Below are 248103 nucleotides of genomic sequence, written 5' to 3'. Positions count from 1 at the left end.
AAACAATTAACCGGGAAGAGAATGGGGAGACCTCCTCCGCTCTGGCTCCCGAAGCCGGTTGCAATGGGGAAAGTGGCTGGGACCGAGATCCCTTTTTTCCCCCCTCTTTGCCTCCCCGACCTCAGCGGAGGCTGCAATGAAAGAATATGTTGGTGATTGTTCCAAACTTCCCCCGCCGCTGCCAATTCACAGGCAGCCTTGCATCGGCAGCCTCCCGAGCCAAGCTTCTCCACCCTAGTTTTACGCATCTCCAGCCACTTTTCTTTTTTCTTTCTTATTCCACCTCCCCCCCCCCCCCCCCCCTTTTTTTTTTTTTTCTCCTTAAGATTAGACTCTGCATTTGCTGTCCAAACCTCCTGGAGATGAAGTCATAAGCAGAGCTCCAAACCACCCTGTAACAGGGGACTTTTACCAATTAATAAAGGGTCTGGGGTGTTTCTCGGGCAGCTCCTTTCCCACAGTGTACCTATCCTGGTTTGTGGCAGACACGCAAGGCTCCTCTCAGCAGGCACAAAACCCTGGCACAAGCAGTGCCTCTGGCACACTGGCTCCCGGAGCAGCGCGTGCCACAGCCCCTCATCCAGGAAGGTGTAAATCCGGAGCCAGAAAAGAAATGCCTGGAGAAATAGGTGTGTCTGACCACACCACTCTGGGCACATTTCTGGCAGACCCGAGATACCATTGCGAGGAAGGCAGAGGAGGGGTTTTCCTCCGGTGCCTCTTGCTCTCATTGTTCCGGCGCCTCCGTCCCTAGAGCCTTGCTGACAGTGGGTTTGAAACGAGCCCAGAGCCCTCGCTTCCAAACACGGCCCTCGGTGCCAAGCCGGAGGAGCAAGAGGTGGAGGAGATAACAGCCAAACAGGGGGAGACAGAGACCTGGTGGCTTACACTGGCCCAGGTCAGCGTGAGCCTCGCCTCAACTCCAGACAGAGCTAGACCATAGGGTGAAATCCTCACCTTGCTGTTGCAGAGAATGCCACAAGCAGGGTGAACCCACAGCTGCTCACTTCCAGAAAGGGCTCCAAGGAGCGCCCGATCCCCTTCTTTACATCCCCACCTCTGCCACCCCACCAGACCCTAGGGTCCCCAGCTGGTGGGGTCAGTCCCAGTGCATCCCCTGTGCCCCACTCATGCCCCGTCCCAGCAGAGCGGGTCTGTGTGGCAGTGGGTTGTGGGGCTCCTGAACCCTAAACCTTGTGCAGTGATGCGGCCAGTAGAAACGCGACTCGGTGCTTTCAACCGGGTGCTATGACAAGTTGCAGGCATATTTTTGAGGCTTTCTTGATGGAAATTCAGACAAAGGCACTGCGGTTCTGTTCAAATAGCAGGCAGGGGGCTATCAGAGCTAACCCTGCTCCTTACTCTGCCCTGGCCTCTCCTTCCCACCCTCGCTGCCAAAGCTGTGTAAACTTCCTCTGCACGATGTTGGGATGAAAGAAGAAAACTGACATTGAATTTCTCCAGCGGTGTCTCAGACGAGCCCCTTCAACTCTCCCTGCCACGAGGGGGTTGTGTGAGTCCCACAAATAAGGCTCTGTCTCCTCTCCCCAAGCAACCTCAGTCCCCTCTTGGGCCTCAGGTGAAACCCCTTGAGGAGACATACACAACCTAGGAATCTCTCCGGATCACCCCTGGACCAACCCAACCCCTCACATCCACCAGCCCCCATGGCTCCTTCCTTTTCCTGCAGCTCCTGGTTGAGGTGGTGACACCCGTGCCACCAACCCAGGCCACAGGAAGGGAGAGCTGAAGGTACCCAAGGGTGTCAGGTGCCTCCCCTTCTCCAGGCCACCCTCCAGAAGCACTGTCCAGGGGAACAAATGGAGAGGTTGTACATGACCAAGGTCAAACCAAAGGCAGCCTCCAACATCCTCCGCGCTACCCCAGCGCTGAGCTGCCCCCGCTCTGCTCACGTGCATCTCATTTTTTACGGCGAGAGAGTATTTTTTAATAACAAGAGATTATTTTTTACACAGAGAGACCTGCTCCACCGTTCTTCTCCCACCCTCCCCAAACGCCGGAGCCCTGTTTGTAGCAGGACGAGCAAGCCAGCCGCTCATTCAGGGAGCCGGCAAGAAAGCGGAGGCTGCAGAAACCACCCCCTTCCCCCTGCTCCTCCTCCTCCTCCTCCTCCTCTTCCTCCCCGCCCTCCGCGGGCCCCGCTCGCCCCCTCCCCAGCCGGGCCGCGGAGCTCCCGGCGCCCCCGCGGAGCCTCGAGGCCCCGGAGTGGAGGCTCCGCACAGGCCGGCGGTGGTTGGGGAAGGGAGGATTGGGGACTCCCCGCGGACATGAGAGGCTGCGCCTCTGCCACCCCTCAAAAAAAACTCCTCCCGAACCGGGCTGGCTTGTCACCGTGGTGGGGAGGGACAGTGCCGGCGGTGGGAGAGGCCTTGGAGGCCGTGGGACAAAGGGAGGTCATGAAGGTGTCCTGGCAGAGAGAGGGGCTGGGGAGGGGGCACAGGGAGACATCCCGGGGGGCGACAGCCTGGGATGGAGGGGATGGCCTCGAGGAAGGAGGCTGAGGAGCAGGGGAGGCCCTCAGGGACCCCAAGAGAGAGGCTGGGGGAGGCCAGGAGCTGGAAGACCAGACCTGGGCCACCCCTTGGTGTTCTCATCCCACCTTGTTGCGTGAGCCCCTTTTTTCCTCAAGGGCTGGCATCTCTGCACCGGACCCAAACCCACCCAGAAATGCACCCAGAAGCCAGAAATCCTTCTCTCCCCTCTCAGCAAGACCACGCAGACTTCCTCCATGAGTTATGTCAGAGGCCTGAAACATTGTCTGATTTACTGTGAATGTCAGATATTTTTTCTCTGTAAATATTTTAGGCAAAGTAGAAACAGTAAACCTTTGCTCAGGCTGCCAAATGTCTCCCGTGACAAATCATTGTTTTCAGATGTTCAGATTTGTGTGAGAAAACCCAACAAAGGGAAAATGTTTAGGCTTTGTCTCAATCCTAAAGCATGTATCGTTAGAGAGAGAGAAAAAAAATCTTTTTAGCTACATCGCAGTCCAGAAATGATGAAAAATATTATTTTCATTACACATTTTTTAAGCACAGGTTTTATGTTACTGACTCAACAATGATTATCATTTCAAATGTGAACCACAGACCCTAAATGGTTCTTTATGAGAAACCATTGTTTTGAAATATCTGAAATTAATTAGACTGTGGCTATGGCCAACATGCAAATATCAAACTGAGCATCTGTGTAGAAAAAAGCTTCCCATCACTTGAAAGAATATTGTGAATCTGAAATACAGTCTATCAAGGAAAAACTCTCTCATCTGGCATAGATTCTCTCGAGCCATCTCCCTTGACAGACACCTTTTCTTTAGCCTTTTCATGTGCTTTTTCCCCATTTTCCCCCCTCCCCAGCAGCTGTGTGTGAAAAGCCCTATGTAAAAGTCAAGGAAATAATTCATGTAGTTTGGATGCCAGCAGCAGTAAGGTCAGTTCAGGCAAATCAAAGATCTTTGCAGAGCTACTCCATTTGGCCTACCAGCCCTGAAGGTCCAACTTCCCGTGCCCTTCTGCTTGCAAACAAGCCGTGCTGGGCCAGCTGCGCTGGCAATGAGCCCATGGCTCCAATTTTCCTCTTAAACGTACTGAAACATAGGTTGCTTCCTGGCTCTACTGCGATTCCATTATCTAAAACCACCGTGTTTTCAGAAACCACAAAGTCTTTTGAAACAATGGACTTTTGCAAGTTCTCAGATACTGTATGTAAGAAAGCTTTTTCCAGCCATTCTCTTTCCCGTTTCATGTCAAGCTCATTTCCAGAGCCAAGCTAAAACTCTTCAAAGGAGTCAACCTTAGCAGCAGTGGTAGCTGTAGTAAGAGTACAACCACTTTCCAAAATGAAACACTTGATGTCTTATGTCAATGTTTCTTTTGTGGCAAAACCCTTCTCCACCTATTTATACTCCGTAGCTCTGTAGCAAAGGAGGGAACACTAAGTTATGAAAAGCTACAAACGGAGTGTTTCGTTTGGTATCAGAACAAACCACAATTGATGGTTAGGTATTATTTCTGCATTACATGTAATGATGCAGACACCACATTATCTACACAAAGATAGTCAGTTTCCAGAGCAGCTGTCCTTTATCCGAAGGAGGTCTGGGACACGGAGGACCTCAGCATCACTTGCCTGAGCAGAGACCCCCCTGCACAATGATATGTTCTTCTCCCACGTTTTGACTCTGCCTTCTGTCCTGCCCTAGTGTTTCTGCCCCAACGCTACAGGCGAGGGGCCAGGCTGGGTTATTTTACTCATGCAGGATGGCTCTGCTTCCATGGCTAGCCTCGCTGAAATCCGTGTTGGACAGCTGGTGGTGTTCGGTGCTCCTCCATATACCCACAGGGCTCAGGCTTTGTCTTCAAGTTAGGCTCAAGGAGCAGTCTGCTTTATGCAGCCAGACCGGACTCTCCAAAGAAGAGTTGCTCTCTGATTTTGGGGAGGAGCTGTCAGAGCGAAGAGGTCACCGCCGAGGTCCTTCTCAACAGTGATGCCTATGAGGAGCGGACACGAGGCAATGAGGGAAGACACCGAGCAACTTATCAGTGTGGGGCAACTTGAGCCATAGTTAAGTGTTGTGCTAATCCCTGCTGTCCTGGGCTTCCTCTGATAAACTCCATCCTGGACACGCATTATTTTTGTTTTGATAACTCAGTGGCTGCATCACAAGCTTGAGTGCAGAAGTAATCCTGAAGAATCAAATGTGGTTTTGTTCGCTTACAGTCACCAAATGAAATGAACCTTTCATAACATTTTTTTTTTTTTTTTTAATATGATATGAAGGTACTATCTCTGTGCAAAGAACAAACTTGCTGGGTCTGGTCCTTTACCGATAGGGTAAGCTCTTGAAATGGATTAAGAGAGATTTTCTTAACTAATCTCTTTTTCCTGGGCCTTCTCATCCTTTGCTAACACAATAGCAAACATTCACAATGAGATCAATCCTAAACCCACCGAATCACTAGAAGGATCCTGCTGACTCCACAGGTGTCAATCAGTAGTTTCTTCTCCTTTGCCACACTTGAAGGAGACCAAAGAAATAAAATGGAAAAGGAAGGTCCTAAAAACTGGAGAAAAAGAAGACTGCAGGCTTTCTCTTTGTCCTCCATTGCGCATGAAAGTCTCTACTTCTCTTCTCCAGGGTCTCCTTTTGGTAGACCAAAATAAAAATGCACACATTTTGGAGGGTGTTAGGAGGCAAGGAAAGAGATCCACATCTACAGGGAAAGCCGACCTACCTCAGGGAGAAGAGTGTAAGCAGGTTGGAAGGACTCTCATGATTTTGAAGTAATCTTCATGTTTCAGAGGGAGATGGGCTCAGTACATTGGGAATTTTGGAACTGCCAATAAATGAGAATCCCTTTGTGGAGCACACCCTGAGCACACCACGACCTGCAGCTTACTCCCGCCCTGAGAGCCAGGCACAAGGCAATGCTGCTAAAACGCCTCTGCAGTCCCAACTTGGGGCTCCCTGTCTGCCACGCAGGGAGCCTCAGGCTCTGATTTCCCACCACAACCTCCCCAGGTCTCTGTTACGGGCAAGTGTCGGCACCAAGCACTTCTCAGCCACCTCCCAAAGACATGTGCTGTTATCATTTGGCTGTGAAGGAAGGATGAAACGAGGCTTTTCTGGTGTCTGGATACTCAGCAGGTTTGTTGTGCTGAGTGGGGTCTCCCAGGATGAGAAAGGATGGCAACAACTTTGGTGATCACAACATTGGCTACAAGAGCTAAAAAATGTCATTTTTTGTATAAAATCAGACATAAACTTTACAAGACTTTCCCATCCTAATGCCAGTGAACCTACCACATCTGTTATGTTGGCAGAGGAGCACGGCAGAGGTGTCCTCTCGTCTGTTTTGAACTGGACACCCCACTGAGCACACACCTGAAGGCTACCACAATAGCCCTGTCCACTGACATTTCCATGCCCACCGCACTGAGATAGCTCATCTTCCTTCTCTTTGCTTTTCATCCGCCTGTACAGAGGCACGAGGGGTAGGGGAAGCTGTGGCTGTGACGGTCCCAGCATTGTAGGGGAGGGATGATAGGACTGGGGAGCCTGCTTTCTGCAGACTGCCTTCTGGCCAGTTCCCATTAGCTATTCCACAGCCCTAAATTGCATGGGGCCTATCAGGAAAGCAAAGCAATACAGAGTGTATAAGTTAGAGGAAATCCCAAAGCGTGGAAGCAATAACTCATGGTGAAGCAAATGCTGGCTGGTCCTTTGGACAATGCTACTGCGAGCCAGCGATGACCAAGCTGTTACAACACAGCACTTTGGAGAAAAGCAGCCTCCCCCTCTGGCACTAAACAAGGATTTCGCACTACAGGCTGAGGTTGGCCCAGGAGGAGAGAGGATGCCCCCAAAACATTCCAGGGGAGCAGCTGGAGGCAGCTCGGAGCAGGGATCTTGATGCTTTTACGCATAAAGGCGTGAAATAATTTTGCACTGGGGGATGTGAGGAGCCATGCGGATGGAGGAACTACATGGTGTAAGCAAGGTAGATGTGCTCTGGGGGACAGGAGGCCTGGCTGGTGGCCAGAGAGGTCTTGTGTGCGGCCAAAGGGGGCTAAGGAACAGTGAGATGCCCCGAAAATGGGAGAAACCTGGGGACACCCTAGCTGAAGGAAGGAGGATGAGTGTCAAAACAAACGCCAGAAAATGACAAAAGGCAGGGGAGAAATACGTGTTTGTTTCTCTCCCTGTTTGCTTTTTAATGAAAATAGGCAGGCCAGTGTTTGAGGGCTGTTAGCATTTCGTGCTGACCTGCAGCTGGTGCATTTTTCACCCACTTCTGTCAGAATTTATTTGAGTTTGGTACTGAACGCTGATCAGACTTTGCCCCTTGCTTTACTTAGGCTTGGAATTGCTTATACAGCAAACACTCTCTGCTAGGGTTCTCATTAATCCACCTCTTTGTTGAGGTTTCCTAGAGGAATTCCTATTTGGTAAACCAAACAGAATTAAAAGGAATGCGTCTGCACTCGGGATATCCATCTTGGGTCTCCGGGCTCTATTGTCCCTTCTAAATTAGACTAGGAGGCCCCCTGTGTTTGCCTGGTGCCACCATTCTCACTGGCACCCGATAACGAATTAAGAGCAGCCCGTGCGGGTCCCAAGAAACGAATCCGTGAGGCCGCGGCCGCTAGGTGGCACTTCCCTTCTTGCAAATTACTGCAATTAGCGGCCCCGGGCGCTGCCGGAGAGGGCTGCCCGCCCTTCTCCATCCGCTGAGGGGGATGGAAGACGAAATATAAATTTAAAAAATATTTTTTTTAAATGACAAGGTCGAGGGTATTCTCCGGCTCAGCCCCTCCGTGCTTTTTCTCAGCTGCGCACTTTGGTTTCTGCACCTCTGCGCTGGTGTTGCTGAACCTCGCCAGAGCCCTGCAGGCAATGCCTGCTCCTGAAAACACGGATTTCAGTTCCCCACTCCTTCCTCACCTCGGTTCTGGGATTAACCAGGGAAAATGTCCGGGAAGGCAGACAGGACCTACAGCTGCTGCCCCGCAGCACCCGCGGGGAAACACCAGCGAGATCTTCAGAGATGGGCCTGAGAAGGCGTGCGCTTCCTCAAAAAGCAAAAATAAAAGAAAGAAAGAAGAAGAAGCCAGGTTTTACTGTGGCTTACATGACATTTCACCTTGTGTTTTAAGTTTCTATAAAGCCTAGTTTGGGTCAAACTGATTTTGGCAGAGCACCAGGCATAACTAAGAGCTTCATATAGTTTCCATCTGAAAACATAAATCAAGCAGCAGGCTCACGGGCAGCTCAGCCAAGCCTTGCTGAATCTCACTGCCCCAGACAGTGAGGCTTTCAGTGGGTGTAGTCTGATACCTGCCTCTGGCTATGATACGCAAAGATGTAGCTTGTTTGTTTTGCAAAGCACCTGGGCACAAGGAGAGGAGGGAAGATAAGTGAAATGTGGCTTTTTCCATGCTCAGAGGCTCCCTGGCAAATAGTGGGCTCTTTTACACAGCCCCGAGTGGCTCAGGGGATCACGTGGGATGCCAACAGGAAGGCTAAGAGAAGATTCATACATTTCTTAATGCGCACACAGATGTATTTACACTGCATCATCTGCGCTGCAACCAGATATCCGCTCGTACCCACCCTCTCCCATTGCCCGCATCCCTCTTTACCCCGTCATCTTCATTGCCTCCCTTCGTTGGACGAAGGAGGACATGGAGGCCAGGCTCTGCTGAGCCTTGACGCCCTCCCTGTGCCCAGTGCCATGGCTGCTGTGGGAGGATCAGGACCAGGGCAGGGTCTGAGCGCCTGCAGAGTGCCTCAAGGCAATCAGTTCAATAGGAGTGCTTGTATTATTTTAAAACTGGATGAGGGCACACAATTTCACATTTGTGGCATGGTTTAATAGTCTTAAAGCAACACAAATGAAGCTTGGTTTGTTTTGCTTTGTTTTTATCCCATAATTTTCTCCTTTCATTGTAGCTTTTTTACAGCATGAGAGTCCGAGCGGACTCTAGCAAAAGCCTTCACACCATGTAACTCTGCTGATCACCCTATGCTTCTCACGCTACTACAGCAATTTTCCTCCCATCCACAGAGGGCTGGATTGTTTCTGCCTCTGAGCATTCAATATCCCTCAGGATTAATGCCCTTTAAAACTTCCTAACATATTCCAGCCCGTTCTGCTGCTTTCAGCATCACACTGATGACTTTCAGCACACCACTCCATGCTGCAGATTCAGTGCCTTATGAACAAATACTAATTATGTCGCTGCGGGCACACACTGCAATGGTTTCCTTATATGCAATCCAGGTATGCAAAGACAGGAAAAAAAAATGGAGAGAACTAATGTTCAGTATGAAATGCTGGATGGATACAAGGCGAAGGTGTTTTTCCCCTATCGCTACCATATTGCAAAGCTGACAAGGAGAAGCACACTCCAGTTTGTGAATGTGGGTTGGAAGCTGAGGCATCCAGCAAGGGTGAACCCCCCTGAAAGTGAACTGTGCCCAAAGACGTCTTGGCAAGCGTTGTTCCTCTCAATTAAATTAAGCAACTGTGAAACTAGCGAGAAGAAGGCTGAGCATGGCAAAGAGAGGAAGAAAACATTTTTACTTTCATTGCTCTGTGGGAAAATTTTGCTGTTCTTTTTTTTTTTTTTTTTTTTTTTTTTTTTTTTTTTTTTTTTTTTTTTTAGGCTAGAATAGCATTAATTCCACCCCAAAGAAAAAATAGCTAAGAAAATAAAACTCTTATCTTAAGTGGGAAAGTTGAGGAAATCTTTAGATTACTAGACTTTGCTTCATTCTTTCGCAGACAGTTGCAAAATAATAAATGATAAGGATAACTAAAGAGCTAGCTCAAAATGCTCCCCATGATGCAAAGTAGCAATTAACTTTTCACTATTGTTCAGTTCACAGTTAAAATACCTGTGGGATATGTAAGAGCCTCCCCCGAGACAGCTCTCAGCAATGCCTTGTGGTTGGCATGTAGTAGCCATCCAGCCACAGATGAGCCCTGGGTGCTAAAAGCCTCAGAGATGCTCGCTGACCTTTAACACTGGGAGTAATGTGGGTAAAGTGGATAGAAATACCTTACAAGGAAGTCTGCACAAGGAAGTATGCCAGTCTTTAATTACCTAATACTCGTTACCTGGACCCCTGGACCTGTTGATGCAGGGGGAGGGCCTGATCCATGGTTGGAGATGTCAGCTGCAGAGCGAGCAAAATCACCAGAGTGACATCTCTGTTGGAACAGGAGGGGCTACAAGGTCCCACAGACAGCACTGTAATTGCTAGCTGTTCGTCAAAATGTTTGGCTGCCGGAGCCTCAAAGGGGAACCTTTTCTGGACAAAGGGAGCAGATATTGGGTAGTGGAACAATCTACAAGGAGGAGATATGAACACAACTACAAAAAGGAACAAAAAGAAATTGCTTCACAGGAGGTAACTTCACCATCTGTTTTACTAAACAGCCTTCAAGGAGCCATTGCAATCCTAGGTCTGAGTTTTCCCAATTTGCCAATGAATATGAGGAATCGTTAAGATCAAATTTGCATTTTTTGCTTGTGAGATGTGTATGTGTAACCTCACAGTTTAGTTTATCTATGTAATTTTACTACATTTGCATTATTTTTCACTGCTATGTTGTCTTTAGATGTTATTGTTAGACTAGCCTGAGTTCCAAAAAGAAGAAAATATTGGAGGTATCTTTATTTCTTATGATTTTTTTACAGTACATGCCTGGGTCCTAATCCCAAGTCCTCAGAAGGTTTACATTGATCTCACATGGCTCTGAGGTGCCCAGTAACAAGGTCAAACAAAAGGAATACACTGACAATGCTCGTGCTTCTATAAAACAGATCCTGAAAGGTGTTAAAATAGAAAAATGCTGTGTTTCTGAAATGCATGCTTTTCAGGGCCAGGCATTAACATGTCCTGGGAAGACTTCAATAAGCAATTCAGATAATAATGCAATTATTTAAATACAGCGTGGTAGGATGCCCTGCCTGTGTGAGTTCACACAGCCTTGCTATGGGGGACAGAGCTTCATGTCCATCACCTAAGGACAGACATGGGCAGGCTCCCCAGGTGCCTCTGAAAGCTCTGAGACCTAAGGACCAGGCCAAGCAAAGTCATCTCTGAGCCAAGAAGCTGCAACTTCAGTGTTCCAGCGCCACAGCTTCTGCTGCTGGGTTGCATAAAGGAGCTTTAGCTCAACCCCGGACCACGTGTCCTTCGTAAGGATTTGATATCAGAGGCCATCTGCTCACATTTACCCATATATTAACATTTCTGCTGCCATGCTGCAAGTTGCACAAGAATGTTTTTCATATTCCTGACTTGAAAAAGTGCTCCCACAGACAACAATTCCATTAATGGGTCCCAGATAGCAAATGAAAGCTCTTACAGAAAAGGACCTACACAATGACCTTTTCAGATTAAAAGCTGTACAGCCAGCCCTTTCTTATAGCAGCTGGTGCTCTGCTAGCAGCCAGACAAACTAAAAAGAGCAGATATTTTAATATTGTAGCCATTTCTACTTAGGCATGGGGCATCATGCAGTAAGCATTACCATTCATTCCCAGAAACCTTCCTCACTACCTATCCCTGAGCAGCACCCACGCTGGTCTGACACAGGTGACCTACCCACAGACAAGCTGCTAAACAACAAATGTCCTATCTCTCCATATTTTATGGTATGGTATAAAATATTCCTCACCACTCTAACAGGAAATATGAGAAACACACCTGCGAATGCACCACCATGCACCGCTCCATTAAAAGTAAGAATCTGGAGCCTGTGAGCGCTGTGAAGCCATCTGGGAGGTGGTCACCCCGTACACAGCTGCTGCAGGTTTCTGTTCTCTTCCTTCCTCTGTGGTGGCTCTGTCACCACTTGTGCTCAAGGATTGTATCCTTGGTGCTCAGGTATAATACCAATGCAATAAATAACACTAAGGGATTGATACACAGGGCTCGCTGAAATATGCTTCATAGATTTATCATGAAAGTGTAAGGTGAAAGATTTTATTGTATAATGTGATGGCACTTTTGGTTGCTAAAGAGATGTTTTACAGTTGAAAATGTCAAGAACATAGGGATATTAGAAATGAGCATTTCAGTGTTGTCTTTTCTAACCTGTTTGTAAAGAAAAATAAGCTCAGCAATCATAAATTTCCACTTTCTTTTATCGTCATTAGAAATGTCTCTACCTACAGCTCAGTCAACAGCAATTCAGCTGTGATTCATGGTTTTAAAGCCTGAATTGTGACAGAAGAAGTCATAAATTGCAGGAATTATTTTACTTTAAATATGATGGAGTATCTACACTGACCAGAAGGCTTTTAATCTATTATATTTCTTAAATAAATATGCCTAAGCAACTAATCACTTGCTATTAGCAGTCTCCTATGATCACTTCAACTAACATAATAATGTATCTCTTAAATAAACTGGCAGAGTCCACAGGAGAGATTTATGGGATTTAATTTCTCAGCTCACACTTGTCTCTTTTGCATGCAAAGCAAATCCCAGAATGTAGCTGGCGGCCGATATTTGTAGGATCCATTTTTTTCATGTTTTGAAAGAAACTAAAATACTTGTCAGCTAGTTTTTGCCTGCATATTCTGCATGACAAATAAAAAGTAGTAATAATTAAAAAAAACTAACAGGACAACAACAATGCCTCTGGGTAATATGGCAGCATTTGAAAACATCTTTTTCTTTTGTTTTTTATCATGACAGCATATTATGTATTTTGCCTATCTAGAGGAGAAGGTGTGGGTAGTGCCTTCAAATGCCGTATTACTCTGATGCAAGCTGCAGAAAAGCCCAAGTGATGCAAGGAGTGGCTGTGCCAGCAGGATCCTTGCTAACCCCAGCTGGCAGATGGCAGCTGGAGAAGTCAAGTCATGAAATTCTGGTGGTTTGCCATCCACACAGTGCCCAAGCAGGTCACATTTGAAGTTGTGTAATAAACATGGGCCATCCTTCTGCTGGTGCTGGTCCAGGCAAGTGACATATCAGAATACTTTTTTAAACTGTTGCAGGTAAGAAGACAACAAAAGTTTAGCATGAAAAAGCTTGTTCATGATGATGGCGAAAGATATAACTTCTCAAGCAAGCTTTCACATAAGGACACCTCGCCTCCGACACAGTTCTTGTCCTTCACCTTTCCCAAATATATTCGGAAGGCCCCAAGGGCAGGAGAGGCAGACTGCCTGGGGAGGATAGGGAAAAGTCAAAGCATCCTCATTACTTCATTTGGATAAATCCCAGAAGTCCTACTGGCATTTTTCGCCTATAACAAGAGCTGGAGAGGGAACAGAGTTGTTTTGTTTTTTTTTTTAACTGCTAGCTGAAAACAAACAAAATAAAGGACAAACAGCAAAGAAGATCCTTATTTCAGGCTGACCCAATGTTAATTACTTTCTGTCCACTGAAAAATTTCTTTGGGATTAAGCAACATTTTCTCATCCTTAAAAAATCATTTTGGTTTTGATTTAGTCTTTTAATTTAAAGAAGTAAGGAACAAAAATCTAGCCTGAATGGAAATCCCCAAAATAATATGAAGCAATGCTTGGACTTCTGTTTCCTTGCTGTTTCCAGTCTTTTCATGGACTTTCTGGGAATTTTTATAGGACAAACAACTTGGCAAAAATCAATTTTGAATTTGCAAAGTGTTATGATATCACCACATCTGCATTTTTCATAGGAAAAGAAATAGTTTGGTCTAACAAAACAAAACTACCAGACAGAAGTAACATATAACAACAGTGGTCAATACAGCTTAGAGAGGTGGTTATCTCCCATACATCAGTTGGAAGTGAAATGATTTCCCTGTTTGTAGGACAGCATCTTCTCCAAGCAGTGTTTCATTCCTCTGTAATCACTACTTTCCCACTCATTGCACTGAAAGAGAGTGAGGTGTGGCCTCACAAAAGCACACAGAGGCAACTGGAGAGCAAATGCAACTTTTGCTTGCCTTAAATTGCCAGGGCACAAACGAGACCATGCCAGCAGCTGGCTCACAAGCAGTATGGCCATGCAGCACTGGGACGAGCTGTAGTGCAGGTCTGCTAGCCCCGGAGACCAGAGGATGTTGATGAATATCCACGTGCCCCACACTGGGAAACAGGACGGTACTGGTGCTCCACAGCATCCCAGCAGTGGGCAGTTTGTGCCAGGGTCTGCTGTGTGAGCCCTAAAGCTGAGACATAAGCCCTGCTTCCTCACATGCCCTGAGAGCTTGCATGCCTTTGCAGATGGCTTAAGAATATCTCTTATGGGGTCACTCATCTTAAATGTTCTTCAGATGCACCTCTAAAGAAGCATGGCCTGGTGTGTCCATCTCCTATTACTGCTCCAGGCGCTGTGGCTCATATATATCATTTCTGCAGGTGCTTTCTACCAGGCCATAGGCTTCCATTTATTTCCTTCGCACTTGCATGGGAAACCACCTATTAGTGAGAGCTTACTGGCAGTATCTCACTCCCTAGTTTTTCTTTAGGATCTGCTGCTCTTCACCTTGGACCTTGTCTGACCTTGATCAGAAAGGGCATGCATCCAATCATCTGTGGTTGTCATGTAGTAGCCATGCACTACAGCATCCAGGTAAGAGCAAAATTTCCTGTAAGGATCAAGAGTGCTTTTGCATGATGCTATTTTAGAAGGCAAATGGCCTGACGTTAAAGTTTTTTAGTCTTGTCATTGTTTTTTTTTTTTTCGTTTTTGTTTTTTTTTTTTTTAAATAGGCCTGTATCGAACCTTCAGTCTGCATGTAAGCATAGGTGATACCTGGGAGAAGTACTATGTAGAAGATCAGCATTTCTTACTAAGACTTAAGCCACCTATAGCTGTGTCAGGATAAAGCTTGGGATTGGGGCAGAAGTTAGACACCAGGGGTAAAGCTGGGGCAGAAGTTAGACATCAGGGGTAAAGCCCTGGAAGGCTCTGGTTGATGTTCAGCTCTGGGTTTAAACATTGCAGCACATGCTGAGACAATCTGACCTTTCACACAGGTGACCTCATAAGAAAATTTACAGAGCTTGGTCCTCTTTCTTGCGAACCTCAGGCACAAGGGTTCTTGAGAGACTTCAATGGTATTTAGACAAACTCAGATAAAAATTAAATAAATCCGTAATATCGTGGGATGTCATTTCTCAGCCTGTTATCCCAGCTAAGTAGAAGTGCTGCTGGGTTTAAATTAGGTACTTATTGTGGAGAAGGAGAATGGAGAGGGCAAAATATCAGTACGTTGATTTGCTGGCAGGTTACAGATTAGTTTGCTCTAAGTTCCTATATCTTATCTGTTACATAACTTTGCATGCATTAACTGCATCACTAAATTTATTTCTGGACTTTGCAAGTGAAGAAGGGAATTGACAGAGATGGCATGCATGTACCCTCACTTGTTTTAGATGTGTACAGAACCTGATCAAAGCCAAGTAAAAGAAGAAATAAGATCCAAGAAAATCTGGGCTATTTCCAGTGCTATGCCCCTAACACTTTTGTTTAGATTATTATGTATCTCAGGGCTTGCTTCATGCTGCCAGAGTGAGAAATCCTCCTTGATCCCTGTGTGCAGTCAGAAGCAGTTGGGGCATCTGCCCCAACTAATTTGAGAGAGAAAAGATGTCCACATAGTAATATTGAAATGCATGGCAATTTAACCTAAAGGGGCATGCCTTTTCCCTCTTCACATATTCCGTTCACATCACCCTTTAAAATTAATTGTCTGGGTTCTGTAGGAAGTAGTTTTGCAGAATCTAAATACTCCCTTTTATTTAGTTTATGCTTGTTTTATGGAAAGCGACATGTTTTCAGGTCAGTGGTCAATGGAATTCTTTTTACAGCTGCCTCCTCCTGTTTATCTTTATCTGTCAGTAAAGTAAACTCTCTTGTAGTTGTTTAGAAATGAATGTATTCTGTAAGAGCTATCGTTACATTACAGGCAGTGTCTAGATGCTGCGCTCTGCCCAGCGGGAGGCAAAGCCCCTGCTGTCTTCTGCAGGATGGCTACCAGTACGAGAGCCTGTGTGAAGGACAGGGACACCACCAACTTTGTTTCTGGCATTCAGAGGCAACCCACAGACACTGAGTGACATTGATTCTGTTTGTTAGCTCTGACCCACCGAGATCTGCATCCACACACCAGGCCCACGTGGATTGAGCTTGCCCCTCATCCCAGCCTCCTTCTGGCTGTATTTCTGGCCACCTCCCTGGGGTTGTCCCCAGTGTCTGCCTCCATCAGCACTCCCCCAACCCCTTGGCAGGGCACCTGCGAGGGTGTTGCCCCAGCTTCAGCTGTTCCTAATGCTTCTGGCACTCGGTGACCGTGTGTCACAGACACACTTCAGTCCGGTCTCCCCCTCAGCCCCGTGGCTGGAGCACAGTCCTTCACCAAAATCACTCCAAAACATGCCGTGAGGAAATAGCCTTGTATTTTGGAAGGAAAGCAAGTGGCTTAGCTGGGGCTAAAAAAGTGTCTATGCTCCATGCTTGTGCTGTTTCTTTTCCATGAGAAAGCATCTCCGAGAGGCTGGATCCCTTCTTTTATTTGGCCGTATGCTCGCACTGTAACTAAATGCTTTTCAAAAAACAACCCTACACTAACTGTACATTATTAACCCCCAGAGACAGAAACTTCATTTTAACGTTTTCCTGTAAGCACTGTGCAAAACTAGGGTATAATACTAATGTCTTTTTTTTTTCTTTCTTTTTCTCTGTCTATACTTTAAATGTAACAAAAAGGGAAGTCAACTTTAAGAAAGAAACAAAAACTGATCCAACATGGAGCATCCAAATCTGAATTATATTCTGGTAGAAAAGAGCGTGCAGGTGGTAAAACATCTGTTCTCTCTCTGGGCTTTAGGTATCCAGCATTGGCTCGTTATTAGCAACTCTCTCCTCTTCCATATGCGTTTCTTACAGGTTTAACACTTACTTGTTGGAATCTCTACAGTATTTTTAAATTCAAAATAGGAATAGAAAAATGCTTCAGGTGGTAAATTACAACCTTATTTTCCATGGTTTCTGTAATGAAGCTTCCCCTCTAAGTTATGATAGCTGGCACTTTGTTTTTCATAAGACCCTCCTAACAGAGACACCAGCACCCGCTGAGCGTAGCATGCAGGCCTTTACATGGGCTGCATCTAGGCTTCTGAGCAGGAAGGCTCGGGAAACATGAAACAGAAGCAGAAGAGGCTAAAATCATCGCAAGCTTGGCATAGCCCGAACAGGGAGGGACCTCAGCCAGCGACAGGTTTCTCTTCTCAGCCTGTCCCCATGGACGGAGCAGGGCAGCCCACAGGCAGCCATGGAGCAGGCCGCAGAGTGGTGCAGAGCCCTCACCAGTGTGACATTTTGGGGGAGCACTGGTCTGCCACCAGTATCTGCTGGGCAGTGACTGGTGCCTGACCCTGGGAGACCCCTGGAGCTGTCCCGAGCACACGGAGAAGGGGTTTCCTCAGACAAGGTGTTTGGCATTGTGTCGGCTCATGAAGGAGGGTTTTGGCACCAGGCCTGGCATGGCGAAGTGCGTGCCATGGCGTGCAGTTGGAGGGCTGGACGGCTTGCTGAAGGTGAGGACATCATGCCAGATGAATGAGAGCGAGCATAAACTGCGTCTTGACTGACTGCCTCAGTGCTGTGGTGTCTTTAGGAACAAAAAATGTTTCTGGCCCTTGTTCCTGCACTTTAGGGAAATAAGGTTTATTACAAGAGATCTCAGAAAATCCTGTGATGTCTTAAAGGTCTCAAGCTGAGGCCTGTCAGGATATAATTAACAGATGTAGACAGCCACTATCTCAGCATGACTAAGCTAGTTTTACACCAGATAAACCCAAATTATGTTTATTTTCATTTCACAACATGTTCACAATTTTAATGAGCCGGTGTGATATACAAACAGGAAAGCGAGGCACCATGACCAATCCTCCTCCCTGAATTGCTGGGCTTGGTATGTTAATGGACAGAACTAACAAAGCAACTTCACTGAAACAAAAAATCTTCCCAAACGATTGAGCAAGGCAGCTGGCGGGGAGGCAGCAAACAGCTCCCAGGGCCCACAGCTATTATTATCTATTTGTGATCGGATCAAGCAGTCGTGATAACAATATCTTAAGAGCATGGCACTTCACTCCAAACGCACTCAGTGACGGAAGCCAAACACAACAATTAGTCAGTGAAACACATCTCTCAGGCTGACACACAAGAACTGTCTTTTCACACAGGGCAACGCTATGCAAATGTGTAGGAAAACAACTGGAGACCCAGGCCTTCTTCAGCAAGGGGAGCTGGAGAAGACACATGGGGAGGACAATGGGCTCTGAAATAAGTTAGACCTGGGCCAGCTGCAGCGTTGCAGCTCCTGCTCCTGAAGCAGAAACCATGTTTTCTCTACCGCTGGCTGCTATCAGGAAGCCCAGGGATGCTCCGTGGTGGTACCTGTGTCTACCAGCATTGCCAATGCCAACAGCTGTCCAGGTGTTCACTGGCAGAGATAAGGCTTTTCTTTTGCAGTAGTTGAAAAATTAAGCATCTTATTTAAAAATGTGATTATATGGTATCCATGGAGCGTGACATTTCGATGTCTACCTGCCAAATCCGCCAATATTAGATGAAACTCAACACACTGCATGGCACCAAGTACCACAACAGAGCACTGTTTTAACTTCTAGCTACTCAAGAGAAGGTGATTTAGTGCAAGGCCACACTCAGCTCTGACTGTAGATGGAAGGACACAGCAATCACATTTGGTGCTGCTGTGCAACATAGGGCAGGAGTACCCACCTACCCCGCAGGAGAAGGGGAATAAGGAGCACTGAGGAGATAACTCACCATTCTCAGAAACCCACTCAGCGGTTGCAGGCCAACATTTGCTAGGTTAATCTTCAACACCAGTTTACGTAGGAATTTCCTGTTTGCTCTTGTAACTTCTTTACATTTAAGCATACAACAACCTGTTAATAAGCTACACCCATGGGAAGAGTCATGGCTGATTTAGGCCACAGGTCTATCCACCTCAGCATCCATCCCCAATGCTGGTGAGATGTTTAGAGACAAGTAGGAAGGGGGTAACAAGTGTGATGCTTGCCCCCAGCACTCTTCCAGTCCACAGACACTGTCATCTCAGGGGACTCCTCTGGCCTGTGCTCAGTGACCTTTTCCATACTTACATCCCCTTTCCTCTTGGAGCTGTGTTAACTTTTAACATCCACAGTATCTTCTGGCAAGGAGCTTCAGAGACCTACATGGCATTGCATGAAGAACTTGAAGAACTGCCTCCTTTTCATTTTTTTTTTTTTTTGGTCTTTAACCAGTCTTAGATTCAGGGCTGCTATACTCACAGATGTGTGAGTTTAATTCAGAAGTTATACCAAGTCCCTGGTCCTGTTTTTGGCACACCTGGGCAGCTCAGAAAGTCCCTCAAAGGAGGGAGCAAGAAGACAGGGAGGACCTTTTAAACTGCACCCATCTGCAGGACCAGGGCCACTGGTGGGGCTACAATCTGCAGCCTTGTAGGTTAAAAATCAAACTCCTGCTTTTCAAAATCTGAGCAAGACACTTCCTCATTCTTTCAAAACACAGCTGGGGACATCCCTTTCTGTACATTACCCAGGTCTTCAGAGCTCATCTGCATGCAAGGTGGCCCTGTACACCATGTGCTTTACTTCTTGTCTAGCACCTCAGCTGTGCATAGCCCCACTGAAATGTGGCCATTTTAATGAACCTTAAAAAAAAATAAATCTTGGGTTACCTCCTTGTTTCCCAAACTCTGCATAACATTTGGGATTGGCTTCAGTGAAGTGAGGACTTGACTCATGGACACCATTAGCAAAACCCTGTCAAGTCATTATATGCCACAATGAAAAGCTATTCACTACAAAAGGGCTAAAATAAAAATCCAGCTAGACAAATAAAGGAAAAGCACCACTGTCACTAGAATTTATTGAGACATTTTTAAGGCCTTCAATGGGGTTTTATTTCGTGATAGTTTTCTATTCAAATTGTAATCACAGGACTGGGTGTGGAGTTACTTCTATTTGGCAACATGGTCCTGGTGAGAAGGAGAGCAAGTGTGCTACAGGCACGAGTATCAGGGAATGGGCATCCCCCGACCAGCTCGACCTAGATGTGAGCTCCTCCCTGAGCTGGGTTTCAGAAATCAGTATTACACAGCAGAATGTGCCCCCAGTGCACACTGCCTCCACTTTAGCCTGATTTTTGTGCTTCTCTCAAAATCACTAGTGTGCTGAGGAGAGGAGGAAAGGATATGAAAAAGTTATTGTGAAATCTACAAATATCTTTTGTGAAATCAGAGACCACTTTTTGGCTTGCGTACCTTCTTGGGCTGGTTAAGTTTCATTTCTCATTTTATGGACTTGAACTGGAGTGATGAAACCCATCAGCATCACCCCACCACATCCCATTGTTTTGAGAATTGCCAATAGCTTTCATGCGTAAAACTTTGGTCCCGGCTGTGTAATTTGGGGACTTCAGCTCCAGAGATGTCTCCTCAGGAGGACTCTTGCATTGAGCAAGTCTGCAGGTTTCATGGCACGGACTCCTGCCCCTCAGGAGGAACCTCACACAACATCGCTTCTCCTGAGAACCATACTGACAGACTGTGTGAGCTCTGGTGTCATGACAGCAAGTTCGTCCCTGGACGCTGTGAGAGGGAACACAGGTCCCTGTGAGGGTAGAAGATGGTACGCGAGTCCTCATGTCCACTCTGAGTGAACCACCCCTCTAAAAGCCAAACCTTTCCAGTACCGCTTGCTTCTTTCCTTTGGCTGATCTTACCTCTTCTGTGGGCCAGAATTCCAACCATGTGCTCATACTGCATGTCTCAGATAAAGTTTACTTAAGTAAATACATCAATTTAAAAAAAAAAATTTGAAAAGGTGACCTGGGGGCAAGAAAACCATCCGCTGAAATCCTTGATAGCAACAGGAAAGGCTCTCACATTAGTTCCAGTTGGAGAAAGCAGGCTGCAAAACCAGAAAATTGTTAGCTTTTTCCTCTGCACATGAAACCAAAAGAAAAATCAGGATTAAAAAAAAAAAAAAAAAAAAAAAAAAAAAAGGCAAAAAAAAGAAAAAAAAACAGCTTATTCTGGGCTTACTGCAGCTTATTACTGAGCAGTTGCAATAAATCATCATCCGGCTTGGCTGATCAGCTCAGCTCTCCTCTAGCTGCATGAAGTCAGAGGGGAAGACACAGCATTCCTGGGATTTGTCATGAGGAGGTTTGTCACATCTTCCTGAGGCTTGCGTAAGGAGCAATGAGACAAGCTGCAGAAGGCCAAGTGTTAAGCAGAAATTATTTCACTTCCTCCATACTTTTGCAGTATGAAGTATTTCTGGCCATAAATCAGCCCTGATTAGTTTATTATGGATGTTTAGGTTAAATGTCTCAATTGCTCTTTTGTTCTTTGGGAATCCAATCTTATTTTTATAGATATTTATTAGTACAGCTTCTAGACGACTGATTTCATTTCCCATCTCTTTCCCATATTTTTGGCTGCGCTGTGGGAAGGACTGTGTCATAAAGCTAAAATACCTGCAGACATTAGCAGCGGGACGTGGGCTTGCCTCCCTACCTGCCACACTGACACCAAGCAAGGCTGCATGGAGACCACGTGAGCCCGTGCAGAAGCTGACTCCCAGCTCTTCCTCTCCCACAGACCTGCCACAGCCTTTGGGAGAAATGTGGCTAGTAAGGCATGGCCACCGAATGAGAGCTGCTCTAAGCGAGGCGGTTGTGCTGAGAAAATTGTGTGCGGGAACACGTGCCTCTCATTCATACGTAGGAAAGGTTCGCACCGTCGTACAGTTTAGCTTCTGCTCTTCCCTTCTTTAAAACCACTCTGCCACAGCCTCCTGAGGAAACGAGATGAGGGGTGGCCTGATGTGAGCAGGGGGCTGTCCTCCCAGATCGCTGAGCCTTCTTCACTCCCACATGAATTTCTCGGTGGGCTGCTGCGGGGACATGGCTCACTCATCCTGTTACTTACCTCGTGCATCAGCTGTGCTGAGTAATTCACCAGCAGTTGTCGAGAGGCCATTGCAGGGGAAGTACTGATGTGGCAGATGTTACTTTGGTTTAGAACCGCGGTTGTTCAATAACTACTACCCAGGTTAGGTGTCGAAGCGCTCAGCTCCACATACCCACTCCGGCGGACGGGTCGTGCTGCTGCACTGCTGCGTCCACACCTAATATAACACTTGCACTTGGCTCCCAGCACTGCCGTTGAAAAGAGGGTGGAGTGAACTTGACTTCAACATGTCTGGTAAGAAGTTCCCTGCAGACAACGTCTAATGAGGTTTTGATTTTCCAAAATAAACTTACAGTAGCTCACACGAATGCAGAGCCCCTCCTGCTTTATCGCTTCCCCCAACGGAGGAGCTCCCACCACCTGTGTGCCAGCACAGGTTTTCTGGATGTGGCTGCAAGACAGAGGCTTGGAGGGATGGAGCAAGTGGTGCTTAGATCAGGGTGCGCTCTGGGGTTGCCAGCAGCCTTTCCAGCTGCTTACCAGAAAGGATAAAGTTTAACTTCTTCCCTCTGTATGAAGGAAAATTAACCACGTGCTCGCTGTGTGGAAATGGTAACAGAGAGTGTTGATAGTGCTTCCTCTCCAAATACAGTGAGAAGTCAAAAGTAGAAAAAAAAATCACTTGGATGATGTGGGAGACTACTAAAATGGTCTGCTTACCCTGCTCTCTGAATTACCCAGACCATCAAGAATCCCAAACAAATTAATCCGTATCACAGTAGATGGGTTTGTGCTCGATCTTATTATTTCGTATTTTGGTACTATATATTTGATATCTATGTAATATACATATTCATTTTCTTCTTTATTATTATTGTTATTGTTATTAATTATTATTATTATTATTATTATTATTATTATTATTTGTGTGTGTGTGTGATGTAGAAGCTCTTCCAGTGTCTTCGTAAATAAAAAATTAAAAGGCATCTTCCTCTTTGAGGTGACTTTTCTTGATATCTGCCCTATTCATGAGGAGGAAATATCAGGGAACACAGCAGGAGAACGTCTTTCCTTGAGTGCTGCATGGTGGTCCTGGTATCAGCTATGCTCAGGTGAATCAGTGGGGAAAATGTTCAGACTGCCTGCAGATACAACACTGCACAGTGACTTCTCTTGCCCACCATATTGAAAGGCTCTAATAACTCCAGATGTCAGGTGTCCTGAAGCACTTCTTTGCCCTTCAAGAGTAAAAAATCGACAGTAATGGTAGCTACCAACCCACTTAGCTCCAAGCAGCTGCAAGCTTCAATGTGTGCCAGTCCTGTTCCCCTGATACTCATGGAGAAAGTGAGGGTTACCACCTGGGAGCTAGCCATCCTATCCTAAGATAGGCAAGCTGAAGATACCCACCTTCTTCTTGGTGCTGAAGGAGCCTCTGGGTGACTGTCTTAGGCTGAGCATCTCACCCACACATTTTAATACAGCCCAGAGAGGTTTCTCCTCGCTTACATCCTCTCCATGCAGTAGCTAGCCCCCATTTGGTTAGTCTGCTCGGCTGCACTTGGTGCACCCTTGGAGGCACCATTCTTTCTTCCTAAACCCTACCCAAGCCTCACCTCTCAGAACAGAGCCTGTGGGCCAATCTCCCATTTTGACCACAGGTTTGGCAAAAGAGGGGTGAGATGACCATGCACGAGGCAGGACTTCCAAGTGATATTTAATTAAACAGGGAAAAACAAACCAAACCAAAACAACAACAAAAAAACCCTGACCTTTAAATTTTCCTTTCAGATATTCCTCTGTCAGGCTTTCTCTCAAAAATAAAAGCTCTGCATAAAGCTCCTCCAGAAACAGAAAATGATAATAGCAGTTTTCAGCTTAGATAAGAGAATGGTTCTATGTATTCGTTTCCTAGTTGTCCTATGAAGACTAGTCCAGCTAGGACCCACTGGTTTAAGTCTCAGTAGAGACATAAAGCTAGGACTTCACGGAAAACCTTTACAGCACTTGGGGTATCTATAAGCACTTCCACCGAAGACGAGGAGACACTTGCAGTAGGATGGACGGGAGCAGTTATCAGCACTGCTGTCTGGTGACCGCAGAAAGCTTCACAAAATCCCAGCAGACAGAGTGATTTACATTCAGAGCTACTGCTGACGTTAAAGCTTTTTGGAAGATGCAGACTAGATTTATTCTCTTTATTAAATAATGACAGACTGGGCAAGGTGTGAGAAACTTGCCTTGGTTGACCCTTCCCTGAGCACTGGACTAGATGTTCTCCAGAGGCCCCTTACAACCTCAGCTGCCCTGTGGCTCTGTGATGTTGAGGTACAATGGTAATTATTCTTCAGATAAATATTTCTGACAAAAAGACAAATACAGACACACACACAAACAAAAACAAACAAACAAACAAAAAAAAAAACAACCAACCAGCCAAACAAAAAGCCTACAGAACTATTCTGCATTCCCAAGAAATACCCTGACAATAGTGTGTTCATCCTTCTTCTCCTGGGCATTAAAAAACAACTCACATCAGATAATGTTAAGGCTGCTGTAGCAGCTTGACAAGAGATGAGAATTCTCTCAAAGAAGGCAATTTCTGGTTATTGTGAACCCCTCTGACCGTTGGCATTAGCAGGTAATGCAAGATCTGACAATGTCAGGTGTCTGCTGCAATCCCGTTCCCCAGAGAGAATGAATTAAAGAGGGCCAAGTATCTCTGCTCAGCTCCCATCACCCCTTCCTGTCACGCTCAGGCCAAAAGTGCTCTCAATTTCTCTTTCTTGCCATCTCTCACATGTTCTCTCTGTCTTTCTTAGGCTGTACTCCCACAGATTATCCCAGCCATGTCCTTGTTTTTTCACTATTTTTTTTTCCTTGCACTTTTTGTCATCTCTGTATGGGCACACAAATTGCCACGATGCAATACCTATCAGAAACTACTAATCCTGCATGCCTTATTCATGAAACGTGTTTAAAGGTTTAAAGGCTGCTATTACTTCAAAAAAACAAGCAGCTATTTCTCATAAGGCCTCCCAGATTCATCTCATCAACAGATTTCATTGGGGTGGCTGTTTTTTGTGCCAATGCCATTAAAGAAATGTTGAATGAGATTGGGATCAAGACTCATCCCTGGGGTTCTCTGCAAGTAATCCTCTTTCAGCTTGGTGTTTTCCCTTGTAGTAGTTATCAGTTTTAAAAACATACAGAGTTTCATTTTCCTAACACTACCAGATTAATACTGATAGATTTTATGAATTAGATTGATTTTGTGGTGTATTTATGATAGCAGCAAAATAAATTAATGGTCGCAGAGAAAGATGAAAATTCACGTTGCCTGACATTATGAGAAAGAAATGAGACAGAGAATGGCAGATTACCAAAAGGAAATTTAGGATAAAGATTTGATGAGAGCTCCGACTCTGTATGGAAGTACAGAAGTACAGGACTAGGGTAAGAGAATTGGAAATTCAGCTAGAGCTGAAAAATAGCAGAAAAATGGAAATAACCCCTGATGACAGGTTTGATGAATTGCTGAAGACAAGCAGGAATAGAAGAGGGTTTCCAGAAGACGAGAAGGTTCTGCTTGCTGCTTCTCCTTCAGCAAGATAACCAGCTCCTGGAAGACTTTTAGTTTTGCTCTGAACATAATACCTTCAGTCTCTAAGCAGCCTGGACGTACTTTTATTGACTTGTTTTCCTACCATTCTTGCTTCACTGTTTCCACATTTTATTTTTTCCACGAAGAAAAAGAAAAGCCAGAAAACAGAAAAAAAAAAAAAAAAGAAAAGAAAAAAAAAGAAAAAATATGCTTTTCCTTAAATATTTAGCAGCGTCTGAATTCCCATGTGTAATGGCTTCTCCTATCCGCCACCTCGGGTATCTCCAAGGTGCTAGAGCAAACTGCAGAGGATGTCTAAGTCAGCTAGACTGTTCTAAACATTTCCAAGGAGTCACATTTATAAACACAATTGTTTATATCCTTACAGGCACAATGCAAGGAAGAACAACACATTTTATACATACATATATACATATGAGTGATTCCTTTGGGGAATAATAGTGGAAAGGTAACTAGAATACTGATATGAATTGCCAAAACATTATCTCAAAATTAGAATAATATTTCAACCCAAAGGCAATACTTTATACAGCACTTCCTCAAGAAAACAGTTTTTTTTTTTTTTTTTTGGGGGGGGGGAGGGTATAACACTGTCTCTTTTATTTAAAAAAAAAAAAAAAGTTGTTAATCATTTTGAACTAACTACTGGATAAACCCAGACCTCAAATGACAAATTGTTATGCATAAAAACACCCACTCTGTTTAAGTAGTTACACTGAAAATATAAAACTCTAGATGAGTCTAAACCTTTAATGACAGATGGCATGTTTTTCCTCCTGTAAAACAAATGTATGTTTTATCTTCCCCTAAAGTATAGTTTAAACTGAAGAAAAAATTTACCTGGGAAATCATTTGCAGAGCAATATCAAACAGAAGTACTAATTAGGGACAGCCTTTGAAATTGGATCTGCATTTCTTGACATTGGTTAATTTCCTGTCTTGAAAAACCATTTGTGGGGAGGTTTCTCTAGTTTGTCTTCCATCATTACTGAAATATTTTGGACAGGGGAGAAGCAATTGACTGATATCTCATGTCAAGTTATTTCATGTGATGGTTTTATACGCTTGCCTGGAAAACATGCTCTTCCAAAAGGTGAGTTAGAAAACCATGCTCACAAAGCAATTCTCAGTTCAGTAACCCTGCTAAGTGGAAGGATGAATGGAGTAAGGCTTAAGACCAGAAATGTTCAATGTTTTTATTAATGGTCTAGTATATCAGCAATGGGAAACTTACAATGTTTCCTATAATACTGCACTGAGAAACAACAAGCATACAAAATCATCTTGATAAATGAGGGACATCAGCTCCAGAAATGGGATGCAAGTCCATAAGGTGAAATGCCAGTTACTAAACTCATTGGGGAAGTGTCAGCTGCACAAATGCAGAAATGACAAATGAGTGACTACCTAGTAATTCTGCATGTGAGAGCCTAAGGATAATGCTGGATCACAACAAGAACATAATCTGGTACATGCTATGTTATTGCAAAGAAGGTAAATGTTGCATTCAATTTATGTGTAGGTGTACTTGACTCTCACGGGAACCCTTCTGCTCTGTCAGCTTTGGAAAAATCCCACAGCAAGAAATCCATGGGCACAGAGGGATAGCAAAGGTCCCAGCTTTTCTCTTAGACTTCACCAAGAAGCGCAGAGTACTGTATTACTTCCATAGATTTTTTAAAAATATCTTATGAGGTGTTATTACTGAGTTCCCTTCCCAAAGATCACAGGTTAGTTCGAAATGGATTTTATTTGGCATGGCCAAAGGAGGCCACTGGGTCCGTTTCAGTGCATCAGAATGAATGAGTTTGCAGATGAAGTGGATGTCTCCCCTGCTTGTGGATGAATATGCATTGTAGGCAAGTTTCACTCATTTTGTGTAGGTTTCACAAGACTTCCTCTGCTCTGACATGAGCTCCTTTTGGAATTATTAATGAGATGCTCCTTCGTCTTCAAAGTCAACTGGAAATTGGAACCTCATTGGCAGAAAAGCTATAGCTTCTCACACAAACTGTTTGGAAGGGACATTTCCCTAGCACATTCTCACACAGTTGTGGAGATAGACATGTTGTAAGTGTTTTTCGAGGGAGAGGAGGTGTTCCCGTGTATACAAACAGCCCCAGCTGACGGGAAACTGGCTCCGTGTCATAGCTGCTCTAACTAGACGACACATCTGCGCTCAGTCCGAGGTACGTCCCCCATCACGTCATTTTCTACTAAGTTCCTGGCTTGATTCTATAAACCTCAAAATAAATAAATAAATAAATAGATAGATAAATAAATAAATAAATAAATATTCTGACAGAATTATTACGTCTGCCAACTGAGTGTAACATTTGCTATTTATATAATAGCATTTTATTATTAGAAACCAAGTTTCTTGAAAGCAGACTTTTGCAGGATGTTCAGGTCCATTTACCTTCATTTTCTGCTCTTCTATTCCAGGTAAAGTCATGGAACATTTTCACATTAAAATTGAAACTACATACAAGCTTTTGCTGAAAGCATTGTCAGATCAGCACTGGAAGATTTTAAATCAGGCAATGTCTATGAATGGGTGTATGAATAGGTCTTTTGTGGTCTTGTCATTTCTCAGGCGCAAAGCCTATGGAGCAAGCAAAATATTTTGTCCATTCATGTTTTTATTATGTGATTTATAACACTGTCCCAAAGCCCTTTGTGAATTTAAAATGCTGTGACCATGTTTTTTAGAACGGACTGCTTAATTTTAATATTCCCAGATCCTCACTGAGATTCTTAAATGAGGCTCTGATCCTGCAAATACCGACACCGGTGCTTTTTATTAAGTACAGGACTGAATTTTGTCAGGATGAGGGCCTAAATAAACTGGCTTTTTAAAAATACATGGTAATTTTCAAGGTCCATTACAACCATAGAGCACAGAAGCAGTACTATGTTGCATAGTGCTGCTGACTTCAGTGGGATTATTCACATGTTTAAAACTCTTGTTTCTCAGGCAAAAGAATGGGTCCCCTCTGCCTTAAATGAGAATTGATTCAGGCTCTTAAAACTGCGAAGCAGAAGTCTGACAGACATGCTTAGTTCTATGCACTGGATTTTGACCTCTGAAGGTAAATACACGTTGCTAACTTTTTATCTGATGAAGCCTTAAACCTAAATGAATGTACCAGCTTCAGGCAGGAAGAGGTCAAGCATTAAGGCATTTTTCTAACTAGTCCCTTTACTCATAGCAGGTCTAAGCAAATAAAACCAAAAAGATGTCCTTTTAGAAAGCATTTTATTATCTTAGAAATCATCTTAAGAAAAATAATGAAATATCAAAATGTCTCTTTTAAAGTCTGTGGATTTCTACAGGTCTATGGCATACTACAGAAGGTCAAAATAGATTCAATATTAAACACTTTACTCCCCAAAGCAGGTATGCACCATATAATGCATAATACTACAAAGAATCTTTAAAAAGCAAAAAGTCATTTATTTGCACACTTGATTTTTTAAAGATATACCTCAATCAAAGCTGAGGAATCAGACCACATCTAAGCTGAGCTGCTCGAGAAAGGGGCAGAATATCGCATAAGTACAATGACAGCCTTAAGTATTCCTTATGTCTGATTTATTCTCTGGGGATATCTGAAAACCAGTTGATCCTGGATACGACTAACAGCCAAAGACTGTTAGGATGTAAAACGTTGTGATGGGGCTCTCTTTCCCCATATGCATGTGGTAATAGCTCTACACAGAGGCTGAACTGATTTCAAGGCTGTCACAAATCAAGACTCAGCAGGCCAAGGGTCTACAACCACGCAGTGAAGAATGGGGACAAGGCCAGTGAAAGAGAATTAAAGCAATATGTCATTAAATACCATACAGATTTTGGCTCAGTGTCTATACCAAAGCCTTTTAGTTTTATAACTAAATTTGATGTGGAGCACCAGTCTGAGTTTCTCAGACAACACATAGCTAGATGTCATCAAAGAGGTCCTCTGGCTCACAAGTGTTTTCCAGTGTTTCAAGAGACATCACATCCGGAGACTGCTTGCCCGATGTCTTCTGTGAAGCAGGATCAGGCCTGGAAATATTAAGCAAAGACATAGGTTTGAAATAAGTTTAGATACGGATATAAAAAAATCCAACATACACAAGACCAAGGTGCCTGTTTAACAGTGTATTTTGAGTTTTTGTTAAGGTTACATGTAAGAGAAAAGAGCTTTTTGAAAGACCTAATTTTGTGCTGAGATGTCAATGGCAAAACAAACAGATAAAATTCAGCTTATAAATATCAAGCCTTTAGCTATTATGTTACAATTTTTAGGAGAATGACCATTTCACCCACAAATTCCACATGGAGAGCTAGGGAGAGCAGAACAAACACACAAAACAAGGGGAGGACCTGCCCTTCTGCTGCTATACAGGATGATGCTCTGTGAATTGTTCTTTATTTTTACCCTGGTGCTAAGCATGTGTGTGCTGTCCATCATTTTGGCACACTGAGTTGTCTCAAAAGGTCCATGCCCCAAGGGTGCAAGCCTGTTCCCACACTGCACAGCAGAAGAAAACACAGGTAAATGCAGAAAATCCTTCCATAGCACATGCTCTCCACCTCTGGAATCCAGGTATTGAGGGACTCCCTGTCCTCCACCTGTATATATATTATGTTTACATGTACTCTAACTGTGTGCAAAAAAAGCAGTCATCACTCACTGCTACTTATATGCCAAGGTGCAGGTTTCTCCTTAGGTAAGTGGATAGCACAGAGTCCTACCTGAAAACTCTGCTTGAATTAGACATCCTTTATTATATTGGATAACACACTGCTCTGCAGCAATCGGCCCTATTTAGCCCTCTTTTGACTGCCCTCATCAAGACAGATGATTTAAATGTTTGTTGGCTGTATGAGCTCCTGGCATTTTCTGAGTTCATATTTGCTGCTTCTCCTCTCTCTCTGAGACAGCATTCTGACAAACACAGAAGACAAGGTATCCTGCACTTACAAACATGACGACATTTGTGACAGCTTCCAGTCCCTATGGGAATTAATACATATAGACTGGATCCTCCTCCAAATCTTTGAATCCTAGACAGATTTGTTTTTGTGAGCTTGAGGAGGAAAATCACTGATCACAGATAGTGGAGCTCTCAGTGATGTCATATTCCAGGATGGTATCACTAGATGCTTTGAAAACAAGAACTAATCTCTTAGTCTTGATTCAGTAGACTGTAGGGAATCAGCATGGGAAGCAGGGAGTGGACTCGATGTGCTTGCACTGTAGGGTTTGGGGTTGGCTGGAATTTCATGAGGGTCGATGGCTTCATGCCCCAGCATATTCCACTGGTGTAATCTTGACAGAAGGTAAAAAATCTGTGTATTACCAAAACCAACACACCATTCACCAGGATGGGAAGAACTAGACAGAAATGATGGAAAGTTACTCTGAAACACTGCCATACACGGGCTTTGTGAAATGAAGAATTCAAAAGCCGTCTTAATTTCCAGACTAATTCAAACCTTCAACTGCTCCACAGCTGCCAATATATTTAGTCAAAATCAGCGTTTTTGATTGCTCTTTTGAAGTTTGGTTTCACACAGATTCGGAACCAAGTTTTAGAAAACTCCCATTCTCACTGGAAAACTCCAGGAAACAACAGTTTTAAAAAACACTGCAACCTTCAAAATGTAATAATCTTCCCAAGAACCCAGCCACTACCTGATTCATGGCTTCTTATCCTTCAAGTCTGTGAATCCACCGGAGGTTCAGAGCTCTCACTACAATGTTTCCTGGAGAATGATTTCCAGTTAAAGGTGGAGCCCTCTGTGCTCCTTGGGAACCAGCAAAATCCCATTAAATGCTGAGTTTGGGATGCTTTCCCTTCCTATGAAGTCTCCAGTATTCAGAAGGGTTTTCTCACCACCCTCTCCATCATTCCAGTTCTGCAAACTGCTTTAATTTCAACATACCATTATTTTCAGATTATGATCACTACTTTCCCTGGAAGTCTAACTAGGTTCCTCTGTGAACTGCAAAATGTTCTCCTCAGGTCTGAATTAATCATGTCAAAGAATATGTTTTGTTTTGTTCTGTTTTGTTTGTTCTGTTGGCATGCAGTGACATCTAGACAGATGACAATTCTCATCAAAAGCCACTTGGACCAGCTGCAAATCAAACGTGCCAGAATCAGACCCTTAGCCAGTAACCTCTGGTCAGCAGGATCAGATCACTCCATGCCATTCTGAATGTTAGTGATCAACTCATTCATACCCTTTTTTTATGTATAGGCAACATATATCATGTTCAAGTTCACTTATTGAAGGTGCATAACCTTTCTTGATCAGTCGAAAGCATTACGTCTCCAGTGAGAGCACAGGTGAACCACACAGTGTGGAGCAGCACACATATCATTTTAATTAATTTTGAGTGGTCTCACCAGCAGATAAATTAGGCTGTGAAAGACCTCTGTAACACCACAGGTTACTTCAGGTACTGGAAGTTTTCTTCAGAGTAGCTTAGGAATTTTTCACTGTCCACATGCCATTAAGGTAATATTGAGTCTGAGATTTGCTGACTTTGAGGGTTCACCTATTGCAGCATTTTCTGATGTTGAAAAGTGAGCCTGACATTGCTTAAGAATGGCAGTATCAGTAACAATTTAATCCTCGTTAGGAAAACTAACTGTTTTCAACATTACACATGAGATCACATCCATAAGCCAAATCACTGGTGAGTTTTAACATTACACAGCTAGAACTATTAAGCTTCTGTGTTCTTGTAACAACATGGTACTCCGATTTACTCTCCAGAAGTTGTTATACCATGCCTGTGAATAAACGCAACTACACTTGCAAAGTGGAATCATTAGACTCTTTACATGAAGTTCATAAGCAACTTAATTTTGGCTTTAAGACCATATGAATCATATTTGCATGGCAATTATTCAAGACATGCCAACAGCTTGCTTTTTGCTGTGGATTTTTGAATCTTGGATTCTCACTGAAGCTGTATTACCATATCCTGATGCATAACTGAGGTAATTTCTTTAAATTGCAGTAAGTTGTATAGTCCTCTCTTGCCAAAAAGCCTGCAAGTAAGGGCATTCTTCTTGAAAGTTTATTCTTCTGTTGGATCATTTTTTGAAGTCTTGCCTTTTGGTAAACTTAAACTCCATTAACACATCTGGAGAACTGCTGACTCTAAGAGATCATTTCATATTTCCTGACATTTAGTTCAAGCCCTTCATAAATTGAGACAGAAGACCAGATCCACAGCTGGTGTGAATCACTGGAGCACTAATAATGTCAGTGGAGCTCTGCTGACTTACACCAGCTGAGATTCTGGCCCAAGATTTGGAAGAAAGTGGTTATATTACTTGGTATTTCTTTCCACAGCTGAGTAAGAGCCATAAGAAACAGAAGACATGCAACATGGTACTTCACTAAACAGTACAGTAACTCAAAGCCATGCAGGATGATGGTTTAGCACAGCTTGGGAGAAAAAGCAACGGATTTTATTTTGCGATAGGACAGATGGACCAGTCCCATTTGCTTCATGTGATGAATTGTTCCTGAGTTCGCAGAGACCCCAGAGGAGATCTGCATGACACCATTCCTGCTGCAATACATGGCCAGCTCTGCTTGGTAATGTTTTTGCAGGAGTATGAAGCGGAAAATAATCTCTAACGTGACTGCTATAAATGACACGGTTAAAAAGAGCTTCCTAGTGGCAAAAAAATCAAACAAGTTGTAGCTGCTCTGAAGCAAAATCAGGTCAGAGGCTGCAACATTAGCACCATTGCTCATCTTGAGGCTTTCCTTGCTGGAAGGATGAAAGCTTCTTGCATGGAGCTATGCTTGCACATCCAGCACAGCACATTGTGGTTGCGCTTCCACTGAAGGTTTTGTTCTCAAGCAGCTCTCGTGGGATTTGGAAAGAGCAATACTCTGGTAAATTAACATAGCCAGAAAAGTTTCCTAAAAAACTTGAGCAATCTAGGAGGCATACTCGTGTCATTGGACAACTGTATCATTTTCCCCATTTTTCTTAGTAATTAAAAGAATCACTTCCAATCAAAAGCTGGCATTTTACCAAACGAGATTTCTCCAAAATGTGTAGCAGGTTTCTTAGGAAAAGGCTGAAAGTATTGATGTGTATCTCTCACCTTAGTTTGGTTTAATGATTCATTCCTGTCATTAATCTGAAAAAGGCTTAAAAACATGAGTAGCTATGAACAGAGGATATAATCTGATACATACTTTCTTCAGTATCATAAAAATAGGTGGCAGCAGCAGTTCATAAACAGAACATCGGTAGTCATGACAGCACTAACAGTGAAGCAAAGGTGAGGCACCTCAATTGCTAATGAACAGCTGCATTGTGACTGACAGGGCAAAAGCTCAGAACAACAGTTGTGCTCCAGAGATGGCATGTTTCGTCCATCCCAAGAGAAAAACTTGGATTCTTTGATTTATCATCAATCTGCTGTCTGGGCTGTTACACCCCTGTCTCCACAGAAAGTCCTCAGAAGAAAGGTACTCATCGGCAGTCATTAATAAGTAAGGATTACGAAAGGAGCTTTGAGGAAAGACCTGGGTGAAACCTCATGGACCTTGTGGCTATGCGTAAAACCTTGGTCTTCAATAAGTGATTCCCCATGGTGTGAGCCCTTGGGAGACATCATATGGACTGCCTACGGCTACTGGACAAAAAGAGGAAAATTCAAACATGAAAAAAAAAAAGAAATGGTGTAATGGAGGCAGAGAAAAAGCCTCTTACATTAGCAGATGCATCAAGAAAACTATGTGCAGACATACTTATTTAAAGATGAATTTTAAAAATAGAAGTAGATTAAATTGAAACTCTATGGGATTAAAAATATGGCCAGAGATTCTCTTTTACAGCAATGCTGATGACTATAACATAAGGTAAATTATAAAGGTATTTTCCTTTTTAATACAATTTAAAATAAATGAAGCTCAAGGATTTGGTTTAGGTTTTGGCAGTGTTATAATTATGCAGCTTCCAGATATGGTTTATTCTGGCATCTATTCCTGGATAATATGAAAAGCCATGTATTTATAATTGATCTTACAAAATCAGATCAAGAATTGTGAAGAACAATTATGCTGATTTCAACCACCCTTGTGATCAGAAATTACAGTTGATGGACTTTTCTTGAAGTTGTTCATGAAGAAACTGATTATTTTTTTCAGTCACTTTCAGTCATCTGAAGAGACCAGCGGCCCCAGGCATCATCAGAGCCCAAGCTGTGCTTGGTCCCTCTCGGAGAATCTTCCATGTGTGGCTTTTTCATACATTCAGCACATAAAGCAAACAGTCTAGACTCAGTTAAAGTCAGCAGACAAATAAGAAGAAGAATGTTCAATTACACTGTTAATGAAGAATATTTTCAGTGTGGCAACTACAGATTTAATGTTCAGCCAGGGAATCAATGCTCCTTAATAAGCTTCCACCTCTGGCCGAAAGCCAAAGAGTGACTGCACCTGCGTTCATAACCACTGGGTGTAAGGTAGGTCTGGAATTCTCTCAATGCACAACACCTACAGCATAACTTCAAAAAACAGGACAATTGCTAAATACTACTTTAAGCTCTTGCAAGTGCCCCTCTTTTTTCTCTATGACTAGAAACTAGCAAGAAGAGAATAATTTTGTTTCGCATTTACACCATTTTTTTCTGTAAGAGTCATCCTGGAATCTTTCAGATGGAGAAAAATGAACTGAGAATCCCTTAAATATCATAGAAATAGGCACTTTTGTTGCAGCAAGAACAAACTTGCAAACAAATCTGTTATACTATAAAGACAGACATATCACTCTTATTGATCTCCGGCCTAGATCAGCTCTCAAAATTATTTTCATCTTCTATGCTACCTGCTTAGTCCTAAATAAATAAAGGGGGTAAAGGCCTAAAGATCCTGAGAAATCTGTATGCAATGTCTAAAGTGGCTGCACAGACATGTCATAAATGAACACTGACAGCACATTTTTAGGGACTTGTATCCATTCAGTTGCAAACTTCCAATTAACTTCTGCTGGCAAAGGTGCAGGTCCTTCTTTAAAAAGAACATTCCAGTGTAGGAATATAAATATAGCCTTGGATCTTTCCATCTGATCAAACACACTTGTGGATGCTTACTAACAAAGATCTACTTAAAAATGCAATAATAGATGTCACTTAAAAGGAAAGGCCTAAGCCATGTTTGTTTTAGACAAGTGGCACACATTTCTGTGGCTCATTTCCACTTAAACTCCTTCTTGCTTAAACAAACTAGATCGCATTCAGCTTGAGAAACATACTAGAGCCACGGCCTTCACTGGCAAAAAATACAAATCTCTTAATCATAACTACAAGAGTACATAGTAGAGGAAAACTTGGTTTGTTTAGGAATTTTGTCAAGGCCTTTCATAAATCCAGTACATTGCAAATTTATTGGCAAATGTTAGAAGCCATTTCTCATAGTCATGAAGCACTATTTATCGCATATATACATTTATATAACACCAGCACTGGCTAAACAGTGTCATAGCCCTTTTCCAGGCTGTCAGACCTCTGAGGCTGCTTTCCCTCCCTAACCCTTTCTAACCCCCCCAGGGTGATCATAAGCAGCAACCAAAGGACTCAGAAGGCAAATAAAAATCCCAGAACCAGTTTCTGATATGGGAAATGGGTGTCCCTGTGCCCCTCAGCCTACTGTCCCCATTTCAGACCACTGCTGCTGTTGCATGGTGGTGGAGCACGGAGGGATGGGTTGGTCCCAGAGCCTGCCTCTCCTCTTGGTGGGACCCCGTCCTACCAGCCAAACATAGGCTGGCTCTTTGCTCTGTTCCTAATAACGCGATGCTACTGGTTTCCACTGGCATGACAACCTGCAAAACCGTGCTGAATCCAAACACAAAAATAAAGCCTTTAATTGGAGGAAACCCTGCAATGCTGAAACCTACGCTGCACTTGAGATCTTCCATGTCTTTTCCACTCCCTTCTAGCACACAAGGCTCTAAGTGGCTGTTTAAATCCTATTGACTTCATCAGCTGCTAAACACTTGCTCAGAGTTAAGCATGTGCTTAGAAACTCTCCTGAACCATGGTCTCAGCTTGCAGCTCCCTAGGGTTCGTTCTTTACTTTGCCACAGGAGAAAACTTAAGAACTTCACAGACTGAGAAAATTAAATAAAGCCATTCTTACAGAAAAATGGATTAGTCTGGCATTCATACAACACACTAGGCTAGATTACTTTCAAATCTTTACAAACTAACTAGCTATAGCTTAAAAAGATTCTATCCTCAGAAGGATTTAGGAGAATACACAGGTGTAATCTTAAAAATTATATTTTAAACACTCCCATAGCTAAATTATTATTTTTTTTTCTCAACAATTTGTACACGTCTACCTGTGCATTGGCAGAATTACTGCCCAGATTAACTATTATCTGCAGATCTGCTCAGCACACTTTGAATCATTCATTTTAATCTGCTTACTGAGAAAACCACTTTGGATCAGTACAGTATTCAGATACAACTTATGTATCTATTTTCTGATGATTAAATGCTCTTAGAAAGAATTGAGACATAGCTTCAGTGAGTTTTTACATCTGGGAGCAGTGAATTGAACGGCTGGGAGCAGGTTCCAACTTACAAGTTAAGGTAGAGCATGTAAAGTATAACAGGCTTCCCCTCAGTAGGTGTCTAATAGGTCTCTATTGAATACAAGATTATTTTCATAATGAAAATTGTATTTCCCTTTCTGCTGTCTCTGAACTCCCATTCAACCTGTCCTATGTTCCTCCTGCCCTCTTCCAGCCACAGATGTGAATTTATTCACACTTCTCTGAAATAAGTTCAAACCTTTGATATTTAATATCAAATTCCTGCCTACAGTGACACCTGTGAGAGCTAAAGCATGTTGAAACAGTGGTACCAAAAATAAAAAGAAGAAAAAGAAGAAACAAAAACGGAGGTACAGCACTCCAGCCCTTTGAAAACATCAGGTAAAAAGTAAAAACAGGCACACTTGGCTGAGACAAAACAGAGCAGGACATGGCAACAGCCAGTGCTTTCTGGCTACAACAGCATTTCTTTTCCTTTGCAATTTCACCAAACCCTACGTGAGACGTCTCCTCACTCAGGCTGGAGAACTGACATAACCTTTGTCCATTTAAAGCCAAGCCTATTCCTTATTTTAGGGTGCATAAATGAAAAGAATATGGGCCTAAGAACCTGCCTATGAATCTCTTAACTCTCTGGTAATACTTCTTTTTATTTTGGACATGTTGCTAAGACATTTCACAAACCTTCCTTCTAAAGAGCACATCTATGAATATGTCTATTTATTTGTAAAGAAACTACCTTCCAAATATATCATCTACTATTATAAAAAGCAGGAATCATCTGCAGTTCATGATACAATTGCTCTAAGACCGAGACAACAAACTTGAGTCTCTTCAAGACATTTTTTCTCCTCCAAAGTCCCAAATGGTCTCCATCCATGCTAGCTCTTGGGGTCTGCCTAGGCAGCAATATCTGCACCAAGTACTTTACCAGAAACACTTAACAATAGAGCAAATAGCCAAGCCATTACTTGTTGGATAAATGCTGCAAAAGAGTCTAGACTGTAAGATTTTTAAGAAAAGTTGTACTACCTCCAAAAACAACAAAACCCCAACTAACCAAGAGGACTGGACTGGCCTTGTGTGCTTCTTTCACAAAAATTCTTACCTAAGCTGGATTTTTCTTCTTAATGACCTCCTCCCCTCCCCCATTTTTTATTTTTTTATTTTTTTTATTTTTGGTAAACGGTCAAATTCACTGAAACGTTCTTTAGTCCTTAAATTTCAAAGATTTCCTCTTCTGGCAGAACAATTTTCAAGCACGTTGTACCAGAATCAAGAGACATTCTCATCTTACTCGTGCAAGCACTTACTTCCCTTGCTGTTGTAGCACAGGAGGTTGGAGCCCTGACTGGTGCTAAATCAGCACACCCCAACAGGTCATTGCTGAAATCTGTCCCCAAAGGTCAGATGGCAGGAGCACAGAATGGCGACTGGTCAAGATCTGCCACTGCTGAAGCAGGCCACCCATCTCTGTTTTGAGAAGGCACCAAGACGACCAGCAGAAGAGATGGATTAACGAGTGCAGCAAGCTGAAAGACAGCAACCAACCCCGTATTTTACATGGAATTTTTCAATTACTACTTTTCCGTGAATATAGGCCCGGTTTCAGAGAGCCCATACTCCACAAGGCCCTCTGCCAGATGTTTCTTCTCAGACTCCAGGCTCTCAGAGACACTTAATCAATCAGGAAATTACGAGCGGGGTCTCAGAGGGAGTGTAGGCCATCTGAGGAGGCAGGACTATCGGGCTCATCAGTACTTCCAACCAGATGCACAAATGCAACCCTGAGAGCACATGGTGCTGGTGTCAGACAGTCGAGCTCCTTCAGACTGCCTGTGCTCGCCACCCTGGCTTGGGGAGATCACCTTACGCTTCGTCCTCCAGGCCTGCTCAGCACCTGCCTGACTTGGCACCGTGCACGGACACCTGCAATTTTTATTTCACACGGGGCCTAACAAAAAAACATTCTGCAGTTTTGGTCACTGTGACCTGAACTGCGCTGAAGTCAGTGCCTTACTGGGATGAGGAAACAGGTCATGTCAGCCAATCTGAAACAGGTAATGAAAAAGAAATTTGTCAGACTGCTAGAACATAGGAACAGCTGTCCTGGGTCAACCTGATTTAGCCCAGAACCCGGTCTCTAACAGTGGCCAAGAGCAGATGTTCTTTGAAGCACACAAAGTGCTTTTTCATCTTCCAACCATTTGGAGATCAGAGGTTTCCTGAGTTAGTGTTACTTTCTATGGATTCGGCAACATTCAGTGTGTCTCTGTCACAAACTGTCACTGTCCCCCAGAGCACATTTACACTTCCAATTATTCCCAAAATGTTGAAGGAGTTCCACATGTAATACACAGGAATAGGAAAAAACATGGCAGAGAACATAGAATAAACATGGGATAGAAATAGGACAAAATTGATCAGATACTAATATACGGTAATTTTCTTGACAAAGTTGTTCCAGTTCCACAGCATAAACCAGATTTTAACTTTGGTTGTGATACATTAGTGTAAACCTGAAGTAGCTCCACTGATATTTTCTTGCACTGGTATGGCTCAAACCAGCATTCGAACCACTAACTTCATAAAATTTTGATCTGTAGAGAGCCTTGATAATTCTACCGATGCTGTCCTACTGACAAATTTAGATGGCTTGCCTTTTTGTGAGTTTCAGCACAGTGCTCTAAAGGATTTTTATCTTATAAATGCATTAAGAAAAAAGGGAGCACCATACAGGTGGGCAACTGGGACTTTATTAGGAGAACGTGGATGTCAATCAGAGTAGAATAATCATGGTGTACATGTGAAACAGATGCTGCCTTGCGTAAAATAACACAGTGTGATATACAGATGAATCACTGAAAATGCAATTACTACTTCATCTTAGGTTATTGGTAACAGGTCCACTTACTTGAAACCCATCTGGTTTTACCCATGCTACGGTACCAGGAAACAGGGAAAAGAATAATGCCTATTTTTCATGTACACCTCCTCACCTGATGTCTCCATTTTTCTTTCCAGAAAAAAAAATCTGAATCAGTAGTATTCAGATTAATAGTCCAAAATCACATGGAAATCACTGTCTTCTGTTAATTAAGATATTAACAATTTTTATATTTTGAATATTGCTTCTGCCAGACTTCAGTATCTTTGTAAAAGTGAAAGGGAGAAAGAAAGAGAAGAGTTCCCATCTAAACCATAGCTCATAACTACCTCAGCCCTTGCACAAATTCTCACAATCAGAAAGAACAGTTCAGATAATACAAATGGATGCAAACAATTTAAAAGACCTTGTGAAAGACCTTGTGGTTTAAAAAGCTGTGATTTTTTTTTAAAGCACTATTATAAATAAAAATGGCTGCTTGAAAAGCTTCCTAGTAAATCTGGCAGGCGGAGAGCATTTCTGGTAACACTAGGAAAAGACAAAAAAAGAATTTTTCAAAATTCAGTATGAAGCTTGAATTTTCAGTTCAAGCACAGTTTAGCTCTCCTTTTACAATAATCTGCTTCTTTCAGAGCAGAATTAGATTAAGTGATTGGCATTTTTTAAAGATTGCGCATGGAATTACCAAAGCTCTGCAGCTCTGAGGACTCCTCATCGCAGGGGTGATGATTTCCCTCTTTAAGTTGTTCCAGCAACAGTGGAGGGTATGCTGCAGCTCGCTCTGTGATATCGCTAACACAGGGCCCTCCTAATCCCCAGCGATTCTTCACAAGAGTTTTATTACCAACAATATGCAGCATAACAATTGACTGTATTGCATATACTCTTGCTTGCTAAAGATTATAGGTCTGGTCATAAAAGATGTGGTCATTAGGTACTATCTAAAGCCCACTCAAATCCATGGAAGTTTCCCCTTTGGCTTTATTTTGCTTTGTGTATGTTCTTTGTACACAACACACCTACATAAGCCTCCCAAAACGTAGCAGGGGAATGGTTGATTGTTTTTATAATCTGTATCAAGAATTCACTTTTTTTTTTTTTTTTTTTCCCCAGGTATCTCTGGACTCACCAGTAAGATAGCAATCCAAAGTATATGGCCCTCTTATTGCTGTGTATCTTTCAAAACTAGTGATGAAACAAAACCAGCCAACCAAACAAGAGAGTCCTTGTTGCATGTGCCATTTGGTTTTGACACAAACCCCAAGCACACCCTACTTATTGGTTAGGTTTCAATGGTGCTTTTTGTGTGTTCACTTTGTACGTTAACTGCTTCTGCTTTGTTCTGTCAGGTATGTAGCATTCATGAAAATGTCTGTCTGAATGTAAAGCATACAATAGAATCAATAGAGGAATTAACAGATGATGACAAATTGATTTCATTCACATTTTTAAACTATGAGAACATTTTAAAGAAACATCAAGGAAATATTAAAGTAATTGATACTGATCCTTGCAAAAATCGTGATACAAGATAGGTATTTGGTACAAAGCAGCAAACCGGGAAGCCTGTTTAATAACCAACATGAACTTGTAAAATAATTTATCAACCAGCTTTCCACCAGACGCTCTATGAAGAAGAATCCATTCTACCTTTTCATATTCAGTATTGGTAAGTGTAATAAGATATTCAGACAACAGTAATAAAAGCTCATTCTAAATCTGGTGGGAACTGATGAAAGCAATTATGTCGAAGGCTTGGTACTGTCAAACTGTCAAGTTTCAAGCTTAATGTAATTCTTTAGAGTTTACGCCTTTTCTACTCACAAAGAAAAGGACTGCAAGCCATTTTCTGTCCAGAATGCAATGAGACCAAGGAAACAGGCCATTTAGCTGCAGAATGCTAAAACAGTATATAACACACCAATAAAATTATGTCATGTCACAGAGATTCTTCAGGAAGGGACCCATCTTGAACTTTTGGATATTACTAGTGAAAAAATATGACAACAGCCTTGAGGCCCTTGGCAGGGAGTGCTAGAAATTTCAGAGGTCTGTGAAAAGTGTTCATTTAAATTTTATCAATTGTTTCTGTTTTTCTAGGCTGGAGAAATGCTCCATTGTGGAGGAAACAATGAAATAATAAAAAATAATGAGGAGTCATTAGGTTTAGTCTGAATAATGCCATTTATCAGCAGAGCATATTCTGCCTAAAGACCTTCCTACACTAGTCTGCAACACTAGGGCTTACTTGAAGTGAAGTGCTCTTCACGTACACACTTCCAAGCTGCACAAGCTTTGTGATTACTAAAAACATCAGAAAAGGGTGCAGTCTACATCCTATTTGTATGAACAACTCAAGTATGACAGGGGCAGTAGCACTGACAATACGACTCATGACATGTGCTCCATCTAATGCTCCACCGTGCCGAGAGACCCTTCATGAACAGCCAAGAGCCACTGGGTCTGAACATCAGCTCAGTCTTTAGCCCCTCAGCTGAAGCTCCCTGTGACAGTGAAAATCATCACTAACGATGACTGGATGCACCAGGAGGCAGATGATTATTACTCTACCTGTTTGTCTCAAATATTCCATAAAACAGCAACCACCAGTCAGTGGAGAACCTGAATTGGAGCTGAACTGCTTGCAGAGCAGTGAGTGAGCAGACAGCAACAATAATGATCCATGAAGTCAACAGCACTGGAAAAAATATTACACTTTGACTTGTGTTTTACTTTTATGCTAAGGGAGTAAGGTTTTCTCTCTTATTGTGGGGCCAGGCATTCTAAACTTTGTAAAAAGAAGAGTATAGCATGGGACAACAAAAAGGACCTAGATAATGTGATGTAGATCTGGCGGAGATATGTGACCTTAGCAGGCATGACAGCAGAAGGAAACCCCAGTTCCAGCTCTATGAGTGTTAAAGTGCTGTACTATTTATGTTGCATCTGCTTGCCTCTGGCAAAGAGGAGGTGTGCCAAACTATAAATAAATCAGCATGCTATATGAAGAACAGCTGAGACTGATGGAGCTAGCATTAATGACCTTGGCTAGTGAAGATTGCTGCATTTTTCCTTTAAAATTTTACTCTGTTAGGCAAAACTACAACAACAAAGCAATGTGTTAATTTATGGCTGGGGAGACAGTTTAGGGAATAAATTAAAACGCAGATGCCCCCAGACACAAGGGGCGGAATGCAGTAAATGTAACCCAACTGATGGGCATAATATCATTTGCTGCTCTAAGATGCCTAGACCTACAGAAATGGTTCCAGACTTAAAATACTTCTGTTCTTTCTTTCACAACAGCTTAATTAATGCATAGGCACATTTACCTGATTCCCTCTTCATAACAGGAAGTGAACTAACAGACAGAAGAAAGAGTTGGAAGACAGGATACAAAGAATAAAACTCTTATTTGATCACTATAGCTGCTGCAAAACCAAGGCAGAGAGAAATATTCATGCTTCCAGATAGAATTTTTAAGATGCTATTTTGCTTGTTGTAAGCATCCTAGATCAGTTCCTGGTATTGCCAAAATGCGAAGATTCAGGCTTGGATTTGGACTGGAGGTATATCAAAACTACACGGATCTTAGGTCCCTAAAAACACAGTAGAAAATCATGACAGAAAATACCTCTTGTGAGACTTCTGTGTTACTGCTTTTAGAAATGTGAAAGGGAGAAAAAAAGCCACCTCCTTTTTACAGAATGGGATGAAAAATGTAATAACATGAACGCTCAGGACAAGACTTTTGAAGTTTGGATCAAAATGACGAGTGGTAGAAGAGGACGGAAATTGACTACTTTCTTATATTGAGTCATTCATCCACAGCACTTCTGTGTGTTTTTTAAGTGTCAGCAATCACAAAGTAGACAACAAAGTGTGATAAAACTAGCCATTCCTAAAAATCACTTCCTATAGATTATGCTTAATTCAAAGGTGTGATTTTTTTTTCTTTTATTGTTGGCTGAAAAGACAAAAACTCTAGTGAAACTGTGTCTGTTGATCTGTCCAGATCAATACAAGGCAAAGAGCTAGAATTAAATCAATAAATGGAATAACGAAGCCAAAGACAATTCTCTTTAAAGTGAAAAATAAAAAATAAAAAAATCAGGTGATTCAAATTCCCTCAGAGATACTGCCCTGCCTCACTGGAGTTGACTGACCTCAAAAAGGCTTGAAACTGATGAACCATTGTGCTGTTAAAATATCTCAAGAAGAGAAAAAAATAAAAGAGAAAGGAAAATTATCTTGTCCAGTATGGCATCGTTGTGGGAATGGCCTGTGGGGCTCCCCACTCTTTCCATCCCATAATCTGGAGAAGGTAATAGAAGCCACAGAGGAACAGAAGCACTCCTTCCACCCTTCCACTCTTCCACCCCACTGGCAGACATTACCTGGAATGCTCTAAGTCACCACAACACTGCGTTTGGCTGCTCCAGGGGTTCTGTTAGCTTTTGCCCCCACTAATACCACACCAATATCACACCTGTCTCTACTTCCATGTTAATATGGACAAAGAGTGAAAACTGAAGTGTTGCAAACATGGGTGAGGGAAAGAAATGCGTGAGTCTCCTGAGGACCACTCAGAGCAATGCAAGTTTGGACAAAAACCATGTTTATAGAGAGGCTGGCAGTCTGAAGGTGGCTACTGGAGAGAGGTGAGCAGACGTCATGCTACGTAGTAAAACGAGTTGTTATTGGCACAAGTTTACAATAGCCACATTGCACATGTGTGTCTCAGCCGCAGTGGCTTATACAGCTTGTCCCAAATGAGTGCCAAAAACACCTATTTTCCCACCATGCCTCTCCATGCGTTTCGTTTATTGCTTCCACCCCCATCTTACAGCAGTCCAAATGGCAAAACCCAAGCACTGCCTCTGACGGGAACAGGAACACAGTAGCTGGCTGGCATAAGCCCAGTGCGGGTCCAATTCAAGAGAAGCTGGACCTAGGCCAGCTACAGAACAGCCAGCTTTTGGGGTCGGGAATGGGTTTTATAGGTTATGTACACCGCATTCTAGCACAACCTCCAGTGGATGATGTATTGCTACCCTTTCCAAATGTGAACTCCCTTAACAGAGAATCGAGTCCCAGAATCACTGAAAAGTTTGCTGAGTTAATGCATTAGTGGTGATTCTTTGAGTTATAGGAAATTAAGAGAATCTTCTGAAAACAACAACCCCCCCCCCAAAAAAAAACCACAAAACAAACAAAAACCCAACCAACCAACCAACCAAAACCAAACAAAACACACCAACCAACCAGCCAAGACAAACAAAAAAACAAAAAAACACCCCACAAAACCCAGCCCTGGGAATGAGCACATCCAGCAAGGAGTGTGACAACTCTAAGCCAAAGATCTGTTGAGATGTCTGTTGAAAATATTACTGGGAAAAATCATACTGACGCGAGTATCGGTAAGACTGATATTATTACAAAAAATACAATGGTAAGTAATGCATGCTGTGATAATGCATATTTTGCAAGGCTTAATTTCAAATGTACCATTCAAAGAAAAATAAAACAATCTTAAATGGCAGATTTGGAAAGACTCTTCCAACACATCTTGAAGCCAGTTTGCTAAGAAACTGCCCAGCCACCCTTGCCATCTCTGGGCTCCAGCAGTCACTACATCCTGCAATACCCTACCTCCTTCAAGAACCCCAAGGAAATAACTGCGATTCACAGCCCCCTGAACTTTTCCCCCACGTGAGAGCTGTTCAGGCAGCTCTGTAGCACGAGGAGTGTATTCTAAAGCCTGACCATCTCACAGTCTCTGAAATGGGAGGCTACTGATCAAATTTCATCAGGATACATTCTTGCTGATGCCTTCTTGGATTAATCTATGGTATATACATCTATTTATATATGTAACCAGTAGGGAGTTTTCTCGCTATGTTTTTCAAGGAAATCCAAGATACATATTAAATACATGTCCACATTAATTTTAAGAAAAGTTGGGAAATGAGGACTTAGGGTTGATAAACCAGTTACTTAATTATACTCGCCCACATACATCATTGTTCCTATTTGTGACACATGAAATAGCTTGCATACTTTACTGTCTTTCCTGAAATTTGTTGTGCAATGTTCCTGTCATAAGTGGTACTCTGCTCTTCCTTACAAAAGACTGGTTTAGAGACTAAACCACATACATTGTCAGAAAGGTTGTTGGACCTCCCTCAAATTTAAATCCCTAATGTCTGCTAAGAGATGTTAAAAGAGGCTTACAAAATAGAATGGTATGTGGCACTGTTCAGTATAGATCTTACATCTAGTATTTATGAATATCATAACATACAATACCTGGGCCAGACATGGTCCTGTTCTGCAGGGGAAAGGCAAAATAAAGCACTTGTCATTTGACCATTTCATGAAGCATGTGCATCTTGTGCAGCACTCAAGTTGTTACCATACCCAGCAGCAGCCTTTCAACCTCGTGCCTTGCACAACACAGGTGTGTATCTCGGTCCGACAGGTCTGAAGGCCACCTGTAAGAATGTAACAGCAACTACACATTTCTAGTAAAATCTATGTTTACAGGTATTTTCAAAATGTGATGTGCACATAATAATCTCCTTTGCATCTGAGCTTTTAAAAGTGTCCTCCCTGTTGTAAACAACACCATTAGTGTTTCCCTTTAAAATATACAGAATCATAGAATCATAGAATATCCCGAGTTGGAAGGGACCCATAAGGACCATCAAGTCCAACTCCTGGCACCGCACAGGTCTGCCCAAAAGTTTAGACCGTGTGACTAAGTGCACAGTCCAATCGCTTCTTAAATTCAGACAGGCTTGGTGCAGTGACTACTTCACTGGGGAGCCTGTTCCAGTGTGCGACCACCCTTTCAGTGAAGAACCTCTTCCTGATGTCCAGCCTAAACCTCCCCTGCCTCAGCTTAACACCATTCCCACGGGTCCTATCATTGGTGATTATGGAGAATAGGTCAGCGCCTGCCCCTCCACTCCCTCTCGTGAGGAAGCTGTAGACTGCGATGAGGTCTCCCCTTAGCCTCCTCTTCTCCAGGCTGAACACGCAAAGTGACCTCAACCGCTCCTCTTATGTCTTCCCCTCTAGGTCCTTCACCATCTTCGTTGCCCTCCTCTGGACACTCTCCAACAGTTTTACATCCTTCTTGTACAGTGGTGCCCAGAACTGCACACAGTACTCGAGGTGAGGCCGCACCAGCGCAGAGTAGAGCAGGACAATCACTTCCCTCAACCGACTAGCAATGCCGTGCTTGATGCATCCCAGGATATGGTTGGCCTTCCTGGCTGCCAGGGCACACTGCTGGCTCATATTCAACTTGCTGTCGACCACAACCCCCAGATCCCTCTCTGCGGGGCTGCTCTCCAGCGTCTCGTCGCCCAGTCTGTACGTATAGCCAGGGTTGCCCCGTCCCAGGTGCAGGACCCGGCACTTGCTTTTGTTAAACTTCATGTGGTTGGTGATCGCCCAGCTCTCCAATCTGTCCAGACCTCTCTGCAAGGCCTTTCCACCCTCAGCCGAGTCTATAACCCCTCCAAGTTTGGTGTCGTCAGCAAATTTGCTCAAAACACCTTCTAGTCCTATATCCAAATCGTTTATAAAAACATTGAAGAGGACTGGCCCTAAAATGGAGCCTTGGGGGACCCCACTGGTGACCATCCGCCAGCCTGATGTGGCCCCATTTACCACAACCCTTTGAGCCCTGCCCGTCAGCCAATTGCTCACCCATCATATGATTTTGTTTAGGTGTATGCTGGACATTTTGTCCAGTAGGATCCTATGGGAAACCATGTCAAAAGCTTTGCTGAAGTCCAAAAAGATCACATCAGCTGGTTTCCCTTGATCGACTAGATGGGTGATCTTATCATAAAAGGAAATCAAATTTGTTAGGCAGGACCTACCCCTCATGAACCCATGTTGGCTGGGACCAATGACTGCAGTGTCCCCCAGGTGCACTTCAATAGCTTCAAGGATCATCTTCTCCATAATTTTACCAGGCACTGATGTGAGACTGACAGGCCTGTAATTGCTAGGGTCTTCTTTCTTGCCCTTCTTGAAAATTGGCACAACGTTTGCCAGCTTCCAGTCTACCGGGACCTCTCCAGATTCCCAAGATCGTTGAAAAATAATTAAGAGAGGTCCCGCGATGATGTCAACCAGCTCCTTAAGCACCCTGGAATGAATCCCATCTGGACCCATGAACTTGTATGGATCCAGGTGGAGCAGCAAATCCCGCACACATTCAGGGTCAGTTGGGAGTTTATCATTCCCACCGTCATGGTCCTCCAGCTCAGGGCACCTAGGGTCCCGAAGCCATCAATGCTGAAGACAGAGGCGAAGAAGGCATTAAACATCTCTGCTTTGCCTATGTCATTGTCTGTGAGGAGACCTTCCCTATCAAGTAGCGGACCTATGTTTTCTTTGGTTCTCCTTTTTCTGTTCACATATCTATAAAAACCTTTTTTATTGTCTCCCACAGACATGGCCAACTTCAACTCTAGTTGGGCTTTGGCCACACAAATTTTCTCCCTACAAACACGAACAGCATCCCTGTATTCCTTCCACGTCGCCTGACCCTCCTTCCAGCAGCCGTACACTTTCTTTTTTCGCCTAAGCTCCAGTAGAAGATCCTTGGTCAGCCAGGCCAGCCTTCTGCCCAGCCTGCTGGACTTCTGATATTTTGGAATCTCCTGATCTTGTGCTTTCAGGAGGCAGTGCTTAAAGATGGACCAGCACTGATGGACGCCAATGCCTTCAAAAGCAGTTTCCCAGGGGACCTTGCTAACTAGTTCCCTGAGCAGCCTGAAGTCTGCTTTCCCCATATCCAGGGCTGAAGTTTTGGTGGCAGTTTTCCTTCTGTCACTGTCATTTTAAACTCAACCACTTCATGGTCACTATGACCGAGACGGCCGCCAATTGCCACATCCTCCACAAGACCCTCTCTGTTCTCCAGCAACAGATCTAGGAGGGCACCTTGCCTAGTTGGCTCCCTTAGCACCTGCACCAGGAAGTTATCATCTAGGTGCTTTAAGAACCACCTGGAATTGCTCGCGTCGGTCATATGGTGATCCCAGTTGATGTCTGGTAAGTTGAAGTCCCCCATAAGGACAAGGGGAGTTGATCTCGAGGCATCTCTTAGTTCTGCAAAGAATAATTCATTGGCATTGTCATCCTGGCCAGGTGGTCTGTAATAGGCTCCCACAACGACATCCCCTTTATTTGTTCATCCCTTAATCCTTACCCAGAGGCTCTCATCTTTGCCATCACCAATGTGAAGTTCCACACAGTCCAGCCCATGCTTCACATACATCGTCACCCCCGCACCTTGCCTACCCTGCCTGTCCCTCCTGAAGAGCCTGTAACCATCTATTGCAACACACCAGTCACAGGACTCATCCCACCAGGTTTCGCTTATGCCGATGATGTCGTAGCTGTGGGACTGGGCCAAGACTTCTAGCTCAACCATTTTATTCCTCATACTGCGTGCATTTGTGTAGAAGCACTTCAAATGCGCTTCCCTACGTGCAGCACCTTGTGGAGCAGACTGATGGACCTCACTAGCACACAGTCCCTCTGATTCTAGTGCACCATCCCTTAGCTCATCATCGGCGTGCCTGGTTTTATCCCTTTCCCCCTTCAACTCTAGTTTAAAGCCCTATCTATCAGCCCTGCCAACTCCTGAGCAAAAATCCTTATCCCTCTCCGAGAGAGGCGCATCCCATCTGGTGCCAGCAGGCCCGGTGTCACATAGACCTTCCCACGATCAAAAAACCTAAAGTTCTGCTGGTTGCACCAGTCCCGAAGCCACGTGTTAATGTGATGAGTCTGCATGTCAACATCAATCCCCCCTATCGGAAGGACAGAGACAAACACAACCTGTGCCCCTGAACCTTTAACTAGTCGCCCTAAAGCCCTAAAGTCCCTTTTGATTGCTCTCAGACTTCTCGTTGCTACCTCGTCATTACCAGCCTGAAAGAGCACTATCAGGTACTAGTCGGTGGGCCGTACCAGGTGCATGACTTTCTTAGCAAAGTCTCTCACCTGAGCCCCAGGCAACAGACTTCTCTGTGGGTTGGGTCCGGTCGGCATATTGGGCCTTCTGTCCCTTTCAGAAGGGAGTCCCCCATGACGATAACCCTTCTTTCTTTCTTGACAGCAGATGTAGCAATGCGGGGGGTAGGTTGCCTTGTCTTAGGCACCCTCTCCAACTGGGATGGGCTTTTGTCTACATCGTTGTTCTGACTGTCGTGTTCTAGAGCCTCATACCTGTTATGTAAGGGTAGATGGGAAGGTGAGGTGGGCAGGGACAGGGCTCGCCTACCAGCCCAAACAGGAACCTGCCTCCATTCCCCCCCTTGGCCTAGGTCCCCTCCTACTGCCCGGCGGGATGAGGGAACTTTTGTCTTCTGCGTAGCAGGAGACACTTGTACTGTGGCAGGCTCGTCAGTCTGTCTCAGAGAGGGTAGAGTACACCTCCACCAGTCAATTTCCCTCTCTGACTCCCTTATGCTCCTGAGCCTCCCCACCTCCTCCTGAAGCTCTGCTACCTGGCTGAGCAGCTCTTCAACCTGGGCACACCTCCCACAGGCATACCCCCCGCTGCTGCTGTCGGATACCGACAGAAGACTCGGGCACACCCTGCAGCCCAGGACCTGGACGGCTGCGTGTTTCCCTGAGCCCTTCGTCTGAGTAGCCGCATCAGTGACTGTGGCTGGAGAGGCTGCAAGAGATGCGGAGGCCATGGTTTTCTGCCTGGTTGATACCATGGCCAGGCTCTTCGCAAGCAGGTTACAAGTAAGCTATGGGAAAGACCGCTGCAGAAAAGCAGCGAGGGGCCCTCTCTGCTTGCCCTGCCTGCGCGAACTGCCATGCAAACTGCCCACCACACCCTTCAGATATATCTCAGATATATCAGATATATCTCTGTATAGTGGGAGCTGTCTAACACATGAAGGCAAGACACACGTTGATTTTATATGTTTGCCAGACAAAGAAGTGAGATAGTAAGCTTAAACTTAAATTGGTTTTTGATGAGTCTTGTCAGAGAGTAAGAGTTGAGTCGTGCTATTTGTTGCTGTGACGGGACAGTCTTTCTTCTCAGCCTTTTCAGTTTCTCTTGTACAGTTGAACTTGTATTTCTGGGTGAATACACTAAACAGAGTCTAGAGGTAATTATTAAACTGATAACTGAAAGGTGAATAAAAAGCCATATCTGAAACAACCTTTCACTTCAAGCTAATCGTTTCAGTACATTAATCACTTAGGCTTGAACTCCTGTGCTGACAGGAACTTACTAGAAGAAGCTAATAAAACCAAACAATCCAACATACCTTTCTCTACATATTCATATGTTAAAGTAATATTTTAGAAATACTAATTGGAGCAAGCCCTCCAGTCTGGACAGCCATGGCTTTAAAGTTAATGAAAATTTCCAACAGAACAACAGTTACCTCAACAAAAGACACACACAAAAAAAACAAACAACTTTGCATATGTATACCATACCAATTCGTTCTTACATGCTATTTTTCATCTCAAACAGTTAATTTTAGAACAGAGATGACTGTATCTTGGATTCTGTCAAGATAAACACTAGTGACATATAGTGCACAGAAAATAATCCAAAATGACAAAATTGATTTTGGAAAATGACATCTGCTAACACAGCTAATGGTGAGTAATTCTAGGTTGGGGTTTACCAGATTTGATTTGAGCCATAAACTATTTCTTGGTTTACAGCTCTATAGAATAATACTTTAATGTGACTGTGGCAGATTTCCCATATGAAAAACTCATTCTAAAGACATAATTATTTCCTTAGACTAGTAAATAGTGTCTCATCACACTGATGACATTGTAAGAAATACAGGCTTTTGATTAAGGGTATTATCATTGAAAAGAAGACAGATCACATTTTAAACTCAGGTGGATTAGTTGGCATTAATTTCCCATAAAGATATCAAGTTGGTTGCATTTCCTGTGGCTTGATTTTTAGAGATGCATTTCACAGAATAATTAGGCTCTCTGATTCACAGACAATACCACCATTTTCCCTTCCCTACATACACTTTCTACACAGCACTTGGATGATTACAAACATCTCAGGCAGCAAGACGCAGGTAGCACATTCAGAGATTTATGGTTATTCATCACAGGTCCAAGGACTAAAGAGTTTTGCCTCCTTTCCATACTCTCCACATACAGTTGAAATCCAATGCTGTCAGTCTGCAGTAGCACTAATTTTCTAGCACCTAGCATGAAAAAACTGACAGACTGATTTCATAAGAACCCTAAGGAATGCACAATCCTCCTTCCCTACTTCTTCTGCTTTTGGCCCACATACCTCTTTTGTTAGTCCTCCCCCTTGATACTGTTCTCTATGCTACAGTCGCATACTGTTTATGCACAAACAGCTGAGCCAGGATTACAAACTCCTCTGACTTCGGACTCTGCCAAGTCTGTAAGAGCCCAGAATGAAGAAGCAGTTCAGTGATCCAAAGTTCCAGTTGCCTAATCAGTCCTTTCACCCTAGCCAGGAGGCAGTCATGCTTTTGCTGTGGTTTTGCAAAAAACATGAATTATACAGCAGTACAATGAACTATCAATTACTGACCCAATTTGCAATGCTGGGAATCAAATCCCAAAGAATCTAAATGATCAAAGAAGAATCGTAGGTTGCAAATTTTATTGCTGTATTTTTACTGGAACACAGTTTACTCCTCCTAAAATCATCCACATTAACACAATACTTGCATGGTCTGGAGCTGTTTAAACAAAACCTCCTTCTACAGCTCAGTGCTTCAAGGAAATTAGCCAAGTAATAAGACAAAGCATTTTTTCAGGAGTATTAGAAAAAGCATTGAAAGTTTTGAAAATTTAACCTTTGACCCTGAAGACTTAAACTGGAATAATCTGAAAATTAACCATACAGCATATTTTTTCTAGGTAACTAAAGGTATTTGTAGTGGATTTTAGGATTAGGTAGGTGAACGAAAACTGCTAGGGAGTCTGTTAGGAATTACCAAATCAGTGTAAAGAATTCACTGTTATGTAAAAACTATCATTTATTTGCTTGTGCATTTAGCCACATGCATTAGAAAAGAAATAACATTTGGGGCTGAAAGAAAGCCAGTAATTCAGAAGATAAGGACTAAAGTTTAGTGTAGAGAGCAAAATGTGATGGTAATAAATCAGTTTAGGGGATGTGTATAGATAGCATAATGCATATGCAGCAGGACAAACAGCACTTTGTTTTTATTATTCTTTTCCACTCTACATCTTCTTGCTGGGAAATCTGAATGGGCATTGTTAAAATCACTGGAAGGAGACTAGGCACAAACTTTCAGTCCTCTTGGCACAAGTGAGATTTAAATAGATAAATTTACTGAATTTCTTGTTGCCACCATCCACACTTTCATAGAAGGAGTTTCAGAAAGGAAAGACTCTTTGGTAGCTTTCCAGTTAAGTCTCCAGGAGAAATTTAGGCAACACCAGACTACAATTGCAAAATAACATCCCTTGTGAATTCTGACACGGTTCTTCCTCTGTGTATCTCACCAAGCAATGTCCTTACCCCATGGCTGGGGAAGGGTGTGAAACAAGACCCATTCTGGAGCAGACCAGAACAGAATATGTCTGAAGGCATTTGCTTCAAGCTGCCTGAGGCCTCACAGGCTTTTTTCTGTAATCCTGCACACTAGCATCTTGCACATTGAGGAAGCACGAAGGGACTTTGTAAGGAATCTCATTTGGCTGGTCTTAATCTGGCTACCATAATCCTACTGGGAGCAATGCTCCTAATACCAGGAACCTGCAGTGAGATTAAAAAAAAAAAGGTGAAACTCCCCCAAACACACAGAAAACACGCTTCTATTCAGTCCAGGCAAACAGGGAGTACAATGGATTTAAATGACAATTTGAGAAGATAAAAGGAATTGGGGAAAAAATAAAATAAAATAAATTAAATTAAAATAAAATAAAATAAAATAAAATAAAATAAAATAAAATAAAATAAAATAAAATGGAGTGAACAGATACATATACCAAAGTACAGTAGTTCTATAGGATCTTGTAGGGGAAACAGGAAGGTTGTTTCACCACATGCCAGCCACATAGACCTGACCAGCTGCTTGAAATAATCATGCAGAGATCTGAACATAAGGACTACAACTCTGTTCCCATCTTTGGCCAGCTACCAGTGCTGTACAGACTTACACACCCCTTTATAGCCTAGAACCTCAGATTCACTCAAACTAAAACATAAGAGCAGACTTTTTATAATATACAGTTAGCTGTACTGATCTTACAAAGGATGCATACATGATATGAAAAGCTACATTTGAAACTGAAAAAATGCCACAACTCTACTCGTCTGTGTGCTGCTGCTAAGAGGGAGCCAGTATTCCTCTTTATTATAGCTCAGCCAGTTGAAGCACCCACCTGCCCAGGATGGAGGGAGAAGCACCACTGAAAGTCCCTATGTTCCTTCCTTCTGCACGTCTCTGGTATGTTTACAAAGCAGTTCACGTGTTATGCTTACAAAATCAGCCTACCTACACCAGCTATCTATGCTTTCAGGCTCACTAAAAGGTAGCAGAGCTTTGGTTCCTATGAGCCTAAACTATGAGACTTAAGTTCTCCAATGATTTCAGCACTTCAGAAAACTGTGTCCTTTGCTCACAATTGATCCATTCCATATGAACATTACTTGAGAGCTTCAGGATCAGACACTAGAGGAGGCACATATTCATACTCTCTGCATATGAACTATGATACTGTACAGTTCTTTCTGCACAGACCAAAGATGAGTTTTTAAATCACATTAACTCACTTCAGCAGAAACTACTTGCTAATGCAGATGTGGACACCACTCAGCAAAACAAGTATCATTTGAACTGGTTGCCTTGCTACTCTTAACAAAATCTCAACTTATCACAATGTTCAGCTCAGCTCAGCTCAAAATAATAAAGTGTGATTGGAAGAAGCACGGACAAAGAAACTGAGGTAACACTAATGGAGAACACACCTTTTATCCATATAAGCTATTCCTAAGAAAACAAGGTGCATGACAAGGAGGCAGAATGTTTTCCAGAACACAGTATTAGATGCATTGTATTTATTTACCCATGGTTCCTAACAAAGGACTGTGAAGACAAACAAACTCAGACAGACGAATCTATTTCCTGCGACAGAAGAACTCATCCACATTACTCGTATTTTTGCAGCCCAGTTCTAAATGAAGCAAGAAAAACAGCTTCATTTCTCTCTGGGAATGTTATTTTGCAAGCTAACAGATAAAACTGACAAATTCTTAATATATTGTTCAAAAGCTCTTTTTTCATTTCAACCCATCTTTCTTAATCCCATTTCTCATATTAAATTCTCTGCTTTGTGTTGATACTCTTCAAGTATTATCAGAAGTTTCCTTTGTTGTCCTCTAAGCATCCAGCACATATTTAACCTAAAACCATTCCCTATAAATCCCATCTCCAAATACCTTTCCCAAGTGTGCTGTTCTCCCCGTCTCACCAGCTGTCAATATCTTTCTGCTAACGAGACCTCTGGATCCTGAGTGACAGGAGAGCTCTGCTTATTCAGAATAAAATTGAATTGGTCTTCATTGCTGTCAAATCAGCATTCTAAATTTAAGCATAATTTGCTGTCAGCTACTACTTTTAAGTCTCATTTGGCATTACTGCCTTCCAAGGTTTCTCTCACTCATAGGAATCTGTGTCTCAGATTATTTTTCTCTTAATAGGCTTGCACTAACTAATGTTTCTAAAATGCTTTTAAAATGGAAAGCACTAAATAAATACTAAGTGTTCTTATCTGCAATGGGGAACATGCTCCATTACCATTGTCACAGAAATTTCTCATCAACACGCTTTATACATAGCCCTTGGTCATGAACACTTGATTTCCTAAAAAGCATTACCAACCGAATACATTAATGGGAAATATTTATGTGTAGGCTATGTACACATAAGAGCTGGGGCAGGCATTGTATGTGTTATACACACAAAATGTAACTCAAACAACTCTATCTGTTGTTTACGTATTTAATATAAACAGAAATTTAGTCCAGTTTGCAATTTTGCATATGTATTTTACACTGATTTTTACTGTATAAACACTGTCTCACTGAATTATTGACTGCCTAGCAATGTTTGGTGCACGAAATTGTTCAATACTGAAGGAAATGATATTTGTTAAGTTTAGGCTACTTAGGTATTAATTACTCAAAAAAAAAAAAAAAGTAAAGTCAAAATATTTAAAAAAAATCCGTACTGGTGCTTCTTAATATTTCATAGATTTGATTTTACTGAGTATCATTTCAAATGCTCAGTTCCAGAAAGAAATGCAAAATCTACCTGTGCACTTCAGCATCTTTAAACCACGGGTAATTAAGAAGACTGTCAACTGTAGCTATTGCAGATGATACAGCACGACATCCATTCTCAGCAAGGGACCCAGTGTCACACAGTGCCCTCCGGGTCTCGTAGTTCAGAGCCTGTGGGGTCACCCTAAAAAGCACATGCCCATGGGGCTGATGAGCAGAGGGAAGGCAAAGGAAGGAAACCGACCCAGATAATTTGTTAAAGCAGGCATTAAATATATTGCTGGGGTTTTTCTTACTAAATATTGCATACTTGGTCCTGCTCCAATAACTCGCTTACCATAGCGGTCTATGTGAAGGTTAAATTTGTGTTTACACACTCTGATTGGTTGGGATCTGCACAGTCAGCTCACTTCAGGATGGACCTACTGTTAGCTAAGGTATTTTATTTTCTTTCGAGGCTACCAGCTTTTGTCTCAGAAAGGACTGTGACAAACTTTCTGCAAGTCTCACTTCAAAGACAGTTGGATGGAATAGCTTCACTTCCATCTGTATTTATTTTTACAACAATCATATTTAATATGGATCATGATATGAGGCATTTTAAGATATTCCTTCTTTTTCTGGACTATTGTCCCTTTCCAAAATTCAGATCAAAGAACAAAAACCAGCTCTTAATCTTCTTAAAGACTGTAAGAAAACCATTCTATGCTGTTGTATGATAGCTGATATTTGGTGAATTACACCTTGCGATGCTGACTTACTGAGTGACACATGTGTGGCCATGTGTCATGGCCACCATTCCTTCCCACAGGTGGTGCCTGATATACCCGTGCCATATTTGCTAAACCATAGTTTCAGATAAAATGGCATCAGACTGCTTATTTTGGAGATTGTTTAGGCAGAACAGCACACAGCTAATGCACCCATCATGACACCACCAGACCAAAAAAGCTGTGTTTGCCTCCCTTATAAAACACAGAAGGGGGCCCTAAACTCATATAAAATGTCTAGACTGTGAATAAACAGTCCCCAAAGCCAGTGCTGTTGCTAGTTACTGAATTGCCATGAATGAAGATGAAGCTGCACGTCGATAGCATGTCATTGACATTCAAGGACGAGAAGCAGAAGTAAGAACATCTTCGTCCTCTAGAGATCTGCAGTCACCTGCAGTCCCCAGGAAGGCTTCCCTGTGCCCTGTGACTGCAGCAGCCCTTGGCAGCCAAACTCTAGGGAATTTTGGTCAGGCAGAGGAGCAGGTGATCCTCAACCAGTGCGCTTGTTGACTGAAGCACCTCTCAGCTCCCGAGACCCAGCGGGAGTAAGCGGGCGTGCATCTGCAATAACTCTATCCGAATCTCTTTTACAGCTCATAATCTTGAATGCCAGTCTCCTCCACGGGATAGAATCCATCTCACTAAGTTCTCAAAGGCCTCCCCTTGCTGCCAGTTACTCATAAAATCCACATAGCATCATTATGAATTCAGCATAACCTGCTGACAGACACAAGGGAAATTTAAGGTGAATCTATGAAATGTAAAGGCAAGGGACATACTCCACTAGATAAAAACAGTTCCTTTCAGGTGTACAATGTACTTTGTTGTACCTTAACCCTGCTAACTTAATCATGCAAGTTCAACCTGCCTTTATTTGTACACACCGATACAACACTCTAAGTTGAATATTGACCTCCATGCATTTTATTGTGTTGAAAGTGCTTCAGATTCTGGTTCCTGGCAGGAACTACATAAACTATGACAAAGCGGCTTTGGAAAAATTTCCTGCATTCTCATGGCTACACAAACAAAAAACACATAGAATTTTTATTTATACTATTATTCATAGTTGAAGATAACTACAAAGATGATAAGGATCACCACAATGGTTTGCATGGGATTTCTGCAAAACAGATGCTTGAGATGGTTATAACATTTACCGTAAACACGCTGAAAAATTCAGACAATGTAAGAAAATGATAATGTTACATAAAACAAATATATGTATCAGTAATGCGCTTGTTTTACAAAACCAGGAAATATTCTATGTGAGAAGTTGTTTTTTTCTTTTCCTTCAAATAACAAGCAAAGAATGCAAAAATAAAAAACCCTACAAGCACTTCCAGTTAGACACAAAATATCTTTCCTTTTCAATGCAGCATTAGTTTAGCTTGCTAAACATTGACAAGAGCATTACAGCAATTGCAGTGGCTGACTGCTTCAAAAGGCACCAGTGATGGTGGTATTTTGCGAAAGGTTACAGGAACAGATCTCAGCAAGGAAGAGCACAGAGCACCTGCAGACAGACATCTCGCTTGGTTTGCCTGTACCCGCAGCACACTACAAAGGGAGTGTTTTGCTGAATCTCAACTCCTGTGAGGAATGGAGGCACAGATCTGGTAATCCTGACAATCAATCTGAGAACAGCTGTTTTGCTCCTGAATTTACCCAGGAATGATCCTTTGTTGGCCCACGTGGAGACTGCAGGAGCAGTCTTGAGCAGGCTGCCCACATGAGTATGTTCCCTTCATGGGTAACATCCACCTCCTGTTTTCTGCACTGCACTAAATAGCTACAACAAAACCAACCCAATGGCACCCAGAGCACCTGCTGCTGTCTCCTCAAGCAATATAGATCTAAAAGACCTAGAAACTGGGACAGATTTGAAAGAATTTTACAAGATTTCATGCAGGAATGCCTGTTATCTGGCTGAAAACCAGCTGGGCTCCTTGCTTGAAAATGGCTATGCACTCTTTAATCACACAGTCTGGTTGGCTTCTGTGTCAGAGGGAAATATTCAGAAGGTTTAGGAAAAGAAAATCAGATCCATTTACATCAGTGACCTAAGCAGCAGCTTGAATCTGGATTTAGAGATGTAAAAAGTGAAGAAATCCATTATTTCATTCTGCCCATACTCCAAGTTACGGAAGCATAAACAGATAAATATGTCAGTAAAATCAGCTTGCTTTTATTGCACGGTTAGCTCTTATGAATGACCAACTTTTCCCCACCACATTTTTTAAAGAATAATTTGTTCCTAGTCAAAAAGCCTGCATGCCAAGTTTCAGCACAGAATAAAACTTTTACAGTGAAGTTATAAATTTCTGAAAAGTGGGTTCTATGTACTGACATACGCTTAACTATTACAAGGGCAGCAGGTACCACTATAACAAATGATGTGAAGTTCAATTTAAACATCAGAGAACATACTGAAATACTTTGGAAATTGCCATAGATCACTAACATTTTATATGAAAGAAAAAAGAAAAAAAAAAAAACAACAAAAAAACCACAAACTCCCCTCCCTAACATTTTTTTCCCCTACAAGGCAAAGTAAAGAAAACACAGACCCAGATTCTTTGTAATTAATAGGACTGTGGTTTTACAGCTAAACAGCGTCCAAGAAGTGAAAAGTTAACAAGTCATTAGACATCATACGCTGCACTGAAAGGGAACTGCAACAATCTGCAAAATAGCTTAGGATGCATGAGCATGAGGTCAACTGTTTTCAGTAGATAATTATACGTATAAGCATCTTTACCTCATGAATAAGGCATGCAACATAACACGGGAATATTCTAGCATTTTCAAAACAATTACATTTGCCTTCCGTGTTATTTTAATAAACACAGAAGGTAAGGTCACTAATCACAATTACGATTTACATATTAAGAATAAAATTGCATGCCTTTTTTTCTCCTTCCCACTTCCTATTTTGGTGCATGTCCTCGTAGTTTCCATAGCAGCTGCAGTGTGTACAACACAATGGCCTCTTCCCTCTCCTTGCTGGGACTCCTTGACGTTACAAAGCACTTCAACACCTAATTAGTTCTGAAACGAGGGGGTTCCTGTGGGACCGCTGGTACCCTGTGTAGGTGCCTTGCTCATATTGGGAACGAAAAGGGAATATACCAGGTCACCTGAAGGAAAAGGAGCAATGGTACTATCTGTTCATGTAGGGACAGTCGTCTTTGACTCAGCCTGCCCTACTATTAGAGTGTGTTCAACATGACCTCCAGGTTTCACATGGTGATCCACACTCCTAACCAGCACCTGCTTAGGGGTGTACCTGGTAGCACTCACGTGCTGTCAGCACTGCACACTGATCGACAGTTTACCCTACGAGTTGCTGCCATCGAAAGCTTGGCTGAATGATTTACAGCAAGAGCACCTCTCACATCCATCTGAAGGCACCCTCTGAGGCTCATAGGAGCTGCACCAAGCCCTGTGTGTGCAAGATCTGACAGCTCAATGGCGTGGCTCAAACCACAGAGCTTCCCTCCTTAGCAGGATACTTGACCTCTGATGTAGAGCAACATATTCTACACTAGAAATCTACCAGATGGAGGATTTCTTTCTGATTATAACAAACTTTATAACAATAGCAGCATTATCTTGGAAGTCTTTAAGTCTCTGCGTGCGCAGCTGTTGTGAGCTGTGCATCCTCCCCAAGACTTGTGTTCTGTGAGTGGATGTGTTCATGACTGCCAGTGCAATCTGTCAGACATAGTATGGTGACTTCGTACCATACACAACTGGCACTTGGCTCTACAGCCAACGCAGCTGCAGGTAACAGAACACACCGTGAGGTGGGGGCAGCAAAGGAAATCTTGATGTCACTGCACAGTGAGCCAGATAGTGTGATGCCTATTCAACGTGATGTTGCTCTCATTTCTACCAGCGTCACTGTGAACATGCTATACACATCAGCCAACAATATGCTGGATTTTTCCTGACTTGGTGCTTAGGGACATGGTTTAGTGGGTGACATGGGTAGTAGGGTGATGGTTGGATCAGATGATCTTGGAGGTCTTTTCCAGCCTTAATGATTCTATGATTCATGGCAGTCAATGGGCTTGATCTCAAGCGTATAGACTTGATCTCAAGCAGCCTCAACCACCACACAATGTGCATTACTGTTGTCTGATATCCCACCTTCCCTGCATCAATAAGCATTTCACACAGATCATCCAGTCCATATTTCTTCCTGACCACAAACATCTCCTCTCGTTGAAATTTCTGGCCATCTTCAACAACTGATTTTCTCAAACCACCTATGAGGCTCTGGCCTAACAGCAGTGATTTTATCCCACCCAACTCATAGCAGCAAAAACAATAATGAAACAACACCTACTCCAAATGCCATAGATTATTAGCCAGGCAAATTTTAACATGTGAGCAAAAAAAAATCAGGGAGAAGTGTTAAGTGGAAGAGTTAGTTTTTGGTTTTCTCTTGGAAAAGAGAAAAAGACATACTCTGAGCAGATGGGTATGGGACTGAAAGAGGACACTGGCTGCAAGCGAGTCCTTGCTGCTTGTTTTGCCCCTTGTTCTGTTTTCCCAGGTCTGGTAAGCACCCTCTGTATCAGGTATCAGGAACCAAGGTCCTCATCATCCCAGGCAGCTTCCACATCCCCTGGCAGCCCGACTTCCCACTCACAGCACTGTGTGGAATTGCTGGTAAAGCTGCAGACACTGCTGGAAGAGTCAGTCTCATCCCCCCCCACCCTAGGAAAGGCAAGCAGGCTGCATTTTTCAACAGCCGTGCCCTAAGCAGCTGCCTGTTTCACCTGTGCCTGAAGCTAACTGATATTTAAGCTCTTTCTTGTCTCGAAATGAATGTTTTAATCTGAGAAATATGAATATTATCTGTTAGATGTTTTCTGTGGCTTTTTGCTTCGTCATAACATGTCTGGCCCTGGTTCAACAATGCACTTAGGCATGTGCTTAATTTTAAGTAGTTGAATAGGCCTGTTGAAAAAATGCTCCAGTTAAGTATAAAATTGATAATGTGCTTTGGTGTTTTGGATTAGGCATTAATTGCAGGAAAAGTTTAAAGCCAGATTGTGTAACATTTAAACATTGACCCATAGGCAAGTCTATGCTTTCCCTTAAAAAAAAAAAAAAAAAAAAGTTACTAGTGCTCCATAGCATTAAAGACCTCTAGGATGAAACTAATATTACCTAGCAATGTGATAGATGTGCTACAAAAAAAATGATCAGTGATTTTTCTGCTGATCCTTCCTGTCGCAGACAAAACAGACCATTTTTTTTTAACAGCCTCTGTAAATCAGACTATACTGTTTTGAAATATCAGTAGTTAGGGTCTTTTTTTGCTAACTTGTTCTGCATTCAAATCCAAAATGCACACGTCATGCACAATTCCAGACCACACTGATGTCAGCACATTTTATAGACTTAATTTGGAAATTATAATCCCTCATATATCTATTCTCCCCAGCCTACTTATAGTAAGAAAACAATGTTTTAGTTTTATTGTGAAATACTCCAAACAAATATCCTAAATGGCAAATAAAAAGCATAAACATGAACACTGAATATGTGTTCCTTTCTTCCCTCCTTACAAAGGCAGCTTCTACCTGTACAAATTTAGCAAAAAAATGAATTTGTTCTGATCTGAAAAGTATCATCCTGTGTAATTTTAAAGCCTAGCACAGTGAGCTTCACTTATCATGGTGAAATGACAACAAAACTCTCACAGAACTCTTAAGCCAAATCTGGAAATTGGAAGCACTTTAGCACATCAGTGATACGTCAAGTAATGAGACAAGCCCTGAGATGTGCAGAATGAAGATGCTCTTTTGAGGAAGACTTTCTAGATATGAAGGCAAAAGATAGTGTGGATCAGGGATAAACACAAATACAAGCTGTTGAAGACAAAGGATGAACTTTGGCACTAGAATGAAAAAATACAAATTGCTTGTGAAGCATTAGGCATATGAATGAAATCAGAGAACTGTCAGGACTGCAAGGTTCTCAAATTAAGGAAAAAGTTGGGTTTTCAGACCTAGCCTCCAGCTCTCTTCAAGTCTTCTTGAAGCCACTTCTTTCTTAGAGCAGATTACAATTAGGCATTTCATTTCTGACGAGGTCCTGAGCAAGGCGTGGGACAACATGTAAGCTGTGCCAGCTACATGAAAATATTTATGGGGCAGTTGATAGGAAAAGCACACAGCGAGAGGAAGGGATAAAGAAGACCATTTCTCTCTGCAGCTGTCAGTAGGAGGCTGCACACCAAAAAAATGCTCCAGTAAGTTTTTGCAGCAGTTTATTCTCAAGAGGCACGGACACAATGACACCTATTCAGTAGCCTGAGCCTCAGAAAAACAGAGATTTACACTTCACTGTTTCTCTGTTCACATACATTGTCAAACAGCAAACGAGACAGACAGAACAGAGTTTTCATAACAAAAAAAGAATTGTATATATTGGGACTCTCAACATGTTAGAAATGCCAAACTTTTATTCATAGCATCTATGTAGTAAGACCTCTCAAAAGATAAAGAAAAATATTTTATCAGCCTGAATCAATACTGGACTTTCTCATCAAACACTGCAGCATTTTATTCCTACAGGGTTGCCTGAGAGCTATCGTTTGAAACCACTGCCATCACATAAATATTTTTTTTATTATTAATAGCAAGAATTTTCCTTACAGTTGTAGTGGGAACAGTGTTCACATATTGATCACTTTAAAGCAGTTCCAGTACAGTAACGTAACCATCCCGTGCTGCCATCTTTGCAAACAAAGTCCCTACAAGTTATAAAAAAAACACATTCCTACCGATGGGCCGTGCCTCTAAATTATCTGATTTCTCTCTCTTTTATTACAAAAGTGACCTTTTGATGGGGGAAACATGCAGCTACACTAGCTTTCTTTTATTTGTACCAGTCCACTAGATGCTTCCAAACCACGCAGGGCAGCACAAACACTGCTCAAGGCAAGTAAGAAGCAATCTATCAGCATTTGATAACTGGTGCTAAGCAATACTTAAATAGTATGTCAAAAAGAAGATGCTGACGGTAAAACTGCAAAATAACCCCATTCATTGATTATTTTAAAATTCAAGCTGCTATAAATTTTTTCCTTTAAAAATCCATGGTGATAGAAACAATCAGATTACCGGGACCAGAGATATTACAGTGAAATTTCATTAGGAAAAAAAAATACATTTTCAATACATTTTTACTTAACAATTTATTTCTTTTTTGAACTGCACATGCTTTAAACTACATGTGTCTGAATCACTATCTTCTTTACACTATGTCAAAATGACAGGCTGTTACGGTAAGAAAGCAATGAAGAAGAGAACCCTTTATTTTCTGTGCTAATGAAGCAACAGAAAATAGCAGGGGTTTTGATATGCACATGGTTGGTTGACTTGGGTTTGAACCATGATCATACAGAAGAGTATCATCTCTGACACTGAATTAGTGCCACGGCACAAGGCAGTCATTGCAGACAAAGACCACTCTGACTGGCTCTTTTTGCTTGACAGAGTATAAAATCAGAGAGTGGGGACAAAGGGAAGCACAATGAATTAGAGTGACACTGTTACTTACAGTCTCGTATTTTGTTAATATTATGTCTTGCATGCCTGATTAATTTTCATGCAAATAAGGACTAACATCCTAATTTCATCCTGAATCGAGTCATTATAGATTTATCTTGTATTTGTGTTCCTCCACCATTCTCTTCCATAAAATGTCCAGATGGGAGTGTGCAGAGGGTGAAAGTAAGTTTAATAGTAGTTGGATGAAATAATGCAGGTCGTTGTTTTCTCTGGTTTAGGTTGATCAAAGTAATACACAATAGTACCAGGGTATATGCTTCTCTCAAGAGAAGACTTATGCTCCTGTGTGACTTAACCATCACCACTTAAAAGATGCTTGGAATTTCCTCTCATCACTCTACAGTCAGATGGTGACAGTAGACATTAGAGAACAATCATCACTGGCAATTGATAAGAATTTTGAAAATGTTACTTTTATGATCACATTTGATGAACAAATAGTTTTGTCTTTGTAAAAAAAAATACAGATTGTGTTAATGAAATAAATTTTATGAATAAATAATTTACTTATTTTTAGACTTGATGGTGATTTCAAAATTTCAAAGCAATACGGCTTATTATATGAAACAACTTGTATACTTCTATTCAACAGCTTTTTTCAAGTTAAGCTACATAACAATAGCAAATAAAAAATAATTCCATAATTTTTGCTACACAACCATCCTAAGTCAACATTCAGACTGTTCTAATTCACTTTTTCCTTCAGCAATACATGAAACAAAATGAGGTGCTATACATTTGAAAGAGGAATGCCTTGAACTTATAGCCTTTTTATGAAGCTACAGCTTACTGGGATACAATAATGAGTTGAGTTTTTCATACTTAACTGCAGTGGTATTAAATTGCACTGAATATGGAAAGGTTGCTGAGTATCTACTCTGAGGTAGATTCTTTTTTTGTTTTACATAATTTGCCATGGACTTATAATTGCATGAGCTCAACTTGCATCCCACACTGACAAAAGCTCTTTGCAGCATTGCCATCATTTTCTTGTTGATTTACAAACTGACAGTGGATTTACATGAAGTCAGATTTAAAAACTTCCAAGTCTTTTTTCCAAAGGGGTATTTTTTAATAGTTCTGCAGTGGTACAATGCTCTTCTCTTACTTGGCAATGACATCATGCATCCATTCTCACCATTTTTGTGCTTGGACTTTAAGTTCTTCACTGTGGTTTCAAGTTTTGCTTTGTCTACACCTTAAAAGTTCTCCATCTCACAGCGAAGTCCAGTGTCTTTTTTTTTTCCACTCAACTTTAACACGTAAGCACTTCAGAGATAATTCAGCTGTTCTCTGAAGACTTCACTGAAACTCTAATTCTTCTCTCCTCTTTGACTCTGCATAGTTGTTCTCACTTGTTTAGTTTTTGTGGTAAATAGAGCAGTTTTAGTTGCAACACATTTGTGGTTAGCTTGGAAAGACTTCACCAAAGAGGAAGCTGAATATGTGGTGGTTAGCAAAGTTCACATTCTCTCCACTATACTGTCTTCCCACACAAATTTATCGCAGCAGTATCTGTTACTGCCTAAAAAATAGACTGAAGTGTGATTTTCTTTCTAGCACAAAGGAAATATAAAATTTCTTATATTTCATTATGCAATGAGTAGGAAAGCCAGTATGAGATATTTCAAAAATTGTTTAAAATTATTGTGAAGTAAGATTAAAGTAACAGTTATTTTATTTCAAAAAAGTGAACAATTGGGAAATCTACAATGAGTTAAGGTGGTATCTTTTTGTAAAGTGACTCGGTAGGTTGTAAAACATAGGGCTGAAATTCCAAAAGGCATTTCTCTGTGCATTACATTAAGTAATAAAACAGAAAACTCCAAAACATAGTTTTCTGTTAGGATATTTATCTCTTACACTACTATTTAATGTTTATAAATGTATACTGAGCTAAATCAATAAAATACAATTTGAAAAGGAGGGTATCCTTTCTCTCATCCTTCTCTCCTGTGTTGTAGTTTGTACTTCTTTGTAAGCATCTTAATCCAAGACCAGTGTTTTGGAAATATTTACTCCCAGGTGTAATGCTTACTACACCAAGGAGTCCTATTGAAGTCTGAGAAGACTGCTAAAGAAAAATGTATCCCAGGAGACCGATTTAGACCGAAGAATGTAGACAGGGTGTTTAGGGGTACTGCACAGTGAATACTAAAACAGTCTGATATTTACGTTAATTTTGTAGAGTCTTTCTTAGCAGAAGAGACTCATTACATGAACTAAAAGAAGTAAACTGAAAGTTAGTTCAAAGTGTGTCAGCCTGCTTCAGGAATCTCAGCTCTAAATGATTAAGTGCAAAATATAAATGGCTTTTAGTTATTGTTTTCCCACTATGTTTGTTAGTCACACACTCTTTAAGATAGATTTGTTACGTACAAAACATCATATTTCTTTTAAATCAGTGCTAGACTTTTGAAACCACCATATTTACTAATACAGAATGAAGGGGGATATTTGCACAGAATTATACTCGAGAGGATTCATGAACAACCAGCTTTGAAGTCTCCTGCAGAATAGATATCAGATGGCTAGGTGAGAAGATACGTGGGTTTTAGTTTTAAATGCTTAGCACCAACTGTGAACCCAGTATAAAAAACTACTACATTAAGAACAATAAAAATCTTCTCAACATCCACAAAGACCCCCAGGTGCAGCAACCAGGTTTTCAGAAGATTTCTCCAATGGTTCTCTGTCATGAGAGTTGCTTCTGTTGACATTTCTGAGGATGAAAAACTTTACTACAAAACAGGTTTGCTTACCTAGACTGAAATTTTAACATAGCTGTCTATGATTCTTCACCACAGAGATTCATATTAGCAGCACATTTTCCTTTACATTCAGTGTTCCCTGTGCTATTTGAGAAATAAATGGCAGAGTGGAAAAGCACTTTAAATGAAGATGAAGCTAAAACAAAGAGCCACCTTATGGGGCTGCTAGAAGTGATGGAGGAGGAATACTACTGAATCAGTAGCCATCACAGCAGTGGGTGTGGTGGGTGCAAACAGGCAGATGAGAGCTTCCCATACAAACACTGTCTTTCTTCCATTTGATAAACCAACATTGTGCCCCTTGGCAAACAAGAATGACCTACACAAGGTCCAAACACGTGTTACACCCACACCAAACAAGTGAGTGGAGTTAAGTACTCATATTGTATAAAATACACATTTAACCAAATGACTCACTGTAACCTACAGAGGATAAGTAGGTGAACAAAGTTTCTCTTTACTTAATGGCTTGTAGAAAAAACAAGAAAACAAGCAAGTGAATCACAAAAGGAAAAAGAAGTTGTGGCATTCAGATAAGGAAACAATTATCCACCTAAAAATAATGAGAAAAGAACCTTCCACCAGGGAGGTTTTTTTTTTTTTTTTGCATTGTTTTGTTTTCCCCTGGAAGTAGACTACAATTGATATTCCTTACACTTGCATTAGTTATTTTAAGAGCTGAAGATGGCTCTGCTGCAAAACAAAACCAAAACATGAGTATCGTACAGTGTTCCAGAAAAGACAGTTTAAAAACATATAGTCTTAGTATTCTAAAAATACTATTAAAATAAAGCAACTCAAGTATTTTCATGTCAATCATATACAGAGGATTCCAGTTCTTCCACACTTTATGATCTGTAACTCATTTCAGTCCCAAACGCACCCCACTAAATAGATGACCCTATAAAGTATGGTTGAAAATTCCTACTATGCAAACATGCAAATTTAAAACATATCAGTAATAGAAACTAAAGAGAAAAAAAAATCCAATGTCTTATGAAATAATATTTTTATGCCTTTGGATGTCATTCTTTGTACATAGTGAAAAATATATTTTGGTTTTGGCAGGATGAAAATGATGCGTTAGACCTCTGCAGACAGTCAGTGACATTGACTTAAACCAATGAAGATTAGAAAGTATTTGGATAATTTTATTTCCACTAATCCCTTAAAATATACAATGTTTCCCATTTCATTGTATTCAAACTCTTACGATGAACCAGAAAAAATTCTGTTAGCAATCAAGCTCTACATAGTGGCTTAGTAGGCTTCCAAAAACTCACACTACTGCAGACTTGGAATTTAAATTGCTTTTTCCCTTTACATTAAAGATGGAGATAATCCACAAAATCTGTGCACTCCCCTGAAATTCAGTTTGCTTTACTGAGAGAAAGACAGCATTAAGAAGCCAAGTAGAAACACAGATATTGACTCTTCCTTTCTTTTTTTTTTCCCGTCTTTTTTTTGAGGGAATCATAGAGTGAAGAAATGAAATATTAATAATGCTTTGTAGGGCAGTGATCGAAGAAATTAAATAGTCCAGCAGAAAAAGAACAAATGACTATATCTACTGTGTTAATGAGCCTGCCAGTAGAAAATTAATTGGATACCAGGTATACAGTACTATGAAGAACTTATCTCTCCACTTGCTTATGTATTATTAGGAGTAGCAGTAGAATTGTTAGAAACGAGTCAAAATGCCCTGGAAAATGTGCTATCAGTTTTCCTTGCCTTTATGTTCTTGCTGTTTTTTAAGGAACATTTGGAGGCTTTCAGGTCAAAGGATTCAGCGGATATGAATTAACACACTTCGTAACTTCAATTGGGCCACTGATTTACAGAACCTAAGTATCAGATCAAATTAGGAAGTAGAAATAAAACAGAGATTTATGCTATTTATTTATTTTTATCAAAATGTCCTCTGTTACCAACATGGCAAAAATCAAATGATCTATGCAGTCCGACTTGAATATAGTTTCATTTCCTTTTAAGGCACTTCATACTACTTTTCATCTGATGAACAAATATAAAAAGATAGCATGCATAGTCAATGTTATATTACTGCTTTTTACTTTATAGTTAAAGACACTTTTAGGATTATACCTATTTCAAATTCTTATGAACTGATAAAAAATTAATATATTGTTATAAAATTGAGAAGTAATCTACTTTTTCAGAAGTTTCAAGCTATGAGAAAAAAGAGAAGAGGTTTGCCATCACTTATGACAAAACCAGTACCAGAGCAGCTGACATGGTTCCCAAAGCGGATGCACATAGTATTACATATTACAGAATATTATATAGAAGTGGAAGTGTTAAAACAATAAAGAGCGTCTTCCTAGCATGAAGAGAACGGGAAACCTTTCATATGAAAAACTCCCTTTTCAGTAATAAAAAGTACTGACTAAGGACTTCACTTTCACAAACAAACCAACCAACAAACCTCCTTCCCCAAAAAAGATTTATGATTCTCATCTTGAATTCTTCCCAGCTGGATAAAAGACTCTTTGTGGTCTTCCTCTAAAGATCTGGTTGCCACAACTCCAGACCAATGTGGTGGGCATCCATACAACATGGTCACCATTGCAACTGCTGCTTCACATACTCCTTGGCAGTCTCAGTGAAGGACGATGTAGGACTGAACATCTCAGATATAAACAAGATGTGTTTCTATTTGTGTCATTTCTATTCAACAGAAACTGAAATCTCAACCTTCAGGTCTAATGATTTGTCTCATCTTGAATGCTCATTCATTTTCTGGGAGGACAACTGCCTTAAACTTGCAGGATGAGGTATGTCTGCCTTTCAGCAAAAATCAGCGAGAGCCTCTGGGATCAGACACACTTTGGATAATCATTCATACTGTAGCTAAAAGTAAAGAAAGAGATTTGATGATATCACACCCTTACTTACGCTGTTATAAAAAATGTGCCATTGATTTTTAAAAAGAGGTAGGCAACAACAAAAAATATTGGGAAAAATAATCCTGAACATAATTTACAATATACTTTTTATCCTTTCTTTTTGAAGTTCATTCTATTTTATGAAAGCAGTTGAAATAAGACAGATATGTGGAGTTCAACTATGTTGAGTATGTATGGAAGTGCATGATGCAGTTTGGGTGCATGATACAATTTAAATTTTATAGACAGCTTTATTAATTATTTATTATACAATGAATGAAGAAAAAGCCTACTCTCATACAAGTCCACTAGATTATTAGAAGTATAATTGTTTTGTTGTTGTTGTTTGGTTGTTTTTTTAGGTTGGTCTCACTAAGTCCCATTGATTTTCTGAAGTGTAAAATTTATCCTTTCTCATTGGGCTTTTCTTATACACCTCCCTGATCTAAAATAGAGGTCAGGGAGATCTCTCCCTCTCTCTGTTCTAAAATAGAGCTCTGCACAGCTTGGGAAGAATGTGAAATATGGCATAAAATAATAATGGTCAGAAAAAAATGACTCTCAAATTTTGTGTGTTGCTCTCTCAACCTCATTGTGGACTTTCAGACAATATGAATTAAATGGGTACACACTTCAGCCACAAAGACGTCACTCGCTCTGACTTCTCAGTCTTCTTATCTTGACACAAAAAGAAAAGAAAAACCTTGTTTGTATTTTACCCTTTTTATGGAAGAAGAAAGCATGTTTTCCACAAGCTTTGAATGCAGAGCACAGCTCTGATGAACGATCCAGCTAGGACTTAAGAGAAAAGTACTTACGACCTGTAGGAAAATTTTGTGGAGGCCATACTAGTATCACCTTAAAGAATATGAATACCCGAGGGTAATTATACAGATTGTCACTGAATGTCTGCAAAGATATGTTGTTTCCCAAGGTACTAAATTATTATCAATAAATTCTCAAAAATAATAATACAAAAATGGTCTTTATATTGAAAGCACCTCAACTGTACCAAATCAGAATCAAAACCACGCAAAGTTTGTCTGAATTCAGAAAAATGATTTCAATAGAACCTCTAAGTCCTTATGAAGACTACCAATTCCTTATCAAAACTGTTTTCCTTGCCAAGATTTTGAGTTTAAAAAATTTGCAATTAATAACTTTCCAACAATGACCTCTGCAAGCTGAAGCTGCAATGTGAAAAATAAGCAAATGTGAGGGAAGCGGATGGACAGGGCACAGTGTTTCAACTGCTCAGATGCTGAAAACTGGGTAACATTTGTGCTGACAGGGGAAAGTAAAACACACTAGCTCTCAGCTCCATCAGAAGCTTAAGGGCTGAGATGTGACTCGTGATACACAGTTTGGCCTTCCCCTCCACGCAACTTGCTTGCAGACAATCTATTTCATAAATACTGACTTAAAAAAAAAAGGCAACACGCAAAATGAACCATTTTCCTCACCAAAACTGAAATCTGATCACTCCTGGCATAATACCTTGAGACAGGGAAACAAATGCTATTTATAACATCTAGCAGTAACCTAATATCATCAGGTATTCAAATATATGCCTTCAGCTACAGCATTTCCCTAAAGCATTCAGTCCTTTTAAAGACTCACTTTTTGTGGCAGCAGTTAAAAAAAAATGTTCTTTCTGCTTGATTAAGAGAACCACTTCATTCCCTAAAGGTATCAGATGTTACCTGTCAGGAATAAAGACAAGAATTGAGCCTTGTTTCACAGAAGAAATATTAAAAACACCAGACAAAATCAGTGTCGCTGCAATATGTTGATGAAATACAGCATTTGGGAAACAGCTTTGGTTAAGAGCTGCTGGCTAAGACCTTATCCAGGAAACAGCAAAACCAACACACACACACAGAAATAGAAAGAAAAAAAAAATCAGCAAGCTGCTTGGAAAGGCTTTTAGAAGTTGATAAAGGCTATCAGCAAAGGCTTGTGTTCTTTCATAGCTGAAGAAGTAGACAGGCTGGGAGTCACTGTGTCTAACCCCTCCGAACAGAAAGACTCAGTGTTGTTTTTAAGTGGTGACATGAGGTGAGGGCAGTAGCAGAAGGGACCTTCTGTACAGACTGAGGGAAGAAACAAATGTGTTTATAATTATTAGTTTTATGGGACCAGCAATTTTTTTGGCCTGATAAATAATTAAAGAAAAAATAAAAGAAACAAAGGAATTCTGTATCTCCTGTGCTGTAGGTCTGAGGTTTCCGAGGGGGTGAAAGATGAGTCAGGCTATGACTCAAATTGCTGTCACGCCGGTGCTTGAGGAACGGAGAGCCACCTTCTGTCTTACCCTCAAAGTGGGTGATCTGCGATGTTAGTCATCTGATGATAATAAATTTGTGGGACTTTTAAATAAAGACTATTTGCCGTACACACACAAGGCCATGGAGGTAGAAAAAAAGGATACAAGAGCAAAGAGGGAGCAGCCATGTGGATGCCCTCTCATAACACAGACCTCTTCAAACATTGGGTGGCTATACACTCCAAAAATGTGGACAGGGATCACCTCCAAACCTACTCATAGTTTTATGTGAGTTTTATACCTCATATATTACATATGAAGTACACACCTAATGAACACTCTTCAGTTTTATATACTTAGGTATACCTTAATAATGATTCAACGTGTCAGGTGTTGGGTTTAATTCCTTGTAATTTCAGCATAGGTCTTCATTAACTTATAAAAAAAGATCGCTTCTGTGACTTAATGATTCCAAGTAAGGTAAGAATTGCCTAAGGGCGGGGAACTGTATTCCTCCCATGGAGCACTGCTCAAGTGAAGGAAGCTCAGAAGCATTAAAAAATGGTCAGAAATTCACACGTTCACAAGAATAAGACTAGAGAAATGGAACACTATTACAAAATGCCCTGTTCCAGCCTGAGGGCTTGTCTGCTGTGAATAATTTCTGGATTTTGGCAGGAACACACGCTAGTTTAATTTCCTTCTGCAAAACTTTGTTTACTTACAGTTCCTTCTTACCAATCAACAAGCTCTTTTGAGCTACCACTCCCTTCATTATTAAAACATATGCACAAACCTGAAGAGGATTTAGCTCATGGCTGCTCCGTGGTTTTCCTCTTGAGGGTATATACAAACCAAAGAATTTACAGATTTTAATATATTCAGTATGAAATTACAGATTGAGAGCTATCTGTCTAAATAAAACAATCAGGAAAACAATGAAATTAATTATAAGCTTTGAACTCTGCACCATTACTATGAAAGGAAAATAAACCCTTATGCTAGGATTAAATCAACCGAATAAATCTAAATTGCATGTAATTAAATTTCTGCTAGGAACAAAGACTTCAGCATGTAAGTGTCAGAATAGTCTGAAACACTTGAAAAATCTCCCATATAAAAGTTTCAAGGCAAGAGAAAAGGCCTGGAATGGATATCTAAATGTGGCAGTAAGGTAAGACTGTAAACAAATATACAGCTGCAGAACAAATCTAATTATTCATCATTGCCAAAGATTGATTTTGTTTCTAAAATAGTATCAGCATCAGTAATAAGTGGAAAAATGGTACATCTAATTTTATGGCACCTGTAAAAATGACATTTTCTATGTGTAGCATGGTTTTAAGAATAAAAAGTCATTCATTAGGAAAGGAAAAAATAATACACTTTCCGGAATATTTTATCCTTTCAGAAACATACCCAGTTGTGACCTTCTTTTCTCTCTCCTCCACCTGTTTTCTTAATCCAGTAAAATACACAAGAACCTTCTAACACTCTAACTAGATCCAAAATAATGCTTAATAGAACAGAACGAAATGTCTGAATTTTCCATCCAGGATGTGCAAGATGGTTTAGCCCAACTAATAGCAGCAGATGAAAGTAAAAAGGACTGCAAGAATTTATTTTTTTTTTTAAAGATAGCCTTTGTCTCCCTAAGAGACAAAACCCCCAAAAACTAATCACCTGGAAAAAAAAAAGAAAACAAAAACATAAGGATTTCTACAGCCCACAATATGAGATGAAACTCTACTGAGAGTGCTTAACTAGCAAAAGGAAAGGAAGGGCAATGCAAAAGCCGGAAAAAAGAAAATAGTGTGTTATCAAAGGGCTATTAATTGCTCCCAAAGTAAGAGCAAGTGATGATCTTCTTCCTTTATTTACTTGGACTTTCAGCTGTCAAATCAAAGAAATGCTGTGTTAGTTGTGCTGAAAGAAAACTGTACCTTTTGTTTTAGTTATTGCCCTCTAGACCTTAAGGGCTTTCATTTGATTGGTTTTATAGCTCACTACTGCACTTTAGAGAAAAAAAAAAGAAAAAGGAAAAAAAGAAAAAGAACAGCAGACAGCTCCCAAAGTCAGCTTATATGGTTAGTAAACAGGAACAGAATTACAGCGCAGCACAGTTCAATGGAGTTTTGTGGCTGTCATCAGTCAGCCAGTCTTTCATCCAGAGCTGAAATTTGCAGTTTTAGAAAATTTACTGCATTTGGAAATTTGGATTTCTAATTACAATTAGCTTTAATATTCAAGTCAATAGATTAAAAAAAAAGCTGAAATAAAACAAAGTACTTTATCTTTCCACATGGAAGGCTTACATAACTGGCACGCAGTGGTGTTGGGTACCTGCATTCCCTGCTCTCAAAGCAGAGCAATTTGGCAGGAATTACATTGCTGGTGGCCTCCTTGCAGCTAGTCCCTGACAAAGGAAGCAAAAAAATGGTTTCCTACTGCTCCACAGACCTCAGTGTATTAGATTTTTGTTTTCAACTTTAGGAGTGGGAAGAAGAAAAAATGGAAAAGCACCTCATCTCTTTGTCCTTCCCTCCCTGCATCCCTCTCATAAGATCTGCTTACCAAAGCATCCCAAAGGTCTGTAAATATAAAAATTCTGCAGATATGACAGGTCTATTTCTTTTTATTAGATACTGAACGAACACAGCAAGCCTTTTCCCTGTGAGTCTGTGAGCCAAGGCACATACAAGAATCCCAGTAAACTTCTATCTGCATCCATAGGAATCCAGACACCATTAAAACAGCCAGCCTAAAGGGGCTGACTAAACTCATGTTTTTCTGGATCTGGCCACAACTTTCGCATCTCGGTGAAACAAACACACAAGAAGGATGGGTAATGTATGAAAAAGCTTGCAAAAGAACAGCATCAGCTCCAGGTCAAACTCTCATTGTATGCCCCCTCTCTCCTCTTCCCCCTTTTTCTTAGCTGAAGAGAGATGAAAGAGGAGTAATCAAGTGCACTAAAAGCGCTTAACTAGCAGAGATGGAGAAGGAACATTTGCTGAAGCTATAGCAGGAAGCAACAACACAAGGTCATTGTATCCCAAACCTGTCCGGACAAAGGCAGCTCTGTCAGTCTATTTACTTTTCCCAGTTTGTCTTGCTTTGTGCCTTTGATAAACTGTCAGAATTAGTTCCTCCAAGGAATGTATTCCCCAAAAAACATTCTTTGCCAGCCTCACATATGGTACAGCTTCATGCACTTCAGAAGCCTACAGTTCTTGCATGAACTGTTCATGTTTTCCATAATATTTTTTAATACTTTTTGCATTATTTCTCCAGCTGTGCTGTGCAGACTGAGCAGCATTACCAATTTTGCCCTGTAACTTTTAGCTACTGCTGCAGCCTCGTGGGTTAAGCCACAGAAATTTTAAAAAATAAAGATCAGTAACCTGAATGCCAAATACAGTATCAGTGTGTGCAAAAACAGATAACACCACTAACATTATCTAGGCACTGAAACAAAGATCAGTTCAGTTCATTTGGCTCTAAAGAAGCATACGCCAAGCCGAATGCTCAAGTTTCCCAGCTTCAGAGGCATTTTTTAAAAGCTGATCAGGCTGAACTACCTCCCAGAAACTAAAACTATCAGCAAGTTCATAGAGCATCTATTTAATAAAATAACATTTTTGAAAGCTCTTGAAACAGCCAGGTCTTTTCTATTTCCAAAACACCCTGGAAGAGCAATTGCAGAACAAATCCTTACAGAGAGACTCTTGGGCTATAGTGTAGAAAGCTGAAAGCACAGAAAGTGACAGTTGTGGAGTAAGGGTGTCATTTAGGGTCTTGTGCAACACTACTCTTCTTTAAATTCACTTATTAAATTAGCTTATTTTGCAATAATTTATCTGCGTAATCAGCTTATAGCAAGGACTAGAATACAAGAACTGTTAATACCAGGGTGACTAAGCTGTCCACTTGCAAAAGCCAAGGAGAGAAATGGGATAAAATGCATGTCTGATGGCAGGAAACGCTCCACGCTGAGTGTACAGAATGGCCTTTTTTTCAAGAGTGATGCGTGCTCAGCAGCTGCCACTGACCTCATTACACTCACTCTGCTAAAATTCAAACTTCCTATTCTGGTACTTTCTTAGGAAGGGAAAGGCAGAGATTTTTAAACTTGCAAGTCATGGATGCTTTGACATCCTCCTTCCACTGACAATCAAGGAGAGTTGGATGCCCAACACATCTTGTGCTCGCTAAAACCTCATTCCTAGCAAACCACCTTCTGGCAAGCAGCTTTCACTTTACCTGCCCATTTTCACTCACCACCTGCTCTGAGTTTCGTCAACAACAGTTTAAGAGGAGAGATCACCTCTAGCAAACCTGAAACAGATTAGTGATAAAATTGCTTCTCCGCCTACCAAACTATTTTTTAGCACATTATTCTGGTCAATTCACTAGGTGACCTGTCTCAATGGGAAGGCACAGAGACCTGAGTAAATGAAGATGAAAGCTTTTTTCTCCATAGACAATCATGTTACATTTTTAATTCACTAAGGAGCTCATCTAACTCCTCTAACAAAAATATAGATTGCTGACAGCGCCGTCTGTGGATTATCAGCGAGTACAAATTCAAACATAATCCATATTTGAGAATTTGTCCACAGAACTTGTCCACAGCTGTATACAAGTATTGTCTGCCTGTCATCAGTGTTTTTGAGCACTTGGTGTTGTATTATTAAGCTTTCATTAACCTAAAGTAACAATGTAAATGTTTGTGTCAAGAACAGTTCAAAAGTGGTGGTTTCAGTGGGACATTGAGTGGGTGCCAATTTTTCACCACGCATCAGCCTGAAATATCATATTCTTGTATCCTGTTCATGATGTCACTGAAACTATTCCAGTTTACATCAAGAGTTCAGCCTACATTTTCAAACTCTGCCATAAAAACACTTCCCTTAGAAAGGAGTTGCATGGCCTTCAAGTCAGCAGTGGCTTGCTGAGAATGTGAGGGCTCTCAGAAGTGCAATCTCCAGAGACACTCTGGACTTCTGGAGGACAACTACACACAGGACATGATGTTCTCACTTCACACTGTCATTGGACTCTTGCAAGTCTTTCAGGGAGCCATAGGATGCAGTTGCTTCCTATTTTCCTTTGTTGCTATCTACTTGAATGGATGCCATAGGCTATATTCCAAATCAGTATGAAATTAGACTGTTGTTGCTGACTTTTGGGTTGACTTTAAGATTTTGCTAACTGTCCCTTATGAAATTATGAAATTGCCTTTTGACAAAAGTTCTAATGGTTCGTGGAATCACAGAGAGAGACCAGTAATTACTCCTGTGTTATGCTTTCACTTTGGAGAACAAAATTCCTTTTCATTTCTCAATCAAAAAAAAACTTCGTGCTATATACAGGAAACACAGATGAAAATTTGCTTAAATCCAAAAAAAAGAAGAATCTACCTCTTTAGCAAAGACATGGAGGTTATCTAAGAATGGCAAACTTACAGTTTTGGTCCCATCTTTTCACAGACAGCAGTATCACCCAAGAAAACAATCACTGGGAAATGAGTAATTAGAAATTGTAATTTCACTCTGCATTGATCAAAATCTAGTAGTTTATTTAATCTCCATGATGGTATGCTATTGTCCAACGTGAGAACTGCATTCTCAAATAACAGAGGATTCAGTCCTTCAGAATTAATATTCTTATGCTCATCATCTTTCTGACTAAAAATCTCAGGAAAGCATACATATAATGGCACAGTGTGACTGCAATAAGAAGAAGCTAGAGGGACAATGAAAGCATTCTATGGGGTAAACTGCAGTGGCTCAGTAAGCTCAGTATGCACCTGACTAATGTGTGTACAAATATACCATCAAAAGGTTAAAAGCAGGCCCACCTCCAAATGATTTTTACAACTAAGATGAGCCTGGGTCCATATATTTAAGGAACAGTATTTATTTCAGACTTGATAAGTATGTATATTCATCCATTTAATCACACTACATCACTCATATGTTTGTTACAGAATTGATTTTTTCCCTAATCCAAGTGAACCCCTTTCTATAGATCACTCTTCTGCAGTTAACACTTTGTTAACTACATATATTTTCCAACCTATGAGCCATATGTAATTTTTTTTTAATTGCTAGAACAGTAAGTAGATGCACATGAAATCTTCAGACACTTTGTAGTTAAGGCTAAAAAGGCATTGTGTCATCTGCACAGTAGTTCTGCAGCTTAATAAAAGCATCACTTCTGAATAGCTCTATGTTGTACTAGAATACAAGGTTACAATAAAATTAGTCTAAGATATCCTTGGTGAACTCGAAGGGTAAATGTAATTCATTTTCAATATTTTCTGAATGTAAAGAGAGAATTGTAGAATGCAAAAGTGTTAATTCTTTCAAAAGTGTTGATTCTTTCAAAAAGTGAATGCTTCTGTGTTGATTAATAATTCTAGGGACCACATGTCATGCATGCAAAATTTATTACTTTGTTCTCTGTATTTCAGAGGTAGGTATACAAAATACCTGAAACACTACAGCAATCATCAGACTGGGTTTTGGAGATTATGTTAAAGACAACTCTTTTAATAGGAAATGGAATATAAACAAACAAACAAAAAAACCCCACATGATAGATTTCATTGATCTAACCCACTCTGAGTGTATAACTCATCAAGGTGTTTACGAACATTTAGATGCCTTGTTTGAACAGCAATCTGTGTCTTTCAGTAAACTGAATTTTAAATTCTTGCATTTGCTTCAGGGAATAGCAGTGGGTGTGCTCAGCTGTATAGAGGTATGAGGGAGAAAAGATAAGAAACATTAATATAAAAAGCAAGAAAAAGCGTCTGTTTCAAAGTGAGTAGTGTTAATTAAAAGGTTATGAGCCAACAACAAAATGCATAAATATTCCAGTGATGGTGTTCACCACTTAAAAAGAAATTTAACTCAGAATTTAAAACAGTTTTAGCAGACATATTTTCTAACAGACACTTGCTCTTTCAGTTTAAAAAGTATTTTTTTCCATTTTTCTGAATGCAGCCAATACACAATTTACTTAAGACTATCTTTGCTAGTAAAAATCATACTATTTTGATTAATGATCAATTGCCAATCAATGACAACAACCAACAGATTATACCTGAAAGAGACAGAATACACTCAATTTGTTCTGAATTACGCTCGAGCCTACAGTAATAGCAGGAGACTAGTAAAACAGGTATGCCCACCAACGTGCCATGGTGACATAAATGCAAGGCTGAGGGGATTAGATGAGTGAGTCTACCAGGCACTGGCTTGTGAAGCAGATTATCTTGAGTGTCATCACGCGGCACTTGCAGGGCAAGCAGGCGATCAGGCCCAGTCAGCATGGGTTTATGAAAGGCAGGTCCTGCTTGACGAACCTGATCTCCTTCTATGACAAAGTGACGCGCTTGGTGGATGAGGGAAAGGCTGTGGATGTGGTTTACCTTGACCTCAGTAAGGCTTTTGACACCGTTCCCCACAACATTCTCCTCAAAAAACTGGCTGCTCAGGGCTCGGACTGGCGTACGCTTCGCTGGGTTAGAAACTGGCTGGATAGCCGGGCCCAGAGAGTTGTGGTGAATGGAGTCAAATCTGGTTGGAGGCTGGTCACTAGTGGTGTCACCCAGGGCTCGGTACTGGGGCCAGTCCTCTTTAATATCTTTATCGATGATCTGGATGAGGGTGTCCAGTGCACCCTCAGTAAGTTTGCAGATGACACCAAGCTAAGTGCGTGTGCCGATCTGCTCGAGGGCAGGAAGGTTCTGCAGGAGGATCTGGATAGGCTGGAGCGATGGGCTGAGGCCAACTGTATGAAGTTCAACAAGGCCAAGTGCCGGGTCCTGCACCTGGGGCGCAACAACCCCAAGCAGAGCTACAGGCTGGGAGATGAGTGGTTGGAAAGCTGCCTGGCAGAGAAGGATCTGGGAATACTGGTTGACAGTCAGCTGAATATGAGCCAGCAGTGTGCTCAGGTGGCCAAGAAGGCCAACAGCATCCTGGCCTGTATAAGAAGCAGTGTGGCCAGCAGGTCTAGGGAAGTGATTGTCCCCCTGTACTCGGCTCTGGTGAGGCCGCACCTCGAGTACTGTGTTCAGTTTTGGGCCCCTCGCTACAGGAAGGACATGGACGTGCTCGAGCGAGTCCAGAGAAAGGCGACCAAGCTGGTGAGGGGTCTGGAGAACAAGTCTTACGAGGAGCGGCTGAGGGAGCTGGGCTTGTTCAGCCTGGAGAAGAGGAGGCTCAGGGGCGACCTTATTGCTCTCTACAGTTACCTTAAAGGAGGCTGTAGAGAGGTGGGGGTTGGTCTGTTCTCCCACGTGCCTGGTGACAGGACGAGGGGGAATGGGCGAAAGTTGCGACAGGGGAGTTTTAGGTTGGATGTTAGGAAGTACTTCTTTACCGAAAGGGTTATTAAGCATTGGAATGGGCTGCCCAGGGAGGTGGTGGAGTCACCATCCCTGGAGGTCTTTGAAAGACGTTTAGATGTAGAGCTTAGCGATATGGTTTAGTGGAGTACTTAGTGTTAGGTCGGAGGTTGGACTCGATGATCTTGAGGTCTCTTCCAACCTAGAAATCTGTGTCTGTGTCTGTGTCTGTGAAGCAATTAATATTTGCTCTACAGATTCATAAAGGGTCCAGGAGGTTTTGTGCCTACTGGGCATCACCTACCCACAGTTTAAGAAGAGGTATTCCTCTGGTTTATCAGATCTGTACAGTGTTAGGCAAGGGAAACTTCTGTCCCACTACAACTGATTTTGGGAAATGCCTAATGCATGGGTGAAAAGAAAAAATAATATATATATACATATATATATATATATATAGCTTCTGAGTCTGGGTATAAGAGTAAAGGGATGCCATGAAAATTGTGCTCCAACTTCTCTGGCACAGGACAGCCATGTATTGCACATCCTAGATTTGTTGTACACCAAAAATGTTTCTCTAGTTAGATGGATGGAGGATTTGACCAGCCTATGTGAATGACACAGATGGGCTTTTTTTCTATTTCCCTAGAATTGCCACTACCTCCTTACAACAAAAAAAATATCAGTTGACCTGGTAAGCAGGAAAGTAGATAAGCCATAATTCTCCTATCAGAGAAAACAAAGCAATCTGCCCTCAGTAAGGGCATACTGGAGTTCTCTGTAGGACAGTTAATAGGATAGCCAGCTACAAGCAAATACGAGGGAGCAAGAAAGAATTCTCCTGGGAGAAAGAGGCTGGACAGGTCTTTTCTACTAACATCAGAAAAAACTTGTGACTTTGGAAGCCTTCTGGAAGGCAAAGTCCAGCGTGGTAGAATACTCACAGCCATCTCTCTAACAGAAGGTGTGACAAGCTGGTGGGCCTAAAAAATGTGGTAAGGTCCAACCAGTTACATGAACCAATCCGACCTTTGGGAAAGAAAGAGGAAATCGTCAGGACTTACACCCCTAGTCTCCTAGGAGTTTGCTTAATGCAGTCTCTAAACAAACCAATATTTTTTGTGTCCCTTAACTATATCCATGCACTGCTTATGCTTAATTATGTTTTCTTCATAAGTGCTTTCTAATAAAATTGAAGCCTGCTGCTTAAGCCCTTGTCACACATCTGTGCCAGCCTTGTGATGTCAGTTCAGTTATAATTAATCACTAGAGAGCTTTATGATCTGTCAGTCATCATTTATCTAGGCATTCCTTGTCAAATACCTTATGTATTACATTTTTTTTTGTTGTATACTTGCCTGATATCAAAGCCCTGTGCCACTTCAGTAAGTTTGTAAATACTGAAAACAGGAGCAAAATACTTCTGAAATCAGGTGGTGTCATAATAAAAACAGTACCTTCAAAGCTGGTCCTATCTACGCATTTTTATACAAGCTTCATATACAGATCAAATATGGAACTGTTATTGCATACCTTAATGTGGATTGTGCCTTGAGTTCCCTTTGGAGTTAAAATAAATGTTATTATAATTTACCAGCAAGCCTGGTTACTGGCAGGAGAACTCATTTTGATGAAAGATAAAGAAGAGTGAGGAAATAAAAGTCACACTATAATGAAAATAATATAAAATAAGTAATGAGGATGCAACAGTCTAAGTATAGATTTTCCTCTTTCTCAGGAAAAAAAAAAAAAAAGACAAATCTAGGGAGATGTTTTGCTCAAACATTTATAATAAAACTTGCAGTTGTCAATTATATCGCAGTAATATCCTGTCTTGCACAGTTTTCTTTCCTATCTAAAAATTAATTTTACATACTCTACAATGGGCTTTTGCAAAATAATAATAAAAAATACCTTCTCTCAGACTTATGAATTCTTCTCTGCCAGCAGACCCATGAGAATACAATTGAAGAATTGATATTTTAGTAACGTCTGTAAGAGCTTATTAAATACCAGGGACCTTGATTATGTCGGGTCACTCTGGTGATTTTATTTAATTTCTTCTATACCACAGGGTCCAAATATGACGAGAATCAGGCTTCCAAGACTATACATCTTGAGATCAAAGATTACTAATCCTCTTGAACATACATGTCTTTCAGAAGTCTTTAGTTCTTTTCAGAAGTCTTTAGTTCAAATATGACAAATATAAGCATGATTCAATACATTTGATTCATTAATCTACATTATTTTTGGATTTATTTTTTTAATCTCTAGATGATACTAGTCCACCAAGAGCCACTTAACAACTGAAATAGCTATTTGGTACACATTTTCTAGGAATGTTCAACTTCACAAGCATCTGAAATCATTAAGAAGCTCCATATACAGACGTAAATTTCTTTGGGAACTTACTATTAGCTACATGTGTGAAGTGGCCTTGCAGAGAATCCTCATTTAATCTAGAATTATCAGGTAAGCTCCACGACTCTGTCAACAGAAACTTCTAGAGAAGCTCAAAATCTCTGATGAAGTCAAATCAAATTAGTTATATGCTCAATATCATATCACATAGCGCCCCCTTTTTCTCAGTAGTCTAGGTGAGAACAGTGGCCTAGCAGAGGTTCAAGATTCCTGACTCTCTACAGCCTAAGATGCTGCAATACGTCTTTTTTTTTCCAGGAAACAGTCCAAATCCAGCAGACTTCAAACATTCAGATGGAAGATCCCCACTTTTTATTGGTTCCGCCACCAAGGGATGATGTGGCCCGTAATGAAGAGAGTGCTGAGTCTATACTAGATGAATCAGATTGCTCTTCACAGTTATTCCAAGGTACCTAGTACGTTGATTAAACCCATCAGAAATTTAGGCCGATACATTTGTCAGACAGAACATACCTTATTTAGGGCCAGACCTAAAATTAAGGTGAGGTTACTGCCTCAGTTTGACACCATTAACGGGGCAGAGTGGATTCCAAAAGCTACTCAAGATGCTACTGACGTGGTTATGATTTGCCTCAAGAAAAAAAATCCAGCTGTGGATTTTCATTTTGTGTTTTCTCTAGTAGATCTAAACGCTTAGTTGAAACAACTTAGTAAAAAAAAAAAAAAAATTGTTTTCTCTTCCGTGTTTCTTCATATATATTAAGGCAGGCACATTTTGTTCTAGCAGACAATAGAGACTGTGTTAGAGGAGACAACATACTTTTGTAAGAACATACAATCGAAGAACAATATTTGGAGATGTCAGATGATGGCAAGTTAACCCCCACACAGGTGCACCTTTATGCAGACAGTGTTAGGCTCCAGTTCTTTTTCTGAATTCCACATCAAATTGACTAAGCCTAACAACTGGAAAGTTTTCAAGACGAAAAGCACTAAGACATAATGTCTGACGTGGTATTGCTTAGAGCAGAAATGGTGTAGATGCATATCCGGCATGCAGATATACACCTCTCAAGCATTACGCTGGATAGGAGAAACCAAGAAGACAAATAGAAGGCTGAAAGGTCTGACACAAAAGAATTACTAAAGTGTTACAAGTCTTAGGCAGCACTGAATGTTCCTCCCAACCATGACAGTAATCCCAGCTCTTATAATTTTTGTTATTGGCTTGAGATATGCCTCATTTTTTCCCAAGATTCACACTATATACATAAATGCTTCTAGTTTCCTCACCCTCCTACTGCCAAACAGCTATATCCCTTACCTCCCCAGAGCTATGCTCTCAGCAACCATCCAACTAAAGGTGCTAAGCCTGAGAATTGGACAACACAATGTGGTGGGCACACTGTGTGTTCCACTAACCACTCAACACCATTCATGAATGGGCAAACAGGACATTTTACCTTGTGGTTGGGCTTGTTGGCCTAACCAACCACTGCTGTTCCCAGCTTTGGGAAGTACAACATGTATAGTCATGGTGTGCTGCACAAACTTGATATATGCTGTAGCGAGGATATTTTGCTCCCTTCTGCTCCTCTTCCCTCTTGCTTCCCACTCATGCCATTAGCACTGGTTGTAGAGAAACTGGTCTGGAAGTTCTCCTTATACTAGTTCTGGGATTGCTCTGACTAGCATTGATAAAAAGTTGGTGCTTTCGGCACTTTTTGTAACTTTGAATCTGGAGCTCATGAAGTATTTTGAATCCTTTAAAAAATGTCAACAGGAAACTTATCATATCATGACAGTATCTTCTGTATGTTTTTTCAAATATGTTTTGACTTTAACTGAAATAGGTATTCAGGTGCTTTCAGGTGCAGGATTTTGTCAACACAAGTGAATAATCCAAGTGACTGTTTTTCCTATTGAACATCGTCAGGTATTCCCATAGCTAAACAGTTACATAACTAAACAGGACTCTTTACATACTAAAGGTTTCTTTCTTAATTGCTTGTCAATGATACAGAACCCAAGCAGAAAAATACTTCTATATGTATGATTGACAGCAAATCAAATAAAAGTATTATTAGTAGAAATATTTTATTATTTAATGGTGTGCTTTACCCTAAAGACCTGAGGAGTTTCTTTATAAAATACTTTTTTTTTTTTTTCAGGACACTTTAATAAAAATATAATTTTATCCACGTAATTTAATAGTTATCAAGGGAGCAAGTCCAGACAGACAAAAGCAGTAATAGTCTGGCTGATTCACATCACCACTAGAAACTAAGTGACATGATTTATCATCACTTTACTTCAGTTTTACACTTGTGTAACTTCAAGGCTTAGGGAGTTGCATTGGAACACTGAAGTGATGAATCAAGCACCATATTCCACTCAGAGCAAAAAATAACCGTTATGAAAATATTCCAAAGTGTTGCTTAGGAATCTGGGGAATGGAGTGGGGAAGGTCCAACTGTAAATTAGGGATTGGTAACTGTTTTCCTCCTTTGTCAAATAATAAATCAGAACTGGATATTTTTAATTAGCACATGGTTAATTTCTCAATATAGAAAGGAAAAGTATACATTCTATGTTTTTGCAAAGTTCAGTGCAGCCCTCTCTGTGAAACAGATAACAAAACTTAAAATTATTTCAAAGTTTACATTTACCACCTTTTCAGCAATCTTTGCACAAATTATTTTCCCAGTTTAAAAATCTTTACCCTGCCTTTTTTGGAGAAACACAATATAAGAGGTATTATTTTTAAATTTAACAGAAGTGTCTCTTACCTTGATGTCAAATTCTCTTTCTCATACCTACACTAGTCACATAAAAAATATTTATTTCTACAGTCCAAAATAATTGTCAGTTTTTAAAGAAGAAGCACATTAGAATTCTCATCTATTTCTAGAATGCAACTGCCTTCATTAAACGATAGAATTTTCATGCATATCGCCCTTTGCCACAGTTTTAATTATTATTACAGCAATCATTCTGAACATACAGAATCAAATATTAATGTCACTGGTTAGACTGTTGTCAGATTTTAATTTATCTTAGTACTTGATATTTTTTGAATCATTGAGATCATTTCAAAAATAGCCTTTTATTTTAGCTCAGTTTTGCTATTTAACACACATTTCAATGTATCTTTTACTCATTTTTTTGGAATACTGAACATTTTCTTTCAGTTTTATCCCAAGTCTGTATTCATGCTTACAATAGTTGCTATACAGTTAACAATATGAAGAAAGTATAAGCTTAAAATAAATTTCGTAAGTATTTTTTGCTTTTCATAATACTGTTCATATGTACAAGCTGGAATGATGCAACAACTACATGAAAATTATTATGAATAGCTTGACAGCTGAATAAAGTAAGGGATTTACTTAAGTGCTATTAAGTAATCAAGAGAGTCTTCCAGTGGTATTCTATGTAAACAGGGACTGTATTAATATAATTCTGTACATCTGCGGCTTTAAATAAGCTATTGTTTTTGTTTACTTTCAAGGTAATTGAAAGGGTAGTAAATTTTTTTGGTAATATAGACATAATTTATAATTTGTCCAACTCTCTCTTACTCTACAAGTTTTTAGACTGATGCACAAGAATGTGCTATCTACCTTCTCACAGATGGCAGAACTCATCAAAAAGATACTGATTAATGTCATGTTGAATCTTGATGCAAGTTGACTGAAACAGATGAGTCCTCTCAACGGACCATGAAAGTGCATTTGCTCATACCATATGTATTAGTCACAGTGTATAAATTTATGAGTATTTATCCATACGGAGCAGATTTGGGGATGTTCTAAATATTATTGAAAATCCATTGCCATGGGTTTTCAGTGCTTAATGCACTACTTTGGGGAAACACATATATGTGAGCAATAAAAAAGCAAATGCACAAATAATAAATGCCCCTCGCTATGTTCCCTCTCATCTATTTGCTCAAGAATATGCCTTGTGTCAACTCCCACCCTTTCCTATAATACTCTCTAGACCTTTTCTTGCTCCTTCTCCAAGTCTTTTTGAAAGATCGTCCTGTTCTGTGACAGAGAAGATACAGGATTAAAACAAAACTCATCACAAATCCTTTTAATTTGGAGTCCTTTTCCCTTTGGTTTTTCTATATTTTTGCACTAGATTTCAAGCATTCTGGTAAAGAAAATATCTTGATATCTGTATCTTATTCAGATTAAAATGCATCCTTGGGAACTATGAAACTGTAATTGTAATGAACCTGATGTAAAACACATAACAGGAGATGGAAAGAAAGTCACAGACAATGTTACGGAGTCTACTTGATATTAAACATAATATATTGGAGGTCTAGCAGGTCACTTAAGTTTCTGATACAGTATTTCTTTCTGGCTGGATGTAGGTCTTCACAGTCAAGAATAACCAGTGAAATTAAGCAGGCGAAAACAAGTAGGACATAGCCCTCACAGTTTGAGGAGAGAATTTGCTATGGGACAGGTAAATTGCATGGATTTAGTTCCATGCGTTTTATATGCAGGAGTAATCACTATAGCAGAAGGATACTGAAAAGTGTTACCACTACTAAATGGCAGCTTTGTAGCCACGCCTTGCTGCGGTTAGTTTTCCAGGGAGCGAAGAGAGGAAGAAAGTATAATTCATGATTCATAAAAGGTAAGTACAGAGAACGGACAAATAGAAATACAATTAAAAAGATTAATAGCTTCGTGCTCTGAATCCCATTTTTGAAAAGTCAGCACAAACTGAGCAGAAGCTGAGCAATCGCCTCAGTGGAACAGGAGTGTTTGCAAGTCTTTTTGAAATCATTTCCCAAATCCCATATTTTAAACTATTTTCTTGTATGGGACTATCTCCAGAATGTTTTCTGGAGTCCATAATGAGTTAAAAGACCATTGGTCTTCACAGACAATTATGTTATATGGAATACTCTAATTTAATCCATTATAGAAGACATAGTTCATGATCAATTTAATGAACAATAAAACAGATACTTGAAGCAGCTTTATCTCCTTAATACAGCCAAGTTTCCATCTCATATTCTTCTGCACTGTCTATTTTTTATTTCAGGACTGAGCTGGCAAGCGTGGTTGCTTAGGTTTTCCATCAGCCTAGTCCTAATCTCCTGCCAGTGCATACATTCAAAATCATAGTCATCTACACTACCTGTTTCTTGCTAATAAAAGTAAAGTGAAAATAATTTTGCCTGAAGAGCTGTTTTGGGAAATGGAGGTTTAATCAATACCATTATCAAAGGCCTTTTACAGAAATGTTCATAAAAACAGTGTACATTTGCTGCCGTATACAAATCACAAGGAGCTATAGAGGCTTTTAAATATTACATATTTAATATATATATAGACACGTAAATATTGCCTTCTTTGTTTTATTCAATACAAAGTCCTTTCTTTCTTCTCACCCTTTCACCCAAAAGACTAAAAACACTGTAGGCAGCTCTACATTAAAATCCAGGGAATATTCCAGTACTGTCAGTTAGCTCAGCCACACGAAGTCTTTCCTGTTTCTTGCCTTAATTTGCCACTGAAAAGCAATTTTTTGGCCTCCCACATTAAAATACCCAGCAGGGTATCCCATTAAAATATTTAAAAATATATTTTAAAAATTAAAATATTAAATTACCCCCAGCAGGGATCATAATGTTTAACAAAACTAATCTGTCATGCTGTAAATTAAAATATACCAACCAAAAAACTACCTAAAAGAGGCTTAAAATAAAAAATTTAGTTCAAGCATTGTTCCAATATAAAAGCTTTGTTAGAAAATCACCAAATATTTACTAGAAAGGTAGTGGAAAAACATACTGTTTACATTTTTTAATCCATCATTTTACAATCTCAGAGCTACCAGTTTTATTAAAATACATTATAGATTAATCATTGGAGATATATATCTCTCCAGATCTGTCACTGCAATAAAATTGTGCTCTAAAGAACGTGCCCTGATAAAACATAGGGTACAATCCTGTCTGTCCTACAGAGTAATAACTTATCCATCATCAGTCAATTATTAGACTATTACTAGACACAAAATTTGGTGAGATGTGCTACAAACTAGAGAGCTGAGTGGCTTTGCTCGGGAGAAATTGCGGCCTCAGAGGTCAGCAGATAATGCTCGTTTTTCTCTGCCTCGGGCTTTCAGCCTTCATATTTTGCCTTCTTTCCCTCGAGAGTAGGGAGAAATGGTGATGTGGATACCAATTCCTTGCACTTTCCATGGAAATAAATCATCCCTTCCCACATGGATTGTGGAAGCCTTTCTAATTATCTACCACTCAAATAAAACAGAGAATAAAATAAAGATAAAATAAAATAAAGATAAAATAAATAAAATAAAATAAAATAAAATAAAATAAAATAAAATAAAATAAAATAAATAAAATAAATAAACAGAAAGCAAAGGCAACTATACTGTGGTGTATTTCTGCCTTATATATTCCAGTTGATTATGGAATTACTTTAGTTGTTTTGCTACTGCTTTTTTTTTTTTTTTCCACAGATGTTACTGTGCATTTAATCAAAGGATTCTATTCTTTTTCCTCTCACTGTACTCCATTTTTGTACAGCTACAAGTCATACAGCACAGGTAATGAACACGGCTCTTCTTTCTGCTCCAATGTCACGCAAGATTAAATATTTCAGAAAACTGAAGATTAGTATCACTTATCAAAGCTCCCATCAGGCCACACAGAGTTACAGTACAACCTTTAACAGGCATGCAGGTTAGTCAAAACAGTCTGTCTGGTATGACTGGTGATCTGCTGCTGCTGCTGCCAATGCCATGGCACTACAGGAAAGAAACAAACCATCTTAATGAAATGACTCCTGTTCATCTTAAATAAGGGAATACTAAACATGAATGAAACACAGAAAGGACTTAATTCAGCTACTGGAAAATAAATTAATTTAATTGTCACATTTGATTCTCAAATGAACCTGCTTGTCCGCTTCTAAGATATTTCCTAACCTGTCTGTGTTCCAGCCTGAATGATTAAATTATCAAAAGCTTCCTGAACACTGCATTTCATAAATTTGTGATGGTAGCAATGACCTTACACTGTGGTACACAGACACTCCAAGGACTCACATGTGCATACCTGTGATCAGAGTGCTCTGTCTCAGCACACAAAGCTCTACAAGTTCTTTCCAATTGCATCAAATAAACGCATTCAGTGTATAAAAAAGTGGCATGTCAACGTGTGCTCTCAGGAAGACCCTTCTTTAAAGCAGGTAGCTGTGGTGTAAACTTTATACTCCTCCCTGGACCATGGAAGGCTATGGTATCATTTTCACTGGGATCCAAACTTCACTTGGTTAAACCTTTACTGGAAAGAACTACTTCACGTGTGAGACAGTAACACTGTTGTCTATGTGCAACCCTCTGAGAAACCCTGAAGGGTTTTGCTACCTGCATCCTAGATGGTGACAGACCATGTTTTGAGTAAACCGCGTGTTAGAACATCAAAAACGTGACCCACAAGCAATAAATCAAACCAATGCAGAGTGAGGATCCCATGGGGATTCCTGGCACAGCACAGGCTCTGGGTGCTTTTAAAGGGGTGGGAGGTTATCAACAGAAGGCCAAATCTAGCTTCTTTCGGTGCTGTAATATAAAGCCGAGAGCTTTCTTTCCAAATAAATAGTATGTACCTATGAAGACAGTAAAAATCTTTCAAAAGCACAGAAAGGGATGAGTATGAAAAGAAAAAAAATGCGTTTATCATTAACAGGTACAAGCTAGGCAGCTGATCCTACACACAATTACATGCGTGACTAACTTTAATAGACCGTCAAGTCAAGCACCAACACTGAACGTGAGGACTGTGACAATCTTATTTAAAAACTCAAAACAGAAACGACATTCTCTCGTTGGCCCCTCCTGACGGAGCAGCTGATGGCAATGTAGGTGGCACAAACACCCCATCAGCAGCATCCCGTCCTTGCTCTGAAGCCACCTCTACTTCCTTGACATGCACTTTGCAGCCAAGGTAAGTGGTTGTTCGGGTACCCACCTGCAACATCTGAGTATGATTTTTTTCCTTCACAAAGGTCTTTCTGAGGAGTTCCTAATATATGCCGAACACTTTGAGCTCTCTGAAAAAGTAGTATTTGCATGGGGAAAGATTTAAAGTACTGGTGGCAAGCATCCTCTCAAATTCGGTGGGGCTAATGGATACTTCAAAATATTTCAGCAAAACCAAACATACTGAAGTTAAGGGAAAGCATCTCTTTCCTTCAGTTTAAATGTAGGCCTGAATCTGACGGTCATTCAGTTCCATCAATCAAAGCAAGAAGGATTAAACCAGCAGTAGTCAAATATCAATACAAGAATACATTTTGAAGCACAGAGAATCATGTAGAGAAATGTTGTGTCTTATCCAGTAAAGCTTTCCTCCTTGGATAAGACCCATGTGTGAATGAAGAGCATAAAATTAGATTTTTCATTAGTAAGCAATAACTGACAGAAAGAAAAAGAACATTTTGCTTTTCTTACACTTTTACATTGAAAAAAAAAAGCTAAACCAAATCAGAAAGATCATTTTTTACTTGTGGAAACAAAGTAACGATTGCAAACTGTAAATAGAAGGTTTTTGCTAATTTATTCTTCTTTAGACTACAGACTCCAGCACTGCTTGGTTCATGTTACAGATTATACAAATCTAACAAAGCATTCTGTATCCAATGACTGTATCCATCTTCAGTAGATACTATCTTCTCTCAAATGCACTCCAATATTCCTGAGCAAAATAATTATAGGAATAAAAAATTATGTATAGGATTCAGGCTGACAGGCCATATGCTTAAGCCTCTATATTGTATTCATATTATACATAGCTAGTAGTGTTATTCATATGCAGAGCCCCCTGAGAGATTTGGTTAATGCATCAATAAGCATAATTTCTACATGTGGATTGGGATTGCTTTTATTAATTTTTCTCCTCCAAGTATAAAATGCAAATCACAAAAAGTAGAATTTGCATCTTAACTTGCCTAACATATTATCTCTGCTTAGCACCTTAGGAAATTGCCAGATATTAAGTTACAGTCAAAGCTTCACAAATACCATTACAATTAACTGGAATCAGCATAATTTTATTTTACTTCCTAACTCAATCATGTTATGAACTCTAAGAACATTCCTTTGTCACATTTCAAAAATGCATAAATTGTGGACTGTAGTTTGACCGTTATCAACTATAAGTAGCATCTGTCTGCCTAAAGACGTGCTCGCTTTCATTGGTATATCTCAGATTGGAAAACAACCTGCTACAAAGACAGATAAACCTCAATCCCAGCAGTTCTGTGACTGACTAGTTATGCTGAATTTCCGCTTCACCCGGAAGAACATTATTATCTCAGCAAATAATTTAGCAGTTAATTTAGCAAATCTTGTTCCACAAATCCTAGCTCAATTCTTTGCTGATCTCAAGGCTACACTACTTTCAATAAGTGTCATTTTACCCAGGTTTCCTTAACAGCATTGATTTAAGCCTTGAATAAATTGTCAAATAATAGATGTATAGACAAATACAATTCAACTCCTCTTCCTGCCACTGCATCCACACACAAAGCATAAGAAAGGCAGTACTCCTTTTGCCCTAATTTCTATGTTAAACAATTTTTTATTTGCATTCTTTTCAGTGTTCTTGGTCATATCTGAGAATATATTTTCATTCCATAAAACTAGAGAATCACTAGTCTCACAATCCATAAATCTAAACTATTTGTTGAAACAGAATCCTTTCATTTGTCATGACTCTGTGTTTACTTAAGATGCTTTTAACTTAAAGCATAAGTGGTACTTCCTTAAAATCTCACAAGTAAACAAAATTTAAGATATAACTCCTATTATGTGATAACACAACGACTGTATTGCATAACACTGTATTTTCAAAAGAAAAGTCTAAAATACATTGATAGCCTTCAGGTCCTCATTTCTGGTTTGGGAAGCAAAAAAAAATTAAAAAAATCTTATTCGTGAATGAGAAATATATCTCATTCAAAAGATGTATTTTTTTCTTTTTATTTAGGATCTTGTATCAATTGAGTTACAATGCAAGAATATAAAGACAACATTATGCACTTGATGTTTGGTTTGTAACTGCTCTTTCATTGCCTGGCAAACATGAAACAAGCACTGATGATGTCAGCAAAACTTGCAAATGGAAAACACCACTAAATAAACTTTAGTTTGTTGAAGCAAGAACTGTTGGCTATGACTTTATCAGATAGCACTTTACAATATTTACATTACAAGTAAAGAATCAAATCTTTCTGCAGGTCCATGCAGGAGACTTCAGAAATAAGGACTCAGTCATGCATTCATGAATGTGATCACAATCTGTCATTTGATCCTTCTGCCAAACAGAAAAGTATGACACGCTTCCAAGGGCTGAGCATCTTCCATGTTTGCCATGGACCACTTCCAAAGGTGAAGGAGTTTAGAGGTCAACTTCCCTTTCACTGCTCCCCCCCAGGAGTCTGGGGTGGTTTGCTTGGATTTGTAATTTTTTGCTAAATGACACAATAGTGGAAAACATTTTGGATGAGACCCCAGTGTAACATCAGCTTAGGATAAAACCTTTCACACCATTTTAGGATCTAGCTTTCCACCAATATAAATTACTGAAGAAGCTTCACAGAACAAGACAGCTGTATTTGCTAAACTGGATTACAACACTAATTCTACATCTTCCTACTTTTGACAGGCTGAAGAGAAGTAAAAATTAGCCAAACAAATTGAGTGAAAGCTTGATTAGCAGCCAGCAAAGGACTTAAGATGAAGTTTGAAAACTAAGTACTGAGCAGGGACACTGAGAAAAATACACAGCAAGATGGAAATGAATGCAGTTCTGCTTTTGTAATTTTCCAGGTAAACAAGGGAGATCTAATACATTCTTATCTAATCACAGAACGAACACTACCATGACCACATTTAATTCTTAATTAAATAAAGGATTCAAAAGCACATGCCAGGATAGAATGATATCACATTTGATTTTTTAAATCAGTGTAGGATCAGAAAAAAGCATACAGATTTTTACGATCAGACACATCTTCATAGTACTGTAAGGTATGTCACATCTGAAACAATGCTGTGACCTGGAGCGCTAACCAGTTGTTTACAATGCAATTAATATATAGTAAGTGCAAAATTAAAACAGAGATAGAGATCTGACAGAATGGATATTCTGTTTAGTAAGCTTTAAAAAATGACTAATTATGGCATAGACAAGCAGAGCCACTCTCCAGATTCAGCTCTGACTTTATTCTGCAAGCATATTAGAAATGCTTTGCACAGAATGAAAAATATAATGCTGCTCTATTTTTCTTGAAATTTGCCTCACTTAAAGGAATTATAACAAAAATACCAATACCGTCTCAGTCATTCCCCTGGGCACAGGACTCAGATATTCATACAGAGAATTACTCGGCCCAAGGCCTCTCTATTCTCCTTTGCAATCATTTACCTCTGGAAGTTTTCCTTCCACAATCAATACTAAAAAGAGTGAAATTATATGTCAGGCAAACACAGACAGACTCTCAAAATCAAACTGTCTGACTACATACAATTGACAAAGGGCATGGTTCATTGTAATATACCATACTCTAACAGAACAGAAGAGCAAAATTTGATATTTTTCTAGACCATTCTCAAAAATAATCATTTCTTTTACCAATGAAACAGGATAGTAATTTTTAACATTAATAGCTGGCATCAAGTCACAATCTTTTATGTCAAAATAAGATAAATTTCTTGCTAATAACTACAGAAATCTTTGATAATCATTGGAAATGTCTTTGTGGTCTGAGCCTATGCTTGGTTAGACAATTTATTACACATTGAGTACTACAGATAAAAGGTGGAAATAAAAAATTCAAAACTAATTTACCATTGATCTTACAAAAGTATCAGTTTGGAAGAAGATACCATTAATCATATGGCAGTCCTGTGGACTGACTGCATTTAATCATTCACGTCTATTCAAAGCTGGATAAAATGAGTGTAAATGACTATAAAGAATGCAACAAAACAGTATTCAGAATACTCTGAATATTATGAAACTGCACAAGAAAATACAAAAAGAATAAGCATCTGTTGTAGGTGCAGAAACACCTCAATACGTTTTGAGAAGTACTCACTTTTCCTTTGCTGGCATTTCTGTCTCATAAGTAGCCATTTTAGCTCCTGTTCCAGCAGGTTTTACTGTCCTTTGTCTTCTCTTTCGTCTTGGAGTGGTATTGATGACATCAGGGCTACCCAGAAGGGAATCATTTCGTTCTGGTGCTGCCACAAGGAAAAAGACCGAAGTTGAGAAGAACCCCGATGACAAAGTATTACAAATATTTCTTAAACTATTTTTTATTTTCATTAAAATCACTGCATTGCTAAGATAGACTCTGATTTGACAGCAATTGGTGTCAAAACAAATAGATGACATAAGAGGTAATTTAAAGAGAACAAATTTAAAATAGAAAGATGAGCTTCCTTTGGCATCTCTTTGTAGTCACTGGAGAGTAAGGTGGGCAGTTATGGACTAGAAATACACTAATGGTCTCCTGATGCCTCCTTGTAGACTCTCATGTAACTCGAGTTTTCAATATTCACTAGGATAAAGCCTTTAAAGATGCTTGCTTCTGTGGTCAAGTACTGTTATGCTATGTATTGGTAGGTACTTCGTTATGTCCCAGTCATTGTGCTACCACAGATCACCAGGCCATACATCCTTAAGGGTTCTGCTGTAGCCTCTTTGGAGTCAATGACCAGAAAGACTGACGGACAGCACGGACAGCCTGCTGCTTATACACCGAGGCTGGAGCAGACCAGTGCATAAAATGAGGTAGCAACACTTTACAATTCCACTCATGGAACAGGTGGCCCCGATTCAGAGTAAATCTCCCCAAATCACAGAGTGGCTGCAGTCTGGTAGGAGAACGGGGAGAACTCCTAGCTCTTCAGAACCCGAAACTGGATGACCAGTCTAGGTTTCCACTGATCCCTCTGCCTAAGATAAGTAAGGTAGGCTGTATCCAGACTCATTCAGATACAATTTAAATTTCACATTCATATTACTTCATCATGTAAATTCATAAAAGATGCATTGTCTCAATTAAAAAGCAATCCCCTCTCTGCTTTGACAGTTATCACCTTGAAGCTTTAATGTCAAGACAATCATATCCCTCCTGAAGTAGAAGCCCTCCATAGTCTCCCTTGCTAGATGCTGACATGATACTTTGACATTTTTATTCCAGCCATCAAGACTTTGTAGCATGCTTTTATTTGGTATGCCTGCTTTAAAAATAAAATCTTTAATTACTTCAAATTTTTAAGATAATGATATCCAGAGAAGCACACATTTCAACTGAAATATGTTAAATAATAACGTGCTGACTGAGGCTGATGCTGTTGTGGTAACTTCACTCATTATTGCTTTCTGTGTGTTTTAGGAAGTTTTAATCTTTACATGGATGAAAGACACCATAATTAGAGATTCAATACTGAAGGTTTTCACGGAAAGTAAATAATGGGTCCTATTTCTGCATTCCTTTCACATTTGTTATTCAGCTCTTCTGAAACTGAAACAGGAAGAAAGTATGCAACCCACAAAATATTTTTGCTATTTCTTAAAAACCTGTTTGACCAAGAACACCACTAAATTAAATATGCAAACAGAGTCTTCCTAGAGCCAATGCAACTATTGCTTACAAATAAGCACATGCTTAAACATCAGAACCTCCTAGCTTCTACCAGCATGCACTATACTTATACAATGTAGACTTGCAGATCTTTGTAGAGTGACAACAGGCATTAGTTGACATATTTCCAAGGCACAAACTAATTAACAAGTTTCAAAGTCCAGTAGAGACAAGGTACGCTGCCTGTAATAATTGCTGAAAAGGTTAAGTTACAGCCTAATCCTGCACTCTAAACTTTAACTAGCTATGCATACTTTTCCAGTGCTAAATGTTTAAAACATGTTCATGACTGCTAGTTACAATTTACTGACAGCACATTCAGAGTAGTATACCTGCATACGTAATGTATACCTACTATAACTATACCTACTATACCTAATGTATACCTACTATTTTGTATATTCCAAAATCAGTTCCCAAAGTCAGCCCTTTCTTAATTAAAACACACAAAATAGTTCACTGTCAAGAACCATATAAAGAACCATACACCAACAAACTTGAGTAATTTAATTATTGTAGCTCTTATCTTTCCTTGTTGTTGTTCTCCTCTCAGACGCTCTTTTGACAAAAAGTAGATCCAAAGGTTAACTGCACATATAAAACTATCACATTGCTGATGTTAAATTATGTCCCTGTGCTTCTAATTGTGGAATATATAATGGTGCTCTGTAGAGAGATGCTCATGCTCAGCACTGCTTAATGATTAGACACAAATCCCGTTTGTCTACTGCAACTGTCCCACTCATGCTCATGTCAGGTGAATGGAAGAGAAATATTAGTCATTGCAGTATATATACTGCATTTATTTCCCAACCTCAGCCTGGGAAAGGTCTAATTTTTTACCAACATCTCTGATGAAATCTTCCCAATGAAAACAAATTTTGCTCTTATGACCTGTTAAAATCAAACAGAATAAAAAACATAGACCTAAATGATAAACTTCTGCAATAAAATAACAATTTTTATTGTGAGAACATTTCTTTTAATCATACCAAGAAGAAGGTGTCTAAGCCAGATAGTGTAGATAATGTCTTACGAGTAGCAGTAGACTGGCTCATTCATAATAGTTCATAACCATAGGCTTTTTTTGCTGTATTTTTTTTTAAGCCTAACTACCACTATGGTTAGAACCTCTAACGAAAAGATGACATACACTTGAAGCTTAAAATATCTTGCATCACCATAAGACTTTAAACTAATACGCACTATTACTGCCCAGAAATGAATGTCATTAAGGGATTCATTTATAGTACTTGACTAAAGGTCAAAGAAAGCTTCAGAAAAAAAAAAAATCATTGCTTGACACAAAAGCATTTGGAATAATGGGGGACAGTCTTGAATATAAACCGAGTTTTTCATTCTGATTTTTTTTTCATTCTGTCTAATTTTTTTACAATTTTAAGGAAGTAAAGTTCCTTTACTTCTCACTAAATTAAGTTTCTTACTTTGAAATTATATAATACAGTATGGAGTACCATCATACCTTTGAGAAAAAATGCAGCAATTTAAATAGAGGAAAGAGTGCTGTATGATGAAAGCCAGTCAATAAACCCTATAAAACAACAAACATTGATCAAGAAATGTTCCAAAAATATAGCATGCCTTCTGAAGGTGACAGTTGCAAAAACAAGATTGACAAGACAGTAATAAAGGGAAACATAGTTTAAGTGCTAAAAGAATATTTCTGCAAAGAAGATTAAAGACTTTGAATAAAAATGCTTGATTTATTTTTTTATTGTCATTTTGAAGACTGCTATTATTTGACATGCAGAGGGACTTTTCTAGTATAAAAGGATATCCTAGATATAAATTTATAGTGGAAACTAAAAATATCTTTCCCTGATTTGGAAGAGTCAGAGTGAAATGAAAACAATACAGTCCCCTAATGCTGGGGCCTGCAAACAGAAGATGCCTTTACTCTGGTACAGGAGAAGCCACGAACCATTCCTGGAGACCCAAGAGCCTTGCTCCACAGCCCTTTGCACCCAAGCAGAACAGCCCCAGCCCTTCCACACTCTCTGCTGGCAGCAGTCTCCAGCCATCCAGGCACTGCCTGGGGAAATGCCCAGCTCCACTGGCATGCAGAAAAACCTTAGCAGGGAACCCACGAGCAATGATGTCTCATTGCAGACAGCTAATTCGACTGACGGCATCAAGGCCGTGTCCTAAAACACAGTGAAGAACACCCTTCTATATTTTCCAATTTATTTTACTATTTTCGCATTATTAAGAAACCACTAAAGAAAACTAAGCACATCATATAAGAATGAAATCCTTAGAAGTACTGGTTTTGGCCTGCTGTCATTTCTTGTGCAGGAAGAGAGACTAAGCTTGTTGCTAAGAGATGCTTAAAATGGTTGAATGAAGCATAGTCTAGCTCTGCCATACCATGATAAAAATCTCACAGAAAAACATAAGAATGGCAACTTGATCTGGACACACACCTGAAGGAAAAGTAAATGAAATGCCAAATCCTTAGCTGAGTAGACACCATGACTCCTGAAAACTACAGGCATTTTAAAATAAATTTGTATAGTTTGGTTGAAGGTAGGCAGTCACGTTGTATTTTAACGTATCTCCCAGACTTCTGCATTAATTTATTAATATACAAAAGTGAACTCTTTAAAAAATACTTCCAATCTATCATATTCACCTATCAATTTGGGAAAACAAACAAACAAACAAACAACAACAAAAACCTTCATTCTTTGTATATCATCACCCGTAAAAAAACATTGTACAGCTTGGAGGTGTCTAATTGTTCACAACAGTGTGGAACTCACATGAGAAAACAGAATCCAGCTCTTTTTCTCCATACAAACTCTACACTCATTAAAGGACTAGAACCAGTACTAAAAGCTTAGTTTTGCCATAATATACATATACATATATATGGAACCAAATAAGCAAAATTTGAGTAGAAAGTTTCTAAATTTGAGCAATCTGTTTGCTTGCAACGACCTAACTTCACACACATATACAATATACTCAACATCTGAATTCCTGAGAGCTGTAGTGCAAGCAACAAAAAAATTGTAATTGATGGATTTTACATATAGCAAGCACAGCCACAGACCTAACTTCCATCCACCTTGTGTATATTAAGATGTAAGGAAAGATCTCTTCATTTAATACATTTCTGTCATCCAAAAAATCTGGTTGAGCTGCTACACTTGCTTAGCTAAACTGCTCCTTGTAGGCCCAGATTAAAACCATGCATTTTAATACCATTTTGCAAATGATCTATTTTAATGTAATATGGATGAAAGCAGAATGTGGGCCTCAATATTTACAGTTGAAGATGACGTCACTCTTCTCATTTGTTTATTCCTCTGTCTCACTGTTAATTAGCCTAAAATATGTTTTTGATTGTCTTAAATACTGATCTTTTTTTTTTCACTTGACCAAACCATTTTTTCTCTCTGAATGTTTGTACTCCTCAGCATGCTGAGTTACATTAGAATGGGAAGTGTCCTTTGCAAATAGAGCCCTACAGTCATAGATCTCATGGGATTTGTCCCACTGCTTATGATACTGGACTGATTTTAGGTTAATCAGTCACTCCAGAAAAGGAAACACTGCACAGAAAAACATATTTGAACAGCCTGCTACTATCAGATTTATGTCATTGAATTATCAGGACATAAAATGATAATTTCAAAACCAATCATCAATGTCAAATGGGTTCAAGGAAAATTTAAATTTCTGTCATGACCCACCAATTAAAACTTATTTAATACTCTGAACTTGCTTTGCTTGCAATAAGCAATTTGAAGTTAGGGAAAAAAAAAATTCCTATTTCGGAATAAACAGGCAAAATTTACAAGGGACATGGACACCTCATCCTCAATAAAAGGACTGCCATTTACTTAAACCTCCTATCCTGAAAATTATCAACAGCAATACAAAAGTCTGCCAGTTAAAATTTCTGCTCTGAATGAAAATTTACCCGATTCCTTTTTCTGTAGAGTAATAAGGACTCCTTCAGAGTAGTAAGGATTTATGAACAGTCATTAGAATTTGTTCAGATTATCAGATAGTAATGCTGCCAAAGGTCTGCTAAATTCCTCTCAGAGTCCCCCTGTTAATGGAACAGAATTTCCTGCTTCAATTCTGTTTATATCCAGGTAGCATGATCCATAAAGTTACTTGGCTGAACTTCCAAGCTCTGCTGTCTCTCTTTAATGAAGCAGATGATTTAACTTAATTAAGTCCCTTGCTACAGGGAGCAAGGCTCCTACCAGGCTACACCTACAATGTTTACAGCATCTCTGCTGCTGCCCTTGCACAGCGTTGTCAGCAGATAAACTGTCCTGGGAGAGGACAAAGTGCTCACAAAACAACCACCTAAAGCGCGCTAGGACCGTGCATGACCGCTGCTTCCCAAGCTGGGAAATAAAAAATAAAGAAAAAAAAAAAAAGGCAGAAAGGGAGCAGAACTCATCACTTTAATCCCTGACTATAGTGTAACTTCAGTAATTATGTGGTTTCTCAATCTCAGCCTAATTCCCAAGGGATCACCAGAGCTGATAATAATTAGCATCTCTTTGACATTCTCAGCAGAGAGTCTCCTAAATGAATGGGTATGGAAATGAATATGTCTGACTGATGTAGGCAATTCCTACAAAGTAGGATTAACTCATTTTTGACAGGCAATTTAGGAAATACCACTCCTACCTATGCTAAAATTATACTTTATAACACACACATTTTGGCCATAATTTTTCACAAGAAATAGATCCCTATAGATCACCCAGAGATCCCAAATTAAACACCAGTGTTTAAAGTTTATGCATATGCTTTAGTGAAAGTAACAGGAATATGTCATTATTTCAATTTTAGAAAAACAGTAAGAACGATTCTCCAGCATTTTTTTTTTTTTTGGTTCTATTTTACATTTCATTCTTTGTATAAATCTGGCTATACTGTACCATAATCCCCTGGAGCCTAAAGGCAGTTAAGACTGCAGTTCTATAAATTCTCTGACAGTTAGTTATTAATGTTTATTTTTATAAAGAATATCACCATGGGAAGTGTTTATGAAGACACATTTTAAAACAACTCTAGCAAAAAGTTTAGATCCAGTTATACCAAATTTCTAAATTGTATTCAGTTCAGTAAGGAAGTTTACATTTCACCCTGCAAGACTTTATTACCACTGATAAACTGCCCTATGTCCTAGATGTTTCTATTTGCAAAGCCTATTCTTATGTCAAACTTTTTCAAACATTTTCAAAATACAAATCTCTTCTTCAGCTAAAAAAATACTATTTCAAACTGTGAAAACAGTGAAACTTTCTCAAGTTTTAATAAAAATTTGGTTGACATATGGTTTACTTCTCAGTGCTTACTTATCTGAGACAACTCAGGTGCTCAGCTGTTACTAGCTCATACTGTTTTTAAACTAGATTGCCAAAAAAAAAAAATCAGGCTAAAATTGAAAAGCAAATAAGTTCAGTCAGGAAGCATGAAAAAGTCTTTTTTCATATGTCAGAATATGCAAGGGGAAAAAAATAATGTGTTTTCACAAAATCTGCAGAGATTGTGAAGGAGCTCTTTAATTTTAATCATCAAAATCCTGATCCCCAATAGAATCCCTTCTTTTAAAAATACTTTGATATGGGATATTTCAATGACCATATGTACTTCAATAAATGAGACGCTCATTTTTAATAATCCAGAATAGTGCATGTTGCTAAAAGTAGTTTAGTAATGCCATGATTCTAAGAAAGTCACTGGTTTTAAGTGTTGTCAAAGATTATGATTTATCAGTAACACGGAGATCTTGAAAACACTCATTGCATACAGCATATGAAGATGTCTCCAGTGCCTACGTATCAGTACTCACCTTACAATGTAACAGGAAAGCTTCATAATGTGCTCAAATCTCTCCTGACACAGGTCACAGGTAAGACACTCCATTATAAAGTGGTGAAAGATCAGAGACTGCTATTTCAATACATAAAACACACTAACAATTACAGTTGCTTTCTCTTTTTTTTTTTTTTTTTTTGGGTGCTTGAGAGAAACAAAGGCAATATTGGCAACTCAGATGCCTTGTGGATTTTGACTAGCTGAAGGTGGAGACTTAGGCTGCTCAGCAACAGCATGCTCTGGCCTTACAGTGTTCCGCTGGAAGTTCAGATTTATTATGTGTAGTTTTAGAAATCCTCTTCCATCTCTCGCCCTTGAATCCTTTTTCAAATTCTGTATTAATTCTGCCTGATGAAACTACTTTTTGCGTACCATGGTTGGATGTGTGGTCATCTAGCATGCCAGCACATCCAAGTTCAGGGAAGAGCATTTTAAAAGTGTTCATCTGAAAAGGTCTGGATGAGCTCACTGTCCCGGGTGTGTCTATTTGCTGAGTCATTCTCTGGACTCCCTTGAATGTCCTACTTGGATCATCTGTACCACCCAGGGTGGAGGTAGGAGGCTTCTGAACAGCATCCCCAGGAGATATGAAACAACATGCAGGTCAAATAAACAAAACAACAAAACAGACAGATGGAAGAATTAAAAACATGAAGCTAAGAAAAGTTTTGGAAAAAAATTCTGGGCTGTGATCCTTCAACTCAATGTGAAGTAGTGGAGCCCAAAGTCATTTCTCATTACGCATGTAAAACATATACATCATGACTGGAATTCCACCCAGTGCTGGCATCAGCGCTGCCAAATAAATTTGTCTGGTGTCTATAGCTTATGTTGCTGAGCCCATGCAGCTGACCCCAGCCCTGGCACTGACAGAGTTGGGCTTCCAAATATCACCTCTGAGGTTACGCTACATGTCAGGTAATACCCCTTACTAAGTCTAACCCACAGTCTAGTTCTGTGGAGCCTGACATTTGAAAGCTAGTCCTAAAGAAGAGTTTGAAGTATGATAATTACATTACTTACTTACCGACCTGAGATCAGTAAGAGATTACTTTGCTAACCTTTACGTAAAATGGTCATCTGTAATGCTATTTAGGGCATGTGCGTACAAGGAAACTAGTTTAGAAGATCATCATCTTGACACACGGCATTTTTTATTCACTGAGAAGCCTGCAGGGATCATCAGGCTAGAGAGACCTAACTACTGTGTACTGAAGGTAGCCTTAAAAACAGAGAAGTGCAAGCTGTACTCAGCCCATAACCTATATAACCATCTGAATTTGCTCCATAGTGCTTTGAAATAGATGAAGCTTAGACTCTCATGCCACAAGAATGATTTCTTTCACCATTAAACAATTTTTGAGGAAATCAGCACAACTCGAGGGAAGCCAGGGGCTGTAATAACTCCACAAAATGTATGTTTTCATGATGCTGGCATTAAATAAATTACTAATCTCTACTGCTAATGGTATTGTGTGGTATTTTCTAGGCTATCCTAAGATTTTTTTTTCAATTATATTTTAAATTTCATTTTGGGAGAGATAGATATTTCTGCTTCAGGTTCACCAAAGGTGGAAAAATCTAAAATAAGAATCTATGTTTACATAGATATTGATTTATACAGATATTTCTGCTTCGGGTTCACCAAAGGTGGAAAAATCTAAAATAAGAATCTATGTTTAAACAGGAACTTTGTCTGCACATACTTTACTACAGATTAGTAACAAAATACTATAAAATCTATGCAAAGATTGCACTCAGTTCAGAAGCTATTTTTCTATTTATGATATTTGTATAGCAACATAAACAATGTGTGGTCCTATTTGTTTGACAGAAAGATGGATTGTTGACAAAAAGATGGCTTTCTGTTTGCTGGAGTTGTTTTAAAAAAGATGAAAAGATGGATATTGACAAAAAGATGGATTTCGAGTTTGAAAGTCATTTAGTCTAAGAACTTACACTAAAAGTGACAGAAGCACTGTTCTCTTCATAAAGTCATGTTTTTAACCTTGGAACCCTAGACAGCTACATTAAAACTGTCCTTCCACATGAACACATGTAATTTATGATCGGATAAAGGATAATCATTCAAAATTTCATCCTCAGATGAAAAACACTGAATAAGCATTAACTGAGCAAAAAGGAAATAAAAGCATCTGCTGCAGTTTACACAATGGTTCTCCATCACTAAGTACTGGAAGTAGTCAAGGGTGGTTGGTTACTCAGAAAATTACTGACATGCCTTTTACCTCTAGTTTCTCCAATTTTCGTTCTGCCTATGTTCTTGCCAACTAAAAAGTCACTTATAGATGCTTTGTAGATAATGTGATTTAATTTCAACAAGGCCCCAGGAAATATTTGTTCGTGGCTATGTGTTGATACTCAAGTCATCCTTGGTTACCAAAACATGGATAAAATCTCCTGGAACCTATAAGCAGAATATAGGCTTAATAACTTATTCCCAACACCCACAATCTTCTGGCATCCCATACTACAAATAAATTTATATGGATAAAGGTTATTCAATGTGCAGGGGTTTGCACTGCAGTCAGGAGGACACAAGATCTGTTGCTGATCCTACCAATGACCTTGATGAAAAGCCATACTCAGTTCCTTGTGTGTAAGCCACAAGCAATGGTTGCTTGATCACAGGGTTGATGGATAAGGGAAGAGCAAACTGACATTATCTACCTGTACTTGTGCAAAACATCTGATACTGCCCCACCTGCAGCCCAGAAAGCCAACCGTACCCTGGGCTGCACCAAAAGCAGCGTGGGCAGCAGGGTGAGGGACGGGATTGTCCCCTTTTGCTCTGCTCTGATGGAGAGGGCAGGGAGACTGGTAGGGTGGTCCCTAGGAGGAAACGTTCCTAGGAGGAAATGGTGAGTCTTGGGGCAGGCAGGCATAAGGAAATGGATGGTTTTGTCAAGCAAAGCTCAACCACAGATAAGCTTGGGATCTACTGGCCAGGTGAGACACTCCGATGGCCAGCAACATTCTTCAGCAACTGAAAATATGTTATAATAATCAACCTATCAGTGTTGATATAAAGGAATTGAAAGGATTAAGTCTAATTAATACAAATCCAATAGTAGTACTGCCAGGATCAAAGGTCATGTCAGTAGTATAAAACATTGAAATTAAGAAAATTAATTTAGACATATATTTAATAACAAAACAAAACAAAAACGCAAAAGAAGTAAACCTTATAAAGCTGAAACTACCTGAAGTATTCATCGTCTTGAACACGGAAGTGAAATGCTTGGAAGTTAGATGTGAGTACAGGAGACATTCACGGAGAAGCCTGTGCTTTGCTTCAGCATCCTCTGGATTTAAGTGATAATTTCAAGAATTTTTTGGTGAAGCCTGTATGATTTGGTAGTACCTTCTTTTCCATCTTTTCCCTTATCTTTTTTCTAACTTTAATAAGAATTGAGGTGAACAATAAAAGGCCCCTGCCCAGAAAGTAACTATACAGGGTCCTGGGCAGAATTATAACAAGATAGCCAATGCCTTCCTTCTGAAAGACTGTTTCATGAGAAGCTGATGCTTTTCCTAATAGTCTTGCTACAGAAGGGGTTTCTGGAATATTCATATTATGCTTTTTGTACATACACAGCTTTTTTTTCCAAATTTAAGATACTTTAGATTTTTATTTCATGGTATATATGTTTTTTTCTTCTTGTACAACCAGCAGATATACTTCCAAACTCTGGCATGCATTATCTAACGTTTGCTGTGAAACAAGCAAGCTGACCTAAGGTCTCAAGCGTCATTCACCAGGAACAAAGTTCTATTTACACCATTAGATTTCTGGAACCATTTATTTCTATTGAAATTAATATAAAACCTCCACTAAATCAAAGACATACCAGGAATATTACCCAGAAATTGCTGTTAGCTAGCTGCTTTTTTCATACACAGTGTTTCTAAAAGGCTTTTCATGCTGTGAATTTAAAGACAGCATTTAAGATGTCATTATGGCATGTCTTTATATACAGCTGCCATTAAGGTCTTATAATGGATTCAGAAATGATGAACATAGAAGGTGCATGTGTCTCAGTCAGACATGACATTAATGTTTTTATGGCAGATACACTGGCACAGTTTCAATCAACATCACAGGATAATTTTACTGTGGAAAATGCTACAGGTAATTTTGGCTCCTCTAAGAGGTTCTGAGAATATATTTAAAGAAATGTAAAGACCTCAATAAGTACTTCGGAAGCAGCAATACATTAATATTTATTATAACAATTACTGAGTATTGCACTTGGAATCTGATAATTTATAAAGACATTAATATATGACTAGCAAAAAATTATCAATTAAAATGCCTTAACCAGAACAAAGAGTCTGGTCTAGTCAATCACAACTTTTATTTAGATTTAGAAACTTTTAAACACTTAAAACTCTGTAAGACACATACATAGCACAACCTTATATTTTATTAATCATTTATTATTCACCATGAATGGATCATAAAACTTATTATTGGACTGAAGGCTCATGTTTACGTTCTGACCCGGCTGTTTTTCTTTGTCTGCTCTCTGGACATCTGCAGAGCTCTACTGATCTGGCTGAGTTGTTCATGTGTGCAAAGGTCACCACTAACAGACCACAGCTGAAGATGTAGTTAAAAGGGAGCTCATCTTCAGGGCTTTAACCTACTTCATGAAATTGTCGATGAAACACGTTCTTGTTGACAAGCTGAAAGATATTCAGGGAAGCTTTGCAGGGCAATGGTGAAAATGAATGGCAGAAGTCTGTGACAAATAGCCTGGTCCTGAGTTGGTCAGACATACGAGATACACAGCCAGGATGCAAGATAAAGTGATTGTGTGGTGTGATGGTAAGAGTCACAGCCAGACTCACTATAAAGAGCTGGCTTTGTTCCCCTGGAATCCACTAACTCTGGGATGGTCTTTCCATATGGCAAAAACTCCACTCGGCAGTCAGAAAAAAAACGGGATCATGCCCTGAGCTGTGCTAATGTTCCATGTATCCTTCCCCAGCCAAATCCCCACCAGTCGGGAGGGCCAAGAGGCACCATGCAAAATGCTTATTAAAATGGCAATAACAGGTTGTTGATTACCTAAATCACCAAACCTGCTTGATAACAGGCAACAACATATGTTCAAGCCTAGGAAGCACACTAGTTTCTTCTGATAAAGAATCTTACTCCTAAGCCATTCTGATATTCAGACTAGACTTTTGCAGTATGCAGCAACCTGAGACATTACTTAAGGGCAAAAAAGAGCTTGTATGGCAAAGCTTCATTCAATTCCCTTGCTCCTCCCTCAGTAAGCAGTGACTCTAAAATAAATGGGGGATATCCACATACAGCAATAATTCATTGTTGCTTAGTAATTTAGAAAGCTCAACAAATCCATATAAAAGCAGAAAATATTCTTCCATATTGAATATATTGCAATTTCATTACATTAGGAAATTTTCATGCATTTTTGCTACCAAAAATTTATTTAAATTATTAAAGCTCTATGGAGATTTGAATACTTCCTCACATTCCTCCACAACAACAGCCACTGCAATGATAAGGTGGTTTCATTAGGAAAAGTAATATAGCCTCTCTGTAACTAAAGAGAGCTTGGAGAAAATAGGACTTAAATACAAAAGATTTACATACACAATCCTTTCCCTAGTACAACACGGAGGTTATCAGAATAATAATTCAGAAGATCAGTGAAGGATGGGGGCCAAATAAACCTTCTTTACACAGGGAAAAAAAAAAAAAAAAAAAAAAAAAAAAAAAACAGGAAAATGTGTGCAGGTCTTATAGTGTAGGTGCATGCAGATTAATTATTTCATTTGTGGCAAAAAAAATAACTTTGATCATCCATAAAATAAAAGAAGTGAAGAAAAGGCAGCAGAGCAACGTTTATCTTAAAAGATATGTGCAAAAGCATCCAAATATGAATTCAGAAAATGGTAATGGCAGATTACATACTTCTACTTAACCATTGGTTCCTAAGCCTGCTTTTTAAAGACATGGGAATAAATAACCTATATGCTTGCTTGAGATTAAGAAAAAAATAAATCGGAATGCTAGAAACAGCAGACAATTTAAATTAACAGACTGATCCAGACTGAAGAGAGTTTTCTTTTTCCTTTAGCACTTTGCTGCACATGGAATGAAGGGACCAATCACTGTGATATAAAACACATATTAAACTCTAGTAATGAAACACTATGAAAATCTGATGTTTTCCAAGAAAGAACGTTGATGGGCCATTTCTAGCAAAATTTGCTGAAGATGTTAGAAAGCAGGTATGATTTTAAAATGAATTTTCTGGGAAAAAAAAAAAAAAAAGAAAGAAAAAAGAAAAGAGACAGAGAGAAAAAAAGGTGTTTCAGGCTAGAAAGATGTAGAAAATTAGGCTTATGAACAGTAAAATTGTGTCACTAGCTTATGTGTGGGAAGACAGGAAGCCATAAAAAGGTCCTATATGCAGAAAATTATTGTGTCGTTTGATTTTAGTCTATTCCCAAATGGAAAAGACTTTCTATATTTCATACAGAAATCTTAGGTATCATATTTTCTCACATTGCTGGCTATATCTTATGACTACTCCAGCTATCATATGAATACTGTATCATTTGGCAGCTTGATCCTTAGAAATAATAGTGTTGATATTATTTAGCATTAGACTTCTTGCCTTTAACTAATATTATTTCAATTCATCATAACACTTGTCTAAAAGATGTTTGAGAACCTATAATTTTCTTTAAATGGAATGGATTAATCATTATTATACTGCTAGTTGACTTAGAAAAAAAAAATCACACCCTGTTCAAAATCAGACATTTAAAAATCTTTTTATTTTGCTGTCTGCTCAAGTTTAACCAACTTCACAGTGACGTTCTCAGTCCCACACACACTGGTTCTGATTGTTATTTTGGCAGCCGTCCTTCCAGATAATCAGCTTCGATTAGACTACTCATGGAGTAGTAGAATGCTATGTGTACGAGCAAATACATCAGAATACAGTTTAAAAGCGGAGGAAGATTCATCTAATCCTTGCCCGTGCATACCCTTTTGTGCACAACGCTCTCTTTGTTGATCAACAAAAAAAAAAAAAACACATTAAAACATCCAGGACTGAGTACAAAATACTAATGTGAATAACAGCTGTTAAGATGACTAATACTTTTATTACATGTTCAGAATTGCACACTCTGGCCAGAAACTGAGCCAGAATAAACCAGAGTAGCCCCTCTGGAAGTTAATGGATCTATAATGAATTACACCAATTAAGAATTCAGAGTATTATTCTGGAATAGTTTGCTGGAAATACACAAAACAAAGACTAATTGCATGCTGCACATGAACACCATCATTTAAAATTGTATTTCCTGAAAAGGCAGCTGAATAATATGACTACCTGAGAAACACCTGCAATCCCTCTTGACCTTTCTTTCTAGTAAAGGCTATACATAGGAATTATATATATATATATATATACACACACACACATATATACCAGAAGGTTTACAGTGGATTCCTCTTTTCCCCCACAAGCTCTGAATTAACAAGGAAAAAAATCACCCTGACTATTCTGTCAAACATATGGTTTTAATGTGATTACCCAACTCACCTGTCCCAGAATATGAAATTTCATTTCACACAATAAATCCTTCCCAATGCTGAAAAAGTCAAACAGAGCTGCGTAGCCAGATGAGTTGAAGAGGACATTTGTGCTGCTGAGGTCCCAGCTCGTGCAGCTAGCTGTTCCCTGGGCTGCTGCTAGCCTGCATGGCTGCATATCAAGGCAGCCATTTTAGAGCCTCTTCTTTTGGTGGTATTAAAAGGAAATATTATGTACCTTGGTGATTTACTGCCTTTACTACAAAAACACCTGTTCTTTTCTCTAAAACTGTCTTCTACTACTAACAAGAACTGTGTTGATCTCACTTTCCAGGGATATCTACAGAAAATAAAGACAACCAGAAACTGTGTTCAGGATCTTCCCTACCATAAATCAGCATGTGTGCTCGGCAGTTCAAAATGCTGCTTTCTCACAGACAGGAATGGTAAAGGTTCTCAGATTCAGTTGCAACAAGGGCAATTCTGAAATGCTACCACAAAGAAAACTGGCAGTGCATTTCCAAATAGCAACAGCAGCGGAATAAAGTCAGCCTGAGTAACCAGGAGACACAGGCAGCCCAACTGTGACACACCAGACTGTTGGAAGGAAGGGTTTGTTTCTTCTTATGCTTTCTGGTTTCCTATCCCAGACACTGGATGCAGATATATGGCACAGGTCAGGGTTAAAACGCTCTCGCAAAGATAAAGGGTCAAGACTGACCGAAACACTGGCTACTGTTAGCAAATGAGATTTCACTTTTCTACAACGCTACAGCATTTTAGGAAGCCATGCTAAAGAGTAGGGAATGAAGAGGGATATAGTTTACACTCTCCTAAAAGGGATGCCACTTTTCCCAACTGACATCCCACTTTGTCAAAAGAAAATAAAAGAAAACAAATCATCTGTCCTTTGCTCCTACAGCTACTTGCTACAGAAAGATGGAGCAGCAAGTCGTGAAACAGCCAGGCTGCCCTCATTCAAGCTCAAATAAGAGCTGCAAAAGAGCATCCCCAACCTGTACCATGAGCTTCTTATCTTGCCTGCTGTCAGGATGAGACAGGGATCTGTGAATTCTCCCCCTCTTCTGCCAAGGCCCTTCTCCCCAAGCAGCGCTGTCTGCCCCGTGCCCAGCCGCACACTGCCTCGCTGGCAGACAGTTTACTGCCCGGGGGAATTTACAGGCTAGTTACTTTATCCTAACTTTGCATTGTTTATGCAGAGAATATTCTCCTCAGTAGGCCAGGGATATGGCCCTACTGTGGCTTTAGCTTTAGAAAACTATTTAAAGCAAAATACTTCAACCATAAAATATACACATCTTCTGAAAGTGCCCGCTTATGGGTATGGATGCTCAGAGTAGCTCTTTAATTTTAATGCCACTTCAAAGAACACAGGAACACTCACAGAGCTGGTCTTACTTTGTAGGTAAAAGTAACTTTAATCCCCTAAACATCAGTCAAACCCCACAAGCACAGCATACACTGAGGGGTGATATACTACCTACTGTGGGGTGACTGTTTCTTTCTGTCATTAGTTATCTTGTCTTGGGGTCTAAGCAGGGAAGCAATAAATGAACTCCTCTCCTGAGCTCTCCAAGGCTTTATAGCCACCTCCCCAAAGATCCAGCATAAGGTGGACAAGACCTTCCTCCTCTCGGGATTCAATGGGATCAATGGTTACTTCCAAAGTAAGACATGATTTCCACCTCTTATTTTACTCGGTTATCAAAATTTAATTATGCCACAAAGCCAATCAGGAAGGACTCATGTATTTAAATATCTATTTGATGTTCACATGTCTAGAAAGAGTCTTCTTTCACTAGGCATTTCTTAAATGAAGCGCTGTAACCAAGTAAAAAATAAACAGAACAGAGCAGTTCAGTAGCCTACAACATAATATAATTCACTAGCACAAGTGCACAAACAGAAGGCTGGTTACAGTTTTGACCTTGTGGATGCTTTATGAAAATGGCTGACATCAATCTCATGGTCTAAATATTTTAAGGAAATCTTGAAAGCCCTTAACATTTTTCCAGTAAGAATCTTGTAATTCCTGTTACATTTCACAGACAAGAGACAACCCCCATGACAGAACTCTCAAGAGAGATCTGATTTCCCCCCTGGTCTGTTGCAGCGATGCCATCAACCTGCACTGGCTGAAGTCAGCTGCTCAGCGTAATGGTTAGCTGTGCAGCAGCACCTTTCATTTCACTCAAAAAATCAGTTTTGATGCAGGCAGGTGGGAAAAGTAAGGTCACATTTCCATCATTTATAACTCACCTCCATCTCAGATCACAGAGAACAGGTAGATGTATTCATGTCACAATTGCCAAAAATCTTTATCAACTTCTTGGTGGCCAGAAGCTCTTTACACATCTCCCTAAAAGCTAAAATCCTTGTGTGTTTCTTGCAATATAAACTAGAAATTCCAGAAAGAAAAGAGCTCTCTATTCTCTCCTTTGAGGAAAAGATAAAAAAGTCTTCCATGAAAAGCTTCATCTGCAAAAGCTAAGTGCACAATAGGAGCTTATCCCTCCTGGGCTACTGGAGATGATGTATATTTAATTTTCTTCTCTATCTGGGTTGGGGGGGAGGGATGGAATGGGGGACAACTTGTTTAGTGACTTGTTAATACTTTCACTGCTGACAAACACCTGGCAAAACAAGTTCCTGAATTTCTCCTGTTGTATGATGTTTTTTAAACATGAGGGGCATTAAAAGAGAAGTAAAAAGAAAATAAGGCACTTCATATTAAAATGAAAGACAGTAAGCACACTAAAATGATTGAAAAGTCACTTAATCTAAACTCCATCCACATTTTACACCTATCAAAAAATTCCCAGCTTTCTAATCTATTACAAAATTCAAAACCAGAAGCCTACCCGGTCTGCCACTGGGTGTAAGTTGTGTTTCTACATAGGTTCAAATGCATTCAAATACATAGGTTCAAAACCATTCAAATCATAGAATGGTTTGGGTTGGAAGTGACCTTAAAGATCATCTGGTTCCAGCCCCCTGCCATGGGCAAGGACACCTCCCACCAGACCAGGTTGCCCAAAGCCCCATTCAGCCTGGCCTTGAACACCTCCAGGGATGGGGCATCCACAGCTTCTCTGGGCAGCCTGGTCCAGTGCCTCACCACCCTCACAGTACAGAATTTCTTCCTTACATCTAATCTAAACCAACCCTCTTTTAGTTTAAAGCCCTTCCCCCTTGTCCTATTCCTACATCCCCTGACACAGAGTCCCTCCCCAGCTTTCCTGTAGCCCTCTTTAGGCACTGGAAGGCTGTTGTGAGGGCTCCCCAGAGTCTTCTCTTCTCCAGGCTGAACAATCCCATCAAATCCATGTCTCTCCAACTATGAGACAAGGATATAATGGGGGACAATGTCAAATGATTTGCACAAGTCCAGGTAGCTCCTCCTCTATCCCCAGTGCCGTACTCCCATCATAGAAGGCCACCAGATTTGTCAGGCATGATCTACCCTTAGTGAAGCCATGTTGGCTGTCACCAATCACCTCCTTATTTTCCATGTGCCTTAGCATGGCTTCCAGGAAGATCTGCTGGGAATAGAGATGAGACTGACTGGCCTGTAGTTCTCTGTGTCTTTTTCCACTTTTTAAAAATGGGGGTTGTGTTTCCCCTCTTCCAGTTCAGCAGACTGCCATGTCTTCTCAAATGTGATGGATAGTGGCTTAGCAACTACATGTGCCAGTTCCCTCAGGACCTATGGATATATATATCATCAGGCCCCATGAACCTGTGCACCTTGAGACTCCTTGGATGGTCTCAAACCTGATCTTCTCCTACAGGGAGCAGTTCATCATTCACCCAGTCCCTGCCTTTGCCTTATGGGGCCCAGGCTATGTGACTAGAGCTCTTGCCAGTGAAGGCTGAGGCAAAAAAGCCATTGAATACCTCAGCCTTCTCTATATCCCAGGTGACCAGGTCTCCCACATACTTTTGGAGAAGGTCCACAGTTTCCCTAGTCTTCCTTTTATCAGTGATGTAGCTATAGGAGCCTTTCTTGTTGCCCCTGATGCCCCGGCCAGATTTAATTCTAACAGAGCTTTAGCTTTCCTAACCTGATCCCTGGCTGCTCAGACAATGTCACTGTATCGTTCCCAGGCTAACTGTCCTTGCTTCCATCCTCTGTAGGCCTTTTTCTGATTGAGTTTGGCCAGGAGCTCCTTGTTCATCCAACCCTCCAGTCATGGGAGTCATCCCACGACGTCTCCATAATGCCAATGAGGTCGTGGCCCTACAGACAAGCATGCATTTCTAACTTCTCTTGTTTATTCCCCATGCTATGTGCATTAGCATAGAGACATTTACATTGGGGCCCTGATGAAGGTGACTTACTAGCTGGAGTGGCTGGAATTCCTTTGTGCTACTCTTCAGTTGCCTGCCTGCTGACCTGCAGCCTTCTGCAGGCTCCGGACATCTATCACTGACACTGGTGTCAAACTGGGAGGCGTGGGATGGATTGAGGTTCCCCTCCACTGGCAACTCTAGTTTAAAGCCCTCTTCACCAGCTTGGCAGGCTTGTGACTGAAGTTGCTATTGAAGATGCTATCATAGTTATCACAAAGTCCAGTACAAAAGAAACTCTAGGTATAGTCATCCAAAGTGATTGTATTTCAACAAACCAAAATTACCAAAAAGTTAAGCAAACATTTGCCTACTATATCCAGCACTCCTGCTGCCAGTAAATCAACAGCAAAGGCATTCAATTAGATCAGCAAAGACATTTCTGTTTCTGTGCCATTTTCTCAAAAATCAACCATTTCTTTTTCCTTCTTCCTCCTCTACCTATACCCAAACCTTTTCACTTTCTTGCATGGAGGATACTCTTCAGTTATGTTTCTCCTCTGCTTGTGAGGTATACCAACTCTCACAGCTGCATACTAAAAACATTCCAGGGTAAACCATTTCAGTAATAAAAATCCACCCCTTAGCTCTTAGATGCCGCTCTAACAAACTGAAGACAAGAGTCTTAGCCAGTGTTAAGTCAGTAATAAACCACGCCATGGTTACCTGAGTGTCTGGTTGTAACCATTCAGCCAGAGTCCTCAAGTTAAGTTGGGTGCTGTATCCCCATGACACCTGTTAACAGTATGTATTTATTTTAAGGAATAGGGCTACCATATACCACTGAGAATTTTCCCTTTAAAATCAAGGTAGCTGACAACATTTGAGCTGACCTTTTTGCTGAATTGAACCAAATTCAAATCAGAAACAATTTGCAAGCAGCTTCAACTGGAGGACAAACATCAACATGTTTTTGACCTCCTGCATAAAGGGTCATTTCTCACCGAGCTGCCACACAAACGCATAGCCCTGTTTTGTAGGGAAGTTTATTAAGCACACCTGGCTACACAGTCTAAAACAATCAAGCACTGGGAACTGTGACTCAGATTTGCTGTTGTCAAATGAGGAAATTAGGGAACTACATTTTCAGGCAGCCTACAATCAGTCTTGGTTAAAGCAAACTGTGAGTAAGTGACAGACCTTCACCAAGGAGCAAGTGATGAATGGAATGCTTTTAATGTTAATTTGAACGAAGGAGCGGTGTTTGAATAAACTGTGGATGGAGATTCATCTTTGAATAGAGATGAAAGCTGATGCCAGGCAACTAAAACAAGCAATGTTTCATGGCAAACAGATAGGCAGGTGATTTTGTCAAATGAAAGCCCTCTTTGCTGAGCTTTGTTTAGCACGGTGCCTACACATAAAATGAACTGTTATGTTGTGTTGCAATTACACCCCAACAATAGCAGTCAGGTAATAAACACAGGCATTGCAGACCTACACACACTTCTATTTTTGTGGATTTAGAGGTACATTTTTAAAAGAAATGGGCCAACATATCCTGTATCCTGTAGTAAGCATGCTGTTTTTAACATACACCCATTGTTTCTTTCCCATATTGATGTGGTGTTTCTGAAAATCCCTAGAAAAAAAAATGAAAAATTTTTACATTTAGAAAACCAGAAATCATTGGAAGCTCAGGACAAATGTCCTATTTAAAAAAAGACATCCAACAGTTCACAAAATGCAACTGCCTTGGAAAAACAACATTCTAGTGAGATTTTCCAAGGCCACCTGTGGGATTCTCCCCTTTGAACTCTCCTTCTTACTGCACAAACTCTTGTAATTAGATTTTCTGTCATGAAATTTACCCTACATATGTTTTCAAATATGAAAATTTTTCAAATCTGTGCCTCATTAACATTTCCTTTGGCATACACTGATGCAAGAAGCCAGTGTCTCTCTTCTCAAAGAGGTGGCCCAAATCTTCTCTTTTCTGCTGTGAAACGTACTCCTTCCATGTCTCCTGGCCTGGAACTTCAGGGAAGTGACTAAGAGGTTGTATAGTGTGCATTCTCTCCTAACATCTTAAAGGTAAAAATAAAAGGACAATAAAGTTTTCAAGCCCATAAAATTCTGAAAGTCTTGTTTAAGTCAAAAGGTTGGAAAAAAAATGTTTTGATGCTTTAAGCAGGAGTGAATGAACTACTAGTGAACCACGTAGTTAACGATGCTGTTCCTAACACAGACCAAGTTTTCTGTGTAACTAAAGTTAATATTTGTAAATGCTGTAATGAGGTAAACTATGATAAAGTAGGGAAAATATTTTGCATGTAAGTTTTTGTGTATTTTCTTTTAAATTACTTTAATGTCTTCAGCAAACAAGGTGCATTCACATAATAACGTGAAAGCAATGGAACAAAATTAAAATAACATTAAGCAACTGAGAGTACCAGAATCCTTGTACCACCCTTATGCAGGAAACACCAGAGGTTACAAAATAGGTTAACTACTCTGCTTCACATGGTGTTTCTGAACTCATACTCTAAAGCCTCCCGATAGCCTGCCTCATACGTTTCCCAGGAAAGGTCTTCAGGAAATTGCTGGCAATCAGATACTCATGACCTGACCCTTCTCTCCCAGGAACCTAAGTAATGAGTATCCTTGTGAGAATTCAGCTCATGGCTATAGATTAAAGAACCATTTTTTTTCTGACTGAGACAGTAGCTCACAATATAGCTAGAGCCCAAACAAGCACTGCTTTTGCTGTATTGGATTGGAGATAGCTGCAGCTTGCAGGATTAGCAGATGGAAATCTAGAGACTGCCCTGTATAAGCAGAAAACATAGTTTATCCAGGTAAACAGACCTGGCAGATCAAAAGTCTCCACTGCTCGAACAGAACTGGGTGTAGCAGCAAGAGCACTGCTGTGAAGTGCTCTCCTACAGTTCTTAACAGTTTTCCCCCTTGAAACAAATAGGATCCTTACAGAAACAAACATGAATTTACTGTTGGGAATGGGTTAATTAATGACAAGGCTGTAAACAAAAGAATGTGCGTGGTGAGAGGAAGATGAGTTAAAAAAAAGAAGGGAAGATGATGGTAGGTTTAAAAATTACACAAAATGCTCCTCTGATTTGCAGCAAGCTGATGGTGGTGAATTCAAACCAGTATTTTTCTGTCATGTATAGGATTCATGCAGTAGCAGCAGGTTTACTAGTAATCTACACAAATCTATCCAAATGTGTGCATAAATATCTAGAAGAATGGGTATTGAGCAGCTCACTGAGCATCCAAACTTTCTTTCTGTGGAGAGTAATAGTGTGCCTTCTTATATGCTGACAGAATTGGTAATGAACATGAGTTATAAATGAGCTGTTAATGATATTTTTATAAGGTACAAAGGAAGAAAAGGTTAGCATCTTGACTCCAGGGATACCTTATTGGAAAGGCTTAAATTTGTGGGGAATACAAAGGAAGGCCCAGTGACTTCAATATGATGATTAGTCCCAGGTGATCAAGATCACACCTACTAACTGCTGTCTTACAGGAATAACAGAAAAGCTGTCACTATTTAAGACTTGTGAATTGGGGATGAGAAGTGCAGAAAGACTAATCTATCTCTCTGATCATGTCTTTATTTAAATCTATCCTTTATTAAGAAAAGTTCAGAATGCGTAAACCTGTATCATCATTTTATCTGAACATGTAACTAAGATTTAATCTCATTACAGAGAAAGTAATCCTGTTTTAGAATACACAGTGCAAAATAATCTTTTTTTTTTCTTTTGCACCTGTCTTCACGTATGCAAAGTGTTGAATCTCACGAATTGACATTTGGCTATTTATGGGGGGTGGCATCCTGTGTGTCTTACTAGAGTAAATTAAATTGAGCATATAAATAACTATGTAAAGGGAGGAATCTGTAAGCATGAGGAAATGCACTCTCTCTCTGTTGCAGATATGTTAGGTTCAAGTCTCCACCTAATTTATAAAAAAGTTCATCATACTTTTGATTTGTAATTATATCTTTTGTTCTCCTTAATTTATACAGTAAGTCAAAAACACTATTGAGATGCTGCTGACAGCTTCAGTTTTGAAAACACCTCTTCCCTCCATCAGGTCACACATGAATAAGCTGTCTTTCAGAGTGTGTTTTAATCACCTTGAACACAAGAATTTTAAATAATATCTTCTGTAAGGGATCATTTCACCTGTTGTACATAAAGAACCATAAATCAACAAGCTTGGGTTAATCTTTGAAAACAAGCAGAATATAGCCAACCACCTGCATTATATAATTATATACTTCATTTGTCTCTTGTCTCTGAATTATTTTAAAGCCATTTTTTCCTTTCCCACTCAGTTTTCACAAATGCCTAATATTTTACATGAAACTTGTGTATGCAGTGTATGTAGTGTTATGCAAACTGAAGGAAACTGTCCTGCAGGAGAACCTTTCTTCACAAAGATGAAAAGGAGCTTCTCAGCTTTTGAGTACGACACTCAGAAACGTTGCTGTCCCACAAATCTGGCAACATGTCAAACTATTTTTGTGAATTTATTTACCACTTAGAGTTTCTATTAATTAGAACAACTTTTCCTAATACAAGCTATATCCTTACACAACATCACCCTCAACATATATTGATCTACATGCTACTTTGAGAATAAAAGCTAAAGGACAAACAGGGAAGTGATTTTGTGACAGAACCTATCACTTGAGATGGACATAAACAGTAAAAATTACCCAGTTTAACAATCAAGTTGGAAGAGAAAAGAAGGGAAAAAAAAAAAAGCAGACACAGCAAATTGAGACAAGTATTACATTTGCAAGTTTTAGCCCACTGAGTGAAGGGGTTTCCTCCTTCTTATTCAAAGACTTTTTAAAGGATGTAAAAGAAAAAAAATATCCTTTTCTGTTCTTATTTTACATTCTATTTCTATTCTTATGTATGCATATTTTTAATTTTCTGTAGTTGTGAGTTAAGTTTCCAGTCAAATGTCCATGGTGTTTTAAGATACAAAAATGACCCACAGGAAGTGTACCCAATCAGGGAAGCCAACTCTTCAATCTAGCAGAGACCTACCAGGCCCAGAGTGTGAAGTTTGGTTGAGAAAAAGTCAAGTTAAAAATAAAGATGCATACTTTAACCTAGAAAAGTAATAAATCAATGTCATAGCCATAGATTATAGTGCAATCTTGAGCAACTCAGCTTTTAATCAAGAGAGACCACTTGCTCAAATGAGACATTGTAATACAGATAGAAGTAATTAAGAGAATGTTACACAGGTAGCCAGAAAAAATGTCTCTCCAGTATTTTGTCAGAGAGACATCAGCACTCAAAATTCAGAAGTAGAAGCTCGTTATTGTGCATAAAATAAATATGGGTATAAAGCAGTGGAAAAATTTGATTGCTTAAGTCACTGCCAGTCATGACAAAACACACACAAAGCACAACACATGTGAAGACAACCTACAAAGTATTAAAGTGAGAAGAGTTGTTTTAAAACGTGCATAGAGCTACAGGTTTCAAGTCATGCCAGTAAACTTAGCTAGAAGGTGCTGCTTGCTGAACACAAGATTCTCAAGATTCTCAGGCCTGCAAGAGCAAGGATCATCCAGGCCACTGATACACAGTCTATTCAATAGATGAAGATAAGGGCTTTTATCCAAATGTCAAGGGTTATAGAAACTGGCTATCGGTACCCCTGCAACTGCTGTTTTTTCTCAAAAACCAATACTTCCCTGTGATGAAAGGATAATTCTCAATGAGCTGATACTGATAAAACCAAGATCAACTCATCTAAAGTTTCCCATTTACCTGATAAGCAGTTGTTCTTTAACTATTTATTGAAGGAGGATGAAACAGAGCTACGGTGTTAGTGGCGCTGCTCCAGCACCACTAATGCTCTGGTTTCACAACTGATGTCACCAAATGGGTGTTGAAATAGGTCTTCTGTAGTTCATGGAGAAAAAAAAAGGGTCCTGCTGAATTAGTGCTGTCTGGTAGATGGTCAAGTTACACTATCCTTTTGCAAAGGAAACAAGTATCAGAAAGTGCAGGCCCAGTGCAAAAGTGCCTTGACTCACAGAATTTATGTACAAGTCTACTCCTATTACAGATTGTTGGGTACACGTCAAATTGGTGTGAAATATGAGCAAGAACAGAGGAGGAGTCTCTACATTTCCTTTACATGTCCCGTAGGATCACATCAGTACTCTACAAAGATACAAGAAGGATTTGTTATCACTTCCTAATTTTTTTTTCTAATGCTGTTTAGTACTTTTAGACTTTCAAGCCATAGCAAAGTACAACACATTTTGAGGACAAGTAGAGGGAATATTAAAACTCCAGCAAGCCAGTTTCAAAAACATATAGCTGGTTTGTTTCCTTATGCAGAAAACCTGTTTATTCATGGAATAACATAAAACATACAGCTTCATTAATGGATTTATTTATTTTCTGAATTATTGAAACTTTAGGTTATTTGTTCCTCTTTGCAGGAATATATAAAACCCAAAGAAAAAATACACAGTAATTCTACCTCTGCTACAAATACACATTACTACACTATTTAAACTGCTTTATTGTTAAGTGGAGAAAAAACAAACAAAAACAAAAACAAACAACAAAAAAACAGTATCCATAGAAGTGTATTATGCTTGGACTTTAAATCTGTAATCATTCTGAAATTAGTCTTAAAATTTAACTTAAATCTGACAAAGACCTAATTTGGCAGTGATTTAAACAGGGCTTTAATTATGCATAAAAATTTTACAGCCCATCAAAAAAAAAAAAAGTTCTTTTATACCTAAACTTTAGTAATGTGTGGAAAATGCACAATGAAACATTTTAAAACTTGATATTGGACAATGCCATTGCACCCAAACCACAGTGTGGTGATTAGGTACTCTACTTTTTTGATCAGTCACAAAATGTTGTAAGGCAGAGTAGTATTCTCAAAGCATAAATCCATTAAGATTATGTCATTGTGATTCTCCTGATTTAAATGAATAGAATAAATAATGACTTACTTAGAGACAACCACATTCCACTACATTACTTCATATACTGAAGAATATATACTAAGAAGCCTAGCTGTAGGCAGTTTTGATAATTTTCGTAGTAATATTTTGAAGTAATACCTTACTAATGCCTCTCAGTGTGATAATCCTAACAGGATTTTTAAAGGGACATAAAACATATTGATATTTGTGCTGTGATTGCATTTTGACCATGACATCTGGTATAACATGGATGGGCAAGCACATATACTGCACAGGCATAAAACCATCAGGTTAAGAGGAAAAGTAGATCTCTAGCAGTGTTTCAGAAAAAAGGTATCTACTACTTTAAGGGAATGGGAAATGTGATTATTCCTTGGGATGAGCCATTCGCAGTTATAGCTTGACAAAAAAAAAAATAAAAATAAAAATAATAATAATAGTTTAAGCCTGAAGTCAATTAAAATGGCAAAGTTCTAAAACTCCTTAAAATAGGCTTTAAAGTAGAAGCCTTGACAGATGGAACTTTAACTGCACAGCACAGTTGGGTGCTGTTATAATAGGCATTTTTAAAAATAACTTTGATCAAAGCTTTTTAACCAGTAGCATCAAATCATTGGTGGTTTGGACTACACAAGAGAACTAATTAAATTTAAAGGGCCAGAGGCTCATGAAGGCACAACACGTAATCCCTAAGGCAAGACCTTGAACAAAGGGGATGTGAACGTTTGCACATTAAAACAGTGAAAAGTGGCAAGGTGCTTGCTATTATTTATTTTAGGCACTATAGCAAGATTATTAGAACCAATTCTGAATCTGTCCTCGTAAGGAAACAGGTAGAAATGTACGAGCATTGCAAGTCCAAGGATTCACTTGAGATAGAATATTTCCATATAGCTGTCAACAAACACAGAATATAAAAATTTCACTCAATGCAACAGGCCATCTCCTGAGGTCCTTCTGTATTCTAAGGAGCAGTAACTTCCACCAATCTCTATGAGAAATATGATTGAGGAAGGATATGGACAAGAGAAAATAAAATAGAGAGATAGAAAGCTGTCTGTAAGTTGGTGCCCAGTAGCCTTGTTTTGTCTACAGGCAGCTATATATACTAGCATTATAACTGAAGACAATAATCAGAAATTATAAAATAGTTTCTTCCATTGCTCATCTCCCACTTGCTATGTTATCATTCATATCTACACATATCTATATATAAGTACTGTATATATTCTGTATATAGTATCAAGTACAGTATATAACATCTATCCCCACACTTTCATCACATTTCTGTGAAAAGGAATAAGGTTGCCTTCACTGATCATCTTCCAAACCTTGTGAAGAGGGAAACTATTACCCTTCATCTACCTTTCAAGCTCCTTGGAAGTAAGCAGAAAGGGTGGAATTTTATCCAATACTTGCTCCTGTTTTAAAATCTTTCTGCCACGTGAAGCACTAAAGTAGTTTCCACAGTTAACAAAAGGGTTTTATTTGTCTGACAAAGTCACGATTGCCAATCATGACATCAAACATTGTTTTCTTAGCTTGATAGTCTTACTGGCTTTTTAAGTCCCACAGGACAAAGGACTCAATAGCTAGAGGAAATAAGAGTGAAAATTATCACTGAGCAAAACAAAGGGGAATCAGTGTGAGGAACCAAGACCACAGCTGGGTCATGTTCTGGACTGCCCATAACCAGAATAAGGGTTTCTGCATTCTGCAGCGACACAAGCTTCCTGCATCAGCGTGGTGGCTTCATGCTAACTGAGTCACCACATAACTCTTGTGGGCTAACAGAAATACAGAGGTCAAAAGGACTGGCAATTTTCTGCCCTTTTTTTTTTTTTTTAACAGATCCTGTTAACAAAAGAACGTGAAAAGAACTAAAGGCCTTTCAAAGTCTTATTCCAATCAACATCGCTCTAATCTTTTCAAGCCTGCTCCAGCCGCTTCTCATCTGTGTGTGTGTATAATTCTTTCCACTGTCACAGGACCTAGCAGTCCCAACCAAGAATGATGACTCTAAAACGCCAGACACCAAGCAAGCTAAACAAAATATCAGACCTTTGATTAAGGAGTTGAAGTACAAGACTGGATGCAACATGTGAGGGAGGAGTAAAACAAATGAGACAGTGCTGAAGAGCACAACAGCAGTCCCAAGTGTGAGACACCTTCAAAGTCACTAGAACTTAGTTAAGTACCAATAGCCAAAGCAACAGCTCTATCTCAGCTTTGCATGGGGCAGCTAGAATGTTACCAGTCCTGAGAAAACAAAACAAAAACAACCTTCTCCTGCCCCAAGATACATTCACACCTCCGCATTTCTGAAGAACTCCCCAACAGCTGGAGGACTTCTTTCCTGTCTTCCTTCCTGAGCAGAAACTCCATCAAACAAGAGAAGACATTCACAAGCCCCTGGCACACCGATTACAGCTGCGACTTAGAAATGTTCTACTCACATAGAACCCTTCAGGTTGGAAAAGACCTCTAAGATCATCTAGTCCAACCTCTAACCTAGTGCTAACGTCCACCACCAAACCACACTTCAAAGATCTACATGTACTAAACTGGGAGCTGCGTGTTTTTCAGTCCTAAATTCACGCTAACCAATATGCCAAACAAATTTCCCCCATGCACATGGAGTGGAGGGCAAACCTGCTGTACAGAAAGACATACAGTATTATTTATAAAACTTCTTACATACATCTGTTGTTTTCCTGAGAGCTTTACTTACTAATGCCTACTAATCCAGTTTCAAATGGTTATTCTAGAGTACAAAGAATTAATGACATCAGTATGTAGATTTGAGGTAAAAATTATCATATTTCATTTGGCTTTGGCTTTAAGCCATTAATTAGACACTACCATCAAAAAGCAAACCATAAATCATATCTACTAATGTTACTGTAAATGCCCAAACCCTACTTTTTTATGTAAACTTTTAGGTTACAGATTAACTACTATTGTAGGGAAAAGACCCTTACAAAAAATTTCTGTGAAGCGGAACATATAAATGCAACCTGCTGCTCTGCAAAGGCTTAAAACCTATCTGATAGCCTGGCAGAGAATGCATGCATGAGTAAACTCCTTCATGCAGAAAACAAAATAAATGGTTTTATTCTGCAACTCATCTGCTCTTACAGGTGAAAAAAAAAAAAAAAAAGGTAAAATAATAGCCATTTGCAATACCCCATGTGTCATTGGTTGTGGGCAGCTTTGAGGTAATACTTGCATCAACAAGATCTTGTCTTTTTATTAAAAACATCCCATTATGATTTCAACACTGGCACCAAGTTGTTCTAACAGTTAGTTAGTCTGCAAGAAACAATGACCCATTTTTGTATTTTTCTTGTGTCAAGTTCCAGTTATTCAAGCTCATTAGACAGCGGTGTCTGCTGGACACAAAGACCATCTACTACCACACCACAGAATCATCACAGAATCACATTCGGGCTGGAAGGGACCTTAAAGACCAGCTAGTTCCAACCCACCTGCCAGGAGTAGGGACACCTTCGACCAGACCAGGCTACTCAACTTGCTGTGTATTTGTAGACCATGAGTACTATGATTGTTTAAAATTCTTCTCAGTATTTCACTTAAATCATTTGCCAATCCCTCCATTTTTATCACAATGTTATCCTCCCCAACTTGCTAATGTTTTTTCTTCAAATCTGGATTTCCAAACTTGATAGAGCACTGCATCAAGGGACAAAATTGTCTTCACTCAAAATCACATGGTCCACTTCCCTGTAAATTTGCAGATCTTCTTTCTCTATGCCTTTTTATAGATATAGGTATAGACATAAAACTTTAAAAATCAATGATAGTTGAGAGAATGGTCTTCATCTCCTTTATTTCCCAACATAGCCATACATTAGACCAGGAGGTAGCACTGAGAAGTCACAAATTCACAGCAGGTTACGTAGAGAGACCAAATGAACTAACATGACCAAGCCTAAATTGGTTTCCTGCAAGGCTAGGGACAACACTCTGCAGAATGATACCTTACGGAAGTCAAAATCTATTACTTTACTAATTTTACCTTCTTCAACGTGCTGGTAAAATCATCACAGAAGACACAAGTACCTAGTTTACATCCGCCAGTCTCCGCACCTTTACAAAGATTTAAATTAACTGTTCTTATTCCTTTTCTTAATATTTTTGTTCATTAAGTCCTGCTCCAACATTTGCCTCAGATCAACACCAGACTGATACATCCATAATTGAATGTGTCATTATATTCACTTTTTCTTTTGGTAAAAATTGGCAGCTTTTTTCTAAATCTCCTGTAATCCCCTCAGTGAGCTGAAAATTCCAGAAAAAAATAAATAAATAAAATATTGCAAGCTAAGAAAAATCCTCAGACAAATTTTTAAACTCTGCAATTCAACATTCTCTAACTGGTTAATTTCAAAATGTCTAGGTTTCACAGCTATTGTTTCATGTCTCACTTGGTTTATAGGACAACAGAACTAAGTCATGACACAATAACAACTTTTTTCCCCTAAACCCAAATCTAAAGCATTTACAGAACAGGGCTGCTTTTTCAGTTACTAGTAAATTTTTTATCATTGCACTTAAAGGCCAGTAGCAGCTGCATATATGTTCTCAGCTTACTTGAAGACTGGTCATTTGCTTTCTGTCTCCTGGCTTGAGATTCTCTGTCTTTATATTACATGGCTTTCTTCAGCCATTTCCTGCAGAAAAGTTCCTACTTTTCATTTATGACAACCAGCATGAGCTTCCTGCTTTCTGAATTTTGCACATGCATACATACAAATGCCCATGTATGTGTGTGCTTTCACTTTCCTCCCAAGCAGCTTTTAAATTTTGACTTTCTCTCTTGATTTTGACTTTAACCTCTATCTTCCAAAATATTCCCAAAGATCCTCTTGCTCTCCTTGACATTTTTCCTGCAATCCCCGCAATGACATTCCAAATCCACCCCCCCCAAAAAAAAAAAAAGAAAAAGAAAAAAGAAAGAAAATGTTGGAATAAATGGTAGGAAAACTACAAAAAACAGAAAAAAATATATTTATATTTTCTTTTATGCCTTGGAGTTCTTGACACTTAAGGTATGTGTGCTTATTCTTCTCTCAGGCCACTTACCTCTGAAGCAGGTTCTCCTTCATAGGGACAGAGTCTGTCTCAGACCTCTTTTTGCATGTGAAGATCCCAGATCACACAGAGGTACAGACCTTATGTCTGCTTTTCTATTGCCCATGGAAAGAGAAAGCTGGGTATATAGGGAACACCATCTAACCTAAGCAATACTCATTCCTGAGAATGCCATTACCGTGAAAAAACTCAGTGTGTTACCCAAAGGATTAACTTTATAATCTTATTAAATTCAAGTTTTGCATTTGAAAACTTTTTTCACAATCAAAAGAATCTATCTTTCTAAGGCAACAGTAAGCACATTTTTACAATTTAAATGAAAATACACTTGCTGTTTTTTTTACAGTAACATTGATCAGTTCAGTCCCTCATTACAGCTTGAGGGGTGGGATTTTTACTGTTTTTTTAAAACACATTTGTCTGTCTCAAAACTCTTACTGAGTTAATTAAGCCATACTGAATCTCCTGAAAGAATCAATAACTTTCACTTTCTTTGTCTTTTCCCTAAATAGGATGTATTTCTTTCTACATTATCTCTCTGAGCTGACCAAATACCACTTAAAAGCAAAGCTGTCTGAACTAATGACCACAGTAAAATACAAAATCTTTGCTTTCCATAATTGCAAATTCTTTGCGTAAGCAACTTTCTACACTTGTCTGAAGTTCTGTCTGCTTTACACTATATTAGAAAGTTCTCAATAAATGAACCTATATGAATTATGTAGTTTAATACAACTTGTTACAGGGTTTTGAACGTCTGCTTCCCAATATTCACAGAAAACAGTTAAAATAAATTGCTGTCTTGTTTACCATTACCTATAGTGGAAAGGGAAAGCTCCAGTGAGACAACCCATAGTATACATGAGCAGACCTGTAGTTTATAACTACACAGCAAGCACCATTGCATTTTTAAAACTCTGATATCATTCATCTAATAGATTCCTACTACTTTGCCAAAATTTCTTATGATTCACAGGTAAATATCTTACATTGTAGAATGGGCTATTATTGTACCCTATATACTTTACCCGTCCTAGAAAACTTATTCAAATTACGTTTTATGAGCACCTTCGTGAGATCAAAAATTCATTGGGAAATTAAAATTAATTCTGCTATAAATACATTTTATTCGATTTTTGTGATGCAAAATGAGTGCACAGTTCTTTTTATAGTAGTGAAACCTCCCCTCTTTCTCCTTTTTAAACACTGAAACTGTCAGGAACTACATTTTACATTTTAGCAACTGTTGGGTACACATCACAGTTCCTAGAATTTAAAATGAAACTTGATAGTTCAGATACCATTAGACTGCAATTAGTTCTGCATAGTATGCAATTTGTCATGTTGGAAGAAATGACAGTATCTTCACCTTGTGCAACATGCTTGTAACTTTCGTCTCTTTAATTTGAAAATGCTAGTATTATACTCTGCTTCAAGAGAGTTATTTTTAAGGTCTGCAGGTTGGCTTGTCATTGAGCAATTTGTCAGGTAGTATTTTGTCTTCATTAAGGTTTATTTGTGTAAAGAGATTGGCCTGTCCATGATACTCCCCAGACAATACATTCAGCCTTACCCGATGGTAATGAGGACCATGTTAAATTTTCACTTTCCTCCTCAGTGCTGCCATCATAGTCATTTTCTTGCCCAGTAGCCATCTGAGTTGTAGCTACACTTTCCCTAAGAAAACAAAAACAACAAAAATATATCTTCCATCTACTATTCCTAAAAAGCATATAATTACTTCTGCACTACCTCAGACAATGCAAGCTGATCGAAAGCAACATGGAGTCTCCAGAGTTACAGTTAATTTCCTTAGCATTATCAGGTAGAAGTGCAGCAAAAGGTAAGATATTAAAAAGCAGCATAAAAATGGCAAAGAAATTAAGGTGTGTTGTAGCATTAGGAAAATTCAACTTCATCTATTTTTAAATTAGAAGTAGATAAAAATGTTCAGATTTAGATATTTTTGTTTCCCAAAGAACAAAAAGAATCAAAGACTTGGAGGAGAAGGCTCAAAAATACCACCTATGGAAATAGCACAGACATATTGTGTTTGGAAAGATAACTGCATCCAAATAGAAAATAGGATAGGAGAGATTCAATGACTATTTAGTTCTTGGCTGCAGAGCCCAAAACAATATACTGCTTTTTGCAGTGACACTCCAAGGAATCCTCTGCTTTCACGAGTATCGCAGTTGTTTTGGATAACCAAGCACTCATCCAGGAGGAATTGTTAGAGCTAAAGAAACAGAAAATAAAGCAAACTACGTGCCACGAGTAATACCAAGTGACTCAGGGAACTTAGGAAATACCTTGTACGTTTGGTATCTGCTGCAGACTGTTTAGCTTCATTCAACAACTTCTGCAAGTTTCTTATCTTTGCCTTCTTTTCATTCAGCACCAAAATAAAGCGGTTATAAAGATCTGCCTCTAGCTCTTCTTTAGCTTCTACGCATTTTTCCAACCTATAATGTAAAATCAACTGTTACTTGCTTCACATGTCACATCATTTCTTCTTAAAATTCTATGTGTTTTCTGGAAGAAAATTCTATAATGAGGCCATCCTTCCTATTACAGGAATTCCTTTACTATATGTTGCATGTCCAGCATCTTGTATCTGAAATGGGCCAGAAGCAGCATTTTTAACAGAAATGCTCAATTAACTTTGCTACCAAAAGAAGAGCATTTCTGAGGAGGAAAATTTCTCTTTATTCTCTTCTGGATATCTTCTTACACACATGCATCTCAGGCAACTTAAACAGGCACAAGCATTCTTTGGTTTCCATGCTGAGTTCACCATAGCATGTAAAAAAAAGCATAGCTTAGCAGGAGACACATAATGAGATTATGAATAGTTATGATTAAGCTTGGCAGGCCTCAGATCTGGCCTACCCACTCTGACTTGAAATACATTTGAACAGCAGAAAAACACAACAACAGAAACCCCAAACCAACCAAATGAAAACAAATTGGACGACAGCACTCCAAGGTGGCCTGTGGTGCCCAGCAGATGTTCCAGGCCACTCGTGCAGCTCACGAGCTTGTTTCTTGCCAAGACCCTCAGGGCAGACGTGGGTGACCAGACTTGCCCAGTCCTTCCCACCACCATAAAGATTTTATTTCCCTGAACCAGTCACAATTACTTGGTAGAAGACTAAATTTTTATAATCTATATGTAAATGTTCTTAAAGATGTTAATTAATATCTTCAGAGAAAAAAACTTTTCAATTTTGTAAAGGTTTAATCTGCATATGTAGGTAGGTGAATTTCAAGACAAAGAAGCACAATGGAAATGTAAAATGAAGAATGTCTATATATACTCTGTCATAGGCAAGGCAAAACTGGAATACAAGCAAACATAATTACACGAAAGGAAGCAAGTGACTTGCAGTAAATCTGACCCTATTAATTACTCTTGTGTTTTGTAACTTTTTAGTCTTTGTGTTGAGACCCAGACATTTTAATAGGTATGTTCGTAAAAAGCAAGTAAACACCTTGATTATCTTATTGATCATGGTAACTATGGTATTATATCAAACAGTAATAACTTATAAACAGCATTCTTTTCACCAGCCTATGCAAGGCTGAAAAAAGTTTAGAAGGCTTATTTTGGTATTAAACCCGCATGCATAACAGATTTTTAGAATATTAATTTAAAAGATAAGAAATTTCAACAGACTTCCTGTATAAATTCTGATTATTTTGTTCATAGATCAAACCCACATATGATGTAAGAAGAAAGACAACAGAAAATAATCTCATGAAGTATTAAGTCTAGTGTGGAATGCTTTAGGGATATACTTGATAGTTGATAAATAATTCATCTAATTTAAATGCAAATAGCAGAACATCATTACCATATAGATCGGTTCAATAATTCCTAAATGAAAGATCATACGTACTAATCAACTACCAGGAGACTTTCCACCTATTAAAGGAAAGTTAACTGTTTAAGTGGGGAACAAACAGACAAAATATTGAAGCACAAAGAACCATAAACCCTAATACAAGATCCAGGAGTGCCTTGAGCAGTTTATGGAAGGACAAAGGTAAGGACAGGGATTGGCTCCCACTTATCAAGCAGTATTAAAAACATATTAAAAAAAAAAAAAAAAGAGAGAGATTATAAAAAAAAATACACCCATTGGGTAAATTGTCATTTACATGCTTGGAGTTAATTATGCCCACATACATAAAAATGGAAAACATTTTTTTTGTGTGTGTGTGTGTTAAATATGGTAAGCCTGGCTGCATCAAGTCCTTTAGAAAAGTCCCCTCTCCCACACACAAAACAATACTAAGTAAAGAAGGGTTTACTACTATTCCTTTATTTTGCCAGTGAGCTGGTTAGTGTCAGAGCAGCTGAGATTGGTTTAAGTAGCTACACTGAGACATTTCCCGCAGTTGGCCAAAAAGGTGTCATGTAATATAACTTCAGTCCTGCCAGGATCATCATCTCTGATGAATATCCATATAACTGTAGACTCTGAATGGAGTACAGTTGATACTACCTGGACATTATGAACCACAGCATAGGAACCTATTGCAAGACTAGCCAGCTTCTTGATTTCCTGGAACAAAATACTAGCATTTCAAGATACACACACTGACTTCATGCATAGAATATTAACTGTTCCCTGTAGGAAGACACTGTAGGCAAATCACATGCCTACATGGCAAATGCCATCATGCCATCACTTAATTACACATGAATGCTGTCATTTATATCAACATCTTTTTTTTTTTCTATTGTTTAAGGCAACTAATGCATAAATACATTCTTCAGACATACAGCTATTTAGTATAACGTGCAACAAAAGAATCAATGTGAAACAGCATTACATTAATGCTATACTTGCAAGTTATTTGGCTTTAAAAATCATTATCATATGGAACATAATGACACATAAAAATGGAACAGTAAAAAGCAACAGTCCTCTACCACTTAGGAACAGGGATGCACTGACTGCAGCATGTATGCGTGTGTTGGGGGGTGGCTCCAGCTGCAGCTCTGCGTAGCGTTTAGGATTCACTCAGGCATGCGTTACCTGAATTATGTGACCGCTAAGCAAAGCTGGCTAGGTTTCATTCCAATACCTCATCAGTTACAAATATAACCTTTCATTGCAATTCATCACATGCTTGTGCCTGTATGTGATTTGTCTCACTAAAATACCGTTTCCCCAGGCCAAATAAAAGAGCTGCTCATCTCAAAGACATCTTTCAAGTATAACGAAAATAAACAAAAGTTAACGGCTAGAGTGGTGCAAGTCTTATTTGCATGTGCTTTACAATTTCTGTTCTCTAAGATATCTTTTATGTCAGTGCAATGCTTTTAATGTGCCAGATGCTCAAGTTGATATCCATCAAAAAGCTCGCATACCCTACTGAAAAGAGCTAGTATGTAGAATGGTTCTGATTTGTAACTGAGAAAATAAGGTAACTGTCCAGTTCTTCAGCACTGCCAAAAAATGCAGAGAGATCACCACACGCTTCACAAAAATTAACTAAGGAGAGGAGAACTATGTAACTTATTGGCAATTATGCATTCTCCATGCTCAAATACTAGAAATGTGCTATCTGTCTTTTTACCCTTGTCCTCAGTGCTCTAAAATAATTACCGCTCTTATGCACCTTTCTATTACATTTCAGATTCACCCTCGCTTTCCCCCAGCACTGGTGATGGTATGGAATTTCAATGAGCTCCTGCTGAAGAGTCAATTTCAAGTACCAAACTACCTAGCCTGCATTTTTATAAGTTATTTGTGGTTTAAATATACTGTCACTATAGCTGACTGCAACATAAATTAGTAGGGCTTTTTGTTTGTTTGTTTGTTTCACCCACAGGTGAAAGAGGGAGCACTATTCTTCAACAATGTGCTTCATATTTGCTGTTTTAACTCTCCACACTATGAGTGATACGGAATGTGAAGCTTGAAACGCTGTCTAGTGAATAATGACAGGCAAAGCTTTTGCATGGCTCCAAGAAACTCTCAGCAACCTAGACCCAACAATTGGAGCCAGAAGAACAAGAGACAACAGGGTAGATTGGACTGGGGTAAAAAACAAACAAACAAACAAACAAACAACAACAAAAAAAAAACACCACACAACAACAACAAAAAAGTTTTAAAAAATCCAGTGTTTGGATAAAAATAATTTTTATCCTCCACTTAGGGGACATGGCCAAAGTTTGATGACTGTACAACTTTCAGCATTTATTTTGAAAAATCAGGTTTCCGCTATTCAAAATATAAACATACTAAAGAAAATCACCAGCTTTCAAAGCCATGAACACATTGCTTTAGCATGCAATGGTTGTCAGGCAACTGTGAATTTTTCTTTGGGGTTACTATTTAAAAGTGCCACTCCACCATGGAAATTGATACAAGCACTAATGCCTACTACATGTTAGCATGTAATGCAGCACAGCATACTGGTTGTACAATACACTATTGTTCAATAAACTGTTAAGCAGTAAAACACTATTTAGGAAGGCCATATGCTTGTCAGGGAGATTGTCAGGAAAAACTGTTACTCATTTTAATGAAAGAGAAACAAAACTAGCTCCTCCCAAAAGTTAGCTCTCTTTTTCAAGGTAAATTAACACCAATTAGCTACATTCTTTCATCAGTCTTCCTAAATGTAGTCTTCAGATAAAGCTATACAAAAAAAAAATAATAATGATAAATCTCCGACTTTTATGTGCTAACCACTTTATGCCAGCTGAAATAAGCACAGATGACTTCAGTACAGAATGCTGGAGTAGGCAATTCAGATCAAAAATGCAATGGCAATTAATAAAATCTCTCACAAAACAAGGGTAATTTTCCCTATAGCATCACACTCATTTTCCAATTCTGTCTGCTTCCATAAACAATTAAAGAAATGGCAACTTATTTCCCATTTTAAAAAAAATGTAAATAATTCAAAGTCCTAGTCATAAGAATTAGAGAAAATGAGGGAGATAAAAAGAGCCGCTTCCTGAAACAGGTGGAGGTGAAAAAAGAAAAGAGGTGATTTCTTTTTCACTACATAATGCTAAAACCAGCTTTAACTGCAAGGTCTATGATACCAGTCACATTTTTGATATAGGAAGGAAACCACATATCCTGTAAGCATCTGGGCTCACAACTCTTTTTAAGAGAGAAAAAAAAAATTGTGTCCATCTATAATTATATGACTTTAAAAGCACCCATCAGTAAACCCTGCACTGACAGTACAAATATGTGTGATTTTCTCAAGAATACCCTGTGAATACTGTTTTAAACTTACCGTTTCTCCACATCACTCCAATCACTGAAAAGCCTTTCATTTTCTTTTTGCAGGTGCTCATTTTTCACCTGGAGTCTTCCCAAGCAGTCCAGACAATACCCAATCAGGTGTCTTACCACCTCTGCTGGACTTGAAACTTTTTGTAGGTTCAGAGATCCAAGCCTGAACTAGAACAAAAGGAAAGACTGAGTTACTTCATCAGTACCCGGAAGATCACAAAATACCAAGCTAGCAACTCACACACAGCATTGACATAGGAAATGCTATACAGTCCTCCAGTTCAAAATGATATAATGAATTTGTAACAAGAATCAGCATGTGGAATAGCACGTGGAATAATTTACATGCCAATTATTTATGCAGCTGACAATGTCTTAATGGACACCTGACATTCAATATGCACAGGAAGAAATCACTGACGTACCTTCAAATGGCAGGAAAAGAGATGCAATACAGAAGTGTAACATGACACAGCAACATTCTGCTCCTGTACAGATCACAGGAGGTCAGAAGTATAAAGGTGTGCCTACAAGTTTTATATAAAAGCCATTCTTGATGTAACGGAGAACCACATGAAAACTTACAGTAAACTTACGGTATTGCTAACGTTGGTCTTGCTATCTGACCAATAAAACATCTAAAGTAACTTGCTGCCTATTCCGGTAACGACAGCAGCAATATAACCATAAATATTAATGATAAAACAAATGAATGTTAATTACTTTTGAATTAAAGTAGCTCCGCAAAAGCCTAGCTGTGATCACTGCACACACCTGACAAAAACTAACCTGTAAGATTTTCCCTTAGGGGTTTAGTTATAAAGTTCCTAATAATAAAGGGAGTCCTTCCTTCAATTACATTGTTATCCTCAATAATTCACTGAGACGAAAGGATAGGATCTATAATGAATAGTTGTATTTCCTCAGCAATGAGGATGATATACAGGACATACAAGAGGTCTGAACAGACTTGTTCTGCCTGGTCTGGCGGACAGAGGGCTGTTGTTTCTATTATGTTGAAGGAGGAATAGCTCAGCTATACACACAAAACAGCATCAGCTAAACACATATGCACAGCTGGATGAAGATGCAATGTTCAACATGACTGAGGCAATTGCAGATGGATAGCAAGTTTGCTTGAACAGGGTCACACGCATCCTCTGAAGAGAAGCAAACCAGAAATGAAGGACCTGACTTTGTTGCTCTCCATTGGGCAGATGAAACAGAATCTGAACTACCTTCGGGTGCACTTCCAAACTTGTTTACGCGCACCGAAGTCAAAGGAGGCACCATCATTAGCCTGACACGACAATAAACTACTCAGGGAGCAGATGTAGTGGGCTAAGTGGCATAATCTGCATTTGGCCAGAGTAAACTACAGTAAAACCAGACCTTTAGGTAACAGAGGTATCAAAATGACTTGACTTTGATGGGCAATGCCTGCAGAAACATTGAGGGGTATGTGGAAGGAGAAGGGGTCCTCTCTCACGTCTTGGAATTTTGGAAAGGATTCACACAACTGTTGTGGCATCTCCCTGCACACAGAACTGCTACTCCTCTTCTCAACTTGAATACGTATCATTAACATTATAAAAGTGTAAGTGGTACATGCTAGGGAAGAATTCATTCTGTCATGCCACCACACCTATTACAATCAGAATTACCATTTCCTTCATTTTTCTCCTCTCTTTAGTTCATTCTTCTCAGGAGTGTATGAAAAATGACCCCCCCAAAAGTCATCCATGAAAAAAACAATGTGTAGCATTTGATAATACTTTTTACAAATTAAGTTTACTGCTACTATACATAGCAGTTTGCTGAAAAAAAGCCTTGTAAAAAATGCTCACAAAGACTTTAGGGAATGTTTGCAACAAATGAGTTCTTCAACCTGGATAAGATATCCATGGAAGTCTGCAACATAACATGATACTATCATGAGCTTCTTCAGGAAGGTTAGCTAATCAGAAAGTATGTCTAACCCAAAGCTTCAATTTCAAATTTGTCACTAATCTTTCTATTGAATTCATGTGTACAGTTTCTAACATATTGTTTTCCTTCAGCTTATATACATCTGATGGCCATAGATGAAAAGATGCATTTAATTTATTTTTGGAAATTAGATTACATTATCAGTAACCCACAGAGTGATGTGTATTCCCTGGATATCACACTTGCTGTCTGACAGCATTAACGAAGATGGATATTTGTGTAAAGGAAACTGCTTTTCATCACTTGCAAGCCACCACCATGCCATATGGATAAAGAATTCATGCCACACTTTAATACTAGCCACAGAGATAGAGAAGCACAGTAGCATAGATAAATAGAAACATGATCTTCTACTTGTACTGCGGAGGAAATAGCAAGAAGTGTGCAAGTTTTTGTCTCATACTTTTAGTATAATCAACTGAGATAAGGCAAACACACATGTTTAATCAGGACAAACGCACTTTGTCTGAACTACCATTTACTCAGCACAAGACATTAAAATATGAATATTCCTGAAACAGGTTAGAGGAAATGACATTTCAGCTGAAAGCTTGGTTCTGCTCACAATCAAAGCATACCAAGTACACAGCAGACATTTCACAAGTACAAAATTATAAGCAAACAGCAGTTCAGCTTCTTAGCTGCATTACACGAATCAATACTGCTCATATAATGAGGAGCTTTGTTACTGCAAAATACATCCTCAGCTTCATGGACCTCTGCCATGAAAGGACTGCTGAAAATCTGTAAGGAAAACCAGCATCCCTTTTATAAAAAATGTTGATCCTCCTAGAGAAACCAAAGCCAAGCCTTCAGGCATGCCACCTCTTTTGATGAATCCTCAGAAGGGAGAGGGGGAAAGGCCAGGCTGCAGGGAGCGGAGCAAGCAACGTGTGGCCGCCTACTCAGTGGCTGCACATGTGTTAGCCAGCAGAGAGAAGATGTGGGGAGGATCTGCCACGCAGCCACCAGGACACAGGGAATTGGCTGGACATCTCTGTAGGTGTTTGTTTCAAAGCCTGATCATCCCCTTCAGAAAACTGTGGCTGAAAGCAATGCCTTACGCCCTTCTATACCAACACGGTAACAATTACTCTTTAGCTTGGTCTTTATAAAACAGTTCTCTGGCTATTATGTACTTTATAAAATGAAACTTATCCATAGCGCCTTCCGTACCATGATCCACAGACCCTTTCTAACAGGTCCACCACAGGTAAGTAAGGCAAGCCTGTCATCAGTAGGCTTAAATTCATTACGTTACGCAGGTGCCCACATATTGACCCCAAAAAACACAAGGTGTCTGGAAAATAATTATTCTTTTATATCTCTTTTCCCCTCAATCACCTCAGGTTAACATAATACAGTTGTAGAAGTGTATTACCCTGGCTACACTGCAGCAATCTCCAGCAGCTCAGTGCAGAAAAACACTAGACATTTTGGTATGGCCCTAATTAAGCTAGAAGTAATGCAATATTGGATATGTGTTTTTGCTTTGCTTCCTTCAAACAGAATCCCACACACCATGCACCAAAAAAGACTGTTTCTTCAACTTGAAATTATTTGTTACAGTGAGCTACTCCACTGCCAATTTAACAAACAAAAATGTTAGCACTAACAATAGAAACATTGTTATCTGAGCAAATTACAACTGATTGGCACTTGCCTGGGTAAAGAGCCTAGTGCTGAGAGACTGATAAGCCGTAAAGGCAGCCATATCAGCTTTGCTTCCAAAGCATGAACGCAAATCACGAGCCATTTGTAAGACAATATAAAGAAAATGAAGTCTCAGGGCAGTACCCAACTCTCTCACTGCAACACCCAACTGGAAAGCAAAATGGTCAAGGTGCAGATGAACAAAATAACAGAATTTTAGATCCCAGGATCCTGAATTTGGGACAGATGTGTAATTTGCAGCACTGACGAAGACAGAATTCTATTATATTGAATGTTTGGAAAAAAAATCACAAAAAAGGAGGCCTTAATTTCTCTACATGTTCTCTTTCATAGGCAATTAAAATGAGAAATACTTTATTTGTCCAAAATTACAGTAGTGAAATTTGACACAATATTAGAAAGATTCAGTAGAAGTGGCTTAAGATCAGAATACCATAAAAAAAAAAAAAAAAAAAGTTACATTTGTAGGATCCCAGGATAAATAGATCTTGCTTACTGCATGAGTGAAAGGTCACCATTAACACTTCATTAAACTAATTTTACATGCAATGTATCTGATTTGGATCATGCTCCCAAGGTGAACCATATTTTGTAAATTCCTGCACATCACTGCTATCTAGATGAACTTGTATTTCTTGCTGTTCTTCCAGCTGCTGTAGCTCTCTCTAGCTTTGTATGATATGCAGATGTAATTAATGTGCCTTCAACTTCCTCTTTCAGACTATTCAAGAAAACATTATGTAAAACAGTGAAGCACTAAACACTTAATTCATGCTGAGAATGATCAGATCTGCTAGACGTCCCAGTGGACAATAAACTGACTGTAACTGATATAATGCTCCCCTTCAATGTCTGTTTTATTGTTTACTGTTGTTGTTATTATTATTATTGATTTTTTTAAAGATGCATGAAGATGAAAAAAGAACAATTTAAAAAGTTGCATCCCCTTCATCAGAAGTCACATTTAGCACTTATCCATTACACAAGTATCTGAAGTTTAGAAATAAAAATCAAAATTAGATGCTCATGACAAATCTGTCATTTTCCCATCACCTCTCACCCTGTCCAAACAGTGTTTGGCTTCTGCAGATGTAGAAAGAAGTGTTCTCAACTATCAGACAGAAAATATTTTGGGAGTAAACTGAAAAGCTTCTCAAGTAAAGTTTTGGTTTTCTATGTACTGATGTTTAAACAAAGACGCTTCACTCAGAAAATATTCTGTTCAAATATTATACAAGGCATTTTATCATACAAAAATTTATTCATTCATATTACTTGATACCATAGAGATGACAGGTATTAGTTTTGGTTTTTAATAAAAAATGTATATACATATATATAAATATACATATATATTATTGTTTTCACGTTACTACATTCCACCAGAAATGAGAGTATCAAATCTAAGGTAATAAGGATCAGAGATCACACACTGTGAGCTCTCTCTTCTGAGGCACAATCTGAAGCTAGATACTAACAGTGAAATAGTTTCCAATAACAACAATTTTTCATTATAACATTTTGGTCTATGAGAAACAAAATAAATATATTAATTCTGGAAACTTTTGCTGAATCTGCATTGCTGGCCATTGTTCCTCTCTATGATATTTAAGTATATCAGCAATCCTTTCTAACAGTATTTGTTATCCAAAATATATTTTGGGTATTCCACACTTCTAGAAGCTACCAGAAAAAGTTTTGATTTAGACGGCCAGATCTCATTCTTTCTTGTCCTGGCAGGCTATGGCAGCTATTCAGCACCTGTCTCTCTTCTATTTATTTTACCTATTTACATCCTAACCCCCAAAATGTTGCTTTTTCCTTCTCTACTTTGAAAATGATTTTACAAACAATATGTACAGATAGTGTATTCATAGATATTTAGACCTGATTTTGAAATGAAAATATTCCTATTGTGTGAATTAGCTAATGGGTTTTTAATTGTATGAGTTAATGTGTGGCCTGTAACAAAATCACCTGTAACTCACCTCACTCACCTTCCACCTCCCCTACACCTTTAGAGATGCCTGCACTCTACTCCACACTCTGCTAGCAATCAGCTGGTTAGCACAGTTAGCAACATCTGTGCAGACAGACGCTGACTGCCTTCTGCAAGGTGCTGTCTAAGCGCATGTCCTTTCACCAGGGAAATATTAGTGAAGAATGTGAGGGGGGAAAAAAAATCCTCATCAGCCCACCAGCACGGAGCAGCTGTGTAGTCTCTCCCTGTCTTTATCATGACCTGCAGTCCGTCACAGCAGATGTGACCCCTGTGCCGAAGAGGAAAACCCTACAGACCTATGGAACAACAGATCCTTTTGTCGCTGCCCTATCCTGAGCATCTCTCAACACCTTTCCCAGGCTAGAAGGGAGCCACGCTGGGAGGGTTATTTCTAGATAGTGCTTCTTACTAAGATTGGGCTTTCCATGCTGATTTCAGCCAGGTCTTTGGGAACTAGGAATAAGGGGTGAGCAATCAGGGTGTTTTTATTAATAATTCCTCCAGTCTGAAACAGTGTATTTTCAACATTCAAAAAGACGTTTTAATGAATCCCAAGAGCCAAACCAAAACCTTTACTCATTAGTTTTTCAATTCCTGAAAAATTTTGCTAGGATAAGATACTAAAAGCTGTCAGCTAAACCATCCTTAAATCACCTGCTGATGACCTTGCCGATGGCTGATACTGAAAGTAAATTCCTTACTGCACAGTTAGAGATTAGTCATAACATGCTGGACAATGCTGAATGTCACATTAGTTCAAAAGTAAGATGTCCCTTGCACCCTTGTATTACATTAGGCAGTGTAAGAGCCAGCAGCTTTCTCCTCTCAGCTGAGAGCTGGAGCTCCTGCAAGACAACAGATCATGATTTCTAGAATTAACCTTGCTACTACTAGTTAGGAATCAACCACCCCTTCTACGCCACATTAGCACAGACTCCAAATTAAGACAGAAACCAAAATAAAAATTTTGATTAAAAAAAGAGAAAAAGCTTTCTCTATGAAAATTCATAGGTATTTGGAAGAGGAAAATGTTAATGAAAATTCATGTATAGGGTTAAAGAATATGACCTACAAATGAATGATGTTGACACTTAGTTGCATATACAAAGAAAGTATTGTTACAAGCTTGAATCTGGAAAGCATTATACCATTTTTATTTCTTAAGTCAATCAGTGAGCAGTGAGTGGTCTTGATTTTTTAAAGCTGCGCCACTATTATCTCCAGGGAAATCATTCAACAGTAACTATGACATTCCTGGGTGTGGTAAAGAAATGAGTATACTGGACTTGCACAATACAGTGATGACAATATGTAAAAGCAGAAGTTGCTTTTGTAACAGCAAACTCTAGGAAGCTAGAAAAATTACAAAGTACCAAGGAAGCCAAGAAAGCTTGCCAGTTACATCAGTCAGTGTAAAAATATGATCACCAGTTATGAAAAATCAAGTTTAAGACAAAAATTCTGCCTTTCTCCACTTTTGTCTTTCCCTCCTGAAATGCTATTTATGAGAAAAGTATTACTTCATCCTCAAAAAATAAAAAAAAAATAGAAATCTATCTTTCTTCTTGATGAAGGCATTACATCTATTCTGGAGTAAAACAGCTGACATAAGCGATTGCTATTTTTCTCAGGTTTTTACTACATGCTGCAGAAACCCTCCACATAAATCGCCGTCATATTTGCTGCACATCGACTAATGAAATTCCATCTGGTTCCACTATTTTGTATGGCAGGGGTTCCCAAATATTTTGGAGAGTGCTTTGCTGTTTCTCACACCCTCAAACCCACACATTCATGGCACCACGGCCCACTTGTGATCGCAATGCAAGGAGGCTACATGTGCTCGATAAACCAAGGAGGAATTGCGAACATTGCCAGCCAATAGAATACACAAGTGTTATACACATCGACAGCGTGAGACTGGCCCCAGCATGTCCCTGGCCCATCAGCCACTGCCGTACAAAACACCAGGAAGGCACATCTCAGGGGCTAGGACATCGTAGGGACCCTTCCCAAGTGCTGCTTCGCATGTGGCCACCCTGTCCTGGAGGCTGAGAGCCTTCAGGTATGGGCCTAGACCATTCCCCACCAGTTGGCCTCTGTACTTGGGAACATTCCCAGGAAATTTTAATTCACCACAACCACAGCAATCCCTGGAATAGTGCTCTGTAAGGTTTGCAGCAAAAGTCACTGTATTTTACTGGATTAAGAAGGATGAAGGTACAGTGCAGGAGCAGTTCTCGGGTTTCCCTTTTGAAGGAACCCTTGGATCTTGGGGAAGAAGGCAGAAGTAATGCTGAAAAAGGCTCTGCCAGTTACAAGTTTTTTTCTATCCATCTCACACTAACCTGTATGCTGCAGCACAGGGCAGGATGGAAGCAGATTCCTAACCCAAAAGCTCCTGTCACGGAGTTACTGGTCTAGAGGGATCTCTGGAGTTCTCCAATTCAACCTTTGCCCAAAACGGCCAGCTCAGAGATCACTGTGTTGCTCAGGGCTTTATCCAGCGTGGGCTTGGAAACTGCCATGCAGTGAGACCACACAACCTCTCCAGACAACACTTGACTGGCCTAATAGTAAAAAACCTCTCTGCTATATCCAGTTGGAAACTCTGGTTTCTATTATGTCTGCTGTCCCTCACCCTCCTGACACACACCACCATGAAGACCCAGGCCCTGTCTTCTCAGCAATCCCCCTGACATGTCACTTCTGAAGCCACGTCTCCTCCAAGGTGAAGCAGCCCTGGTCTCACAGCCCCACAGGGCAAGTCCTCCAGCTGCTGACCATCTTGGCAGCTCTTCACTGGATTTGTTTCAGAAGAACCCTCTTGTTCCAGCAAGATCTCTTCTTGTGGTAGCAGGCCCCAGACTGCACGCCACATCAAACCGACTAATGCCAGTTAAAGAGGGACGGCTCCTTCCCCTGCTCTGCTACTTGTGCTCCCATTGATCTGGCCTGGGACACCACTGGTGACAGGACTCATATTCAGCTCACAGCCTGACAAGATCCTGAGGCTCTTACCCACAGATCTCCTCCACTGTCCCCCGCCCATCCCCTTGCGGGGCTTTCTGTGCCCAGGGCAGGGCTTTGAATTTGTCCATCGACTTCTGTATGGCTCCTGCTGACCCATTGCCCCAGGCTGCTGTCTCCAGGTGGCATAGCCCTGTCCTCAAGGTAATCCACTGGTCATGCCAATGTTTGTTGTCAACTGCAAACTCCGTGGATGTGCGCCCTCCAAGTCACCAATAAGGATATGACACAAGGGACCCCTGCAGTTCTCCACTTGTTACCAGCCTCCAAATCAACATGGTCCAATTATCTACTGCCCTCCAAGCCTCATCACCCAACCGGTTATCTATCCACCTTGTTGTGTGGACAACATACAGACTATAGCTGCTCACCATGGATACAAGGGTGTTGTGAAAAACAATGCTGAAAGCCTTGTCACAGTCGAGACAAGTGGCATCAACTGTTCTCTTTTCAGACAGAAATCCAGTCATTTTATCACAGAAGGCAGCCTGGTTGGTCCAGCGTGATTTTCATTTGATAAATCCATGTCAAAAGCTCACCACCACCTCCTGTGTGCCCAGAAATGCGATCTGAGCACACGGGCTCCATGATTTTTCCAGAAATCAAAGTGAGGCTGACCAGTTTGTAATTTCTCTGATCACCATTCTGGCATTTTGTGAAGACTGGTGGAGGGTTTACTATTCTCCAGGTGTGAGGGAACCTCCCCCACCCAATCTCTATGACCTCTTAGCTTTGATAAGGAGCAGTCTCATAAAGGATTGTCCTCTAAGTGCCCGTTGATGCAGCACATCTGGTCCAATGGACTTGGATGGGTTATATGGTGTAGAAAACAGTAATACTACTCAACAGTCTAGATTTTGTTTTCTTACCTGGATTTCCAGAAATTCAGTAAGGTCCTTATAAGCACTACACTTTGACACCCTGTATCTGAGACCATTTGTGCAAGAAGTTGTCAGCATAAATTGCAGTCGATTTGTTCAAGGGAAGAGAAGGAGAACTACCCTGATATTGTACCAAAACTCGAGCATCATTTTCCTGAGACTTCACTAAGGCCAATTCTTTGGAACTGCAATGTGACAAACTCCTTATAACGGGATCAATGTCTTTAAAATAGACTCATTTGTTGATCCCGCTAATACAGTTGGAAAGCTGTTCTGGGCATTTTTTTCTAATTTGTCTCTTATACATACACGTGCCCAGCTTATATCCATTTGCTCTTGGGCAGACACTCTTCCTTAGCTTACAGAGTTCTTCTCTCTCACTAGTGTTCAGACTTGGTTATTTATATATAATTATTTACCTCTGTCAGTATTCAATCTGTTGAACTAACGTTCAAGGCTGTATGCTTTGGCTGCATATATATTAGGCTCTCTATCTCCCATATCATAAAAGTAAGCTTCCTCCCAATTTGAATTTGCATTGCTTGACTGAAGATGACTAGAACAATACACATAATTCTTAATATAAACCGCAACTAAGTAGACTGCAAAAAGTCTTTCAGTAGACTGACAGAATAAACACAGAACTTATATAACATTTGCAGATCATCAATATTCACCTTATTTGCATGTTTTGCTTCTTCATTTCACTCTATCACATTTACCCTGTAAGAATCATCAGCATATGTGAATTACCTATATTCCAGAAGGCCTGTCTTTTCAGGTAGTTCTGGAGTAAAAAGTGGTAAATAAAAATAATAAGCACATCAGAATTGGCTTAAATACCCATGCTCTCTTTGATTTTTTTTTTTTTAGGTGAGCCATATAGTCAGGTAAGAGTAGTTGTGTGTGTGCCTGTGAGACACTTCTATAGCAAAAAACAAAGATGTTTCTTTTACAAACAGAATTATACCTAAATGTCTTTCTTTAAAGCCTTGGAAAATTTCCTCATTTCATCTTTAAACTTCTTAGAAACATCATTTTTCACATATCTATACAATCGGCTACTTCTGTGAAGCTTAATCTTACCAGTGCTGAAATGGTCTTTAGCTACTGAATTTTGACAGCTGTGACATGGTCTGGTCAAGATCTAGCCAGGCTATGATTCACTGGCTTAAAGTGCTCTATAATCATTTTTCCAAACTTACTTTAAAACCTGTCGCTCATGAGAATACTTTTTTTTTTTTTTTTCATTAACAGTGAGATTAACTGATTTCCTGTGAAACATTACATATTATAATACAATTGGGAAATATTTCCATTAACTTGGCACCCAGCATCAAGGCCCATATCATGTCTTTGTACAAATGAGACACATTTTTAAAAAAGGGATTAACTCGGTAAAGTTACAGAGCAGTTATAGTAAAATAATACTCACCTCTCAAGGTGCTACACTACAGAAAGCCACTACTGTTTTTCACCTCAATTTCATCACCACTACACAACTGAATTCTTAAATATTTAAAATGCAGTGAACACTAACACGCACTGCAGCAGAAACTCAGTACCTGCAGTATTAAGTAGCTCTTCCAATTCTTTTCCAATGATAACTAGATACTATATTTCATTTCGCAAAAAGACCTGAAGGCAAGACTCCAGAAAAATCAAGTGCATTAGTTATTTATCAGAATAATAAATATGGAATGGACAACTATACTTTTTAATTCCACCGATAACGGGAACAGAGTCATGATTATGTAAAGAACAAACAGTTCAAGAATTTTATTGAATTTGGGATGAAATTGCAGCTTCCTCATGGAAAAGTTTGTAGTTTTGCATTATATTCATACATCTAAATGCTTTATCTTCTTTTATAATTCCCTTTTATCACTCCCTTCTATACTTCAGGCAATACTATCTGTTCAACTCTTTGCTAGAAGTCTGCCTCTGAAGTAAGTTTACAAAGACAACTGAAGCTGGTCATCCTTACAAGATCTTTTTTAATCTTTTTCCTCATTAATTCAATGGCTCCAGGAATAATAAGATACTTTCCTACCTCTCTGAGTAACAAGCAGGTCTGTGAGCAATGGAACTACTGAAGCCTGGTTTCCTATGGTTATGACTCTTCTGTTGGATCCCCTAACGTCTAAGAAGGTGAGAAATCCAGTCAAAGCTTTTCCCTTATTTGGGGCATTCATAACTTCTCTTTCCCATGAGGATTTGCTAGTGTCTAATAATACAGTTGATCTCATTCCACAAGTTTTTTCTTTTTTTTTTTTTTTTTCCAAAGCAGACACATGAATAGGGTCTCTCTTCTCCATCCAGCCACCTATTTCCATGAAACTAGTAGGAACCTGATATCTTTGAGACCTTTACTCCTGTCAAATCTGTTTGAAATTGGCCAGTAGTTTCAAAAGTTATGGGGGGAATGGGGAGGAGGTAAGAGACTGGCAGTCAGCAGAGGCACACAGCATGATCACATAAGCTTTGTTTCCTTAGGAAGCAGCGTAAAACACTTGCACATTTTATTATTTTTAAAACTACCCCAAATGTATTAGGGAGTGAGCTTCACTTGGAGATCTAAACTTTTCTTCCTTGTTTTACACTTGACTTGTAGTGTGGCAATAATACAATAAACTCCAGGTAAAACATCTGGATTCATGTCTCAGGGCTTAAAGATATAAACAGTTCACAACTATGTTAATTTAGGCTTCAGAGGGAAAGCCTCATAAGGTAAATCAGAATGTATTTCCTGCAGGCTAAGGACAGAACATGGGCCTCTGCCACGAGTCAACTGACACACAAACTTATCACATAGCAACATATTTGTGTTTGAGACTTGGATGTCCCACAGCATGACAGGATTCTTGCTGAGGATTTTTCATTTAATCTGCTGGAATATTTGGTCCAATATTCTGCATTTATGATGTTCAACTAAAAATTATTCTAGAGCCAAGCCCATTTAAGGAAAGTCTTCCAAAGAGGAGTGTGAAGCTTTTCTGAAAAGTCAATCCCAAAGAACATATAGCATGAACACATATCACTGAAAAAGTTGTGCAACCCTTTTGATAACCTCCAGAAAAGTTTCTGCAAATACTATGAAATATAGACCCAGATAAAAGTGCTTTTAGCACAGGTCTCCAAAATAAAAGCAAGGCCTGCAGGAGTGCTTGTGATATTACTGTCAGCAAAAGTTCCAAGATAACAAAATATAATGATTAATACTTCCAAGATTAAAAAAAAAACAACACCACCACATTATGTGTTAGCTGCTGCATAATGGGAGTATTTTAAAACTACCTGTCAACTGATCATATTCCTACATATGAAATCTAGAATGCAACTTTCCTTAAAAGCTTTAATAAAACATAACTGAAATGTCTAGAGTAATAAGTGTCAGATATGAAGACAACTTGTCTTGGGACCTACTTCCCTTCAAATGTTGACCTTTAGGTTTGGGAAGTAATGGAAACTATAAAGTGCTTCTTGAATACACCCTTGGAACTAACATGCCAAGATTTTGCAGTAATTTAAGTCTGACTCCCCCCTGAATATGCTGTACTCAGAGTTAACAGCTCAATGATTGCACATGATTTCTTTGCTTGGAAGTAAATGTATAACCACGTGAATAAGCATGAGATAATGCCTAGACCAAGGCAAAATATAAAAGTGTTCCCAACTAAGTACTACAAACAATTTTCCAGTGTGAGTAATAACACAGGATTCATTTAGAACACCCATATACTGTTTTCTGGGTGGTTTTTCCTCCTTTGTTTACAACCTCCCTTCAGAACGTTGACAGCCACTTGCTAAAACCTTTAATATCCAATCCTCCAACTACTCAATAAAAACTTCATTGAATGGAGTTATTTTATTCCGCTCAAGAAAACAAGAGATTGAAGATTTTCCTCTCCAGCAATAAGCGCACCTACCTGAGCTGTGTGGTGTACATCTGTGTGTACTGTGGCCTACCCAAGAACATGAAAATACTCAATGCATCACAAGATTTATGTAGTAAATATGAGAAATCTCCAATAAATAAAAATTTCCATAGTGTTAACTACATAGAAGGATATAAACACTTCTATAAATTACCAAGCTATGAATAGTATACTTCTTTCCATTTGAGAATCGAAAACAAGGAGACAAAAAAAAACCAAAACACTTGAATTGCCCTGCTCAAGAACGAAAGAAGCATCGGCTCAGATTTAGCAATGCTGTGTGTGTGAGAGAGAAATAGACTTTACTGAGTTCCATCTGTCCACACTTATCATGTTCCTTGTCTTACTGTTTGATTTGACCATCAACATGAGACCTCCCTCACCCCTTTAAGATTTAAATTGCTCCACAGATATGCAGAGTGAGATTGTACACACACCAGCCAGGCTCCTGCAGTCCTCCTCAATGAACACGTCTTTTGTCTTCATGCAGGAATTTACATAATTGCAACTGCCTTCATGGCATCTTTACTTTATCAAGCCAAAGAAAAAAACTGAAGGAGAATTAAAAATCAAGGAGTATTCTGAAATGTATTAGTAGTAGGATGATGTAAATTTTTACAGTTAACAGACTCTCACTTTAAAAAAAAAAAAAAAAAAGAAAAAGCTTGCTCTTTTGTCACAAGAATACCCCCAAGAAAAATGAAATTGTAGCACAAGGAAGATGGTTCAGGCTTGAACCCTTTATGGGTTCAGTGGCAGCAGCAACAGCACATCTTTAACCCCAAACAGATGGGATACGTATTAACCTTCAGGCCATTTTTCTCAAAACGGCTGCAGGAATCATTACGTCATTCCATTCAGAACTATAATGACCAGCAGAAAATTCCCAGTCATCTACCCAATTTCCTTTGGATATACTCATCTAAACAAACAGCGGAATATAATGAAATGCAAGCTGCAGATGACTTGGGAGGTTAAGGAATTGAGACCCCTTTATTAAAAGCCATTCTGTCTAAGCTGCTCCAGGCCGGCAGTATTTATTTATTTATTATTTATTTATATTTATTATTTATTTATTGTTATTTAAACACATAATACTTTTGTATAGGAATGACTAGAGAAAATACTGTGTTTCACATCATCAAGGCTAACTAGCAGCTCAGAGTATGCTTTTGGCCTTCAATGAAGGATCTGTAGCATCGCTACACTTCATTTCAGGATGCTACATATATATATTACTACATACATATTACTTTGGCTCTGGGCTCCTTAAAGGAACAAATCAAAGAAGAAAAGGATAGTTTATTTTTCAGAGGTTTCCCTATAGTCAGAACAGAACAGAATTTACTACAACCTGTTCACCACCTGCCTCTCCTAAATGAGATACACTTGTGATATAGTCTTGTTTATGCTGTGGACATGAAATTAAATTTTCATCCTTTAACTCTGGAACTAGCCAGACTCGTTACAATACAGGAGGATTTAAGCCTAAGTACTACTGCTAAAAATATCACATCATTTATTTGATCATGCAGCCATAATTAAAATGACACTTTAATTTCATAGGTAAAGGTCATTTCAGAGCACTTACATTCCTCAACACTAATGTGAATGCGATATAATTTTAATTTTTTTAGATTCCATTTCAAAGCAACCTTAAAGACAAACAAAACTAATACATTTTAGCAAGCCATAGTACCATTAACACCTCCATACCCCCAAAATGTAGAGGATATAGTTCTAGAAGCTAAGGTTTAGTTTCATGGTAAGACGTTACTTCTGCAAGACATGTTTTTATCAAATGTGACTTCAGCATGCAACAGACAAGTAGCTAAACATGCAACCATTAGCCTGCTTCGACTTAAACGTAAGTAAGGAAAAGAACTCACTTCAGTTACTTCTAAGAATTATCTATGTAAGCAATTCATGTGAAAAACATTTTAGACTGTGTCCAACTGTGAAAATTTTCACATTATGAAGTTATTTTTCATGCCTTATGTTGCTTGGAATTTTGCCTTTTAAATAATTGCTTGTTCTATACATTAGGAGAAACATCATACAATGTAAGCAACATTTAAGGAGCTTTCAGTTTTCAAATGTCACCTAATTAAATATCTTTTCAAAGGCCAGAAAATGCTGTCAGTCTCTCCTTATCTTAAGCACACATTTACACATAAACTTATATTGTAGAGTTTAAAAATAAACCTGCTTTAAACATACCTGCTCTAAAACAGCGTAAATGACTCCATCCAATTTATCAGTAACCCAATTAATTTTCTAGATAACTTTATCTTCTAAAAAATAAAAAAGTGTATGTGAGTTCTGAAGAAAGGAAAGGGTTTCAAAAAGTTTTCCAGACCAGTGTCATTTGTAGTGTTCACGATAGGGAGGCAACCAGAAAACACAGGAATATGTGGACGAAATAAGAATTTCCAGATTGCCATATGATTGATTCAAAGTAATTATTAAGCTGATATGTCAGATTCATTCATTGGCATTAAAAACTCAGCTTGTGTTACATCTTAATATATACTACATAATATTCCATATGGATTATTAAGATGATGGTACATGTCAAAACTTTGCATTCAAGAAACTTTTATAATTACATTTCCACTTAAGATGAATTAAAAATTATTTTTTTTTTCCTGAAATTTCAGCCTGCACAGGATCTACTTATACAAACATTTTAAAAGACAGGAAAAAAGACCAAAAAAACTATAAAAAAAACCTTATACTTTAAAGAGATGCAATTATATTATATGCCTTTTTGTAAAGGAAGTTTTTACAAAGATCAAAAGTTGAATTGGGTTCAATTGAAGCTATTTTCCCTGAAATCTTACAAATTCTTATCTGCAAAAAAAATACATTTAACAAATAAAATTCTTAGACTGAAGTGGTTGCTAGCAACACAAACAAAACACTTTCTCCACATAATACTGTTTTCAAAAGCTGCTGTTATAAAGTATTTAGTGAATCAATGTTTTCTTAAGCCAAGACAATCCAGGAAGAAGGAAGAAAATTTCCTTCACATAATTAGAATTCTATAGAGCATGACTGATTATTTCAAAGGACTGTGTTTTACAACACATTAATATACTGCTTGCTGAAGCTACAGCATTTTAATTCACTCTGAACTGAATTCCTGAATCAGTCCTGCACTACTTGCTTTGGAAAGTTGTTTCTCTTTTTAAGATGAGTCGGTGAAATAAGTTCCCTCACTACACTTGCAGTAAAAGATATGGTAAATATATTTTGCACCTGGACCGATACATCATCACTGGGACTGTAAGAAACCATTAGAAACGCATGAAAAAGCTATCAATCCAATTACTAAAGTTACAACCCACAGAGCTATGGAACAACAGGGCAGACCACCTATTCTGCCCAGCCTGTAGTTGTCGGCATTGTGAGATTCAGGCATTGTTTAACCTGGTGGCACCGTTTTCTCCCTCAAAAATTCTTAGCTCCATGAAAGGGTATGTAGTAGCTGCTAGTTAAGTGAAGAGCTCAAGTAAAGCATCATACAGCCCCATAGCCTGGATCCATGGGTCACAGTCACATCAAATTACTTACACAACAAAACAGAAGCAAGAAGTTTCAGGGACCCAGGAAAAAGACCAAAGGCTCCTTTATACTACAGCATAATTAGAAAGCACCAGGTCTGTGCCTTCAAATTCAGAGGCACAGACAGACCCCTCTGGACAGCCCTATCTGCACATGGGACACCACTATGTTCTACTCATCCCCTGGCAGGAATGTCTGAACGTGGGAAAGAACCACAGAATTTCATTTCATCTTTACCATAACTTCAGTAGGTGGAAACAGTATTTCTCAAGACAATTATACCTCTTTTTCTCTCTCTCTTTATTTTTTTATTTTTTTATTTTTTACCTCAGCAAAACAATGCAAAAAGGAAGAATCCATTGATAAAAGTTTTCTGAAACCCCCAGGACTATAAAAGTAATAGTAAAAGGATTAAAATTTCTTAAGAAACAAAAATTGTTCTAAGAGATATTTTTATGAAATTTATTTACTTACTTTAAAAAACAAACATGGTATTGCATTTCAGAATTGCAAAATACTAGCTGAGGAGTACCTTAAAGAAACTGGCATTAGGCCAGTGCTGTTTAACATGACCTGGGGGGGGCAGGGGGGGCAGGAACGACAAAAAACAGGGCATACAGTTAGAAGGCAAACAAAGCAAAACTTAAAAAATATGTATTTCAGTTAGCAGAGAACTGGAAGAAGAATGTATACAACATCAAATGCAAGCAATAGCCAAAGACAGAGATATTTTTTCCTTTAAAGCTCAAAATCTCTTTCAATATCACGTTATTTTATGATTCTATATTAACCGTTGGTTACCAGCATTAAAAAGTATTATGCCAATATATGGGGAAAACAAGATCTAGTGAGGCAATGTATCTCTGAAGAACCACAGTACTAGTGAGAACCATTTCCCAAGTGACAGTCAATGCAGAGTTCTGGTTTTGGTGACTTTGTGATCTCTGTAATGTTCAGGAGTTGTGATGCACTAACAGACTTGAAGACTATCCTTCACAGTCAAGCGCCCATTGCAGGGACCTGCACACAGAGTTTAGTAAAAAGCTTAATTTTATAAATTTTATTTACTTTTAAACCACTATTCCATTGTCAAAGGGACAATGCTTGAAGAGGCAACTGAATGTCCTGAGTCACACAGGATCCCGTATATTCACGTGCATTCTTTTCTGACTAAACATAAAGCAAGTACTTACAAGGTCTGAACTCTCCTAGGATCAGTCAGTTATCTCCAGGTTGCCAAATATAACTTCACTGTGGTTCTCAGCAGTCTAGTCTGCCGCATGATCTGTAAAGATCTGAACAAACTCAAACAAAATCTAAATCTACTCCTAGTTGAGGAAACAGCAAAGAAAAGGAAAATGCATCACTATTGCTGAAACTACTAAATGGATCATTAAACTTGCTTCCCATTAGAAGAACACAATGGTGTTGTTAGGTATATGAAACTGCTATGTAAGGCCCATGAAAGTGCTACTTTAAGCAAATCCAGTCTTATGCACACATGGATATATGTGAACAAGCTTTTGAAGAGAAGCTGTATCACACTCTTGGGCAGTTAGTTTAAACATGTAAGAGGCAATTACTTATTCTGAGCTGTAAGCCTAAGGAAGCAGCACTTTCAAGCTCTACGTAGCTGAAATGGAATGACTAGTAGCATGAAATAGCCCAGACTGTGAAGCAAATAGTGTAAAGTGTCTCTACCAGCCCACACAAACACAAGTGGGAGATGAACCAGAGCAGCAACAGAGAAGACTGGAATGCCTCTCCACTGCCAAATGTAAAAGAACAAGAACTCATTAAAAAGAAAAATAAAATGGAGGGGAGAGGAGTGGATTGTCAGTATTGTGCTCCTGATTTGCAAGGTGAGGAAAATTATTTCAGATTATGCAAGACTCGTGCCCTGTAGTCCGTAGCCAGCATTGCTCAGACCAACTCTCAGAGCTTGTCAGATTTTTTGGCCAACCAAGATTTAAACAGTCACTAAAATAAATAAAACTTAAGTAAGGATGATCAGTTTTTCTATACAAACATATTTGCCTTTACTGTAAGCCAGCTGAAAGTGATGGTGGTAATTACAGCCTAAGTTGCTTGATAAGAATATCAACAAACAAAAAAATGTAAATGCTATCCACAGTTCTGTTAGAACATTGTGGGTTGTGTTTGTTCTTTTTATATAAAACTTCTTATCTTAAGTGTAATCATCTGAATGTTAGAAATCAAACTGACAATGGTACCACATGAAAGTGGAGATGAAATTTCCAGGAAGGAAAACAAGTTAATAATCGTGAAGAGCTTTCCAGAAATTAAATTCACCTGTGAAGCAGTCATCCATGGTAAATGCAGTAATCTTCATTAATTAAGCTTTAAAAAATAAAATGGAAATATTTAGTCTTCACAATTCACAAGTATAACTACAGAAAGTAATGCATTTATCTATATGTCATCTGCCAAACCTAACTTCCTACATATTCGTGTTCTACAGAGACAATAGGAGGACTGGTCCAAAATATCAAACACCTGCATCAAAAACTGCAATTTAATTACTTGTAGAAGTGTAAGCAGAGCAAATGTGTTTAAAAAGTTAAGAGAAAGTGCAAAATGAACATTTTCTCTGCAAGTTCAGCATGATCATATATAACAGATATATTTGGAAGACTTTATAAAGGACTAAGAGAAAGGAGTATCTCCAGACAGAAAAAAAAAAAAAAAGCTATTGCCAGCATTCCTCTAAAGGATAGTACAACTACTGTAAACTTGCAAAAAGATCTTAAACTGCAGTACATGATTTAAAATGTTCTTTCTGAACCTTTAAAAATACATAAATATTAGAGTTACAAAAGTTACTCAGAAAATGATCTATTCATGGTAGCAGCATTGTGCATTTCTCTGGCATTTTTTTTAAGGTTCCATCACCTCAGTGTGCACTTGCTTATATCTGTGTATAACATCCTGACCCACGCTCATCTTTATATAATACCGCTCATGATACAATAATAACTGCTATTAAATCTGAAGATCTGAGAGTACCTGTTCTCTCCAGAACAAACATTCATGTGTACGGGATCTACCGCATAAAGAATTAAGTAGGTACATCTCTTGCATCTACAATTTCTCCTTAAAGCTGAACTTAGAAGTGTTACATCAAAAAGATTGCAGTCACAAGCACCTGTGCCACATCTGAACAAAGCTTATGCAGCTAATTCCAAGAGTGAAATCACAATAACAACTGAATAAAGAGCAGCCTGCGTAAAGATCACAGAGTATAATGAATATCTTAAAGCCAGGAACCAAAGCTGCTGTGTTCATCTAAATAAAGCTTTAATTTGGAGAACTGATTAATATTTTAGGAAGGTGTCACTAGATATTATGAAGGCAAGGGGCCGGAAAGTTGCGCAGCAGAAAAGGACCTGGGGCTTCTGGTCATCAGCTGAAGCTGAACATGAGCTGGCAGGGTGCCCAGGTGGCCAAGGAGGACAACGGCATCCTGGCCAGCATCAGAAATAGCATGGTCATCAGGGCTAGGGAAGTGATGGTGCCCTTGTACGTGGCACTAGTGACACTGCACATCAAACACTGTTCAGTTTTGGGCCCCTCACTACAAGAAGGATATTGAGTTGCTCAGGCATGTGTAGAGAAGAGCAACAAAGCTGGTGAAGGGACTGGAAAACAAGTTATGAGGAGCAGCCGAGGAGACTGGGGTTGTTTATCCTGGAGAAGAGGGAAGACTTCATTGCTCTCTATAACTGCCTGAAAGGAGGTTGCAGTGAGGAGGGTGTCGATCTCTCTTCTCAAGTGAAAAGTCACAGGACATGAGGAAATGGCCTCAAGTTGCACCGGGGAGGTTTAGATTAGATATCAGGAAGGATTTATTCACAGAAGAGGTGGTTAGACATTGGAACAGGTTGCCCAGGGTAGTGGTGGAAATGCCATTCCCGGAGACATTTAAGAGACATGCGGATGTGGCGCTTAGGGACACGTTTTAGAGGTGGATGTGGTAGTGTCAGGTTGATGGCTGGACTTGATGATCTTATGGGTCTCTTCCCCTAAATGACTCAAAGTGACACACTTAGTGGATGAGGGAAAGGCTGTGGATGTGGTCTACCTTGACCTCAGTAAGGCTTTTGATACCGTTTCCCTCAACATTCTCCTCAAAAAACTGGCTGCTCGTGGCTTGGACTGGTGTACGCTTCATTGGGTTAAAAACTGGCTGGATAGCCAGGCCCAAAGAGTTGTGGTGAATGGAGTTAAAGCCATTTGGAGGCCGGTCACTAGTGGAGTCCTCCAGGGCTCAGTACTGGGGCCAGTCCTCTTTAATATCTTTATCAGTGATCTGGATGAGGGGATTGAGTACACCCTCAGTAAGTTTGCAGATGACACCAACTTAGGTGCACGTGTCGATCTACTCGAGGGTAGGAAGGCTCTGCAGGAGGATCTGGATAGGCTGGACCGATGGGCTGAGGCCAACTGTATGAAGTTCAACAAGGCCAAGTGCCAGGTCCTGCACCTGGGGCACAACAACCCCAAGCAGAGCTACAGGCTGGGAGATGAGTGGTTGGAAAGCTGCCTGGCAGAGAAGGACCTGGGAGTACTGGTTGATAGTCAGCTGAGTATGAGCCAGCAGTGTGCTCAGGTGGCCAAGAAGGCCAACAGCATCCTGGCCTGTATAAGAAGCAGTGTGGCCAGCAGGTCTAGGGAAGTGATTGTCCCCCTGTACTCGGCTGTGGTGAGGCTGCACCTCGAGTACTGTGTTCAGTTTTGGGCCCCTCACTACAAGAAGGACATGGAGGTGCTCGAGAGCATCACATTTAGATGTTGAGCTTAGTGACATGGTTTAGTGGAGGATTTGTTAGTGTTAGGTCAGAGGTTGGATTAGGTGATCTTGGAGATCTCTCTTCCAACCTAGACGATTCTGTGATGATTCCATTCTATGATTCAGAGACTAACACTTCAACTAACACCAGTATTCTCTGAAGGTGACAGAACTGCCCTTAAAATTGTGCAAAACTGTTTTTAGGGTGGCTATTTTCTACGTTCTGAGGCAGCTCTCATCAACAGAGAACAAAAAATTTTTGTCATACACCTCCCAGGAGAAAAGATAGCTCTTTACAGAAGAACTGGAAGATAATTCACGTCAAAACTAGAAGAAATCATAGCTACTATGAAAACAAATACTGTATTTCAAAACCCACTGGGAGGATCCTGTTGTGCAAGAGGTCAGAACGGTTAGCGCTTGTCTACTTCGGCTCATGAATCGTAACTAAGGTCCAATTTATTTAGTAAAGTGAGGGAAGTCCTCTAGCATAACATGATTACTTCCTTTTTTTTTTTAATCAACTGGTAACATGTCTTATATGCATGTTCACTTTTGCTTTCCACTGGTTCTAATAGTAAAAACAGCAGAAGAAAAGTAAAATTGAACAACACAACTCCTCTCCTCTCACTTTTCTCGTTTGAAAAATTATGAGCAATAGTTACATATAAGAATGTATTTAAATAAGCCATATGTAAAATAAACAGTAACATGGATTAAACGCTTAATTGTAACGGTCAAGTTGTCTAGAAAGCAGTCATTTTCTGATGTACAGGAAATATTGAAGACTAGGTAGGAAGTCACAGTTATAGAAAAACACAAAACAATTCCTCACCATCCTGGAAAGCCTGTATCATAAGGACTACAATGAGAACAAGCTCCGCAGAGCTGGTAAAAATAAGGCATAGGCAGGTGGAAGAGACAAATACCTAATGGACTAGAGAGAAAACCTGGGCCTGGTTCAGACAGCTGAAACTTTCGTGTGTATCGTTTCTTTCAGTCAGGCATTGTAGATCCAGAACCCAGAAGCAGGTGTGGCATTTTGGCTGAATCCAGGCTGCTGAAATCAGATCTACAGAGCACACCATCCATCATCCTGCCCTCCTAGCATAAGTATTAGAGCTCTATAGCTGTAATTCTGCTGAAGAAGAAAATACTTCTTAGCACATAGAAAGATTTGCTACTGCTACTTTTTTTTTTTTTAATCTGGATTTGTACTACTGAATGCTGTGGTTCTGCAAAGTTCTCTTGGATTCTGCTGTGCTTGGATGGTTGAAATATAGAGTCTCACCAGACTTCAATACTACTTTGCACAGACAGGGTGCCTGTTCATATAGAAGTCAGACGCTAAACAGATTCTTACAGATTAAAAATGTAAAACTACTGGGATAAAATTAGAGCTTTATGTCTCCTTGCAGATCACACTGACTCAGCAGAAGCAGTTCCCATCTTGAATGCTGGACCAACAGGTGAACACAGGCAGGAATCCAGCCACACAAACGTAAGAGCATCGACCTTGAAGCATCTGTTTTGGTAGTCAGAGAAATAGCATTTGTTTCTGTCAGCAATATTGCTAGCTGAAAAGCAAAATTCCCTTTTGCTCCAAAGGAATAACTGCACACCAGATAAAAGTTGTTCTGTGGCTTGGATTTAGCTTATAGGCCATTAATTAGACCTCCAGAAACAAGGAACGACATGCTGCCTTAGAGGTCCTGTGGTAAGGTACAAACCACACAGTTTGACAGATGAATTTGCTCCCTCCAGCAGAATAACCTCCACAACTACTCCACTTAACAATAAAGGTTCCACATCTGCAGGTAGCATAATCACACAAAGCCACACAGGTGCAAGTCTTTACAGCCATATTTAGTGCTGCACACTAACCACTTTTCACTACCATCTCGCTTCATGGTGCTCACAGGTAAGCATTCCTTCTTATGTAGGAAGCAAGAACAAAGGAGCTGGCTGAAAAATGCAACGCATCCCTCCACTGGAACCCAGTACTCATGTCACCTAATGAAAGGTAGCAGCTGCTGTGGCAAATCATCATGGTGAACTTCATGATTACAAACTCTTATGACTTGGCTTTTAGGCACACCACTTTTCTACTTATAGCCAGAGATGAAAGACTATGTTTTTGGCAATACTAAGTACTTTCTCTCTGTTGTTTTTTCACTTGCAGTTAAGAACTGAATCTACTTGGAGGTTTGAAGGAGACAAGTGTTTGTGTTGACACCTCCTAGGATCCCAAAGAACTGCAACCCTATCTCACACAAAGAACAAAAACAAAGCAAAATCTCCCATTTCTGCAAACCACAGCTTTGACTCAAACACCATGCACCTACACCGTTGCCAGAGATTTGCTAAAGAAAGACATTATGAACAATTTGTGGTGCATGCAGACAATGACAATTCAAATCCCACAAAATGTGACTTGCTAGCACTAAACTAGCTCTGTCTACACCCTTGCTTTCCTATTTGTGAATATGCAGAGGTTGGCATCTCACTCAGGATCAGTAAATATCGTTATTGTTAGTGCTGTGTGCTACTGTGTTATACCGGGAACTGGATAAAGAGCTGTCTTTAGTCAGATCTGTGGAGAAAGACTCCCAGGCAAAAATGTTCTACATCATATCCAAGTTTCATGCTAATTTCTGAATACAATATAGAAAGCTTAATAAGTCCACTTTTTCGTTAATTTCATACATCTAACATATCTGAGGAAAATGTGAGTGCACCATACAAGATGAACGCAAAGATAAAACTCAAATTTTCCTTCAATGAAATGTTTATATATGAAGACTATTTGAACAAAATCAAACCAATTAATCATCATATCAAATTACAAATACATTTGTCCAGAAACACATCTCTTTAGAAGAAAATAATGAAATGTGACTTTCAGTCAAGTACTAAAGAGTGATGATACATAAAAGTAGAGGTCAACTTCATCTCTTTAACATACTCATGCAACATAATCTATGTTTTTGTACAACTTAATTCAGCCTTGTTCTGAATGTGCTCTTTATCCTCTGCGAAGCTTCCTTACACTTCACAGAAGCCTACTGTAAATTTACTGATCTTAAATAAGAAAGCTTTTAATTTAAGTCAAAAACATATGAAAAAACAACATGCAACTTTCTGGAAGCCTTGATCAAGAGTTTGATCTTCTGCCCTGAACTAGAATTATGACTGCTAACATTTCTGTCAGTTGAATTACTTTTACGGCAGACCCCAAGAAACAGTAGCCATTTAAAAACTGAAGTCAGAAACTATTTATTTTACTGTTTCAGTAGATAAGTAGATAGAACGGAAAAGGCATTTTAATTATTGCATAACATACAGGTTGCAGGCACCCATGGAACTCACCTGGCCTGCATTCTAATGCCTATTTATATCTTACCACCACTATCATTTTGTGGAGTACAGGGGACTTCCCAAGATATTTTCTGTCCAAACACTAAGCTTACCAATGCTGTGTGACCTTACTTAGCTTGTATGAATCTAGGAGGATTGCAATTTTGCAGCATTGGTATTTTAAGTCATGGCATCACCATGATTTCAAGGAAGGCAACACACAACTTCTGTGAAATGCTTATATTATCACAACAAGCTTTATTCCTCTGTCTTCTTGTAGAATACTCAACCCACAGGCAAAAACAACAGTAACAATAAAAAATCTAATGCAAGTTTATTCAATATTAATCATATTCCAGAGCATATGGCTTTAGAATTTCATTTTTCATAACATAACTAGCTTATAGTTGTAATAGAATCAGTCCTAATTCAGAACAAACGCATGTTTGCAATGACTTACAATAATATGCCAGTCATGGAAGAGTTTTTGATGTCAAGGACTCCGTTATATATTTGGGTGCAAGTTCAACAACAGCTGCTCCAGATTTAATGAAGGTAGTACTCAAGGGACAGACATTTCCTGGATTTATTTATGGGGGCTTACAGAAAACATTCAATATGTACTAAAATATACATTGTTCAGAGACTTCCATGCTTCAGAGTGAAACTCTCAATGTTTGATTCATAATGGCTATTTCACAAGGGCTTACAGGAAATAAAACTGTTTGTTTGAATTGCATACAGCAAAATGTTGGAAAAGAAAGATTTATGTTCTCCAGTGACAGTGAATGTTTTGGGCTAATTTTTCATGCTTACCATGGACAGAACATAAAGGAATATTATTACAAGCACTATTCCAACTCATAGACAACTTAAAGTCTAGTATCAGCATATATGCACACTACTGTGTGCACACTACATCTTTTTAATCTTTCATGAATTCCTACAACATATATATAAATATAGTATAGACTACCCATGTAATTTTGTCATTTTACCTTTACTATTGTTCTTCATTAATAGGAAGTAAGAACAAACAGCCAAGATGTTTGCTTTGTCACTGGACACCACTAAAATCCAAGGTGGTTCTAGATGAGGGTATTTTCAGTATGTTTATATGCACATTATCATAAAATCAATCTTAGAATCACAGAATGGTTTGTGTTGGAAAGGACCTAGAAGACATCTAGTTCCTAACCTCCTGCCATGGACAGGGACACCTCCCACCAGACCAGGTTGCTCAAAGCCCCACCCAGCCTGGCCTTGAGCACCTCCAGGGATGGGGCACCCACAGCTTCTCTGGGCAACCTGTTCCAGTGCCTCACCACCCCTGAGTGAAGAATTTCCTCCTAAAATTTTATATTAATCTCCCCTCTTTCAGTTTAAAGCCATTCCATCTTGTCCTATCACTATCTGCCTGTGTAAAAAGTCACTCTCCATCTCTCTTGTAACCCCCCTTTACGTACTGAAAGGCTGAAATAAGGTCTTCCCAGAACCTTGCCTTCTCTTCTCCAGGCTGAACATCCCCAGTTCTCTCAGCCTTTCTTCACAGGAGAGGTGCTCCAGCCCTCTAATCATCTTTGTAGCCCTCCTCTGGACCCACTCTAACAGCAAACTTGCTGAGGGTGCACTTGATCTCACTGTCTATGTCATTGACAGAGATGTTAAACAGCACCAGTCCCAGGACAGACCCCTGAAAGACCCACTTGTCACCAGCCTCCACCTGGACATAGAGCTCTTGACCACCACTCTCTGGTGATCAGAGCCAATTCCTTATCCTCCAAATAGTCACCCTTCAAATCCATGTCTCCCCCATTTACAGGTAAAAATTTTGTGTTTTATGATGATTAAATAGAATGCAAGAACCCATTTAATATAATGCAGCATCCACAGCATCTATTGTACTTATGAAAGAATTACCTGTTTCTACCTTTTCCTTGTCTCTCTAATACACAAGTTTTAACAGCAGTTATAAAATATTTTAGAGGTCACATACTACCAATCTCTACAGGTGTCAATGTAGTTTTCTGCTCCAACTTAGGCTTTTCTTTCTTGCCAGACCTTGATATGACAAGTTATTTCAAAACAATAAAAAATTAATGTTCTTACCTTTCCTTTTGCATAATACCCAACAAAAGACTAAGCAGCTGAGGAAACAGAAGAATTCTTTCATAATAACACATAGCTGTCTATATTTTATTAAAAGTTCACAGAGATAAGTTATATGAAGAAATTTTTTGAGGAAAAAAAAACACAATGGAAATCTGATGACACCACATCCTAGGCAAACAGAAGTCAAAATGCAAATTTTAAAAGTTAATATATTTCAACCTTCATTTTCTTTTAAGAGTCAAGTATCTTTCAACGTCTGTATTGGTCAATACTTTTAAAAGCAGTACCACTTTCTCAGCCCAGAGGGATGGTTTCATATTTAGTCTGTGGAAATCTTAGCTTTTTACTACTTTTACTTATCTTCTGGGAATTTATCATCATAAAGGTACCTGATCACAGACTGCTGGTTGTTACTGTGTTTTGTTGCATGCTGTTTCAGCTCACAGGGTGTTAACTGGAAAGATGACTGCGCAGAAATAAATGTCAGAGTATTACAAATGCATTTTTTCTGGCTGTTGAAATACTTCAGTTTCAGCATCATAATGTCTATTCTAAAACCTTCTCCTTCCATATTCTAAGCTGCCAACTTCTGTCTTCAGTAAGAAGAAAACAGAAGATACTGCCCACATGTACTTTCATCGCACCAAAGGACAAATGCCAATACAACTCCAATGAACATAATTATCCTGTGCCGGTTAAAACTCCAGGAAAGCTATAATCTTTCAACTGTTTCTTAGACCTCACAAAATATTAGAAAATATTAGAAAAAAACAGATCTTTCTAAAAGCATGTCCTTCATTGTGTCTTATTTGCCACAAAATGCTTTCACTGTGAAAAACAGGAGGTATGCAGACTAGAAGTTCACCTTCCATTTTTTCTAATCCACCCTTTCTATTATTCTACCATTTTCTCCCTTCCTCCACAACTTGATTGAAGCATTGTTTTTTGGCACAGCCCGCCTCAATTTAATTTTTTTTTTTTTTTTTTTTTTTTTTTTTAAGTCTAGATTAGTATTTCTGAATGGAAGATGGTTTTGTGTGAGTGTGTGTGGTTTTTATTTTTCCATTTTTTGGCATTTCACGTTTTTTCTCCAATAACTTAAAACAGAATTACATTCAAAAGAAAATGTTGTTGTCAACTTTTCTTATTTTCTAATTGTTATTTTCTAATGTTTTCATTAAAAAGTTACAATATGCAAGTTATTTCATGTCAACCTGAAACTGAACAGAATTTTTGCATTTACAACTGAGCGAGAGAGCTGTTTCTTACACCATTTATATTTTCAAAGTTAAAGAAATCATGATTATTTACCTTAAAGTTACCTGAACAAGTGTTTTCCACAAAGGAAGTTCTAAGATCCACACACATGCAAATTTCTCTCCAACATCATAAATTTCTGTCAGGGATTCTTAGAAGACATTGAGAAGGCATAAAAACAAAGCACAGCATCCATTTCCTCTCATCTTTGCCAGTGTTGGTGAGCTCGTCTCCAACCTTTCCTCACATTCTCCTCAGTTTGGACTCAAAACTGTCTTCCACTGTCCATCTCTCTTTCTCCTTTCTTTGGGATTTGCCCTCTCTCATTTAATCATTTCAAATCGTTGTAATTCAGAAAGAGACATGAAGGCCAAACTTGTGTTTACTTTTTTCACTTTACACTTCATCATTCATAATCCATCAAAAAATCATAGGTCAGATTCTTCATGATCCCCAAATCACAAGTTTAAAATGAAAGCTTTCTGGAATAAGTATTATTTTTTTTCCTACATTTTTGAGCTTTTAAAATACATACTTTCAAGCTTCTTCTGCAAGTTTCTTGATGGGGACTCTCAAAAATAAAGTGAAAGCTATAACTCTTACTCTGCCAGGGAACTTCACAAGCTGCCTCTAAACAATCAGCAACAACATACATGCCTCCCCTTCAGATCCGGTGTATTATTGTTTAGATTGGATTTTTCTCATGCCCAGAATTCTGTTTCCTTAAGACATGAGCTAAAAAAAGGCATCTAGATACCACAGTAATGCAGGCAAACTCCGCAGAAAGAAACTGAAGCATAGTTTAGAAAGTGTATTCTTGGATCAACAGATATAGAAACTACACTACAAGGTTGAGTAAGCTAAGCCCAATGATGATGGTTACTTCTCACAGGTTTTATTCTGCTGTAACAATCAGAATGTTCAGCTGGAATAGTTCAGCTGGAAGGGACCCACAAATACCACCCAGTCCATCTGCCTGACCACTTCAGGGCTGACCAGAAGTTAAAGCACAGTACTGAGGGCATTGTCCAAACGCCTCCTGGACACCAACAGGCTCGGGGCACCCAGCACCTCGCTAGGAAGCCTTTTGCGGTGTCTGGCCACCCCCAGGGTAAAGAAATGCTTCCCGATGCCCAGCCGGGCCCTCCCCTGGTGCAGCGCTGTGCCGTTCCTGTGTGTTCCCAGGGAGCAGAGATCAGCAATTCTATAACAATTTATATTATTATATTATTATATATTTATATCATTATAATGATAATCCAGTTACGGACATTTGAAAGCTAGCTCTAAGTCTATTAATTGAGGTTGTATTTCCATTTTCTAGAAGCATTACAAAAGAGTAGGAGACAGAGGTTTTAAGCCCATTTGTAAATAATATCATTTAAAAAAGGTTAATTATTTCTCATTAATATTAATGCTCAGCTTGCATTATTCATCAAGTTCAGCAGGTCTGGTAAAAAAAATTCTTCTCTTCAGTGACCATTAACTAACTGATGCTGTTTTATGGAGCTGGTTTGTATCACTAAGTGTTATATACACCACCCAGTGCAGTGACTCAGGGCATTAGGTAGTACTAGTGAATCACTGCATTTTTAGTGGAACTTTTATGATGCTCTGAGACCTTTTCCTCAGGTTTTTCCTGCCACTCCCAGCAGGTCATCCCTCCCTGACAAGGCAGAAACACTCTTTGCAAAAACTATATTCTGCCAGTAAGACTGGCAGAAATCCTGGCCTTTTTAGAGCCAGATTCCTAATTAATCAGCAGACAATTGTTCTTCTACTCTGCAATACCCATCTTCCCATTTGATTATCGCCACTAAGATTGTTCTCACTGCAAGCTCGTGTTATAAAACAATTGCTGACCTAAAAATCTGTATACATTAAAAAAACTCAAATGTTTAAGACTTCCTTTTAAAGTTGGATTGTCCTCCTGTCCAAGGGCATCCTGTCATAGGATGAATGAGAATAGCCCATATGCTAGTAAGACCATCTTCCACAAAGAGGTTATCTGCTCACTCCACTCAAGGGTCACTAATCCATCAAAGACTTTTCCCTATCCCATCACATGCCTGAAGGAGACAGAAGATTTCTCCAAGATCCACTGAAAGGTAATTCATATTGTTTTCAGTAACACAACTCATGCAGCACAAATAAGCACAGGATTGCCCCTCAAAGTAATCACACTTCACAGAAATAAGCAAGAGTGCAGCTGAAGTGCTCCACACAGTCCAGTCACGTTCACTGAGCTAAGTTAACATCAGAGAAGTAGTTCAAGTGTAGACAAACTTTCAATGAGCATTACTGTGAAATGGTAGTGAATGAAAGACGCAGTCTAAATAGGCAGAATTGAAGTAAGCTCAGAGAACGTATGTTTTCTGTAACCAGCTATATATAACCGTTACTTTGCTGATTCAGAAATCTTACAGAAATCTTGCCTGCATTTTTTTTTAAATGTATCTATATAAATACACAATATTTCTATTAGCCATTCAGAAATAGCAAATGACTTACAAGGGATTCTCTACTTAGAGCAACCAGATCGGAGAGGCAGTTACATATTTCAGTCCCACCAAGGCTTAGAGCACAGAAATCTCTGTGGGTCTTCCATCAAGCCAAGAAAGAAATAAAATGTAAGTTTACTGAAGCCTCAGTGACAAGGTTGAATGAAGCATGTTTCAGTGATGTAGTAATTGAAACTCGTACTCAGTGAGACTGCTAGCCTGCAGAGAGAGGTAGAGACAAAGTCTTTAAAGCAATTACAAACCGGATCAACATTTAAAAACTGTATTAAGAATAGAAACCTTAGATACCATTAAAATTGAAAATAGATGCTTTCCCAATGATCAAAGAGTTATGCACCTTCTACTGTCAAACAATTCAGAAGGCAGAAAATAGCCTTGGGATAGGAGTTAAGATTACTTTATAATTATTTGGTGTCCAGACACTCCTAAATTAACTGTGTGCCTACAGTGAGAGGCTCAAGAGGCAACAAGGCATCCTCCTCCCATGCCAACACTTTCCTGAGAAATGCCAGCATCTGACCTACAAGAGATGGCTTGTTGCTAGGTGTTGCTGTATTTTTCTTTATAAATAATAAAGCTGCTGAATATATGACCCGAGGAGCATATAAGGCTGTCCTCTTTATTGCCCAGATCAGCAGGAGCTAGATCCGCTCAGGTTAATTATGGCCTTGATATAGCTATTAAAACCTTCCATGAAAAGAAGGATGAATGCAGTATCTGGACTGTGTAAGGATGTGCTAGGAAAGTTACAAATAAGAAAATCGTTTTCAAAGATTAACAGACCATTTCCAAAGAAATCCACAGTAGAACGTTACAAAAAGTTTAATCTACCAAAGGAAGTTTTAAAAGGCATTTCAAAAACAATTTAACTGATACACAATAAAAGCATGGAAAGAGAAGTCATTCAGTGTTTGATGGCCTGTAACCACAGCTGAAAAGAAGTCCTTCATAACTCAGAAACTTGGTGAGGAGAGCAGTGCTGCAAGCTTTTCCACTGCTATTGTCCAGTGTGTGAGTAACCCATAGGAACCACCCTGTCTTGGACCAGGCGATCATCTCCCTGCCTGCCAGCTCAGGCTTTGTGTCAGCTGTAACAAGCATTTCTAAGGTAAATATACACACACTAAAGCCCTGGCTTAGCTTTTTTGTTTGCTTGTTTATCTGTATACCCAAAGTCTGGAGGGGAAAAAACAAACAACCTTTTTTAGGGTTCTAACATCTGAGCCATCCTCTTGCCTTTTTTTTTTCCCCATCAGTAATCATCCTAAATCTTCACATAATCTTTCTCACATTTATTGGAATATAAACTCGTATGAATAAAAAATTGAGAAATATCTGAGATCTTATAAAAATATTTAGTGCTGCTACAGAACAGTGATAATACTCTGCCGAAGACAATCTTATTAAATGAACTAACTGCTCACAGACTGTGAATTTAAGAAAGATTGTATTTTTTCCTCTTGTTTACTGTCTGGTTGCCACAGCAATGCACAGCCTGTTTGTTTTAAACATTACATGGTGAGTAGATTTCCTAAAGCACTTTTTTTCTCAGCTTTGTACTGTACGTGCACTGATGATTTCAGGCCAAAGAGGACGCAAGAGTACGAACGCATAAAACCCCACAGAATCCAAAATGAACTTTAGCCAATTCCAGTTTTAGAGTACCAAAATGTCAAACTACAGCTGTTTTGCCTTAATGAAGAGATGTTCTGCCCAGTTTAACCCCATCCCTTTCTCTTCCCTAGAGGGAAGTTGATGACCTAATGTCAGTTTATCTCACTAATGCATATATCTCAACAAGAAGTACCCTGCTTTACATCCGCCTTTTCTCACTTGCATCTCTGACTTGCTTACATATATACATGGCAATCCACTTCAGAAGACTTGTACACAGTTTTTAAATACTTGTAAAAAAAATATTTACTGCTTCATGATGTGAATCTGACAGCCCACAAAAGTAATTTATTTTTTAAACTGTCAAAACATATACTATATGAAGCAAAATATGATTTCTTGAATAGATCTAGTATAACCTGCTTTTTTAAAGACTGTCACTGAGCAATAAAAACATTCCATATATTTAAAAATTAATTTTGAAACAAAAGAGATCAAAACACCACACATTCTTATTCTGTTTTTCAAGTAACTACAGCATGCAATTTCCCATGTAAAATACGTTAAAGTTAAGCAAGTTTCAACTGACTTTAGCTATTGTAGTTTTCCACAAATCTTAGATTCACTTCAACAGTGCTATCTGTGTGCTAGAAAACATCATGGTTGGTCCTCTGAAATGTTTCTCTTATGGAAATTAGAGCAATGTCAACTTTTTCAATATTTGCATGCCTATATTTAATGTCGCTATGTTCTCCTCCAAGTTTTGAAGCATGGCAAACAGTTTGATTATGGTGAGCAGGGACTAAAAGGTTTCACAACTCCATTCCCAATGCAATCCCATTTCATCATGAGATTGCTCAGAATGCTCAATTTCATTGCAGAATGATTTAACTTACTTTTCTTAAAATTTTACTTTAATCTCAGAATTTTCAAGCAGAAGAAATACTAAAATATCTCAAACTCTGTAGGAGATTAAATTAATGTATTTTTCAAATGCATTTCTTCCAGCTCTAGCACACAGCAGAAGTACACATTTTCAATTAAAATCTTCACATCAGTAATTCCATAAAATTCACTGCCATTCTAGCAAAGCAACGAATAGCATGACTTCTATTATGGACAATAACATACGGATGCAAACCATAATGATACATAAGTTTTAGAGAGTAATGTCTGCTGATAGCCCTGGAAGTGAAACGATTAAACACAGAACTTTGAAAATGCAGCCCCGGTACCGTGAAATTTTGTGATTAAAAAAAAAGTACACTGAATTTGTTTGGTTTTCCCTAGAACATGATTGTAAAAGTCAATGCAAAGCACATACAGAGAAATAACATTGTTTATCACATGAACTAACATATCTAGGAAAAAAACAACATGAATAGTCTTCAGAAATAACCAATTACATACCTGAAATGCTGTGCTGTCAGGCTACCAACTATACAAAAGTTATGTAGTAAAAGATTATTTTTCCCTGAGCTTTTAGTCATCTGTATTCTAAACTATCACAGCTACAACCACATGAGTACTTTGAATGCCCATAAGCATTAAGATTACTACCACCACCAAAAGTTTAATGGAAGAAAACAACCATTCACTTTTCCAAGCGTCAGAAAGGATCCACAAAATACAAGTACCAAGAAAAAAAGTATTTGAATTCCACTTCCAATTTCCAAGTTTAGTCCTTAGCTCAAATCACTATAGTATGAACACAAACACAGAAAAACTGTTTGACAAGATGCACAATTCCACTGTCCTTCCAACCCTCTTCAACAAGGCTCCTCTAAAGAAATCTTACATATAAATATAAAATATTTACAATTTACAATATTTTTCTATATTGTCCATATTTTTCAACTAAATTCTAAATTGCTCAAGTGTGTTTTTTTCTTGAAAGGATATCATTCAACTTGCTTTCATTATAACATACAAAGCATACCTAGTTGCCTCATGATAACCTACTGCCATTTCTATCACTCACAGAATGCACTTATATATTCCGATTTGTTCTCCATATCGGTCTAAGTGATACCACATTTCTTCACTATGAAGATAAGCCTCAAAACAGATATATGAATAAAGAGTCAGATCACTTCCAAGCACTTTTTAAAGTGTTTGGTTTCTGGTAGTTATTTCTTGATTTTATTTTGTTTTACCTGATTTGCCTAAAGGCTGCAGTTGTTAGGTGGTTTAAAAAAAAAAAAAAAGGAAGAAAAACTATCCATGAGGCTATCACTTCAACAGATGTCATCTGTGGAAGTATTGTACTCCAGTTCCACAGATCTTCACCCTAAACTACTGTAAAACTTATGCTGAAGAGAAATAGACAATAAAAATGGATACTGAAATGTAGAACTTGCAGGCCAGTTAGATCCTTCTAAGTTTTGAAGCATGGTAGAAAAAAAGAAAGAATAATAGAAGTTCTGACAAAATATTGTAGGAATTCACCAACATTTTATTCTCTGAAGTCATTAAAAGTACATGGGGATGCGTCAAAAACAGGAACCTTTCTTCAAATGATTTCAGGAGAAAACAAGATTTCAGGGAAGGAACAAATGACAGCTAACAAGGCCAATAAAATGCTATGCTGTGAATGGGCATAACTGCTTTGGAGAAATTATTTTTCAGAAGCATATCTTCAAGAAGAGGCTATGTCTAGACTTAACAGAGGATAAACTACCTGTTTCCTTACTGTTTACTGTAGTTGAACTCACCTAAATTCAGATTCCAGCCTTTGCTCTATGACATACTACACCTGATAAAAAAGGCTTTTGTGGCTTTTTGTCATACATACAGCATTTTTAGAATTACTTTTGAGGCAACTAAACAGGATGCAATATACTAGTATAAGTCTTCAGGGATACAACAATAAAATATCCCAATCTCTACTCTTACTTACAGAACTCTGAAAAAGGTTGATTTTTTTTTTTTTTTTTTTTTTTTTTTTTTTTTACAACAGAATCAGACTGGGATCTCATTTTAAGCTGTCTGCCCTCCAAGATCCCCAAATCCATTTCAGGGAGTTGCCACGTTCAGCACAGTCTTCTGTTCCGTTTTGCTGCATCCCTTCCTTTAACTGATGATATAACAACACATTGTGTGTAAAACAACCTGCTTTAACAAGCAACCAGAACTGATCTGTATGCTTGCTTGCTCCCTTAACAGACTACCTTTTCATCAGCTTCTGTACCATCTGCAATTTATATGATCTGGAAGAAGAATTTCAGAACAGTGTCAGATTTTTCCCAAGATTTTCCTGAGTTTTCACATTCAATGTTATTTATTCACCAGTGATTAAAAATTTGTTAGCAAAAATAACTTGACTACTGAACAATGCCAGAGGCTTCTGCAATGCTTATGCTCAGAGAATTCCTATCTCAAGTAGTCTCTTTAGAATGAATACATATATACAATCATTGTTTTAGAGTTGCTGCATGGTACAAAAGTAACAATCATGGCTATTACTTATTTTACACCGTCTTAAATTGTCTGCTATTTCTTGGGAAATAATTAAAACCAGCTTTCATGTAAAATATGGAAAACTCCAACATGTTACCTCAGAAAGTCTACTGCAACATCCCTCATCAATAGATTTCCTTAACACTCCCTTCTTCACTTTTAGGTCAGTCTCTGCAACTTTTTCTTTGTAAGTAACTACAGAAATTTAAAATTTGAAGCTTTCCAAGAGCATTCTGAGATTAACGAAATAAAATAGGAGCGATGTTTACCAACAACTGCATTTTTGTTCTGTATTTAGCCGACTTGTGTATTATTGTATTTGAGACCAACTACAGCTTAGCTTCAGATTTCAACAAGGACAAGTGCATACCCACTTTATGCTGACAGAACAGTAGCACATTTCCAGGTCTTCCATAACTTCCCAAGGATTTAGCATTAAAAACTTATTTGAGCAAGCCAGAAATCAGTCCGGCCAATTCTTACTCTCTTGGACACAAGTTATTTGAGGAGGATGATAATTTAAATGTGTTCATCTATGTAATATCTTCCTTAGTAACAAATGGATTGTCTTTGTGATATACAAATATTTTTGCTTTTCAGATTCAGAAGAAAAATACTAATGGAACATTTTGGTCTTTTCTGAAGCAATGGGAACAATTTTTCATCATTATTCAGGTCTAGAAATACATTAAGCCTAATAAGAGTACAGGCCTAATACAATTCACAGAGAAGGAAAAAAAAGAAAAAAGCTTTGCTGGTCTTATTTCTACCAGTTGCAGATCCTCCCCTTCTATTACTCTTCCTTTGATTGTTTTTTGTAACTTCATTTTTTCCACCTATTCTTTCACATTTTCAAACTATCACTTAAGCAGAAAAGCCTTATTTAATTAAAAACAACAACAACAAGGCTTTTGACCATCTAGATGTTCTAGAACTCACTGATAAAGATCGATGTATTTCATCCAACCGTGTGGTTATTACTACCTGAAAGCAACACAGTAGGAATGAAGCAGATCAATGAAGGGCCAAGCAGCCTCTGTATCTGCATATAAAAAAATCCTCTGTAACCTGTATATACAAAACACACAGATGAAGAGATAGATACTCATTTACTGTACAAAAACATCTTCAGTCCTGTCATGCAGCATCATTAATTCAATCTCCTTACTTTAGCAACATTTTAGTAGCTCAGTTTATGGCTGCCATGTAAAGAAGCACACAAGTTCCTTAGCTTTCAGAGTAATGAGGTTAGTTCTAAACTCAAAAACTCCCACGCAGCAGCCAAGCATACTGCCAAAAGACCACAGATGTATACCACATGAGAAGTTTAAACTGTGATACTGAAGGAAAAAAAAAAAAGGAAATTCTTTGTTTATAATGTACTCGTGTAATTTGAAGGTATAACATGCATCAGCTCTGTATTTTAGTAGCTTTGTTTTTCAAAGTAATAATGTTATACCTATACTAAACAAGTAAATTTACATTTAAAGAAAGGAATCCAAAAAGCAAGATAACAGAAAACTAGAAAGTGAGACTATTGCAGAAGAGATGAAAATTAAAAATGGACCATGGAAGACAAAAGAATCAGTTTTAAGCTGAACAAAATTTACTGCAAAAATGTAACATTTTTATGTTCCAACTACACACAATTTTTTTGTTTGTTTTTTAAAAGTGAAAGAAACAGATTTGCTTTCTATTCTGTTCAAAGTAAAGTTTTCATGTTACAAAGCTATTTATGAATGAAGTATTTTTGCCTTTTGATCATCAAAACTACCTACAGATAGAGCCAAGAAATACCTTCTCTAACACTGTTAAATTGTACATCACTAACCTGGGGTGGAAAAGGGGATGGAAATCTGCCTGGGCTGAGTCACTGTGAAGACACAGTAAAGAATGATTGCTGTACAAATCCAAAGCTATTGAGACACAAATTGGCTGACCTAATGGACAGTTTTTAAGGCTTTGCACAAATATGAGAACCAATCTCTCCCTTGATATCGTGAATTTCCTCTTTCAACAGAACTTTTGAGTTGCATTAGTTCTGAACTGAGACATAACTTTCAACTGATGAAGCATTCAAAAATGGGAAGTGATCACAATTTAGAAGCTTCATCTGAAAAGCTGCTAATTCAGCTGAGTGTTCGTTTGTTTCAGGAGGATCCAACTAGTCACCTAAGCAATAGATAATATTTCCAAAACCCAGATTCAAATGCAACTGCTTGACAAATAAGTTAAAAGTTCCAGGGTCTTTTTTTTGGCTGCTCTACTGCTGATTCACATACTACACATAACACTTTCTCATTTATGTGAGCTTTCTCATATAAAGTTTGGAATAAGCAACAGGCTGTAAAACACAGACTGAGATTTTTTCAGTGAGAATATGTTCACAAAGCCTCCATGAAGATTAAAAGGACAATATGCAGCTAGTCCAGTTTTCAAAATCACCAGATAGGGGATTAAGAGAAATTGATCTCAGCAAAAAATGCAGCCTTCTTTTAGTGCCATTTCTAGTGGAATTCTCAGCAAAAAGATTTCATTCACAGACAAAAGTACCCAAGCCAGTATGACACTAATAGCTACACTAACAGCACTACTGTAACTCTATCTGATGTCCTAAGTATTCCATTGCTAGTAAATATTGCCATCTCCAACAATTACAATATTGCATGGAATAAAATAATGGAATATTGGCATGTGTCTTAAAATGCTCTGAAACAATGAGTTCAACTGTTTATCTAGCAAGTGTTCTAAAATTAGTTTCCATGCCCACGGGAAATAACTGATGGAAACTCAAGATCTTGCCTATCTTCCATAGGTGTCAAGTTGATAACGAATGGAAAATTTAGGACCTGTGAAACAGCTGTGCTTCCATTCTGACCAAAAGATAATCCTTGAAAACAAACACTAAGGAAACCAGATCCTATCTCTTAAACAATTGTCCTTAGGCAATGGCTATGAATGCTTTTCTTCATTGAAGAGAGCAGCTGGGATCTATAACAGAATGATCTCCTAACCTAAATGTTCAACTTGAGTGGAAACCAAGAGCTCATTTAATATAGACAGTACTTGGGAAATTCTTTATAGTTGTAAAAAAGCACTATTGGCCTGACCATGTCTTAGCTACAATTGCAGATTTTACTGGCATCTCTATAAAACAAAATTTTAGTCTTTTAAAATATAGCTTATAAGGAAGCAAGGAAGAGAAGCCACCATACACACACACATACACACACACATATATATATATATATGTATATATATATATATATATATACACATATTATATGAAACAGAGAGGACTACCTGAACAACAATCTTCTCTCCTCACTTTAAAGAAGAGTTTGTGTTCAAGGGAAATCATGTGAAGAATCCCTCTTATTCTATACCTGGACATTATCAGAGGGACATAACTTGATCAGTCAAGAACCTGCCTGGTATCTGCTGAAGAAACCATTTTGCTTAGACTCTGGTTTAGACTGCTGCACAAAACATACTGAAATTTTAACGTATGCAGACATTGAAGTATACCCATGAAGCAAGCAGCAATGCTTTCTTACAGTAATGTAAAAAGAATAATTTGGAACAGAAGGTGAACCTTTGAATATTATCACAGAATGGTTTAGGTTGGAAGGGATTTCTAGAAGTCACCCTGATCAACTCCCCTGCTCAAGCAGGACCACCTACGGCCAGTTGCCCATGTTGAACCACATTCAGATGGTTTTTGAATATCTCTAAGGAGGGAGTCTCCATAACCTCTCAGGGCAAACCTACTACCATCAAGTGCTTACTCCTTCATTTATAAATTCTTCCACTGGTATTTGAAGCTACCCAATTACATACAGGGACTATAAATTAAAATGCATGATTCATTTATCCAACGTAACTTTGTAATACGTACATTACCTTAGTTACATCTGCATTTGGGATAGTTTCACAAGATATTGTGTCTGGTTAAGTCAAAGGAAAAGTAAAGTAATATAATTTGCTTCAGAAATCTAATCAAAGCAAGAAGCTTATAACTGCTTGTTAAAGATACCAATCACTCAGAGGATAGATTAAATCACTTACATTCTTAAAATCAGCACATATTGCTACCATCCTGAAATAAGTCTAAACAGAGCTCAGTATAGCCATGTGTATCTTGGCTTTCCATCGTATACTAGTGGCTATACTAGTGGCTCTCAGAAGGAAAGAATGTGTAGATAAAGGCAGCTTTCTCTTACTACCTATTTTCAGTTCAAAGGTATTGAAAACAATAGGACATAGAGGTTGTCTGTTACCAGACTACCGAGGTGTTAACAGTTTTATGCCTTAATGCCTTACTTATGGAGAGACCCACATGAATATATACTTATTTATTTAGCAAATACTAATAAATTCTTTAGCATATGGAAATACATTTCTTTCTAAAGTCATAGTACAGATTAAATTTAAAATTGTAGCTGAAAGGAAAAAGCTTATGTGTTGTGCAATTTACATGTTATTTTCCTATAAGGCACACTGACCTGAAATCTAGGGGCTTTTTTTAATTAAAGGAGCTGCCATTTGTTAAATTACATCATTTTCCATGCTGATGTGCACAAACTACACAAAAGAAAGAATAACAAATTAAAAAGTGTATTATTTTATTAGGTTAGAGACCTGCATTTTAGAAAATACTACTCTAATCAAATGCACAGTTATTCTCGAAATCCCACATTAAAGTATGGGTTAAGCTACTTCTTGACATAGTTCAGAAAACAATCCAGGAGAAAAAAAAACACCACACAGGAAAAACTTAACATATCTCAAAAATACTAAGGATGCAATTGTGGAATCAAGCCTCGGCTTTAAAATGCAATCATCTTTGGAGCATATGTTCCAAGGACTGACATATGCAGTATCATGAAAATTCTGGTACCTTTGCCTCCCTGCACAAGGTACCACCCTGGAAGAAGGGAAAATCAACTTATTTTGAAAAAGACAGCACAGACCCCAGGAGCATGTAAATTGTGCACCAATTGTGCAATTTGGCATTGTGCAATGCCAAATTGTTGCTGAGCCTTACACAAATGATCTACCAAGCTGAGTCACTTACGTGCCAGAAATGCAAGTCTTCCCTTTAATATAAAAGTAAGAGAACTAAAAATTAATTACCTAAAACCTCAGACTGACAAATAACTGATAAACATTTCATTGCACACATTTTCATCAAGTTCTGAGATGAATCAAAAAGTAGTAAGTCAGATGTGTTAAGTGGAACATGAAGCATATAAAAATAATGTAAACCTCTGAAATAGCACTGCAATCAATCACAAAACCTCCATGCACTTAAATGGGGTAGAATCATGATAACTAAAGCCTCCCTATCAGCAAAGCTGCCTTCTTGCACTGAACGCAATTGAAAAGTGCATGGACATGTCCAGAAGCTCCCTGAGCAGATAGACCGGCCTGTCCCTCAGTCAGTTTCAAGCTTCTCTTTCAACAGAGAAACTTGAAGAGTCCTAGGAAAGCAGAAAGAGAAACTTTGAATATGCAGTTGGAGTGTTCCATGATGACAGGGCTAGACTTTGACTGCATTTTAAAATCTTAAAGCTACAACCAGATGACAAAAAAGTTTCTAAAAATATTGTTTTCAAGAAAATAAAAAGATCCAGGGCAGTTCTCCCAACCAGCTCTGGCAATACCAAAGTTAACTAGTGCACCTTTACAAAACACTACCAGAAAACTTGAAGAAAAAAGAAAAAAAAAAGGCTATTTCTCCACCCTCACAACTACATACAGACAATTGAATTCAAAGATAAAATAAAAAAAGATCAACCCATTAATGTAAGAGGTATTGTTAAAACAGAATGTCTTTATTTGGCACAAAAAAATCTAGAAACTATTAGAGACATAGTAAGCATCATAACTGCAAAAGATAAACGTGTAGTTATGTCATTCGACAAACACCAGATCAGTTTTACAAGTGTGACTGAATACATCTTCCTGCTTCTTGAATTTTACCTGAGAATACACACATTTTCAGAATGCTACCAGGTACACTTCAGTTTCTGGCTCTTATCAAATGAACTAACACCATCTCAAATGTGTTTGCATTTTCTACTTTTTTTTTGTTGTTTGTTTTTGTGTTTGGTTTTTTTTTTTGTATCAACTGCGTAAAGCCAGAAAAGCATTAACAGAGGAAATTGCTCAAAAACGTGTGAAATTCATATATAAGAGATTAAGCTTTTGTAATATAAAAAAAGGAATACAACAATTGTGAAATAGATGTTTCTTTTTAGACAGATCTGGAACAAAAAAAAGGTGTTTCCTAACAAATACAAGTTATCAGGCAATTCCTAAAGGCCAATACAATTCTCAGTGATGACTCTTGATTTGTTTTTCTTACCCTGAACATCTTTAAAGGATTTGCACTCTAACTAATGCATGCAGAAGTTAGAGGGAGCATGAATAAAGGTATTAATTCCAGAGATGTGGTACCCTCTGGAAGTTTGTTACCTTGTGTGGAAAATGATAGGGTTTGGGAAAATGTATGTGTAACTCTAATTTTGGCATCCTACTGATTATGTATACAGCTCTTTCTAGCCTTTCCATAATAGCGGTCTTGATTAAAGACTATTGTTCAGGAAGGGAAGCACATGCATTTCCAGATGGCATAAATATGCCGCAATGACTAAACAACATTTGATGAACACATGCAGCACTGGCAGCATACCAGAAAGAAAACTGTATTCATGTTATATAAGTAGTCTAACAAACTTGAGATAAACCACACAGCTTGATCAGGATGGGTTAAACCTCGAGACACAATACCTCCCAACTTAAAAATTGTTAGTAATAAAGGTGAAAAAAAAGCACAGTATGTAGGATCAGTTTAAGATATCAGCTTGTTCAACAGAAGTCAAAATAACAACAATCTTCCCTCCTACCCCCCACCCCCCTCCCATTTCTGATCAAGCATTTTAAACTGTTAATTTTTAAGAGCAGTTTTCAAGTATTTGCTTCCTGGTTAGCTTAGTCTCTTTAATTTTGTTGATGTTATTTATGCACAAATTCAGCTCCCCCTTCTAGGCTGATGATTCTCAAGCCCATTTCTTCTTCAAGACCTCTTACTTGCCTCAGTACAGCTCTTGAAAGCCTAGTTTTCTGCTCAAGCTCAGCATGGCTAAAGAACACAGGTCCTTATACTCCCTCCTCCAGATGCCACCATTTATTTTCTATGCTAACACAAATATCAGTATCATGTTTGCCACTAAGGCTGATAAAGCAGGCAACAGCTTCAACTCAACTCTCTCCCTTGACCTTCACAGTCTGGTTTCACTATTAATGGAAGCAACATCTTGCAAACATTTTCCTCCTCCAAAGAAGTGGTTTTCTTTATCATGAACAATTCAGAGAGCAAAGATGTGTATCTGTCATCTTTCCTCTTGTGCTTGGGTTTTCATTGGGGGTAGTGACCCTCATTCTGTTTGTGCTACAGTAGCTACAGAGATCCAGCATTCTGTGGTCCCAGTCCAACAGCAATAAAACAGCAGTGTATTTCCCATTTTTTTCACAAACCAAGATACTTTGTTGACGTGAACAGACTGTCTTCTTCTGTGGTAAATGCTATAATTTATCATCTACCTGACATTCCAGCCACTAAGAAAAGAGATGCTTAAGAAAATAATTTCATGAATTCTTGAGGACCACAGTAAAAAACAGTAAACTAGCATGGTAAATCAAATGCATTTGCAATATGGTTGCAATGTATTTGAGGGTGGTGAGGCACTGGAACAGGCTGCCCAGAGAACCTGTGGGTGCCCCACCCCTGGAGGTGCCCAAGGCCAGGCTGGATGAGGCTTTGGGCAACCTGGTCTGGTGGAAGGTGTCCCTGCCCATGGCAGGGGGGTTGGAATTAGATGGTCTTCTAGGTCCCTTCCAACACGATTCATTCTGACTCTACGATTTTATATACATTGAAGCCTTAATTAGGATTTCAGTTGTGACAGCATATATAATGGTCTTGTCAATGCTGTTGAGCCCAAACGTTCACCCACTTACTGTTCTTTTTCTCAAAAACAATGTACTCACCCATTTCTAATGCCACCTGAATCTGTTTTGACTTTGAAAAAAAGTCAGTGTGTAGCTGGCCAAATGCAGAGTTAACAGACAAGCTCTGCCAACTACCCCACCTACCCACACATACAATCTGGTGGAACTACTTCTTAATAACAAATTAAGAATGACTTTAACTTGAATAATTTGGACTCTTTAGTGACATCAATCATTAAGTTGTTACAGCACTGTCTGGTTACACATACCTTTTTCTATTTTTAGGTTTTGGAGATGAACATGAAGAACACTGAACTTTTAACAATAAGGTATAAAATGAGAGAGCTTAGGATAAGTTGTTTAAGTGCATGAAAATTGCTGAAGCTATTACAAGAAACACTGTGCTTGCACAGAAAAAGAGAAAAACTTCCTTTCTACTCAAGCAATTTTTGGTGATGCCTATGGGACAGATTTAGTTCCAATATTTTACTCATTCTCCCTCAAGATAAATAACAGGTATACAAGCTTTATCTTTCAGAGAAAGGATGTTCTTTTTCTTGTTTTTATCTCCAGATTATATCACTGAAAAAGAAATTCTGAAATACAACTATGCCAGGTAGATAGGTAACATAACAAACCTCATTCTAATACCTAGCACAATATCTCTGCTACCGTATATCCAAATAACAGTCTTACTTGAATATACCTTTTATGAATACGTTCAAAAATATTTTCTCTCACAAGCTGCACAGACTCTTAACAACAGAATGCCTTAGTTAATAAGTTTACAGATCTTTCAAACTAACACTAATGTACCACCAGGTTTAATATTCCTGACCTCTTTAACCAGAAAGAATTCACTTTTGATTATTTAAAGCCGGTGAAAATATGTTTTTGCCTCCAATAACAACCAACAAAACCTTCAGCTCAGTCTCTCAGAAACATAATTGGTTTGTTGTATACCAATTAGTGCATAAAAATCAGAATACATACTTCATATTCTAATAGCTTTTAATAAAAAATACTGACAGTTCACAAGCACAGAGCTTAAGTATATAAATTTTCTTCACCTATAACCCTAAAAAAAATCATAAACTTGCCTAAGTACTAATTTTTTTTGCTGACTTGCCATGAGAACCATTTTTTGAAATACAACAGTTGTTGTCTTGACATCTCCATACTAGGACAAGTAGGGATAGGAATGACCAGGGACAGATGCTTATTTCTGTATGTTCAAGCATGGATTTTGTTCCAGAATGCTCGCTGTAACAGCATAGGTAAACTTGCAGTCAAAGGGAACCACTGAAAAGACAGCTGTGCTGGCTTAGTGGGGGCAAGACCCAGAAGATTTAGACATGATGCAGACAGTTCTTTTACTAGAATATCCTGAGTTGGAAGGGACCCACAAAGATCATCAAGCCCATCTCCTGGGTATACACAGGAGCATACGAAAATCAGACCGAATGTCTGAGAGTGCTGACTTCTTGAACTCTGGCAGGCTCGGTGTTGTGACCACTGCCCTGGGGAACCTGTCCCAGTGCCCAACCACCCTCCGGGTGCAGAACCTTTCCCTAACACCCAGCCTGACCGTCCCCTGTCCCAGCTCCATGCCGTTCCCTCGGGTCCTGTCGCTGTCCCCAGAGAGCAGAGCTCAGCGCCTGCCCCTCCGCTCCCCTCGTGAGGGAGCTGCAGGCCGCCATGAGGCCTCCCCTCAGCCTGCTCTGCTTGGGGCTGAACAAACCCAGGAATCTTGGCTGCTCCTCATCTGTCTGGCTCTCCAAACCCTTCACCATCTTCGTAGTCCTGCCTTGGACACTCTATAATAGTTTTATGTCCTCCTTATATTGCCGAGCCCAAAACTGCACACAGTGCTGAAGGTGAGGCTGCACCAGAGCAGAGTAGAGCAGGACTATCACTTCCCTTGAGTGGCTAGCAATGCCATACTATGAACACCAAACCTCAGTACTGCCTTCTGGTAAACTGTTGTCAGCCGTAGACAATTGTCATTATTAATATAGAATATTACCAACTCAGTTCCTATAATGTTTGGGCAGAGAGGGGTGTTTGGAGAATAATGGATGACCAAAAAGACTGACTTCACTGAAATCTTCATTGTGTAACAGACAGCCTACCATTTCACCAGGTTCAATTATTTCCATAGTCTCCACAAATTGCACATGGAAAAGTTTTCATCTTTGATTATAATTACACGTGTGTATATTTGAAATATCCCTTTAGACATTCTTCAGCTTGCTATTCAATGTTACATGCATTCTTGATAACATTGCTAGTTCTGAGCTATATTACAAATATTTCATTATTTCCAAGACTGACTTACAGCTGAGTTGTTTGATGTATTTCAACATAAAATCTAAGTAAAATTGACAAAAAAAAAAAAAAAAACGAGGTGGTCAATGGCTAATTTACACAATCAGTTTCTCCAGGCTGGTAGCAAGATTTCACTGTTTTAACTGCTTTGCAATCCCATGAAAGCAAAAGATGATAGAACTTCAATTTTTTATCTGTTGTCCAAGAAAACCCTTAAAAAAAATATCAGCTCTCTGAATTATTTTAAAGAATACACATTCTCAAGATGCATATGAATGTTCAATAGGATTTCTGATTAACTTAATATTTTAAATTTTTAATAATAAAGTAATATTTGTAAAGGCTTAGATAAGCTCACATTTTTTCTCCAGCTATCTATTTACAGACTTCCAAATTCACCACAGTTCTGCAGACTTAGACACAGAAGGTCTTCAGTACGCTGGAAATTTCACTGAAGCTGTAACTGGCAATCAATAACACAAGTTAATAAGTCTGTAAAAAGCTACTTTAAACGTTCATAATCATTTTTTCCTGGGAGTGATTCAGTTCAGGGAAGTGGAGATTTAGGCTAGAGTGAAAGAGCAGTATTCCAAGTGAATAGCAAAATCTGTCCGTTTATTGGTTCTTGGATGGACTAGCTATGCCTAGAGTAACAAAGAAATTTCATTCTAATTAAAATTGAATAGATCCTAAACACAGCCGCAAGGCAATGGGAGTTCAGTTTCAAGTCATGAGCATCTATTTGCTATTGCCTTGTGAGTTGAATAGCAACCAACGAAGTGCACAGAGAACTTGTATGAAATGTTGCAAAAAGCTGGAAATTTCAGGAGGATGATAATTAGAGTTCTGCAACAAAACGTCTTAAGTAAATTTGAATATCCCAAGCTAAACTGTAAATGCATTAAGCATCACCCAAAAACAAAGACCATGATTCATTCACTATTTTGTAGTATTAAAAACAAAAAAACATGAAAATAAGTTCAGAGTAAAGTTAACCCATAATTATCAGTTTACATATACAGTTAGATACATATATCTGTAGTGCATATATATAGCTTGTATCTGATTATGCAAACCATTGATAAACAGCTTATATTAAGGAAATATATAAAAACAGATATGCAATACTAAAATGAAATATTTCTATATACTGATAGAAAAAACTACTGAAAAGCATCACTTTGCAAGCCAGAGGACCATTTCTCAACTAAGAAGCTCCCCACTAATTCCACATAGTACTTAGTATACTAATTCTGATGAGATTTACACATCTGATTTCAACATGATGGATGCTATTTGCAAATAAGGCCGTAACAGCAATTCCTGAACTGGAAAATACAGGTTACTGTTGTAGAGGGCAGATATATGTATTTTTTCTTTTCGTACTAGTATCTCACTAAATATTTTTCCATCATTTTTCCCCCAAAATGTTTAAGTCACATTAAAAGATTGAAAATGATAAAATGTTGCAACAATCCAGACAGAATGAACAATAATAGCCAGCTTTTTTGCACTATATTTTTCAGTAGCTGTGTAGCAATGAGAAACGCTGGCAAAGATCTGCTACCACAAACTAGCACATGCTCCAACTATGGTCTCAACATGAATTTGTTCTATAATTCTGAGAATTTGTAAAAGCCTGAAATTTACTTACCGCTTACATGGAATTGGATGTTAATGAAAATATCAAACCAGCATATCACTATGTCAAATCAGACCAGCACAGAGAATGTCTGAAAAGCTCAGAACTGTATCCAAACATACATGACTTTTCATGATTAGTGGACTATGGGATAAATCATTAGTACAAAAAAAACCCACACCCATCAGGTTTCACACCTCTGCTTCAAAGCACAAGCTTACTACAGCTTCTAAAATACATCAGCTTAACTTCAGTAAGATGGGTTATTTATTTCACAGAAATGGGGATTTTTTTTTTTTTTTCAGGAAGATCCCAAAAAGCACATCCAGGAAAGTAGAATTTTCAGAAGAGTTATAAGACATCAGATGTTATAAGGGAAAATGTCAAGCAATTTTAGCTCTAAATGTTGCTTCTGAATACGTTGCTTCCACAATACAGTACCAAACCTACATTTTTAAAAATCTTGGTCTTGCTCCCAGTGGCACCAAGCCTGTTAATAACTGAGTTCTTTAAAGTTCTTGCAAATGCTGTAAGAGCACATTTGCACCCTGAGTCTAGTCAGTCTTACACACTAGATTTTGTAGGTGACCTACTGGTTTCAACATCAACTTGACTTCCTGGCTATGCCTCTGGTGCTCTGGACTCCTGTCTGAAACAGGTTAGTGTTACTGGGCCTGGGGTACTGCAGGACTGTCCCCACCTGTCCTGCTGTCACCCTCACCACCCAGTCCGCATCTGGAACAGCAGCTTGCCCTGTTCCTCTCTGATAGTTAGGCTCTCCTGTGCGATGTGTCAGCAAGTTCCCCAAAGCCACCTTGTTACAAACAGAGCAGCATACAAATAGGAGTTTTGTAGATCCTTCCTTCCTCTGCTTGTGGAACTCACTGCTTGAACTCAGTCTGTATACTTCTTTTTTCAGCTAATAAGAAGAGCAGGGCCACAGGAAGACAGCTTTAGGAAGCTATGTGAACGTATTGCACAGATTCATTAGGGGTTCCACTGGCTTCCATAAAACACCAAGTTCATTTACACCATATGCAAATGTATAGACCATATGAATTCACCTAGGTATTTTCTTTCTACTTCTTTTCCCCAACATTAGTTTGCTTGGTTTTTCTGTAGTGTGAGTCAAAACAACAAGACTGAGATTTGTCTGATAAACTCTGTTTTGAAAAAATTGGACAAATTCCTCACTGTAATCCTAGTTAAAGGTCAAGCCTCATCTCTCAATATTAAATTCTTAAGGTTTATTTTCACCTAGAGTTTTTCTTCACCAACCCTCATATCTATTCCTTGCTGGGTTTATATTGGTATTACTGTCATCTTTTCTGTCAGATTAAACTACTACATACATCATGGTTGGTTATACTTAAATATTTGTGTCATACTAATAACCTATAAACAGAAATCATGCACTGAGAAGACGTACTAGGCCTTTTATCAACAAAACAAAAACTTGTACCTCAAAAGTATTTAAAAAATACCTTTGCCAGTGATACAACACTTGCAGAATGACAAGGATTTGTGTTCTGAAAACACAAAAAAAAGCAAGCTATCATATCTTATAGTTACATTTTACATTCAACAAAGCAATTCAAACTAAAATCTTAGATAAAGTGTTAAACACTTCGCAAGACCTCTGAGATTAAAAAAAAAAGGATAATGAGGTAAACCTTCTTTTATGGAAGAGTTTCCCCACAGAATGATACCACCCATGAATTCAACCATGAATGATACCACCCATGAACAAGAAACTCACTCTTGAAATCGTATACTGTATTTACCTCTGGAAAATGTGTTTCCTTCTATAAGAGAACCATACACAAAAAAATTGACAAACAGAGAACCCATCTTCCAAAGTACTTTCCAGTTACCTTTTCACAACAGTTCTAAAGGAAAATTTGATTCACCAGAAATTTTATATCTATTTGGCTTCAAAGTTTAAATCTCAAATTAAAAACCTTAGACTTTGTCCTCGCTAATAAAAAACAAACTTACTCCTCAGACTCTCTGGCACCTAATACGCAGGAGTTAGCATTCTGTAAAACTCTAAAGTCAGACAAGGCAGTTTACAGCGATGTATCAAAATTAGATTAGTACTATTCCACCAGGAAACAGCTGACCTTGTTTTGTGTATCAGGCAATGAAATTAGGAACTTGTTTTCACTGTTCGAAGCAAACTTCTTGTTTTTTCAGAATTACTAATATATCAAGATTTCATGAGGTAAGTAAACAAAGTTGCATGTGTTTGACCTCACAGCAACATAAGGTAAGAAAAGAACAGGAAACATAAAAAATCCCTCACTGCAAGTATACAGCTACTTTATTTCTGCACCATATTATACAATGATATTTCCAAATGTCCTTTTTCTTTATTGTAAATATTGTACATCCTGAAGACAACTTGCTCTTTTGTTTCAAGAATATTTCTGTAACTAACTGTACAAGAGCTAATATGTGTGTTGAAATTACCTGGAAACAGTTTGTCAAAGCTTTGAGAATTCAAACATATCAATTCAATTATTTCATATTGGTAAAGGTTTTATTTCAGGGAATCAAAAATTTAACAACATGCTATTATCCTGAAATTTAGTTTTTTCCTGTGCCTTTGCAACTAGAAAGATGAATGCTTCCCCTGGAGCTGCAAAAACATGTCTAAAAAGAAATGTAGGTGGTGTGATTCTTGCCATTCTTCAGGCTCCAACTGTTGTTCATCCTTACAGAAAATATGAGACTAGAGTATTGAGTAAAGTTTTAAAACCTGGTACACAGTAATCTCTTTTCCAGAGCATCTACTGTCTTCCATGTTTCTCTTAGGAAACTGAGACTTGTCAATACCCCATGATTTAAGGATTTTCCTCCTAAAATGAAAGCATGTCGACTCAGCTGTACAAGTAAAAGTAACCACTGATGTCTACACAGAGGCTTGAAATGCACAGCAGGTATTCCAAAATGGGAAACCTGAAGGAACTGAGAGGGGATGAGAGACAACGTAATAACATCAGGAAGAAAAACAGACAACTGTACTTTTTTTTTTTTAATAATCAAAACATCTGTTATTTTGCTATGATAAGAACACGTTATAACTTTTTAAATATATTTACACCCTTATGGCACTCCTGAAATAAGAAAATACCCCTTATAGTGCTTTTTACAATAGGCCTTGAAAAAGTTAAATTACTACTTCCAGTGAATTCCAAAAATCATGATGGGTAGTTAGAAATTGGAGGAGCATTCATTCATTGCAGCCTTTGATTCTTCCTTTTTCAACAATCTCTCATTTTAAAGGTATATGCTACTTTATTTTAAACATACTTCCCTCCAGCACTTCCCAAAACCAAGATTATAATCACAGTTAAAACAAGGAAAATAAAACAGCCTAATTCTCCAGAACATTTGTCAAATATTGTACATGTATTGATGTTGGAAAAAAAATCCTTTTTTTAATTTTTTTTTTTAAGTGTTAACCATAAGTCTACAGAAAGTGACCCACTGCATTTAAAATGCACTTACAAGATCTAAAGAGTTCCTAAAGGTACATATCAGGTGAAATGTGAAAAATCACATAGCACTCAAGTCTGAGATTACATAAAAGATACACTTATGTTTTTATGTACAGTATATTAGCATGCTGTTCCTGAGCTAAGCTTCCGAGAAACTTACTCAAGTGTATGCTATTAAATCCTCAAGGACATAGATATAAATGATACAGAAGAGTCATTGCCTTTACACTGAGCTGCATTTTAATCATTTTGTCTCTCTGTACGCTTTCTTCTTTCCTTTTTAATAGAGCAGTTAGTTGAATTGCCTGGGAAACAATCTGAACTCTCAGTGACCTTTGTTATCCAAACAACATATCCTTGGTGATTTGGAGCAAAGTAACTATTCAAACCTTGAACGAAGACAGTTTGGACAGCATAAAGAGCTCTGCCAATTCTACTTCCCTCATTCAGTATGCGATAAATTTTCGTTAATGTGAACTGCTCTAAGTATTTTTAAGTTGTAGTAAACTCATAATGAACTCAAGGAACTGACCATGGAAAAGCAGCCACAGGAAACTGAAGAGACTAATAACAGCATCTCTTCCATCAGCTAATTATTAAAAGTACTGTATCTAAGGTGGAATTTCTTAAGCTCATATCCTCCCTGTTTACAAATTTACTTAAAAGGCAAGAAAAAAACAGAGCCTGTCACATTACTGTAAGAAAGAAGACTGCTAGCACTCAAATAATTGTTTATCAAAGGCTATTTAATCAATTTAATTGCCAGTACAAAAAATCTTGCCGGATTTCCATTATTTATTATATGTGGAGTGACTCGCTAAAGTACTTGGAAAGATTTACTTCCAAGTGGTCACCTACTTAGATCAAGCGCTAAATCACTAACTCTGTGATGGTGTTTGTTTAGGTGGCAGCAGTTTAGCTGGCCGAGCCTCAATGGCCCCTCTCTGTGTGTGTGGCCTATTTTGCACTGCAGCTGGCTTGACACACAAGTCCCACTGTATACCAAACCCATTGTTATTTTAATGTGACTCTTAACAGTCTACTTTGCCCTCACCACCCCAAAAACAGTTCCTAAGGGCAGAGTGTTGAATACTCTGCGGCAAAGCCACCTGTCATAAGGACGATAAATCACAAAACAAATCAGAGGTTTTAAAGGTGCAACATTTTAGGCTCGGCTACACCAGGCTGAGATGTGGCTAGGACAAGTATTTCTAAAACTTTTTCAACCACTGTTTCAAAAAGCTAAGCATTAAAGTCCTAAAATCCATATAAAATCACTTTATATTAAATTGTGAATCTTACTCTAATACTTTTAAAATACCATGCTACTACGACACTAAAAAATAAACATTGTACAGACATTGCCTCTAAATCAGGTAAGAATTCTTTGTTACCCGAGGAAGTTTTCCATCCATTCAAAAACAAACAAAAATCAAGACCTAGGTAGCTCCACTCATTACATACATCTTTAAAATGATTAATATATAAATAATGCTGAACATATGGCATCTCTATAAGGATTTGGAGATACAGGTTTAGTTTCACCCAACCAGAACGGTGATGGACTGTTTGCAATCATTTAAGTATCCAGTTTTGGTAGCAGACATCAGTTCCTGGGAGGAACCTACCTGTTTATCAACTAAGCAACAGGTGAAATAGATTATAAATTGTTGTCTTCTGAATGACTGCTACACATATGCTGTAAATGACTCCACTGACACTTAATTATGTTGATGATAAAATCAGCACACTGGCAAAAGAATTTCACATCCGGATGCAGCTTGCCTTCTTGCACCCCTTAAGCTGTTGCACCTCTCCTTGGCCTTCATTACAGGGCTCTGGCTAACAAGTGTAATTTCAGCCTTAATGATCCAGTACAAAAAAGAAGGAAGTAATTTTTAGGAACCACAGACATGTTTTTACCTCTGAACCTATTTACGTCCACAAGCAAATAAAGGATAATTATTCTTCCCTATCAGCTAGGAAAGGAAAACCAAACCAATCCTCAAGGGCTTGCTTGTAACTTTACCTCAGTAAGATGTTTAAAATACCAACATTTATTGTTATAGTGGAGAATCATCTGTCAGTCTTACCACTGTCAAACATTCCATCTGTACAACAAAAGGCACAACAAGCTTTGCACAAACAACCTATGGCACCTGAAGGGGAGTGATAAACCTGTTTTCATGAGGCAACTTGCAGAAACCACATCCTCCAGCCTATTGCTCTTCAACCTTTGTGCACGAGTGTTTGTGCCTGTGCACACGTGCCTGTGCTGGGGGGGGCTGTGACATGAATATTACTTCCTTAGTGAAAGTACTCATGGCATCACAGACTGATGGAGCGCACGTGTATGGTAGTCTGGGCAGGCAAGCAGGGATTCACAGGTTCTAGAAATGAAGAACACCCATTAAGTCATGTAATATATTGTACTGCCAATGCACCATAGTTACAGTGCATTACAACCCATTTTCCATTCCTTTGTCCAGTTTTAAGTGACTGATGCAATGGGGCTGCTACCACTTCCTCTGGCAAAGGCTTCAACAGTTAAACAAATTTCAACATTAGAAAATATTTCCTAATAATATGTCTAGATTTTCCTTTGCTTAACATCACTCCATTATTCTTATTTGCACTCCTCTACACCACCCAATACACTTTTGGCACTAAAATTTTAGGGAAGTATACCTTCAGCAAGCTGAAACCAAAAGCGGTTAAAATTATTTCACAACAAAAGTTTAGTACAGCTATAGAAAATAAATTTCAGTGTCTTGTACATTTTAGCATTCTTGAGTGACTATTACCAGTCACTAGTACAAAGTCACTACCAGATATTACCCACTAGAAGACTGGAAAACATTCCTGCAAGCACACTTAAAAAATGAAACAGAACAAAACAAGCAAATAAAAAAAAAAAACAGAAAAGCAGAGTATTGAAAACAGAGTATTGCAGATTTCAAAATTCACTAAATTCCTGAAAATTACATTAAAATATATATAAAAAATTTCCCAACTGTTAACTCTGAAACTGAAAAATATGCTCATCAAGAGAAAAATGAAATGATACTGTTAACAAAGCTAACTTTAATTCACATTGGTCTATGATTAAAGTGCTGATCTTTAAAGACCAGTAAAGTACACAGCTTTTCTAGACTTAAAATTTTAAGCACTAAGTTCTGATGGAACTAGTAAACCATGAAAAATTTACCACCTACCATATGAAAACTTTTTTTTTTTATTTATGACAAATCAAGTCTGTTTTACTGAGTTCCTAGTCTCTACGTATAAGAAGCATGCTAATCATATACAGGATGTATTTCAAATGTGCAGATATTTGCAAAAAAAAGGGATGAACAGATACACCAAGATAGTGTACAGGGTTGTAGCAATATGCTTCTCCCACATGGATACAGTATGTAAAAACAAAACAAATAATTAGTTGTAGTTTATTGCTATTTGTCTGCCTTCTCAGACATTCTCTCTGTGAATTAAAAATTAGCGAACACCATACTATTATTAACTACTGCAAACTATAAATGCATCAGGAAAGTTATTTGAGATTATTGGCTTGAACTGTGGTATCTAACAATAAATATGAATCTTCTTACCAAGGATTCAGAATAAGAAGCAACTTGTCTTACAAGCTGCAAAAACTTACAACAGTGTATCCTTTAAGGTGCTTGTAACATGCTCATTCCAGTTGGGGTATACACATCATGGATCTACACCTCACAAACTCTTTGGCCAGTGTTTACTTACATATTGTGTCTATCACCATTTCTATAAAAAGACCAGGACACAATTCATGAAAAGCAATCAAAATAAACAAGTTTGTGTATACAAGTATCCATATACCTCTAACAAAAGGCAAATGGATTTCCCAAGTGCATGAAATTGATTCTTAGGCATCTGTGTAGTCATTGGGTGAAAATATTTGCAATAATAGATAGCTGCATGATCTGATGCCCATTTCATAGCCCACAAAGTACACCAAGGATTTTCACAATTTTTTTTTTTCTTAAACTAAGAAGTGTTAACCATCTTATTTAAGACTAAGCAAAACTTCCAGTATTCAAACACCTAATCAACAACATCTTCACACATACTTTTCTGTAATCTCTCCCTTTGTTATATATCAAAGGGTAAAAACTATAGTGACTTAAGAATAGTAATTTTCTAATTATTCCTGATAATTGAATGGACTTTTCTCACAATGGGGATTGGTAATAGAATGGGATAAGAGAGAAGAAGTAGGGAGTTTTAGAGAAGTATGATGTGCACTACTGTCAAAATCTGAAATTATTGCTTCCTTTCCTTTTATGTCCACATTTTTTAGTAAAAGCACAAAGACTAACAAATCTTTCTGCATGACTGCAAGTAGTACAGCTAACAAAGGAAATGCAGTACTTTTCAACCAATAGCTCCATCACATCCTTCCCCTACCCTCCACATCCCACCCCCTGAAAAATAAGTAAAGAAGTTCCCAAGATGGGGGAAGTTTAAATTTGTGAAACCTGCCAGAAAAGATGCCCTTTAGAAAAATGGTAAGGAATAAACATGACTAAAATTCAGTGTTTAAGTTGCAGATCAGTCTCTCTAGGTGTTCTCTCCAGTAAACGTACATTTAACTGAATTTCAGCCCTCTGGATGTATAAAGCCCAGCAAGATCATTTCGTAATAAGCTGTCAAGAGATATACAGCATGAATTTTCCCAGAGACTTCACAAAATGTTTGAAACATTCTATCACGCACATTAAAAATATTTATAATTCTGACAAAGGCTTTGGCAATTTTATTTGTAGGCATTAGTTTAGTACAGGGGGGAAAAAAAAGGTGTGTTCTCACCCAAGAACTGACATTTTTTCCAAAACCATTCTTTTGACAACCAAACCTAAATGCATACATAGCAATCAGGACACTTTGTATTTTCAATTACTTTGGCCAGATTATTATTTTCCCAAATTGACATAAAGATGTTTTCATACGAATTAAGTTTCTCATAAGCCTTAATTGATGGAAACATTAGGTGGGCCCACATATATGAAGATATTTTCCCTTAATAAAATATAGTATGTATTTCATCTGTCTGGTATTTAGAATATATTATGTGTGACACAGAGAAGAAAAACAGGATTGCTAAAATTACTGCTCTTATTTTCTAAGTAAAATTTGGTCCTAACCTTGGAATACTGTTGCAATACAGTACTTAAGCCTAGACCCTTTGTGAACAGCACTCAGCCTTGTGTGTGCACAAGAAGCGTCAAGAAGGTGGTACAGAACCCGTAGGGCCTTGGGTAAATACACAGAAAAAGTGATAATGCGGATTTAAATACTATCACCTAATTTTTGGCACTTTACTGAAGAGCCAAATTGTGCTTGAAGTTTCCTAAACTGTATGAGCTTACAATGAAGCAACCTTTTAAGAAGCCTAACTTCACTCAACTTAATCTCTCTATCTCCACTTGACAAAGCAAAGCAAAGGCACTGATGTTGGCTTCTGAAGCACTTAAGTGAGTAGCTACAGATTAGGTAGTATGAATGGCCCTCAATTTACAATAAACTTTTTCTCATCGTTTTCAGACTTGTATCTAATTCCCATACTGGATTCTTTATCAATTTCCAAGTTACAGAAAAAGGCATTTCTACCCTCGCTTCAATGGAATCATCCCAGATAAGGTAGTTCCTTTGGTTTTGGTTCCTTTTTTTTGTTGTTGTTGTTACAAGTCAGTCTCTTAGTTTCTTAAAACCTGAAACCTGAAAAAATTAACCAAAGGAAGAGCAAGGCATGCCTCACTGGTCTGAAATAGTAACTTTTTAAACAAAGCAGGTAGGATAATCCTTAGACACTTTGCTTCTGGGAATGAATGAATGAATGCTGAATTTTTTTTCCATGGAATTACAGACACAGCCTAAATCATTCCTACTCTTCTCTATCTGCAACCTTGATTCCATTCTCTGCCCACAGTTTTCTTCCATATAAACAGTGCTGGTGAAACTGATTCCAGAACTATGCCCTGAGCCTGAACTTGATCAGTGCATTCATCCTACCAGAGCACTGCTATTGCTCCTTAAACCCAAATTCTTTCACTGATGTGGTTGAGAAGTCAGCCATCCCAGCACAACTGAAGCAGTGACAAACCTTGGTTACAGCATAGGATTAAATTCTGGAGAAAAATAGAGTAGGTGCAAGCAGGATTTCCTTAGATTAGTTTCTTCCCCAGAAAAGCTTCAACACCAAACCACAACTTGAAACAGCCAATGGTGTCTAAAGACACAGACAATACTACTTTGTTTCATGCTTTAAGAGTCCTTTCCTCTGCAGCCAAGAAACCAACATGAAACTGCATTCCCACTTGTGATTTGATGTAGTTCTAAGCAGGAAATCATTTTAGGATTAGCTTTCAAAATATTTAAAATAATAGAAAAACTTATTTTTAAAATATGTTTTCACATTTGAAAGTAATCTTAAGCTTTTATTTTTTTTAATTTATTTTCAATTTAGTATAGGCAAAAAGGAGAAAGAAACAAGCAAAGTAGAAATACACTGGAGGTCACAATTTGAATAGCGAAGCATGCTTCCCAAGTTAGGAGTTAAAAACAAAGTTACAGCTTTTGGAACTTATCAGTTTAACGACAAATTGAAGCCAAAATCTAGTCATACCCTGCTTACACGCACACTCAAAAACTTAAATAAGTTTGAGAAGTAATACTCTTATTCAGTAGCATTTCAGATGCAGTACCACAGAAATAGTTCTGTTGATAGGCTTTGACAGGAACTACATTCTTGTTTCCAATTTGACCCATAGAGAAGCTCACCATATTTATTCAATCTGAAATGTGTCAGAATTCTATTTGACTTTAAAGAACCTAATAAAATATAGAAATGTATCAAGAAGGTCCTTCTCATAGTTTAACGATGATTTAAGCATTTAAATGTACTTACTGAGCCATCTTTCAGATTTCTTTCATAGGAGAAGTGACACACTGCATTTTCTTCATCTCTTGAAATAGCAAAGTTGTATTTACCAGCTGATTCTTCTCCAAGTATCAATGCTTTCTTCAGTTCTTCAACATACTTTTCTCTATTCATTTCCATGTCAGAAGCCTCCCTAGAAATTTCAGCTTCAGACACTATAACAAAGAACATTTTTAAGAAATAAATATTCATGTGTGAGCATATACATACATTTATATACATAAACAGACATGCTCACAAACGTTAAGGGACAGGCAAATATTAGTCTATTCCTTCCTTGACGTGTATCAGTATGTGCCATACACTAATGAAAATGCAGCAGGAATACTGTTTTTTCCCATAAGAAGGTCTGTGCCTTTTTCTCCTGTCTGAAAATGGTTTATTACCATTACTCCACAATTTCACTTAGAGTTATTTAGAATAATATTAACCTTACAATAGAAAAAAAAAAAAGCATAACGTTACAACTATGATTTATTGTACCCTCTTAGTTTTCTTTGAAACTGTGTAACCTAAATCCTAAAATGCTGTAGGTAGGCAACTGTCTCCTCACATATTCTTAATCTACGTTCCCAAACTTGTAACTCAACCTTAAAACAAAATAAATTGTCAATTTACAAAGGGAAGATAGACCTAGAGGCAGGTGAATCTATGCTGTACTTACTGTTTAAACACAAGGCCCACTAAATGGGGGATGTGTCTCTACTTTCTATTAGATTTGGTCTATTAAGAAAATTTTATTCCATTCTTTTGAAAACAAAGAACATTTGAATTTGCTGCAGAATAGACCAATTATAGACATACTGTCCTTAAGAACCATGATTGCCTTTCCCATCAGCTTCTGATTGTATGTTTATTTCTTCCTAAATCTTCTTTCCATTAACCCTTAAACTGAAAATGCAGCTCACCAAGACTCATCTTCTCTCCATTGGAGTAACAAGAAACAGTTCTTAATTTTACCACCTAAGTCCTTGGTTATTTTCCTTCCTTTTTATTTCATTCTATGGTTTCCTCAATACTTTTAGAGATCCATATGTTAATTTGAATAAATAACCTTTGTGTCACAGTGCAGTTTCCTGAACTGCACAGACTCTAAGTAAGAGAAATATGTCCATCATGTAATGCATACTTCACTGTATAGCCTATTGATACAGTATTTTAGATTCTTTCCTTGATTCACAGCACTGTTTCCTTCCTTTCTGACCAATCTTCCAAGGAAGACTGCTCTAGATTGTCCTTTATCCTTACTTGCTCTTAGACATTTTTAGCATTTGCCGAGCATTTGAAAGAGCAAGATATGAAAAAGGAAATTAGTTTTTAACAGCCTGAAAACAAAAACACTTCCTTCACACAACTGCAAATGACTTAAAAAATGTACCCTACTTAAAAACCTATTAATAACATTATTTCTTCTTTATAAAAATGCCTTTGACAATAACTTCATAGTGAGGCATAAACCTGCACATATATTGAAACTGTCCTGATGGAAACAGAGCAGCATTTCAAGAAAAAATAAACCTGTTTAAATTGCCTCATTTTTCTTCTGTTTTCATCTAGACACAGTAGTTAACCTCATACTACAAAGAAAGCACTACTTATCAAATCTACCCATCATTAAAAGTACAGCAGAGGGGTAAAGGTATAACTATTTGCTGTGAAGTTATATCCTGAAATGCTTCAGGATTTCTTAATTCTGCATCTTCGGTAATTTTAACTTAGATCCAGAATCACAGAGAGGCTGAAGTTAGGAGTGACCTCTGGAGATTGTCTAGTCCAATCTGCTCAAAGTATGATCGGCTTTAGAAGCTGCTCAGGACCACGTCCAGTTGCATATTGAATATCTCCAAGAACTGACACTCCTCATCTTCTCCGGGCAAGCTATTCTGGTGCTTGGTCACCACCCTATGGTAAAAAAGTTTCAATTTCTGGTATTTTAATTTGTGCCCATTGCCTCCTATGTTGTCACTGGACAACACTGAGAGGAGCCTGACTGTCATCTTTACTGCTTCCCTTCTGGTACTGATACATGTAAGATCCCCCTGAACCTTTTCTTTTCCAGGCTGCACAGTCTCAGCTCTCTCAATTTCTACACTAATGCAGGCTCTAGTCCTTCAGCCATCTTGATGGACTTTCACTGGATTCAACTCAGTAAGTTCCATGTTTTTCTTGTACTGGGAAGCCCAGAACTGGTCACAGCATCACGTCTCCCCAGCACTGAGCAGAAAGGAAGGACAACTGCCCTTGACATTTTCCCTCATTTTCCTTTTGCTGCTGATAGACAGAAGAAGCACTAGATAAACCTGTAGAAACATTCTCCTCTCCAAAGTCATATCCCGTAGGATTCTTTTAAAGAGATCCTAAAACAGGTCAGTCTGCTTTTCTGAACTCTAGGGTCGTGAGCCTGCCTTTTACTGTTTACTCCCCTCAGGATCTTGAACACCGCCATCTAATAATCACTGCAGCCAAAGGCCACCCTTAACTTTTGAGGCCTTTTTTTCCTTTTTTTTTTTTTTTTTTGGGGGGGGGGGGGGGGGGCAGGGAGTGGGAGGGAAGAGGGGTTGGGAAGACAAAGAAAGGGATTTTTTTTTTTCTTTTTTAAATAACATGTTAAAATATACTACAGCATTACCAATTAGGAAGATCATCTATTCACAAACACATCAACTATTTGTGCACACAAAAAAAGAACTACTACCTTACTAATTAACTTAAGCGATTACTGTATGTCAGTAAAACCAGATAAGGCAGGTCAGACACTAATGTACCAGTCTACTACTCTGTAAGACACAGGCTAACAGCTATGGAAAAAAGGTGGCAAAAGACAGCATACTAATGTCACCACTGCAAAGAAATAAACAGCTGACACAAGGACAGAGTACTCCCATCTGTGGAAAATCTAAGCCTGGAGATACACTCAGTTAAAGTGATAAATTAGCACCAGAATCAAAATGAGCTATACCTTAGGCAGTTTTCCCTAAGCAGATTCAAACATGTTAGACCCTTTAAAAGCTAAAAGCAAAAGCATGCAGGGGGAACTGAACTGCTTCGGAGTTGTTTGTAACAAAGATAAATAAATATTGGAATTAGGCTCAATAAATATGAGCAAGTCGGTCTTTCTTACAGTCAGATGTGAAGTATGCCACAACCATGCCAGTCCGAAGTTTGCCACAAAGTTCCCCATGAACTGTAACCACACAATGCCTGAGGTTGAGTATTCTTTCCCTCTTTTTTCTTTTTCTTTTAAAGAGAAAATTGCAAACCTGTCACACTCATAAAGTGAAGGCCTGAACATGGCATTTTACCAGATCTCCAACAATACACTAAGAACAGTACAGGAGTATTTTGGAGCATGCATTAAGAAAAGAACAGAAATAAATTAACCTCATAACCAGCATTCCTAGATTAGAGAAGATGTTTCCACCATTACATTTTAAGTTGCACTATTTATATCAGAGGTTGGGAAAAACAGGTTAGGAGGCAGTGGGGTATATTATAACTGTATATCCCTAGAGATCTGTAAATTCAAAATACGTGCTCTTCCCAAAAGAATGCTTCCTGAAATAGAAATTATATTTGTTGTTTGTTACAGCAAATGTAATAGACAATCATACATAGATGTTTTTGTATTCAGCCTAATACTGATGATCTTTTGGGCACTGAAATACATAATAAAATATAAACAATTGAATATTTAGCTTATTATCATCATTTGAAGAACATGGTATTACTTATTCTACCATTATATTTTTCAAATTTGTTTCTGTAGTCTAAAAAGATAAATTCAAGCAGAGTGAAGAGGACTGCAGCTGACTTTGTGCTAAGTTAAGGTTTAAATACCTTTACAACAGGGAATATGAGAGAAAAGGCAGTGGAGGCAGAAGAGAGAAAAAAAAGGTAACAAGATATATTTTTTTAACCCCCACAGCATGGGCAACTCAACCATCTTTTTTTCTAATGTGGAATCCCTTCCTGATTCATGAGGAGAGAGGAGCTAAGACAGAGGGCCACGTTCTGCCAGCTGGTACTTGTCCTACAAACTGGTCTTTGAGTGAGACTCTGCTTTGTAAACGTTTAGCTCCAATGCCACATCACAGCCTCCCTACTGGTGCACCAAATATGTGTGCAGCTGGCACAAGGGGACAGGAACAAGAGAGAAGCCAGCATACAGCACTGCAAACATGGAGAGACCTACAAACAAGCCACTGTGAAGTCAAAACCAGCTGTGTATCAATCCTCACACATTAAGACTGACAGATAGGAACTTCGGAACAGGACTTGGTACCATCACATACACGTGTGGCTGCCAAAGCTGAAGCAGTAAATTTGCCCTCACCACTGCACTTGTTATCAGTTCTGCCCTACCTGATTCTAAGCCAAGCCAATCATATTCAAACTCAGGAACAAGTCTAAACTCTTTTTGGATCTAGTGGAGAAAGCATTTTGTAAATTTTTTAAAATATACTTTAAGCATGAAACAAATGTCATTAGAAAAGATTACAACAATTGCCTGCTGCATCTCGTCTTTTAAAACTGAAAGCAACACTTTTTAATGTTCATATAAAAATGATACGGTACAATTACTAACAGGTAAAAAAATAAGCCTGCAAGACAGTGAAGAATTGGGTCTACAGTGTTGGTCAACATTTACCTTGTAAGGCTAACAATCCACTACAAATAGCAAGGGCAGAGTGGGAGAGAAAGGCAAGAAATTTAACACCAAAACATTTCTGTTTTTGCTTGAAGCTACAGCCACCAATCATTTCCTACTCCTTATTAACTAGCTTATTTCTTTTAAAGGACAATAGACATTGTTAAGGTAGAAAAGGCCACTAGTATGTCATTATTTCTCTTAAAGCAGAAATAGCACAAACAGAAACGTGGTATCCCTTGCATTATGAGGGTGAGGAGAGGCAGAAAAAATAAGTTGGAAATCCATGAGAACACAAGTGTTTGCCTAGAACAATTATATTAACACTGAGAAAAATTAGACAAACTTTTAATGAAAACAAGAAAGCCACCAAAAAACAGACATACTAGTACATTGTAATAGAGCACTAGGATTTTTTTTCCTCTTGCTTTGCCTCTGTATTCCTTTTGCATGCTGTGTATTCCTTTCTTTTACAAAATTAGCAGAAAAACAAATCAATCTGTAGGAAAACATGAAATTTATAAATGTATATATCTGCAGTTCTTTAACACAATACTGAGTGAATATACTAGATCATACTGCATATTTGTGTGCTTCTCCTCCCCTCAAGATTTTACTTCGTTTTGTTTTTCAAATCAGACTCCCAAAGCTTTTCATCATCACATTAAATATACAAAAACCATAAAAGACAACTCCATCAGCAACTCTCATTCACTTCCTGGTAGGTCTTGCCAAGTAAAATAATCCACAGCATGAGAAATCCAAAAGGGATTTCCCCCAGCAAGAATTTTCTGACCACTGCCTTTTCTCCTTTCAGATTTTGAAGCTGGTATCTAGGCAGTCTCAAACATGATGTAATAACTAAGAAAAAGTTATCAAAAGCAATGGTGAGAGTATGAAGAGACAGATCTCTGCAGCAGATGCACAAGAATTTCTATTCCCAATGAAATTACTAGAAAGACTACAAATTTTATATGAATTCCTGAGAAATGGATCAGATTCTTGCAAAAGAAATAATAGCCTTCTCCTTTGGATGAGTACCCAATGCTAATGTTAAACTGTTTTTCTTTCCCCTTTGTTTAATAGTGTGAGGTCATCTTGCTTTCACTGGTCCTCCATTCTGGAAAATTATCATCCAGCAATTCTGCCAGATGCAGGAAATTTACAAAATGAGAACTGTGTATATACTTTTTCTACACTTTTCCTGTTAAAGTAACACTAGGTCTCACTTACAGAAATAACAGATTTTAAGAATTAGCTTTTTGTGAATTTTAAGGTGTTTATTTTGAAGTTAAAAACTTCCTTTGATACAAGAACAACCACAAAAGCTTTTAAAAAGAAATACTGGAATACTCAGTTAAATATTTATCAACGTTAACACCTTTTCTATTATTTTGAAAACATATACTTTGACTATCTGACTGTGAAATCAAAAAACAAAAACTTTCACATCAGACTACAGGGAGCCAGTATTTGAATATATGTATTTGGCTTATGCAGGAACCACTAATTTATAGAATGTTTTATTTACAGAATGTTCTAAATAGGAAAAGGAATGTGAAAGAGCAGATTTTATACATGCACACAAACATTTTAACTTAGCCTGGTTTCCTAGGTTTGAAAGAAAAAATAAAAGAAAGTTGTATTCAACGGAAAGCTACTGAATGATTAAGGTTCCTACAATACACAAGACAACAGACAAAGCACTATAAAATGGCTGCCCTATTTGAAATTTTGGCTTAAGTAAGTACCAGGGAGAAACAACTTCTGGGCAGCGAAAAGGAAGGAAGTTATCTGTTCTTATAATTTAGAAAAAGAATCAGGCAAACGTTTTTGCCTGTATTACACTGTAAAATATATCGTTCTTTCCTCCCTCTGAAACATTTCTGCTGCTGAGAGAAGTGCTTTGGACCAAGTATCTGACATCTAAAGTAACACACAAATCTTTCCTTCTTTCATGAGGCATGAATGAGACAAACATGCATATATGAAAAAAACCACTTTATTATTCAGATTTCTGCATGGGAAAAAAATGCCACAGGCTAGGTTTTTTTCTAGTAATTTATCCCCAGGGGAAAAATAAATTTTGTCCCCTATTTTTCTCAAGAATTCACATGAGCACCAAGTACAACTACCTTTCATTATTAATATCTTATTAAAATTTTTTAAAAAATTACAATTAAATGTTTCATGAACTACAATGTGCAAATACTACTTGCATTAACCATTGTTCAAGGATCTGAAGAACACACATATGGTACTGCAATATCACGGCAAGAAAACTAGCAAGCAAGAACAAAATATTGCATAGCCGTATGCTAATGGATTAGTATTACTTTAGACATACAAAGTTTCGAGATCTCAAAGATATCTGAACACATCCCAGAAAATCATGAATCTACCCCCTCCATCAGTGAGGAGAGCTAATATTAATAAGGTCTTTTTGCTGCAAGTTGTGGGTCACAGTCTAAAAACTACTTAGAAATTGTAATGAAGAACAGTAACACTTTAAAACACTTTTTTCTTTCCATTATTACCTGTCCCGGTCCATGCACATTCACCATCAGCAAGTATTATACCAAAGCCAGAGCCTAAATCTTTTTCCCATGATACTTGTAGAAAATACACTGCTTCTGGATCAGAAACTGGATGGATTCTGTTCAAAGTTTTCTCCATTTCCCAGTCACCTGTTTTGGAAATAAAATAATTTTGTTATAATCATTAACTTATTTTCAGAGATGCTTAGCAGTTTTATGTAACCAGCTTTGAAGAAGAAGAAAGGTACAAGCACACTCAGAATGGTATTTCACTTTGCCACACAAATTCAGTTTTTTAGATAACAGATGATATTTCCAAATAGAAAAGTGGATTAAAATAATTAAGGTTTAAATAACAGTGCCAACAATCAAATATATTTGAATAGTCCCCAATTATGAAACCATGTGTCAGCCAGGAAGCTGGGGAACATAAAGTTGTCATACACAAGCACCTCCTCATGTTACCTCACTGTTTACTATCACCCAACACACAGCACATGGAATATAATTAAAAACTATCATGATGCAGCTGAAAGACTGTCACTTGCAAGAATGCTACTCAGCTCCACTGCAAAGCATCTACTGCAGTAAATGCCAGCAACAACCAAAGAAATTATATGCAAAAACAGATGCTGCACAGAAATAAGTTTATGATGCTATAGTAAATTATTTTTTTTTCCTCAATATCAAAGCAACTGCACAACCTGGAGCTGACATAAAACCTTCCAAAGAAGGACATATATTTATACGTATCCCAGTCCAACAATAATGAATGCCATGGTACTCAAGGTCTTTATGACTGCGTTTGGCAATTGCTCCATAGAATAATGAAGAAACAGCCAATTCTAAAGTTAAAGTTGACTCATAATATTTTCATCAAGAATGCTTCATGCTGTCCAGTACTTGAAGAGGTTTATTGGCGCTATTAAATTGTACGGGGCTTTAAAAAAAACAGAAGGAAGTGAATGAAAAAGTACATGCTTATTCACACACACACAAGCATGTATTGATATGAGTAAGAAAAATGTAACTGAGGCACTTAAACCACATGCACAGAGTACACCTGCTCGGGCAGGTGTACGGTATTAAAAGCTCTATCTAGTTTTCCATCTGACATGTAGCAGTAAGTAATCAAGATCAGCCTCAGTTCAGGCCCTGAGGGGACACTATTCTTAAAGCAGTACTGGTGAGGAGCTCCTGGCTTACAGATATTGAGGCAAATCCAGATGCAGATTGAACTACCACTAGCCTCCCAAAAAGTTGGTATTTTCATGTCAGGAGCAGCAGCTTTAACTGCAGTTGCCTGCAGTGTCTGACCTCTGCTCAGCTACATTTGGAAATGCCTTTCTCTTGTCCAGACAGTGCACAGAATTCAAAAGCTGCAAAATACATGAATGTATGACTTGTTTTTCAAGCATAAAGCTGCATTAGCAGTTAGATAACAACTACGTTGTAACAATAAATGTTTATTACAAATATCAACAAGGTTAATGCAATAACAAATTAGCTACTTCTGATGGTTAATTAAACCACAGTACAGGTCAACTTAGACTAATGAATCACATTTCTAAACAATGAAAGGATCATCAGGTAAGGTGTCTGCTGTAAATTCCAGGATGAATTTTGGTTAAACAAGTCACTAGGTTTTTCTAGCACTATGGACGACACATGACATTTTCATCATTAATTTAACAAAGAGTTAACTTCATTTTTCAGCTTAAAACTTAAGTTTAACTTCAGTTTAGAATGTATTCCAAAAGAGTTTAGAATTAAAAAGACGAAGTAGGAGTAGGAGATAAATCATGTACGCATAGAGCTAGGCATCATAAACTCTCTCCAACAACAGCAAGAGAGATGACTTTACTATTTACATCCATAAAACAGCACCATTCATACTACTACAGATGCCATACTGAGTTTGTATTCACAGAAAGAGTGCCAGAAGCTAAAGGGTTACTTAATTTTTCAATATTGCTTTTAAGCCCAAAAAATATATATTCTATTTCTAACACTGGTCATTTCTGAAAGCGTACAGTACATCTCTGCAGCTGTAAACAAGAACAGAAAATGGTATATATGGGGCACAGAAGCCTGGAACAAGGCCTTTTAAATTACTGTTTATGGAATGAAAGTCATTTTAAAGATTTGTAGTGCACCAATTGCCTGAGCATGGGTCAATAAAGAATACACGACAAGAAGCATAAGTAAGGTGCATAGTATATTTAAGCATACAGACATGTATTCTCCTTTGCCCGCCAAATTCCCTTTCCCTTTTTTCCTTGTTCTGGAATGATACTGAGTCTCTTATAAAATATTTTGATAAAAATCCCTCTCCAAAAGACACTCCTTATAAAAATACTTTAATTGCTTGTTAATTAAAAGCTGTGAAACAGTTGCATGAAACCCAGAGAGACAACATACAACTTACTAATGCAAATATATAGCTTAACAGGGAGTTTGTGTGTGTTGCATTTGATTCTTATCACAAAGCAGAGCAGCATTCAGTGAAAACCACCTGCACCAGACGATTTTTTTTCCTTTCCTGTTTGTAACAGAAAGCGAAGAGAGCTGGATTTTCTATTTATATGATGATAAAGAGGATGAAGTGCCAGTCCTCAGTGAGAAAACGTGAAGTAAAGAGTTGCTCATTAAAAAGAATTTTTATTGTTTTAGATGCTCTAACAAGGTCTCCAAGGCCTGAAACAAAACCCATAATAATATGCTTCCCACGCATCCATCTTCACATGCTAGTATTTCACATGAGCAGTATGGAACGGCTAGGAATGAGATCTTTTTTAGACATCATTCTTAAGAGAGTTGTTACCAAAGTAAGGGATGAGTACATTAGCAGAACTGAGAAAGCTTCCACGTTATTTGTCTACCTGTGGCACAACACTAAAATAAAAACCAACGTGCTGAGGACATGCAGTGCAGAAGATTGCTCTGCATTTTAAAAACTAAATGCAAAGTACAGTTGACAAGCTTTCCCACATTTTGTTGTGCATCTTTGAACAAAGAAGTTTACAAGCAAGCATAAAACAAAAATATTACACTTTTCTCCCAGCTTTCAACTCCTCCATTGTGCTCACTGACCATCTGAGATGTGCATTGGCTATGTTTAGAGGCTGCCTTACAAAGCGGCGCTCAGTCTTGCTTATGATCTCCAAGCACTCAACTCTTCGAACTCATCAGCAAAAGCATAAGGAATTCTTGGCAGTTTACACTGGTTATTTACTCCTCTCCAGAAGGAGCAAATGTTCATAAACAGTAGTCTGACCAACATGGCATACACAAACATCATTGCAAACAAAAATATTGTACCTTACTACCTATTTTTGAAAAAATGTTTGTTAAAAAAAGGCAAAAAGACCTCTTCCCCAAATATCCTTAAAACATAACTCATAACTCCTCCATAGTGTATGGTGTAGTGTGGAGTAAACCAATAAATCACAAACAGCTAAAGTGTGAGCAAAAAAATAGCTAAGGACTTATCTAACCAACCAGCAGTGAAAAACGACCACTAATGAAAGGGAAAAAAAAAAGAGAGAGAAAGGAAATCAAAGCACCTTCTTTATTCACCTACTACAAGCTGAAAGCATGCATCTCACCCACCCTAAAGGCAACGCTGAGTAACAAACGTACAATAGTGTATTACTGAAATATGTACGTCAGGGGAAGGAATTGGGACATCCTTCTTGGATCCCTGAAGTCAGTTACATGTTCATGGGATTCACAAGCCGTTTTGTTCAATGCCTTTAAAAGAGATATATTCCTCTATATGTCAAGAACTGAAGTAAATTAAAATACCCTCTTTCTAAGACATCACCCTCCCATCTTCATCTGCCCTCTTACTATATTCTCTCATCTTCTCATCAGCCTTCAATATGTCAAGTACATGACTCTTCACAGATCAAGGACTTGTTTGTAAAGGGTGCCCATGTCCCTGCTGGAGTTTCTGCACCAGGGTGTCCCTTGAGGTGAACGCTGAGGGGTACAAGACGAGCAAACTTGAAGAAGATTCTCCTACTCCCTGTCCCCAAATTAATACTAAGGAAAAAAAAAAACACCATGTTGTAAACATTTGGCTGCCAATCAGCACCCTCAAGGAATGCAAAAGAAAGCACACCTTCAAGAACTCCAACTAAATCTACCTTTATTTTGTCATTTCCATGGGAGAAGATATTGTATATACACAAACTGGAGGCTACTATAGGATCAAGGCTGAACCAGGTGATGTCTCCCATTGTTACTGTAGACATTATCTTCCAAACCCTAAATGTAGATTGTAGAAATAATTAAAGACGAAAAGTAATTTCAAACTGATATCCAGATATGTTTTTAAAAAATTATTTAATATGATAATTCGTTGTCCTAACCACTACACATGCAAAATTCAAAGAGACTGTCCGACATGTGCTTACCTAAGAATTTACCATTATACATTGAAAATGCAGTACCAGTAAAAATGCTATTTGTCTTTTTTTTTTTTTTTAAAGGAATGTCAAAATATTCCTCTGTTTTGGCTATTGTCTCAAATGAACTATACATACAACTGGAGAATAAACACGACAAAACATATCACAGCTGTTTGAGATGCTCTGGGCCAGATACTCATCCAGGACACAGAAACTGTCGATGTACTGACAAAGGGGTCTGAAAAATCCACCCCAACCTGGAAACTGACCTTCCACAGAAGTTGGTCACACAAGCTTGCAGAAGCTGCTACTGCTTTTTCAGACTTTACCAACACCTCTACCAAGTGATATTTTTCAGTATGAAAGACAGCCAGAATACAAAGATGGATGAGGGAGAATTGAAACTCTAAAGTTTCACTATCACATCTTTGCCAGGAAAGGTAGGGACATAGATACGAATTCTATTAATGTTCAAAACTGTTAAAACAGCCACCTGAATTTTGGCACTCTCACTGTTCAACAGTCCAGTTGCTACTGAAGCTTATCAAAAACCACTGAATAAAAAACAGACTACTTTTATAGCTATCCATCAACTTAAATTACTGAATTCAGGAACACATTATAGCACTCTAAAAAGCACCTAGGAGTCAATTAGAACAGAGAAGTACCTTGGAGTGCATTTCAAGATTCAGCAATACTGTCTATGTAGGCTCTTTCCAATTGAACATCTCAATAAAATGAGAGCAGTCAGTACTTCTTTCCTCCCTTGCTTACTATAAAGAAAAGCTTCAGAGAAACTGATTGATTAGGGCCATAAGAAAGCCAGTATTTTCCTCCTTAAGGGCACAGTAGGTCACACTACATATCAGCACCTCGACATGTCAGAGCCAAGGATCTGAGACAAGCTTGCAGGTGGGAACAGCAGAGTCCCGCCCCAAATTAGTAAATCAGAGGCTTTATTGAGGCCTTCGAACAGTTGAGGATTGAGCTATTTATCTTTAGCACTTTGTCCCTTCGGTCTTTGGCTTCCAATGATCTATATTAGTCAATGTTTCTTTCTAAGGAGAAATCAGCTGTTGGCTGGTTTGCAATTGACTGGAGCCTACTCTCCGAACAAATAGAGTACACAGTTGCTTCTGAATAAACAAGACACTTTTAAAATTGGTTTACAAAGAATTTTATATGTTGTTTTGGATAGCACTAGGCATAGACTAAAAGCCAAATCTTTTAGGCTGCTCCAACACAGCATCATTGATAATATGAACTTCAGCACTTTATTTTTCCTCCATGCAGACTAATGGCTTTTCTTCAAATTGCTTCAGCTGCAGGTGTTTCAAACTTTAGCAGCTATGCATGGAAGGCTGCTTACAGATCAGAAAGAGCTACTATATCTTTCTAATGGAGCAATTAACTTAAGTGCTTTCTTGTTGAGAAAAATAGGGTGCTATCTACACTGACTTCAGAATAGAAGACCAGCACAAATAGCACACTGCTATTAAGTCTATAATTCGATCCTTTCTTCCATTGGCTTGACCACAACATACACTAGAAATCTGAATGGAATAATCAGAAGAAAGTGCATGGTTAACCTAGTCAGAGAACAGGTACTATTCATGAAACATTGTCTGTATTTGTAAGTGGATTAGTTGAGTTTTAAAGCAGTCAGAAAAAAACCTAAGATTACCTTTAAAGAATAAACCTAGTTATTACCACATTTCCTAGCTGAAGGCAATAAGATAATGTCTGTATTTATGAATATTTCTAGAGATATATTTCATACAAGTTGATTTTCTTTCATGTTAATTTAAAATTCCATTAACTCCAATGCTTCAAGAGGAAGAGTATTAAAATATCTGACAAAAACCTTAGTTAATCTAAGATTTACTATCCACCTAATAAGGACTTCCTCTTTTTTCTTTTCAGAGGAACATGTCTGGGCCAAGAAGCATTAAAAAAAAGAACACAGCAAACTGCCTATCACATCTCACAATGAGCCTCCCGTTCTCCTGGCCGCAATATTTGTTTGACACTGCAGGAAGGTTCAATAGTAAATCTTCAGCTGCATCTTAAAGATACCTTTGTAGACCAAAAAAGATAAAAATTTTGAAAGAGCTCTGTTTCTAATGGATTTTAGCAGGCTAACATATTTTTACATGACATGTAACATAAATTGTTTCTAGTTGTTCCTTTGTTTAACCTTGTTACACAAGGTTCACAATTTTGTCAATAATGTATCTTTGTTGTGCAGAAAAAAGAAATGAATAAAAAATTGGCACTGGATATAAAGAAGCAACTGAATGACTTAGTAACTTCAGGAAGATGGGTTAATGGCCCATCTTAAAAATGCAGTGCTACATGACATTTGATTAAGAGACTGACTTCAAGAAAGCTGCAATCAGTATTTGGTCCTCAAAGGACCCAAGTGCAGAAGCAAAACTCACATGGCTAACATTTGCACTGCTTGTTTCCCACTGTTTTGTGGCAGCCACAGAAGTATTGGAAACATGCACATACTTATTGTACAACTGTCAAAAAAAAAGCAGCTTTTTAGCTTGTCAGACTCTGTAGGCCAATAGGATATGCAAGATTTGCCACAAAAGATCTGGAATCTACGATAAGGAACAACCCTTGTCAGACTTATTTACTACAGTCACCAGTTGAAAAATGAGGAGAAACAGAAGGAAGCAGACAGTCAACAACCTTTATAGTAGGAATCTTACTAACAAGCTTTGATCTTAATTGTAGCCTGGAGGCAAAGCCCACCCTGGTGTTTTTCATCCCCTTGAAGTCTCAGGCCTAACCTACTACCAACTCCAGGCTTCCAGGCTTGCCAAGCTCACTTGTAAGCATCTGTATTAGGAGGCAGTTTAAGCTACAAGGTTAAAAAAAAAAAAGGCCTTAATATATTAAAATAAATACCCAAGTGGGAAACTATACTAGCAATAATGGAAAAACTTGATGTATTTCCAAAAAGAGCAAACCTTTCTTTTTCACACTTCTCCAGGAATGCTTCCAAACCCCATGCTTGGAATGATTTGACTGCATGCACACCGTCAAGTTCTAACTTTCCAAAATTCATATCTGAAAAATCCTAGAGTTTTTAAATAAATCACGATACACTAACTGAATGTTACCAAGATATCACATAAATTAAAAAAAAAAAAAGATAATAAAACTCAATCACACAACTGAAAACTTTATCAGTGAGAAAGCTAATTTTAGTACTAAATTACTAAAGAGCATGTGTAGAACCGAGCAAGGATCAAAGAACAAGACCAGACCAGATTCAGGTGGGATGGAGAGTCAGCAGGCATGCCCAAGAGACCCAGACTCCCCACTTCTGTTGCCTCTGGGAGATGCAACTTCAAAAAATATTTATTGACTTAGTTTGGCAGAAGGTCAGCCTGGCTCTCTGAGGCCCTGCTATAGCCAATGGTGGCATGGAGCCATACCTACTTAGCCTAAGACTGTGGATTTCAAGGAATGGCAATTTATTAAGAAAGAAAATTTGCTTTATCCAAAAAAAATAAAAATAAAAATAATAAATGTATGTAACAATTCCCTCATAATCTGAAAAGCAAGCATTAAAAACTTTACATTTTGAAGATAAAAATAGAAAAAGGAAAAAAATCTGTACATGTTTACCACATATAACTTTTCAGCCTGCAGATAATACAGTATATGATCAGCAACAGCAGAGAGCCAGGAATTCCTGGCATCTTAGTCACATTTCCAAAACCATCTCTGCAGTTTTCAGTAACTTATTATCCATTTGAGAACACTGAAGCTGAAGGGAAAAAAAAAAATAGACAAGCATGTTTTATCCACCCTTCGCCTATCTAAAAATACTCGGATACATGTGTCTTTTTGATGTATGTTTGGATACCCTGTTAGACTGGTTGAGGTATCATCTGTTTCCCAAAACACTGCCTTCTCTTGGATTAAGAATTACCAGGATATTCAAGACAGCAAACAAATCTGTCCTACAGACTTCCTTTGTTTTATATTCTTTAGTCCCCATATACACCTTCTATTATGATCTCACTCAGTCTGACATGTTTCTGTAAATCTTTGACTTGGTATCACTCAGCAATCAATTTCACTAAATGGTCCTACAATTTTATTTTATTTATTTTTTTTTAATTTGAAATAAAGCTAAATTAATTCAGTGCTGTTGAATCCACAACTGTTCCACAGGCAGGCATAACAAATCCCAGTCAAGGAAAAATGAAGCAAAGAAATCAGCATCAGCCACATACTGATGCATATATTTCTATATCTGAGTGGACTTTCTGAAGAGCTTGGAAAAACTGAGCCAGGAACCTAGAAAAACAAGTTTGGCCAAATGTAGCCACTTCAGGTATAAATATGAAGGCTTACATATACTCCTCTCCCCCCAACACTCTCCAAAGAGATGGATTATTTTAATTTCAAGTCTCTGTCACATTAGTAATAAAAAATAGGCCTAGACTCCAAATTGCTTTATCTTGCTAAACACTTTCCTAACAGATTCTCTTTGAAGAAAATTCCTGTTACCCTGTCTTCACTTAACAGGAGCTTTATTATGTTTTTCTTTCCATTTTCTATTTATCAACTGGAATAGGCCACATTGATCTCCATGAAAACAAAAAGCTCACAACACTTCAGTTTATTAATTTAAACATTATAATTCATTTTTCTTCATGTAGTCCCCACATAAAAATAATTCACAGGACATTTCCAATGAACTTTCAATGCACTTAAATTTCAATTCTGCATCTCTTTGTTCAGCCATAGTAATCCCTTTGCATTGAAAATGAATGCCATTTGTGACAGATTAGGTTAAGTAACCAAGAGTTGAAGATGAGGCAAAGAGACATCAATCCATATGGAACATTAATTTCAGCTGGTTCCACAGATAGGCACAGGTTCACCTTCGGTTCTTTAATCTGCTTTGAATGCCAAGTCACGAGATTTAACATATCGGTAATGCATTGGACACCGTCCCCCACACACAGATCCTTCAAAAGAGGCAAAAAAACACAGAGAAAAGCATGGCACCTGGTTAACTTAGGTTTTGTGATGATGCACACTGGACAAACCAAAACAGGAGGGAAACACCAATCCATACTAAGAACTGAAAGGCCAGTATTTTAGCAAGGAAGGTGTCAGTGTACAAGTCCTGTAACGTCAGAAGTCTGAGCTAATGAGCAGCATTCTTTAAATTAATAAATAAATAAAGATACCGCCACTAAATTGACAGCAAATTCAGTGGCCATTGACTCTAACTTAAAAAAAAAAAATCACTCAAACCAATCAGCACATATTCTGTCATCATTAAGTCTACAAACTGCATTTAGAAAGGAACAAAGACACAAAATTTCACAACAAGAGTCAGCTAAAAGTCCTATGAATAAAAATATGAAGCTTTTTAGGAGACACCTACTCATTGTCTATCTAGGTAGTTTTCTTGACACTTTCATATAGTGAGTTTTTTTTTCTTAACATTGGCCAGGCAAAAAAAAAAAAAAAAAAATCTCTGAAAATTAAACCCACGACACTTGATGCCAGGCAGGGGGTCTACTTAAGGAAGACAGCTCTTCAATATTAGTTTCCCTTCACAACTAGTACAGAATACTAGCTTGCATTGGAGTGAAAAAGAATTTGCAGACTAATATGAGGACACAGCAGGGACACACCAGTGGAAAAATGCCACTGGGACTTGAACAGAGAAAGAACTTAGGCACTTACTAAGAAAATATAGCACAAAAGTGCTTTGATATTCCACCAGTTAAATACAGTTTTTAGGTTTTAATGTGTAAATTATTACAAGGCAAATATGTGGTGCATCAGTGTCTAGGACCCAAAACTGTTGTTTTATGACAGTAAGTCATTGCATTGCCATATAAATTAAATGAATTCTTATGGAATGATGACAAAAGTTATTGGGAATAAAAATTAAAGCAGAAAATACTTTAAAATTAAGACTCAGTTAAGTTTAGGCTTCACTGCATGTTGGGTCACACTTCACCTTCCATTGCTGGGCTTTCTGGTTCCCAACTGCAAAAGGTAAACAGGACCGCTATGGCACAGCAGTATCCTAAATGAAACAGTGAACAAATACAATAAATCTAAACTCATGTCCATACACCAGCATGTAAAAACCCAGCCCTCTGCACAGAAGAGTTAATTCTGGACAACTGCAACAGACTGTTGCAGTACATTTTGAGATATAGTACCCCCACTGCATTTTCTCCCCTTTCATACAGTCATTTGTTTTGCATTGTCAACTACCGAAGTAACAATATGAACATTGAATTTAGAGTATATACTAAAAAAATCCCTCTGAGAAAACATCTATTTTTAGGACAGTTAAAGTTAATAAAACAAATTCCTAGCACAGACAAGAATGACTGTAAATTGCAAAGCACCATTTTCAGCTATATACTTCCCTGATTAAGTCAGGAGGAAAAAAACTTCTGATAGTGCTTTCAGAAGCTATGAAAGGTAGGCCAAGTAATACCTGCTGCTATGACACACACAGGAGTGCTAACTTCCTGTCTCTTATTTTAAAAAATAATTATCCTCTGCGATACCAATGCCTACCTTTTACTGAAATTAACATTTCTGTCCAACCTCTGTAATGCCTATGGCCACTGTGTGCTGTAGTCTGACTTAATTCTAGCATTAGGTTTCACAGCTGGTGAAATTTAATGTAAGCCCACACAATACAGTTTGCTGCCTCCAACTACTATCTAAGCTTCCCTCATTTGCTCAGTCAACACAAATCTCTCCTGAGGTTTTTGTGAAGTTTCCACCATAAGCTTGACACAGCTGACTGCATTTGGAAAGCCCCATGGACCCTCTTTCCTGTCCAGCTACTGTGCTGAAAAGGGTGGCCTCTAAGATCCTTTTGTAGACCTGCAAACAAACAATCCCTTTCATAATCATTTGACTCATCTGTAAAAACAAATGCAGCCTGTGATAGGATATATAGCCCCACTCTTCCTCTAATGGCGTTAATTTTTCCATCCCAAGATAGCAAGTAATTTGGCTGATCTCTAGATCAAGAACACAAATGTTCTCAGTCTCTGCACTCTTAAAAATCACATAAGATTAGTATCTTTTTTTTTTTAAAAAACTCATTTTACAATCTCTGCTCTGTCTGTCTGCTCTGTTGGAGGACACCTTTTCCCACAAGGCCAGCCTCAATACTCACCTAAAAGTTTGCAAAGCAGATGTAGAATGGTTTTTATTATTCCAATAATTTTCCAGACTCTGTAGATTTGGTGGTACTTAATCATATAATCTTTTATGGCATTACTATTATGTCTCAGGAGAGAGGAACATCAGAGGTGCTTGGCTAGGCACACACATAATGAAAATATTTTTTCAACTTGGAACTTTTCCTGTAAAATATGCCATTTAAGTTAATCAGATTTGACACTTAGATTAGCAAATGAGAGCAATTTGTTTAGAAATTCTCTTCTAAATTTTATCTTGATTTCAGAGAACACCAGTCCTTCGTTACTACATTGATACCAGATTTCCATACTAATTACCTTCACATTCACAGGGGCCTTCCACCACCTCTCCTCTTTCCATCTCATTAACAGGAGGTAGGGCTAACACCCTAAGACTAATGCCCGCAAAGACACCCTGATGACAACCTGTAGGAGGTGAAGGACGCCATTTCTGAACCTAGGAAATGGGATGCAGCTCTAGTCAGTGGATGGACCACAGAAGAATAGTAAGGCAGGCCCTATTTTTGTTGCAGAAATTTTAATTTAATGTTTAGAAATAGTATTTTAGAGTAACTTTCTAAATTGTATTCTAGCTTTTTCACTGAGTGATGCTAGTTCAGATCATAATTTAAGGTGAATGCACATTATTTTACATTCTACATGTCCTAGAAGCAAGAAATACAAACTGCTCTGCCAGATATAACAGAGAAGAAATCACAGCTGTATCCTATTAACCTTAATGATAAATAACAGTTTGAGACCTTGCAAATCTCACCCTAAACTCCTTGTGACTCCACCCACTCTTTAAGGGCATGTGGTGCTTTTTCATTTGGGGTTCCTGAGCTATAAACGCCCTGAAAACATTCTTCACTTACTCTTACCTCCTAAGCAAGAAGAGATAAGGATTAAAGCTTCTCATCCACAAGAGGCACCAAAAGATAAAAAGCACATCAGAAATAGGCATTGAGACCAAACAGTAAGTGACCCTGGGAGGTTCAATGCACGCAGATGAGCATGTATCACATAATGCTGGGAAGCCATGCGCCATTTCAAATGATCTCGCCCGCAGTAAAATGGAAGTCTGTTAGTCAAAACGGACCACCAGAAGCCATCTAGCATTCCTGAAAACTTTCTAGCAAGACAAAACACCAGCAGCACTAACACTGGGATTGGCTATATCAGACGGGGGGCTAAGGTACCTCTGCCAGAGGCACAGTGTAACTGTGCCATGCCATGACACCAGTTTGTTAAAAAAGCTGCAGTACCTTGCTAAGTTGCACAGTAACCCTGACACTAGCCCATCAGTTGTATGCAACTACATTTTCTTCTTTTTTCTTTGTAAATAATACATAATGCAAAAGCTTTGTTTTGTGAGATATATACAATGAAGCAAATACACTGATTTTAGTCCAGGTAAGTGTTTGAAATCAACAGAATTCAAATGCTGAGGCATTTTGGAAACCCTTTCTGTGGCTTTGTCTAAGATAAGTGTTTACAATCTGACTCCCTAGGTTTAGTTCTTAAATATGACAGTAATAGATATATTAGAATCATCTTATTGGTCCAAGACGCTGTTGTTCTGGTCACTTCACTGTGTCCTTATGTGCCTCTAATGCCACTGCCTCATATAACCAATCATTCTAAAACTCCGTGTGACAGCAGACAAAAATGTTGTGTATATAAAGTAAAAGGCAAATGCTTTCCCTCTTCAATGGGCCTAACGTAGGTACTACCTTCCTATCCAGCTGAATGCATCCCACAGTATAAATGCAGCATCCAAACCCATGTGAAGTACAGCATAATCACTGGCATAGTCTTTTCTCACAACTGTTTGAGGCTCCGGTCAGCTCCTGTGAAACAACAGCCTACACAATTCACAGAATTCTATCATACTGATGGAAGATGGCAATCCATGTCAAATCTGTCACAAAAGCAGAAATTTTAGGGTATAAGAATTCGCATTGTTATATGAACTTTCCTTATCACACATTTCCTGATACAGTACTGTTTATAACACATGTGGTTACAATACTAGGTTCAAGCACTCTTCCCAAGCATCTCTGCTGCGAAGTCTGAGCGCTTATTCTGTCTCAGAGAACATGGAAGCTACAAACATTTTACAGCTCTTGTGGTTAATCCTACTACAGAGCATACAGCATGCACCTTTACAAGGCAACAGTGGAATGTACGAGAAGTAGAGAAATAGAAGCTGTACATTTAGTTTTTTTTTTTTTTTTTTTTTTTCCTAAATGATATTAGCGGACAAAATACCATGTTCCAGTGCCCTTGCCAGTGTGGTGTTTTCACTATGCTTGCCTGAATAATGCACATCCCTTGTGTTTCTCCGCCTCCTTATTTCAGTGTGAAAGCTAAACAAATTCATAGCTGTTGTGACTAGGCAAATAAGGTTTTATGCATTCATGCTTGTATTTGGAGACACCAGGAACAACAGAAGTAGACATGATGTAAAACCTAAAAAAAAAGAGCATTACCAGCTTTTATCAGTACATTCAAACTAGCACATCCCAGGAAAAAAGTGCATCTTATCTGCAAATGGCTTTCTTACATACATGTGCACATTTGTTATGCACATATACTTGTTTGTTTACACAGATGTACCTGTCATGCCAGTCAGCTGCCTGTGATATTTTTTAAACTACCTTCCATCCTCCTACTTATGAAAACTAAAACAAGAGATGCTGAAAACCCAGCCTCCCACATGCATGTTGACATTGTTTAGTTAGAACTCAGCCTGCATTTGAAGACAACCCACAAGCTTAATTTTTGAAGCCACCTTTTGTATGTTTCAAAATACACACTAATTCCTTGGTAGGCCCGGTTGATTAAACACTCAGCTGAACAGTAGGCAATCTCTTCATTGACAAATCACACTACTAAAATATTTCTTAAGGGGCACAGCCAACACCTTTAAACCTCCTTAAAAAAAAAAAGCAAACAAAAAATAACAGAAAACAAGTATTCATTGCATGGCTTTATTTACCCATTTGAATATTATTAGATCAATATAATTGTTTAAACTTCTGATTCATTTTGAGGTTTCAGCAGACAAGAATACATACCCAGTCAATTCCTGTACGCAGCATCAACCCTGCCATCTCAGCCACTTGTAGTTGATTTTCCATGAAAATATATTGATTAGGAGAAAATATACACGGGAAACTAGAGAACAGACGTTAGAAATCATATCCTGTATTTCAGCCAATACCCTATATATGTTACAGCTGCATCCCAAAAGACACTGCCATGCTTGATACTCTATCCTTCTAATGATACCAGCAAGGCTCCCACAAGGGGATCATTAATGATCAAATGGCATTTTTCCCACAAGAGCAAAATATGCAGCTGAAAGCATGCAATCAATGAAAAATCTTCTTCAAATAGCTCAGACTGTTGGAGTCTTCACTTGAAAATGAAATTGGTAGGGTAAATAAAAAGCATTTTTACAAAAATCTGTAATGGAGTTCATATGTGAGTTTGTAGTAAACTAGCAAAGTAGGTAACATTACATAAAAATTATCATAAGGAGCACACTTGCAAAGAGAACTACTGAGCAAGGGAAAGCTAGCTGGCTACCTAGAAGCAGGCCTGACTACACCATAATCAACACCTGACTGTTGCAGTCACCTCTACAAATGCAGAAATAACTTTTCCATTCACACTGAAGAACCAAAAGTAAAACCAAAAAAAAAAACACAAAAACAACACCAAACTTGTCTTGGAAAACCAAACTCGTTTTCTTTCTCCAACCCAGAAACACCTAAGTTCAAAAGTATTATTGTTTCTAAAATTTAGGGTCTTGGTAACCATTAGAGGTTTAACTGTTTATTGGTTATAGTTGTTACTTCTTTCACTTTAGAATTCATCTTAATGTGAAATAAATCAAACACATTAATATTAGGTTATACTAAATAGCAAAGTTGCTTTTAGAACTGCATTTTAATTTAACTCCACTTTTGATCCAAAACTATGACTAATGAATAAAAGAAACTGATTTGTTGAATGCAATTCTCTAACAAAACATGATTAAGAAGCCTAAACGTGTTACAACAAAATAATCAGGCATCTTGCTGATTACCTAGTAAAAAAAATCAGAATTATTAGACTTTGACAGTTTCTCAAGAAAACAAAGCACAAAACCAAAATCAACTTTCAAAATGCCTGAAATGCACAGGACAGAAAAACTCGTTATACAAGACAACCCACCTTACATTCTACATCTCCATATGTTGAAAACCACCCAAGTTATTTTTGTGGTTACGAAACTACAATTTTACTGAGAGAACTCAAAGTGGGAGTTACCTAGGCTGCTTCTGCAAATCAAGGTGCTCTTCAAAAAATAGCAAGAGCATTATACATGGATTGTGTATGTTTCTTTTAGTTGCCTCGAAGCATTTGAATAGAATATGGGCTTGATTCCAATATGCAAACATGTTTCATATAGATACTCTCATTACCCTGCAGCCTCCTACAGCAACTTTTGGAAGCACGTCAAGGGTTATGCCCACTTCTGGTAGGATGAAGAATTTTGTTTACCCTTATCAAGGCAAAAAGCAAAAACCCATCCCATGCTTAACAGACAGAATCTATTTGGCCTGAGAACTAAAGATACTGAATCACTGAGACCTCAAAGCAACGCTATCAACTTCAAAAGTGTTAATGCTTGTCAAGTTCTGTAAGATAAAATGAACTTAAAGAAGGAGCTGGAGATTGTTCGTAAAAGTTCGGAAGTTTTTCATGACAGCAACATCTAGGCATCTTGCTGCAAATGCAAAATAGCCATGGCCAGGTTCTTCCAGAGAACTCATCACAGTAAGCACAGTGTTGGCTTTACTAAAATCACTCAGAGGATCAAATAAAAATAATAATAATAATAAAAAAAAAAGGACATCCCCACAACCAAAGGGGAAAAAAAAAAAAGGAAAATCCCCCACCCCTGGTTTAAAAAACAAATGCCGCATCGTTTTCACAGGGAACCAAAATTAAGGCCTATCCCTTCTAATGGTTTGATGGCAGAACAGCAGAGGCTTTGAAAACCAGTTGCCAAGCGCGTAACGCTGCAGGTTTTAACAGGCTTGTGTCACACACAGATATATGGCCCCTGGAGCAGATAGCTCTTGTGCCCTTGGCTATAAGAATACGGTGCGGCCACAGCAAGGAGATGCACCCCAACGTTTTCCAGGGGGCTCCGTGAGCGCGGTGCAGACCGACGAAGCCCCCACAAGGAGGGTGACGGGAGGGGAGCACGGCCGGAGTCCCCTGAGGGAGCAAGGCAGGACTGGGGGCTCCGCGGGCAGCCCCGGGGCCATAACGCGGGCACAGAACCGCCCCGGGGCCGCTCCTCCCCGCCACAGCCCTTAGGGCGAGCGCCCAGTACCCTCTGCCAGGCCAACGGTGACCAACGGCCGCAAACCGGCGTTAACGGTCCCCCCCCCCCCCCACCGCCGCCTCACTGAGCGGGGGGCGGGGCGCCCACACCTACCTCCGCCGCTGCGCGCCGCTTCCGCCCTCCCGAAATAGCCGCCCGGCTTCCACCAATGAGAAGCGCTCCCCGCCTCTCCGCCCCGCCTCCCTCCGCCCCCTCCACCAATCGCCGCTCGCTATCTGCTCTGCGCGGCGTCGCCCAGAGGAGCACTGTGGCTTCCGCCAGGCCTCCGCCGGAAGTGTGATGTGGCTGTGAGCGGGTCGCCATGGTAAGCGCGGGGCGGCGGGCGGGCTGGCGGGGGGGGGGCCTCTCTTTTTTTTCCCCCCTATTACGTGTCGATAATATAACTTAAAGGTTTGTGTTTGGATTAGAGTTAAAATCTGCTGTGAATTACTCTTTAATAACTAAGATAAAGTACTGTGGGTACACGCTTTTAAGATTAAAAGCAAAAACAATGGAATAAGAGGTTAAAACCTGACCCAGTACAAGTAAAATACAAAAGGATTCTAAGTATTTGTGAAAATAAAGTGCTTTAAGTATTTGTGAAGTACATAACTTTGACCTCAACACAACTCATTTTAAGTTTACCGTTTCCAAATCGTTTGACAGGTTGTCGTTCATCAGTAGCGATGCATACCGTGCGAGTTCCCCCTGAATCTTTTTTTGCAATTCCCACGTTTGTTAAAAGATTAATATCTCTTGAGCTTTCTTAAGGTTTGGTTCAAGGCAAGTTCCTAGGCCTCAGATCTTGTCACCAAGAGGAAATTGCAGGAAGTTGCTTGCCAAGGGTCTTTGGCAGATCTTTTAGATGAACCTGTGTTAACCTATGGCTTCAAGCAGTGAACAAAGGGCTTTCCTGATAAGAGGCATAAATTGTCTTAGACTATCTAAAACATGCTTACATAAAACACGTGCCAGATGGGAAGAAAGGAAAGAGTCAGGTCATCACCTCCAGTTTGTGGCTTGAGAAGGTAGATAGTATAGAAGTACATCACCACTACCTTGCTATGCTTTGTAGCACTTGAGGGTGTGGAACAAAAGCAAGAAAAGCTCCATGATCAGTCAGACACCTTGCATAACCTTTTAGCACTTAAATATAACACTAGTGCTTATAACTAGCAAAAAGGTTATGGCATTCATAAGTGTGCTTGTGAGTTGTTTTATTTTTTTGGCCATTGGTCCATATTGATTTCAGGAGATTAAGCTGTATTGTTCAAGGAACCTGACGCATGCTAGAATTTCTTAATGAGATTTTTCTCATTTTATAGAGGTGCAAGTAAGATTCCTTAATCTTGTAGAGCTAGAATTTCCTCAGGGAAACAATAACCCTTGTGGTCTGATCAAGATTTTGGATTATTGGTGGTGCTGCTGCCTGTGGTGTCATGGCTCTGCAGAAAAATCTTACCTCCTGGGATTAACAATCATGAGCTGTAGTTAATTACGTTTTCTTTTGCATGCACGCTTGACTGTGAGATGGGAAACAACAGGAAGAAAGCAGAGCTGTACCTCCAATTTGTTCTCTTTCTCCAAACTAAATGAGCTGCAACTGTGACAAACTAGCTCTGTGAGTAGCATTTCCAAAGGACTTCATCCCTGGAACTTTCCACCCCATTTTCTCCCAGGGTTTCTTATCACATCGTTTCTGCACAAGTCCAAACTTAATCTGGGTGAATGGCCACCTGCTGACAATAAAATATATAGAAGCTGACTTCTATCCAGCTTATCCTTTATCTACAAGCACAACTTTGTGTGTTCATTTCTGTTTACTGCCAGTGGGTAGAAAAAACCTACTGTTTTAGATTAAACCAATTCTGAAAGGGGGTTGAAGGTGCTCAATGGATTAAACAAAAGAACTGGAACTGGAAGTGATGTGGTATAATGACAGCTGCACTGTTAATTTAAAAGCAGAATATTTATTCCTTAATAGCATTCACTTTCACTAATCATTGTGTCAGTTTACCCCATCAACTTTAGAAATTTTATATTTGAAAACTCAACAAAACTTTTATTTGGGTTGAAAAATATACTACAAACATGGGGTTTGGTGGGTGGGAAATGGGAAGAAGCCTGAAGTGACTTTGTGTTAAAGATGGGCCTTTCATCTGTTGAATTGAAGTCTTCACTTTTCGTTGTAGTAAAAATAAATAACGTGAATAAATATACGGAAGCTTCAGAATAGATATGTTTTGTGTCTATAATTGTGATTGGGTGTTGAGGAAAATAATGAATTGCACAAGACTTTACAAAGATTGCTCCTTCCCAATCACCCTCTAGTTAGGACAAGTACGGGACCTCAAGCCCCATCCTGTTGCAGAAGAATTGATTTGGGAATTTTCCATGGGGACAAACCTTTTTATCACAACCTTTGTTACTGTCTTAGGATGGTATTTACAGAAGGAAGGAGAATTGCTCATATAAGCAATTCCTAAGTAAATACTGATCCAAGCCAAGATCTTGGATATGAACACACCAGAATCTAAGGTAGCATTTTGTGAAAGAGCTTTCAGGTGTCTTCAAAGTTTTGTGTCTGGTTTATCAGAAGTTAAATCAGTCCCAATTGAAATTTTCTAATACCTTTGTTTTTATAATGGGCTAAAGAGAGATAGGACCAGAGAAGATGTCCTAGTTCATCGTATGTGTGGACATATATGTGTCTTTGTATTATGAGTGTATTTTGGAGCAATGACAGACAACTTCTTGCATGTCAGTTTTATATTTCATCAGGCATGAAATGTTTTGAGTAAAAGTGATTAGAATTTCAGGGAGTTTCAGCTGCAGTAATAAGTTTCTCATCTGACAAAGTCTTTGCTGCTCAGCTAATGTGCTTTTGCAGGGAGTCTGAGCATTTTCCTCCTAGGCAGAAGCAGTAATGCAGAAAGATGCTGGGACCTCCTTTGCTGCCAGTCATGCAACAACTGACTCACGTCCCTGCACTCAGTATGTGTCGACCCTGTGCCAGCCCCTAGGAATGGGAGTAAATCCTACTAACTAAGGAGAAAAGAAAAAGATCCTCCTTTCCATGCCCCTCTCCTCCTGTCAGAATAGCAAGCTTGTCAGAGAATTGAAAAGAAGAGGGGAAGGGAGAAATAGTGTGGTTGGATAGGGACAGAGAATTGAGGTCTTTACTGCACTGGTATTGGTGCTTAGTAAATCTGATGCTTTCTGTGATTGCACATGTAAATTGTAATGCTACTGTGGAGTAGGAAATGTGTAGTGAATTACTGCTTGAAATGGTCGGTATAGGTACTTATGTGTCAGCTTATAAGATGTGAAAATATATCATTAATATTTTTCTTCTCTGATTAAGGAAACAGAGGAAACAATTTATTCTGCTGTTGTAAGACGCATCTACTTAATGCGTCTCTTAATTTGACTTGGGAGGAGTAGGTTGTAGTGAAGCTACTTGTACAAATTTTACCACAGACTTCAACAGTGAAGGAATGACACAAGTTGAGAGGAACAATTTCCTTGCTGAGTGCCAAACAGTTCTTACTAAACCTTTCTGGCAATCAATCTACTATTAAACATCTTTATTCATTAATAACATGAAAAGTGTGGAGGAGGTCACTTTTTTTGCTGTAGCCCATTTTAAAGTAGTAGCGAACTGCTTATGCATTCTGTATGTCCAACTCATGATCCAAACCCTGAGGTTTTACTTAAAAAAAAAAAAAGGGGGGGGGGGGGAAGAAAAAGGTCATGAAATAGTCAGTGTGGCAATGTAATTTTTTGATTGGCTTCAGCATTAGGCACCATGCGCATCCACTGCAGTAGCTGTACTGCCGATGCACAATGCTTGGTGTTCAAACCCACCAGAAATTTTCAGTTTCAGCTTTGTAACGAGGAAATCGAAGTGGAACCAGCTGTCACTTGTCTTACAGATACTGAAAATCTAGTCCATGTACCTGAACTGTGGGAGGCCTGCCCATCACCAATGGACATCAGAGACTTGGCAGAGCTTTTCCGTGTTTCTTGAGTAACTCTTACTTACTTTTACCTCTTTTACTACTTTTACGTCTTGTGTAAGTTATAGGATATGCCTTTTATTCAGCCTTTGGAACGAAGTAGATACTATCCCATTTTTGCATGCAGCAACTTAGGCTTTTTGTAAGGATGCTCAGCAGACAAATTCAGCTATGAGTTGCACAGGCTTTCTGTGAGGGTGAGGTACTCAGGCAAATAGCTCGTGCATTTTCCTGTTGTGCTATGGAGCCATATCTAGTTAGTTTTTGACTCTTGCTTGTAAATTTGTACTTTAATAATTAAACGCTTAACAGATAGAATGTTAGCTATATCCCTGATGTTAAAATATTAAATAAAGCAAAATAATTCAGTATCTTCCATTTTGAGAGCTTTGTCTCTCTTCAGTGTACGTTCTCAAATTCCTGTTGCAGTTTGTGTTGCAAATCAACTTTACCTCTCACACGGTTTGAACACTCTTCATTAGAGTGGGAACATTGTCCAACTAAAAATGTGCTGACATGTTAGAACTACTCTTGCAGCTTCCATTCACGCACTTATTACTGTTTCTTCTGTTTCTACTGTTAAGAATCTCTGGTAAATCTGTGGCAAACAAAGCAATTTGTTGTGCAGCTTCATAAAGGAGAGTTACCTAATGTGACAGAAACTATACAGCTCAGTTATCAAAAGGACAAAGGTAGTACAGGCATAGTTAGCTATACTTCTTATTTGAACAGCAAGAGAAGCCAGAACTGATTATGGGAGAAGATGTCTTTTATGTGGATAATTTCTCTCCTTCTGTTCAAGTATACTCTAGAAATCTCTGATGGACAGATTTTTAGAATAGAAGTGGCAAAAGAGCTACAAGTCAAGATTTATGTCCACTTTGAGAGCTCTGTGGTAACAGCTAATGAGTACCTATTCTACTTATAGTTCCAGAAAGTACCATTAGTTCCCTGCTACTCTGGAGAATATAATGGATTTCAGCTCCTTGAAATTGGATTATAGAAATTATTCCTATTATCAAATGGTGGAAGAATGTGGAATGTGGAAAAAAAATCTGGTAAATTGCAAACTATAATCTGCAAAAAAGATTTGGAGTAAAAGACATCATGAGCATTTGTGCTACATCAAACATAAAATATGTTTTGTGAATAAATGTATAGACAACACCCATGTGTTACAACACCAATATGAAAAGTTTAACATTGTAACTTCAGTTTGCTTTTTGTTTTAAGATGTTTGGGGGAATGCTGTATCTGCTAGCTGTTTTATACCGAAAATTCCAGTTTGGAACTACTGTCTAGGTTTTGGGCTACAGAAGAAATAATTTAAGTGAGCGTGGAATTTCAACATTGTCATCTCAAGGTGTTGTTTGAATGTTGTGCTGTGTATTTGAATTGCACTAACAAATCGTGTTTTAAAGTTGAGGGGTTTTGTGGGAGAGGACGCGTTTCTTTCTGTTAATTGTTTAAAAAATTGGTTAAATCTTAAATATATTAGTCTTCAGTTTGGCTGAAAAGCGTACCTGTTACCACCTATGTGTTGCACTTCCCATTTCAATTAGAAAATGTATCTCTTCGATAGATGTGTAAGGAAAAGATTCCTTCCTATTCTAATTGAGTCTTACCCGAACTTAAATGATTGTAAATATTTTAGGTGGAACTGCAAATATTACAGGCAGAAATGTGAATTAGTGTAAATACCATACTTAAATTTCTTGGAAACTACATGCTGGGATGAATATGAAGTAAACTTGAATACCCTTTTTCATCTTGGAGCAACCAACAACTGCTAACAAAACAGTATCTGCATTCTTAAGTATAAACCAGTTATGTCTAAACACCTCTTGCTTAGTTGTTGAGTGTAGTTTTGCCAATAATAACGTCAAATTTAACTGATTTGCAAGTTTTTTTTATTTTTCTTATAATTCTAATTAGCATGTCTCTTTTACAAATGTTTATTTTCTATTCATTTTTTGAGATTATATTTGGCAGGAGTGGAAAAAATATTTCAGAATAGGTTGTAAAATAATTACATACATGTTTTAATTTTTAGCAATTGCCTTGACCTTCAGCTTGGAGTAGTGCTACAAGTTTTATTTCCTACTCCTTTTAACAGTTTTATACTCCTAAAAATTGGACTCAGGCTGGGAAAATAAGAATGGCAGCACTTAACGGAAACATTAGATAATCATTTTCTCCTTCAGATTTTCAAAGGCCTCTTCATTAAAATTTGATGTAGATTGATTTCAGCTTTCTCTGATGGCGATTGGATAGTACCTCTGAGTTAATCTTTTAATATAGGCTTTTCCATTTTTATAAGGTCTTGTTTAACCACAGTGTGAACTCGTGCTCACATTTTAATGTGAGGACAGCTACACAGTCAGATATCAGCATTTGTTTCTTTGTTTGCAGAGAACATATTTATTGGTTTTAATAATATTGTAGAGAAAAAAAAAGCAGTTCTAGAAGGTGTCTATATTTTGCAACATATCAAAATTTGGTTATTATTTTGTAAGAATATTCCAATATTTTATCTATATGTGCACACATAATAAATGATTATAAGAGTAACCGTGGGGCAAAGTTTAGCTTCCTGGCACTGCAGTGGCCTCTCTTTTTCTAGCATACTCTGACGAAATCATGGTCACACTGCAATCAGAGATAGAGCAATCATATTGTAAATACTGCAAGTCTAGTGCAGATTAAGCTTTGGTTTCAGCTCTGTCTTGAGATAAACTGCCAGAGGTTGTGTTTTAAGCTTTCTACCAGCCCAGGAGGGCAGCAGTATGGGATTTACAATCTCTTCCTGTTATGTTTTTTTTCTTTTCTTCCCAAGAACACTGATATCAGGTGGTTTATTTTAAATGGAAGTATATGAGGTAAAGGGAAAATCAGCAGGTCCTTCCACGACATGCAGAGTAGCATCAAAACTTACAGTGTAAGTTACAGTGCTACCCAAGGTTTGCATCATTAGGTGGATCACAATTCTGTTGCGGTCTCTGCAAACACATGGAACAAAATCATACATCAATCAGAGAATGTCGGAGAACTGGAGACAGGGATGGATACAGTACAAAGTCTTGGCTGTGGATGTGTTTTCATTGTAGAACAAAGTTTTGTGTCTATGACTACTGCGATGTCTGCTGAGGCTGAACACCAATTTCCCAGTGATCACAAAGAATTTAGGCAATCGTCTGAGAGTGCCCTTCCTTTCAGCACATTGAATTAAATAAATAAAGTGCCAGAGTAGCTGATAAGTAGAACTCCGAACTACCTCTTTTGCTCCCCGACTGTAGCAAATTTAATGCTGTCTAAATTGTAGGACTAATGACGCTGTCTGTAATCGGGTTGACATGGGCTGTGCAGATGTTATGGCCCATCAGGGTTCTGTTTCTCAGCCGCACAGGAAATTTTGCACTTAAAATCAACACTGACTAAAGCATATTAAACACTTGAAGTACCACTTATTATCTAATAGACTTCTTTCTTCCCTTGCTACTTGTTCTCCTAAAAGGCTGTCGCACCAATTCTTGCTCCTCTGTTGTAGCAAACTCGCCAAGAAGCAACTGCAGCCATTCCTTTCCTTGCAGCATCCATCCCCTGTGATGACAGCCATGCTGGTTAGGTGAGGTCTCAGATAGAAATACATTCAGATTTCTCTAGTTATAACATATGGCTTCCAACTACCACATATTTGCAGGAACTTTCAGGAGTATTCATGCTTTATTTCTCTGTATTATATGGAGTTATTTTTACTAAGATATGATGTGATTGAAAAAATAATATTGAGGTGACTTTTAAGTTCTAATTTTGATAAGCAATTAAAAGAGCCTTCAGGCAAGTAGCTTTTAATGTTAAAATGCATTGTCTTAAATTTCTGAAGCTCTGTGAAGCAACATGCTCTTGCAAGTCCTGCTAAACACAATACCTTTTTAGTGCTTTAAGTGATAAAGTAGTGCTCCACAACTACCTGGAGACAGCACACAGATTGAAATTAAAAAAAAAAAAAAAGTACTTAAGTAGCACAGAATGTAGCTACTAAGGTGTTTCCACAGTGTCAGAAATGCACAAAAAAGGAAATACAAGAGTGTATAATTAAAGCCACAGCTGAGACCGTCCAGAATCGGAATAAAATACCAGTGCTGATTCTTTTCTACATTTGCAATCTGAGTCTTGAGAAGCTATCTTTTCACCAGCATGTGGATGCAATCTAAAAGACAGCATCAACTTCTCCATGTTATGAAATGTACTTCTTGTAGGAATTAGGATCTCTCTCCATTTAGCCAGTCAGCACTGTTTTAAAAACACCAATTCATTACTTCTGGGTCACAGGAACCTAGTTTAATCAAGTGAATTTAAATTTACCTGTATTACAGTGTTTTGCAAATAGCTTGATACCTTAATGCCACGTTTTTTAAAGGGTCCCAGTATATGACTCTTACAGCAGGTTTTAACTGCATCAGTTTGAGCAGTAGGATGCAAGTTGCACTTTTCTGTAAATTCAGTTGGGCTGTAAGAATTATTTCGGATGTGAAATGTGTAGCCATCTGCTTCAGAAATAAATTTCCATTTCCAGTTTAAAAATGCAGACCAATTCAAAAATATGCCTCTGTCCTGTTAAAGTGACCCATAAATACTTGTAATTCAGAGCACGTTTCAGTGGAATGACATATATAATTGTAGTGATGCCCTACGCTGCATATCTGGGGAAACGCTTGAGAAGTCCAACAAAGAACAATTATATACTGTCCCTATTGATTGACTAATCACACATTTCATGAGTATACGTTTACATTCCCTGCTCAGTACGCAGCAAATGGGGCAGTGTTGCCTCCTGCCCTTTCTGTACGTCTGCGTGCCCTCTGCGCCAGGCTGTTGGGGAAGCAGCTGCAGTGGGAAACCTGCAGGAATTCATGGGAACGGGGCACTGGCAGGCGCTGCGCTCTGTGATGTCCGGAGCAGCTGTCTGTCCCGGAGGACTGGCGGAATTACTCCGTTGATCGGGGGTATATGGCGCATCTCTGAGGCAGCCAATCTCAGATCCAGCCCCACTGTGTTCCTAGACCCGCAGTAGCCAGGGGACGCTGCCTTGTGTAGGCTTTGAGTCGTCTCTGCTAGGGGATGGAGAGTTCCCTGGTGCCTGAAGCTGGCAAAGCTTGTGGACAGTACCAGGACAGGACGTGCTGGTGGTGGTGAGCACTGTTTTGCCCATTGAAAGTAACCTGTCCTTTACTTACAGCATTGTAGGTTAAGTGATGGTTCAGCTAGCCCAGTGAAAATACTAAGCTGAACACGATTTAGCTAATGCCTTGTCTAGGGATCTTCACCAGGATGCTGAGCTGCTCTTTCAGGCTGCACAGACAGCAGAGCTGTTCAGTCGCTCCTTGAGCCTCCCTGTGCCGTTTCTCCTTAATGTGAAGTACTCCAACCAAGAGTGGCCTGCTGGACCCTATTAGCTGGGACATCTGTATCAATTTCTGCATCTGCCCATTTATTTAGGCTGGCAGTGTGATGCATGTTCCAGTACTGCTTCACATGATTCACAGAGTCTTCTACATAAGCTAAGGATTTTTTTTTTAATTAACAAGGCTCTAGATCTCATGATGTTCTCTCTAACATCTTCTTAGTGAAATTTGATTCTCAGAGCTTCAGAACATCAGAATGTTGTGACATAGGAAGAAGGTGCACCCAGATCAACAGAGCTGTGCCTCAGGATAGGGAAATGGGAGCTCTGATGTGGTCTTAACAAATCCCACCCAGTTCTCTGCCTGAAGAAGGAAACTGCAATGTAATATCCCTTCATAAGTGCAAAGTATTTACACTTAATTAAATACTACTACTCAGCCCTCTGGGTTAAGCAGTAAGAAAAAATATGATGTAATTAGACATGAATTCGTCCGTAACACAAAAATCTAGGATGAAGAGTGAATTCATTCTATTTGTTTTTCTACTTCTTGGAGTTCAAAATAAATAGGATCTGGGAAGGAGGGTAGTGGAACAAAGCAAAAGCATATCTGTCTGCAGTAAGCAATTGTCTGTTATACTACCTGGTGCTGTTAAGTTGACCAAAATGTCAGCTGAGACATGCTAACTTTAAAATAAAAATTTTAAAAAGCCTTAGATTTATGCAGCTGCATTATTTTAACATTGTAACAGAAATCTACATCTCAGATTTGGGGCTAGTTATTAGAAAATATAAATTACAAGGACTAGTCGCCAAATATTTCTTCCAAAAATTCTGGGGAACCTATTGCAAACAAACAATAATAATAATAATAATAATAATAAGGTTGCTAGTGTATTATTTATTGGAACGGTGACGTAGCACTTGCTGGAAATCAGCATCAACAAGCTTTCTTCCAGATGTTACACTGTTTTGGAGATACAGCAGTCCTTACATGAGTACCTACTCTCCCTCTGTATGTGTCACTTAAACAATGATAGTTGCTTGTAATCTGATGACTAAAAAACATTTGGCCTTACAAGATTCAGACTTTAGTTTATAAAAGATGCTGGTGAGAATTTCCTGATATTTTGAACTTTAGCAAATAACCAAATATTTTAGTAGTTTCTCAATAACTGCTTCTTATTGCCAGTAAGCTGTTTATTTTCACTAGTAAGCAATCGATCTTTAGTTCTAAGCTATTTTCTCCATTTGTCTAGCATTTTCCATATAATTAGCACTTCTAAAAAATGTATTTATAGAAAAGATATTTTTAATTTTAAAATCAAAAAATGATTTGAAAGAAATTAATCTGTTGTGTTTTTGTAGTTCAGGTGGGTCTAGTTATATATTTCTACAAATGTTGAGTTTCGGGGGTAGTCTTCATAAAGTAGTATATTAACAATCTGCCTGTATATTTCCTGTTTTACTGTGTTTAGGCTTGCTACTGGTTTAGTTGTCAAATATTCTTTACCTCCACCTTCACCACCACCACGATACTCTATTGATGCAAACCACAGTTACACTTATTCTTGGCTGAGAGGGAATGTCTGTTTTCCATAACTCTTAGACTGCTGCTAATGGGTTTCCAGAAACTGGCTTTGGAACAGCAGCCTGGGGGCAAAGCTGTAAGGTTACCATTTTGCCTGCTATTTTGGGGATGAATTGGGAAGCGAAAACTCCGTTCTTTCACCATTGCATGCAGAACAATGGCTGTTAACAGTGATTTTAGCTCACTGGCAACGTAGATTATATATTTTTTTGATGAGCATCGTATGGGGGATCAATTACTTTCTCCAGCTTACACAGCAAGGGAAGTTTGTACTGTGAAGTTGTAATCTTTCTTTTCTCATTTTCTTCCGTAGTCTGCCATCTTCAACTTTCAGAGTCTGCTGACTGTAATCTTGCTGCTCATATGTACCTGTGCCTATATCAGATCCTTGGCTCCCAGCTTACTGGACAAAAATAAAACTGGGTATGTAGTCTGATCATTCTAAAAATTCACAGATTGTTTTTTTGTTTTATTCTTAGTATCTTGTAATGGTGTGTGATAATATAAATACTATTTTGACAGGTTTTTTTATCATCTTTAAAGATAAAAAATCTTTAGATTGTCTTTAATAAAGATAACAAAGATCTTCATTTTCTATTTTCCTACAATAGAATGTTGAAATTTTATAGTAAGAATTTATTAACTTACAAAGCCAGCTAGTGTTGCTTTTTTAGTTATTTGTTGGGCTTGCAGCTTTCTCTTTAGATGCTTGTTAATGGTACAGAAATGGGAGACAGGAAGCACCTTCCTACATCCCGCTGTTGCTGTAAGGATGTATTTATTTTTGATTCTTAAAGCTGTGAAATAAAGTATTAACAGCAGAAGCTACCTTGCTTATTTTTTTCTCCCGTGTGTCTTTTGGTTGCTGTAATTGCATCTCACTTTTATTCCTGAAGCACATTTTCCTGGGTGACCAACCTTTTTCTATCTTGTGTTCCCAGTTCTCTTGGAAAGTAGTTGATGTTGCTGCTATAAAACAGTTCTCTACCCTGCTCAGATTGATTTTGGGGTGTGGTGGGAAATGGGGATAGCCAAGTCTGTGCGTTGCTTATGCTTTTAAAGCACATTCACCTTTTGGCTTAGCAATTTCCTTTGTACTACAAAGAATATGATGGGTTGTTGGATGCGAAGAGCAGTGTGCAGAACTGTGATTTAAAAACTATGTTTTTGAAGTCATGATTGGGCAATTTTGACCTAGAAACCACTGAGGCCACCCTTACTACTTCAGAAATACCATTGCCTAGGGTTATTACAAAGGAGATAGTATTTATTAAAATGGCAAGTAATTCTAGCTAGTAATGTTCTAACTGGAAAGAACTGGCAAAATTTTGGTCTCTGGGTGTTCAACTTGTCCACTTTTTCCATTAGAGCATTTTCTGTTAAAGAAAATGTTTTTTACCTAATTATCTTCTATCACTTCGGGATTTAATTTTCTGAAAAAGTGCCAAGTTTTGAACAGACCCTTCCTACCAAGAATCTCAGAGGGTTTGTCTTCTGAAAACCTTCAATGTAATTAACTTCTGGAATTACCATTTTATCACACAAGATTTCTTCTAGTGATGTCAGCTAGCCAGAGTACAGTAGCTTTTTTTGGTTGGGAGTTCTAACATGAAAATGTTTGTCTCCTTTCATAGGAGACCATGAGGTTACCCCTGACATGAGAGATTTCTTTTGATACTAGTAAAGATGGAACGAAGGGATGACTTCATGAAGGACTTTTTTTGGTGGTGGGTTTTTCTGCGTGTCTGCTAATGGAAGATAACACAATATTCAATGAGGTACACATAGTAAGAAGCAACAATATTTTACTGATTAAACTTTTAGTGCTGTTCTTGGCAAGGAATATATCCTTTAATCTGGAGCTACTCTGTTTATTCTTGAGGCAAATCTGTCTAGAGCAGAATAGAAGTCTCTTCATGAAATATTTTCAAAGGGTGCTGACACAGTGGAGGAGTTGAGCGTTTGATCCGTAGGTTTGTATTTATATAAATGTTGGACATACTATTTTATTTTTGTTTCATATAAACGTGTGTAGGCTACTTTGTACTGGAGAATAAAATGTTGGCCTGGAAGCAATGAAATTTGTTTCCTGAATGGTAGATGTTTACATGGAGATCATATGCTGTTAAACCCCTCTCCCTCTTCACTGGCATATTCCATGCTCAAATGGAAACGTCTAGACACGTTGGATAAAATAAATTCTTAGTTATACTTCATTTTGCCACAGAGATGCTCTTACCTCATTATTCCTGCTTCAAATTAATAGCAAAAAAAAGAAGCGATAAAATACTAAAGCAACACAGAGTAGAAATGTTAGTAGTTACTAGCTGTATTTCTGACTGGTAAATTTGTTGAAGATTTAGGTCTGTTGATAGTAAGTAAAGAAACATGTTTCAGTTTGTTGAGAGATGGCACTGCAAAGTGATGTCACCTGTCCTCATAACATTGTATTTCATCCCAATGACTTCTGGCAAAATGTGTGTTTTTCTACCAAGCCAAACGGGATTTTAAACCTTTATTTTCCCTGAAGCGTCGTGAGTGTTTCCATGTGCTTTGTCCGCAGCAGTAGCTTTTAAGGTTGGGAAAGCAAGTGGAGATTTACTGTTTCATACTAACTTGCACCACAACATAGTTCTGTTCTCCTGGCTAACCAGGAAGACGTGTTAGCTTATATAGTGGAGATTGACTTGCCATAAGCGTAGCAGTTGGGTATATCTCACATTCCTTACTGCAGTTGCAGTAGGATTGTCCTAGTAAACACAGGGCAGCGGCGTTTTGCAGCATTCTCAGTCTAGCGGCTGAAGAATGAAGCATGGCTGACCCTTTTTTGTCTTTCTGGTTCCATTTCTTCGAATTTTTTCGCGTTTTTTTTTCCCCAGATAGCCAGCACCTCCTTTGTGATTGTTGCTTTTAAGGTTAACACTGGCAGTGAGGAATGTGCAGCAGCTTGTGCATATATTTGACGTGTGGCTGCTGGAAAATTGCACGTTTGCAAGCCAGACTGACGTGTTTCACATGCATCAAAACGAGGATGAGTATGAACATGAAGGGGAGAATAAGGAGCAATGCAATTGCTTTGAATAGTTACTTAACGAAGAATTATTTTGGAACAGATGCATTCGAAGAAGCATCATTTCTGTAACAATCAAACAGGTTTTGACTTGAAGAGGTACATGTTGAGGACCTGAGATGAACAGTAATATATAAATACAGGAGGGCAGAAGGCCTGAAGAAGCTTTTCTACTAACGTGAGTTCTTCAGTGTATCCAGAGGTTGTGTTTACAACTGTGGAAGCTCCACATCTCAATTTGCTATTGCTCAGCCTCAAACCACTTAGACAAACAGATCTACTGGGCTGTTCCAATAGGAGCACAAGTGCCTCAAAAATGTGCTTGTGTTTTCTGTTGGCAGGCTTGTTAGATCTTATGTCAGTGGTAGATTTAAATTCAAAAAATGTTAATTGATGATTGGCAGCTGATGGAACCCATATTCTGTTTTGTACCTCCCATGTTGAGAGGAAAAATTCTATGTCCACCAGCAAGGAAGTTTTGTAAGGCTAGGAACAATGTAAGATAAACAATGTAAGATACTATAACTGAAGTCAGTTATAAATTTATGTTGGTATACGTGGTCAAAAAAACCCTGAGAAGGCAAAGAAAAACCCTTACTGAGACCGTCATACAAACTACGGATTTGTAGACTGCCTGAAAAAGATAGCATTCTTCTTCCTGGGTAAAATTCTTCAAGTATGCATAAGAAAAGGACGACAATGTTTTGTTTCTTTGAGTTCCCAAGCATGCTCATGAGAGATGCGAACATGAGGTGCCAGGCTGTGGAAGTTTTTGCAATGGTTTTGCTGCATGCAATCTGTAAATCTTCATTTTACAGAGAATAACAACAGTTTCAATACTCTTGAGTGCCATTCACATTAGGACTCTGGGGCTGTATTTTTTGCTCTGAACGATTTACAGAAGTGCCGTTTCCTGCATGTCTCTTCTAAAACGGCAGAGATGTCTTCGGGTTATTTTACTATATGACCTCTTAGCCTGAAAAAGTGTGTGATGGTCTACATGCAGGAATTATTATTTCTGCTTGTGGAATTATATAAAAGCAGAAGAATGAGCTTTCACTATATAGAAGTACTTTTGGCTTGAGGTAAAATGATCTAAAATAAATGTAAAATGTGTTGCTTTTTATAAATGCAAATGGCTGGAGTGCTGTTAGCAAGAAATTGGTCAACAAGAGAGACACTGGTCAAAAAGCATTTCACTTTCACTTTGAGAGCTACGGTCACTTGCTGCCTCTTAGAACTTGTGTTTCTGACCTGCTCAACCCCAGACCTTTATTTCAGAAATAAACATAAGGCTGCTAAATGGAAAGAGAGAGATACAGAAGTAAACGAAGGTAAGAGCTCCAGGTAGAAATATGAAATAACACAAATTCTTTTTAAAAAAAAAAAAAAAGTAGGATATGTAGGATATGGTGACTTCAGCAGTAGGCATGGGCAAGTGGCCCAAACCTACCTATCTGCATTTAAACAGGAAAAAAGTATGTAATCGTGAAAGTCCAGGAACAGGAGAGGGAAGACAGGTAATCAGAGTAGCGTGGAGATGGGTCAGAGTATTGTGGGAAAGCACCTGCAGACCTGCCATCACAGCAGGTAGTAGATGAAGCCCCGCAAATAATGTACACTGAGGTTACTGCTAACACACATGTCAGGAGAAAGGAAAAAGAGAAACGGATTTTTTTTTTTAGTTCTTAAATCTGTGTAGTCGATATAGTCAAATCCAGATGTTTTTACTGCACTGCAACCAGTCATGCTACGAAGGAAACTTTCCTGTAGACAGGATTTCAACACAGTTTTGACCAATATTTGAAAGACTGAAAACTGCCCTCTGATTCAGGACACCTCAGTATTTCTTTCCATCTTACTTCAGAAATTTTAAAGATTCCATTCCACTTCTCTTATTCCTCTTGAGTAGTCAATGTGAGATTAGTCTAATTACACAGAGGAATTATAGATATGTGGCCTACATGCTTGTACTTCATTTTGGATGTACTCTGAATAGTTGAATTCTGGTTTCATCCTTTTTTAGTTCCAGTTGTGAGCATTGATATCCTGGGTGGGCAGGATTAGAGAGACTTTACCTAGGTTAACCTTGGTAAAAGTAAGAACGAACCTGAAGAATTGTTTTGTAACTTATTTCAAGGCAAGCATTCTGTCATACCAGATTATATGTATAAGTATGCTCTGCTGAAAAGTGCATACTTTTTATCTGCAATTTTTTTTATCTGCAATTCCTAAGGGAAATATGAAAGACACTACAAAGCAGTACATTTAAAATACAGTTTTCTCATCTCTTATATCTGCAGGAAAATGTGATTGAAAAAAACCTAACATTAAAAAAAGAAAATCGATATACAGCAACATGGAGGCCTGTTGGCACTTCATACTCTCTTTTTCTAGTTCTGTTTTTTTCTTCTTTTTCTTGATTTTCTCTCTGAGCTACTTCAGTGTAGAATGTGGAATTCTGATGGAACACAGACTGAGTAATTGGACCTTTTGTTTTTCTTGCATGCTAGAGCTTTGCTGGACTTAGAAAGAACTTCATGGCTTGTGGGTTGTAGCTTGTAACCCACACCGGTATGTGGTGTTTTCTGATGTTAAGAATAGCATCAGCTTGAAAAACTGTTTATTTGGATTGTTTTAGCATGGAAGGAAGAAAATTCTTTGGCTGAGTTTATGTCTTAAATGATTTTATTAAATCAAGAGCCTAATCAATTTCTTTATCTTTGCAGACTATTGGGAATATTCTGGAAATGCGCCAGAATCGGTAATTTTTTTTCTTTGAAATCTTTAAAACCAATGCTTTTTCTATAGTGTGCCTTATTTATTAGAATAATGTTCCAGTGTGATAGTGAAAACCATACTCAAATCATCTTAACAAATGTATGTTTTACCTCTGTAAAATATAGCGAAGATAGGGGAGGTGAGCTATGACTTTTTCTCTCTTTTTATAAGTTTCTGTGTACTTCTGAATTACTTGAAGCTGTTTGTTCCAAGTGGAATCTATGTGTAGGATGATCAGCTATACCTGGTGTTAGGCATTTTCCCATAGCATTGGTATTTGTATGTATTTTCATCATTATTCTGGATTTATTTTGAGATGGAAATGGGAATATGCAACACAAATTCAGTCTTAGTATTGAGTTATATATAAGATTTAAAACAATAAAATAAAACCACATAATTAAAACACTTTTACAGATGGCATTGTTAATACAGAGCAGAAACATTGGACTTGTAAATATAGATTTTGCTACTTGTCATTGAACCTAGAGGAAAATATATGGTTCCCCTTTCTTTATTCTCAGGCTTTGAAAGGAACGTGATGTGTTTTTCAGCATGTCAAAATGCACCGATGCAAAAAGCATCCTTTTCTGAAGACCTGCTGTTAAAATGATTTGCAGGTATTGTCCTATTTAGATAATGGACATAGCAGAACCAATTTTAATACTGTAATTGAAAGATACCAGTAATTTGGCAGCTGTTAGAAATGAATTCTGAGCTATACTAGCAAAAATAAATCTAAATTTCAGCTGCATTAGTATTTATTCAAGGTTGGAGAGTACACCTTACCTTACTTTACCACCTTCTTTTTCACTTAGTTAAGTGCAAGCATATTTTTTTCTATTAGCCATGCACAGCAAATAGTTTCAAAACGCATTTAAAAGAGTACACAAAAGGTTTTACGAGGTCCCTGTCAACTAGTTAAAAACTGCAGTTAATCTTCCTCTCTCATGATGTAGTAACTTTAATAAACTACATTTGCTGCATCCAAGGTAATATATGCACTCTTGTGCCCCACACCGAGCTGCTTTCTTTTCTCTTATTCATGTAAAACAGTAATTTCTTTTCAGTTTAAATTTGGAATGATCTGATTTTACTTTCTCCCAGGCTTAGAAGTGAGGCAACATCTTAACATTCCTCCTATATATTTTCTTACATAACACTACAATGCACTCAGTATGGGAAATCTGTTTTGAAGGTGATTGCCACCATTTTATTTGAGTTAGTCACAAAAGACATGGAGGAAAGTGTAGGCTTTTAAAAATGAAAATGCCCACTGGCTTTCTTCATGTATAACGTGCCCAGAATGTTTAAACAACTTTTTCACATGTGCATAAGATTTTAATAATCAGCAAGTGGTTACGTATTTACAAAGTTGTGCAAAATGATGTTTAATCCTGCCACATGATGATTTCTCTTTCAAGAAAATTAAGAGCAGGAAAGTATAACCCATATGAAAATTGTAATACTCTAAACTGTAGGAGTTGGACTTCCTCAAAAATTTATTTTAAACAGATGTGAAACTGCAGACATTAATTCATTCAGTTATTTGAAGTTTAATTAAATATATGCCAGATCATGACAACATCTTGTAATGTCACTGTGGCAGTCACCCTTGCTTATGGGAGGTGTCGCTACAAGTATTTTTTTTTTTCTTTTCCTATGGAAAGTTTGTTACTGTTGTATTTGAAGGTCCTGCTAGTGAAAGAGACTCTTTTCCTAAGAATTACACCTTAATGCTGGACTTGGGAGCTGTGGCGTGTTTTCTTCTTTTTTGTCTTTATTGATTCTCCGAAAATTGCATCTCAGAAAAGTTTGTAGTAAGATAAAAGACTGTACACAGCAAGAGGAAATAGAACTTTGTTTAGAGCAAACAGCTCCAACTCTGTCTTTATGCTTCTGAACGCATCAAAACAGGAATTTGCTCATCATAAAGAGACACTGGTGTTAACACTTCTGGCAGTTTCGTAGGCTGGAAGTACCATCCAGTGTAGGAGTGTCTCTGCCCTCCAGAGGAAAGTCAATGGATTCATAAAAAGGGATGCCTAAGCTGAAGGGCAAAAACAACAGGCTGTTTGAATGGAGGAAGTGTCCCTGTAAATCATTAGCAGTCTCATATTACTGATGTTCCCATTACAATGTTACGGTTCCCTACCTAAGATTTTGTGTGTTTGTTTTTCCTTACCATGTTTGGTGAGCCAGAGATGTTTGTAACGTTTTGTTATGGATGAAAATAGGTGAAAACAGATCTCTTTTGATTGCATTTGCCACCAAACATAAGTCTGTCAATTGGACAAACTTAACTTTTGTCAATGGTCTGCCATGCAAAGCTATAACACTAATTTGAAAGTATCAACAGTAGGGGTCTTTGTACACCTTGTGCAGTCTGTTGACCATTTTTATTACTAACCTGAAAATCTGTGGACCAGATCCTCTCCATATGCTAGCAATGTTATGTCTCCCTAGTAAAGAAAAAAGACAAGCATCTGGCCACGTCTGCTGCTGTGAGTTCCTCAGCCAGTTCGCTGGCTCCTACATGATACTACATGTAGAATATGAATGCTGCATACGCAGCCATCATGGCCAGACAGCATCGAGTTAGGCCTCTTCTCAGCTGACGTGGAGTAGCCTTTGAGCAGTGTTAGCTCTTAGACAGAACTGAGAACAAAGCCAGGAAAAGATCCAGTGTCTTGGTTAGCTTTCTGGTGCCTGCCTCTTGACTCTCTGGCACTAAGGGATAGCAATGACATACTGTATTTTTTCTTTAATGTTTTCGCAGAAATGGCATCTCAGAAAAGATGGTTACTAATAAGACAGAAGTCCTTGCCAATTCTGTCCTTATATGGGGCAATATACCCTGTCCTACAACGTAGTTTTCCCACTCCCATGCATTTTCTTCACCAGTACACAACTGTATTTGTAACAGCATTTCTCCAGCTAGAAGTGTTCAGTGTTACTTTGCACATGCAATGTGATAATTGCAGTGTTAGACTAGGAGCCGCCTAGATCTATTTAGTTACGCCTGGATTTTTTTGTTTTGTCCTCCCCACCCCAAGGTGAACGGAAGAGCCCATATGTAGCTGTGTGCTGTGTGGTGATGGCCTTCAGCATCCTCTTTGTACAGTAGCAACTGGAGAGTGTCTCCTGTGCCCTACTACCAAACAGCAGAGCATGGAAGAACTTCTGGCAGGAAAACTTTGGGAAGTGTCGTCTACTCTCCTCTTCTATGTTGGATATCTTGTCTCTTTGTGGACAACCCTCTTCCTCCAAATGGACCATCATGTACAGTATTAGTGATCATAATGTAACTAACTCCAGTATAAGTACATTCTAATGTCACATCAGTACTGACACTGCTGATGTAACTGTTAAAAATGTGTCTGTTGTGTATCTGAGTTCCACGGGAGTATATTTTACACCATGCAGTTGAATAGGCTTTTAATGTTTATGTTTGGTACACCTACTTAAAGAAATTTAAAAAATGACATATCTAGCAATAGCAATAAGACCACTCTTACAAGAATGAAGAACATTACAGGATATGTTTACAGAAGCATTTTCGGTTCTTACTGTCTGAACAAATCCTATGATGTTGTGATAGGTATATTCACATGCTTAAAGCACGACCTCTTGTTTAAGTTACATTCAACTTTTATTTTGTAAACTTGAGATTTCTCAAATAATCTATCAATATTTTTATTGTCAAGATGAAATATATATAAAGGCAGGGATTGGGATCATTATTGTAGTGATGTCAGACTATCTGTTGAGGATGCACATACGTGGGATTTGAGAACCTTGACTACTCTGAAATATATGTATTCATCTTTAGAAATCTAACTCTCAGATTCTCCATTCTCATTCTCCATTTTTTCAAAATTGTGTCAAAAAGATTCTAATGGCTCATGTGCTGTTTTTGATGCATTTAATACAAGGTTGTTAAATTAGCTGACTGAATGGTTAGCTTCTCAGAAGTCTGCAGGTACAGAAGTTGCATGTCCCAATGTTCTAAAGGTTAAAGAAAACAGCTAAATTAGATTACACTTATTATTATGTTATCTTTATATAAAAAAAATAGGTTATCTTTATAAATACCTGCCATTAGTGTTTGTTCTATAATTTTTCAAACTTTTACTGATTTAGTAACTTATTTTAATAGTGCCTAACAGGTGCGTTCATACCAGACAGCTACATGACTTCATATTGACTGCATTTGAGAGAGTTGTCTGTCAGCAGTACTTTTTGTTGTTCTAAAAATGTGCGTGATCAGAATGAGCTTAGCTGGCAATAAAACACACTGAAAGATATGTACCTGTTGTCATTTTTGCTTGAAAAACTTGTTTCATAGATCTAAATCACCCTGCACTTAGAAAAGATTGTTAGTTAGCTTTGGAATTATCCCATGTATACCTGCATAATCTAAATCACCACCACAAATACTCTGTTATACAAAACTGATTTCTAATCTGCAGACAGGGAAAATAGCTTTCTCCATTTTGCACCAAATAAATAAGACTGTAAACCATGCAGGTTCAGAAGAGTACAGAGCTGTATGGTGATGACCACAGTGTGCCCAGATACAAGCTTTAAGCTGAGCAGGAGATCTGGGAGAGAGCCCAAGTCTGGTCCTGTACCTTTAAATGTGGATACTTTTCAAAATGTAGCATCAAAGCAAACCAATTCTGGGTTTCGAAGGTGTCATTCCTACAGCTGGGGGGAGGGAAACTGCTAAGGAGACTTGGATTTTGAGTGTCAGGTATATGCATGTTCAAAATATACAAAGAATCATCCGATAACTTTAATATATTAAGCAATTATATTCTAGTTTTTAACATTTATTGGACTTTATCATAACTAATGTTGTTTGTAGATACACATCTCCAATGCATCTAAAGCTGTCCTAGTTGTCAGATTAATTCTTAGTAATTGCTGTGTTTATCTGTGACTAGGAATACCAGTGAAATGACCCAAGAAATTTTTTTTAAGCCTTGAGAATCCAAAAGCCATTGACAAGAAGGCAGTGTATTACAAAGGCCTTTCCTGTTCACAGCGTTTTATGGTTGAAGAAGTTTAAGCAAACAGGCCTCTTCCTACTTATCGCATGTAATTCAATCCTTAAAATTATTTCTTTACAACAGCTTTTCATTTTGTCCTAAATACAGATATTTAGTGGATGCATCTTTGATTTTTTTTTCCGCTTATCCTTTTGTGACTTTTAAAGGATATTCATGGCTTTCTAGCTGCAGAGTTGCTCAGCACTACTTAATACTTTAGCAGCTAAGTAAAGAACACGTTTCTCAGGACCTGCTGGCAATACACATTTTCAGAAGTGGGTTGTGTGCAAGCTTTAGAAATGATCGTAGCCAGAGATAAGCGTTGTCTGTGATGGGGCTGCTCAACACTTGCCCCTAGTAAAAGCATCCAAAACCAGGATCTTTAAGCTCTGACAAATGTCAGTTGTTCTGAAATCACTGCTTTAGGCAGGTGTTCACCTCAGGATAAGTTCTTTGTATTTCAAAGTTTTGGCTTTGCAGAGAATGATACCTCATCTCTTACTGTCTTAAGATACGAAGAAAATAATGTTTTCCTGTGTTAGAATCTTAAAGCTGGTTTATTTTCTCAGCTCTTTTTCTCATGCAAATTACTGACATTTGATGAAGACACAGGGCTCCCCAGTGTAAGAGGTACATGGAGCTACTGGAGCGAGCCCAGCAGAGGGCTACTAAGATGATGAGAAGACTGAAGCAGCTGTCATACGAGGAGAGGCTGAGAGAGCTGGGCATGTTTAGTTTGGAGAAGAGGAGGCTGAGAGGGGATCTCATCAATATGTGTAAATATCTGAAGAGAGGGTGTCAAGAGAATGGGACCAGACTCTTCAGTGGTGACCAGTGACAGGATGAGAGTCAGCAGGCACAAACTGAAGCACAGGAGGTTCTCGCTGAATGTGAGGGGGCACTTCTTTACTGTGAGGGTGACAGAGAACTGGGACAGGTTGCACAGAGAGGTTGTGAAGTCTCTTACCTGGAGATATTCAAAACCCGCCTGGATCCGATCCTGTGCTGTGTGTTTTAGGTGACCCTGCTGGGCAGGGGGTTACACCAGATGACCTCCAGAGGTCTCTTCCAGCCTCAGCCATTCTGTGATTGTGTGATTCTGTGTAACTCTTGTGAGAAGGAAGAGGAGAGCATAACATTGCACACACAATAAAACTTTACAAGTCATCCTTAAACTTTGATCCTGAAATGTGTCATTTTCAAAGTACAGTAAATGGGGTCCAGTGGAGCTCTATCACAAGAGTTGTCAGTGAAAATAGTGTTTTCCTGAAAATAGTGTTTTACTGAACTCAGTCTTTGCTCTGATTCCTAGACCAAGTGGAGAACAAAGTGAAGTACTTACTACCAAGTGCTGTAGGTGCTAATGTAGACTAGAATAACAGATTACACACACTGTAGCGTTTTACATTATCTTGAAACAGCAGGTAATGGCTATCAAAGGTAGTTGAGAAGACAGGAACAGGAACTCCTGGATGAGGTGCAGCAGTTTAGAGCCCCAGTGGGTCTATGGAGGCCTTATCCTATTTAAAGGTGCTGGAAGGTGGACAAGGAAGGGAACATATGTAATAGTGATTAAATATGACTTAAGCTATAGTTGTGCCTACTGGTCTAGAAAAGTACTTTCACATTGGGACCTCATCATTATATCTAAAAATCACGGACAGTGGCTCTGTCAGCAAGGTTCCCCATCTGTACATGTTGCACACTCTTGTTGAAAGGTGAGGGTGGTTTAGGCTGTGGTTTTAAATGCAGCTCAGGAGAGGAATCCCAATTGTTTTTCTCCAGGAATGAGCAAAGAGACTAGATAGGTAGCTGGAGCATCCTGCTTGTAACAGTGGAGTAACGAAGTGGGTAATGAGGAAGGTGCAGGCAGGAAATGTGAGGGAAGATGGCTGCAGCAGAAGATACCTGCACACTCCTGGAAAACAGGTAGGTCCCAGAACAAGTCGTTTTGCCACATATAGAGCACTTTCAGAAACTACTAAATCGTGCATTCAGTTGGGTGAAAAGGGTAAGGTGCTGCAGTAAAATTATGTATTTTCCTTCTATGAGTAGCTGAAGTTATGAAGCTAAGGACAGCATTTTGCTGGCAACGTAACATTTTCTACCCCTGCATTTAATGCTAACAAGCAGAATGCAGGAACATAAAAGGCACTTTCCATTAAGACAGCAAGCACTAGATCAAGATTATACAACTTGAAAAACACAAAGTCTGTTCGAAGAATTGAACCAGCAGAAGGAATCTGCATGGATTTTACATCCTGTGTTTGGCACATGATGGGGGCTTTTGCTATGCAGCATTTTGCATTTGTGATTGAAACTCACACAGGCATACCTGAGCCATCTTGTGTTTTCACATAATTACAGGCAAGAGTGGGAGTCCGTCTGCAAACCATTCCCTTCTCAGGCACCAGCTCTGAACTGAGCTGTGTGCTGCCACAGCTGTATTGTTATTGCTTTACTTAAGGTATACAAAGCTAGAATTTACTAAAATGGCACACATTTGCAACTTTGAACAGAATGTGGCAATCTATGTGCTGTGCACATCCAAATTTACTGCTTAACGATGCGAGTAATAAGGAATTCATGTGGTAAAACCTGAAATGTGGTGTGTTGTTCTTTGAATAGCCAAAACATTTTATGTCATTGCATGTACTCAGTATGCATTAATGGTATACTAACTTCCATCCGTGACTGCACTCTAAATGACCTCAAATTCAAAGCAGGGATTTAGGACGACTAACTTGAAAAGCAGCAATAGCCATATTGGGAAATGAGTAAAGCATGAGTAAGAAATGGGATCACCGTAAGGCTCCGATGTTCTGGAGGGACTGATAAGCAAATGGGCAGGCGTAGGTACTGGAGGAGGAAACAAAAAATAGAATCCAAGGGATGACTCGAAGATTTCGTGTGCTCGGAACAATGTTATTGTTCTGCAATGCCCTTTCTACCTCACTAACCACAGCCAGTGAGCAATGGAAACACGCTGTCGCCAAGAGGTGAAGTTGCAGTGCAGTAGAGGAAACAATTATTCTTGTAGTGCACTGAGGCTTTTGTTCTTTCAATTCATTCACCAGCTGAAACAATTTGTGTTGCCTGTGCAGACAATGTACCATTCACAAATGAAACAACCTACAATCATTCTCTACAACCACCAGAAGCAAAGCCAAGCATGAAACACCATTTTGCAGTGGACCATTAATTAGAAATACAGCAAGGATTACTGTCCGTTTCAGTAGTGTGACTGGTGTTTCCCCTCTGCTGAATCCCCCAAAACGTGCCTGGTTCTCTGATTACTGCTTGAAATTAAAGACACCCCTTGCAATTCTTCCCAGTGTCTCAACAGGAGATCAAAAACAACAGCACAGACACCAAACCTCCGTTTCTGTCCTACTGACACTAAGGGGAGAGCCCAGCAGCTAATGCTTAGAACAGCTCCCTGTGATCTTGTCATTCCTTCCCCCCTTCTGCCTTTCACATCTTAACTACTCCATGGGAAAAGAAAAACAACATTTCCTGATAGTTTAAGATGCTAATCTTGGGGAAAAAAAAAAATATATATATATATAATAATAAAAACAGAATCCAGGAAACTGTGATTTAAACCTGCTTGTTGCACTCATGCAGCAACTTTAGATTATGTAGTCAAAACATCCCTAGTTAAAGGTTTTTCAGCCTGTTTTTTCCTGCATTTTCTCTTGTTTTATTTCAACATAATTGTTCATTCTGGTCACAGTTGATGAGCATTTTCCACATGCATTATAAGGTCCATTTAGGTTCCACATGTATTTGATGACACTTGACTAGCTGAAAAGTAGTTTTCCTTCAGCTTCTGTAATGCAATATAATCAGCATGATGGACACTGAAGATACACCTAGGCATTGTAAAAAGTCTTGAAAATATAGCCTATATAGTTGGTTGCTTGACTACAGTTCTTATATTTTATAAATAATACTTTTTTTCATGATATCCCAAGGCAGAATAAGAAAGAACAAGAAAGAATAAGAAAGGCAGAATGTGTGGAGAAATATACTCATTCTGCAAGACCAGCTGGCAGCTAGAAAAAGAAAAACGCTTGTGAAGGCGGAATCTTTTTCAGGTCTGAAGTGAGAAATCTCACACAAAGAAATAATCCGTACCAAGCTTTCAGTCACCTTCACTGTTTCAAACTGAAAGGGCTTCTGTGCCCAAAGGCATACCTAATTTTTTTTTTCAGTTGATCAATAACAGACAAGACATAATGTCTCTCCAGAAAATTTTTTTTTCAAAATTCATAGTCTGTTCTTTGCTGTGTTGATCACAGGTAGTCCTTGGCAAGTGACCCCTCACTTTATGGTGCACCATTCTGTTTGACTATTGCACAAGCAGAGCCTAAGCTCCTCTTATGAAACAGAAAGTCACACTGAGCTTTCACTCAAGGGAGTTCAGAAATAAAACAACTTTGACAGTACAGCGCACCCATTGCTTCCTACTTCACAGGAACCACTGACATTAGGGAGATTATCAAGTGCTTCATTAACCTAAGTCAGAGAAACCTTCCACAAGGCTATTAACTCACATAATTCCCACCAATACTGGAGGGAAACACCAACATTTTCTCAAGGATCTGAATATAAACATTTCCAGTCACACAGATATTTCTGCTATCTCCTGGTACGTCAATACAAAAGATAAAATTAATTAATGGGCTGCTCTGTCAAATGCAAAACTTTCTGTGAGAGCCTCATCACATCACTTCATTTCCGTTACCTGAAAGGGCCACTTGGAAGCTCCACCACAAAGAGAGAGGCTCTTCTCTCCAACTCAGCTGAGTGGGAAGCGGTCAGCATGTGTCTCCAGCACAGCTGTAGGCATATCCAGTGACACAGTCATTTCAGTAAATTGCTATATTTGTGTAGACCAGTTCATTTGTAGACTAATTCACCAATTTGCATTGGCCTAATTCAAACTCCACAGCATGACACCAATCTCTTTTTCAACACGACATAAATGCATATAATCCAAACATGGTGCACCAGAATCCTTGACATCTTCTGCATCCTCTATGTCATCTATTTACATCATATATAAACTAATCAGGGGAGCCTATCATGTACCAGATGATACCATCATACCATATGAGAGCATTTACTTTTTACAAATTCTGTTATTAAAATATACAGCATTTTCCCCTGAACAAAGACAATGAGATTTTAAAAGGGTAAAATTATATACGATTTAATTTGTTCTGTAAAAAAGACTTCTTTTTAAACACAAAAGAATTGTTGTTTTAAAGCAAAGTCGAGTCAGGTCAAAATATAAAAGTACCCCTTTCAATTCTAAAGTCTTCACAGCTAGTCATTCCCACATGTAAAAACTTAAATAACCTTTCAGGGTTGTAGTAGGCCTAAAGAAAAGTCCAACAAAATGATAGATGTATTTGGACATAAATGTCACACCCAGTGGAATTAAAAGGAAATAAATAGTAATTTTACAGCATTGGCAAGCTGCTTTTTTGACTATAGAGCACCACCAGCATATTTTACATGTGTATCACAGTCATGAATAAGCCAAACCAGACACACACATTCACAAACCAGTTTTGATTTCCTATTAAACATTTTTTTTTCCTTCCCCCACCCTTTTCAAGCAATAAAGGAGGCCAAGTGACACACAGATCTTCATCTCTTTGGAACAAACGTTAACTCCAAATTCTCCTGATTGATTCTCAGAAACTGGTAACACTTCAGAAGAGAGAAAAAAAAATCTCTTCCTACTAATAAACCATTTTTGACATTTGACATTTGAATTGTTTGTTATTTACTAGAGACATAAAATCTTGATATCAAAGATGGCATTTAAAATTATCATCATCGCTAACAATGTGCCTGGGGCTACAGGGCTTCAACTGATTTCCTCATTAAGGAAAGTTTATGAGCTTGCAGTGTTCAACCTATTCCATCACTTCCCTGCACAGAATGTGAATCTGCCTGCCAAGGAACAACTTTTAACATCAATTTGATAGCTTAATCATATCCTTCCTTAAGAGTCCATAGGCATGGAAAAGATTTTGGTGTCTGGATTCATGGCGACTTCTGGAAAGTAAGAGAAATGGACCTACCTAGACTTGTGCAAAGAATTTGACACAGTCCCCCATTATATCCTTGTCTCATAAATGGAGAGACAGAGGTAAGGAATTGGCTGGATGGTCACACTCAAAGAGTTGTGGTTAACAACTCAATGTCCAGGTGATCAGTGACCAGCAGTGTTCCTCAGGGGTCAGTATTGGTACCGGTGCTGTTTGACATCTTTGTCAGTGACATGGGCAGTGGGACCGAGTGCACCCTCAGCAAGTTTGCCGATGACACAGAGCTGTGTGGTGCGGCCAACACGCTGGAGGGAAGGGATGCCATCCAGAGGGACCTGGGCAGGCCTGAGAGGTGGGCCTGCGCAAACCTTGTGGAGTTCAACAAGGCCACGTGAAAGGTCCTGCACCTGGGCTGGGGCAATGCCAAGGCCTAAAGGACCAGGGGGTGTTGGTTGAAGAGAAGCTCAACATGAGCTGTCAATATGTGCTTGCAGCCCAGAAAGCCAACCATACCTTGGGCTGCACTAAAAGCAGCGTGGCCAGCAGGGTGAGGGAGGGGATTGTTGCCCTCTGCTCTGCTCTTGTGAGACCCCACCTGGAGCCCTGTGCTCAGCTCTGGGGCCCCAGCACAGGAAGGGCAGGGGTCTGATAGAGTGAGTCCAGAGGAGGGTCACGAGGATGATCAAGGGTCTGGAGCACCTCTCCTATGGAGCCAGGCTGAGGGGGTTGGGGTTGTTCTGCCTGGATAAGAGAAGCAGGGGAGGGACTCTGTGTCAGGGGGTGTGGTGATAGGACAAGGGGTAATGGTTTTAAACTAAAGAAGGGTAAGTTAAGATTAGTTATTAGGAAAAAATTCTTCACTCTGTGCGTGGTGAGGCGCTGGAATAAGTTTTTCAGAGAAGCTGTGGATGCCCCATCACTGGAGGTGTTCAAGGCCAGGCTGGATGGGGCCTTGGGCAACCTGGTCTGGTGGGAGGTGTCCCAGGGGGGTTGGAACTAGATGGTCTTTAAGGTCCCTTCCAACCCAAACAATTCTGTGATTCTGTGACCTTTTCTCTTCACAAGGGAGAACAAATCCTCTGAAATTGAGCTGCTTCAGGTCATATCCTGGTCTGTTGGCTTGACCACACCACCATCCTTCTCATATCTCCACAGATTTTCACTTTGGCTTTTACAGTGTTTTAAACTCTTTCCTTCTCCACTGGCACACTGAAATTTCTTCTTTCTCTCACTTGCTCCGGTACCAAAGTAATACCAGGTTTGAATAAACACTTCTCCTAAATAGCTTTCTCCTCTTGTATGCAGCTTTCTGTGAATGTAAAGTAGCTTACATTGGTCTATAAGACAGCATCCTTTTCTTCATTTGAAATTGATCCATAAATAACTACTTCTGCAATTGCATCTACAAAATGCCAGTTAACGAATTCATAATGGCTTGACAGAACCTAGTCACTGTTTACAGAAGACAGAGGAAAGTGTGCAATGATTGATTGGAAAAGACTGATGCACAACACTTTGCATTTGGTTGATACAAAGCACTACATAGTCATGCCAGATTATGCATACATAAGCCATAAAAGCTATGTTAACCAGTGTATGCATGCTGGGCCTGGTTATGGTGTAATAGTCTCCGCTAAAAAAAAAAAAAAAAAAAAAAAAAAAGTGTTAAGAAACAAACTGATGCTCCAGCCTTGTGTCTAGAGGGCATTATTGGACAACTCAGCTAGTAAGCCCCAGACCCTAGGAGAACCTAATCAGAGAGAGATTTACCCACCCACACCAAGCTCATCAGCCCAGCTCTGCCAAGGAAGAGTGCCTACCCTCAAAGAGCAGAAAGACAAAATCTGTCTAAAAAGAAAAGACCCAACCAGTTTAATTTCCTTCGTTGTTCCCTCCCAGCTGTCCTGTACTTTTCGCCCTCACTTTTATCTGGTCGATGTTAAGATGTCCACGCTACTACAGTTTCTTCCTAGCACAACCCAGTGCAACATAAGAGAGCAAGGCATTTCTTGCTTTTCCGTTCTTTTCCCTTTTGTACAGTGAGTTGATGATCTTGCTGGCTTGCAAACTTGATAGAATGATTCAATATGTGGTCACAAGAATCATAATGGGGGCTATTCCCTAAACTCATTCGGACTACTCACCTCACATTTGGAAAATATGTTTTAAAGGAAAAACAGTTCAGAAACCACAAAAGTGCTCCCTATGACAAGTTTATTATATTTATTTAGTATGCCTCTGTGAGGGGCTCTGAATTGTGCATATACAAACAGACCTCATCACTCCTTGTCATAGTAAAGTACAATATAATACACAGACAAGTGCTCCAGTGCTGTGACCTGAGGGCAGGAATGGAAGCTTGGTCCTCTTCAGTTCCATTACCAAATAATTCGCTATTCTTGGGGAGTCATTTATCAACTCCTTGCTGAGCCAGCAGATTGTGTCCTAGCAAGCCCAATGCTCCCACCTACCTTTTACCAGTCTCAGGGTTCAGATTCCAGGTGGAGAAGTGAGCAAACAAAGAGCCTTTTAAGACCAGTTTTTGCACCATCATAAGCAATATGCGACCATACAGTTTATATGTCTACTGCAGCCCATGTCCTGCAAACATTGACCGAGCTATTTTTTTGGTTAGGCTCTGGACCTCCTTAACGTTAGCGTTTTCCCCTGCAATTCTTCCCCAGGCAGATGGTCTGTGCTCAATTAGGGACTGACACACTAGTTTCAAAACCATCCCATTGATTTGAGATGAGCAGTGTGAAACACATGTAGCACTCACAGAGAAGGGGCAGGGATAGAGAAAAAGAAAATACCTACCAAAAATCGATGTGAGTAACAGATCCGAGAGCAAGCAGGAAAAAACAAGGAGCATGGACTAGATCACCCTTTTGTGATACTTCAGTCATCCAATAAATTTCATCATCTGCCTGGGAGCTACCCAGCTTTATGGTGAGCGCTGCAAAGTGTCTTGCCACCAGCTCTGCATGGCCAGGGTTAGAGAAGTCCCCAGAGAGGAGGTGAGCTGCCCAATGCAGAGGCAAATGAAGAACCTAGGTCTTCTTCTGTCTAGGTAAACAGAAACAGTTGCCTTTCACCTATGTCCTGCCACAATCAGGGCAGTAACTCCAGATTACTTACAGAGAGATCTTATATGAGTAGCAAGCACTGCTTTTTGCTACTCAGTGTGTAACCTGGGAGCCACTATTTCCAAATACTTTCATCATTATGCAAGATAGGTATAACTCCCACTGTTTATACCTAAACATGAAGTCAACCAACACTTTCCAAAAAATCTGTGTTTGAAAGTGGCTTTGGTGAACGTGTGACTGAGCAGT

The 248103-nt window shown here is 38.8% G+C and overlaps 2 protein-coding genes across 4 annotated transcripts; one reads left to right on the top strand and one right to left on the bottom strand.

Annotated features, from left to right (window-relative positions):
- Positions 1 to 28361: 28361 nt before the first annotated feature.
- Positions 28362 to 216987, bottom strand: XRCC4 (X-ray repair cross complementing 4). Of its 3 annotated transcripts, none has more exons than XM_040542041.1 (9): positions 216896 to 216972; positions 199758 to 199907; positions 192540 to 192727; positions 133897 to 134063; positions 128934 to 129086; positions 128195 to 128298; positions 95150 to 95294; positions 38030 to 38248; positions 28362 to 29170 (listed from the first exon to the last, which is right to left on the bottom strand). In XM_040542041.1, the coding sequence occupies exons 2-8, from the start codon at positions 199894 to 199896 to the stop codon at positions 38074 to 38076; spliced, it is 1071 nt and encodes a 356-aa protein (XP_040397975.1). In that variant the 5' UTR covers positions 199897 to 199907; positions 216896 to 216972; the 3' UTR covers positions 28362 to 29170; positions 38030 to 38073. The 3 variants fall into 3 exon arrangements, with proteins under 3 accessions (XP_040397975.1, XP_040397976.1, XP_040397977.1); XM_040542042.1 differs by having other exon boundaries at positions 95150 to 95288; XM_040542043.1 differs by lacking the exon at positions 38030 to 38248 and having other exon boundaries at positions 216896 to 216987.
- A 3-nt stretch (positions 216988 to 216990) lies between these two features.
- On the top strand, positions 216991 to 237951 carry TMEM167A (transmembrane protein 167A). The gene is made up of 4 exons (XM_040542044.1): positions 216991 to 217106; positions 228109 to 228218; positions 233595 to 233629; positions 236703 to 237951. The coding sequence occupies exons 1-4, from the start codon at positions 217104 to 217106 to the stop codon at positions 236771 to 236773; spliced, it is 219 nt and encodes a 72-aa protein (XP_040397978.1). The 5' UTR covers positions 216991 to 217103; the 3' UTR covers positions 236774 to 237951.
- The last annotated feature ends 10152 nt before the right edge of the window (positions 237952 to 248103 follow it).

Source organism: Cygnus olor, chromosome Z (assembly GCF_009769625.2).
Source record: "Cygnus olor isolate bCygOlo1 chromosome Z, bCygOlo1.pri.v2, whole genome shotgun sequence".
Lineage (NCBI taxonomy): Eukaryota > Metazoa > Chordata > Aves > Anseriformes > Anatidae > Cygnus > Cygnus olor.
Note: the sequence above shows the minus strand (reverse complement) of the source record. Positions and strands in the feature narration are given on the sequence as shown.

Excerpts from the sequence above, each read along its gene's own strand:
- XRCC4 (XM_040542041.1), bottom strand. The coding sequence starts at position 199,896 with ATGGAGAAAACTTTGAACAGAATCCATCCAGTTTCTGATCCAGAAGCA. Across the intron at positions 129,087-133,896 it reads TGGAGTGATGTGGAGAAACG|GTTGGAAAAATGCGTAGAAG; the intron begins GTAAGTTTAAAA and ends TTTACATTATAG. Across the intron at positions 95,295-128,194 it reads ATGGTCCTCATTACCATCGG|CACCAGAACGAAATGATTCC; the intron begins GTAAGGCTGAAT and ends TCCTTGTGGCAG.
- TMEM167A (XM_040542044.1), top strand. Across the intron at positions 228,219-233,594 it reads CTGGACAAAAATAAAACTGG|ACTATTGGGAATATTCTGGA; the intron begins GTATGTAGTCTG and ends TTATCTTTGCAG. Across the intron at positions 233,630-236,702 it reads CTGGAAATGCGCCAGAATCG|GTGAACGGAAGAGCCCATAT; the intron begins GTAATTTTTTTT and ends CCCCACCCCAAG.